This window comes from Rhinolophus sinicus, linkage group LG11 (genome assembly GCF_036562045.2).
Source record: "Rhinolophus sinicus isolate RSC01 linkage group LG11, ASM3656204v1, whole genome shotgun sequence".
In the NCBI taxonomy this organism is placed as follows: Eukaryota; Metazoa; Chordata; class Mammalia; order Chiroptera; family Rhinolophidae; genus Rhinolophus; species Rhinolophus sinicus.
In genome coordinates, this window is record NC_133760.1 from 75,098,377 (window position 1) to 75,342,169 (window position 243,793).

The window sequence follows — 243,793 nt, forward strand, 5'->3', positions numbered from 1 at the left end:
TAGACTATTTTGATTGCTTTGTGCTTCTTTTTTTGGTCCTTAGTTGGTGGCTTGTGTGTTTGGTAGATAAACAACCTCTAAATAAAATGAGGAACCATTATGGGTTCATATCAGCAGGGTGTTAGGAGAAGGGATTTTAATCTAAAGGAATTATTAATACTATCTCTACTTAATAAACATCTGTTATGTGCCAGAGTCTTTATCTTTATTATTTCTTTAATCCTCACAAAAGCCTTGCAATGTAGGTTAAATGACCCCCATTTTATAGAAAAAGAAACTGATACTAGAACTATACACCTACTGCCTTTGTGACATTAGACAGATTCCCTGATCTCCTGTCCCTCATGCGCTTCACCTGTAAAATGGGGACAGTCCTACCGTGTGCCTCTCAGAGCTCTTGTGAGAATTAAACAGATGAATAAATGTGAACTGCTTACAACAAAAGTGCCTGGGATGCAGTGAGATTGGGTGGGAGTTGCTGTTATTGTTACCAACAGCATGTGGGTACGAAGAAAATAACCAGAATCTAAGATCCATCCCTCAGTACGTGCTCTTACACCAGGAAGGAGAGTTTCTTAGTAGCAGTGACTTTTCTCAGCACAGCTCATGTGATGTGACACGTGGTGGCAATAACCTGTCCTGCCTCTGAGCACGATGATGACAGGGTTATACTTCCCCTGCTGTCCTTATCATCAAGTCCCCAAGGCTCCCGACAAGGCCACTGAATTGTGACATTTTAAGTGAAGGTTGTAAGCAATGGCTTCATGCTATTTTTGAAGTGTGTCTCAAGGTCAAGCTTTGTTTGGAAGAAGCACAAAGTCTATAACCTCCATAGACATAGCTTTTCCTCTCTTAGGGAGATACAGTCCAAGAGCCTTCGTACCCTACTTTGAAACTGGGTGATACATAATTCTAGGCAGTATGTTCTTCACGTTGGCCCATTTTATTAAAAAGTAACCCCTGCCATGATGTGCTAAATGTTCACAGTCGTGACTGAGACTGACAGATTAAGAACAAACTGAGCACATTTCCAACTGTTGCAAGTCTCTGTCTTTAGAGCCAACTGTTTACAGCACAGGTAGGACTTGGAATAATTATTTGCCTGGGTGTTACTTGGCCATTCCCTTTAATTTCTTGAAACTTTGCAAAGAAATGTTAGCAGGAAATGTGCCATTCCACAGGGAATGCTTTCTCCCATGATGTTTTTCCAAAAAGAAAAAAAGTTTACTTGAAACATGTCTGGAAGTTCTCTGAATTACAATAGTTTGAAATTTCAATAAAATCCTGATTTGTTATGGAAGAATAATGAGTACTTCTCTCTTTTCAAGAAAAATTCTGTAGCAAAAATTAATGTTCTCCTCAGCATATTCTCATTAAAAAGCACGTGCTGGCTATTCCTCTTGCATGATTCTATGCAAAGATGTTACCACACTTATAGCCCTTGACAAATATTTATTACATTCAATTAAATCTTGTTACCCTGCCCTATCCACCCATGCCTGCTAGAGACTTAACATAAAATAAGGAAATTCTGAATACAGATAACATGACATGAATGATATCAACAATTATGTTATGAATTTAACATAAGTGTGTTTCCACAGCCCTGAATTATAGAAATTCATGGAATTTGTCTTATTTAAGCATTCAGTAATATCACTTCCTTTTTCATAATCTGTGAGGGATTCTAAGATGAAAGGGGACTTGAAGCCATACTTTTATGAAGCAAGAAATACTCCTTGGCAAACAGGATGAAAGGGGAGTTGGGGGAGGTGGCGATGAAACGGAACGGAAGGATCAGACTGATGCGTTCTCAATTTCGTGATGTTTAGGCCATTTTCAACTTAAAGAAAGTTAAGCTGCCAATGCACATTTTAAAAAAAAAAAAGCTTTTTGTCTTTTTCATTCTTCTCACTACAAATAATGATTTTATCTGGAGGGAAAAAAATCAATATATTGTTTGGAAGCAAACACCCAGGGTGATTCTCACAAGAATTCAGCCACCAATAGAAAACAACTGAATGATCCTAAAGGTTCTGGGAAGTGCACTCTGGCCTTCTGGATGGCCAGTTTGATGTGTGGCCACACACTTTTCTCTGAGTTGTGGGGCTGCTTGATGTTGGATGCTGGTAGAGTTGGGAAGTAAGAGAATACAAGGCTGAGCAAGCAAAGAGGCATTTTGCATCTGAGAATGCCTTATGCAAATCTTTCAGCCAGCACGTCCCTGCAGCATCTGCCACAGAAAGAAGGATCCTCTCGGTGGAGATAGAATGCCGGCTGAGGGTCTCTCCAGGCTGAGCCACTGCCAGTCACCACTTCCCCAGCAGCTTGCTGCGGGCATGCTAGGAACTCAGCGGTGGGGGAGGGGGCGGGAGGACAGAAACAGAGCATGTGAAGGATCAAAGCCAGCCAAGAGGAAGCCAAGTCAGAGCAGGGTGTGTTTTCCTGTTTCCTTGTCATCACCTGCTTTGTTGAAGGCAAGCCAGGTGGGGACCCCATTCTGAGGATTTGTGATTTAGTTTGTAGGGAAGTATTATTTGCATACTGAGCAAACATGCCTCTTGCAACTACCTGAGACATTAGCCAGCAAATGCCAAGAGCTTGGGAACCGGGGGCTAAGGAACATGAGATGAAAGCAAGGCACCTTTCACCTTGAACAGTACCTGGGCTGAGTAGGCAGACATGTGGTGTATTTTTGGACCAAAGGGACTATTGCTGGAGACAGCAGAACTGACCAGGTAAAAAAGAGAAGAGCAGGTGACAGACCGCCAGGGTCCTGCGATCCAGGAGGCCCCCGTGTTGGTCACGGATCTTCTCACCTGACTAGCGGCGCAGGAACACAGCGCAGGCGCAGGAACGCAGCACTGCCCCAGTGGCGCCAGGGACCTTGTCTTTGTAATGAGCCCTCAGGCCCGGCGCACTCAGCCAAACTGTGTAGAGTGCAGGGATGGATCTACTTTTGTGCGGAGGACAAATCCCAAGGTATCGGAGCGCAAACAGGTCAGCACATCACAGGTTCATGCTTGGCACCGTTCCACCAAGTGGGGGCTGTTTTTACCCCGTTGTGCTTCTGTGCCCCGAGTAATCTTCCCAGCGCCGGCTAAAACTCTTTTCCAGGTCCTTCTCCAGTTCCCTAAGCTGGATGCTCACCTGGTCCTCATGCCTTCACCTGTAGATAGTTTCTTTTCTAGGAGCTAACCCTAGTTTAGCATTTTAATCTACTCACTTCCAGCTCCTGCTTTGATTAGCCCAGTCCCCTGCCTTCTGCGCTGGCCAGCCTCCTTTCATCATTCACTCTTTTTTCTGATCTGCTCCGTCTTTGGCCTCATAGTTTCAATTCTTTGTACCCGGTAGAAAAGAGGACACCCATAACACACGTGGTATTCAAGGGGTGGGGTGTTCATGCCAAAGGCGGCAGGGGGTAAGTGGAACAAACAAGTTCTCAGTACACAAGGGCAAGGTATGTGTGAAAGAGATATTGACTCAGAATCCAAGAACGGTTACTCTGAAAGGACTTACATTTCTTTCTGACCATGGCCTAATATTTGAATATTCATCATTGGACATCACCTCCCAAGTTACTTAGCCTATCATTAGACAACGTAAGTGACTGAGACCTCATTACCTTTAAGCTAATGTGATATTTAGGAGCTCTGGCAGAACAGTCTTTTATAGAGAGAGCTGAACTGTGTCTCCCTGCAGCTTCTGTTTGTTCGTCTTTGAGAGTTGAGCGTGGTATCCTAGAGAGGAGACAGGATCCCTTTATTTCCTAAATAGGCATAAGAATTAGAGCCTTTTTTTAAGGAAAAAAGTAAATAGGTAAGAGCTAAGTTGTGAGGAAAGGAACTAAGAGGTTCTTTGGTAATCTAGTCCACCTAACACTGGATGGGACAGGCTACTTGCTACATAGGTACATGTTATTAAAATGGCTGCTGCTATGGGTGTCTGTGTCCCCACAAGTTCATATGTTGAAACTTTACTCCCCAATGTGATGGCATTTGGAAATCAATATTGGAGATGGATTTCTGTCATGCACCAAGAAGTCTGGAGTTAATACAGGTGTTTATTGCTGGAGGTGGTGCTGAGGCTCATGGACGTCAGGGCAGGATTTCTGCCACTCTCTTGGCCCTTCCACCCTGGTCTAAGATGGAGGCTGAAGCTCCAGCTTCACCTTGTGTGTTTCAGGCGGAAAAGAAACAGAAGGGGACCGGTGCTCATATTGGGAGCAAAGCTTACTCAGATACCATTGGCTAACATCCTTTTGGCTAGAATTATGTCTACAGACATACTTAACTGCAGGAGAAGCTAGGAAATGTCGGGTTTTTTTGTTTGTTTGTTTGTTTTTTGTTGTTGTTTTTTGTTTTGTTTTTTTAACTTGGACATTGCTACCTCCTACAAAATAGGATTCTATTAATAAGAAAGAGGGGGAGAGGCTATTATTAGGTAACTGGCAGTGTTTGCTAAAGTGTGTCAATAGATCTATGTCCTCCTTGGTTAAAACCCATGTATGTTAATTATAAATGTCAGGACTCTTAGAGGCAACAGAACAGCTCTGGCTAGCTTGAACAGAGAAGAGATTATTAAAGGGTGTTAGATAGCTCACAAACTTCTCTGGGAGGGCCAGAAAACCCAATTTGCATTTAATCAGCCATAGATACAACAAGTATGAAAAATGACCAGTTGCCTCACAGGATTTTTATGGCTGAAAGGACACTGTTGCCCTCACCATCCACTACTTGCCACCAAACCAGCTAGGACCAGACAGCAGAAACTCTTCCAGGGCTGCCGCAGAAGGACCAGGTATCCTCATACCTGCCTGCTCAAAGAGCCACTCTCTCCTCGAGATGCTTACTTCCCCAGCCAAGTCTCTACCCCCTGGGACTGCATGGAGATCGGTGTGGTTACATGACTGCCGCCTAGCTGCTGAGCAGCTAGGAAATGCAGGCTGACCGTCCCAGCCTCACTGGCAGAGGAGGGCAAACTAGCAGGGGATGGGGAGGGTGTGAGGTGAGGCAACCTGTGGTTTGTGAAATAGGGGAGACAAGGAGGCCCTTGGTCACTGATTGACCAATAGTTTCCCTTGACTTTGGAGGGAGATTTGAGAGAGAGAGAGAGAGTTGTCTGGTTCTAGAAAAGAATGGTGCACTGTGAAATAAAGAGAATAACACACACTTTTCAATTCTATTTTTTCGTCTGTATTACATGGTGCATTTTTGTTAAGATAACAGATGGGAATCCTATATTCATTAAGGAGAAAAAAAAGAACCCTTCATCTGCTACTGTTTTAAATAAGGGAAATACGTAGTATTTACTGCTACCCTTTGAAGACCCTTTGAAGATTTTAATTAGCACTGAATGTGTTATTCCATCTGCTTAAAAGACTAGGCCACATGGTCACAAGTTTTCTCATTTCAGGCTTGCAAACCAATCCATTGGGTCTACTTGGTGGGAATTAATGGAAAAACCTCAACTAAAAAGACCCCATACTTACCCCCAAATTATCTCCATTTTTAAAAGACTTATAAGAAAAGAGCATATATATGTGTACATATATAGACTCAAAAATTCAAAAAAGCAATTCAAACATTTCTCTGTTTGACTTTAACCCAGTCTCTCACAGTGTGATGATTCCTGATATAGCTGTCTTTTTAAAAAACAATATTTTTATGGCACTTTATATTTCATAGAATACTTTCACATATTGTTATATGACCCAGCCTGTGAGGTAATACAAGGTAGATAGTATTTTTTCTATTAAAGATAAGAAAATGAAGGCTCAGAGATCTCCAACGGTTTTCCCCAGCTCCCAAAGTTCCAAAGAGCCTTGCCTGACCTTATACAAGGTATGATTAAAAAATATGATGAATGTTTGAATTAAAAAAAAAAATTATTATAGTAAAAGACACATTGTCATTAATCCCTCTCAAAATACTCCCCTTTACTTTGAACACACTTATCCCATCATTCTTGTCACTTTCTGAAGCAGTTCTGAAAGTCCTCTTTTGTGAGTGTCTTTAGTTGCACTGTCATGGCTGCCTCCATGTCCTGAATCGATTCAAAATGTTTACCTTTCATGGTCGTTTTGACTTTGGGGACAAGCTAGAAGTCACATGGTGTCAGATATGGTCAATAAGGTGGATTAGGACACACCATAATGTTTTTATTGGACAGAAATTGCCATACCAGAAGCGATGTGTGACCTGGAGTCTTTCCGTTATGATCACAAAATACAGTGAATGCTGCTCCTAAGTGCCATCCAACAGAAAGGCAGGGATCTTCAATACAGGAAGTGGCACGTCAAACCTTAGTAACAGTATGTGACAAGTTTCAACTTGTTTGGTTCAGTCATTTGGGTGCGAACTATGGTTGAGAGAAGTTATGTTTGAAAGTGTGCCATAAATCATCCTCCATCATGACAATGCTCTGTGTCACACATCGCACTGGTACAGCAATTTCTCTCAAATAAAAACATTATGGTGTGTCCTCATCCACCTTATTCGCTGGATCTGGCACCTGTGACTTCTGGCTCTTCCCCAAAGTCAAAATGATTCAGGACATCAAGGAAGCCATGACAGCACAACTAAAGATACTTATGAAAGAGGACTTCCAGAACTGCTTCAGAAAGTGGCCAACACAGTGGGATAAGTGTGTCCAAAATGAGGGGGACTATTTTGAGGGGGATTAATGGCAACTATCTTTTACTGTGATTTTTTTTTCCCTTTAAACATTCACCATATTGTTTGTAACCTAAATCTTTTTTGTAACCTAAATATTTTTTATTTCCATCCTGGTCTTCCAGCCAGAAACAAAAGCTTAGTCATTAAGGGAAGAATCTTTCTATTTTTAAGAAGATTATTTTACATCAACTGGGCTTTAATTAGTTTAGATCTGAAATGTAATGCACGTTAGAAAAGTGACTCAATAATATAGCAGCATGACATAATGCTTATCACCATTGGGAGGAGACAAATGTGGGGTTGAATCTCACACCAGTTGCCTTCTAGCTGAATGACTTTGAACAAGTACTTAATCTCTATGAGGCTCAATTTTCTCATCCATAAATAAAGGATATAAATAAAACTTACTCATGTAGAGATGCAGCACACATTCTATATTCCCTGGAAAATAAAATCATTGTATTGCTGGACTATTTTAATAAACTGAGGTCCATTCATTTATTTAAAAAAATATTGAACACCTACCATGTGTAACACTATGTCCAAAAAATGTACATGATTAAAAAATATTTTATTGCTATAAAAAATGCTAATATCCTCATCTGAGCCTTCAGCAAATTGTAATCTTTCTGCTGGTGGAGGGTCTTACCTCGAAGTTGATGGCTGTTGACTGATCAGTAAAATGGTTGCTGAAGGTTGGGGTGTCTGTGGCAATTTCTTAAAATAAGACAATGCAGTTCACTGCACCATTTGACTCTTCCTTTCATGGATGATTTCTCTGCAATTTCTTTCAAAATTAGAGTCAGTCTTCTCAAACCCTGCCACTGTTTTATCAACTAAGTTTATGTTATAGTTCAAATTCTATATTGTCATTTCAATGTTCTTCACAGCATCTTCACCAGGAATAGACTCCATCTCAAGAAACTATTTTCTTTGCTCATCCATAAGAAGCAGCTCCTCATCCGTTCAAATTTTGTCGTAAGATTCCAGCAATTCAGTCACGTCTCTAGGCTCCATTTCAAATTCTAGTTCTCCTGCTATTTCCACCGTCTTCAGTTACTTCTTCCGCTGAGTCTTGGACCCCTCCAAGCCATCCATGAACTTCTTTCAAATGCCTGTTAATGTTGATATTTTCACCTCTTTCCATGAATCACAAATGTTCATAATGACATGTAGAATGGTGACATGTAGAAGGTTTTCAAGAGACTCACCATCTATGACAGCTACATAGCCTGATGAAATATATTTCTTAAATAATAATACTTGGAAGTCTAAATTACTACTTGGTCCATGGGCTGCTGGCATGAAAACAACATTAAATCTCCATCAGAGCTCTTGGGTGACAAGGTGCATTGTCAATGAGCAGTAATATTTTGAAAGGAATTTTTTTTGTATTTTTTTTCTGAGCACCAGGTCTCAACAGTGGGCTTAAAATATCCAATAAACCATGTTGTAAACAGATGTATTCTCATCCAGGCTTTGTTATTCCATTTACAGAGCACAGGCAGAGTACATTTTTGCATAATTCTTCAGTTCCCTAGGATTTGGGGGATGGTAAATATGCATCAGCTTCAACTTAAAGTCACCAGATGCAATAGCCCCTAACAAGAGAGTCAGCCTGTCCTTTGAAGATTTGAAGCCAGGCACTGACTTCTCCTTTCCATCTATGCAATTCCTAGATGGCACCTTCTTCCAGTTTAAGGCTGTTTCATCTACAACAAAAATCTGTTGCTTAGTGCAGCCACCTTCATGAATTACCTTAACTAGACCTTCTCGATAACTTGCTGCAGTTTGTATTATACATCAGCACTTGCTTCACCTTGTACTTTTATGTTATGGAAATGACTTCTTTCCTTAAAATTCACAAACCAATTTCTGCCAACTGCAAACTTTTCTTCTGCAGCTTCCTCACCTCTCAGTCTTCACAGAATTGAAGAGAATTAGGGCCTTGGTCTGGATTAGGCTTTGGCTTAAGGGAACGTTATGGCTGGTTTGATCTATTCAGACCACTGAAACTTTCTCCACATCAGCAATAGGTTGTTTTGCTTTCTTATGATTTATGAGTTCACTGCAGTAACACTTTTAATTTCCTTTAAGAACTTTTTCTTTGCATTCAAACTTGGCTGCTGGTGCAAGAGGCCTAGATTTCGGCCTCTCTCGGCTTTTGAAACACCTTTCTCATTAAACTTAATCATTTCTAGCTTTTGATTTAAAGTGAGAGATGTGACTCCTCTTTTTCACTTGAACACTTGGAGACCATTGTGGGGTTACTAATTAGCCTAATTTCAATGTTGGTTCTCAGGGAATAGAGAGGCCCAAGGAGAAGGAGAGAGATGAGAGCAACAGGTCAGTGGTGCAGTCAGAACTTACACATTTATGAAGTTCACCGTCTTATATGGGTATGGGTCATGGTGCCCCGAAACCATTCCAATAGAAACATCAAAGATTACTGATCACAGATCACCACAACAAACATAATAATAGTGGAAACGTTTGAAATATTGTGAGAATTACCAACATGTGACCCAGAGATGCAAAGTTAGCAAATGCTGTTGGGAAAATGGTGCTGAAAGACTTCTTTGAGGCAGAGTCACCACAAACCTTCAATTTGTAAAAAACACAGTATCTGCAAAGCGGAAAAAAGCAAAGTGCAATAGAACAAGCTAGTCTGTAATTTAGGGGACAGTTTAATTCATATATGTCAGTTATGTTTTTTAATGGCTACTTTTATTACATTTTCCCCAATTTTAATGTCAAATACATTGGAAGAAACAAAGTACATTTTATTTCTGATACCTTTAAGGTGTTTTCTTGAGAATACAAATTATTGGTTTGCATTTTTCACCTTTTTCTTAATCGAGGTATAATTTACCTACATAACATGCACATACCTCAAGTGTTCATTCAACACATTTTGATAAACATATATATTTGGGTTGAAATCACCCAAATCAAGATATAGAACAATTTCTTCACCCCACAACGTTTCCTCATGATCTTTTCCAATCAGTCCCCCACCCATACCCTTGTCCAGAGACGATCTGATTTCTAGCTTAGCATCATAAATTACTTTTTAAACTTTACTTAACTGGAACCATAGTGTGTGAATTCTTTCACTCAATTAGTATCTGTGAAATTCAACCATGTTATTTCTCATACCAGTAATTCCTTTTTTTTAATGCTGAGTCATGTTCTATTATATGAATATGTTCTTTATATCCCCTCTCCTGTTGGTGGGTGCTAGAGTTTCCAGTTTGGGGCTATTATGAATAAGGCCAATATGAACATTCTCATACATGGCTTTGTGTAGAAATATGTATCCATTTCTTAAGCATATGTACCCTAGGAATAAAATTGCTGGATCTAATATGGTTTAAGTAAAAGAAGTATTGCTAATAATTTTGACATACACCTAACTCTCAATTAGCTGCTCTAAAATGCTTATAGATACCAAAGAGTGGTATAGATAGTCCAACGTAGCCAAAAGTAATTCTAGATTGGACTTGGAATTTTCTCATCGTGTTTGTGTCCTTTAACCACACCCAAGCCTGGAGAGAATCAGGTGGATACCATCTTTCATTTTATTTAATATGAACAAAAGTTGGTCCAAGGTCAACATTTGTTAAAAGTGATATGTATGGATGCATGAGAGCTGACCACCATTCTCCTTATCCCAATAACAAATAACTATCCACTTCTTCACCTAAATTTTATAATGTTTGTGCACTAGAAAAGAGAAATTTTCAGATTTGAATCTAACTAACATGGAAACTTTTCTCCTTGTCAGACTTTTAACAAGATAGTAACTGTCTCCCCCCGCACCACCACCCCAAGGAGAGAAATACAGTATTTTTAGCTTGAAATATTGATCTGCTTGTTTATATCCCTTCCTACATTTTGTCCGTAGACACCATATCAAAATGAGTTCTTTCACCCTTCATTCAACAAATAATTTTTGAGCATCTACTATGAGCAAGGCTCTATAGAACGTGTAAATAAAACACTGATGCAGGATCAAATCTCTTCCATCAAGGAGATTGCAATTTAATGGAAATAGACATGAAGCAACTAATTACACAAACACTTATCCAAATCAAGTTGTGATGGCCTCTATCAAGTATAGGGTGTTACAAGTGCCTGTAACCAGACTGTGCAATGTGGACAGGACTTAGTGTGAGTGTGCCTGTCTTCATCCTCGTGTAATGAGGAGCCGCTGAAGTAATCAGAGCAATGCATGATTGGAGTTGGGCCATTAAAAGTATACTCTGACTGCAGAGCAAAAAAATTGGAAGTAGATGGTGACTTTTCCTTCCCTTTGTGGACATCGCATTTTCACTGCCACATTCCATCACACCCAAAACCAGGTACCCTTTATCTTCATGCTGCCCAAGCCCACCTACCAGGCTTGTGCTTCCAGACATACCCTGATTCTTTTGTATCAGAGCCTGTCCAGGTGAAGTGACCTAAAGTAATAAACAGCTTTAAGCTAAGGCTCGAATGGCAGAGAGTAAATTAAAGTGTTACCACTACCCTCTCCCTCTTTTCTCTGCATCAAATATAATAGGAACTTTCTTGTCTCCATATGCAGGAATAAAGAAATGAGAATCTTTAGTTATATGCGTACAGGTCAACCCAAGAGGAGCGATATTTTGAATATGGTGGTCAGGATATTCATCGTGCCATATATTCTACCAAAATAAGCAGATAAGTTATGTAATCTGCATACGATGGTCCTGGAATGTACTCCTTTGTTTCACATTTCAGGAAGGTCTATGATTTTATCTGCAGTTTTCTTTTCTGAGTCTTTTTCTTTTCCTTTTTGAAGATTTTGCAATGATTTATCTATGTTCATCCAATCCTCAGTAACCTTGGAAAGATGAAAATTAAGGAAGCAGAAAAGGAAACGGTCAGGAAGAAATCTACCCAAACCGTACCATATCCTGCCTTTTAAGGAGTAAGAAAGACTGAGAATTTCAGCCACGGAGGACCCAGTGGGAGAAGGGAGGGCATCTTTGTTGAGCAAGTCCTTGCAGTGCCCTTCAAAGCTGCTGCAGCTGCCCCTACAGGAAATGTGCACCAATTCGATCCCTGAGATCTAGAAGGAAAGCTCTCCAGGGCCCCCCGCAGGGGAGGAGACTGCAGGCATAGCCCTTTCAGCCCACACAGAGCGGTATGTAGCATCATTTCTCTCTGGGGTCTGAGAGATGGATGCATTATAGAGAATAATACCAGAAACAAGCCTGAGCTGCAGAATTAGCATCCGCCTTTGGGTTTGTTAGAGACACTGTCCAAGGGGAGGCATAATTCAGTTCTGAGCAGCTTGAATTAATCTTACTGTTTCTCTCTAGCTTCTATATCAACTTCACACTATAATTAGAGTAGGTAATCGTTTCTTTTCTTCTCTAGCAAGCCAATCATGGCAGTCCTCCCAGTACCGGCACTTTCTCGGCGTGATGAAAGGTCTAAGAATGGAGAGGATGCACCTTGCATTCTGAGAGTGGTGAGGTTTTCAGACGGTGCCAGGGAGAAGGTACAGATAATAGCAACCCCCGGCCTCTGTCAGAAGACTGTTCTCATGCAGTACACGGACGCTCATCCAGGAAGAGGCAGACACTCCTAATTATGATTGGACAGGACATTAGTGACCCACTCACTGGGGAATTAAAGGAAAATAAGTGTGTGTACTAATCTATTACCAATGAGAGCTAATAAATAGCCTGTCCACTTTATCACCTTTGAATTAGAGGTGGCAGTCAGAGAAGTGAAAATAGCACACTTGTCAAACCCCCAGTGCTTAGTGTTTGGAGCAACAGAAATGAGGCTGAGAAAGGAAATTGCTGGGGTGGGGCAGCAGTTCAGAAAATCACACTGTTTGCTGCTCTTTTATCTGATATAACATATTTTCCTAGTAAGGGATAGTGGGATAAATTTAGCCTTAGGTCTTAGTAGAGAGAAATGTGGTATTTGATCACCTGTATTTAATTCTGCAGGAGGAAACCATTCATAGATTATATCATTTATTCTTTGATTTATTCATTTACTGATTGTGATTATCATTGATTATTTGTTTTTTGATTCAGGTATCTATTATGTCTACCAGGCCAAAGACACTACACAATATTTGGATATAAGGAATAACTGTATGGAATTTATTCTAGAATAGCAGTTCTTAAACTTGAGCATGTGTTAGAATCACCTGGAGAGAGTCTAGTTCAGTACGCCTGTGCCGGGCCCTGAGAATGTGTATTTCTAACCAGTTTGTAAATGCTGCTGATTGGAGACCATACTGGTCCAGAGCAGTGGTTCTCAAGCTTGGCTGCCATTAAAATTAGCCAGGGGCCTATGAAAAATCTTGATACCCAGTCTGTACCCCAGACTCGACAAATCAAAATATCTTAAGTGGGTCCTAAGCATCCAATTTTAAATGTTCTACAAACTGATTGTCTCATGGGAAAGACAAACACACTAGGAAACCAACTAGAAGTTACAGAGGAATCAAAGAGAAGGCGGTTGGCAGAGAACGAAAACAGGAGTCTAAGCTAACTAAGAAAAACCATTCTGATGACCTGAAGGAAAAGAAAGCAAAAACGCAGTGAACCATGGAATGAATATTGCAAACGGAAGAACCAGCGTGTGCGAAGGCCCTGAGACTGGAGAAAATTTGGGAGTATGTACTTTCAATCTTCTTTCCTACTTCTAAGCCCTGAAATCCCCCATGGAGTGCTTCTCCTACCTTCACCTTTAATGTCAGTCAGATTTCTGCCAAGTTCTGAAGGAAGCATTATTCCCCAACAAACTGCACTTTGTTTTGTGGGATTCTGAACCTCTCATGTTAGATTTATTGGGGAAGTCTCAGAGAACAGAAATGATAGTCATTAGGATGGGAGACTTACAATAAGAAAAACAAAGAAGTTCAGTGTCAACCCCCAAAGTCAAACACAAATCAATGGTGTAAAATGGGTCCAATCCATATTCCCTCTGGGACATCCATGCAAAACCAATGTATAAATATATTAAGTGAAACAGGCCAAATGAGTTATTCAATATCTGAGTACTTGCCTGTTCAGTTTCTCCATACAACAGATCATTTTATGGATGCAGAAAGTAGGGAAGGAAAAAGGGAAACTTTCAAGAATTGCTGGCCCTTTGCTGGCAACGCAATACCTAGAATTTTCTACTGTAGTAAAATCTTCAATTTTTTTTCCCCATCTGACTTTTGTGCTACTCTACTCTACTGTTATGATAAATATCCCTTTCAGATTTGGAGTCAAGACCTAAATTTGATTCCAGCTGTTAGTGGTATCAATTGCTTGCCCTCCGAGGAGTAAAGCTCCACAAATGACTCCAGTGCTCACGTAGCTTTGTCCACATTCTCGCATAAACCCCATGTTCCAGCCAAACTGAAACACTGGCTACTTCTTAAACATGAAAATGAGAGGGACATGCAAGGGATTCCTCCCCATCTCCCCATCCTGTCCCCACTACCACCCTCCTTGACATGGTTCATGGCTCAGATTCTCCTGGAAGCCTTCACTTGCCCTCTTATACCCCTTCCAATAAAGGGTTTACTTCTCAGATTCTCCCTTGTATTTCTATAATATCTTATATCCATGTCTATGATGGCATTTCTTTTTCTGTAATATAATTTTACTGCAATGATATTATTTTGCATATCTGCTACTAGACTATATACTGTTTGAAGGCAGGTACTATGGATTGTTCACTTTTATATACCTCCTCCCTATACTCTGTATGCAAATTATCACAATAAATAAAATGATTGATAGATAAATAAGGAGAAGCATAAAATAACTAATATAATGAATAATGAAAGTTAATTTGTATATTATTAGAATATCCCACATAAATTTTTACAGTAAGTTTATCATTGGTGGCAAACTTTTTCAATATATTCTTAGTACAGAATTAAATGCTCAGATACTAGTTATTGGTATGGTTCTCCCTGGAAAATTCAGGGTGCAGTTGCTTTCATAACCGATGCCTAGCGTGTAAAGGTTACAATGTCCTCTACAAACCCTCATTGTCTTCCAAGCAAAGATTATCCACACGGTAATAATGACACCTAAAATCTGTTTCTGACTTCTTTCTCTACTATTTTCTTATTCCTCTTTTGTTTCCTCTCCCTGGACAACTGTTCTTTTATTCTCCCACTAACTCCTACTTGCCTTCAAGACAGCTCAGGCATCACTGCTCCCAGGAAACCGTCCTGGTAGTCTGAGCTATGCGACCCTCCTCCGTGCTCTCTGTGCAGTGAGCACACCTCTCTACTACAGCACTTATCACTTGCTTAACAGTAATATTAAATCTACTGGTAATTGTCATAGCCAACTCTAGTAAATGTGCTGGAGGAAACATGGGAACTTGATTTTCTAAACAAAACAAAATATTAGCTATTTTTGTAAACCTTGTTACCATGGAAACAACTACCAACATGGTAGGATTTATTGTGACTGTATTTGATATAGTTCAATAAACTGGTATTTCTCTCTCATTTCTTTCTCTAAAAAGATGTAGGCTCGCTTAGAAATCTACTCCTTGCATAATAATTGATAGTATTTTTTTCCTTGAGCTTGATGGAACGAGAAATGATTGCTGCCCGTGAATACATCTGCTTCCATTTTCTGCCATTATTCCTTGACACAACTGCTATTTACTTTAGAATGTAATTTAAGAAAAAATTAATTCTAATGTTAGTATTGAGGGCACTAATTAGATAGATATTACTTCAATTTCCTCTGCTTACAACAGGAGAATATCGAGATCAGAAAAGGGATGTTTTAGTTTTTGTTCCTATTTTCTCATATGAATTGATCTGCTGCATGTCAATAAATCCTTTTGACATTTTACAGTCGTGGCACTAAATCACTAAAGCACCCCCATCAAATGAAAAAGCTGCTACAAATAATGGTATTAAATGATGATTTTTAGGTCCTGTCACCATCTTTAAAATGTATTCTTGATAAGACATCAGATTGATATGTTAATAGCTTTATTTCACCAATCCTGCTACAGTCTATAGCAAAAGTTATTAAATCTCCAAGGATGCTTTGACTGAGAGAAGTTTTGAAATAAATCAATGAAAATGAGCGCAGCCTATTTTCTGAGCATGGCACCTCATGGCTATTTGACAGAACAAGCACAGTGCTTGCTTGTTTTTAATCCAATAATATCCTTTAATTTTGGCAAGCTGTGGAATGCAGTTAGAGCGACCACAGGAAATATATTCAGTTATTTCATGCACAGAATGAGGCACAAAGTGCTGAAAGGGGATGACGAGGAGCATTTTCTAGAGTCAGTTGTCTTCCTTTTTCAAAAATGAGGCTTTCCTTTTTTCCTTTTATTTTAATATCAAATCTAGATCGCTTTAAAGATTTTTACGTAACACCACTGCCAATTAGTCTGATGTGACTATCCTTGTACATATTTGTTCTAGATGACTATTACTTAACTTATAAACCAAATCATTTCAAATCCAAGGATGTGAATGAATAGGCAGCTATATTTCATGGTGAAATGTACTTCTAAAGACTGTAAGTAATTCTCTTTTCCGTATTTTTAAAATTTTTTACTATGATTTATTATGTTTTTTCTTTTGTGAGAACATAAGTTATGCTTGACAAGGCTATTCAGTGCTGGCACCTAAGGTGGCGCGAGAGACTCACTTCCAGTTACTTCCGGCGCCTGTCCTTCCCCTGTGCCCAAGCCTGGCTTTGCTCTAATCACCGCTCTTCACATCTTGCTCCATCCCTCTGCTTCAGGAGAAGACAGCTTGACCCAGGCTATGACACAGGAGCCTCAGCCTCTTGACAACTGTTTTGATGTTGAAATGTTTTGTAAAGTCAAAACGGAAAGGTTTTGTGATCTTTTTCTGTGGCATTTTCACCATAAAGTGTAAAAAAGGATCACCATGGGACTCTCTGTGTGATTCTTTGCCTGAGGAAGGAAGGGTCTAAGCACACATGCAGGTTTCTTTCTTTCGTTTTTTCTTTTTCTTTCTCTCTCTCTCTCTCTCTCTCTCTCTCTCTCTCTCTCTCTCTCTCTCCTTCCTTCCTTCCTTCCTTCCTTCCTTCCTTCCTTCTTTCTTTCTTTCTTTCTTTCTTTCTTTCTTTCTTTCTTTCTTTTTTGCAATTTCCAACACCTCTAGTGGTATATTGGTTAAAACTTTGTAACATTTGCTTATTTATCCAAAGACATCCTGCTGGAAACACACTCTCATCATCATTTATAAATCATCTCAAACAGAATGAGCTCTTTCCCTGCTGAGGGGAGTATCTTCGATTCAAGGTCAGCATATTCTCATAAATAGGAAATCAATTCAACTGATTATTCTTATTCCTCATAACACGATAGAAAATATACTTAATTCTTGATTTAGAGTATACGTGTCCAAGTTCAAAGAATTTCAGTGCCCCATGTAGATTTTCAGTTCAAAAGTAGTTTATCCAAGGGTCAAGTTTCCTGAAGTTAAAACAGAGACACTATTTAAAAGCAGAGGAAACCAGTTTAGCAAAAATATTAGCATCATTTGTGGTTTAATTTATGAAAGTAGCTTTGATGGAGCGCTGTCTGCTGTGGGTAGAAGCTGGACCTATAAACATGTGTCTGGAAGTTTCTATGGATGATCCACATGAATCAGGCAGGGATCACAGTGGGGACAGCCAGTCTGGAAAAGGAGCTGAGCTCTGTGAGGGAACCCAAGTCAAGGTTGTGCTCATGACGCTGTGAGGAGGTGATTTTAGGAGCAAGCGTGACTTGGTTATTTGGACACGCAGCGCCTCCTCAAACTGAAAGGATCGGCTCTGAAGCATCCACTGCTGTTCCCAACAGCATAGCTGCAACCTCCACCTCAGACCCTCTGCCCTGCTGGTGGGGCTGGGGGCTTCCAGGAGCAATGGCAGTTAGCCCCCACCTGGAGTTCCATCATCCTCAAAGTCTCGGTGTAAGTTCCCGAACACTCGTTCAGGCAGAAAGCAGAGGGTGAGTAAAAACCTGGTGTAAGGGAATACCTGGGGTCCTGGAGATGGCTGGAAGGTTGGGCACGGGGGACATGGTGCAAGGAGAGCCTAGAGAGGAAGACGGGGTGTTGTCCCATATGGAGGGTTGACAGACACCCAGTTAAATTTGATTTTTAGAGAAACAGTGAATAATTTAACTATAATTATATCCTAAATGTTGGGCAGAAAGTATTTATATTTTTTAAAAGTCCATTGCTTAAAATTCAAATTTAACTGGGAGTCCTTTATTTTTATTTGCTAAATCTAGCAAACCTCTCCATATGCCATGCTAAGTGGAGAAGCATTGGTGGATTTTCAGCACGGGGATATCATAATCAAACCTGTGTCACAAAGGCAGTCTTCTGTCCCCAGAGTGGAAGTGGACTGAAGGAGTATGAAACCAGTGCTCATGTGTGGGGTCTTAGGCTATGGAGAATGGGAGGGAAGGACTTTGTCACAAAGACAGAAACCAAAATGTAGGCCATTTTGAACCAGACCAGTCATCTGTTCAGTCCAATACTCTCTCTGCCAGTAGCAAGCACCAAACATTGCTTTGTAAAAAAGAATAACACGGTAAAAAGACATCGGTCTCAAGTCTGGAAACCTAGCTTTCAGCCTCTGAGGAGGCTATTTGAACTTGTATGAATCACTTAACCTCCAAGCATCTGAGCAGCCTCAGTATACACAGACCTCTCTGCACAGGTTTCTACTCTACCCTCAAATGTTAAGGATGTTTCCACAAAGCCCCTGACACAGGAAGGTTTCCTGGGCTAGATGTACAAATGAGGTTAGGCTAGAATAAAGTTGTTTATCTTCATACTCAGAACCCTCTTTCCTTCCAAAGGAAACCTCTCCTTGCCTTTGTTCAGGACTTTGCACAGGTGTCTGTTTCTCCCCTTCTTCCCCTTCGGCTTCAGAACCGATTCTCTCCTCATTGCTTGTGCTTAGGAAGTCCATTTGTTCTTTCCTTTCTGGAACTTTAAGACTCTACATGTGCTTTTCCCTGCCTGGAAATGCCATTTCCCCTCCCTCTTCACTAAAGCTACTTGGTCCCTTTCTTATGTTTAAAGCTCACTTTTTGCATGAAATGTTTCCTAACTGTTTTCACCAAGTTGTAATACTAATGTATTCACATACTCATCTCTGAATGCAATGTCCCCACAGCATATAAGTGTACATCCCTCTATGTGACTGCATTTTCTTCTGTAGTTATTACATCTTTCAGAAGGTTTGTCCCTTGAGGACCAAATGGTCCTCCCACCCCAGCCACCAGGGAGGGGCTGTCTGTGCTCCTTCATGTTTATCTTCCCCTAACACATGTGGCAGAGCTGTAGTCTATAGGCACCAACTAGTGTTGAACCCCTAAGAGCAATGGCTCATTTACTGAATCAAAAGTATGTCCTGGCTTGAATGATGCAAACATGCGTGGCTGACTTAGGAAAAGAGGACAAATTGAAAAATGAGGAAGGAAAGCTCGGGCCAAACCTGAGATGGCCATGAGTGGAAGCATGACAATAAATTGAAACATCGGGAAAATGCAACTTCAACTTTTGTACCTCCTGAAGCATAATGAAAAGGCTGGTATAAAATTTCCATGTTGTGGACATAGCGTTGAGAGACGGCAGGATCAGAAACATTAAACTATAGATGGAAATACGGAAATGTTTTGAGGTGATTTTGATTTCAAATTCAACAGATAAAACAAACGAGTGAGGTTGACATTTTTTTTTTAGGGGGTATACTTAGATTTTTTTTTTCCTCGGTCCATGAAAAATGTATCTGTAAGAAACAGAAGGAGTCATTGCATGATTTGGGTTTTCTGAATATCCAGGATGTGTCTGTGGTGATCCAACCAGGAAGACAGAAACCTCTTCGAGTATTTAGAACAGATGAAATTTAATACAGGAACTCAGTTACACAGAGGATAACATTAAAGGGGATCAGGGGGGATTAACGACCTCTCTCACCTCTAGACTGAAGGGACACGGGAAGCCAGTGTTATCAGAGCCCAGGGCTAGGGCCATCCTGAGGACGCTGGGACCATGGCGTCCTGTCAGTGGGAAGCGGGTCCATGAAATTAAAGTGACATCTGTTCAACCTATACTCTGAGCAGAGTGGGTAGGGCAGGGAGGTACTCTGATTTCTTCCTACCTCATGCCCTCCACCCCCTGCCAGGGCCTCCCATTGCCAAAGCCATCCATAAGCCAGGCCCAGGAGCCCCATTAAGGGATCCATATCTGTGACATAGAGCTGGGTAGGAAACGGTGGGGCACTGATCTGAGCACAGACAGGCCTCGAATTAACATACAGGACTTCTCTAAATTCATAATGCTTATTTGATTATTTATTAATTTACTTGATTTCTTATTTCTCAGAGGATTAGAGGCAGAATCATCAACTAATATGCTTCACCTGTTTTCATAGGGTATCACAGAGACACACCTTAAAATTATAAGGGGAAAAAACAAACAGAAATGCAATCATTTGTAGGTAAAGCACAGAAAGTAATGCTTCTTTGCATAAAGGAAGCTTTTGCATGTGTTAGGTTTAGTATATGCAGTTACCGCCTTTTGAAAATATATCTTTTGATCTTTTATTTTCTGGTCATTTCTATATAGAATGTTTAGAATGCACGGAGTTTCTATAGAGAATGTTTCTCTGAGTTTGCGTGTGTCCATGTGTGTCAGGGGAGGGGTGTTGGGGATAGTGGTAATGCAACTGGCTTTCAAAAGCAAGGGGAATAGGAAATTCTAGGGAGAAATGAGCAATTTGATATAAGTATGCCTTTGTTGATGATAAGGTTATTTTTTGTTCTGTTTTCATTAAGCATCAATAATGCATGGAGTCCTGAAAAGAAAACCTTCTGGCTAAGTACGTTTTCATTCTACACTGGAGAGAAGTGAGCCTCATGTATGTGAGACTTGAGACTTCACCTAAGATGGGGGCTTCTCCAATGTGGACGTACACCAGTCTATTCACACCTTTAACTGCTCTGCACAGATTATTAGGAAAAGTCACATTTCCAAATGAGGATATGAGGTTGAGCAGGAGAGCCTCCCTAAATGCCACAGAAGTTGATTTCCAGTATGCAAAGTAAGTCGCATACAGCTGGGAGAAAAAAGAACAGAGCAGAGACTAAAGCCACATTTTAATGGCTTGTTGGACCCATTTCCATGAGGACTTCCACATTAATAATATTCATTTATCCCTAAGATAGTGAAAGTTGACACTATTGGGAAAAATATTCTGCAAATGTTCATTAAACTAGAACATTGTTTGGCTCTCAATAACAACTCAATAAATGGTGGCAATTAATATTGTAGAGAGATCCGGAATAATGAGAATTGATAATATACCACAAAATATATTGAGTAGGACACCAAACACTTCAGCAATGCGGGTAGGGAAGAAGAATAGGCCACAATCTAAGAATGAAATGAGGGAATCAATGGTAAGTGATGGGTAGCTACTGTAGGCCATTTGCTCTGAACGTGTATTAGGATAAAGAGGGAGAAAACACAATAATTGTCAAGTGCTAGCAGCAGAATCAAGAGACACTTTTATTTCCTCTGAAGCTGGGGAAAACAGTGCATATTTGAAAGCAGAGCAGAAAGACATCACAAAGTAAGAAAGGAGAATGAATAATTGAGAGATCAGAACCCTGAATCAGCTAAACAATGTAGGATCGAAGAAGATTAAAAGCACAGGTTTCAAGGATTCTAAGAGTTGGCCTTGGAAAGATGTGAAACCACGTTTTCATCTGATCCATGAAGAGAAGGAAAAAGAATGAGCTTGTAGCACATGATGCTTCAGAACAGAGCTCTGGTGAGCATTGGCCATAGCAAGAGATTGGGCCTGGACATCATGATCAAGGCATGGCAGGACTGTGGGTCAGAACCAGGCACAGGGAGCAAGAGACAGTCTCCACAGGACAGAGAGCACGGCCCCCAACTTACAGTGACAAGGAAAAGGCAGTGGTCCAGCACATGGCCACTAGCAGGGAGGTAGCATGGGAGAGAAGATGGAATTCAGACAGAAAGAGCACACTAGTGGAAAGTCTGGGGGCAGGTGCTAAGTGGAAACGCACTTGCCAGCATTGGGGCATCTGGAAGCAAATGACAAGGTTTCAACACTGGGATGGTGGTTTAGACAGAACCTCAGTAACTGATGTTAGTAGGGAGGAGAAGTGATCGCTGAGTAAGACAATGTCCACCGTCGAGCAAAAAAGCAAGCAGAAGTTCAGTTGGTAAAGCAGACGTAGAGTCCGAATGGGATCAGCAGCACATCTGCCTTCGGGCACTGTTGCTTGAGCGACAGCCTCTGACTTGATGCAGAATCTATTCCAAAGCCTCAGGTAAGGGTGAGCTGGGATCACGTGACCCTTCAGGAGCATAGAGGGGAAGACAGATGAAGTCAGAAGAAGCAGAAGTACAAAAGTTCAGAGCTGATGGCTTTCATCTGGTGGGAAAAGCAAAAGGAGATACCAGCCAAAATCTGGAGAAGTAGGTGGGATTCAGGTTTGAGACCAGAGAAGATCTGGGATAGCTCTTAAGCTGAGAAACAAGTGATCTCCAAGAGAGGCCTGGAAGGACTGACAAAGTGCAGAGACAGCCCATTTCACATAAGACGCATGAATCTGTAGTGGGTCAAACTCACCATCCTTTCACAGAACAAAAGAAATTATTTTATTTTATAAAGTCACCGCTTCTAATCTTTTTAAGGAATTTATCAGCTTCAGCTTAAATCCACCAGTTGCCTTTGTGTCTACTTGATTCACATTTTTAAAATATTTCAATCCTTAAATGGTTCTTCTAATATTCTCGGCGCAATGCTTCATATCACTGAAGTACAAAACCCAAAACGTTTAGATTTTCATTTTATAAACAAGTAGAAAACATCTTTATCTTATTCCCTATATACAGGTACTCAACCTAAATGATGTTTTCTTTTTCTTTCAAAAACTAAATTTTATTTCAATAGTGTGATGCCTGAAAACAAAGGGTGAAGAATAATGCATTAACATGGAAATTGAGGGGGAAAAATCAGTTAAAAAGAAATCAGATGTTAAATACTAGACGAATGCTGAGGGTCCACAGCTTCACAATTTGAGAAACACTTGACCAGATCATGTCTTCTAATTGATTGATTTGAATGTCACAGGAATGGAATTAAATGATTTGCAGACTCAATAGCTCATCACTCAGTTGTAGCAAGAAACAAATTGGTTGGGTATGAATTCTTCACAAAGTTGTGCCAATTATTATAGCAAATGATGGAATTGTGCCCAGCCAGCTTAGTCTTCATGGAAATAAAGCAATGTAATTTGATCTTATTATTTTAGCTAATTGATGACAAAGACTAGTGACTGCCATATCACTAATTGGCTAGTATTTATTAAAAACAAAACCAAAGGAGACAGGAAAATAGCTAACTCAGTCATGTCAAATGTTCTATACATCCAACCTACATCTTAATTTCCTTGTCATTAAAGAACTGAACTGACGCTTTGTCAAAACATCAGCAAAGTCCTTGAAAATCATTTTGTAGAAAGCCTATGTAAAAATAACAAAAATTGGTGTTACTGTGTTTCCCTGAAAATAAGACCTAGCCGGACAATCAGCTCTAATGTGTCTTTTGGAGCAAAAATTAATATAAGACCCAGTCTTATATTATATAAACCCACTTTTACATTATAGTAAAATAAGACTGGGTCTTATATTATAGTAAATAATACCGGGTCTTATATTAATTTTTTCTCCAAAAGATGCATTAGAGCTGATTGTCTGGCTAGATCTTATTTTCAGGAAAACACAATAAGAGAAACTCACAATTTTGACTCTTTTTCAAACTTTTCAATAACAGCACTTTGTACTTAGGTCAAAATTTTCTTCTAGGGAATTGAGGAGCTAATGAATAACAATTTGCCCATTTCATAGAAAAGATTGTGCATAAAAATTACTCCTAATTTTTTGTGTCAACCCAGTGAACTGAATCTATTGTTTAAGAAATGACCCAAGGGAATATTAAGAATAAAGATGAGATTAAATTGAATTTAAACTCTCATTTTGTGGTAAATGTCAGGTATTCCCTCTTAAGGGACGTCAACAGACAGATAATGAAAGCCAGGGTGTCACCACAGGACTTTATACCCCACTCACTAAATGCTTTAAAAAATATATAGTCCAGACTGAAAGTCTTAGTGATTAATATGTTTACATTAAAACAGGCCTATTTTGATGCAGAAATTATATATATATATATATATATATATATATATATATATATATATATATATATAATTAACATATAGAGACTGTGACTCTTTATATGCGAATATGAAACATTGACTTGAATATAATTCTAACAATTTCAAATAATTTTCTATATTGTTCCTATGTCTGGCTTCTTTGAAAAAGGTGGTTGTAGGTACTTAATTTTTTTCATATGAAATAAACATTCTGCTTTATTGCTTAAATATCTCCATCGCTTCCTTTTACCTATCAGACAAAGGGTAAAATATTTAACTTTAACTTCTTCGTAGTGTCCTCAACTTGCATATCTAGCATGACTTAGGCCATTACCCTCTATAGAAACTGTTAGTTGCTCTCATTATTCACTCTTCTTTTCCCATTAGTAAGAGAACCTTGAGTTCTAGCTGGCACATGGTTCTAGCTGGCACCTTCCAGCAACATTTCCAATCCTAACAACTAAACCTGTATTTTCACTAGCACAGATGTCACGTTTTTAAGACAGAGAAAGAAGATAAAGGAAAAAGCCCTGGGCTTTTAACCCAAAACTTACCTACAGCATCGTTACTGCGTTCCCATAGGATCAGATCATGGCCTAATTTCTTTCCCACCAAAAGGCAAGAAGCCATTAGAATTCTTTGGACTATACATGGAAACAATACATGGAAAGCATTTCAAATAAAGTGATACTAAAATGATTCATGAATGTGAGGAAGATGCATGTGAATACGTACACCTCAAGCCCATGCACAATATGGGAAGTAACAGAAACAGCAGAAGAGCTAGAGGTTTGGCCTGCAATCAGTGGAGATGAAAATCGGGTCCATTACAGACATAAAGACTCCAAGTCCTCAGCAACTGAAATACCCACTTGTGTGGACCAGCATGATCAACAAGGAAAAATCAATGGACACTACAGACTCGTCATGACAACTAGAGAATTTACCAGCCAGTCCCTGGTGAGGGTTCAACTATGCCATAGCACTGTGGGATTACTCTCCGCTTTGTCTGCATTTTTTAATTGTTGCAAATTTGTTTATATTTAAGGTAAACATTTAGAAAACTCTTATCGTTCTTAACCAATCTTTTATATTTATGAAGTCCTGAGTTGAAAAACAATCCCCCCCCCCCCATTTAGGTACCTTTAAGAAACAGTACCTGGGTGTCTATTTTCAATTTCAGGATAAACTAGAGATCTTGAAAACCTGCCAAGCACTGATATGCTGCCTAAGATGTTTTGTAAATATCCTTTAAAAGTCAGAGATGAATTTGCAAGCACGTAAGAAAAGTCTCCTGGGGCAGGGATGTGAAACAGGAGCTTAAGACAAAGGAGGTAAGACAGCCTTGAGGACAGGCACCCTGAGGAGAAGACGGGGTGGGGTGGGGGAGCTGGATCTCCAGGTTAATGGTCACACATGAGTCCCAGAGGCCAGGCCTTGAACGAACACATGCTGGAGGTGTGTTGTTGGAGGCCCGCGACATAGAGCAGACACTCAAGATAGATGATACTATCCACAAAAGAGTGAGGCAGAAATAAAAAAATACAAACAAAACTTCCCCGTGGGGACTTGTCAGTCTGGGCTTTGGAAAAAGGGAAAATAAATCTCCCTTGAGAATACATTCATTGCCAAGGACCAGCATTTATGGGGTTTGGGGCCTCATATTAGACGATTCATTTGTTTTCTGCATCCTGAATTCAATAATTATAAAAAAGTGTACCTAGTTTGTAGCTCTTCCATATGCCTGGTAGAAACAAAGGCAATCCTTTCTGGAAGAATGCCTCCTCGATCCAGACCTCCAAGTATTCCCATGTATAATATGCCAATCAATACAACTCCCTAGTAAAAAAAAACACTTCTAAAACATGACAGGTATAACACCATGACGAAGAAAGAGCAAAAAAAGAACATTAGAACTAGACTTTCTAGACTTCAAATATTGAAACTATTGGACAAAACACATAAAATAAGTATATTCAATATCCTCAAGATATCTAGTAGAGAATTGAAACCATGACTAAGAAGCAAAAGTTTATTAAAAAAAAAAAAAATCATATTTGGGGCCAGCTCAGTGGCTCAGGTGATTCGAGCACCGTGCTCCTAACGCTGAGGTCGCTGGTTCGATTCCCACATGGAACAGTGAGCTGCGCCCTCTACAGCTAAAATTGTGAACAATGGCTTTCCCTGGAGCTGGACTGCTGTGAGCAGCTGGAGGGCTGCGAGAGCTGCTGTGAGCTGCCGTGGACTGCCGTGGGCTACCATGTGCTGCCATGAGGAGTCGGTGGCCAGCACCAGTGACCCACTGCCTCAGCCGGGGGAGCTCAAGGCTCCTAATACCAGCATGGGCCAGGGAGCTGTGTCCTACACAACTAGACTGAGAAACAACAGCTTGAACCGGAGGGTGGGGGCAGAAAAAGGGGGAAAAAAGAAATATATACAAATATAATTTAAAGCAAAAAGCATTACTAGAGATAAAGAAGTTTGATCATTATGTATAATGATCAAAATTTTAACTGATCAAACTTTCAACTCATAAGAAAGATATAACAGTGCAAAGATTTTAGGCACTAATAATATAATTTGAATTATGCCACTAATAAAATAATTATATCACTAATAAAATAAAATTGTAAAACAATTTGTTACTCAAAAAAAATCAGTGAATCAATATTCATAAAACTGACACCTAAATGCCTTTTCGTACATTACCCTTATCTGCTTTGGTCATCAAAGTTATTTAGCCTCATAAAATGAATTATGGAATGTTCTCTCTTTTCTACACCAGGATTAGAATTATCTCCCTCAAATGTTTGCTAGAATTCATCTCTAAAACCATCTGTGTGTGGCATCTTTTTTTTTTCAGAAAAATTTAAAAAAATAACTTGTTTAATGACTTTGATAGTTACAGAGCTACTCACATTTTCTTTTTGTCTTAAGTCAATTTTGATGAATTGTATTATTCTATGAAATCCATTTTTTCGAAGTTTTGAAAATTTTTGGCATCAGAGCATGATTTTTTTCTTAATTGTTTCAGTATCTGTAATTTTTCATTCTTTATTTCTTTGAACCTTATTTCTTGTTTCCTTGATCAAACTTTCCAGAGTTGTCTTTTTTTTTTAGTCTCTTCAAAAACCAGTTTTCAGTTTTGATGATCTTCTCATGCCTTTGTTTTCTAGATTACTATTGTCTACCTTTATTCTTATTCTTTTCTTCTTCGACCTTTTTTGAGTTTATTCCATTGTTCTTTACCAGCTTTTTAAGATAGATGCCTAGTCCATTAAATTTCAGACTGTCTTCTTTTCTCATAAAGCATTTCAATCTAAAAATTTCTCACTATATACCACTTACTAACATTTCCATTTTTGAGTTACAGTATTTTATTTACTATGCAATTCTAAGTGCTTTTCAATTTCCAATTTATTTTTTCTTTAAACCATGAGTTATTAAAAATGTATTTTTAAGTTTCCAAAATCATTTTTGTTTTGCTCTGTATGTGTATGTAAAAGTGTGAAATTTAAGTTTAATTTTATATTTTTATTTCAGTTTAGTTTAATTGTGGTCAGAGATGGAATTCCACGTGAAATCAATTCTTTGGAACTTACTCTGCCTTGTTATATGACCAAAGCATTGTCAGGCTTAGTAAATGTTTCAAATTTTTGGTAAATATTCCTTGTAACTTGAACTGAGTCCAGGAGTTTCTGTGTATTCATTAGATCAGTGTTTACCAAACCTCCTGTGTGATCAGAACCATCTGAGTCAGTTTTTAAAAATTCAGCTTTCTGAATCTCTCTCCTGGAGATCCTCATTCAATAGGTCTGGTACTAAGGCATCAGGGAGGTTTGGGAAATGCTGCTGTAAACCAAGCAATTTCATTATTCCATTCAAATCTTCCTTGTTTGTACTAATTTGTGTCCATTTGATCTATCATTTATTGAGATAGTTGTGCTCAAATATTCCAGGATGATAGTGGGTTTTTCATTTTTTCTTTAATTTCGTCAATTTAAAATAAACATGAGGTGTGATAAAAAGAATACTGTGAATGTTTAAATTAAAAAAAATTATTACAGTAGGAGACACATTGCCATTAATCCCCCTCAAAATACTCCCCCTCATTTCGAACACACTTATCCCACCATTCTTGCCACTTTCTGAAGCAGTTCTGGAAGTCCTCTTTTGTGAGTGTCTTTAGTTGCACTGTCATGGCTGCCTCAATGTCCTGAATCATTTTGACTTTGGGGAAGACCCAGAAGTCACATGGTACCAGATGCAGTGAATCAGGTGGATGAGGACACACCATAATGTTTTCATTGGACAGAAATTGCCATACCAGAAGTAATGCGGGATGTGGAGTGATGTCATGATGAAGGATGATTTATGGCACACTTTAAAACACACCTTCTCTTAACCGTAGCTCACACCCGACTGACTGCACCAAACAAGTTGAAGCTTGTCACACACGGTTACTAAAGTTCCAAGCACTCCTTCCCATATTGAAGATCACTGCCTTTCTGTCAGATGGTACTTGGCAGCAGCATTCATGGAATTTTATGATCACACAGAAAGGCTCTCAACATCACTTCTGGTATGGCAATTTCTGTCAAATAAAAACATATGGTGTGTCTTCATTGACGTTATTCACTGCATGTGGCACCGTGCGACTTCTGGCTCTTGCCCAAAGTCCCTAAAATGACCATGAAAGTTAAATGTTTTGAATTAATTCAGGACATCGAGGCAGCCACGACAGTGCACTAAAGACACTCATGAAAGAGGACTTCCAGAACCATTTCAGAAAATGGCAAGAATAATAGGATAAATATTGGGATAAGTATTTTGAGGGGGATTAACGGCAATGTGTCATTTATTGTAATACATTTTTTTTATTTAAATATTGACCGTATTGTTTGATCACACCTCATAGATCATTATTTTGTCATTCTTAAAGCACAGAACTAAATTCATGGCTCAGCTTTAGCAACTAAATAGAAATGTGTAGCCTGTTCAGGCATAATATTCTCCCGAACAATTTCCCCTAGCCCATTTTCATTTCCTTTGCTAATTTAGATTTTCCCTGTCTTATTGTCTTTTAATTTTTTTCTTTGTAAATTTATTGCATGTATATACCATTAGCACCTAAGGCTTTCATGGAATCAGCAGGGATATAAGCACACACATAGATACATAAATGATAAAAATATATAATATGTAGAGAGATATGCTGTGTACATTTGTATGAATTTAACTTATAGACCAAATGGAGAAGATGGATAAACCTGAGGCCTCTATGCTAGTATCAAAGACCCTCTCTGCTGGAAAAGACAAGCCATTGAGATATTACATAAAATATTTATATTATTCAAAAGATAGAAAAGTGCCTCCCTTATTTAGTGATGTCCTAATACTAGAGTTTTTAGAGCAAGTTTAAAATTTTACAGGATTTATAGATTTTCTGCTTCTATGAGTATTACTTCTAGATTCATGAAAGGATTATGTCACCCTTTGTATTAAAGAATTACTTATAGCTCTTTGTTTAGTCAAAATGTCATTTTAAAAAGAAATGGTTTATTTTCAGGATGGTGTCTTGTTGGCATAAATTCATCTGCTGGGAAAAGGAGGAGAGTTCGTGTACTGTGTTAGAGTCGGCATTATTTGGGCAATTTCTCTAAGTTCATTCTGGGAGGACTATGCAGCCCGCTCCTCTTGTTCCAAGTGTAAGATGCTGTCCTCAGAAACATCCTGCTGGTGATTATGTAGGCCCAGCTGTTTAGAGGGACTTACTGGAAATGTTTGTAAAACTTTCTTCATGCCCTAATCCCCTGTCTTCCTAACATTAAAACCACCCATTGTAATTTCCTTGATTTCCTCACATTGACGGGTGTGAAGGGAACATTTATTTATGCCATAGCAAACATGGCTTCACTGATATTTTGGCTGACAGAATAGATTTCTTTCTGTGCTTGTCTAACCTCCTCTTCTGACAGCAGAGCTTGGGGACTTAGCCTTCTTAGCAAGTGCCTATCCAATGCCAGGGGGAGACAGCAGTCCCGTTATTCCTAGAACACAGAATTGGTTGTGGGCGGCTTCATTTTTCATTTATTGACTTAACAAAAAAAATAATAACTCAACGTTAAAACCTAAGTATGACTTCAGAAATCAATAGAGATTGCACAGTAGTCGGATTTCCAAATAGAGGAGAGTTCTTTCATCTGATAGTGGTAGCTTCAGGGCACTATACATTTTCTTTCAGAATCTTCATAGGGTCCACAGAGATTGAGAAGGGTAATGATGCACGTCAATCCTGAGAGAGGCTAGATAAACATGGTTTCTATTAAATCGTTTTCTAGCAAAAGAAGAATCATTAGATCACCACTTGTAGAATCAACCATTTTTATAAATACATGTATGGAACAAATAAAGCACTGGGTATTTCTCCCCAATGGAAAGTGTAATTTCCAATTTCTTTTGAAAAGGGTCTTGATTTTAAAACAACCAAAAACTGAAAAATCTAATAACCAAATGAAAACTGTGAGGGCTCTTCTCCAGTGACATATTGTTGTTTCAGATACTTCTGGAGTATTTATCGAAAACGATACTGTGTTTTGAAAGTCCATTATTTGACTATTATTCATCTTATTTATAACTCCATCATGACATTGTTCAGATTACTGCTCCAAGAAAAAAGGAGAAGATACAATACCACTTTGAAAAGGACAGTTATCTCCCTAAATTCCTGTTATTCCCTTGACAATATGTATTGTGCTCTCTTTTTATATTTTGAGCAGAAAACTATTAAAAAGGAGTCAATGGTCTTTGTAGCTCCCAATGAATGCAAGTCTTAAGTGGCACTTGAAGCCAGTTAGAACCCGTTTGGTAGCTTCCCTTTTGGAAGCTGTACTGTCCTGGCAAAATATAGGGGGAGGGGGATGAGAAATGGCCTCCGGGTCCTTTAGAACGATATGTAAGTCAACCTTACAACCAGAGAACAAAGCTATGGGTTCACTTAGTCCCTCTATTTTCCCATAACTACACTGAAAACTTATTATCACATTTGTCCTGTGGTTGATGAGTGTCTGTCTTCATACCAGAGGCACTAAATAGGTTTCTATAGGAAGACAAATGATCTGGCAGAGGAGTTATATTAATCTAGGAGTCTGCACGCTTGGCCCTGTCCTGACCACCCCTGTGCAAACTTGAGCCTCAAGTTCTCCAAAGATAGGGAGACTAATTCTTACCAGCTGCTTACAAGAAGGGGAAGATCAAATTTATAAAGTAATTGAACTTCTTATTAACAAAAATCATCTATCAATGTATATTACATCATGAAAAAGAATTAGCCTGTCCACAATTTGCTTTCATTTTGCTTTTGATTAATTGGATCGAGCATTGTCAACCAGGACTCCACAAGGAAATGCAATTAGCATTATCGATGTTAATGATGACTGAGGGTTGACAGGGAGCCAGATGTCTAGAGAGTTAAAAAACATTCAGTAACTATAATAGTCTTGTGATCTAATTTAGAGAAAGTAACAATTGCTCAATTTCACTGAAATCTTTAACTTCAAAGAGCTAAATTATGAAGCAATCAAAAATGAGAAGAAAGATAATAAAGGAGTAAAAAAAGTACACATGAGAAAAAGTGAAAAATATGTATCTGACAGAAAAAGTAGAGAATTGAGCCTGAACTAGCAATAATGGTTTGCAGGCTTGTAATGATTTCATGCTTTGGGGCAAAGTTAAGAACTTCTGGGTTAGTTTTCTCTTGGTTACTTTCATCCCATGCTCACTCTTTTGAATAGGCCCAAGGCACTGCTTTCCCTTATCCATTTACATACTCTTTTCATACATTTTTATCACCTACTGTATATAAAAAACTATACTAGGTGTGTGGGTGAGAGAAAAATATACATGATATAGTCATCTGTTCTCAAAGAATCCATGTCTCAGTAAGAAACATAAGACATAGACACAAATCATTCCTATTTAAGGAAGTATGATAAAGGCTAATACAAGACAGCAGGGAAAGGAAAAAGGTCTATTTCTAGCTAGTGTGATCAGAGAAGCCTTTTGAAAAGGGTTGTTTCCATCTGACTCATGCTATTTCCCATCACTACTGAAAAACTCATTACCTCTTATACAGATAAATTGAGTAATGGTAAAATTAAGATAAATTGGTATGACAACACCAACTCTCAGATAATCCCTACTTATTCCAAGCAGCAAAAACATTCTGTCCTCTTGGCTTTCGGTATTTTGTGAAGTCACTCTTCAGCCCGCTTAGACATGTCCTAGTAAACATGTGCCGCTTCTGGCACACTGGGTTGGGTTGCTACGCTTTTAGACCTGGATATTTTAATGACTTCTTGCTCCCCACTAGATCTTCTTTGGGAAATAACGTGAAAGGTTAATGTTACTTACCATCTGCATTTAACATTAGTCAGGGTTATGCTGGAAGCCTAAACGATCAAGTCAAATTTTGCCTGTAATTGTGTCAGGAACCAAGGAAATTATTTAGCCGATGAGCTTCTGGATAAGGGTAAGACTTGACAAAACAAAGACCCCCAAAGGGTGGTGACTCAGACTGCAAATCAAATGTCTAGTGATTACAAATTTTTTCCCTTTAACAAAAGGTCTTTCGTACTCCTTTATAACAGGAAAAAAACTGGCAAGAGAAATAATCCAGTACAATGATTTTTCCAGAAAACAATAAAATGGTTTCTTTGGACCTTGTTCTCAATGAGCGCTCATGTCAATAAACTGAGACAGTCTTCTCATAAAAAATATACAATGTGCCCCCAATTAAGCCACACATACACTGTCAACTAATCTTTGGCAAGGGTGCCTAGAGTATACAACAGGAAAAGGATAGTTTCTTCAATAACAATGTTGGGAAACCTGGATATCCACATACAAAAGAATGAAATTGGACCTTTACCTTACACAATACACAAAAATTAACTCAAAAAGGATGAAACTACAAGTGTAAGACCTGAAATGATAAAACTCCTAGAAGAGGGGCCGGCCGGGTGGCTCAGGCAGTTAGAGCTCCATGCTCCTAACGCCAAAGATTGCCGGTCCGATTCCCACATGGGCCAGTGTGCTCTCAACCACAAGGTTGTCAGTTCAATTCCTCAAGTCCCGCAAAGGATGGTGGGCAGCACCCCCTGCAACTAAAATTGAACACAGCACCTTGAGCTGAGATGCCGTTGAGCTCCCGGGTGGCTCAGTTGGTTGGAATGCGTCCTCTCAACCACAAGGTTGCCGGTTCAACTCCCGCAAGGGATGGTGGGCTCTGCCCCCTGCAACTAGAAAACGGCAACTGGACCTGAAGCTGAGCTGCGCCCTCCACAACTAAGACTGAAAGGACAACAACTTGACTTGGAAAAAAAAGGCCTGGAAGTACACAGTGTTCCCCAATAAAGTCCTGTTCCCCTTCCCCAACAAAATCTTAAAAAAAAAAAAAAAAACTTCTAGAAGAAAACGGGAAATTTTTTTGACATTGATCTTAGCAATGTTTTTCTGTTTTTGTTTTTTGATATGACACCAAAAGCACAGGCAACAAAAAAGTGAAAATAAACAAGTAGAACTATATCAAACTAAAAAGCTTCTGCACGGCAAAGGAAACCATCAACAAAATGAAAAGACAACCCATGTAATGGGAGAAGATATTTGCAAATCATATATCTGATACGGGGTTAATATCTAAAATACATAAGAAACTCACACAATTCAGTAGCAAAAATACCCCAAATCATCCAATTTAAAAATAGGCAAAGTATATGAATAGACATTTTTTCCAAAAAAGATAAACAAATAGCCAACAGATATATGAAAAGGTGCTCAATATCACTAATCATCAGGGAAATGCAAATCTAAACTACAATGTAATATTACCTAACACCTATTAAGATGGCTATTAAATAAAACACAAGAGGTAAGTTTGGCAAGTATATAGAGAAAAGATAATCTTTGTACACTGTTGGTGAGAATGTAAATTGGTGTAGTCATTATGGAAAACATTATGGAGATTCCTGAAAACATTAAAAAATAGGACAACCATATTCTCCAGCAGTTCCACTCTGGGTATATATCAGAAGGAAATGAAATCACTATCTTGAAGAGATATCTGCACTTTTCATTGCCGCATTGTTCACAGTAGCCAAGACATGAAAATAACCTAAATGTCCACTGACAGATGAATGCATAAAGAAAATTAAATATGTACATATGTAAATATAACATATATGTAAAATGGAATATAACTCAGCCATAAAAAGGAAGGAAACCCTGCCATTCATGACAACATGAATGAAGCTGCACAGCATCACGCTAAGTGTAATAAGCCAGACACAAAAAGATAAGAACTGTATGATCTCACTTACATGAGTATGTGGAATCTTAAAAGGTCAAACTCACAGAACCAGAGAGTGGAACAATGATTACCAATGGCTGGGGGTGGGGAAATAGGAAGACGTTAGTTAAAAGGTACAAACTTTCAGTTGTAAGATGAATAAGTTTTGAGGATCTAATGTACAGCATGGTGACTATAGTTAATAATACTGTATTGTATACTTGAAATTTTTTAAGAGACTGGAGTTTCAATGTTCTCATCACACACACACACACACAAAAGGTAACTATGTGAGGTGATGAATGTGTTAATTAACTTGATTGTGGTAATCATTTCACAATACATATGCATATTAAATCAATTTGTACATCTTTTAAAAAAACACGTTGTACAACCTAAATATATAACATTTTTATTTGTCAATCATACCTCAATAAAGCTGGAAAAGATATGTATTCAATGTGATCTGAAAGGTGCTGCAAAAATGCAGAAAGTCAGAGAAAATCATTAAACAAGGCCAATCACTATAAATATTCAAACAGGCATTTTTTTCCATGGAAGATTTATTTCTCTTCTTCTGAAGTTGGTATTCCTTCTCTTTGAGGAAAACGAAAAACATTTGATGTCTTGGGGATAAAGAGCTATTATGTATGGAACACATACTAAGCAGTTTATATATTTCATTTAGCCCTTCCCTCTACTGTGCAATATTACCCTCACTTACAGGGGTGGAAATAGAGGCTCAGACGACGAGTGTCTTTATTCAGGGTGTCAGACTAATAAGTGCTGGAGTCAGGATTCACATTCAAGACTGTCTCACTCGAAACTTGTACACATTCCTGCAGAACATAATGGCACAGGACAATGGCTAGACCTAAGTACTTAGGAGTAAGATGTGATCATAGAGGAACATAAATTAAAGACTCAAGGAAAATCATTCAGTTTACCAAAAGTGGAAATAAAACAAAGAGAATGACCTGCTAGAGTACAATTATAATTTGAGGCTCGTTTTTTCAATATATCATACAGCATCTTTCTAAATGCTGCAGAAAATGTTGCATGTAAAGTGCACATCTTCCTAGGTTTTCCTGTGGCCTTATGTATTTATTCTGGAGCCCTTCCAGGATCAGCCAAAACGCTCTGATGTTTCTGAGAAGTTGAGTGAGGCCAGAGGTCAGGAGCAAGCTGTGTTTCACTGCTCTGGCTGTGCTGACTTGATCTCACAGGCTTTCAGCTTTCCTGCCTGAAGTTCCGTTTTCTCCATGATGGATGCTTGATTTTACACAGATCGCTTAAACTTTTACAATTTTCTGTTTCTAAATTATAAAAGAGACAAGAAATCATCTTGAAAGTTTCTGCAGCTCTAACATTTGGTAAATTATAACTTAAAGTACTCTTTATATAACAGACATATTATTTTGGTTGAATAACCAGTTATTTTGAAAATTATTAGTGAAATTCCGGCAACCATGGAACAAAAATGAAGATTCTCAAATCCGTTATTCATCTCTTTTCAAGAAAAGTGATTACTATTCAATGGATTTAAACTCCATTTATTATTTAAAAACTAAGTGACAATAACTATTAAATACATAACATTGTGGTAAAATTAAGCTACTATTGGTAAGCCCATCGAGAGTCAACTGAACGCAAATCTACTTTGTAAGCATTAGGTTAGTGCAAAAGTAATTGCAGTTTAAAAGGTTAAAAATAATTGCAAAAACTGTAATTATTTTTGCACCAACCTAATATTAACGACAACACACTCTAAACTGTAATAATATTTCATCTAAATATAAAACTGGGGCAGTTAAGAAAAATAATATGAGAAAATCTTTACGTAAGATGTTTATTTTCCTTTTCTTTTTTTTTTCTTGTGTTTTGGTTGTCCTCAATGAAAACAAAAATATTAATAACATCTTACCCTGCATGGTCTTTATGATTTGCCAGATACTTCCATAGGCAGTGGAGTTACATCTTATGTGGGAATTATGTTTTGAAGTCATTTCATAAGGTGAAAATCACATATGGATAAAATTACCCACGAAAATCCCTTAGCCCATAAGGAATCGCGCGCCGTGGTTTTATACACATGTATGAAGGTAGTATTTACAGTGTAAAGTATACAAGAAAGAATAGTATACAAAATTCATTCCAGAAAGTATTAATTGCATAAAAGGGGGCACATAGCTAAATATTTTAATGATTGTGGGAGAACGCACATCATTTGTGTAAACATAAATGCAAAGGTCATGCTGTCCCACTGTATGAATTCCACAGCATCCCTTGTGACCTACAGGTTATTATGTCCCTGTGTGGAGGAAAATAAGGCTTGTAGTGTTTCCAAAGTTGTCAAAAGTCTCAGAGCTAATAAGTGGCAGAGCTACAATTCAAAGCTTTGACACCTCAGGTCCAGTTCTCTTTCTACTACCTCATAATGGACTCTCTTTATTTTACTTTCCTGCTGAAGTAAGTTTTCTTTTATAGCTTCACTGAATTTTGCAGTTTCTTTTACTGCAGTTAACTTTCCTGGACAAAATTATCTTCTGCAAATCATTAATTTATTAATTTCATTGACAATTCAGAATGAGAAAAGGCAAAAAAAAAAAAAAAGGTATGATTTTTGATATGAAAAGTCTGTTACTTAGATATAATCTGACTCACCACAAACTAGCACTCTAACTTTGCTATTAGGCTACTTTAGATGTGTGAGACTTTCCTGGGGAAAAAGTGTTATTTGTTACAGCTCCACTTCTGAAGAGAGAAGGGGTAAAGTAGACGCTGAACTGTGAATATGGAGGTCACTATTTCCCTACTTTGGCTCCAGCCCAAAAACAAATTTTAAAGTTTCCAGAGAATCTGGATCAGCTGATATGAGAAATGGTAATTAACATCCTGATTCTCATCTGTTGACACATAAAGCCTCATTTCAAGGGAAACAGTGTAAGCTCTTTAATGAATCCCATGTAATGCCATTTGCTTTCTTGGTCATTTGCTTTTTTCCGTTGTTATATCTCTTGGAAACAAGAGCAGTTGTATGCTTTTGGTGTGCGTACACATTGTACCTAAAGAGATGACCCACGAGGACCAGTTTGGGTCTGCTCAAAGGCCAACACACAGAGTTACAAACCTTGACTTCAATTCTTATCCAATTAATAGTCAGATGTGCAAGTAAATAATGTCACACCCTAACCTCCTTAGCCATGCCTCCCACATAGGAAATAGCACAGTGGCATATTTGGACATGTAGAATAAATAAATAATGCAGCTGAGAAAGTATTCATGTGGGAGTCATGAATACATATATTAATTAACTGTGTTGGAAACTGTGTTCATGGAATTTTTCCTGTTCCAGTTGTTTGCATGTTGCTTTTCCAAAGCAGAGAACACCTGCTGGAAGTAAGCCCTTACTATCATTTCAGCTGTTTCTCTTTTTAAATGTATCTTTCTAAACACTGAACCACACAGACATTTTTAGAGTTGATAATTATTATTTTTCAGAAGAGAAGCTGAGGCGTCTCAATGTTAAATGACTTCTCCAGGAACATTCAGAACTGGGGCTAGAATGAAATTTTTATTAATTCATTGTTTCTTGAAAAGGTGTTGAGAACCTACTGCCTGCAGGAATTTCTGCTCTTTCCACCACATTGCTCTTATAACAATTAGGTATGATTGTAGTTTTATTGGAAATGTGACATAATAGGCCAATGGTATAATTTGAGGCCAGTGTATGAAAGATTTCAGGTCTTGGTCGATGTGAGACTTGTTAATGGTGATAACTAGGACACGGATTTCCAGGAGCTGCCTTTCAAGCCACCTGGCTGAGATGAGGCAGGGGTAGATGAGGAGCCAGGAGACCCGGGGTGAGTAAACATTTCCTGTCTCACTGTATGTTTTCTTTGGGGAAAAGAAATATTTTTCTCAAAAAGTTGGCAATTAAAGGAAAAAAAAAATACATGCAGTGAGGCGCAGGAATTATAGAGTGTGTCCTCTTAGAGCTGGCTTCATGGATGTCTGCCCTGTGCAGTCACATAGGACCCAGCATTTAGAAGCACATGATTTAATGCTCTGCAGGGGCCATCTTGGAATTCTTAATAACCTTTCATCAGGAGGTCCCAGATTTCCATTTTTCACCGAGCCCAGCGTATTATATAGCTTCCCTGCTCCCACTTGTCTTTGAAGGGTTTGTTCTGCCTCACTCCTTCACAACTGTAACTCTCCTCACCTTCTCCTGCTCTTTCCACGTGAGCTCCACTGCCAGGGCCTGGTTTTTATGTCCAAACTAATCGTTAATGTAGATCAGGTTTGCATAATAAATTCTGCCTCTGATATTCAACTTCCAGTAGACTCATGTGGAAAACTGGAATACTGTTACACAGCTTGTTTTTTCTACTTAACAATATTTTGAAGATACGTTTTTATAGTAGTAAATACTGTCTGCCCTGTTCTTCTCTATCCCAGTAAAATTTACATGTAGTCCAGATGACATCCCCAGTGGGGACTCCCTAACCCCTAGAGGTCTAGTTAAACTCCGTCAAAACCCCAATTCCACAGTCCTGTGATAGAAACCTCATGGTTTCTGCTACTTCCTGTGTATACTTCTTTAGGAGCTTCACCTGCATATGATTCTTTGTTTGTGATGTCTGCATTCATTCAGGATGAGGGTCTGGCTTCCTCACCATTTTCACAAGATATCCAGTAATACTCATTTTGTAATTTGTGTGTGTGTTTTACTGAAGCTTTGAGGAAACTAGGAAGAAAAGTTCTTGACAGAGGATGGACAGTTGTCTGCAATCTAGTTGATCTCTGTTTTTTATCTCTCTCTTCCCTCTTCTTTCTCCAAAGTAATAAGGACATTTTTGCTCTTGTTTTACATAAAAAAATCTCATCAGTGTCAGTACCATGTTAAGGTCTTACTTTCTACCTTCCACTTTCCCAATCAAACATAGTTCCCATCATAAGGAAAATGTTGATTAAAAACATTTTATAACAACAGTTTAAATTGTTTAAATCATTAACAGTAGTTTTCCCAGAAAGGTGAAAATGCAGGGACTTTTTTCTTGTGATTTACATTTTATAATTTTTGGAATTTTTATACAAAAGATAAAGTGGTATCAAAATGACTTACATTTTTCAAACTGGACATGGATATGTATTCCAGATATTAGTACCTTATTCTAAAATCTTTCATTTTCTGTTTTTTTTCTCCTCTAAAAATATATGTTAGTTATGAAAGAAGCTTTTTTTTTCTGTGTCACAGAGAAACTCATTTTATTTTTTGCTTTACAAAACTGCCAATGAATTTGTGCATTTTTCAATACTAGAAGCTTGGTGGAAAAATATATTAAAGTTCAAAACAATATAGAAAACTTTCAGTCCATTACTTCCCAGCATACCATGTATATTTATTAAATATTTTTCATAAATATTATATTTTGAAGAGATGTTTTCATGAGCTGACCCTATATTTTCAATTTACTGATCACCTTTGCACTGATTTATTTAAAGCCCATTGATACACACATTTTACACACATCATTACAAACATGCATTGGGTAATGTATGGGTTTGATCTCATTATGCAAATAACATCCCCCTGCAGTAGTTTCCAAAAGTGTGGCAATCTAATGAGAGTCAGAAAGAATGATTTACATACTGTTCTTCATGCATGATCAGTCATTTCCTTCTTTTAACTGGAAACTAGCCAATTAGTCTATCTGTAATTGGTTTGCATATCAAGTAAATGAGCTACTGAATGAGAACACTACAATATCAACTAAGGGTCAATCTCCTCTGGTAAACAAGCTCATAACCAGCCCCGCTCAGCTCCAATATAAAGGAGAGATAAAATATTTTTAAAATATAGTTTAAAATACACAGTATCCTATACCACATCTAAAAATTAACTTAAAATGTATCATAGGCCTAAAATTACAAAACTTAAAAAAAAATAAGAGACAATCTTTGTGACTATGGGTTAGTGAAAGATTTCATAAAGAGAGACCCATTAAAACAAAGTTTAATGAGAAAAAAAAAAAAAAAAGATTTCATAGATATACCACCAAAAGCACAAGCCACAAAAGAAAAAAATTAAATATTTAACTTTGTCAAAATTTTAGAATTCTGTACTATGAAAGACATTATTAAGAGAATGAAAAGCAAGCCATGGGTTAGGAGAAACTATTTATAGATCATATTGTTGATACTGGACTAGCATCTAGAAGGTATATCAAACTCTACAGTCCCAATAATAACAAAACAAACAAACCAATTTTTAAATTATGGCAAAAAATCTGAGCACTTTACCAAAAAATAAAAAAGGAGTTGTCATGCAGGGTCTCTAGTCCCGCTCCCCACATAAGAATGCAGGATATGGTGAGGCCAAAAAGGAACACCCACGGAGCCATCGGTAGGGGAGTCATAACACTATAGTCTCCCTGGCGCTTGGGTTGGAGACACAGGAAGCAGGAGCCACACTATCCACAACCTGTCGTCCACTTCTCTCAGCCAACCAACCTCACTTGCTGGCTGCAATCCGTAGTGCTAACTATAATTTGCTCTTCCTAGCTCAGCCACCATATTCTTGCTAGCCCCCCATTTTTCTGCTAGCATAGCCACAGCAGTTATATTAGTGGCCAATGGCTCACTGGTTACAGCTGATGGCCAATTAGCCACAGCTGATGGCCATCCAATCACAGTTGATAGCCATTTACTACCTGAGCCAGCACCTTTCCACGTGAGGGTGAGAGCCTGGAAACTGCACTCCTGGCTCTGTCCCCACAGGAGTACAGAATGCAAATGAGCACATGAAAAGATGCTCAACATCATTAGTCATTAGTAAATGCAAATTAAAAACACAATGAGCTACTACTACACACCAATAAGGATTCAATTAAAATTAAAATGTGTCATGTACATGTGGCCCAAGCAAAACCTTTCAAGATAATTGTCACTGGGGCTGTACTGCAAGATGGCCAAACATCTAGGATATTTCTACCCACATGAGACAAAAACTCCAAACCTCTAACCCAGAGTTCTTAACCAGAGATCTAAATACCCCTACAGAATCAATGAGCGGGCTTTGAGGGGCCTATATACTTCTGGAAGTTATAAAGAAAATAATATGTGTATACCTGTTTACGTATTTCTTGGGAGAAGTAAACAGGAATATCGACAAGTTTTCAAAGAGGCCATTTAACAAAAACAGCAGCACAAACAAAAAAGGGTAAGAACCCACCCTAACTACTAACCTAATTGGGCCAAACAACACAGAGCTGAATGAGACAACCATGAAACCACTGGATCGGGAGATGTGTCAATAAAAATAAGGTCCCTCAGAAAATAAATTCACAGTTGAAAATTATAAAACACACAAAGAATTGCCTCTCCTTTGACACAATCAAAATAGTCATACATAGGACAAATTCACAAATGATAAAATATAAAGAAGGTAGCATTCTGCATTTAAAATATGTATGTTTAAATTTCTCAGAGATATAGAAGTGCATAACATTCTAGAAATGAAAACATAAAATTATCAAACAAGAGTACAAACATATATTTTAAAAGACCAGCTGTAAATGATAGAAAAAAAAGTCACTGAAAGTAAAATGGATGTTAGATGGCAAAAAAGAATAAACTAGACATAGAAAAATGAAAGTAGTAGAAAGTTAGAACAGAAGGAATCACTCAGAATACAACATAGTAAGAGAAGGAGATGAAAACTGTGAAAGAGACATTAAGGAAATAGATTGACAAGTTCCAAAATATAAGTAAGATAAGAATACAAGAGTAGAAATAATGGAGTGAGAAAATATTAGCAAAAATAGTATCTGAGGGGCCTGTACGGTGGCTCAGGCAGTTGGAGCTCTGGCTCCTAACTCCAAAGGCTGCTGGTTTGATTCCCACATGGGCCAGTGGGCTCTCAACCACAAGGTTGCCAGTTCAACTCCTTGAGTCTTGCGAGGGATGGTGGGCAGTGCCCCCTGCAACTAAGATTGAACTGGGCACCTTGAGCTGAGCTGCCGCTGAGCTCCCAGATGGCTCAGTTGGTTGGAGTGCGTCCTCTCAATCACAAGGTTTCCGGTTCGACTCCCGCAAGGGATGGTGGGCTGTGCTCCCTGCAATTAGCAACGGCAACTGGACCTGGAGCTGAGCTGCACCCTCCACAACTAAAACTGAAAGGACAACAACTTGAAGCTGAATGGCACCCTCCACAACTAAGATTGAAAGGACAACAACTTCACTTGGAAAAAAGTCCTGGAAGTACACACTGTTCCCCAATAAAGTCCCATTCCCCTTCCCCAATAAAAATCTTAAAAAAAAAATAGTATATAAAATTTTTCAAGAATTAAAGATAGGCGTGAATCTTCAAATTTAAAAAAAATCTTACCAAATATTTAACAGAGTAAATATTTTTTTTAAAAAAATGCACTGCTAGATATACTACAGTGAAATTTTAGGCAATCAAGGATAAAATATAAACTTGAAAAGCTGCTGCAGAGAAATTATCGATAACCTACAATGCAATGACACTAGACCGAGCACAAGCTTCTTTTTAGCAGAAATAGATAAACTCAGAAAGCTAATGAAATAATACATAAAAAATGCTCAGGGAGGTGAATTCTTATTCAGGACAGAGAGAAAAATAAATACAATCTCAGGCACAGAAAGACTAAGACCTCTCAAGAAAGAATTAGCAACAAAAGTAACAACAAAATGAATTCAAAAAGAAGATGCAAGAAGCAGCTGCGGACCAAGAAATTGTTTAAAGATGTAAATTCAAATAAGTATTGCCTGGAAAAAATGTACCACCAGTAATCATTCTGAAGAGTGGAAAGGGACCCGAACTAGAATTCTAGGTTACCCCTCACAGAAGTTGTCAGAAGGCGGTTCTGAAGGGTGCTGGACGTAAGTCCTTGACGAAGGCTAGAAGTTGTTACTAACTTTAGGCTATTTCATAAGACAAGGTGGTATCGCACATAGCTTGTAAATACTTGATTGAAAGAAGGAATTTTTTGTTCACTCCTTTCTAAAAGTGCCTTTATTTTTTCCTTTAGAAAATAGTAATCTTTTTCCAAGTGAAAGAAACAGTTAATCTACAGAAAATGGGGCATCTGTTGAGGTATACACAGATGTCATTGTTCAATTATCTTTTGAATTTTCCAGGTTCACAGGATGGTGTTATGTTTTAAATGTTTGTTAAATGAGCTGTCTCCTAACATTAAACAGAAATTATCCAATCCATATGGATTATCCAATCCATATGGATTAATCACCAAACTGCTATTGAAAAGTATTTCTAAATGCAAAAATGAGTTCTAATGATCTATTTGCATAAATTAGAAACAATAAATATTCTGTATGAAAGTTCTGCACTGTAAATTATTGTAATGTTCAACATTGTGAAGTATGTAAAGAACGCTGTGACAGCAGACTCTGGTGAAGCTTCCTGGAGTTGGTGACATTTGAACCTGGTGTTGAACCATATAGAAAAGCAGAAGCCAGAGTTGGGGAGAGAAAGTTGTTCTAGGAAAAATAAAAAGCCTACGTGGACTTATGTGGAAATTCCCAGGACATCACGGAGGAGGCCGAGCAATTGTCTTCCATCATGTTACTCTTAACAAAAGAGAACTGACCCTTTCTGAAACTTTTGTGCCTCCCAAGGAACTATTACTATCCTTTTCCTTTTCACCTTACTTTGTTCCAAATGGCTTCCTGCTCACCCACACTCACCCTCACCTGAAGCAACTTAACAAACTTGTGATATATAACTGACATGCAGAGCACTGGACTAAATAACTGAGTAGGAGGAAGAAAGGAAAAAACTGAAAAGAAATACAACTGCGATCCTCTGGAGTGTGACTTGAGTGCCACTAACATCTAGGAGGGAAAATCCATTCTCTGTCTTGGATTGGCTAACAAAGAGAGCTATCTGACCAGAGGTTGGATGCCGCTTGAAATACATTTTGGTCCCTGTGGGAAATAGAATGGCATCCAGGGAGAGATTGCTATCTATTTACAAGTTAGCACTCGATTACCTGAAGCCCTTGGAACCTGAGAGGTTTTGGAATTCAGAGTTTGTCAATATTAGACTGGCACAATGGGCAGAGAGCAGAAACCTTCTTTCAGATCTGGGGCATCACCCCCAAATTAAACACATTCCTACTTCTGCTAAAAAATGTATAAATAATTCACACTGAGTGGGATAAATAAAGCCTATAAACAGCTTTGGATCCTTTTGGATCTGGTTTTGCTGCTGAGTTCAGATCAAGTATTTCCATCAAAAAGTTATGGAAAACTTTCGGTTTTCGAAACTGTGAATAAGGAATTGTGAATCTGTATTATCTTCAGGGAAACAGGCAGCTGAATAGAGGTCACACGTTGTTCATTTTAAGCAAAATTAATCATTGAATTTCTGATCATAGAATATTAATATTCTTCTTTTCCTAATATAGGCTCTAAATGTATTCTGAGGAGTGGCTTTAGTAGAAGTCTAATAGTTAGTCAATAGTTTAATGATGCTATTTTTTGTCTACTTTATTATTGTTATTGTCTAGCCTTGAATCATGTTACTTCTACTTTTACTGATTTCTAATTAATAAATTACAACAACATTCAATTAAATATTGGAACCAGCCTGCGTCTTCCATGAGGCTACAGAGTCAGCTGTCCACGTGAGTTGATGTGTGCTCTTCTGGCCTGCCCCCTCCTCCACCGTGATGAGGGAAGAACACCAAGTAACCCGCCCCCCCCCCCCCATCCTAGCCAGATTCTACTGGATCCCCATCAGGTGTTTCCCGGGCACTACAGAGTGACAGACAAACATGGCTGCAGCACATACACGCTCAGGTCATTGCGCCTGGGTTATCAGGTAGCGCAGGTGCCCCAGCCAGCCCACCCTCAGTTCGGTCCCACCAGCTCTCCCATAGCCCAGTCTTCCCTCTGCAAGGACAGCATGAGGTCCAGTGGGTCCTCCTCACTGGGCACAAGTTATGAGTAATGTGTCTGTGGCAGTCCCTCAGGTCCTAGGTAAATGCAAACTACCTGGTACGGTGAGCATCCTTAAATTTCAGACTCTTATAGCAGGAAAGGGGCATCGTGCTAACAGAGGGAATGGCTCTTAGGCACATGGCACTTTGTGAAAAATCACATTGGGCTACACACAGCAGCATAAGTTTATTGTGCACTTTTTTCATTATATTACCTTTGTGTGTAATCTTGGCCTTGCTGGTTGAAGGTCTTAGCGGAAAAAGTAAGAGGATTATGAGCTCAGCTCAGGACAACTCTCCCCTAAAGAGAGATATTAAAATTCTAAATAGCAGATACATTTAATAGGGCTTTCCTCGCATTTGCGTGTTTCTTAGTAAAATATTTGTAAGTTAACTTAGTGTCTTTATTGTATTATTGTGATATCCCTCAGAGGAAGTTCAATACAGAGGGGACGAAGGATGCACAGGTAAGTCATGAAGAGGTTCCTACTTCAGGGCTAGAATAGGATGGTGGGGCTATGGGATGGAATGTGTCCCCGGGTAGAAAAGGGAAGGACCAGCATTAAGGGCAGCAGGAAGAGCACGGGCGGAGCCCTGAGGCAGGAAAGTGCAGCAGGATGTCGGGATGGCTGGAACGTGCAGTGTCATGTCGGAAGCTGCACCTCACCTTGAGGCTGGAGATGAAGAACAAATGAGTCGATAAAATAGGAAACAAGTGTAACCCCAAGCAGTGCCAAGTAAAGTAGTGCAGTCGGGAACTGGCAATTTCACTGCACTTCAAACTTGTAAATGAGCAAGGAGCTAATGAAGGGGATTTGGGTTCAGCCAAGAATTTTCAGTGATGTTTGCAAACAAATATGCCCATGGTTAACTGCAACCGGAAGTAGGAAGCAGGTAACATTTGTGACTTCAGCTGACACCTGAGTAGCACTAGTGTTCTGGGCCTGGGCTCCTGAGCCAGGCTACTGGGCATAAGCCCTAGCCCCAAATGTACTTCCTGTGTAACCAAAGATATTTATTTAACTTCTTGTGAATTTGTCTGTTTATAAAATGAGGATAGCAAATACACCTTTCTCAGGGTTGTTATGAGGACTGAACAAGTTAATATATGTAAAGTACTTAGAACTGTGCCTGGTACATAGTAAGCATGAGGAGGAGGGTGTGGGAAAGTGGGAGGGAAACGCCAATAACTTAGTTAAGAGAGAAATTAAATATTCCCTGTGAGTGATCAGAAAGGGCTCACGTCATTCTTTTGTCAAGTAATACCTGAGTTATGACGATGCTAGAACGAGAGTATCCAGGCTCCCCATGGACTAATCAATGAGCCAGCGTAAACGAGTTAATCCACAGCACCCCAGGCAGACGTCAGGATGCTCACGGAGACTGGCTCTGTCTCCTGAAGCAGCTACACTTCCTGTTTCTGCCCTGGGTCAGTTTTTCAGTGAGTCTGTCACCTCCCCATTGGTTTTCCTGTGCTTGGAATTTATAAAGATTTGCATTAAGACGAAACAAAAGAACTAAGCAGGCCTGTCGTAGTCGTGTTTTGTTTGTTGTAGAGCTAGAGAAGGCACCTGAAAGACCCAGGAGCAAAATGCCCTCCTTTTATACAAGTGGGAGGACTCTGGGTCTGCCTAAGATATTGCAGGCAGTGGTGAAGAGATTTGGAAATGTGTCTTTCCTGAATGTGTTTGCACATATTTATGCCAGTGTTTTATTGAATCAAACAAAGTTAAGCGTTTATTAACTTGGAGTAAGCCATTGTACTAAAGTCTTTGATGTCCTAACTCCAAATGAAGAGGAAGTAGAAAGCATATTAAAATGACAATATTGTATTATTGTTCTTGTCTTCAGTAATTTTTAACTACTTCACTTCTGAAGTCAGTGCGATGGTGTTTTGTGAACATACTTAGGGTCAAAAATCAGGGTTTGATTCCAGCAGCCATCAAAGTCAAATTTTAATCTAGCCTTCCATAGGCTACCAAATGTCTTAATTAATAGGTGTAATGATATCTACCTCCTAGGATTTTGTGGAGATTAATTAGTTAATTAGAGGAAGTTACAAAGGGGAAATCCATGGAAGATAATAGGGATTTAGGAAACGCAATCTCCGTCCATGCCTGCCCTTCCCTAAGAGACAGATTTTAATGAGGACACCATTTAATTTTAACATGAATACAATCACTTCTCTCCTAATCATTTCCTCCTGAGTCAAAAGCTGACACAGACTCATTTCCCCTCTCTAGATCTGCTTCCTTCTTTGCAAAGTGAGGTGGTTGGCTTATGTTTCACCTCCAATATCCTTCAATATCTGGGCTTCCAGGGCGTCTTCCCAGCCTTCCTTTGGCCTAGGGAAATCCAGTTTATCCCAGCCATCAAAGTCTCCCCTTTGCTGAAAAAGAAAGTAAGTTGAAATGCTTGTGGGTGACTAGAGAAAAATTGCCTCACAATTTCTCCTCTATGAAAGCATATTTTTCATTTTTTGTTAGCTATAAAGCACTACACCATCATGTAATGTATTATTAATATTACTATTATTTTTCCATTCTCACTATGCTGCTTCCTCCCTCTTCCACAATTGAATGAGAGAAGTAAATACTTCATAATAGGCTAAATCCATAGGTAGGTCCAGCAGGAAAGAAGACATGTGTGCGTATACGTCCCTACCCCCAGTGCTAATCAGAGTTCCTTCCATCACACCTCTGCTCAGTCTTTTCTGCTTAGCTACTCACTCTCCCTTCTGACTGGACTGGCATGACTAATGGCTCAGGCCAAGCCTGTGGTCAGAGATTCTGGTTGTTTTTACAACCACGACAGATTGGGAGCCTCTATCAACTCTTGACTGACAAGGAGAACCTAGGCACTATACGGATTGGACAAGAGAAGGATCTGGCTTCCCTAATGGTTACCTGGACTGGCTGAGTGACCCAACTTGGAAGTATGGAGGTGTTGTCAGCCGATGGGGCAGACTTTCACCAATGGGAGAGAGGAGGGAGCCAGCAGAGAAAGTGTGCTGCCTTCCTCGCCTCTCTTCCTACCCCATGGTCAGTTCTGAGATATACTCTCCTCCTACAAAATTGATCAATCAGACATGTTTGGTGACCAATATGGTCACCTTTGTAATGCACCCCTTGTGTTTGCTCTCTGACACAGGTTGGGTTCCCTGGGAAGCAGACTCTAAAACCAAGTTTGATGTGTTGTGTCAGGGACTTCTCTTGGGATCCATGCCCGTAGAAGGTAAGGAAGGAGCAGTCTGAGCAGAGAAAGAAGTTGGGTTCCAAGGTAGTCCTAGTGGAGACAGCAGCTATATTTATAGACAACTTTGACTGTCTGATGGCCCTCCAGATTTATCCCAAATTGGTGCGGGCAGATTGAGCACTTGACTCCTACGTCAGCCGGTCACTGATGTGGGCTGGGAAGGCAGCATGGCCTTTAGAGGGGCAAATGCCAAAAGGGGTTGACAGCAGAGGGCTCTCTTCCGATAGTACCCCAGCAACTAAAGGAATAAGTCCACCTTTCCTTAGAGGTGTCCTGGGTATGCCTGACAGCACTACTGCAGTGTACCTCTGCACTACTTAGATCCAGTTCTTTGTATAAGTACAGAGAGCAGCTCCTGGAGGACTCTGTGGGCCTGTTTTTCTGGGACAGACTTATAAGAAGAAGGTCGATGGATTAACTATAGCCACACTACTGCAGCTGGTCTCAGGACCTCAGCTGATATTAATCATCTCTCTCCTCTACTGTCCATTCCAGGCTCCCCTTGCCCTCAGCTAGCACCTCTGCTGGTCGCAATGGCTAACTCAGTGACATCACGCTCATCCCTGAGGAGTCTGAGCCCCTTGAGCTCTGGACCCTTTGCAGACTATGGTTACTGTCCACAGAGACAGGCAAGTGGATCCCACACATATTGCTTCCTGTCCTCAGGTGTCACATGAGCCCGGCCTCAGTTTCAGTTAATTCTGATGGGATAGCAACTCTGAAGTACGCCAGCAGCAGTCATAGCTTAGAGTTCAAGGTGACTGCGGTGTGTCTTTTGATGGAAGTTTTTCTTCTTGGGAACCCGAAACTCTAGAAACACAGAGTTCAGAGTTGTGAGGATGGGAAACAAAATTCCCCCAAGGGGTCCTTGGGAGTGATGGTACAGGCCACACCTGCTCCACTCTGTGGGTCCTTGACCCATGTATTTACCTACTAGGGACACAACATCATAAATAACTGTTGATTTAGAGTGCATACTGTATCCTGGAGGGAGGTTTTCCATCCTGGCCAGTATCACCTCTGAGCTGGTATTTCCACTGTGTCTTCATCAGGCCGAGCCATTGCTCTGTCAGGTCAGCACCTTCTGAGTGGTGAATTACATGACATGGTCATGTGCCCCTTTTTGTGCTCCTGTTGGTGTAAAGTAGGTCCCTTGGTCCGATGCAATATTTTGTGGGATCACATGCTAGTGGATCAAACAAACACTCTGTAGAGTGGGCAGGTCTTACGGGCGGAAAAGGGAAACCCATGCCAGGAATATGTGTCTATTCCTGTTGAATGAATTGCTGGGACATTCAGACTGAAGGAGACTAATGTAGTCGATTTGTCACCAAGTGGCTTGTTCAGCGATGATGCTGAATCAGGAACTCAGAGTTGGTCTCTGGTGAATGCTGATTGGACACTAGGCAATGGCAATCATCAGTCAGTCAAAGAAAGTGGAAGCAGATGATGTTGAGCTCTAATCATTGGGCCCTGGTGCTGTGGCTACTCTACTCCCATGCTCCTTATGTCAGCATTAAGTGTCCAGTGACAAAGGGTAGTTGATGGCAACTGTCTGAGTTGTTTCGTGTACATGGTTGTTTAGTTCCTCCTCTGTGACCAGTGCTCTCCAGTGGATACTGAATGTAGTACAGAAATATTCATACATTGCGCCCACTCCCTCATATTCATCCACATGCCTCCTGAAGGAGAAAGATTGTAAGAGGACAAGGGGTCTCAGACAGAGGGCAGGAGAGCTAACAGAGCCCTGGTGCAAAACATAAAGTGTCTTTTTGCAATGTGTGTTCACTGGAAAGCAGACCGAGACAGAGACTGACATGTAGGAAGTTTATTAGGAAGTGACCCTGGGAAAGGATGGGAACAGAGGTGGGCAAGGAAAAAGCTGGGCTATGATGAGGGAACTGGAACTGAGACGGCCCTTTGGAATTGTCTCAAGTTGAGGCATGAGGGCCGGGCCTTTATGCCACTGCATTGGCCAGTCGTTGGCTGTGGTCTTCTCCGGGAAGAGGATGTTGCTAGGATGAGTCACGCCTCGTGAGCCAAGGCAATGGCTGAAGAGGGCTGGCAGCTCAGGGCTGTCTCCCAGCAGCAGTTCCAGCAACTGGGGGAACAATCCCACTACTCCTGAAGTGACGTATGGGTGGTGTGTCACAGCTACCACCAAACTTTTCTTCCTCCCTTGCCTCATTTTCTTCTTTCTTTTACTCTTAATTTCCTGGGATGCACCCCTAATTAAATATTAGCATACAAGCTTTGCTTTGGGCTCTCTTTTCTAGAGAATCTGGGCTAAAAGACCAAAAAGCTGTCATGTTTGTTTTAACTTCTGTTTCATAATCCTATGTTGACCTGTTCCAAAGTGACATTCTCTACTATAAAAGGAATTATAGAATTAATACCACAAAAAAAAAAAGAAAGAAAGAAAGAAAGAAAGAAAGAAAGAAAGAAAGAAAGAAAGAAAGAAAGAAAGAAAGAAGAAGAAAGAAGGAAAGAAAGGGAAAGAAAAAGGACTAGAACAAGGTGGATTAAGGGCAGGGCACTTGACTTCTAGAGGAGCTCAACTATTCACTTGTGAATATAAGGAATGTAACTTAATTTCTCAGATTTAGTTTCCAGTTTGATATAGTGGACATAATAATGTCTGATTTTCCAGCCTCTGATGATGCCAAGCGTCTTAAAGTATATAACGTGTGTCAGAGACCTTTGCGGCTATCACAAAATCTCTAGTAACAAATTCTCACCCTCCACCGTCATATTCTCCAGAAAATGCACTGGACAATGAAGCAGTGATATCGCCCTTCTAGACTCAATGCCAGGGCTATATGGTGCACAGTCCCTTACAAATACGATGATGCTGTGACACTAGGAAGCTACCCGCTCAGGTGTCTCTCTTGTCCCCTACCCAGGTTCCTGATGCCCCACCACAGAAGAGTAAGGTTTTTCTGCCTTTAATCCTTTCTGAGCTTTCAGTGAAAGCAACAGGGCCAAGATATTGCCCAACTCCAGGCACCATTGCCAGTTGAATCTCTAAGTGGGGCCTCCTGGGGTTATGCTATGTCATGGCTCATTGACAGGTACCTGCAAGCAAAACAGGCACCTTCTCTGTGGGGGAACAGGAGCATGGAAGGGGAAATGTTGGGAATCAGAGCAATGAAAAGAGAAACTGAAACGTGAAAACGGGGGGACAGCCTTGTCCTACGTCTGGATTGCAGTAAGGCCGAGCCTTGGTTAGGTTCCACCAAGAGCCACAGGGGTACACTACCTGCCACAGGAGAGCCAGCACCAGAGCTCCTTGCTATTCTACTGAACCTTCCATCTCCTTCCCTCTGAAACCCTCAGTGGCTTCCCTTAGTGGGATTTGTATGCATTTCTCTTTTGACCTATGTATGAGAGGGTGATGTTCATAATTATTAGAATAAAATTTTTAGTTCTTAGCTTAAGCCTTATAATGAAAATGACTTTCATTCTGACTAACAATGGGAAATTAGAACATGACCCACTATTACTTAATTAGCCCCCTCTTTTTCTGCCGAGATTTAATTCTGAAAGTCTTTTGAAAGGTACCAAGTTAGAAGTGAAATAATAACACAGAATCCTCAAGCACTCTCAAGGGAGGGATGGCTAAAAGTCATTTTTAAAAAAGAAAAAAGTATTGGGAAAATAATGAAAGGAAACATCTCTGACATACTAAAACTAAAACAAACCATATGCTGTGGCAGAAAATTATTTCCTGTCACCCTGGATGAAGGTTACCTGGGAAGTTCCTCCTTCCCCTTGTGAAGACTGTGCATGGCTCCTCTTGGAATCACAGGACCTCGTTCCCTCTAACTGCAGGGCTCTGAGTGGCTGTCGTGCCCCATAGTATCTGCCACTGAGCCCACCGCAGAGCCAGCAGCAATTATTGGAATGTCAGGCCATGATCTACTTTCCAGTTTTGTGAACCAGTAAAAGCACAGACTTCATTGATTTTTTAGCAGATCAATGCCAGCCACCCTAGACCAAGGTGGCACTGAAAAATCTGTAAGCAGTTCTGCCTACGGTGAACTGAGCTGCACAGACGACCAAATAGGAGCATCTACAGTGTATCCTTTATCGGATCTCTGCAGTCACTCTGAAATAAAATATCTATAGGTAAATCAACACAGTTACAGAGGGATATTTCCAATCCATAGACTGAAAGGAAATGGCAGGATGCCACGGAGCCACGCTTGGGGCTTGTCAGTGCTGGCATAGCAGGTGGCTGCAAATCTGAAGGAATCTCAAGAGCAGCCAAATGTTACTTCTGGACCAAACACAGAGTTATAAAATGTTATAGATGGAAGGGGTCATAGAAATGATCTAACTCAGTGATCGTCAATTGGTGGGTAGGCTATGTGGGGGTGGGGGAAGCTGCTAATTAGAGTCACTGGGGAGCTTTTTCAAAATATAAATACAGGTTATGTAGAACCGCCTGACTCAGCGTGAGAGTATATTGGAGTTTGGGTGGGTTGTGAGGTGGTCTTACAAATATTTTAAAATTCTTATAATTGACTCCTCACCTCCCTAGAGAACACAGTGTTTTAAAGAAAAGAAAAGAAAAAATTCAGTCCCAGAGAGGTAGGCTTCAGCAAAAGCCACAGAGCTAATAAAATGTAGAACTGGGACTCCTATCCAGATGTTCCGATTCCAAACTCAGAACACTATAAATTTGCTTCATCCTTCATAGAATACGATCAGTCTGTTGTTAAATTTAGAGATCACATGCAAAAATCCTTTGCATCCCTTCACCTCAGGGCCTAGCTGAACTCCTTTCTGGTGACAATGAACTGACTAACTGTTAATTTGAAAACAGGATCATCAATGGCTTCACTCAATGGGATTTGTACAGGTATCGCTTTTGACCTATTATGAGAGGGTTACATATGTATGAGTGGGTTTCTTAAAAACAGCATATAGGTAGGTCTTCCTTTTAATGTAATCTGACTTTAAAATTGGAATGATTAGACTATTTAAAGTGCATGTGCTAATCAATCTGGTTGGGCTTAGATGTTTTATTTGCATGACTTATTAATTTTGTTCTTTTCTCTTCCTGCCTTTTGGGGGGACAAGGAGATTAATCAATTTATGTATAATTCTATTTTTTTCCATTATTATTTTATTACCTGTGTCTCTTTGATATTGTTGTCATTGCTTTCTAATAGTGACTCAAAGGTTCAATACACATTTTTATTATTTTTGCTTTAGACAGTCAATTATCTTTTAAAGAAAAACATTTGATTAGAAAAACAATATTTCATATTTACCCATATATATTTAATTTCTAGTGTTTTTCGTTTCTTTATACAGATCCAAATTTCCATCTGGTATAATTTTTCTTTTACCTGAACAACTTTCTTTAATAATATTTCTCACAGTGCAGGCAATGGTGTGCTAGAGCCTAATCACACAGGCTTTCAAGAGACAATCATGTGTATCTCTTCCCTACTCCTTTTCTCAGACGTGACTGGTTGAAACTTTGAAATTGGCCATAGTAGGATTACTTACACCATGAAAATCAGAAAATATAACAAATCTAGGCTGGTTTTCCAGGAATATTGTTCCACATTTGCCATCACACAACTTAGTGCAAGCCTAGTTTTATATGTCTGAAAAAGTCTTTATTTCATCTTAATTTTTGAAAGACACTTATGACCCCCAAAAGGATAAAAATAAATGAAAGAACATCACTGTACTTGTACATCATATTCAGGTTACTAATAACTAGGGACAAAAGAAAATCTTAAGCGATCTCAAAGAAAAACATGATACATTATGTACAGAGGACCAAATATGAGAATGAGAGCAGACTTCTCACAGGAAATGTTGCAAGCCAGGAGAAAATAGGGTAACACCTTTAAATTACTAAATGCAAACTATCAATCTAAAATTCTATACCCTGCCAAATTTTCCTTCAAAAGATGAAGTAAGACAAAGAAAAGACTGAGAAAGCAAGCTAGTGTCTAAGCAGGATTCATAAATGCTCTGGTGAGTTTGGCAAACTTAGGGACAAGTTATCCAGAAGTCTCCTTGCAGGAGGGATTGGGGGAACTTTTGCTTTAAAAAAGGCATCTTTTTTAAAAAAAAAAGGGAAGCAGACTGACCTAGCAGTAAAGTTCAGTGTTAATGGGTGCAGGACCGGTAATGCTGTAAGTGCAACGTGCAGTCACTTGGATTTTACACAGGGCCCAGTGTCTATGGGATTCGTATCTAAGGCCAGTGACAAAGACATAGACTTGGCTGTAGTTAAAAACTGAAAGCTATGTTTTCCTGCAAGTTTTATGAAACTTCGGGGAGTAATCAAGACCATGTTGACACTCTTTTAACAGAACATAGAACCAGAAATGTTGAGCAACATTATGTTCAAATTTGCCCCAAGCTGGTAATGCCCAGTTTCTCTGAAAATAAGACCTAGCCAGACAATCAGCTCTAATGTATCTTTTGGAGCAAAAGTTAATATAAGACCCGGTATTACATTATATTATATTATATTATATTATATTATATTATATTATATTATATTAATTATATTATATTATATTACATTATAAAGACCCGGTCTTATATTATAGTAAAATAATACTGGGTCTTATATTAATTTTTGCTCCAAAAGATGCATTAGAGCTGATTGTTCAGCTAGGTCTTATTTCCAGGGAAACACGGTGGTTTATGAGCATGGATGAGACTCATTTGGAAGTCCCAGATAATATTAAAGGTGTCTTTGCTGCAGGATGAAATCCTGCTTTAGCTGAGGGAAAAAGAGCAAGTAAAAACACTTTATTTGTTATGGACCTTTGTCGTGGATATTACCAGTGTCGTTTTAATTCTTTTTCTATTATTTGGAGTATTTTCCTTATTGTGTCCCATGTCCCTAGGGTAGAAGCAGAAGCTCTTTCCCAGCCTTTCTTAAAGCTAGTGTAAAAGCAGTCAGATATACTACATGAGATTATCATTTAGAAGTCAACATGCAGAAACAGGTACCAAAGGGAATCCATTGATTAGAAAGAATAACCACAGAGACATCTGACTTGCAAAGAAGCAGTGAGGGAAGTTCTAGAATGTGGAAAGTTGTGTATCTGAGCTGAGGGTCAGCAGCAGGGTCCATGCTAAATTGACCTTAGTGTAAGGTTTGGGCACTGTTCTCATTCCATAGCTTCTAAGAGCCATTCTCTGACCTCCAGGGAGGTTGTGACCTGCTTAATATCCTTTAATACTCTTTTACTGTGTACACTAGCATGATAGGGGTCTGTTGTTTTCACCTAACAACCCCAGCTGATACGCTCCCTACTGTATCCTGATTTCTGCAGTCATAATCCCAAGTGTACCTCCCCAAACATTCTAACACTCTCTCATTTTCCATAGTCCTAAATTTTCAGAATTCTAACTTTGCATTCTCACATGCAGTCAACCTATGGATAAAATGCTTTTCAAGTGTATTCCTTGAAATTTCAAACAACTTTGTGAATCCCACAAGACCTCAACTTGGCAAAGATTGAATATTTTTCAAGGGTCACCAGAGGAATATTGAGTAAAAAGCATACCCTAAAGAATAAGGTAATTCTGTTTCCTCCCCTTAATGGAAAGAGGAACTCTGGCGGGAATTATACCATTCTCTTGTACACTCAGGATGCCTGGTCAAAACACCCATGCTCCAACATGAAGACTCCACCATGTTGGAAGACAGCAGCCACTGTCATTTCTGTACACCTAAGGAAAAGAGGAGAATCATTTATAAAGAAATCAACCTGGAGTCCTCACTGCATGAACAGGAAGGAATTTTGAAATTAGCTATTCAAGTGTGTGATACCACTTAAATCTTTCCTCTATTTTTAGAAACAGAACAAGATGTCTTGAACATGCAGGTTTCCCTCAGAATGTTTAAACTAAATTTGTAATTGACCACGAACTAGTATGTGTATGTGTATGTGTATGTGTATGTGTGTATATATATATGTATATATATATATGTATATATATATGTATGTATATATATATATATATATATATATATATATATATATATATGGTTGGCACAATAATTGTAATTAACATAATTTCAGCTTTTCACAGACTTTATCTCCTATTTGCATCTGTGATTGTCTTCCTGTGCTCCTTCTCCCCTCCAGGGGCTCCCTTGCTCTACTCAACCTTCTTACTTTTCCAGCCCTCAATGCACCTTCTGTCCCCAGTACATTAGTCCTACATCAGGAGAGGAATAGATGTATTCATGCATAAATGTGTAATTGATAACATTTAACTACTAACTCTCTGATGGGTGTATTTGCATTTCAACTTTAAGCCTAAGGATGGATTGATATGAGAGTCTGCCTCTGTTTTTCTTGTCATGTCTAGATTTATGACCATGGTGAAGCTGCTGACATGACTCCCAGACAGTATGTCAGGCAGGGACATAGGCTGGCCCTGCCTGTATTTACCTCAGCGCTGGGTGTACATTTGCAGGTATTCCGCACCAGCAAAGAGCTGAAAGTCAGTCTCTGGGGCCTTCTTGCTAAGCAATATGTGCAAGAAGTACCAAAGACTTAAAAAATAAAAGTATAAAAGCAAGTCTGAGAAGTCATTATTACACCCATGTGCCATGCCATTCTTGTACGCTGCCACTGTTGTGGTATCTGCCTCCTGTAGGAATGGAACCTGCTGCCAGGAGCATTTGCTTTCACGAGTGGTATGGTGTCACTGGTGAGGTCAGTGGGACACTCGGTGACCAAGTAGGCTCATCAAACAGCTTCAGGAGCACCGCCCATCACCCATCCCCACCCTAGGCTGGGAATGACAGCTATGTGCCTTTGTTGTATTGCCTGATCATTTGCAAACACTTTCATGTACAGCAGCATTAGGAGGACAGCAGAAGAGGAGCTATTCTTATTTGATAGATGGATCTCCGAGTAAAGGGTGACACACCTAGGAATGCTCAAGAAGGGACTCAAACTGCTTATAAATCTAGCACTCTTTCTACCACATCCCACTCTTCATCATGCATCGCCCATGGAGGACACACATGCATAGACGTACACACACAGAGGTTGATGGATACTGAACTGGCCCTTGTACAAATACATTTATAAGGAGCTACAGAAGCATCTTAATGGGTTGGTAAGGCAACAAGATTCTCAGTAGATAGGCAAGGATTCCACTTTTTATCCCACAAATATGTATTGAGCACCTACTGTGTGCTAGTCACTGGACTAGGGACTGGGGTATAATAGTACACAGGGTCCTGGCCCTCCTGGAGCTAATCTAACCATTAAGAGAATAAGAATCGTTGATCATTTTAGCAGCTAAGGTTTAGGCTCATGGTTGCTATGATTGCCTGATGCTGTAATTTTCCTATTAAAATTCTCTTCCCTAGCTGGTTATAAACCTTAGAGGGCAAAGATCACATGTTTTTATAACCACCACATCACAATTCAAGGGAGGGGAAGGGAGGACAATGTGTGGAAAATTCCAGGGACAGCTCTCTATGAAGGGAGTTGACAGCCATTGGTTATACTGTTAGTTTTGACCTCCCTAAATCACTCCCCTAGGCTCCACTGGAATCGTATATTTTCTTTATGTAAAAAGGTCCATGCACAAAAATGTTGGGGAGTCCAGAATCCAAAATGTTTTCAGGTCCATCAAAATTGCTTGAACAAAACATTTGAGTTACTCATTCCATGTAGACAAAGACATAGATACCTGGCAACTATGACCTAAAGATCCCATGTGTTGCACTATGGCCACACATGCTATCAGTCACCTGTGTGGGCAGTGCAGCCTTCACTTCTCTGAAAGCAGAGACAGCAAACTCCCCAGAGGCACAGGCACAAGGGAGGGCTCACTTGCCTTCTGCATCTTTTTCTCTGACCTGTTTCCAGCATCTTCCATATTCATGTCCTATACTGAAATAGGAAATAATCTGACAGGAGTATCTTATACTTTAGTATTTAAATTCAGCTGGTTTATAACCAGCTAAGGAAGAGAATTTTAATAAGAAAATTACATTTATGCACACCTGCTATGTGCCAGCAGCCATAATACCGACCACATTTCATAAAGAGCTTCTAATCTGTAAGAGAGAAAGGAGACCTATACACAGAAGAGTAGAGCTTCTAAGTTACTAACAAAGTAGCACACAGGCACATAGGAAATGGATAAAAATGTTAGAGGCAAGTAAACTGTGTAAGTAACAGATAAATGATTAATTTCTGTGTTCAACTAATATGTATTTCTCCCATGTTTCTGAAACTTTGGTCGTTGCCAGAGATACAGAATAAAACAAGGTAAGTCCTTGCCCTGATGAAATTTAAATTCTAGTGGGAGAAATATATAAATCATAAATAAATAAGGAAGTGATCTACCTTGTTTCCTAACCACCCCTCACCCCTCAATGTCCGCCATGGCGCATTCCTCCTGAACTACCAGCTTTTCTACACATGAGTCATTTTCATTCATATCTCTCAGATGTTGTTTCCTTACTTACAGAAATTTCCTCCATTTTCTGGTCCCCTCCCATCCCTCAAGGCTCAGCTCCAAAGTCAGCTCTCCTTCCAAACCTTTCCTGCTAATCTCAGGTGTGGGGACAGAGCCAGGAGTGCAGTTTCCAGGCTCTCAGCCTCACGTGGAAAGGTGCTCACTCGGGTAGTAAATGGCCATCAACTGTGATTGAATGGCCATCAGCTGTGGCTAATTGGCTGTCAGCTGTAACCAGTGAGCCATTGGCCACTAATATAACTGCTGTGGCTACGCTAGCAGCAAATGGGGGCTAGCAAGAAGATGGTGGCTGAGCTAGCAAGAGCGGATTGCAGAGAGGCGGATGCCACCAGCAAGAGTGTAGTGGTATGACTCCCCTACCTATGGCTCCGTGGGTGTTCCTTTTTGGCCTCACCATATCCTGTGTTCTTATGCAGGGAGTGGGAGCTGAGACCCTGCATGCCACCCTGCATGACGTCAGGAAATGTTAACATTCTCTCCTCTGGATTGCCATATACTTGGCCTCAATTTCTGCAGGTGTAACACTGAAGTGCAATAAAATGTTTATATGCCTTTTCCCCCATTAGACAAGGAATTTCTCAAGAGAAGAGACCTTCCATGCCCTGTGCTAGGACATCAACCGTGCATGGAGCTGAAATATAATAACATCATCAGCCACGATGATAACAATGACACAAGCTAAAAGTGCCAACAGTGTGCCAGGTGAATGAATTCCAAACAAACCTTTGCAATATATGTTTAATTATGTCCATTTTATAAATGAGAAAACTGAGACCCATGATTTACCCAAAGTCAGAAAATTAGCAAGGGATAAATATCTGATGAATGATCCATAAATTGGTGTTTGTTTTGTTATAACAAAGAACTCTGTGCACATGCACTCATCCTTAAAAATTAGGTATTCAAAAGGTGTAAGTACCTGCTCAAAACTTTTTTAAAAACTTGAGGGATATTGAGCATCATCGTCACAGCAGCAAAATCCAGTCACACATCAAGTTTTGTGGACCTGAATGAGGTAAATTACGTTAAATTAAAGAATAAATGATCTACATGAAGAAACTCCAACGCATACAATTCCCAGAGGAACATTTGAAAGCCTTGGCCTTTATTTTCTCTTGGACACATATTTTCTCCAGTTTCAAAGGCAGCTGTAAAAGGAAATGAGGCCAGGAGTTTACGGGCAGTGGTGAGACTGAAAAAGGGAGAACTGTATTTTTTTCATCATGCAATGTCTCCCTTCCTTCCACCGTACAGAATACCACGTCTGTACCCACGTAGCCAACACTCATTGGAGCTCGGACAAACGGACACAGTGGCTCATTTTCCTAGTTAAGAGAAAAGTTGGATCAAAAATGTTGACATTTGGATGACTTATCCAACTTGTCTGTGTTATAAAATCTCAGGATTCACCAGTGTATTGGGCACTCTTTTGCTTGTGGAGCTTGAATGGGAAAGACAAAATCTGAACATGTTATTTCCTATTGGTCTGAAGTACTGTGATACTAAAATTGTCTGTAAAAGCTTGGAGTCTCATTAACAAAGATATCATGAAAAGGTAGAACAGTGGCACATTTCTGTTCAACAAAGTCTTCCTGGTCTCCATTTCTTTGCAATAAAGTTATCTTTCTGATATAGAGACAGGAAATAGAGCTGATTTTGACAATTCTCTCTAGGGTTGTTTTAATCAGCCTACTGCGTTAGCGTTCATGACACCAACAGCATTCATTCTGAAAGCTCCATTCAATCACCCTAAATAAATCAGTCATCAGAAATCCAATCAGGGATGAAGGGCTTGGGTATTATAGAATCATGCTTTGAATCCTGATAGTTTAAAAAAATATTCATATTATTGGACTAGAAAAATGTTGCTTATTAGCAGTATTAAACTGGTTATAATTTTAAACTTATATAATTTTGCCTGTCAGCTAAAGACACGAGAGAATTTATTTAATAGTCAGGAACTCTGCCATCTTTTTTTTTTCTTTTTTTCTGTATTTTCAATTCTTAGAACAGTATTTGGCTTTTAATAGAATATATATATATATATATAATTATTATTGAAAATAGAGAAAGGGTATAGTCAATCGTAAATCAGGGGAACCTAGGACATTCTACTGAGTGCTGCAATAGGGGAACTTAGAGTAGCCAGAGGTCATTAGGGGGCTGGCGAGATGAAGAAAGAGAAGTATTAGGGTATAGAAAGGGGTCTTGAGCATTGATTCCTTCTAGCACATTCTTCATTTCAGTTATTGTATTCTGCATTTCTGACTGGTTCTTTTTTATGGTTTCTGTGTCCTTTTTAAAAAAGATTTTATTGGGGACGGGGAACGGGACTTTATTGGGGAACAATGTGTACTTCCAGAACTTTTTTCCAAGTCAAGTTGTCCTTTCAATCTTAGTTGTGGAAGGTGCCATTCAGCTTCAAGTTGTTGCTGCAACCTGTGATTGAGAAGACGAGCTCCAACCAGCTGAGCCATCTGGGAGCTCAGCGGCAGCTCAGCTCAAGGTGCTGTGTTCAATCTTAGTTGCAGGGGGCAGAGCCCACCATCCCTTGCAGGACTCAAGGAGTTGAACTGTCAGCCTTGTGGTTGAGAGCCCACTGGCCCATGCGGGAATTGAACCGGCAGCCTTCGGAGTTAGGAGCATGGAGCTCCAACCGCCTGAGCCACCGGGCCATCCCCTCTATGTCCTTTTTTATGCTTGCTATCTCTTTGTTGAACTTCTAAGTTCCTTGAGCATCTTTATAACCAGTGTTTTGAACTCTCTGCTCTCCACCACGTGAGAAAACCATCATCTGCAAAGCAGGGAGAGTTATCTCACCAGATGCTGGATGCACCTGCACTTTGATCTTGGACTTCGCAGCCTCAAGAAGTGTGAGAAATAAGTGTTTGTATTTAAGCCGCCCAGGCTATGGTAATTTGCTATCACAGCCTGCACTAAGACAGTGCAGAAATAGGAACAAGCTCAGGGAACAGTCAGTAGACTGTGACTAGAACTGAAGTACACGCAGAGGAGTGAGAGAGCAAAACTAGAAAGGGAATTTTCTGTGTGTCTTAAATGCCAAGTTGGAAGATCTGTGCTTAATTCAGTGGGAAGCTATTAGTGCAGTGCTTGAGAATGTTGAGAATCTGGTAAGCACTATGCACTCATTTCTCCAGAAAAGTACACATATGTACAAAATGTTGCACACTATCTCAGAAGTTTCAGACACCTGGAGCTCCTTCTCACTTTCCTTCCCCAGGAACATCTGGAGTAAAGACATTTCAAGGAGCTTTACTAAAGGAAATTTTCATTTCATGTTATTTTAGTTCATTCTTCCATACATGATCTAAATCAGGGGTGTCCAAACTTTTTTCAACATTTTTCACCAAGGGCCATATGCAGTAAAATACACAAACAGCCGGGCCACTTACTCGAGGTGAAGTACGTATTGCCTCACCTGGTTTATTTAAGTAAGCTAAATATATTTTTGGAATTTGCTGTGGGCCAATTAAAAATGGATTGTGGGCCACAGTTGGCCTGCGGGCCACAGTTTGGACACCCCTGGTCTAAATGAAGAGTCCGACTGATACAACTTACGAACTAAAAAGGTTTTCTTAAGTGTGATCTATATTAGAATCACCTTCTGGGCTTATAACACATCCATATTCCTAAGTCCCACCTAGATACACTCTGGTCTCTAGTGGGGACCAGGTGAGATACATTTTTAACTGGCACTGACTGATTGTGATGCCCACTTCACCTGGAGAACAGCTGCTCTAGTGATGAAGCAGGTAATGTGGTGACAGTGTTTGCTTTCAAGTTTCCAGCAGAGAATGGAAGAGACAGAACTCAAGAAAAAAATATATGGTATTGTTTTCAACTCCACTAATTCTCAAGACATTTTCTGCACTCGGTACCAATTTAAGCTAAGCATGGGAACATCTTCAGCTGTAGAGTGTTAGACAGGACAGTGTTTACCCTGGATAAAGCTGGCTCCTTTACATTAGCCAGGACACTAGCATCTCAGGGCCATAGTGTTGGTAGCTACTGATGGATCCCAGGGGATTAAGATAAACAGTCATCATCCTTGACCTTAATGTGATCACCTGCCACAGCAACCAGAGCAGTTTTTGTCCTGTGTCTTTGATCTGAAAAGAGCCAAGGTTTCATTTATACATCAGTGTATCTTTTCAGGAAGGATTTTGCTAAATGACAGGAATTGACAGGGTTCTGGAATCAGTAGAGTCTGCTGCTTATCAGAGTTCTACGGGGTTCTGACGTCTTTTCCTTTTTGCAAACAATCACCATGACTGTATTCTACAAAATGCTATTGATTCCTGAAAATTTGGTTTTTGATTCAGGCATTCCACACATTCATTTCTAGTTAGGAACACAACATTTTATGATTTAATATTAAACTACCAAATCAATGTATTAAGCTTTCTGATTATGTTTAAACAAATGAACAAAAACAAGTGTGAATAATAGGTTGATTGAGGAGGTAGTTGTTAAATGAAGCTATCATTTTCATTTTCCTGATAATCCAAACCTGTTCTAGAATATTTCCCTAGCAAGCACATATACTACTATCTATACTCAAGTGTTCAGTTCATCCAAGAATAAAGACTCATGGTATTTGCATAAATAGCCATTTTTAGTCTTCCTTAGGCATGCTAGTATATATTTATTGTTTTTGGCTCCCCAGCACCTTTTTCTCTCTTCTTGTGGAGAGCTCTCCCTTCCCTACTCTAATCACAAGGTTTCATTGGGAGCTGTCAATCACAGAACTCCACCCCCATCCCAAGCTTGTCCAATCATTACCTCTCCTCAACAGGGGGTCACCTGATTGGCCTGGAAATGGGCACAGTCAGAGTTCTGCTCAAAGATTTTTTGAACTAGAGCTGGAGTAGTTAGGTGAACAGTGATAGGAAGATGAAGATAAATTTTCTGGTCTCTGATGGTGAAGCTGTGCGTGTCTGAGTCCAGAGAGTCTGGTCGCTCTGAAAGTTGATCAGAAGCGAACCAAAATGAAGCCATCGTACAAAAGGAGAGGTATTTTTAAGCAACTCCTTCGGTTCTAAGATCCACCCTACTGTGCTTCAATGCTACTACGCTGTCTAATGTGGAAGCTACTGGCCACATGTGGCTAGTGAGGAATTGAAACGTGGCTGGTTCAAACTGAATTGTTCCTATGTCTAACGTGACACTGGATTTCAAATATTTGGCATAAAAAAGGTAAAATACCTATTAATGATTTTTTATAATGAATAAATGTGAAATTATAAAGTGTTGCATATAAAAATGTTAAGTAAACCAGATTTTAAAATTAATTTCACCCAGTTTTTTATTTCATCTTTTTTATTTTTTAGTGTGGCTTTTAGAAATTTTTATGTTACAGATGACTCTCAAGTTATATTTTCATTGAAAGAGCATTGCTCTGTTGTGAATCTGCGTTTTTTCATTTCTCTGTTTGTTTAGCTACTTTTGGTAGGGTATGTGGGATTGGCAGCCTGTAGAGCCCTAATTGATGCTGAAACTGGTAGCTGGAAGAGAGGCATTTAGAGGGACTGATCCAAAATGTGGAAGTGGCTCTGCTCAGGTGCAGAGGGGGCAGGGAGGTTTTCTCCATCCTGAGTTAGGAAACAGTAGCAAAGCAGTTAGTTCATCTTTACAGGTTATTCATTGTTTTTCAGATTATGTACCTATCCTCACTGAGTTTAGGATTTTACAGGATTGAGTAGGAAAAAAAAATCAGGATTTTGGAGGTAATGGCTACTTCTTGCAACCTCCGATAAGGTTCTACAAGAGGGAAAACAAAATATGGTCCCAGCAGAGGCATCTGAAAGTGGAGCAGGATAGCAGCCCCACACAATTGTCTCAAGAGAGGCCATTCTGCCCCAGGCACGCTCTGGATTTCAAAAGGCACCGAAATTCAGCCAATGTGGAGCCAGAATGAAGAAGCCAGATCCCCTAAATGGCCACAAATCCTGCTACGTGACAAAGTCATTCTCTTCCCTAGGTTACAAAGCGTATTGGGAGGACCTGGAGACAGGGACATTGAGCTCTGCCTCATCACTGCAGCCCACCTTGCAGAGACACAGACCAAAGTGAGATGCACAAGATGAGGCCTAGGAGGTGGGTGGTGCCCCCTGAAGAGTCAGCAGGTCTCCATCCATGTTACGTGCCTAGTCAGTGCACAGACAGGCACGCACCTGTCTGTATCTGTATCTATGCCTACGTCTATGCATAGAAATAGAAATCGTCATAGATTGAAAATCTTACCACTATGGATTCTGGGATCCACATCTGAATGGGAATAATTGCATTGGAAAAAATAAAAACTGTGGTTTCTTTATGCACTGCAGCTTCTCGTTCTGATATTACTGTATGAGGAAGTTAATTCTTAGAGCATTATTCACATCAGAATTAGTTTATACACAGAACTGTTTCGATTGATGCTGTGGAAGTGTGACCTCATTATTCTCGGATGAAGGCGGATATGTGCAGACTGCAGCTTTTTAGAACATGGAATAAAAACGGCATTAGTAGAACTGGTGGGGAGATGGTGTGAAACAATGGAATATAGCTGAAGTAATCTAGACAGTTCGGGAATACAGAATATTATTCTGAACACTTTGCTCATACTAGGTCTCCTTCCAGTTACTCCTATCCGTCCAGGACAAAACAGAAAACAGAATTGACTTGCCAATAGTTCAAATGAGGAGACTTTAAGGAAGGGGCTCCTTACAGAGATGTGAGCAAGATTTTGGGAACAAATAGGACTAGTGAAGTACTCAAAGCCCCCTTCCCACCACTGGCTGAGGAGAATGGGGAGCTAAAAGTGTGGCCAGGAGCGGATAAACTGGGGTGGAGGACGGCTGCCTGCGGGGAGCTGCAGTCACAGAGGAACACAGCTCCCGCCACCGTTTCAGGGCCAAAACAGGACTGGGTCGTAAATCCGCCCGTCTCCCCCTCCCACCCCTCGGATCTTCTGCTAGTGCCTCGTGTAGGCTGAACCACACTGGAAACCAGACAGAAAGAGAAAGGCAGGGATTGGATCAGGGTGGGAGTGGCAAAGAGAATTACCAGCATACTTGCGATCACGTAACCCTATTTCCAGAACTGCCCTTCCACGACCTGTAATCGGCTTTTTAACTTAATCATCGATTTGTGTGTTATTCGTCTTTCCCCGGAACCTACGGAGTTTAGAGTTGGGATGTGAGAGTTTGGAACTTCCGCTGTCATTCCTAGGACAGACACAAAGTGAACGACATGGGCACAGGTTTCTGCTGTACGTGGATAATCCCCTCTCCTGAAATAGCAGTAAAGAGGGAAAATAAGAAGTTTCAGTGATTCTCCCCATCCCTGCACATTAGCCCCCCACCTCTGTCTCTTTTTCTCTTTCCCCCTCGGAACACACACATGCACACACACGCACGCACAAATATCCACACACATACACACACATACACGCATGCACACACACGTGCACACACATACATGCACACACACACACACTGAAGAGCAGCATCTTTCCTTTAAATGAAGCAGCAAATGCCTACAACTGGTGTACATACAAATTATTTTTTAATGATACCACAAGCCCTAAGAAGAGAATTTCATTTTCAATTCTATCATGGAAAGACTGAGGGAAAAGACTACCTGGTACCAAATAATTGTAAAGACAAGAAAGCTGTCTGTAGCCCGAGATCAATTATTGGAATAGCTACAAGCCTTTCACCTTAGTGCTCAAGCCAGTGTTAGAATTCAACATACCGATTCAGTTTTCCTTTTTATTTCTAGTAAAACAGAGATACACATCTTGAGGCAGAGGCAGTCAAGGAGAAGAGACACATCATCATTTGTGCCAGGCCTGTATTACGTACTTGATGTGCAAGCTTAGAGAGGACTGAGAACTTGTGCACACAGCTGGGAAGTGGCTGAGTGGAGCTCTCAACTCAAAACCTCCATTTCCATGGACTTCTCTACCAGTCTAATCCATTGGAAAATAACAATAACAATCATCCTAAAATAGGCTTGCCGTTTTAAAACAAAGCAGAACTTTGATAAAGAGCCATGAAATTGCAATTTGTGTGCAGGGCTCTCATTTTCCTTGTTTCTAATGTTTTAGAAGTCAATTGCAATTTCTTAGTTTGGACAAGGACACTTGAATCCCCAGCTACTCTTGTGGATCTCATTGCAAAGATTTATAGTACCTTTGTTTGCATTATCTGTATTTGAGCGTGAATCTAAATCCTCCCGGCTAAGATTGCAGTTCCAAATTGTCTAAACACAGTCCCACAGCCGTCAAAAGCTTTTTATAAGCCTTCACAGTTTGATGCCACAAATTGCGAGACAGACTGTTTCTAGAGTTTAAATGGATCACCTCCCTTTGAACTCTTATAATATCCAATAAAACAGTGGGGCTATAGCTATGTAGCACAAAAATATCTGGGTTGATAACACAATATAAGAAATATATCTGGACACTTTAAAGCTGAGGTCAACAAACTATGGCCCATGGGCCAAATCTGGCCCACCACCTGTTTCTATAAATAAAGTTGTATTGGGACACAGCCACACTCATTCATTTACATATTACTTATGGCTGCTTTGTTACAAAAGCAGAGTTGAATGGTTGTGACAGAGACACAAAGCCTCTGCAACATCCAAAATATTTATCATCTCATCCTTTAAGAAAAGTTTGCCGGGACTGTTCCTATGTTTAGTTTTAGGTTTTCTGATAGATATGTCATGATATTTCACTATAATTTTAATTTTTTTCATCTGCTTATTTGCCATCCGTATATCCTCTTCAATAAAATGCCTGTTGTGTCTTTAAAAGAGAAAAAAAAAAAAAAGTTTGCTAGTGCTGCTTTACCTGAAATGTCTCCATTTTTTGAGATTTTGTTTTGTTTTGTTATTTTTCAAGAATATGATCAGGAAGGAGAAAAGTTTTCTCCCACTCACTCTATTTTCTACGGTGCATTTAACCCCTTTGAACCAGTTACTACATGTCACAAACTAGAATCAGCACCACTAGTAGAGACTTACGTACTGCATGAAGTGCGCATGAAAGGTAATATAAAAATAATGTGATGTGTACAATGCTTGTTAAGCAGAGTGTGAGGTGGTTTAAAAAGAGCTGGAATAATTGTCCATCACAAAAATTTTAACAATGCTTTGGATGAGGTTGTGCCACAAAGGCTTACAGGCAAAGCTTTGGAATCAGACCTGCGTTCGAGCTCAGGCTTTACCAATTAGGGGTTCCTCCCTTGTCATACGGAGATGATAATAATAGTACCCATCTCATGGGGTTGTTAAGAAGATTAAATTAGGTTAATATGACTGTGCTTAGCCTAATGCTGGCACATAGTAAGTCATCACATCCTTCCATTGGCGACTTGAGAAGGGAATTAAGAGACTTAAGAAGGGAATGAATGAAGGGAAGAAACAGCATTAGAACCATCAAAAAATTGGGACATTTTCCTAGTTTATTGCCTTATATTTCAATTTCTAGAGTTAAGAAATAATTCAGCATTTAGAGACAAGAGAAAATGCTTCAAATATGAAGTGACTTCATGACTCAAATTATTTAAAAAACATAAGGGTTTCCTTCTTAATTTGAACAAATGGAACTTGTGGAACCTACAGCTGTCTTGCTCACAGTCAGGGCTCATTTCAAACCTCACGGATCCTGAATGGGATGTGAGCGCATCCTCAGTGCATGTGTACACATAAGTAATAGCTGATTTCATAAGCTTGGGGAGCATATTTACTTTCAACAAAAAATGAGCTCTTGCTTAGAAAATTGGTCTGAAAACCCATTACTGCAGTGGATTCATTTGCATTTATTTCCCAACAGGTAATGGAGTTTATTGGGAGTATTGAGAGATAGTGTTTCTCTGAAACTGACTATTGTGTCATTTACATGCAAATATTTCTATCATCATCTTAGATAGAAATATAATAATGCTCTATAAGGTTTGCCATGCACCCAGCATTTAATTAATGATGTGTCTGCACAGAAGCAAGATAAAAAGCTGAAATGGAAAAACACTGGTATCACATAGCTTTGAAGTTCATAGGTGTTGTAGCAATTTCACTCATTTAGTCATTCAGTTATTCATTGCTTTAGCAAATATTCATTGGGTTTCTACTACGTGTTAGACACTTGTATGTGACACGAATGCATAAATGGAAACACATTGCTTTGCCTTCAAGAAGGTTCCATTCTAGTGGAGAGATAGAGGCCAACAGAAACAATCCTTCAGCTTAATTGCACTGGAAGCATGTGTGTCCAGAAGAAAGATAATCTTTGCTAAAGGTGGGCCTAGCTGAGCCTTGGCAAATGAGCAGACACACGTGGAAAGTGTGCCAGGCAAGATACAGCATGCCCCCAGTCTACAGTGTGCAGACCAAGGAGTCTTTGGGGTCAATACTCCCAGAATGCAAAGTATTAAGTGCAGAGAGGGACCACAGGTACAATGCAGGTAGCTCAGGGTCCTGATCACAGAAGACTTTGTCACGCCAAACACTCCAGACTCTATCTGAAGGCAACCAGAAGGCACTGCAGAATTTTAGCGGTGGAGGGAGGGATCCAATTTTCACACTGGAAATGTCACTTCAGCAGCACTGTGGAGGATAGTGAGGCAATCAGAAAGTGGTCTATGATGACAAATGGGCAAGTATGCCCAGGGTAACCATAAGGGTGACCATGGCAATAGAGATGAAGGACCAAAATGAGAATTATTTGGGAAGTAGGATCAATGGAACACAGAGATGGACAAGATGTGAGCTTTAAAGGAGAAATAGTATGCTAGGATGATACCGGCATCCCTGGTTTTGGGCATCTGGGTTAAGAAAGTGTCGTTTACAGGAGAGGATTCATGGGGGCAAGGGGTAGGATTGTTGCAGAAGGTGATGACTCAGGCTGGATGCCACCACTGCCTCTCTTGGCACTACAGCTTGCATAGGGCAGATGGGGCTTCTCAGTCTGCATAACCATGCGAGCCAAGTCCTATAATAAATCTCCTCACACTATCCATGGATATTCTATTGGTTTTGGTTCTAAGGAGGACCCTGGCTAATATAGGTGTTGTGGGTATGAATGAAAACATGCAAGGAAAATGTAGCATAAGGAGAGAAAAGAAACCCTGAAATGCTTCAGGAAAAAAGATAAGAAGACGGAAAATGATCTGAAGGATGGCGTCTGGGAGACCATTGCTGGCTTTGGTTTTAATGGGAGGTAAGTCAGAGAGTGGGAGGTGGGAATGGTTGCAGCATGGAGTGGGGAGAGCAAGAAGCTTGATTCTGAAGAGAAGATCTAGGAGGACAAAGAACGAGGAGAGAGTTATTCTGGATGGGAGACAAAAGGCCAATGAAAAGAGAGAGGGCACACCAAGGATTAGAAAAAGGTAATAGCTATTTATTAGGTCAAGTCCCATGCAGTTTATTTAACTTTCTAAAACAGATTAATTCAATTTTAAAATAAACAATTCCATGGAAAAAAAGGATGGGTGATTCTATCTGATGTTAATCCTATTGAGTATATTCTCATTTTTACATGGAATTCTCACCTTATGTAAGTAGCATTTTAGTTCATTTTGATATGATGAGAATGAAAGAGTGGTTTTGCCAAGTATGAGGAGCATATGGATGGTAGAGTCTCCCTGAACTGAGAAGGAAGCAGATGTGTTCTTTCTGGAGCTCAAAAACACTTTTTATGTAACACAAGACCCATCATAACCTTGTCAGAAAGAGTGTGAAGAGTTTCCTCTTGAGTCAGGGCTGCCCTTTAATGAAGTGTCTTGCTCCGTGTGTGGGGGATGCTCAGCCAGCACTGGAAGCAAGGTCTTCAATGAGCAGCTTTACAAGCCACAGAACTTCTAAAAGACTCTGGGAACCTGGTTTCTCAGATATGGTGCTCCGTCCTGGAGCAGAGGTGCCAAAGATTCAGAGCCAGGACAGCCAGGGCCAGGGCCTCCCCAGCCAGGCCTGGGGACTGTCACAACCCTGAGGCAAGTCTGAGCAAGCACTGAATGGGCTGTGGTTGGTGCTAAAGGAAGACAAAGAGAACAATAAAGAGTAACAAACCTAGGCTTCCTAGGAAGTGGGAGGGCAGAAGCTGTAGCTGAAATCAGGGAAAGACCAGTGATCAAAGCCCATTTCACCATTCAGCAGTTACCAGAAACCTAAAGCCTAAGACAGTTCCTACCCTGGAGGATATAACCCATCTAGACCAAGAAAATATATCTAAAATTTTAAGTACCTTTTATTTGCTCAATATATGACAAAACCACAGATTTTCATATTACGTAAAGTACTGTATATATTTTATTTTTATTTTTTAATGATCGATCCTTTTCAAATAATTTTTTTCATTTTTCAATTACAGTTTACATACAATATTATATTAGTTTCAGTTTCATAACATAGTGATTAGACATTATGAGGTAATCACACCAATAAATCTGGTACCCATCTGACACCATACCTAGCTATTACAATATTACTGACTATATTCCCTATGCTATAATTTACAACCTATGACTATTTTGTACCTACCAATTTGTAATTCTTAGTCCCTTCACATTTTCACCCATCCACCCATCCCCTCTCCCATCTGGCAACCTTCAAAAATGTTCTTGTATCTTTGAGTTTGTTTCTGTCTTGTTTGTTTATCTTGTTCTTCAGATTCTTGCTCTTTAGATTCACACAAAAGTGAAATCATATGGTATTTCTCTTTCACTGTCTGACTTACTCCACTCAGCACAATACCTTCTTGGTCCATCCATGTTGCTGCAGATAGTGAGATTTCATTCTTTTTTATGGCCGAGCAATATTCCATTGTATATATAAACCATCTCCTCTGTATCCGTTCATCCATCAGTGGACACCCAGGCTGCCTGCACTTCTTGGCCATTGTAAATAATGCTGCAATGAACATATTGATACACACGTTTCTTTGAAGTAATGTTTTGGGATTCTTCAGATAAATACCCAGAAGTGGGATTACTAGGTACTTCTTTGTCTCTTGTTATAGCCTTTGTTTTAAAGTCTATTTTGTCTAGTATAAGTATTGCTATCCCAGTTTTTCTTTTCTTTCTTTTTTTTTAATATTTTCATGAAATATCTTTTTCCACCCTTTTACTTTCAATCTGTGTGAGTCTTTCAATCTGAAGTGAGTCTCTTGTAGGCAGCTTATGGAAGGATTTTGTTTTCGTCTCCATTCAGCCACTCTATGCCTTTTGATTGGAGCATTTAATCTATTTACATTGAAGTAATTATTGATAAATATGTAGTTATTGTCATTTTATTATTCATTTTTTATTTTTTTATTTTTTTCTTCTTTTTCTTAAAGAAGTCCCTATAACATTTCCTGTAATGCTGGTTTGGTGGTGATGAACTCCTTTAGCTTTTTCTTGCCTCTGAAGGTCTTTATCTGTCCTTCAATTCTAAATTATAGCTTTGCTGGGAACAGAAATCTTGGTTGTAGGTCCTTGCTTATCATCACTTTGAATATTTGCTGCAAAGTTTCTGTTGAGAAATCAGCTGACAGTCTTATGGGAGCTCCCTTTTAGGTAACTAACAGCTTTTCACTTGCTGTTTTTAAGATTCTCTTTTTGTCTTTAACCTCTGGCATTTTCATTATGATGTGTCTTGGTGTTGGCCTGTTTGGGTTTATCTTCTTTGGGATGCTCTGTACTTCCTGATCTTATATGTTTGTTTTGTTTACCAGGTTAGGGAAGTCTTCCATCATTATTTCTTCAAATGGGTTTTCAATTCCTTGCATTCTCTCTTCTCCTTCTGGTACCCCTATGTGATGTGAATATTGTTATGCTTGATGTTGTCCCATTAAACTGTCCTCATTTTCTTGGATTCTTGTTTCTTTTGGCTGTTCTTTTTGGGTGTTTTCTGTTACCTTACCTTCTAAATCACTGATTTGATTCTCTGCTTCATCTAATCTCCTGTTGGTTCCCTTTACTATTTCTTCACTTTCATGTTTTTTCCCTATTTTCTGTCTCTATTTTTATGTTTTCTGTATCTTGTTGAAATTCTGAGATCATTGAACATCCTTATAGCCAATGTTTTGAACTCTACATCTGGTAGATTGCTTATCTCCATTTTGTTTAGCTCTTTTACTGAGCATTGTTTTGTTTTTTCACTTGGGACATGTTTCTTTGTCTCCCCATTTTGGCTGCCTGCCTGTGTTTGTTTCTATATATGATGTAGAGCTGCTGTGTCTCCCAGTCTTGGTAAAATGGCCTTATATAGTAGGTGTCCTGTGAGGCCCAGTGGCACATTCTTCCTGGCCACCTGAGCCAGGTGCTCCAGCTGTGCCCCTTGCATGTGCCCTCCTGTTGTGGTTGAGCTTGGTTGCTGTTGACATGTCAATGGGAGGAATTGTCCCTTGGGCTGATTGGTAGTGAGGACTGGCCATGACTACAGTGGAGAAGCTGTTGTACAGGGGCTGACCCTATGGAGCAGGATTTGCTTCAGCAGGGCTCTGGTATCTACCCCATCTTCCTTTGGGTGTGTCATCTGCAGAGGTAGCCAAAAGGTGCTCCAGCTCAGTCTGAAGTTGGAGAGGCCCTGCAGCAGGCCAAGTTCAGCCACAGCCTGTGCGCTGCCCAGGGCCACCTGGAATAAGCCACAAACCAATCCAAAAATGGCCATCACTTGCACTGGGCACAGAGGTGCCTGGGAGAAGCTAAGCTCAAACTGAGGCCAGCTGTTGCTAGTGCCAGGCTTGGGGTTACATAGCATGAGGTATAGGACTTGCCAAAGCCAGATGCTTCTTGTCTGGGTTTTGTGAACCTTTGAGAGATTTTAGGAAAGTCCAAAGCATGAACCAAGATAGGCTATTTATATGGAAAAGCCACTGGAAGCAGTTTGGGTGGTCCTACAAGTGGGGAGGAGTGGGGTCTCAGGTAATCACTAGAGTGGGTTGATGTTAGCTAGATTGATGGAGACTTAGATATGGCACCCACCTGTGTCTGTATGCTGGGTTGAGTGCGGGCTCAACTAAAGAACAATGCCTTCTGTGAACACTTCTGTCTGGAAGAAATCTGCCCTTACATCACTCACCCTGAAGCCAGACAATTCACTTCTTCCCCATATGTTCCTGATGACTTTTGAGCTGCTGCCCCAGTGCTGGAGCTCAGAGCAACTGAGTCTGTCAGCAAGTAAGTCTGTGTGTGGTCCCTTTAAGAGGAGCACCTGGGATTCCAGCCACCCTCCGTCTCACTCAGCCACAATCTCTGCTGGTTTTCACAGCCAGAAGTTAGGGAGACTTCTCTTCCCAACACTGGAGCCTTGGGCTGGGGAGCCTGTTGTGGGGCTGGGACCCCTTGCTGCTCAGGGGGCACCTCCACAGCCAAGATATCCCTCCAGATTTTTAACTGCCACATGTGGATGTGGGACCAGCTCATTCTGTGTCTCTGTCCCTCTTACCAGTCTCGACATGGCTTCTTCTGTAGATTGTTAGTTGTAGGACTTTTGTTCAGCTAAACTTCAGGTGATTTTCAATGATGGTTGTTCTATAGTTTGGTTGTAATTCTGATGTGATTGTGAGAGAATGTAACCACATCAGATGTAACCATAGCATTTTCCTACTCCACCTACTTGACCAGCTAATGGTCAGACTGCATTTTAAAATATTCTTTCTGAGTTTAATATTTCTGTTAACACTTGTCTACATTAACTGATATATTCTATTAGTCATTTCAAAAACAATTCACTATAAATAATGGAATCTGCTTTTATTTTAAATCAAAGTGAATAAATATTTTCCATTAAAATCCTTTTATATGTATGTTATTTATGGGAAATTCAATAAAGATTAAGAAGGATTCCAAAATTGCAACCTACTTGGTATTATACTTCAAGGTAGGAGAAAAAGAGTAAAATATCAACCAAAGTGAAGATTCTACTATGGTTCTTTGTAAGGCTCATAGAATTCCATTTTTAAAAAAATTGAATTTAAGGATATGATGAGAATATGAAAAAACCCTTTGAAGTTAAAACTGGATCCCAAGCAATAAGAATCAAATTTATACACCAGTTCTGTATTTTGGAGTGCATATTTTGGAGGACATATGTTATTTTAGGAGCTAGAAATTGAGAAACAACTTAAATGGCAACTGAGGTTTCATAGTCCTAGGAAAAGTAATTTGAATTGTTCACATCTATTTTTCTGAAAGCATGGTCATGAAAACAGAAAAAAGTATAAAAGGTCTTTGCTATCTACTTCTGAACATTCTGTGCTGCTGCAATAAATCATATCATTAAGACATTTCTCTTATTCATACTCTGACAATTTGAGCATGTGGAGAAAATCACTCTAATTAATGGGAAAGCTCAAAAAGTCACAATAATATTAAGTGTAAAGATGTAGGTTACATACGCCTCTGTCTTCTCACAGATTTATCAGACTAAGAAGAATTAATCAGACAAAAATGAAAAGCATTGAATTAGAGCTATGTGTAGCATTTTAATTCTCATCAAAGGTCACTCGACAAATTTACAATAACAGTACATCTTGTTTGCTAGATCACCAGGGCACATTTCTCGTATGTCAAGTGGCCTTCCTGTCCTTTCTTGTTCAACTCAGAGTGTGTTGAATAGATAACTACACTTACCTCATTTTTTCTTATAACAGATGTTTGCTGTTTTCCTGAACATCCCTGCATACACCTCTCCCTCTACAGCTCATGGCCTAATAGTATATTCCAGGTCTATCATTAGAGAGTCTCCCTTATTGGACATCAGCATTTCAAGAGCAAGGGGTTCAACCAAAGTATATTGGTTTGATCTGATTTGCTGACTAAAGCCATCCATCTGACTAATTGTGACCAACTGTAAGCTTTTCTTGGCCTTAAAAAGACAAAAAAAAAGGAGAGGGCGGGGGAAGACTAGCAAGCAGACAAAAGGAGACAATGAGAATGAGAAAGAATGAAGAGGAAATCCATAGTCACAGAGCGGCAATGCCTAAAAATACTGAAATTGAATTTGTAGCCCACATACCTGAAGGTATCATCATTCACAGCAGGCATTTGGAGTTGACATACTCGTATCACTCATGTCATGTGCCATATTTTGTGCTGCATTTAAACCATGCCTAGTGGAAAACTATACCGTTGTCATAGTCTAAGAGAAATCGGCTTCCATGTGAACAAACCAGCCCTTTTATAGACAGAAATGTCTAACTCTGGTTGTGATAGGAAGACCCCAGCTCAACCTCAACCAAACTTCCTCCTTGGTCAGCTGTTCAAAATAGCCCCAATGCTTTGAAATCATAGTTTGCAACTACTTCAAGTAGGTTCATTTTTTCCCATGATACCTAATGCAATTCTGCATTATTACGTTAATACCAGTCTGCTGAAAATAATATTAACAATAATGAGTTGGTTTCTAATGATACTAATTCTTGATAAAATATCTAAACTTCTTTTGAAGAAAAAGGTTACCACACTTAAATAGAAGAAATTGGGTGAGTATATGGCCAATGCATTAATTTTGTTTTTTCCCATTAATGATATTGATAAATTACATTTTTGCAGCATTTCACAGCTTACAAAGTAACCTGCCATGCATGATCTCATTTGTGCCTCACAGCAACCCAGTGAGAGAAACATTATGCCCACTTTTCTTATGTGGACATTGAGGTTCCGAAGGGTGTGCAAGATGCCCAAGTCCATAGAATTAGTAAGTGGAAAATGCACTAACTCCAATCTGTGGCTTCCCAGCTCCATCCCCAGTCCTCCCTCCCTCCTAGCAGAGCGAGCGCCTAATAACGAGATGAAGCTGGGCATGGATCACATCAGTCCTTTGAGTCACAGGAGCATGTTCTGCTCACATCATGGACCCTTGTACTTACTGAGACATTGTCCTTGTAAGAACCTTGTCATGCTTAAAGCTCAGGGCTACAACGTAGGTCCCTCTAGGATCCCTGACTCCTGACATGATGACAAAAGCACAAACAGCCACGGGGGCCCGTTTTGTAACAGTGCGTATCATTTCACTTTTGTAATATGACTACCGTAAGGAGATGCCATAAAGGAATTTCAAAGCTGTGAGTGGGAGCTGTGAATACTGGAGACTGAAGAATCAAATGACATGCTTAACAATTCTATTCTAAACAATCAAGAAGGTGTTTGGAAAGGAACACATAGCTCTGCTTTTAAATTGTCCAATTTTCTACAAACATACAATTTTATTAATTATCCACATAGCTAGACTGTTCTAGCAATGCCAACCAACCACACTGGGCCTGACTTTCCCCCCTGAATGTACTGTACTCAGGGGGCATGGAACTCAAAAAAGAGGAGAAAGACTTCTCTGTGACTAAGAAACCTCCAGAAGCCTCTTATCCTTCGCAGGAGCCCCTCAGGGACACAGCCTGCACAATCACCCAAGACTCCTCATCGCTTACCAGGGAGGATGGCAAAACCTCTGAGCCAGAGGAAAAGAACTAACATGTGCGAAGAAGGCTCTGTTGGTAATCAGTGCTTTTCTAAAACAACATTGTTAAATATCAGAAAAAGTACGTGAGTGAGTGTGTGTGTGCACAGGAACTTAGAGAGAAAGCTTTGGACATCTTTTGTTAATACAGTGTCTTCTGATGGCACAGAGGGTCATTTTTCTGTTTTGAAAGTTCAGATTAGTCTGAATCTCTCTTTGATTTCCTAATAGCAAGGTACATTTGCAGCTCTGCATTGTCACTTTACAGATAGTAAATCTGAAGGACAAAAAGGTGACCTGGCTTAATTGTAGTTACATACTAGCAACCTCAGCCCTGAATTTTGTTGTCACAGAGGAACTGGTAGGCGGCAGCTGTCTGGGCCTTGCTCCTGTGCTTTCTGTCCCACTGATGCGGCTCCAGAGTCACAGATGAAGTCATGACTCAGAAGGGCTTGGATATTCTCTCCGCACTGGTCAGTCCTCTCATTCTTCTAAACCAGTTCAATGCTGGCTCTTCAGGTTTCAGAATGCATGAGGCAGGTGGTAGAGGGGTCATGGGTGGAAGCTCTGGAGTCGCATAGTCCAGGAAGAACTGCCCGGAAGCTGTGTAACCTTGACCGGTTGTACTTAACGTTTCCAAGTTTTGGCTTCTTAGCCCTAAAGCAAAGCAAACAGTAGCTGTGACTAGGCTGAATGACGTTATCCCTGTGGCCATGACACAGCCCACCAGGCCCTGCGCACCTGACTTGTCCCGCCGTACCCCTCTGATCTATTCCCCCTGGATAATTCCCCTCTCTCACTCTGCTCCAGGCACCCTCGGCTCCTCACCGGTCCTTATGCCAAGTTCCCTTGCCTTACGGGGCCTTAGCATTTGTTCCAGCGCCTGGAGCCCTCATCCCCTGATGTGTACACGGCTCTCCTGGACCTCTTTCGAGGGTCCTTGTTCAAATGCCATGTTATCAGAGAATCCAACTGGGGCTGGGAGGATAGTACCCGCCCCCCAAAGATGGTGGCATCCTATTCCTTGGAACCTGTGAATATGTTAACTTACATGGCAAAATGGACTCTGTAGCTGTGATTAAGTTACGGATGTCATGATGGGCAGCTGTGATTAAGTTACAGATATCATGATCCAGAGATTATCCTGGACTATCCAGGTGGGACCAATATAATCACAGGGTCCTTATAAGAGGGAACAGTGAGAGGGAGACGTTACACTGCTGGCTTTGAATATGGAGGATGGACCAGGGGTCAAGAATGCAGGCACCTCCAGAAACTGAAAACTGCAAGGAAAGGGATTCTCCCCTAAGCAGCTAGAAGGAATGCAGCTCTGCGGATCCATTTTACACTCTGACCTCCAGAACTAGAAGATAATAAATTTGTGTTATTGTACACCACTCAGTACTCGTTATCATTTGTGGTAACTTGTTCCAGCAGCAATAGGAAACACATAAACATTCTCTCACTCTCTGCATAAAACCACTCACATCTCTGTCCCCACTTCAATCACTTTCTTTTCTGCTTACCTTGCTGGGCTTACTGTCATAGCACTGGATCATCACCTGACCAGTTGACTTGTTTATTTTCTGTCTCACCTTACTAGAATGCAGCCTCCATCAGAGAGCAGTCTTTGTTTTATTATTGTTTTGTCTCTTATTCTGAAAAGTGCCTGGCACATAGTATGTGCTCAACAAATATCTTTTGGATGAATAAAGAACCCAGCATGAAGTAATCCCTCCACAAGTGTTTGAAATTGACAACACGTTGGCCAATGCACACTGCTAAGCAGTAAGCTGCAGGCTAATTCTACCTCCCCCAGGAGTTCAGGGTGTGCCCGGCATGCTGTTCTTCTGGGCCTCGAACTGGCAAACAGAGCCACCATGTGCATCTGTCCAAGTGTGCCATGCAAGTGATATCACGTCCTATATGTGGCAGAATGGGTAAAGACTATGGAAGGCATGTTGGAGGGCATCGACAATGACTACCCTGCAAAATCAGAGCTGCGTTTTAGAGAGCCAAGAATTCCAGAACATAGTCGTATACAGAATATGAAGTAGGCGTTAGTTGGAAGGTGATGCCCACTATCAACGTGGATCCATCTTTAGGTTGTGAGTGACTGTCATGCAGGGACTCAGCTCCCGCTCCCCACATAAGAACGCAGGACACGGTGAGGCCAAAAAGGAACACCCACGGAGCCATAGGTAGGGGAGTCATACCACTATATTCTCGCTGACAGCGGGGTTGGATGGAGACACAGGAAGCAGGAGCCACACGATCTGCAACCTGCCGTCCACTTCTCTCGGCCAACCAACCCACCCATTAGCGTAGCCACGGCAGATGGCCATCTGATTACAGCTGATGGCCATCTACTACCTGAGCCAGCACCTTTCCACGTGAGGCTGCGAGCCTGGAAACTGCACTCCTGGCTCTGTCCTCACAGTGAGTATGCTGTGGAGAAATGGAGCTCATGACATTAAAGCCATTTAATGCTGGCCTTCTCTTTTAATTCTCTTACTATCCATTGATCTTTTAATTCAATAAATCGTTATTGAGCAGCTACTACATGCTGGGTCCAAGGGATAAACAGAGAACAAAACAGACACTGTCCCTGCCATAATCAATGTCACGCAGGGTGGCCTGTGGGGTCTCAGCTTCTGCTCCCCACACAAGAACGCAGGACATGGTGAGGCCAAAATGGAACACCCACGGAGCCATAGGTAGGGGAGTCATATCACTATATAGTTGCTGGCGCCTGGGTTGGAGACACAGGAAGCAGGAGCCACACTATCCACAACCTGTCGTCCACTTCTCTCTGCCAACCAACCACACTTGCTAACTGCAATCCACTCTTGCTAGCTCAGCCATCTTCTTGCTAGCCCCCATTTTCTGCTAGCATAGCCATAGCAGTTATATTAGTGGCCAATGGCTCACTGGTTACAGCTGACGGCCAACTAGCCACAGCTGATGGCCATCCAATCACAGTTGATGGCCATTTACTACCTGAGCCAGCACCTTTCCACGTGAGGCCAAGAGCCTGGAAACTGCACTCCTGGCTCTGTCCCCACAATGAATTTTGACAGCCCACAGAATGAGTTAGACTGACAACAAATGACAAGCATGTTGAGTCTACAAAGGAGAAAGTGAGGATTCTGGATGAACATAAGCCAATTCAGTATTCAACAGTTGTTTAATGAATGGCTGCTATGCATGAAGGATATTGTTTAGGTGCTGGGGATTCTACAGTGAGTGAGACTAGCAAAGTTCCTGGCCTGGTGAGATTTGCAATCTAATACGGAAAAGAGAAACAATAAATAAACAGATGAATAATACAATGTCAGAGAATGATAAATGCTATGAAGTAAGAGAGAAGGATGAAACAGTGAGTTGGCAGTTGCCGAAAGCCATTCTGAGGCGATGACATCTGAGTTGGCCTCTTATCTTATGGAACCAGACTCTTCTTATCTATCAGTCTTCATGGAAAGCAGCCTTCAGAATAGGAGGAACATTCAGAGATGTCCCCAAAGGGTCAGGTTGCCTACAATGTAAGTGCCATCATCAGTTTAAGACAGGTCTTCTGCACAACCCGGAAATACTGTTCATGTTCCCATTAGTACTCTCTGGGAACTTGTTGAGTCCTTTTATGCTCAAAGAGTAATCACACAGTAATTTACTACAAAGAGCCATGGGATATGTTTTTTTAAAATCACAGCTGTCAGGAAGTTAATTCAGAGGGAAAAATAAGAACTAAATCTGGGTATGGGAGGGGCTTGAATGAGATACAAAATATTCATGTACTGGCCAGTTTCTAGCCAAGCAAATTTTTCTCATGCGTGTGGGGACAGAGCCAGGAGTGCAGTTTCCAGGCTCTCAGCCTCACGTGGAAAGGTGCAGGCTCAGGTAGTAAATGGCCATCAGCTGTGTCCAGTTGGCCGTCAGCTCTAACCAGTGAGCCATTGGCCACTAATATAACTGCCGTGGCTATGCTAGCAGAAAATGGGGGCTAGCAAGAAGATGGTGGCTGAGCCTGCAAGCGGTACAGTGAGGGCTGCGAATAGTGTGGCTCCTGTTTCCTGTGTCTCCAACCCAGCAGCCAGCGAGAGCATAGTGGTATGATTCCCCTATCCATGGCTCCGTGGGTGGTCCTTTTTGGCCTCACTATGTCCTGCGTTCTAATGTGGGGAGCGGGAGCTGAGACCCCACATGACACCCCGCATGACAAGGCCCATTTGAGAATAATACTGAGGGTGTGTAATCATCGGCGAGAGAGTGCTGTGGTGAACAAGCAGTGGGTTTAAGGTTGACCAGAGAATAGATATTTATTGAGCATATACTATGTGCATAGCTATAGGTTAGTGTGGGGCAGAGCCCCAGAAAGTAGTTTCCAGGCTCTCAGCCTCACATAGACAGGTGCCTGGCTCAGGTAGTAAATGGCCATCAACTGTGATTGCATGGCCATCAGCTGTGGCTAGTTGGCCGTCAGCTGTAACCAGTGAGCCATTGGCCACAATATAACTGCTGTGGCTACGCTAGGAGAGAGAGAGAAGAGAGAAAGAATGGGGGCTAGCAAGAAGATGGCGGCTGGGCTGGCAAGCGTGGATGGCGGTTTGCGGACAGTGTGGATCCAGCCTCCAGTGAGAGTATAGTGCCGCCAGAGAGAATATAGTGGTATGACTCCCCTACCTATGGCTCCGTGGGTGTTCCTTTTTGGCCTCACCATATCCTGCGTTCTTGTATGGGGAGCGGGAGCAGAGACCCCGCAGGCCTCCCTGCATGACGAATGGCACAGCGAGCAGGGTCTCCCGCACGACAAATGGCGCTGTGAGCAGGATCTCCTGCATGACACATGGCGCAGCGAGCAGGGTATGGTGCCGGCCAAAGCTCTCCAAAGGACGGTGGAGCAGTTTGTGTGTATGAACACTCAGTCTCGGGAAGACCAGGAGGAGCAGCTGCCGGAGAGCTGGACCCCCGTGGAGGGGTGGGAGGACGTGGACGGTTCTCCCACCAGCACAGGAAAAGCCATGCAGCTGCTGGAGAGATGGAGCCCCGTGGAGAGGTGGAAAGATGTGGACGGTTCCCCAACCAGCACAGGCCGGAGAAAGCGAAGGTTGTTGCAGCCCTGTGGGCCGGGAGGTTCCTGCTCGGGCAGCCCGGATGCAGGACTTGTAGTCCCAGGAGGTAACGCTTGCTGAGTCCTCCGTGGGAGATAAGGGTGAGGTCAAGGTCGTCCTTCACCCCAGGACAGCCCTGGTGAATGACTATGGACTATGGGGAATTGCCTTCCATCCCTAATTTAATGGACCGCTTGACTGTTTGTTTGGGAACTGTTGTTAGTGGAACTGGGGGATATTTGCTTTTGTCTCTTGACTGGCCGCCATTGAGAATATGTAAGCACCTTGATTGTGAGTCGCTGTTGTTCCAGCAGGGTACCCTGAGAGGCCCAGAGAGAGTGGCAGTGCCCTGAGAGCCCTGGCTGAGTCCAGGAAGTCTGGCTGTGCCCACAGAGAGTGGCAGTGCCCTGAGTGCCCTGGCTGAGTCCAGGAAGTGTGGCTGTGCCCACAGAGAGTGGCAGTGCCCTGAGAGCCCTGGCTGAGTCCAGGAAGTCTGGCTGTGCCCACAGAGAGTGGCAGTGCCCTGAGAGCCCTGGCTGAGTCCAGGAAGTCTGGCTGAGCCCTGAAGATACCCTGGCTGTTCCCAGGAAGTCGGGCTGTTCCCAGAGAGAGTGGCAGTGCCCTGAGAGCCCTGGCTGAGTCCAGGAAGTCTGGCTGAGCCCTGAAGCTACCCTGGCTGTGCCCAGGAAGTCGGGCTGTTCCCAGAGAGAGTGGCAGTGCCCTGAAAGCCCTGGCTGAGTCCAGGAAGTGTGGCTGTGCCCACAGAGAGTGGCAGTGCCCTGAGAAACCCTGGCTGTGTCCGGGAAGACAGGTGGTACCCTAAGAAGTCCAGGAAGTCTGGCTGTGCCTAGAAGTACTGGTGGTGCCCTGAGAAACCCTGGCTGTGTCTGGGAAGACAGGTGGTACCCTAAGAAGTCCAGGAAGTCTGGCTGTGCCTAGAAGTACTGGTGGTGCCCTGAGAAACCCTAGCTGTGCCCAGAGAGCCTGGCTGTGTCCAGGATGTTGCATTCACCCCCAGGCTCCTCGCACAGGGACCCTCACGGAAGACGCTTGTCGCGTAGATTGTGAGGCGAGAGCCTGTAGGGGTGGAGTGTGGGGCAGAGCCCCAGAAAGTAGTTTCCAGGCTCTCAGCCTCACATAGACAGGTGCTGGCTCAGGTAGTAAATGGCCATCAACTGTGATTGGATGGCCATCAGCTGTGGCTAGTTGGCCGTCAGCTGTAACCAGTGAGCCATTGGCCACAATATAACTGCTGTGGCTACGCTAGGAGAGAGAGAGAAGAGAGAAAGAATGGGGGCTAGTAAGAAGATGGCGGCTGGGCTGGCAAGCGTGGATGGCGGTTTGCGGACAGTGTGGATCCAGCCTCCAGTGAGAGTATAGTGCCGCCAGAGATAATATAGTGGTATGACTCCCCTACCTATGGCTCCGTGGGTGTTCCTTTTTGGCCTTACCATATCCTGCGTTCTTGTATGGGGAGCGGGAGCAGAGACCCCGCAGGCCTCCCTGCATGACGAATGGCGCAGCGAGCAGGGTCTCCCGCATGACAGTTAGTCAACTGGAACCTGGAACCTGGAGGCTTTTTCTCTGTTGTTTTTCTCCACTTGAAAGGTCCTTTTATACCTTGTACCCCTGGCTAGCTCTATTTATACTTCAAACTCTGAGACAGACATCACTTCTTATATATGCCCTTATCTGAGCAATGCCCCCCAACCCAAATCAGATTCATAACTCCCTCCTATGTAGCACATTCTGAGCTTCTACATACCTGCATTTTTGCTCTTACCAGCATGGATTGTAACTGTCTGATTTTAAGTCTTCTTCTGGGAGGGGCTGTGTCTTATTCATCTCTATAGCCCCTTGCCTTACCCAGGTTTTCCCAAAGTTCCCTGATGATAAGAATTACCTGGGGGGTACTTGTTAAATTATCTGGATTATGTGACCCCTCCCTGGAAATTCTGATTCAGGAGTTCTGGGTTAAGACCTACAAATCTATTGTCCCAGCAAGCATGCCAGGTGATTCTTATCATTAGGCAAGATTGGGAAATACTTAACCAGCACGTAGTAACACTAACAAAATGTAATTGAGTGAATTAAAAACTACAGATGAACAGAACTTTCTCTGCTTCTTTAGATCAGAGAGCTCTAAAGGATACTTAAATACAGTATTCCAAAAAATATTTGTTAGTGTTGGCTCCTAATTTTGATGTAATTGGGGAAAAACAAATCTGATGAATTGTTCCACCTCCACGGACATGAATAAATTAAGATTGAACAAATACACTGACAATTGCTACTGATAATGTGGCTATTTATCAGTCATTCATTCACACTTTGTGCATTAAACAGCGCTTCTTAACTATGTGATTTTTGCCCCCAGGGAATATTTGTCTGGAGATATTTTGTTCTCACAGCTAGAGAGGCGCTACCAACAACTGGAGAGTAGACTCCAGGGAGCTGCTAAACATCTTATAATGACAGGACTGCCCCTGTCAACACTGAATTGTCTGTCCCTAAATGTCAATAGTGTTGAGGTTGAGAGACTCTGCATTAGACTTACCTGGAAGTTTTAAAAAATCCAGATCCTCAGGCCCCGCCCCAGACCATTACCTCTGCAATTTCCGAAGGTGGTATCCAGGCATCAGCACTTTTTCCAGCTCTTCCAGGACACGCAATATGCAACCAAGGCTGAAAAACATTTCAGAATGTATTGTAGGATGAATAGAAAGAGAAGTAGACTTAGGAACCTGGTTTTAAGTCTGAGGTATGTCACCTATTATCTGGGAAATTAAGCACAGAGCCTCTCAGTTTCTGTTTCTTCACTTGTAAAATAATAATAACACCTACATCACAGGGTTATTATAGGGATTAAAGAGATAATGCAAAAGTCAGTGCCCTGTAACTAAATATACAAAAGGTATCATTACTGTTCTCTGTGAGGGCATCGGTCCAATGACAGAACTGGGTAAGTCACTTGCTTAAACCACAAATACATTCTTCAATCAAAATTCATTCTTGTAGTGTTGCCTAAAATATGTTCTACATATGCCAAAGAAGTCAGAAAACTCATGTACTTCGGTGAATTTTTTTTTTTTTTTGGTTTTTGTAATGACCAATCTTCTCCCACCTTCTGTGTTTGTTCTATTTCATGTATGCGTTTATATAAGTTTTTAATAAAGCTAGCCATCCCTATGATGTTTGAAAATAATGCAGTTGGACCTGCAGTCCATCAGCTACCTACCCACATCTAGTGACAGACCACAGCGTGGAGGTCTACCAGTAATCGTGGACAGCCAAGGTTGGGGCTCAGAGCAGGACAGGCTGTGGGAGTACAAAGACCTCATTTTGGGGGAGATTGAAGTTTCTATCGCTGCTTCGGAGCATAGGGTAAGATCGATGAGTTAAGTCTAAGAGTCCTCTAGTAACACATTACCTCCTCGGGGGGTCCATAGACCAATGGCAATGACAACTGGGAGGTTAGAAATGCAGAGTCTCAGGGCCCACCCAGACGTACCGAATCAATATCTTTATTTTCACAAGCTCCCCGGGTGATTTGGAGGTGCATCATGGTTATAGAAGCATTACTCTGGAAAATCCTACATGGGAAGTTAGACAGCTCAGTTCTCCCAAACCTCAAGCATGCAATCGTCCTTCTGTGAATCCGTATCTATTTCGGTCCCTTGCACTTCTCAGAAGGATTCGAAATGCTGCCAACTGCAGGCATAGGAACGCTCTCAGTTTGTTAGTTCTTATATCCTTGGACACGTCTGGTTTTTAGCCACTGCTCTAGGTTGTTAGGTAATGATCTTAGAGTTTCCAGCCTAAGTTAACCAGAAGATAGCCACTATTTATTTTTGCTATCCAATCATTTGAAACATTATTTCTTTGTTTTCATTATCTTGAAAAATTGTTTAACTGGCAAGAGAAGGGTTAACTCCTGAGCTGCAAAACTGGTTTCTTTTTTGCTGAGAAAGCTGGCTGGCTCATCCTTCTTGCTGAGAGAGGCAGTTAATCAGTGTATAAAGACCTGTGATTGATGTGGCATAACTTCAAAAGGCACATGGTTTATTTCTCAATGTATGAGCCTACTCCCTGAGAAGCAGGCCAAGAGTGGGGCTCAGTCAGGGCCACACTCTCTCATCTCTCCTATGGCCCACCTGCTTCTTTTAATGCCGAACCATCTGTAACTTAGAGTCCGACAGCTTCTCTCGCTTCAAATTCTCAGTGTCCTCCTTAGAGTATGCTTGTGTTGGTGGGCAGCTTGTTCTAAGACGAAGTTGGTACCCACCACACGCGTACCTCGGAGACTCAGAGACACTGTGGGTTCCGTTCCAGACTCCACAATAAAGCGAGAATTGCAATAAAGCGAGTCATCATCTTTTTGCTGGTGGAGGGTCTGGCCTCAATTTGTAAAAAACAAAACAAAACAAAACAAAACAAAAAAGCATCGCAACATCTGTGAAGTGCAATAAACTGGAGCACAAAAAAGCAAGGTATGCCTGTACTCAGACTCACTTTAATACAGCTAGGAATTCCTTCCTTTAATTCCTATTGTACCTTTTTTCAACGGTGTCCCTACATTTGCAATCATGTGAGTTATTATACATTATATGTACTCATTCAAACCTCTACCCAAGAAATTAAAACAATTTCTAGGTAATTTGATAGTTCATTTGGAGAACAAGTTATTTTAATGTGAGGGAAAGGCATGTATTTCACATGAAAAGCAAATCTGAAAATACTTAGGTCAGAAAGGAAAACACAAAGCCCTAAAAGAAGATTGTGGAGAAAAATGAGATTTACCTTGTGAGGAATTAGGTGCTAAAAAGCAGAGTAGAGCTTTTTAAAAGTTGGTTAGGGAACTAGAAAAGTTTTGGGGGTTACTTAAGAATCCAAACCCCTGCTTAAATTCCTGGCTAATCCACCGTTTTAGAAAATATCAGTAAGGTGACCTTCTATGTAATACATGTGAAGCAGAGTTCGTATTCACAGTCCAATAAACAAAGTAATCAGCCTCCAAATAGCCAAAAAATAATTTTTATGATGTAAAAATACACTGCATTTTCAAGTAGGTATCTTTATCTTATTAACAATGTTAAATTTATCAATATGTATAACATGTATCCTCAAAGTTACACTTATGTTTAAGGGCTCAGTCTTATTGTAAAGTCATAATTCATGTAATAGTTTCTAAAAAAACAACCATTAATAAACTCTATGAGGCCCTTTGAAACATAACTACTAAGTAGTTACACAGAAAGAGTGTATCTTTTGTAGGCTATCCACTTTTACCTAAAAGAGACTGTCTTTTGTAGAAGATACTGAGGACCACCTTGCCATCAAGAACTTAAGTATCCTATTGGGAGGACACAAGGAATGCATTTGACATAAATAGAGCATAATTTGCTTTGTTAAAAACAGATTTTTTATGTGTTTTTGTGTGTGAAAAACGTGTTCAGAGAAAGGAGACATCTTAGTGGTTGGAAGTCTCAGGGTATGCCTAATGATGGAGGTAGAATGTAAAGTTGGACACAGGGGGGGAAAAGGAGAGAGAGAGCTGGGTTTGGAATAAGCAGAGATGGAAGGAGCCTTCTTCACAGGGGAAGCACGTGTATAAGGTCATGGAAGCAGAAACAAGCTTAACGTGTATATGGCAGACCCCGCTGGGCTGCTTTCCAGACACACTTTCTAGCCCCCTTGACCTTGTCTGCCTCTATTTACAATCCAGAAAAGCTACATGCTCTCCCAGCCTTTGCAGTGAGGGGTGGTCATGAGACCATGAGACTTAATTCTGGATGATGTCACATGAATAAAATTCTGCTTGGGGTGTCTGGAAAAAGTGTTTGCTTCCTTGATAAAAGGGGCAGCTATGGTTTACGTTACCTCTCCCCCTTTCTCTTTTTTTCTGTCTTGAATATGAATGTGATGGCTGATGCTGCAGTCACCATCTTGAAGGCATAAGGGGAAAGCCTAAAGAATTCAAGAAAGGCAAGCCCCAAACTGTTGAATTGCTAAGTCAACATCAGTAGATGTTCGCTTTCTAATGTTTTATTGTAATGAAGGAAAATATTAACCCTTACTTGCTTAAGCCATTGTAGTCAAGTTTTCTGTCACTTATAGGCAAATGCAACTGTCCCTGATATAGTATATGAGGGAAGGAGTAAAAATTGTATCTGAATGACACAAAAAGAATGCTAAGAAGTGGTAGAAAATAACAGTCTTGAAGAGGCTGGTTAGGTTATGGAGAGCAGAAGAGTCTGTTTGATGCCATGGGCTTAGGAAGCCAGTGACTACTACAAAAGGGGAGAGAGAAAATAGAAGAGCTGCTTAGTAGAAATCTTACCAACAAATAGAAATATTATTCTGACAATGATATGTAAGGTGATTTAGAAGAGGAATGAAAAGTAACACAGCCATATATTGAATATGAACCATACATGTGGTAAAATTTAAACTACTTTTTACTCCTCTCCTTCAGAATTTGAGATAAGCAGACCAAGTATTGTGATTTCACATCCTATGTGTGTGTCTTAGTTTGGGCTGCTAGGACAAAGTACCAAAGATTGGGTGACTTATATACTATAGAAATTTATTTCTCACAGGTCTAGAGGCTGAAAGCCTGAGATCAGGGAGCCAGCATGGTCGGGTTCTTGGTGAGTAGCCTTCTTTCTAGTTTATAGATGGTTGTCTTCTCTCTGCATCCTTGTATGGCAGAAAGAGAGTCAGGTGTCTCCCTGGCCTCTTCTAATGAATGGTGTTAATACCATTCATGAGGGCTTCACCCTCATGACCTAATTCCCTCCCAAAGTCCCCACATCCTGAGACCAACACATTGGGATAAAGGTCTCAACATATGAATTTGAGCGTGGGGGACATAAACATTCAATCCATGGTATAAGTTCTAAAGTCAGTGTATTAAGATAAAAAATGCAAGTATTTGAAACCACCATGGACAAGCCCCTAAGATTCAATGGACAAATATTTTTGTGTTTGTTTTTATAATTTTGCTGTGGTCTTCCTTTCTCCAGTTTGCTCAGCAAATTTTTTCTATAAAGGGCTAGAAAGTAAAGATTTTAAGTTTTGCAGACTGTCCAGCCTCCATTGCAACTACTCGATTCAGTGATTGCAAAGCGAAAGCAGCCACAGACAATATATAAAGTAATGGTTGTGGCTGTGTTCCAGGAAAAGTTCATTTGCAAAAAGTGGCAGCAGGCTGGATGTAGGCTGCAAGTCATGGTTTGACAACACCTAACCTAGAGCATTGGGAACTAGCCCTTAAAGTGGAGAATGGCCATGAAGTAAATGAAGGGTGGAGGCTATGCAGTTTAATTTACATGGTACAAATGTACACAGAAATCAACTCCACTTTTTACAAGGTAGGAAATAATTCTATGTACTTTCTGTAATTTTTAGGCTCTTACTGACGAATAAAATAAATTCTACCTAGGGTCAATAACATTTAAACCCCAAACGCATTAAATCTTAAAGATTCACTAAATCTTCTTTCAACTTCTAAAAATGTATTGTTTGTATAATTTTTTATACAATATAAAGTTGTGATTTTTCGTTCACATAGTTCATTATCTCCAGGTAATGAATATCATAGAATGTCACAACATTGTATTGCTTTTAATTTATTTTCTAATTCAAACTTTTAATTGTATTTTATTTTTACAATTTTCCCCAGTAATTTAAAGATCAAATTAGTTATTTTCTTTACTTTTTTTTTTTTCAATTTCCTTATTTGTCAAGATAGGCTAAGTGATGCTGTGGTAATAGTTACTGTCCACATTTCAGTGGTGTAACACAGTGAGCATTGTTTCTCCCACCCAGCAGGTCTCTGAGGTGCCTCTCATCCAGGCAGTGACTCAGGATAGTACTACTGTACAGCTATGCCACGTGCAATTGTTGATTTCTCGATCCCTGAGCAAGGGAAAAGAGATCAGCTGTTGTCTATGCTTTGGCCTGGAAGTTATATATATGTCACTTTTGTTTACAGCCAAGTTTAACCGGAACTAAGTTACTGGACCCCAATCAAGCTACCTGTCAGGCTAAGAAATGCGATTATATCTTCCTCTGTGACTAATTGAGATGTAGCGAACACAGAGCATTTCCTCTGCCACACTTTCATTCTATTGTATAAAAGGCCATAAAAGAACCAATTTATTGTGATTTGGTTGAGGTTTAAAACTTAGGCTAAATATCCAGTGTACCATATAGCACGTGGAGACTTAATAGAAACCCTGTGAAAGGTTGAAGATGATTACCCAGCTTTGGTCTCCAGTTTAGATGTGTTATAATACCCTGATGAATCATCAAAAGAATCACTTGAGAATTAGGGAAACTGTACTGTAGAATGACAGTTCTATTCAGATGTCATGTTACTTGGCAACCACAAATGACATGTGGTGGGGTACCGATATTTATTCCAGTTCATTCCCTGTGCGGATTTAATGAGCATCCTTAGCCAGGCGTAGTTAAGAGAATGCCCTTTGTTTTGGACCATTTTTTGTTTTTGCTCTTCAATTCCGTTAATCCAGCGGGGCATCTCGCACCACTATTGTTGTCACTGATCTGCCCTGTGGGCCTGTTGCTTTCTGTGAGAGCCCATACCGCTGTTTGCTGGATGTCTTCGGTCTTTGATGATGCATATACTCTGAGGTCACTTTAAGCAGCAAATCTTTGTCAGTAGGGGAGCTAAGGATGCTTTACTTCTCACTAATGAACTATGTAAAATTGGCTGGCTGCTTTGTGTATGACTCCCGAAGTTGCAGAATGTTACCATAATCTGTTTGTTCTCTGATCTGAGCCTTGTTGCTCTGTAAATGTACCCTGGGTTTTCTGCCAGGGCTGGGGCTATATTCAGTTCCTTCAGGCACAGTGATTCTCACCAGGAAGGCGTGGATTTCTGGGTTTCGGGGTGGGAATTAGAATCTCTGGAGATATGGGAAGTGTGTATAGTAAGAAAAAGCCTATTTAGCATAACAATGCAATTTTGTATTGTGAAAAATAATTGTTTTATGATTCGAACTCCTGAAAGTAAAATTTAACCATCTTCTTGGATGCTGGAAATACTCAGAAGTTGGTGACTTTCAGCAAGTTTGGAAGGATGTATTACATTTCTGAATCAGTAGGGAATTGGAGTTTTACATTTATTTAAAGGTACACCGGGTTTAAAATGTGGAGAAATTGTGTGTGTGTGTGTGTGTGTGTGTGTGTGTGTGTGTGTGTTTAATTGTGGAGAAAAGCTAAGAATAGATCCTCTGCTGTGTAGAAAAATAACTACAGCATGATTGAGAGATCTGAGGGCAAGTGGATTAAAAGGTCAGCGTTCAGAGCAGCAGGGAAGGGACTAACATCAGGGGACTGAAAATACCTCTAAGGAATCCTTAGAAATAAAAAGGAGGGCACTGGACATACATGTGTGGGATGACGGCCCCATTATTTCATTTGGAGGTTACAAGCAGGCTGATAAAGTTGTGATCACTAGAATTGCATTTATGTTTGAAGGATGACATGTGACCTCCTGTATGGCCCAAATCACAAGCCCAGCTGGGCCTTGGTTTCATTTATAAAGTTAGAAGATGGATCACCGCATGTTCTCTTCCATTCAAAAATTCTGTCATTTTCTGAGATATCTCCCCGCAATCCAACACACAAAATCAATTAGCCAACAGTCAATAATAATGATCAAAACATTGTAGGCCTATAGGTGTTGCAAATAGAATATAGATTTTCCTGTCTGCAAGGAACTTACAATCTCTTTGGGAAGACAAGTTTTAATTGTGAATAATACAGAAAGTACATGATTTTCTATTGGAACAGGAGTAAGCAAACTATGGCTGTGGGGCAAATCCGACCCAATGCCTCTAGCTGCTCTCACATGGCATGCGGCCGAGCTGAGTCCCTGTCGAGATGGCCCACAAGCCTAAAATACTTACTACCTGTCACTTTATAGAAAAAAATGGGCAATACTTATAGTAGGTAATCGAGACAATGTCACAAGGCGAAATAGGATTAGTTCCAAGTGTCTAACAGAGGACAGAGTTATTGGAGCAGGGACAGGAGGCCCAGCCTATAAAAGCTTCAGGGAGTCCTGGCAGCAGGATCCTTGAGACAGAGAGGACGACAGCGCGGAGACTCCAGTTAGTTTCTACAGAAAAAAGAAGGTGGAGATGGGGGTTCCTTATAATTAGTAAGAAAATACTGATGTAACTGCATATCATTTTTATCATATCCTTTTCTTATCATTTTTTATTATGCTAGCCCCCAAATAATTAATTTGGAAAAATCTAATCCTTTCAAATATTTGTTTCAAAATCAACGTTGATTAAAAATTCACCACCCCTCTCCTGAGAAGCAGGAAATATTGCTGCCTAGGTACTTTTAATAATTGAAAATTTGTGATTCACTTTAAAGATAATTAGAGGAATATACAAATGAGTTTCAAGGGAAATTAAGATAGGAAAATCTGGAGTTTCAAATAAAATACCAATATTTATTGTATTTTGATTGAGAGACTTTTATTACTATGTGTCCCTAATTCATAGAGATCTATTTTATTAACTACCATAATTTTGACTAATAAAAATTCCTGAAGATAAATGGTAATTTCTGCAGATTTAGGGCCTAATTTTCTACTGTGTCAAACTTTGCTTTTATGGAAAAACAGTTAAGTTTATTTTGATGCCTTTAAACCCTTCTCAGAACCTCCAAGCCATTTAGTTGCTGTGGAGTAACACGCTGAAGGCTGCTCTCCCAGGCCTGTCCTCCCCAAACAAAGCCCCATTCCAGAATTTTCTTAGCTGTTCTTTTCTGCCTCAATCCAATTTTCCTGTATTTGCTGAGTACCTCATATCTCGGAGGCCTTGCTACCTACTTGAAGACAAGTAGATGAAAATGAGCTGATACAACCTTTAGTAAACATCTATCAGTTTGATACCCCACTAGGATATGGAAGAATTTATTCACCCCTCAGCTTCTTGCACTTGATCATGTGCTGGGTTTGGGGGACACAAAGATAGCTGTGACCTTGTGAGGAGTCTGTGTGTCCCAAAAGGTGGTTCTTTGGTGACCTCAAGACGCATCTCCTGGGCTGCTTATTAAAGTACGCCACTGTTTAGGCAAAGGGGGCTTACAGTAGGGACACTTGGGGAGGCCACTTGGAATTCACATTTTTAGCATGCTGCCATTTTGCTGTACTTTAGGACCAGGGGAAGATAATTCATGGATTAGGTCATCCATTGATCAGAACTCTGCCAGTCTTGACTTGCAGATAGGTTTTAAAAATAGGAAAATATCATATAAACATTTGATTTCTTCCTTTTCTTGAAAAATTAGAAGTTCTGACATCGCTCAATTTGTATCTCTTGACTCAATTCAAGGAATTCTTTCCCCTTTAGTTGGACAGAGCCTGTGCATTCCTGGAGGCTCAATCCCTGTCATGCTCTTTGTCTTACACACCTGGCCACCCTTATCCAGATAGCCTACATAGCTGGCCCTTGTAATCATTTGATTTGATTCAAATGGATAATTACAGTTTTAAAAAAAACACTCTGTTAATGTTATCCTAGTTTACCTGTGTCCCAGGTGACATTAAGCTGGGACTTAATTCTAGGCACAACCTCTGAAAGGCATTAGGAGGTGGGAGTTTTCAGTTCCAGAGCAGAGAGTGGTCAAGGTATTTTGGGCAGGTAGTCACTTTGGATTATCCGACTGACACAGGTTTGGTTTAGGCTGTTGAACATGGGTAACAGGAAACAACTGAAATCACCTCCTTTCTTTCTAAATCTAGCATTTCTATAGCAATTGTCACCATGGTATCTTGATGTGTTCTGACAGCGGAAACTTCACTTATAAAAAAATGTGGTAATGAGGGAAAGAGAAACTCCTTCCATGCTTTAGCCCCAAAGGCATTTCTTTAATGAAGAGCTCAGAATATGTGTATATTTAGGACAAAAGTTCCACCAGGGTCTGACCCAAACCAGGGCTGGCAGTGTTTCTTAATGATAAGGCTGCAGTTGTCCAGTTGAAAGAATCCTTGATCTGAGGGCTGGAAGGTCACTCAAGGTCATTAATACTCCTTGTGCAGCTGTTTTCAGCATTTGCGGCACTTGTGCATGTAAATCTTATTTAATCCCCACAACAACCTTGTGATTTAAGTATTGAAATGATCATTCCCATTTTATACCAATGAAAAGAGGTTCACTGAAGATCAGTCACTTGCTTCAGGTCAAACAGTTCTCATAGCGAATCCCCTGTACTATAAAGTACAACCAGTGTTTTTAAATCTTATTTGGCCTCCACAGGCTTCTGAGGAGCATGGGTCTGCCGTTTACATAGATCACCAGATGAGTGGTGCCCCTGGAGTTGTGCGGTGTGGGTGATTCTTATTCTTGACACACTGATGGGAAAGGTTTGCACGTACACCGCAGGCACATGCAAATAAGACACATGACAAGCTTTATGCAGTTCATAGTGGGCTGCCTCTAAGTCCTCTTTCTCAGGTTCATTAAAGCATATTCAAAATCAAATGAATGAGATGATATAGAAGTGACCTTGAATTTGATCTCATTTTCAGTAACACACACACACACACACACACACACACACACACACTCACAGAGCAAACTTCACTATGCCTATTACTAGGGCCAGATTGCTTGTGACAAACTGGACGGCACCTAATAAGCCCGTATGTAGGAACGCTTGCACCAAGAAGTGATCAGGCACTCCACACTGCCTCAAATCTGTCCGTAACTTCCTCTTACCTTAGAGATGAGCTGGTTGATGTAAAAGTCACTTGTGGGAGAGCAGAGGAAGAATGAGTTCATTCAGAACAGATGCTATATTAGTTTGCTAAGGTTGCCATAACAAAGTACCACAGACTGGGTAGTCAAACAACAGAAATTCATTTTTTCACAGTTTTGGAGGCTAGAAAGAAGTGCAAGATCAAGGTGTTGGCAGGTTGGTTTCTTTTGATGTGTCTCTGCTTTGTAATTGGCCACCTTCTCCTCTTGCAGATGGTCCTCACTCGGTGTGTCTGTGTCCTATTCTTTTTCTATAAGGACACCAGTCATATTAGAGTAGGGCCCACCCCGATGACCTCATTTCACCCCAATTGCCTCTGTGAAGACTCTGTCTCCTATTCCAGTCACATTCTGTGGCTCTGGAGGTTAGGACTTCAACATATGAATTTTGAGGGGGATGGACTTCAGTCCATAACACATGCACATGTCAACCTTTTACAGAGGACTTATGAGTTGTTAGCATGCATTTTAATGGTGAATGGCAAGATACTTGCATTACCAGGACTTAAACACACTTTTAAGTGTACGTTTCTTGTACCTTTTCTTATTGAAATGAAAAAGATACATTAAATCTTATTGGAATCACGTAAACTACCATGTTTATATTAGGGATTATGAATTAAAACCCTGTGGAAGACTAGCAAGCAATGTATTATGGAAAACATGGAAGTGAAGTAAAATAAAAAAGGGCAGACGGAAACTCCAGCCAGCTTGAGAGGATGCCTCAGTCTCCAAGGGATCCAGTGTGAGGTCAGCAGCGTATCATCCTCTGAGTTTTTCAGAGGTTGAAAAGCTGAATTTTTATATGAAATTCCTCAATTTTTAAAAGTTGGAAATAGTATTCCTTTAAAAGAAAAAGAGAAAGAAAAACATCGTGTGAGTCCCATCGTGTCTGCATACTGGACTTAGCCCATTGGCTTGAATTAGGCTAGACTCGTATCTAATGACATGGGCTAGGTGAGAGTTCATGACGCCCACTCCACATAACCCCTAGTGACATTTTTGAACCAATACTATGTACTATTTAATTAAAATTTCTGCATTTGATAAAAACAGGCATGCCCTAAACATAGCAACAATCATTTTGACTGGAATAACTTCTATGACCCATTCCACATTTCTCTATCATTTTTGCAGGCACCATGGAGAGTTTTTACTATACTCTCAAATCTTGGAATACTTGGTTGAAATTGAAAAATGTATACAACTAGTCTTGTTAAGACTGTTGTGTAATTGTAGAATCATTTTATTAAATTCAATAAATTATTTCTGAAATTCCATGTATACTAGGGTGACTATTCATTTTTTAATAGATGTGTGCAGAGCATGAAAATAGTAATGAGTCAAAACTTACGAGGCATTTACTGGGGGCCAGACACTGTTCTAAAAGCTTTACATGAAATAATCGATTTAATCCTCAACGACCCTATGGAGGCAATAGGTCTTCTGATGGCCATTTAACTGATGAGATAGCTGAGTGAAGCACCTGCCCAAGGTCACACAGCTAGAGGGAGGATCTTAACCCTGCCCTCTGCACTTGACTATTACTCTACATCGTGTGACCTGCATTGTTTTGTTTGGGGGTGCAGGGGAGGGTGGCATTTGAGAATCTTTAATCTCTCTTTTTCTTGTCATATCCTACTTGGCCTAACACATCTAAATTTCAATCCCCCACCTCCAAAAATAAAAATATATTTACACATACACACATTTTATATAAATATATAAATATATAACAAATATATATTGTATATTACGCTTAATGCTATATGTAATTATATATATATACATAACTAAATATTTAAAATTTTCATTTTAACAAGTATGAACTCTCCCTAACATCTATAGAATAAAGTTTTTAAACAATGGGGTTCATGGATAGAATTCCATAGGAAGCCCATGAAAATAAAAATAAGTAAATTATATTTTCACATTAACTAACCCCCGATACCGATAATTAGAATTTATTTCAAATATGAATTTAGGCAACAGAGCACAACAGATCTGTCACAATAGAAATCACAGATATTTTAAAATCTCAATACAATAGAAAATCTCAAACAAGTAGATATCTCAAAATATTTACACTCATGGAAACCTGAAAATTATGTTAATTATGGGGCCTGCCATTATATCATGTTACTTATTGTGCTAATAAAGAAGCACATCTAAAAAAAGAAAGAAAGAAAAGCACATCTATTGCTACATTACAAATTTGTTTTTTATATGCAGAATTTTGATCAATTGATTTGGATACAACTGTTTTGCTTTATGATCCTGTGTTTTAGGCACTTAAAAATTTTTTCTGAGAAGTTTCACTACGATGCTAAAGGGGCCAATGACACACAAAAAAGTAAGTAATAATGTTTACTTCATCTATTTGTTCATCTCTTTCCCTCTATCCACCCATCAGTTCCATTGAATTAATTTGATTAAACATTTATTGACTGCCATGTGCTGGGCTCAGTGTTAGGTACTACAGACTTGGTTGGAGTTAATGTTCTTAACAGACCCACCAACCTTCATTTGACCTTGAAGTCCAGAAAATCTGCCAAGGGTTCCCAGAATGTACTAGAATCTTCACATTTGAGTTGCCTTTGTTCTTTGAAAGACATCCATGTAACCATCAGTCTCTTAACTGAGGGCGACCCAAGGCCACCCTCTATTCTTCCTCCCCTGTTCTTTTCAATCTCTAACTTTTCTCACATTTTCTGAAACCTTTGCAGGCATGTCACTCCCTAGAAATAAGGGGAACCTGACTACATTTTTAATACTCCTAACAGGGCTTATATATCATGGTGTTATAGTCTATAGCTGAGTGTCATCCTTTATTGCCAACGTGGTTTTCCACATCTGACTATGGATGAGTTAGCAGATCAGTGCCTGGATTTTATCAATGACAACTGCAGAGTCTAAGCTGGGTTGGCCCCCACCCCCAGAATGAGAAAACAAATAATATGGTCCCGAACATAATCCAGTTCAGCAAGGGAACACTAGGAAACTTTGTCAGTTATAAACATTCTCTCTAAAAGTAAGCACATGTGGTTTTCAGTTCTAGTCATGACAGAGTAGCTAGTGTTGGGCCAATCCTCCTACTGAAAGGAACAAAATAAGTGAAACAACATATATGAAATGATGGTTAGGAATAAGCAAGCCGTGAGCGCAGGCAGGACTTGGAGAGTGATGATTCTGGCGAGAAGGGCGAGGATGGGGAGGGGAACAGTTGGGGAATAAAGATGAGTTTCCTGGGCTAAGGAGGTAGCAGTGAGGACCTGGGGGTTGCCGACGCATCTGGCATTGAAGGACCGAGTGCCACGGAGAAACAGAAGAGAAAGAGTCTGAAAATTCGGTACACAAATTTTAGGCTGAACTCTAGACACACACAGGATGAGACTTCAAGAAAGCCATGATAAAACAGCATCTAGGAGGGTTAAGAGCTGAGCAAAGATTTCATAAACAGGACACAAAACACTAACCATACAAGGAAAAGATTGGTAAAGGAGATTAGGTTATAAGTAAAAAGTGAGGCCCTAATTTACAAGTTCATGAAAATATTTTTCTTTTAGAAGTTTTATTGCTTTATCACCCATGTTTGAACTGTGATTCCCTTTCTGTTTCTATAGCTCCAAAAATGATTCCTTCCAGGAAACAGAACCACACAATGTGGTATTTGTAAATGAGGTGCCTTTCCCCACTGCTCAGCTCAGGAGGTCTTGAGCAGACTCAGTTCAACACCTCCCTGGCTGCCACCTCATATTTTAAATTCGGGGAACAGGATTCCCACCATCTTTCCAGTGGGTATCTATGGCCACACTGGGTGGGCCAAGCAGACAATGTCAGGGAAAGGTGCCCTACAATTCAGATGGCAGCATGCCCTTTACATGGCCAGCAGCCAGGAATGGAGGCGGAAAGCTGACAAAGTGACATCCTTTCACAGATATCGGAGGGAGGAAAGAGTGATGCTAAAATACACCCCAATTGAATTGATTCTTAACACAGAAGATGTTAATGTTGAAAGTGATAAATCATGAGCATTACATGATGATGGAATGATAAAGGGATGTTGACTCTGATAGTAACGGCCAGTGTGTGGCCATTTCTGTTTTTCTATAAGGACAAAATATTACATTGCTAGCATAAAACTACTTCAGTGGTTACATGTTTCTTTAATTGCCAGAATGAAACATTCCATTCCATTAAACCTTAATGTTGATTTGTCAGAATTGTTTTTTTTTATTATTCTACAAGTGACTTTGCCTTCCCTAGAATGAAAGTAACAACACCCAAGCTTCCTTTCCCCTTTCAGTTCTTGAATCAGAAATATAATTAAGCTTTCAAGTCTAGCCATGACATTGTTTTATAAATATGAATTAAATTTTATTTTTTATTTGTTGGTCAATTGAATAACTTCTGCTATATGTATATATTATATTATTTCTTTTCAAATAATAACATCACATTTCCAGGTGTTTTTAAATGAGCCCAACTGATTTGAACCCATCAAAAAATGTCATGATGGACAAAAAAACTATTATCATCAAGTGAGATTTGGGGTAGTGTAAGGCGGAATTTTTGTCTCAAAAATGCCAAAGATATTTGAAACTGCATGAACTGGGTGTGTGGCCATGATTATGATGGTCTGGAAAATGTTGATATACTGGTTTATTTCACAGTTTTACATGGAAAAGGTATACATTTATGGCTTTTCTCCTGCTTTTTGTATCATAAGTAAATCATCACTGAGACCATCATAAATGACATCCTCATATTTATTAAAATTGAAGGGCATCATCTTTAGTTTCCTTATTAATTCTTCAAACACTACGTTTCCTTTGGTACCAAACAGTACATACCCATAGATAAAAGAAAATCTCAGCTTTGGTTTTATAGCTACCTCTACACTCTTAACCAGAGGAGAAAAGGGTCTGATCTCACAACCTATTTCTATAGTTTTAAAACTTTCTAAGAAAAATAAAGCTTGCTATAATTAATGCCTAATGGTATAAACACCCCTACATTAGTGGTTGCCTAGTAACTACATACCCTAGGCTTGTGGGGTTGCTAAATATGTTGAATACACGAAAACATTCAGGTCTATTTCCAATTCAGGTGGATGAGAGGCAGCAGAGGGCCAGATTCCTTTGTTAAAATTGGTTTTCCATGAGTGTTTTACACTAAACCATCGTTCTGCACTAAAACCTCCTATTGTAAATGATTTCTGCAGATAAGAGTCCAAATCAACAAGCAGTGGTTTAGGATTTTCAAAACATTTAATAGAACAGAACCAACTCTGCTTTATTGTTCTGTATTAGCCCAGTTTCTGTTCTTAGAGGGACTGGTCAGGAGAATAATGTCCTTACTATACCTTTAACTTGTCAATAACTTCTTATATTTGGACATCACTTTAGCATTGAATGACCACATGCAGTTCCCAACTAGAGGTGGAGTCAAAAGGGCTGGGAGTGAGTATAATGACATATATAAGTTTAGCTTTGGCTTGCTTCCTACCTAGCAGACTTAATTTCCTAATTATATTTTGCTTTAGCTTAGGTAAAATTAGCTTGCATTCCCTTGGCACAAACCAACTGCAGTGGAGAAGGCCTTCCCAAACCATAGATTGTTGACAAGAGTGGCTAACTAAACTAGGATTCAGTTTCCTGAGTAAAATGTACAAAGAGCCTAAGTACACGTAGATAATGACAAGCTGACCACGAGGGAATGTAGTTAGGTCACACGAAGATTCATTTCTGGCAATGTCTTAGTTTCAAAAAAAATAGAAACAGGGCCCTGAAGCTCATCTGCGCTCTGTTAGAGTTCCTGACGTTGAGCTTTGGGGCTAGCTAAGTTGGCAGCTGCGGTGTAGACAGGGATAAGCGTGGTCTGCAATATTTATATTGTATAACTACAGCCTTGTGGATACAGTCTCGAAAGGATTTGCTACTCAGTAATTTTGTCATTTGGCAATACTAAGACATGATAAGGCATGGTTTGCTCTTTGGAGTTTACGTAATGTCATTTGACTGAAATAAAGAATTCTCTTCTAATCCGAGGGAAACTGTTCTAGGATATCCTTTGTCTTTTCACAAGGGAGGAAGCATCCCATTGCATCATTATGTGTAACTCTCTGGGTTTTTGGTTTAGTGGGTTGGAAGATGTGGCTGGTGTGGCCAAGGCCATGGTTTAATCAGAAAACCACTTGGCTCCTCCACCACAATCTGCATTTCTAGCTGCAGCAACCCATTTCATTGGTCTTCAAAGAGAATCTTGGACACTGCGCTGTAGCTGAGCACAAACACTTCCATTCCTCAGGTCAGGAAATAATTTGTCTCAATTCATTTGTCAGGTCATTCACTTCATTATGTTAAAGAGAAGACAATGTAACTAATAGTTTTCTCTGCTTGCAATGGATTCAGTATCTCTTCTTTCATTTTAATGCTGAAAGCAATTTACTGATTAAAAATCATTTTTCATTTTTGTTACAGGGATTTCTTTTCCTTCCTGCTTTTACTTTCAACTTTCTTCTTTTCCCCTGTCTTTCAGAAATTTTTACTCTAGCCCTGGGATGTGTTTTCTTCCTTCCTTCCTTCCTTTCTTCCTTCCTTTTCTTTCTTTTTCTATTTAATGAAGCTTCAAAAGATTTAATTTCTGGAGCCATCAAGTCACTACCCTTTCAGATCTATTTGTTTTGACTCTAATACCTTAGAGCCTGTCTTTGTACAAAGAAAGTCTTTCAGAAAGAGTTAATTTGCAGTCTCAATCTCAAGAGAGGCTAATTCTCAGGAGAGAATTTAAACCAGCGAGTATCTCCTGTTAGAGAAGCAGCCAGGTGGGGCCAGCCCAGTGGTGAGAGAGTGGACTCCTAGTATGCTACTTCTGTGCAGTAGGATGGGACTTTCCTTCAATCCTGGGCAGTGGTCAGTGGCAGCTTTAAGGTAGGGACAAAACACTGTTTATTTTCCTTCCCACATCCTGGATTTTAGCAGTTAAAAAAAAAATGTACTGTCCTGTGAGTTTTTTCACCTGTTTTTCATTTTGCCAAAAAAAAAAAAAAAAAAAAAAAAGGAGGTGAGAGGGAAGAAACTGCTCAGGGATTGATTAATTGATTCCTTTTCCTTTGTGACATGCTTCTGCTTTAATTGTATTTAGATTAATAGAAGCTATTTCTTCCCAATGATGTTTTTTTAATTGAGCAGCATGTACAAAGTAATTGGCATTTGCTTTCCAGAAATATTGTCATGTCATATTCTTAATTCTTATCCCCCAAGTGAAGTTTATTTATTCTTCCTGCCCCCCCAACCAGAAGTGAGTGAATTTCTTGGGTAGCAATTCAACCACAACATCAAGTATCAGTATCAAGAAAATTCATTGCCTTGTGATGTGTGAAAGTGCATTTTGAAAAGAACAAGGAATGCTTTTGGCTCCAACTTTAAATATTTTACTATCAGTCCAGCATCTAAGTTTTACTGTCAAATGCTTTTCTTTCATCTTATAAGGAATCTAGTTATTATCATATCGAGCAATTTCAGAAAGAATGTTAAAAGAAAGTGGTATAATGAACAGGGATGAAAAGCATAGGGCTCAGAGGAGGAGGGAGGAGCTATCACAGTAAGGTCAAAGAAAATAAATCAGTGAGCACCTTGCTTATAGAATACCCAGGAGGTACTTTCTAAACCTGCGACCCTTGACCCCTGGGGTTCCAGGTGAAAGTTCTTTCTTGATGTAGACCCATTGTGGAAGGGAACACTTGACAATTTATTGATCAGCCCTTTCAGAGCCTTTGCAGAAAATATTTTTTTCTGCGCTCGTTTGTGTCATATTTAGATCCAATTTGGAAAGTGAAGCAATTAAAGTGTCAAAACCTTTCATTAGGAGTCTGCAATTTAAAAAAACAAAAGAGCTTTTCATTTGTGACCCTTGGACTGAACATTCCAGTCATTCATCTTCCAGAATTTCGAGTCCAGGATTTAGTTGCTGTTTGATTTTATTTCTTTGAGACACAGTTTGAATGCTTCCATTTGATTTTGTGCTTTCAACACATTTTTGGGATCTGGTGATTTGGGAAGGCCTGTACCATATGGTCTTGATAAGGTGATAGATTTTCATATCCTGGAAATTGGCAGGAAAGGGTAAGATCTGAATCAGATGTGAGAAGGGAAAATTAAGAATTTGGGCCTAACTTACTCATCTCACGAAATATCTTCTAAGACCTGTACTTCCCATAAAATCAATTTTAAAGAAAATTTTTTTTTGAGGGCGGGAGGGGGCTGTGTGTGCATGTCCTCACCACATGGGGGTAATTCTTTCCATTTCTCTTAAAAGTAGAGAGCCTCTTTCTACAAGTAATGGCACTTAACATTTCTTGGTTAGCCCTTAAGAAAATATCTCAGACTCGAAGGGCTAAAGGGGGACCCTGCTTCACCTTTCTTGAAAAAGAGATTGTATAGAAAGGTATGGGCCGAGGCAGCAGATGCAACGTAAAAAGGGTAGCAGGACACATTTTCACTGGGGAGTTGATGGTTTTGGGAGAAACATGAGAGGCAACGACACAATAAAACAAAACAAAACACCAAGAGGTGAAAACGCCCTGGCTGCAGTCTTGCAACAAACAAACAAACTTAAGCAAAAAGAACAGGGTGCCTCCCGTGATTCCTAGCGGTGGGCTAGAGGGGGCCGAAGTGAAGGATGTTCTTTATCCTCCAGAGAGTTCTGATTCAGGAGGCCTGACGTTTCATCCGGTCGGCGTGTGCACCGCTGGCTTGCTGGGGAAGGTGCCGGGCGAATCACGTTTTGGGCTCTTTTTTCCCTTCACCGCAGCGGGGGGCTGTGATTCCCCATCTGCGCGCAGGGCCAGAACCGGGCCTGGCGTCTGCCCATTTCTCGTACCTGCAGGGGTCAGCCCGGGGACTGCGCGGCGCCAGGCGGGACCCTGCGGCGCCGGTGGCGCCCCAGCGCGCAGCGGGTTAAGGCGGCGGGAGCGGCGGCGAGGGGCGGAGGGAGCGCGTCCGCGTCTCTGGCCCGCAGCGGGTTAAGCGCCGCCCGCGCGGAGAGGGCTGAACCCGGAGCCGCCGCTCCGAGCTCGCATTCGGATCCGCTAGAGCAGGAAGATGGCGACGGACGGCGCGAGCTGCGAGCCCGACTTCTCCCGCGCCCCCGAAGACGCGGCGGGGGCCACGGCGGAGGCGGCGGTAACCGAGGTCCAGGGATGGGCGCGGGGCCAGAGTAGACGCGGGCCGGGATCACGTCTGGCGTCCCGGGCGCTCCACAGGCCCGGGATGCCCCCTCCCCGGGTGCCCCCTCCTCAGGGTGCCTTCCTAGCCAGAGGCCAGTCCCTGTGGGGTGGGGCGGCCCCCCGGGCTGGGGATCGCTCCTGTCCTTTCCGCGCCCCCAGGGCAGCGGCCCGGCGGGAAGCGGTCCGGTCTGCGGGGTTCTCAGGGCTCCCTGCGTGCGCCCGGTGCGACCCCCAGGCCCACTCCTCCCTCGCTGCAGTCGGCTTTGGCCAGGGGCGAAAGCTGGGGTGTGTTTCCTGGCGAACTTGAACCCCCATTGTTCGCCTCTCGCGCGCGTGGTTGTGGGCGCGTGTCTCGGGGGTGCCTGGTACCTCTCAGCGGACCCAGGAGAGCAGCGAGGGGAAGGCGGGTCATCGCCGAGCAGGTGTGGGGATGCCCATTGTGTGTGTGTCCCTGTGCCTGAGGCCCCCCGGGAGAGGCGCCGTGCCCAGCTGTGGGCAGTGCTGCCGCTGAGCGCCGGGTCTTTGGGTTCTAGCTGTCGGCGCTGCCCCATCACTTGGTGTGTGGGGAAAGAGGGGCGGGGGAAGGTGCCCTCGTTCTTCCTAAGTAGGTGCCCGGGCGAGGTGGAGGACCAGCACCTGGTGTCAGCACATTGTTCTCCTTCGCTGGGGTCTAGAAATCGTATGAGCTTCCACCATCGCTGGTCCCTACTTTCACCTCCAGAATATCCCCTTGCACAGTCTCAGTGGTGGTTTCGGGCTGGACCCACATTTCCTGGGTAAAAACGTTCTCCGGGTTTGGGAAGCGGCTTTGCAGGAGCTGCAAGGATCTGCAAAGAAAGGCAGCTCTGGGAGCGCCTCCCACCTATGGCGCGATCCCACCCGCCAGATTCCGGGTGGGATGGAGTGAGAGGAGTATGGACGCTGCTCAGTTCTTTCTGTGACCTGAGCAGAATTGGTGCTGGAGCAGCAGAGGGCAGGGCCAGGTGTAAACAGCCAGGGCTGCTTTAACTTCCTACCTCTCGGTTTGGAGGAAGGGCATACTGGAGCCTGAGAGGAGAGATGTGGACGAAGCTGCTTGGGCGGGAGAGCAGCCGAGCCTGAGAAGGCAAAGAGAAACAGGGAGAGGAGGAGCGGAGGAGGAGGAGGAGTGCGGCTGGTTTCCCGCTTGTGAAACTGGCAAGTTTTGATGTGAAACTGGCAAGTTTTGATGTGAAACTTTTAGTAAAATTGATTTTTCATTCTTTACTTGGAAAATGTGAACTTACCTTAAGATTTCCAATGAAACCTGCCTGCTTGTGATGCAGTGAGTCAGTTCCCCTCTGTGAAGCACTGGAAGGCAGGTTGCTATTAATACAGCCTCTCTGGGAAGTTGAAATGACTGGGTGCCTTCATCCCCAAGAGACAGTAACAGGAGGGGAAGAAGGGTGCGGGGGTGTATGTGTTGTTTCCCAGGAAGGTTGGATTCATTTAATCTGCTTAGAACTGGCTTCTTTCTATACCCGCAGTATTTTAATCACCTGACAATTAAACCAAACAAAAACATCTGATTTATGGTCTGTAGCTGATCTATAGTTTTATTTGGTTAGATCGTAAACAGAATCTTGGACGCCAGGCAGATTTGTGTGTTAACAAGCCCAGTGTTCCCTTTCGGCTGCTGAAAATTTCCAGGAGTCCAATTTTCAGACTGCATGGAGGTGGGGATTTGATCATTTCACCCTGGTTAGTGGGAATAGCCATGGGAAATCTGTGAAAGCGAACTCGTTTGTTATTTCCGTAGAATTCTTTAGGGTTCCGAGGAGATGCAATGAGGATTCTTAATCTAATAGTGTTTTTTTTTTTTTTAATTTTTAAATAACTTTTGACATTTTAGTAAAATTTTGATGATGGTCTCTATGCGGAGAACTCAACGTTTAATTTTCATTAAGGTATAGTCCTCCCATCTCAGCCACTTGTCCTATAGACTCATTTTTAAGTTGAAGAAAAGCTAGGTTGAGGACTGATATTTTTCATAACTGCTCCTTATCTAATGATTAAAATTCAAAGGCATTTTTACGCATTTTGGGTTAGTGGCAACTGAGGACTTAAATCCTTCTTTGTTTTTAGTGAATTTTTGTTTCCATTTTAGAGATTTATTTCACTTCAAATTGGTTTACATACTATGGATTTTTATGTGTACATTTGGCAATAATGAGCCAATGGAAATGCCAAAGCAGTAGGCTATTTTTGAAAGTGAGTGTTTTCACTAAGTTTTGACTATTTAGATTGTTGCTTAGAGACAAGTTTAATTTATAGTTATCAGCTTAATCTGATTTTCAGTGGAGGGTTTTAAATTTAGTTTGTGATTCTGTTCTTAGCTGTTTAAATTCTGAAAGCATCCCAAGTGTAAAGCTGGGTAACAGCTACGTTATTGGACAGCATCATATTAATAGTTTTTGCTGTGAACCATGCCGAGAGACCTGGGTTATTTTCAGCGCCTTGGCCAAATGTGATGACTTTTATAGGCTATGTTGCTATTTGTAGTGTGAAAATAGCTCCTAGTGGATAAGCAGTATGGAAAACAGAAATCTTTCTGTTTTTTATTTCACCAAGGAATTTAAGAGTGAAAGGAAAATGGAGCTCTTTTTAGAGCTTTGTTTCAGAAGCTGACCAACATTCCTGTCAGTCTGAGCTTTTACTGGAGCAGCTACTATGCAAAAAGGAGATAAAAATTTTGTCGTAGTGATAGTGATAAGGAAAAAACGTCAACAATTATTTTGTTAAGAATGTGCAACAGTAATGTCAAATTAACAGCTAGCACTTTGAAATTTTTGTTTCCAGTGACAGTATTGAATATAAATGCAATGAAAAGAACCTTCTTAGCCAATTTGCTAATCTTTCTTAAAAGCAAACAAACAAGAAAAAACAACTAAATTATAGTTATATGGCAGTTACAGAGTATTGGAAGTTTCATAGCATAATTCTGAAGTCAAAAATCTAGATTTAACACACATTACCGAACACTTATTGGGATGGAGTCATCATGTCACATTTTTGCTGTCCTCAATAACACATTTCAGTGTAGAAACTGACATATGAGGTCTGACAATTAAGTTCACAAACTCATTCTAGAAAAACTGCTATACACATCTGTTGAATATCACTATAGTCACCTTCAAAGTACCCCCCTTGGGAAGCTATGCACCAATGCCAGTCCCTAGTCCACCCTTCAAAGCAATTTGGAACTCTTTCTGAAATGGACATCAGAAGTGTTGTCATATTACCTTTTATGTCCTGAATGCCATCAAAATGTCTTCCTTTCAATATTTCCTTGATCTTCCGGTAAAGAAAGACGTCATTGGGGGCCAGATCAGGTGAGTAGGATAGGTATTCCAATACAGTTATTTGTTTACTGGCTAAAAACTCCCTCACAGACAATACTTTGTGAGCTGGTGCACTGTTGTGATGCAAGAGCCATGAATTGTTGGCGAAAAGTTCAGGTCGTCCGACTTCTTCACGCAGCCTTTTCAACACTTCCAAATAGTAAACTTGGTTAACTGTTTGTCCAGTTGGTACAAATTCCTAATGAATAATCCCTCTGATATCAAAACAGGTTAGCAACATTGTTGCAACAAGTTTGTGAATTTAATTGTCAGACCTCGTATACTGAGGAATTAAATCAGAGATGATGTTGTCATGAGAGGCACAAGTAATTTGCATTAGAAGTTTGGGGAGGAAGAGTCATGGAGAGGATGGCTAATGGAAGGCTCTGAAAACATTCCACAGAAGGATGGCATTTGAGCGGGGTCTTGATATATACGAAGGGCTTGGACAGAGAGACCAGACGCAGGAGGCTGGTTCCAAGTGTGGCTGGTTTCTAGGAAGCCTTGAGAGGTTACCTGGGGCATCTGTGAGGGGCTTTCAAAGTTGAGCCTTTTTATTTCAGTATCATTTCTGTGCTTTAGAAAAATTGCCTAGAAATTGAGGTAATAGACTAAAATATTTCCCCAAGATTAGAATATAACTGCTTTCAACATGATGCTTTTCATTCTGCTTTTTTTCCTTCTTAAATAATAGATTGTATGTTTCTGTTTGCGCCTTTCCTTTTTTGTTTTTTTTGGACTTTATTGTTATTGTTGGTATCATTATTAGTATATTTCTCAGAGGAGCAATTTTGATTAGAAAAAAGCATTTGTCCTCTCGGTGATTGAATCCATCCCTAGGCTAGATGCCAGCTGGTTCTATCCTGTTGCGTCTCAGGTAACTTTGTATGTGAGAGAATGTTTCACAGACTTAGTACTCAGTCAGCCATTTACAAATATCAGCTGTTTATCACGGGGACAGCAAGGCTGTGGGCCCGTAGGAAGCAGCCTCCATGGTCAAGAAGAGCTGTGTGGGTTTGTTTGTAAAGAAAGCAAAGGTAGCTGAGCCCCATGCCAGGCACATGGGAGGTGTTGTCAATATTTATTGAATGAAAGAAATGAACACCCACCAAGAAGCTGTGTCACAGTACTTAATCTTGATTGGCTGATTGACTGTGTGTGTTACCAGATTGTAATGAAACTACTGGCCTGTGCGTTGTAATAATTAACGTAGCTACTACAGGTCTTTTCTTCTTTCTGAAAGATGACCGTGGCGCTTTTTTGATTTTCATTTGTATATTGTCCCTGTCTTTCTGAATGACGTTTCAAATACTTTACAGATTTTAAACAATGAGTTTAATATCCAACATTATTAGTTTTCCCTTTAGATTGTTTTGCTCTTTAAAATGCTGATTGAGGCTGGGAATGGTGGTGGTGGGATAATAACTACACCGCTCCCATCTGGAATTCTTCCATTAATAGAGTCAAGGCCAAACCACCCACTGAGGTGTGGAGGTGCTGGTGATCCAGAAGGGGTCACAACAGAAATGCAGGGGCATTTGGAAACAGGAAAAGGGAATGACAGCAAAGATGAGGCAGGAAGACGGAGGTCAGGCAAGGCTTTGGAGTCGTCTGCAAACACCCAGAAGTGTGGGTATTGGATGTGCCTAGGAAGGATGGAACACTTTGTCTCCTCTCTGCCCCCACGTCCTTTGCCACTGAAGAACGTCTGAATGCTGCTTTAGAAGACGTGAGTTGAATGTACTTGATTGCGTTCTCTATTGGAGCTCCTTGGTAAGACAATATATATATATATATAATAGAAAAGGAAACTTTGACAGTTGGGTACAGAAATGGGACATGGTTATAAGAGAGATGACGATGATGATGGTGACATTGATAACAAAGGATTTTCTGAATTTTAGTTTAATCTGTTATAAATAACTTATACAGAAGTAATGAGGTCATCGTAGTAATGCTGTGCACAATATGATGTCATCCATGTAGAAATCCTGATTTTAGGGGGGAAATGCTGTTTTAGAATAAATTGTTTGCAAATAACCAAACAGGTTGAGGATGAATTTAAAAGGTTATTACAGTAAGTGCAGTATAGCCAAGGTGACATTGCTAGGTGGAATGGATACTTGTTTGCAAATGATTTGGCTTTGACCTTTTGATATTTCATTGAAAAGGCCTGAGCTCTCCCACAGAAGGGCTCTGTAATTGCAGGAACATCCCTTAGCTGTCCCCATTTCACAGCCAGCATGCTGTCATTGGCCACCTACAGATAGTGGAGGTGATACTCTCCAGGCCGTGAGAAGCTTCTGAGAGGACAGCTACAGGATCCGGATGCCAGCTTGCATGTGGAGGCAACCCATGTCCCACACAGGCCTGACGTAGAAAAGCTGAGATAGGATGGAAATGGATATTCGTTTCATCTGAGTTGCAGCCCTCTTTTTCCAAAGAGGAAATGGAGACTGAGAGGAGATCTGAAAGGAGGAAAAGAGGTTGCTGTACTTAATTACCAGAGGCTGCCATCCCGGCTGAGCCACTTTTCTGCTTTTTACACACACACACACACACACACACACGCACGCAGGCACGCACGCAGGCACGCACGCACACACATGCACACGCACACACACGTGTGTTTTCTCAACTTAAAATTAGTTCCATCCATTACCAGCTTCCTTCCTGACATTCTGTTCACTTGTCACCTTTACCTTCTCCCAGTCTGCTGAGTTGCTAGTCTTGCCTGAAAAACCCAGGCGGTGTATTTGATTTAAGGTGTGTGGCCGTGGGGAGCTGAGCCCATGTTTTCCATGCTGCTGTTAGAGACACACACCAAGTTGCCCTGTTAGAGTCCTCTACATGGTTTTTGAAACAATGTATGAAAATGTCAGATTGTCAGTTACTTAGTTGCCCTGAGAGTGAGCCATAGCATTGTATCTTAGTAACATTGATATGTCATTTACATGCTTTGTGCTTTTATCCTGAGTGAAATAGTAGGTATTTTATACCAAAAGATGGGGGCATACATGTTAGGTAAAATCATGTAAAGATGTACTACTCTTGCTGTCCTGACACACCTAGTAGAGGTGAGAAAATAGGAAATTAATACAGATAAGTAAGTTTAATGTAATGAGAAAATACACAAGGCCGGAAGGACATGATTAATTGACAAATGAAGGATTAGAACAGACTCTAGACTGAATTGAGAGAATGAGAGATTTCTGGGGTCTGGAAAGACATGAAAGTGGGGTTTGAGCTGTGTCCTAAAGATGACTTAGAGGAGAAAGAAGGATTGGGAAGAATGAAATCAGAGGCTTGCAAACCCAGTCAGGAACACGCTTTCCTCTGTGCAGAGAGAAATTGGGAGGAAGAGTCTCAAAGTTAAGACATAGCTGCAGAGGTTTGAAATAGTTTTCAAGCGTGAAAACGTGCTTTTCTTCATGAAAATCCTTATAATTGTCTAAATTCACATTTTCTTAATATTGTAAAGTGCAATATTGTAATTTTAATATTGTAAATCCTGACCAGTTGGATTTAATTTTTTCATGTTTATGATAGTCTTCAAATTTTGATTTTCGTCTTGAAATCTCGAGATGAGTTTCACTGCTTTGCCCTTCTTTACAGCCTTTCTTATTCATCCCCAGAGCATAAATCTTGTGTGCACAGAAAGTCCTAAAAGCATTATTATTTATTAGCATGTACTATTAAACTTGGAAGAAAATACATTTCTGTAACTTCTGAGCAAAGAAACAAAATTAGTTTTCCTCAAATATTTTTCAAAGATTTGAGGGAATGACTTAAATTTCCTCAGTCCAGTAAACCAGTTACCCTGATTGTATGTGAAATCAGGACATTTGGGGGTTGGACAAGATTTAGAAATCGCTTAGTACATTCTCCTTTTATCACTGACAGACCTGAGATCCAAAGAGATGACATCACGTCCCTCCAGTCCTTCTGCCTTCTCAGGGACACCCCTTCCCTCCCACTGGTACATTCATGGATAAAAAGTAGGTACAACACACTGGATTTGCAACTGGAGATGTTCTTGGTGTCTGTGGAAAGAGCCAGAGGCCATGTCTTGCTTTGCGTCTGGTCACTAGATTTTCACTTTAACTGATGTTTGGTCAAAGAGCTGAGGGACACTTCTGCCACCGTGGCTCATAGTATTTCCCAAAGGCTTTTCAGCAGCTATCAATGTGTTGACTCCATTAATTCTTAAAGATTTTGGGGAGGGTCTTCTAGCCCTGTTTGGCTCTGCCTGCTGAATTGCACACATAAACCTAATATTGTGTGTGGAGGGGGCGGGGAGAGTGGTTGTGGATCATACTTGGTATTAACCTATGTTCAATTCTGGCAATTTAAGGTGACAGTTCAGCCAGGTCCCTTTTCCCTCTTTTCTCTCTCAGCCTATTTGAAAAAATAGAGAAGCATGCCCTCCACATGCCCACCCCAAGTAATTCAGAGCTATTGAAAACTGCTGTTTGGGATCGTGTTTCCTCCTCAGTTTATATATATATATATATATATGTATGTATGTATATGTATATATATGTATGTATGTATATGTATATATATATTATATGTAATGTATGTTGTATATTTTTATATATATAATATATACATGTTATATACCAGGAGTGCCAAAAATGTATACACATGACTTCTAGTCATCTTTTGTTATTGGTATATGTTGAGTATTACAATTTTAATACAGTTTTTTCTTTCTTAAAATGTGTATACATTTTTTTGGATATATATATATGTTTCTGTTTCAGAGAAGGCTTTCTCTCTATTTGATGCCTAGACTGTGGATTAGTTTAAGCTGCCCGTGCCTGATTTTTTTTTTTTTTAATAAGTTGGTTTTCTGAAAAGTTTTATTGGGGAATATTGGGGAACAGTGTGTTTCTCCAGGGCCCATCAGCTCCAAGTCGTTGTCCTTCAATCCAGCTGTGGAGGGTACAGCTCACTGGCCCACGTGGGAATCGAACCGGCAACTCTGTTGTTCAGAGCTAGCTCTCTAACTATCTGAGCCATCTGGCCGCCCCCTGCCTATGCCTGATTTTTAAAATTTGGTATTGAGAAGCTCTTTACCTGGCAAAACATCAAATGTGACAGGCAGAAGTTGAAATCTAGCAGGGTTTTGTTTGTTTGTTTGTTTGCTGTTTATTTGTTTGTTTTTGAGTGCCTTGCCATTACTAATAGATGAAATCTGGATTATCTGTTGTTAATTAGGACAAGCAAGTGAAGTCTAATGATAAATCTTAGTCTGTGAACTTGTCTGCTATAATTTTTTTTTAGGGGAAGGGGGAGGTTGTGTCATGTTTTCACAGGTGCCCTGTGTAGACCCTACTTTTTATGTGAGCATGGCATTTAGATCTATCCTGATTGTATCTTTCTTTTGTAAATTAGGTTATCAAGTTAGTGTTTTTAAATATTAAATTTATTTAAAAAATACAAAGGATGCGAGAAAACTGTTGGAGGTTATGGATTTATTTATGGCATAGATTATGGTGATGGTTTCATGGATGTATGCTTATCTCCAAACTCATCAAGTTGTATACATTCAATATGACAACACTTCGTATGTCATTCATACTGTAATAAAGTGGTGTAAAATATTATAAGATTTAGAACAATTATTTTGCTCTTAAACCAAGAAACCTTAATATCTAAGTACTTTTGTACAAGATGTGCTGTCAGATCAGGTAAACGCCACTTCTTACAGTTTTACAATAATACAGTATTTAATTGGGATTTTTGCTCTTGGTCATCTTCATTTTTCTAAAAATTCCAAAATGCTTTGTATTTATTTGTAAAATACCTGGAGTCTTACGACTGATGACATGTTTTTGTATACTTTCTTCTATGCTGTTTTGACAGAATAGGGGATGGAAACATCAAGCATTGGAGAATGACAATTTGAAAATATCATTATAATATTTTTATTACTGAAGACCAGAAAGTGGTAATGGTATTGGTGAGGAAACAGGTGAGAGGCACAGGGGACAGAGCTGCAGGCAGGCAGACACACTATATACTGAAAGTTAACACATTTTTTAAGTAACACATCACTTAATGCATTGTGATGGGTGACAGACTTTTTTTTAAAAATATTTCTGTATAACATGATCTATGGTTTAGCAAGAGCCCTTGAGATGATATTTTTTATTTTAATGAATTTACCCTTTTTACTGAAGGTGGTATATTAAAAAACAGAAGTGTTGGTTGCAGGTCACATGCTGTGATGTTCATGATGGTAGAACCAGGGTAAGCTCTTCTGACTCTAATATGAATAAGAAGTTGGCAATGTGTTTCATAATTTAATAGTTTTTAAAATGGAGTACTTTGCTTATGAAGCTTCAGGGAAACAAGAACAATAAAATATACAATTAATTAAAATCTTTACCACCAGCAGCAGCATTAATAAAACATTACCCTCTAAAGCACTTAAGAATTGCAGCTTACTCTCCCATCTCAATGGGAAAAACCAGGATAAAAGAGTCTGTCTTTCATCATGGTTAATAAAGGGAGTTATTGGACTTGGGCTGGTAGGTTTTCAAAGAAATAGGCTTATAGCCAATATCCCACTCCTCCCTACATAAAACATCCAGATGCTCTTAGCTTTAATAACAATCACCCACCTTTATTTATCACTATTTCATTTATATGTTTTTGTTTAATCCTCACAAGAACTTTGCGGGGTAGATGTTAGGTTTTCTAATATGTAGATGCAAAAACAGACACTCTTAAGTTACAGAAATGCTTCTCCAGGTTTAGTCCAGTAGCAGGAGTAGGAACTTGTCAGAAGGGCAAATTCAAGGCCACACATCAGATACCTGAACTAGAAACTCCAGGGCTAGAGTTTAAGCAGTCTGTTAATGAGGCCTCCAGGGGATTCATACCTGTGTCTGAATTTGAGAACTGTGGGTTAGGAGACCCATGGGACACCACTATGAGTATGTCCTGGGAGCCGAATTTGAGTCCTGCTGTGGATTTTACTCTTCATAAAGCACATCTCCAAGTTAACCCTCTAAGCAAGGGCTTCCCAGAATACCCATACTTCAGGCTTGCTATAGCATTTTCTTTTCTCTTTCTTCATCCTTAGCTCTTGCCTTTCCAAATAACTGCTCTGTCTCATGTATGTGCAAAAAGAAACAAATTTAAGTTGAAGATCCTTTTAAAATCTTCGTTTGGAGAATGAGCTAGCTTTGGTCTCTTTCTCCCTGACACCATTACTATAATCTTCCAAAAGGATCCTTTGAAACTGAGAAGTTTCCGATCATGGCTGTCTGAAAGGCCCTGGAACCTTTTACAGGCTTGCCATGTCTACTTCCTGTCATCACAGGGCTAAGGTGGGGTCAGGTACATAGGTGCTATCCTGCTTCTTTGCAGCTGATTGATATAGGCTGACACTATTTTCCATCCCTAGGATGCTGGCACGGTGTTGGCAAAGTGTGTGGAGGGGTCAGGCGCTTCGTTGTGGTCCTGTCATTTCCTGGTTGCGTGATCTGGGCACATTATCCAACCTCTCTGAGTTTGGTTTTCTTACCTGAAACAGAGAGAGGATGGTACCTTACAGATTAGGTTTGGTTTTTTGAGAATACTTTAGAAACCACTGGGCGCTATGCAAGTGTGAACTGATGTTCTGGAATGTTCTGAAGAAAGGCTCCTGAGATTGGGTCCCCAGATATCTTTGGGGGTGAACGTGTGCTCCCCGCCCTTTGATAGTGACAGGGTTTATCAATCGAGTCTCTCCACAGAAGGTGCCGCAGAGCGAGTGCTAGGGAGGGAGCTTAGTCTGTGGAAGACTCAGCCAGGCCAAGCCTTGGACGTGCTACCTGATTGTGCTCAGCTTCATCTGGGACATGGCTGATGAAGACCTGCTTGTAAAATGTGCTGTGTGAATAGCAGGCATAGGAGACAGAAGACTTGGGAATAGGTAGATCAGTGAGATTTAACGTGGTGAGACTGGATGCAGTCACCAGGGGAGGAATGTAGAGAAGACAGCCGGGCTGGAAGGGTGATGGGTGAGGATTATGACCCCCAGCGCCCCGGTGCCCATGCCTCGTGGTGTAGCTGGGTCCCTGGAAGGCTCATTGACTGCAGCCCCAGCCTGCCTTTGCAATAGCAGGAAGCTGCAAGGAGAGGCATTGCATGCAGAAGCATTTGCTAGCCATATAAAGGGGTTCCAGACTCACTGGACAGTATGCCCAGATAACGAATGTAGGTGGTGGGCCAGGCCTCTTAAAAGTACATATGCCTGCCGTGTGTGTGTGTGTGTGTGTGTGTGTGTGTGTGTGTGTGTGTGTGAGAGAGAGAGAGAGAGAGAGAGAGCATTTTCCTTCTAAACGGGCTGCTGCTACTTGGCTCTGTGGATTATTACCTTGTGGAAGTCTCGGGTTACCCAGTCATCTGAATTTTAAAGAGAAGCCAGAAATCTGGATTTTTTTGGTGACATCTTTAGGTGTTTGTTGTTGTGGTTTTTTTTTCTAATGCTGGCTGACTAAAAGAACCAAAACACTTTGTGGCCCAAGTAACACACATCTGTGGGCCACATTGGCTGTAGGCTGCCAACTGGTGGGCTCTGCTGCAGTGTTCTGTAAACATGACCTGTGGTTATTGGGTGTCCTGGAATTTATAGTAACTTCCCAGGAGCCTTTACATTGGGGCCCTTCTAGGAATGCATTCTTGGACTTTCTTGGCTACCCTCGCAAATTCTCCCCAGCATTCACCAGGACCGTTTGATACCCACTCCTGGGACTTAAAATTTGTGTCGCAATTTGAGGAGACTGAATCTAGGTGTGCAGGCAGGCTGGGAAAATAGGTCTCCCTTAAGGAGAGATTTATGGTATTGGTGTTCAGGTTTTTACCCCTCCTCCCTGAAGGTCAGGGTGTAGATTATCTGCTGCTGAACAGGGAGGGCCCCAGGGCTTGTTGGATTCAGTGAGCCACTGGGATAAAAAGGATCCATTGCACACCTGCCCGTGTGTGTCTGTGTGTGGTGGTGGGGGGGAAGGAGTGGGGGTAGTGAAGTAAAGAGCATGTTGCTTCTAACGGGGTGGTGTTGTTCCTAGGCACAGTTTTTTCACTGCTTTTTAAAAATCTTTTTAAAAATCTTACAGAAACAAGACTTTGATGTGGACGCACTCAGTAAATCAGAACTTCGCATGCTCCTCAGTGTGATGGAAGGGGAGCTGGAGGCCAGAGACCTGGTCATCGAGGCCCTACGGGTAAGCAGGCACCTTCCAGCCCCACTCCTCTTGCTGTCATTGTCCCTTTTCACAGGGCCAGGGGTGAAGCTTTCTTAATTTTTGAATCACATAGATTTAAAATGTTACGTCAGGTTCAAACTTGCCCCTCCCCCCAAACATCAACTGATAATCTTTATGAACTCTAACACTGAAGTTATAGGAAACTTGAGGTTTAACTCTTTTGCTGCATTAATTGATGTCAAGGTTTGTTTTTCAAAATGTGCCAGAAATCCACAAAAAACAAAAAGTTGATAGTTTTACTATTTTATGCATTTAATAATAACAATTTGAGCTGCTTTGTATATAAATGACATTTTATGTATAAAAATTTCAGATATATTCATTCAGATATATCCGACTGTTGCTGAAAAGGGGTTTTAAGCTGCATTGGTTCCCAGATCCTTTTACGGTTCGCATTTATTTAAAGACATAAGTTTTCAGAAAATTGGTAATTTGGTGTCTTACATGTATGTGAGATTAGTGAGGAAAAACTAAGAGAATCATTTATAAAAGATGTTACTGATAATAGAGCTTTTTCCTTCCTATATAAATTATAAATGATTTCCTATTTTCAGAAACTCAGAAGAGTTAAAAGCTAAATGTGTATATATATATATGTATATATATATATATATATATATATATATATACACATATATATATACATATGTATCTTCAAATAGTTTTATTACTTTTCATCTGATCTCATAGTAATTTTGAAATTTTCATAATAACTTGTGGATAATTATCTTCGAATATATTACTTAAATACCTCAATAAAGTTTGTTGTTTTTTTTAAAATAAGGTTTTAAATTTTCTCAATGCAGAATTTTCTAATTGGTTATTCCAAACCTTGCACTTGTTTTAGTATGTGAGCCAAACTTAAGGTTTTGTTTTTTTTTCTCTTTTATACTTAATGCTTTGTTTGTAATCACGTATTGGTCATTTGACCAAGACAGATATATTCATTATAAATGAAATATGGATATCTTTTTTCACCGGGGAGAGTGAAAACACTTTGTGTTAGAGAGTTTATTTTAACATATAAAAGTCTGTGGAGTGAGCACCAGTATGGCGGGGGAAGGGGAAGTAATGGTGAGCAGTCAGAAGGGATGGGGGGGGAGTCCTGAGAACCCCGAGAACCCCGATGTGTGGGGAAGGGGCGATGCAGTTCCTGAAAGAAGGACTTCAGTACGTTTTCACAAACTGGAAATTAATGCAGTGAGGATTCTGATTATTCCTCAGTCTGATGACAGAGAGTGATTGCCTCAGAAAAATGGGAGTATTGTCATACCACCTGCAAGCCAACATTGAGTCAAAGGTGTTGCTTTTTGAATGACAAGCTTTGCTAAGTAGATATGTGCACAGTTTGATTGTGAGAGGTTTTCATCCTGTTTCACATTTGGAACATTTGCATTGCTTGCAAATGTGTGTTTCTTAAGCAAACTCTGTGAGAGAAATGCTAAGGCAGTTTGTCACTAAAATGTGTGACCCTCAGCCTGAAGAGAAACAAGGGCACAGTCACCTGAGAGGCCAACAGTGTCGCCTCTTGAAATCAAAGGGATGTGAAGGCTCCAATTCTGCCTGAGGTATTTTTCTGTCCTCTATTAACCTGTAAAAGGCATCAGCACCGGCATTTCCCACTGCTCACATGACCGTTTAAGAGTTCAGCAGAGTCAGTTTTTATGTTTCACCTCAGCAGCCACGTGTATTTCTCTTTTTAAATTAATCGCAGTACTTTCAAATGTAAGAGTACAGGTAAAGGCTTGCTAATGATCAGGGCTTGCCAAACAGTTTTTTCCAGAGTCAAGGATAGTTGGAGATGCAGGGAGCCAGCCGCCCATGATACTCTGGGTCTGTAGTTTGCATCCCATCAGATCTAGTGCTTGATTTCCATAAAATACTTTGTATCACTCCTTTGCTGCCCTGCAATGATATTTATGGGTAATTGCATGTGTAAGTAGGTTATGTTAAAAATAACCAATACCTTGCCCTAGTTGAGAGATAAAGTAACAGGAAGATAATTGTTAACAAAACATTGTGCATTTCAATACACAAACGCTCAGGCGTGACTCTACTGGAAGACATGGGAAAGTAGGTGGCTGTTTGCCCCTGTTCACAGCATGGCCAGGAGTGCAGCCTTTTCAAAAGAACCCCGACCCAGGTATGCTATATTGTTGACCAGGACACAGTCAGCGGGTTTGTTATGGGTGCGGTGCTTTCTCTGAGATGGTGATGCTCTTGGTCAAGTTCTAAACAAAAGTACACATTTACTTGAGAGTTGAATCCCTGGAAAATGCAGCGTTTGTTAAAACTGATATATGTGAAAAGGAGTTATCCTGCAGGTTCAGATAGCCATACTGAAGGTTCAAGTGAAAGGAATCAACAGAAAAACATTTAAAAGTTGTGGGGAACTTGGGACCTTTCCTGGATTTGTGTCAGGTCCTAGCCCTGTCCCCGAAGTGCCAATTACTGGGAACTGAAAATGCTCTCACTTTTTCCAAAGTGCCTCCTGGGGTACTGCCCCCTGGAGAGCCAGGGGCTGAAAACAACCTCCTTTGTTTATAGATTAGAATCAAAGAACAACAAAAAGAAGCCCCAAGAGATTACCTCAGGTCAGAAATGTGTCACAAACTGGGTGTGTTTGGAGAATGTTAAAGCTCACTGCCATTTTTTCAACTGAGAATTGTGATTGATTTATTTAGATGATTGTACTTTTAAGAGTAGAGAATAGTGTCATTTTCATAGACCTGTCCTTGCTGTCATAGTCTAACTGTCGTGATTCACTAATTGTTCCCTTGGGAGCATTCCCTGGAGCTAGTGTAACTAACGGGATATTTACTTGGGTCCTGATGTGTCATTTAGTTGTCTTTTCCCTTAGCTGTCTTTTCATACAACATTATTTAGTAACTGGCTAACGTCCTAGAAAGAAAGTGGCCAGGAGATAGAATGGGAAACTTATTTCATATTATGAGATAAACTTATTCCTTAATTAAAGGTCAGAATCTACTCAGTCAGGAATGAGTATGCTGCTATTCAGTTGGGAGAGAAGTGCATTTTGTTTTCTTAAAAGAAGCCCAAAGTAGTATTTTTCTGAATATAGTGAATATTTTTTAACTTAATATGTAAATTGTGATTTTTTTTAGATATAAAAATACCTGATTTATACCCTGAACTTTATTAGAATTTAGAAATGATTCTGTTCGAGGCATTCAAATCTTTAGAATTTTAGCAACTTTAAAAAGATATTTCATGCTGAGCTATTTTACTTTTTAAATCATGCTATCTTGATGCTTTTGATTTTCAAATTATCATTAAAAATTGCATAAATCATTGAATTAATGACAGCAAAATTTTCAGTATAATCCATAGATACAATTTTGGGAGGAGGGTGTTATGAAATTACAATATATATCTTGATACTTTTACTATTTTTATGTTTAAAGTAAAACTATATTTCAGTAAAAAAAAGTCCATGGCTTTATAACAGAGGTAATATTCAAGACATTAATTTTCATGGGGAAATTATATTTTAAAAGGAGCACTATTGATGGAAAATATGAATTGCATAAGGCTGCTTAACTGAAATATATTTTAATTTGATTACATAAGAAATATTTTGTTTCTTAATGATTCCCCTTTGTTGGCACAAAATAGGAGTAACTCTTTGAATAATACACAGGGTGCCAGAAAAATGTATACATGTTTTAAGAAAGGAAAACTGTATGAAAATTGTAATACTCAATATGTACCGATAACAAAAGAAGAATACAAGTCATGTTTGACTTCAGCAATGACAAGAGGTGCTCAAAGTCATTACCATCAGAGTCCAGACACTTCTGATTAAGGCGAACTACTGCTTGAGCAGCGTTGACCAAAGTGTCCGTTTATATACATTTTTTTGGCACCCTGGTATATGTTCAAATGAAGTCTAGAGGAAAGTACTTGGGAATTTAATAGAGAATATGCTCCTGGAGAAGCAGCTGCTTCTGAAATCCAAGATAGATTTAGAGCCTTCTGAATTAAATTTAATGAAATATTCAAAATTTAAATATACAACTTATCCAAAAACTCATTTATTCATTGCTAATTGTTTAGTCTGTGGATTCTTCTGACCTTCACTTCTTTTTTTCCTCTTGCTACTAGTATTATCTTCAGGGAGACAAGGGCAAGGAAATGGAAATCTATAATTACAAAATTTTCAGTCAAAATGGTGTTTTAGCCTACATTTTACAGGGTCCAGCCTGCTATTATTAGCATGAGTTTATGTAAATATTGTATCATTGAAACAGTGAATTCCTTGGGCAGTTAGCTCTGGATTTCTTATCCTTTTTCCTCTTAGATCGGATAACTGAGAATTAACAGTATCATAGACATGGCAGTCCTTCCTCCCGTATGGTCACTATACAGAGACTATATAATCCAGATTTTCAAGTACTGTTTGCATTGAAACTTTTAAAAATTAGTTTAACATTTCTTTGGACAGAAGGCACTTGTAGCACTTATATTATAGGGGATTTCAGATTACAGAATTGCCTTGTATAAGTGGCTGCAACAAAGAGACCCACAGTATGAAAGATTGAATAAGGAGTTGACGTCTCACAGACCTTTCTGGAGGTGAGTGATCTTTGCTGGAGAAGCAGCACCACTCCAAGGGGTCATTCAACAACCCAGGGTTTTCCTTTCTTACACTTCTTACAGAATTAGCCTCATCTTCATGGTGGAAGCTGGGTCAATGCCACCTCCACATCCCAACGTCTGCTAAACGGGGCAAGAGAGAAAATGAAGGACAAGCATCTTCTGAGCAGTGCGCACATGTGCCTTGGAGAAAACTTTTGTGGACACACTAGCTGCACAGGAGGCTGAGAAAGGGCTCTGGCTGGTGCTGTGGGGGAGGGGAAGACCCTGGAGGACATAACACCCTAGCGCAGGCCAGCGTCCTCATTCAAGTTCTCTCCTAAAATGTTCCGGAGTGTGGTTCAAGAGGATAGGTCCTTCCCTTCCTCCTTCCCTCAGATGTTTGTTGAGTACCTACTCTGTGCCCGGCACAAGAATAAAAATTTGAAGTGAATGTTAGTAGAGGTTTCTTATTATGCCAAAATTGTGTCCATTTAGAAAATTGTGTATTTTGACTTTATATTTACTTTTCTCAGGCTGTGACTCAGTAGGTTCAGATTTTGCCTAAAATGATTTTCCTTGTTGAAAACTTGACCTGCTCATTGGTTTCAAAAGTCAATTTTTTAGAAAGGTGTTCTTAACAGTTTTGTTTTAAAGCAGGTTTTCTCAGCCTCCTCACTGCTGGCATTTGGGATGGGTGTTTGATGCTGTGGGAGAGGCGCTACTCGCACATTGTGGGGTATCAGCAGGAGCCGTGGTCTCTGTACTCACTGGGTGCCACTAGCACCTCCCAGCTGTGACAGCCAGAAAGTTCTCCCCATGGGGTTCACAAGAGCACCCCCCTTGGGAAACACTGATGTAAAGTAATAATTGTCAAGGGAATACCACTTTTAAAACTATATTTGCTAAAATAAATGTAAGAACTCTAATGATTCAAATACGTTTCATTATAGTACTTTTTGTGAGCTATTTTTTCCTCAAAGTTACCTTACTCTGAAAATGCTCATTTTAACAAATTTCATGACTCTTTCAAAACACACCACATATTATTTAAAATTACATTACAGTTTTTTAATGCAGAGCTTCAATGCTTCATTTCTTAAATTAGAAAACCTTTATGGTTGTATGGCTCAGTGTTGGAATTATTACATAGAACAAAGGAAATCTCTTTCAATAAAATAAAACCACGAAATAGAATAGTGTTACCACTTTAGCTTTGAAAGCAGCTACTGGCATCCTACAGAGGATTGCCGGGGTATTCCTCAGACGACACGTCTGCTAAATGATGACAAAAGAAGAATATTCTGGCTTCAGCTAAGTAAAACGCAGAGCCTTTTGTATTGTAAAATTCTCCTGTGATTGCAGGCAATTGATTGATCCAAACATACCTGTTTTGTCTTCATTTTAACGAATGAATGAATGAATTGGCTGAGCAGAGCTGAATTCGTGAAACTGTATATTGTTTCTGTCCCTGTCTGTTAAGATGACGCCTTTGTTCCACATCTGGAGAAAGGGAGAGGAGAGTTGAGCAGACGTTGTGTTGTTTCTGCAAGCAAATTAGTTTTCATAAAATACAAATAGCTGATGATTTTTAAACAGCATTGTATCTTGTCATGTAGAACAAACTCAGGAAATACCAATTTTGACTCTTCTGAGAAATTTTCTTTTCCCTGATGAATACTTACTATTCGTGAAGGAAAAAAAAACCAGAAAATACCAGGCTAAATAACGCTTTTTCATATATTGAGAAGTGAAGATGATGCTATGAAAGTAAAATGTTTATCATTCACATTTAATAAGCAACTGAAGTCACTAGAGGAGCATTTTTTAATGTTTTTGTGCTAATTTTTATTAATAAATCATCAGGATATCTGTGAGAACAAACTAAAGATAAGGTTTTCCTAGCTCAATGATGTACCATTCAATCCACACTGGGTGCAGGATAGATTCAGGGTTACAAATGGGATGGAACCAGGAATATATTTTTGTCCACTTTGGAGATTATCATAATTTGGGGGACTGGCAGTTTAATTAGCAGTTCCTATTTAGAATTAGTTCCTTGTGATCTGAAAACTCAGGGTGTTCCTTTGAGGCATTCTGATAACATTTTAACCACCTCGTCTTAAGACTCCATGGCTAAGCTACAAGTCATGGGTTCCTGTAAGAATTACCTTTGCCATGTTGCTGACTAATTGTGTGTCTTGATTAAAAGAGGAAAGAAGGGTCTGAAGCAGCACTCTCAAATGTCTACCTTTCTTCTGTTTGGTTGTGATTATTTTGGAAAGAAAAATTGAGAACTTTCAGCTTCTGCCTTTTCAATTTTCTGAGTCAAAATGTAAATAATTGTTGAACAAATGGAATAAGAAAGAAAAGGCTATATCCCACATTTCAAATAGTATTTGAATAGGGTGGGGAAGAAGGTGAGGGATCCATGCATGCATTTATTTCGCTGATACTTACTATCTTTAGTTGTGCCCCAGACTTCAAGTATGGTGAATGAAGGACGTTTCTTTCTTACTGTGGATCTTAAAGTCTAGTGGGAGATTGACATTAAACCAATACACAAAACCTCTAAATACAAATTATAATTATGGAAGAAAAGGAAAAAAGATGCTATGAGAGAGATTGGGGGAGGGATGTTACTCTAGATTGGGTCAGGAAAGGCTTCTCTGAGGAACTGACACCCCCTGAGACTTGAAGGAGGGGTATTGTGAACCCAGCTGGAAAAAGAGTGTCAAGCAAAGGGAACAGCATATGCAGAGAGGAAGGAGTTGGCAATTTGTAGGAACTGGGAAAAGTCAGAGCAAGAGAGAATGGCATGAGATTAGGTGCAGAGCTCGGCTAAGGCCAGACTGTGCTGGAGGGTGAAGGCCAAGGTCAGGCTAGATTTCATCCTACAAGGGGTGGTGATGGTGGGGTAGCTTGAGAATACCAGCCATGGGGTATGCATTTTCTATGTTTGCATTAAAAGCTTTAATTTACCAAACGCAAATATTTAAAATTGATCACTGTTTTCAAGGGAAAAAGTTACCAAGATCACTGTAGCTGTTAGGCAGACAAAAGTTTGCAGGAGAGCCAGAGCGAAGGCAGAATGTCATAGTGGTTTTCTAAGAAATGTGACTATCTCAGATGCTTATAGTTATTGCCCTTTAAGAAGGCATGGAAAACTTGCTTCCTCTTCACGTTGTCACTTAGCTGTGAACCCTTTTTTTCTTAAAACTGTTAAGATGAGCTGATTATGCTCTAGTAGTTAAGGTCTTGTGCACCTAAAATAAGATTGACGAGGTAAGTTCTCCACATGAAATTTTTTAAAAGGCAGAATTCTATCTTCCGTTTTATTTTTTCAATCCACTTCACCTCAGTTCAGTTCAGCTTTGTAAGTTAAATGAATGTTGCCGTTAAATGCTCTTTTTCAGACCTTAAGATGACTATATATTTCCCAAGGCATATCTATTATAAAATCAATTTTTAAAAACCTTTTTCACATAGGGTTGGGTAAAGCAGTGGAACATTACTTCACCTAGTGCTAAAAGTGAGCTGGCAAGAAAGTGAAATATATTTCCACAGTGTCTGACTGTTCTGCTCTAACACAGCCTCGTTGGTCTATTTTAAGCAGACAATTGCAGGGCTTATGTTCACATAATTACCCCGTACAACAATAAAAATGCTAGAGCTGACAAGCTCCTCAACAGCCCTGAACCTTCTCATGAGATTCTCCTGTGGGAAACACCATGGACAGAGTCCTGTCTGCGAGTCAGGCACTAGCGATCCCAGGCGCCTTTCCTGTATCCAAGTGGAGTTGCAGCTCCGATGGGCACTGGGTTTCAATGTTTAAACTCCGCAGATGGTAAACCCTTGGGAAGCTCTGAACTTACCCAGACGTGCATTTGTGTGTTCAAACAGCGAGTTTTATGCCCAGTGGAGGTTGTGACTCACCAAGTTAGGGGGAAATGACCCATCCAGGTGCAGATGTTGGGGCATTCCAGGCATTCTGCATTTACTAGCCTTTAAATCCCAGGGTAAACAGGGTTCGGTGGATACTTTAGTGTCTCACCTCTCTAACCTTAATACACAGTCATCATTTTGTTTGAGTTATAAGAACTAAACAAGGTAACAGGCTGCAGCACCTCGCCCAGGGTCTGGTACATAGCAGATGCTTGAGAAGATATGTGCAGTTGGATCTCAGTGTCTTAGCGGAAGGATTTCCCCTTGATCTTTCTCCTTCTCCTCACATGTTGAAAATTATAGAACAGATCTTGGTCACTTGCTTCCTGTCTCATAGAGTGGGCGTTGCCTCTTATTCTCTAAGGAGGAACTCACACCCCAAGTCGGAGTGCCAGATGGAAGCTAAGTCTCATCCCTATTAATTATCCTCACAGCAAGCCTAAAGTGAGCAGGGAAATAAGCAGAAACATGAAATCAGGTTGATGTTTTGGAAGATCAGACTGTAGGGTGGAAAGAGCTGGGGTCAGCATTGTTTCCATGGGCTCACATGGCCACTTTGGGTCCTGAGTGGTTGGTTGTGAGAGCACCTTGAAGAGAGAAAAGTGACTTGTCAGGTGTCCTGACAACAACCTGTAAAGCAAAACTACCCTCCTCCACCAAGGAATTTTGGAAACTTCTAATGTGTATTGGGAATAGGATAATATGTATTAAGTATTTTTAAAAAGTGACTTTTTCAGTATGTAGAAATGGCATGATAAAAATTAGACCTATGAATTATTATAGACACCAGTTCTCAGCTTGCCTGCCTAGTCCCCCGTCTCCATATTTAGGCAGCATATTCTTTATTATTTTAAATAAATCTTTGGTTTTTGGTTGCGTTATTTTAAACTTTGCATGAATAATTCTGTTTACAACCACCTCTGGAGCCATCTGAAAGTGAAGAGGAGGGAGATGCTTCAGTGCTTTAAAACAATTTCTTTTCTACAACTCCCTCCTCCTCCCTGCGATTGAGGGTTCCGCAGCAGACAAACTGAAATCAAGAAAAGGGGCGATGCCACTTGGTTCATGCTGCTCAGGGCTCCTGAGGTTTGCTGCAGCTTCCGGGGGGCTGACATTGGAGCAGGACCTGAAGATGGGATGGGACTTAATGGTGGGTTTTTATTACATGCCAGGCTCTTCACATGCACCGTCTTCTGGCATCTCTATGAAACCCCTCAAGATCAATGATGGAGCCCCTAGTACCCCACTTAGGAATGGAGAAACAGACTCAGAGAATAAAGAAGCCATTTTCTGTCTGACTCCTAACCTTGGCTCTCACCAGGCCTCTGCTTCAAAGGCAATCTTAATGAATTGAAGCATTTTCCTAGAGCTGGAGCTTGTCATTCATAGATTTGTTTTATTTTCCTTTAAATGCTGTGAATTCCCAGAACGTTTCCCACACACCTGTGGTCAATTGTAAATATAAAAGCTGCACAGAAATTGAAGCTACGCAGAAAATGGTTAGGCAGTCTTCTCTGTCTAATCATTCACTTGCTGTTTCCTCTCATTGACTGCAGGTAATTATAAACAGAAGTAAATTCGGAAAGACGTCTAAGATCTTATTGAAAGGCAATTATGATAATGTAAAAGAGCTTCATTGATTTTCCAATGTTTTCTTCTCACTAATTAGCATACAAAGCACAGAAAAGTTTGTACTTCTGTGTAATTAGCATATTGTCCTCTGCTGGCTAAGAACATGTAGAGAGGCCTGTGTCAGTGCTGCACGCTTACTCCAAGAATGACCCAAGTTCACGCAAGGCAACGATGGAGACTTGAAACAGACACGATGCAGGGCTGAGGGACTGCTGTTTGCCCTGATCATCTCCCCACGTTTCAGTCGTTATTAAGTCTGTCTCCTATTTTGATTTTTCATATTTTTTCGTTTCATATTTTTATTTTTTGGCATTTGATCAACTTGTTTTTCTGTTTTTGCTTGCATCTGGAAAAATGGCAGGTGGTAAATTGAGTCATTAAATAGGAGTTTAATTTATTTTCTATGAAAGGCTATTGTACTGATTTCCTCGAGTTATATAATCCTTTGATCCCCCCCCCCCCCCAATCACTAGAAGTTGCACAAAATTTGTGAGAGCAGATTATGTAGCCAGGGAAATGATGGATTCACTGACAATGAAGAGTTTAATATTTCTAATAATTGATATAGTGAAATGCAGATATATCATTGGCTGTGTTAAAAGTTTAGGTTTCCTTCCACCAAGGCTAAATCAACAGAAGAGGCTTAAATTAGATTTTTTATATAAATCTGTAAATAATCTTTAAATCTTGACAGTGATTTTCTGTGGATGGTCTTCTTTCCATGAGTGACTGGGGATAAAGCTTTCAGATACTCTGGAAAGTGCAGTGGGCTTTTTTTCTGGAGTGTCTTGACAAAATAATGAGACCTCACTGGTGTAATTGAGGAGATTCCTTCCATCATTTCTGCTTGGCTATAATCAGAAGTTCTGTGCATTTTTGTGCCTATTTGTGGGATGGAAATAAGATGAATTTTGTTTGGAGGGGTGGTAGGTAGGACAATTAACGAAAGAACTTTAGAAACTCTTAATGGGAATTGTTAAAATGTCAAACTCTTAATGAATTTAAATTTCAAACAGTTGACAATTGAGATTCACTGTAGGCTCTGAGGTGGGAAAGCATATGATAAAAACAGTGTTTAAGGGAGATTATGCTAACCACTTTTGGAAGTAGATTGACAGAGAAAGGGAGAGAAGGGATCTGAGAAAGCTATTACAATTGACATTAAAGTATGGGTTCCATAGAATTCTGAATTCTGGGTGATCTAAATGTAGGTGATATGCTGTTGGGGAGTATTACAGGGATTGGAATAGATGGAGAGGAGATTGTTAATAAAAATACCTCCTCCAGCATCATTTTCTAACTTATGACAGCACCCAGTTATTTCTAAAGCAGTTTTAGTTGGAGTAGAAACCTTTTTTTTTTTTTTAAAGAGACTATTGTGTTTCTGCCCCAGGTGAATTCATACTTAAGTAATCCAGGAATCATCAACTCCTGTTCTTTCAGAGTCTTTTTAGTGTTAGACATACAACACTGACCGAACAAATGCTTACTGCGTGTACTCTGTGATGCCAGGCGCTGGGCCTGAGAAGAGCGTGTAAGCCAGTCAGTCCCTGTACTGGGGTCCCATTGTCTCAGGGAAGGACACTAACCAGGACTAACAAGTCCCTGCTGAGAAGTGCAGCAAAGGAGGCAGACTGGCCTTTACGATCATGCACCTTAACTGATATGTTTCTAAGACCCACTGTGGAGGGCTGTGTAAAAGTAGGTCAGTGACAATACTAGTAACTTACCAAAACCTTAACATTTTAAATATATTTAATAAAAGGAAAATACTCATGTTCCTCTGGTTTGGTCCCTACCTACCATATGTCTACAGATTTTGTGCAACTGCCCCAAAAGTTGCTTCTTTCTGTGTATCAGCTGCTGTGCTCTGTCTCCTGCTCTTTCTTTAGGTGCAGATAGTGGCGTCATGATTCTTTGCTTTTCTAAATGGGTGTTAGTCTCACCTATTTAGCATTCCTCAGGTTACTTGAGATTACAAAGCTCTACTGCTATTTTTACCACTGACTTTATGTTTAAACCTGCATTATTTTAGTGAAACCTCAATTTTTTGGGGTTCTGCCTCAACTCTGGTGGGGGTCAGGTGAGGTGAGGATTAAGGTCGTATTTGTCTGAGGAGGTTATAATAATTTTTTTCCAGGGAGTTCTGTGGTTACTCACAGAAAGAGATCCCCTGGGATAATTTTCCCTCTAGAAATGTCTGACTCTTACTGTGAACACCCTTTAAGATTGTAACCTGTGATCCCCTCTGGTAGAGAGAAGAAAGAATGCCAAGGTAATAATAACACGTGCCTGCTTTGTCATCTATTGCTGTGCTGCAAACCACCCCATGACTTAATGGTTTTAAACAACAACCATCACGTGTTTTGCTCTCCCATCTGCAGCTTAGGCTGGGCTTGGTGGGGACAGCTCATGACCTGCACGTTGTGTGTCGACGGCAGTAGTGAGGGTGTCGGAGGGTCTCCTTCCAAGATACTTCCGTCATTGCTGCCTGTTTGCTGGGAGGCCATCGCAGCCTGGGGGCTAGGCACTGCAGTGTCTGTCTGTGGACCCCTTGGGCTTCTCTGTCACAGAATGGCTGGGATCCATCAGAGACAGGAAACAGGATCTGTAGGTTCTTGAAAGTCTCAGTCACAAAGTCACTTTCCGTTATATTCTATCCATCAAGTAGTCTAGGGCTCAGCTTCAAGGAGAAGAGACACAGACCTGACCACATGGCAGGAGTGTCAAAGAATTGGGGGACAAAGTGTTTCAAAACTGGAGAGAACTGCTGCTGCTGTTTCCCGAGCGCCATCTGCCCGGAGTGCTGTTTAGCGCTTCACGTGACTCGCCTCATCTAACCCTCCCCAGTCTCCCTCCCTCCTTTAAGGAGATGCCGCTGCTGTCTCACTTTGTGGCTCATGGGTTAGTACTGGGTTCTGTGTCACACACCTCACAAGTGTGGAGCCCCAGCTTGGACCCAGGCCTTTCTGCCTCCAAGTGCCTCATCTCAACCACTTTCCTATATAATCTAGTGGAAGAAGCCCTGCCAGTCACTTCTTTGGGGGAGGTAAACTCCTCCTGGTCCTGAGCTCTAAAATTTCTTTCGTGCCTCTTCAAATCAGAGGCGCTTGGTAATGTGCAGTATCCTTATGAAGTGGGGCAGCTGGGGGTAAACAGATGCTTTTGCATACCACCTATGGACGTAAATGAAATGCAGATGCTTAGCTGAAGTAGCTGGGGTGTAAGCGGAGGGGGTGGGTGGGGTGTTGAGGGCCAGACAAGACAGTGGGGGCTTTAAATGCACAGTTTTCTGGTGTTCTGCTGTGAATGAGGTGTTTAGTAGGTCTTCTAAACAAACAGATGGGCCGCGTGGCCTTCAAACCATTTCCCAGTATAGTCTCATATCATTTGCTAATGTTCCTTGTTTAATCACTTTATGTACATGTTTTTCAGACTGAACAGTATATCATTTATATTCAAATATGGTTAGACAAAGAAGTAGCAATAACAATTTGAACATGGGACAAAAGCATGGAAACAGTCCTATCAGTGTCTCCAAAAGAAAATGAGAGTTGAGGTCAAATAATTTTGGCTTGTCACACTTTTTCTAACTGTATGATGACTCCCTGTAACATAAATACTTTTGTTACAAATTTACTAATATACTTCACAGTTTAAGTGCTGTTAGTTGACATTAAACAATATTTTTCTACAGCGCTGTTAACAATTTCCCTAAATATTTCCTCTCATGAATTCAGTTAAATTTAGAAGTTCATCAGTTTGAAAGCTTACCCGTTTTCCACATGCTTGGTTTTAGACTTTTCAACTCCTTTTATTATTCTACTTTCATGCTTTGAAAACCAGTTTGTGCCACATTTTTTTTCTGGCACACACCCCAAATGGTTTAAACTGTTACAAGCACCTTGGTAACCCTGTAACCTAAAATTTTGTTATTCAGTTGTTTCTTCCTGCCAGTGAATTAATTGTATGTTTATTTTTATAGGGCCTAGTTGCTACTTTCTGTGGTGTCTCTAAGTAGATAGGTTGTCTTGAAATTGTAACTAACCAAATATAACTTTTTGGTAAACATTCACTACCATTTTTTCTTTGAAGCAAGTTAGACTGCACTTTCCAATGGCAGTATTTGTAGTTAGGAGACAATATTTACATTTCATCAATACCTGTTTAAGAAAAAAAGTTACTGTGTTCAAGAAGCTAGCTTTTGAATCTTAATACATCTAAAAAGGAGTGACTATTACCAGATAGCAATAATTACAAAGCAGCTTTTTAACGTTTTTATTAGTAAGGATAATTATTTATGAGAATTGAAAGTTTATATCAGCTTGATAAAATGTAACAATTTGCTCTACAGGCTATTTAAATGTCTCTTCATTAATTTTTGGTCTTAACTATATAGACTACAGCATTGAGTGATATTTTAAAGTCATAGCTCACTTTTTAAAAATTTTGTACATTATCTACAGAACACATGTGGGATTAACCTTTTCCGTAGCTCTGTTTTCCTGACTAATAACTGAGTTTTAATCCTTCATGGACCAGAAAGTTATACTACTTTTTTGTAATGAAAACATGTATCATTTGATTTTTACAGTACCGACTTGAAAATTCCCCCACAAACTTACCATGGTATAACATTACTGTAACCAGGTTATTCAACACTGGTTTATATTCTCCAGTTTTTATCAAGCGTTGTTAGTATTTTCTGTGTTTCTCGTGCTCATAAAGTAAAGCCTCTTGACTCCCCTGTATGTCATATGGTTGAAGAACTGAAACCTAATTATTCCTCTGTCTTCTCTCAGCTGCTGTTTTTCTGTTAGCTATGGGCAGGGATGGTGTTCCAAATATTTAACAGCAGAAACCACACAGACACCAGTGAATCAAAAAGGATGCCTGACTCATCAGGACAGGTGACATCCATTACACTATCTTGATGCAAAAAAGAGCTGGCTGAAAAAGAGCCTTTGCATGGGTGTATTTTAGAAATGCTTTAGCTTGGAAAGCCTTCCAAAGAGATGCACAGTCCAGTCAGATGCATTTCCATGTAAACCTCTGTCATCTTAATACATCTGTTCCTGACTTGAGGCTGACCTACACATACAGATTACACCTGTCATTTAGGTGGGTAGTTTTAAGTGACATAGTTTACAAGGAATTTTAATAGCAATGCTGTTGAATTTTAACAGCATCGTTGTTAAAAATAACATATAATATTTTCCTAATTATTAAAATAATAAACGTTCTTTGCACATTATCTCAAAAAGGCACACAAAAAAATTTTCCCATCATTCAGAAGTAACCCTTTTTCTCTGCCTTAATGAATATACATAATACCGTGTATCTCTCTCGAAATGGGATCATGCTCTACATTGTCATTTGAGCAAACTTTTTGTTGTCTTACTATATTGTAAACATGTCACTAGATAGTCTTGCACATTGAATTATCCTCACTGCATATTTTTGTTTAATGAAACCTCAGTTGTCAGTAATCTCCTTACCCGTCTTAGATGCCGTGAGCCAGTTCTACACTTCCTCTTTCCAGGTGCTCCCAGTTTGTCCTGTTCACCTAGAAAAACCTCATTGCTTGTTAAATTCAACTGTCTGCCCACCTCGTGCCCACACCAGTAAGGTGGTACAGGCTGGAGAAAACCATCCACCCTTAAATTCATGACCATGGCCTCTTGTGGGTCCTTTGTGCTGGTTGGCAATTGTATCACATTTCTAATGCTTACCTCACCTGTTCCCCCTGGATTTTTGTACACTTTCTTCTCCTTTGGGACCTTCCTTCAGCACCCCCTTCACTTGTTTCCCTCATGGCTGTTCTCAGTTTCACTGAGAGCATGGACACAATCCAAGAGAATATCCATACTTTCTCACCATCACATTAGCCAACTCTGGCATCTGTACCCACATACTCACCTTTCCTTCTCTCACTGCGGGGAGACTGTCCACACTCCTTACTCAGGTACAGCTGGCCTTCTCATAAATTCAGGGGTATCTCTTCAGCAATTATTCCCACCTTCTTTGTCATGAATTTTTTTCTCAAATTGGCTCTGCCTACCTCTGTTACTGCATTTCCTTTTGCCCTGTTAGAGCAAAACTTCTTGAAATAGTTGTCTACTAGCTGATGCCATTCCTTTTCTTCCATTTTTCCCTTGGACTTACTCTAATCAGCCTTTTTCTAACACTATCCTAACCAAAAGTCAATCCATTTTTGGGGTTGCCAGGGGAAAGCAAAAAACAAAAAGCAAAAACTTTGGAGTAAGATTTGGTTCCTCTTTTCTGCCATATCCCACATCCAGTCTCTGTAAATCATGTTGGCTCAAACTGTAAGATAAACGCACAATCTGACGCCTCACCATGTCCTCTGGCACGTCTCTATAGTAGTTTTCTGTTGCTGTCTCAGCACATCTGGGATGCTATAACAAACATGCCATAGCCTGGGTGACTTTATTTCTCATAGTCCTATAGGCTGGGACGTCCAAGATCAAGAGCAACCTGTGTTTGGTGAGAGCCCACTTCCTGGTTCATATCATCCCATGGTGGGGGGGGGGGGCAAGGGAACCTCTGGGATCTCTTTCTAGGGGCACGAATCCCATTCATGAAGGTTCCACCCTCATGATCTAATCACCTCCCAAAGGCCCCACCTCCAAATGCTATCACATTAGGGATTAGGTTTCAACACACGAATTTTAGGAGAACAAAAGCATTCCATCTATAGCACTGCTATAACAAAGTAGCCCAAATTTAGTGGCTTAAAAACAATGCAGATTTATAACCATACAGTTCTGGAGCTCAGAAGTCTAGAATGGGAGGTCCTTCTGGGGAGTCTATCAGAGAATGTTTCCTTGTCTAACTTCTAGAGGTTACGTGCGCTCCTTAGCTTGTGGTTCCTTCCTTCACCTTCAAAGCCACATGTGTAGCAGGCACCCTTCCCCCCACACACACCTCTTCTCTCCTTCCCTTAGTCACATTCTTTCTCTGATGGTTCTGTGTCTCTCTCACAAGGACCGATGTGATTATATTCAGTCTGGGATCATCTTTCCATCTCAAGATCCTTGACTCACATCTGCAAAATCCCTTTTGCTCGGTAAGGTAATGCAGTCATAGGTTACCGAGATTAGGGCGTGGGCGTCTTTGGGGGAAATTATTCTGCCTATGGAAACTCTCTTGCCCAGACTGTTTTAATAGCCTCCTAACTGGTCCCCCCATCTCTGCAGTTACCCAACTATAGAGCAGACACAGTGCTCTTGTTGAAACAAGAGCCAGATCATGTCATCCTTAGTTCACAAACTCTCCGTAGCCATCTCTCTGAGTAAAACAGAGGCCTTTGGCCTCCAGGCTACATGATCTCCCCCTCCCACCTGCCCCCTTCTGGTGTCACCTCTTAGCCCCTTACCCAGCCTTGGGGCTTTTGCTTTTGTTTTCTCTGCCTGGAAAGCCCTTCTGAACGGGCCTGTGGCTCCTTCTCTCACACTTGTAGGTCTTTGCTAAAGTATCATCTGAGTGATGATTTCCCTGACTGTCCTATTTTAAACTGTCACCCCAACTACTGTCACCCCTACAGTCCCCTTCTTGTTGTATTTAGCTCCATTACACTTATTGGCTCTGCTATACATACCGTATTTCCCCCAAAATAAGACTGGGTCTTATATTAATTTTTGCTCCAAAAGACTCATTAGGGCATATTTTCAGGGGATGTCTTATTTTTTCATGTACAACAATCTACATTTATTCAAATACAGTCATGTCATCTTCTTCTGGAACATCGTCATGACATACTAAATGCGTCCGTCTGGGTGACAATCTTAACTAGGGCTTATTTTCGAGGTAGGTCGTATTTTCGAGCAAACACGGTATTTACATGTTTGTTTCCATTTTCCCACTAAGATGTAAGTTCCATGTTTTCACTGTCCTATTGCACCTGGCTCAATAAATATTTGCTGAGTGAGTGGATTTTGATTGACTCCAAATTTTTCCTGTTAAATACAGATGCATCTTTAGATCAAGGAGGTTAGATTAATGAATGTTGTATGGACATAGACATATTGTATCCTGTTTTTACCTTTTTCATGTTATACAGAAACACCCATTTTGTTTTTAGGTTATTGCATTTTTTTCTATATCTATTTACTTTGTCCATAGATAATAATAGAGCTATTGGGGGTGCGGGGGGGCAGGGGATGGTTTTTATGTACTGCTTTGTTCTGTTTTGTTACATTTCTGGGGAGCCTGGAGTCCTCTTCCATACCTTATTGTGACATTTTTGTTTCTTCACTCTGTGGTTTATGGCGATGAGTGGTCAGCTGCGCCATGAAGCCTGGAGAGCGCTTGAGAACTTGAGGTCCAGCAGGGTGTGCCTTCCCCCTCCGCTGTCCCCCGAGACAGGGCAACGATTGTTTATTTCATTTCTTCTCCACTGGTAGCATTCCTGCCATTCGCTGTCCTGGTTGTGGATTCTACTGGGTACTGCTTTCAGTTGTTACTGTTCTGTTTTTTATGCTTTGACTTTATGTTCTCTTTAGTACCCCATCATTTTTCAACCATCATGGGGAAAAAAAAAAAGTGACCTTTTATCTGACCACACCAGTGTGTGTTTCTAACTTTCTGCACGTGGTATGTGATCACATGTTCATCAAACCCGTCCCCTTTTGCATTCTTATGCTTGTGATTTCTGGTGGGAAGAAGGGGTTGCACCAAAAGGCCATAGCTTTGTATTGGAGGCTTTATCCTCAGAGAGTATGGAGCAGACTCTTCGATTGTCCTGAGGATACCACCACCTTGACATTCGATGTTTGGGGGTTGTTGTTCTCTCAGGAACTTCCTGGCATAGTGTGTACTGAGGGCTCCTTATTCTCTGTAGCAAAACCGACACATCTGAAATGTTCCAGAAGACTTACTGAAAGTGGGGGGAATGAAAGGAAAATAAAGACAGAGTAGTGGTAGGGACTAGACCAGCAGCTCTCAAGGGACCCAGCGTGCCCAGAATCCCAAAGACCCTTATGAGGAGTCTAGGAGATCAAAACGGTTTTCCTAATAGTAGACGTGATTTTCTTTTTTCAGTCTCTTTCTGTCATGAGTGTACATTGGAGTTTTCCAGAGGCTACACGATGCGTGATTTTGCAACAGATCAAATGAGGAAGCAGATATGAAAATCTGGCTGTTTTCTATGGAGCTAGACATAAAGAAATTTGCAGAAATAAAAAACAATGGCATTCTTTTCTCTTTGTTGGGTTTGGGAAACATAGTGATTAAAAAAACATGTTTATGTTAACGTGCAGTGGGTTTATTATCGTTTTAAAATGATGAGTCGATTTAATTTTTTTGTTTTAATTTCTAATAAGATAAATAGCAATAGCTATAACCCACATAAACAAAAGCTCGTTGGGTCTTTAATAATTTTTAAGAATGTAAAGGAGACCAAAAAGTTGGAGAACCACTGGTCAGAGACTTTGGCTTTGAGATACAGCTTCCTCACTTTCAGCCATGTCCTCTTCCTCCAGCGTCCTCGCTGAACAGTCTCAGTTGATGACTGGGGGTTTGCCCTCACAATTTAGGTTTCCAGCTGGAAAGCACAGCTTTTCCCAACACTATAGAAGCACTGGCCTGCAGGAGAAGCTTGGCTCTGTTCCCAAGAGATGGAGCCATCGGAAGCTAACAGTGTAGGTGAGGACACGGCGTCTGTGGCATGTGCTCATAAGTGATGCGCCTGGGTAATGCCAGTTGGACGTGTGGAGAGGGTGCTGGGGGGACAGAAAATGTACTTTTGATCTTGTTTTGTATCTGACCCTAATTTGATGCTGGGGATGCTGACAAGGATGAGAAATATCCTGTCCCCGCCTCTGACAGGGATTGTGTGAGGGTCCTGCTTTGTGCAAAAAGATGCTGTTCCCTCTTCCAGATTATTTCTGGAACTAGAAATGTTTCAATGGGGTCAATCAAACTATGATATTTAATTATGGTTTTATACTTTTCAGCCTTTGAAAACCTTTAAAATATGCTCTAACTATTTATGGAATGTATGAACAGGTGTTTGTGTATATATTTTGTGTGTGTACACACATATACACGTATAAACATGTATATGTGTTTATTCATTAATTTCTATACCCCACATAAATTAGTGAATCTTTCAGTCAGGAAAATAATTTAAGTCATAACCTTAGAACTTTAGGTTAATCACATTTGATTATTTAGTGATTTCTTTTATTATTTTTTATTGAGAGTAGTTAATGGTCATAAAAAACACTTACTGGATAAAGCCTATTTTGAAAACCATTTTAGGGAAATATTATAGAAGTGAAATATGTTACAGCACCGGACGCTGAGCCCGAGCCCCATAGCTGGTTGGGCTGGGGCAGCGCAGATTGCGACGTACCTCGAGGTTTCTGCCATTCTGCCAGGTGGCACCTAAAGTCACAGATTTGGCCTTGTTTCTTCTGTAGATAAAAGTAGCATTTTCATTCAGTTAACCAAAATGCTCATGAGAACACATGAACAAAGACAAGTGCTTGGAAACTACTATATTAAATATAGTGATTTGTCCCAAGATATGTGTGTTGAAGTTCTTCACTTATTGTGATCCCTTCAGGTATTGCTAGAGGATTTTACCAAAGTACTAGAAGAATTATCAAGGCAGGTCTTTGGGACTAAGTCCAGACTTGGCCTGCCTGAGCTGTGTGACTTCAGAAAATTTACCCCATACCTTAAATCTCAGTGTACTGCTTTGGCAAATGGGGTATAAATAGCTAAGTTAATGTGGCCATCAGGATTTCACGGGGCTGCATATGCAAACTCTAACAGTAATGGCTAACAGTTTCCTGGCCCCTGTGGAAACCAGGGCCAGGAAACTGTGTGCCGGCTGATGGGAACAAACGGGGAAAATAATTACTAATTGTGGCAAGAGTTTGTGCTAAGAGAATAATTGGTAGGTTCCTACTTTAGACAGGATGGGTAGGGAGGCCTTAAAGTGAAGTTAAGATGTTTCTCTGGGAAATGACCATGAACCTGTGGAAACTACATTTTGAAGTATGTTTTAAAAAGCTCTCACTTGGAACATTCTTATATATTATTAAACAAAAATGTGGAAAACACTTTAAAGAAATGAAGACATTCTAAATAATAAAATGGTACAGTGGTACCCAGATGCTGCATAAATGCTTATTATTAAACAGATTGACAGGAAGAGGCCTAGAGAAACTAAAGAAAGTCCTGAAATCTTTATTCTAGTGCAGGTTTCTTTCCGAGTTCTGTATGTAGTGTTTTCATTAACATTTTTGGAAAGACACAATCTATGGTGAGATGTAAGAGCTGAATCCCGTAAAGGAAATAGATTTGGACAACTTCTGCCCCAAGTCTCCCAAGTTGGATCACGTGTGAGACAGCTGGTCATTTGTAAAAAGGACTGAGTCTGGATCTATAAATCCTTTTAATAGGTAGGATAATTTTCAAAGACTGGGCCTGTAATTATTGCAGAATTAATACAAGTTAGTGATTTTAAAAATTCCTTTTGTTCTTTGCATAATGATTACATAGAATCTGAAGGGAGGAATTGCCTGTAGTTTTTCTAAGTTACGCCCCCAAACAAGGCATCAAATACCTTCTTAGGCTCTTCGATAACATTTGCACTAGAGACCAGGCCCATGTTTTGTGCCGCCCATCCTTCATGACGTGCTCCGTTCTTCCAGTGGAAAACTGCAGCTCAGCAGGTTAAGTCTCCACTGGCTCTGGGGCAGAACTCGGCCTGATCTTTGGCCTCAGAGCCTAGTTTCCCTTCATTTCTCCATGGTTGTTGCTAACACCAAGAGTGCGCTCTGACGCTTGGGAAGGTTTGTAGAAAGCATTAAACTGTTCAGTATCCTGAGCATCTTGTTCCACGGTACTTACCTCTAGGTGGAGTCTGTGTATCTCCCCTCAGGAGATCGTCTCCCTTAGGCCAACATTTCAGTTACCTATTGCCACATAAACTGTACCAGAAATGTTTGCTTCAAAGCAATGAATTGTTCCTGTCATGGTCTTTGTGAGTTGGCGGGACTCAAATGGGCTGGTGTGTAGGGTAGGGAAGACGGAGGTGAGGCTTTGAGGGCAGACGAAGGTCAGGTGATGAAGGACCTGTGGGCTCCAGGTAGATGCCACCTTTCTGGGGCCTCTAGGTCTTTGTTTATATGTAAGTAGTTGGTATTTACTTAACTGGGAGACATTGGTTAGGTCAAATGACAGCAAGAATATAAGAGCAAAGAAGAGAGCCAGGGTGTACTAAGAGAGGAGAATCTGGAAAGGATACTGTCAGTGAGCACGAGTGGTTAAAGTTTATTAGGCTGGTGGATGTTAACAAGTGAACATTTGTTATTATTGGTGGTGGTGTTGTTAGTGTGGAATTCAGTGTCATGTTATTGAGAAGGTTTTTGGTTGCTAGTGATAGAAACCAAATATCTCCCATGGAATATATTATTAGCTCATGTAACTGAAAAATTACAGAATTTTTAAGTGTGACGAGGCCCAAGGACTCAAAAGATGTCAGTCAGAACTCAGTGTCACTCACCAAGACTGGCCCTGGTTTCTCTGAAAAGAACGTTGATAGAACTGGAAGATTAGGGTATCTACAAGAGTCACAGTTATTAACCCCCTCAGTCAGTGTTCTTAAACACCACTTGCTTCAGTTTTATAAAGACAGACATGAGAGGACAAAAATATGAAATGAAAAAACATGAGCAGCAGTACACATAGAATGGCCAAAATCCAAAGACCGACAATACTGAATGTTGGTGAGGATGTGGAGCAACAGGAACTCTCATTCACTGCTGACAAGAATGCAACATGGTGCAGCCACTTTGGAAGACAGTTTGATAGTTCTTTACAAAATGAAACATTCTCACCATATAATCCAGCTGTCATGCTCCTTGGTATTTACCCAAAGGAGCTGAAAACTTATATCCACACAAAAACCCACACACAGATGTTTATAGCAGCTTTTTTCATAATTGCCCAAACTTGGATGAAACCAACATGTTCTTTATAGGTGAATGGATAAATATACTGTGGTCCATCCAGACAATGGGGTATTATTGAGTGCTAAAAAGAAATGAGCTGTCAAGCCATGAAAAGACATGGAGAAACCGTAAATGCATATTGCTAAGTGAAAGAAGCCAATCTGAAAAGGCTATATACTGTACGATATGCATATATGGCATTCTGGAAAAGGGAAAACAGAGACAGTCAAAGATCAGTGGTTGTGGCAGGAGTGAGGATGGGGAGAAGGATGAAGGGGTGGAGCACAAAGTATTTTTAGGACAGCAAATCTCCATATAATACTATCAAAATGGGTGTGCCATACATTTGTCCAAACCCATAGAATGTACAAGACTAAGAGTGACCCCTAAGATCAGCTATGGACTTCGGGTGATTGTGATGTGTCAATGTAGGTTCATCATTTGTAACAAACGTACCCTCTGGTGGGGAATGTGGATAATGGGGGAGGCTATGTACGTGTCAGGACAGGAGGTGTCTGGGAAATCTTTGTACCTGCCCCTCAATTTTAGTGTGAGTCTAAAAATTCTCTGAAAAATAGTCTTTAAAATATTTAGCAGCAGTTCTTAGCTTGCTAATCTAAGGACATGGTTTGTGTTTAAAACTTGAAGTAGGAGGAGGTAGGAACATCAATCATTCCTGGTAATGAAGCACCCTGTACCCTGCCCTGCTGCCCCGACTTAGCCTGGGTAGTTTATAAGTGGCGTGTAAATTATCTTATCCTCTCTTACTGAGAGCAACAAAACTACACACTTGTCATTGCGTCGGGCAACATGCTACGCACTGTACGTTAATTATCTCTTTAAGCCTTAAAATAGTCCCATGACCTAAGTTTTATTATCTCTTACGCATAAGAAACTGAGGCTTAGAGTTTAGCAACTTGGCAAAGGTCACAGAGCTGAGAAAATCTGAGCCAACATTCAAATCCAAGCAGTTGGAAACCAGAGCCTCATTCTGGACTGACTCATGTGGTTTTGCATCTCCAGAACCTCGAGTCTCTTTCCAAATGCTAAACCGGACGCTGTAGCTGTAAACAGGATGAACCATGTGAGTTAGTGTGACTATGTTTCATGTGCACAAGACACACGGATAACTTATCATGCTGTCAGGGGGGCTCAGCGAGGATCGCGCCTGCAGACACTTCACAAAGGCACCTTCAGCCGTACCCTGTGGGAAGCTTGGTTAGAGCATCCATCCACGCAGGGCTGCTTGCCTACTTGGGTTCAGAATTCCATCAAAGGATGTAAGCATGGTAAGCTGTTTTTCCTTTTATTTATACTTGCGGTTATCTGAAGAGAGTAGGAAAATTGGAACACTGTTGCATAACCGTGAGGCATTTCCAGGAGCCACCTTTAAAAGACAAGTAAAACCTGAACCTTTTGGCTTGTGTAGCTTTTGAAGGGTCAGAATTATTTTGTTTTGAGAACATGAGTAAACACAACCTAGCACCTTCCCTGTGGACCAAAGAATTAGTCTGTGTATTCCAGTGTTCAAAACAAAATGGAACAAACTATCAAAGCTCATCACTTCTCGAAAGCAGTAGACTGAATGCCCTAAATGAGATTTTCCAAATGTTAAGATGGAGAAATTTATGATCAACACTTTAAAAAGTAATGTTTGTTCATTTCTAAATGTTAATTTTATTACAGTTCTTTAATAAATTGATATAGGTAAATATTCTTTTTCTCAAGCTATGTACTTACTTTGAATTCTAACAACTTAACATTTATCTTTTAAATTGCCTTTCTTGAGGAAGAAAAGAGACCAGTTTGGTTAGATGTCTCTTTACATTATTCCCTAAATGGAGTGAATTGTAAAGAATCTTAAGTAGGGAGATAAAAAGGAAATTAGCATAAGTTCCCAGTTACTTCAGAATCTTCTCTGCTTTTTGAAGATACTCTATTGTGGATTCCAAGGTTGTATCATAGCCATGCATAGCCAAATACATGCATGAAAATACGTTCTGACTGGTTGGACCACCATGAAGAAGATATTATATCTATCTATTCAGCTTCTATCTGTGTATATTTTGGGTATTTTAATAACTGAAAGTAAGCTGTGTCTAAAGTTATTACTGATCAACGTTTCTCCCCACCCCCAGCTGGAAATTCTTAACTGGAAAACTCTATTTCAAAGCAGCAAAGCTGGTCATTAGCACTGTTCAATACTAACACTGTTGATGTACAGTTTATTTATAAAGAATTCATTGAGTTTTATTGTGTACTAGGCTTAGTGCTCGTGTTAAACACGAGTGTGGCCCAGTCTCTTTCTTGTTGTGTACAGCCTCGTTTTGGGGGAGAGTGGAGAGGTGGACTTTCAAGCAAATACATTTGTTTGTGGGGGAATAGCAAATATCCGGCCTGCTTTACGATGTAGCCAGGATTTGTTTTAATCAGATATGGTAAGACATGCAAACCCAGAAATGACTGTTATGAAGAAAGAGAGTTTTATCCTCAGATCCCTGGAAACACGAGGCACAGCTGCAGCGCCTCACGAGGAAGCAGCAAGGGGAAGGCGTGCATGGGCAAGGCCTTTCCTGTGGCTTCCCTGTGAAGGAATAGGTAAGGCAAGGAGGCAGGCTGAGGACTGGCGAGTTGGGATAATTTCAGAAGGCTCCAGGATATAGGGACCACCCCTCGTTGTCTGATACCCAGCACTGGGGTGATTGGAGCAGTGCATGGTGGCTTGATGTGTGAGAGTTTGATAAAGGGGCATGGGCTCTAGATTGGATGGTTTGCATATGAAAGTCACATTCCCTGTACAGTCATTTGCTATCGCTAATCATCAGCTAGCCCTGGGAGGGACTGGTTCTCCCTAGTCAGTGAGGCCTCGTATGCCATGACATCAAGAATACAGCAAATGAGAAAATAGAGTTATAAAGCTTGGGAGGTGAGGAGGAGGAGTGTGGGCCGCAGTAGGTGAAAATGAGAGTGGAGGGAGAATAAGGGGTCAGGTCATGGACGGCCTCGATGAGCGTTTGGGCTTTTTTGTTAAGGAATAAAGAGCTCTTGACAGACTTTGAGCAATGCAGTAATACGTTAGACCTGCATTTCAGGGTAACCCTTCTTATCAGTCAAGAGGAAGATTGATTAGACGGGCATCTGGTCTGGAGCTGTGAAGACCATGCAGGAGACTGTTGCGAGCCTTAGCGTGAAAGATGACCAGGGGCTAGAGTAAGATAGCGATGGCTGGAATAGAGAAAGGGGGTGCATATGAGCAACATTTAGGATGCAGCAGTGATAAGCCATGACTGATGAGCTATGGGTATAGAGAGGTGAAGGGTGTCTCTGCGGACACTCAAGTTTAAGGTGAGTTGTGGGGTGGTGGTGCCACAGCCAAAGGAGGAATATGTGAGGTGAAAGGTGTGTGGTGGAGAAGCTGAAGAGCTCAGTGTGGTACTTGCTGAGTTTTCTGGGCTTGTTGAAACACTCAGGGAAAGTTATTTAGCAGGCAGTTGTATTAAGGGGCTAGAAGAAGTCGTTTTGGTCACAGAGGACTGTTTCTGGCAGCGTAGAGAAGGAATACAAGGCATAGATAGAATTAATTAACCTTAGAGAGAGGCAAAGGAACAGTTTCCTTTGGAAAAGGTAACAAAGGAGGGAACAGAGTTTTGGGAGTTCTGGGGAAAAAATGATTACTAGCATGAGGAGGAAAGCAAGGTTAAATGTCACGGGGAGAATAAGGATGCATTAAGAGCAGAGAGAGGGTCTGTAACGTCCCCCATGGAACCGGGTCACGTGGGAGGGCAGGACGCCTTCCAGCCTGTGTGAGTCACGGGTCCTGTGGCCGTCTTGGCTCCTTGAGCTCAGGTGCGATCGGAGATGTTTAATGTGTGCGGGCTTTGAAGTACGCTCAGCCTCCTGAGAGCACAGACGGCACTTTCTGGGTGGACCCAAGCTTACAGTTTGGACAGGTAGTGGTTTGAAGAGATAGAAACATCTGTAGAAATGTGAGCTGTGCCCTGAATGGAGAGAAGTGGCTGGTGGGAGGTGTGCTGGGGAAAGGAAGGCACCGAGACTTTTGTGTGGTCCTGATGACGTCGAAACACGTGAGGATGTTGAAGGAGAGTTCTAGTGGAGGCCGCTGGAGCAGAGGATAGTCAGGACGTGTGAGCTCTGATCCTTTCACTTACTGACGTGGTCTAGGGCCTCCTGGATGGTTCTTGGGGAATGGGCGGGGGGACGGCTAAAATCTTAGATAGCCATTTTTATGTTTTATCTTTCTCCAAGTGTTTGAATGTAAAATGAAAGTCCAATAACCAGTAAATATATCATCCTCAGTTAGAATTTACCTTATCTTACCTTAAGGTTCATTACTTAAAAAAAAGCTTACATGTGGAAACATCATTAGCCTTTTTTCTAGCCAGTAGGATTCTTGGACCATTTGGTAATCTAGGCTATGCATCCCCAAAGGGTAGTTCAAATATAAACTCCAGTTATGACCTTGTGAAACACAAACAATAATTACTTTTTCAATTAATTCAGACCGAGAGGTGTTTATTTCCTGTGAGGAGCTGGTAGCCTCCAGGGCCGTATAGCTGGAAGAGTGGTGTTCATTCCACAGACGAAGTCTTTGTAATGAAGAACAGTTAGACGCTGCTGCAAAAACCATCAGCCGTTTAGTGGCGCTAATGCCTCCCGGGGTCTCTTCTGCCTCCAAACAATGTACCAGCTCTGAGGACAACATTCCTCCCAGTGCCTGTATGTTTGGATGTCTGATTCTTTCCTCTGATTTCCAAATCTTACTCCCAAGTTCTTCACACTGGAAGAGTGAGAGGAAAGAATAGGGATACCATGCCTTGTGTGTTCCGATGCGTCTCTGGTCCTTTCACTCAGACGTGGGCTCACGGGTTTATTATCTTAGTATAGAGTGGTGCTGGTGACCTCCTTGACCTTAGGAGGTCTCCGTGGGCCCTTTGGTGTTGGCCTCCAGTCTGACTTTGTGGCAGACACTGTAGCATAGATCACTTCTGCATGTGCATTTATTCCATTATTATCCTTTATGACAGAAAGAGAATGTGATGACTTCTTGTACACTTCATGTGTGTTGTGTGTGTGTTTAAAAAAAAATGTTGTTTGTTAGGGTCATGTTAACATTGGGAAATACTAATAGAATCCAGACTGTTACTAATACTACATCAGCTTCAAAAAGAATTATTTTGGGAATGGGCTAGTAAGATTTTTCTTTCCATAAACTGATTCTTTGCCATGTTGGTGGGTCTTCTGTTAATACTGTTATTTATATGTAATGGAGTAGGAAATGTTTCTGTGGATGTCAGGCTTAATCACAAGTACATGTTACCCTTTACTTCTCCAACACAGCTGCAAGTATCCATGTGCCTGGTACCAATATTTAAAAATAGACTATCCAGGCAAAACAGTGTGTGTTTACTGCCAAGCATATGATTTGAGAGGCATCTTCTAAATGCAATGGCTGTACCGACTCAGCTCAGACAACTCTCACGAGGCCTCATCGGTGCTCCAGAGAGCTCCTCTTTTATAAACTCTGATGTGCAGTTAGGTCAGTCAGTTTGAATGCGGGGCTCCTCTGACTAGGGCTGTGGATGTGATTCCCATTGGGGCATTTACTGTAATAGTGCAGAGGCAGCTAAGTGAGAGCCCTTTCCCACTGGCTAGCCCCATGGGGAGACAGTCGCTCTCAGGAATGGGTGAGCGAGCATGTGTGGATGCCCCGTTCCTAGTCCTAGCTCCTGGGGATGTATGTGCTCTGGGAAGTCGCATAGCATCATTGGATCTTGTGTACAAAGCAAAGGCATTCCGGTGAAGAGGAAATGATTACCTATAATATGAATGGTAGCATTATCTGCTCGGGCTGAAGGACTGTGACCACAGGCTTTAGTTATGTGACACTTCCAGGTAATGAAATAGAGCTTTAAGAGCTGTCATGGTTTTGGCAAAGGGTGACGGCTTCAGTCCATCCTAACTAACTCTACTTTCACTATCCTTGCGTTCTCCAGGAACATTAGCAAGACTAAGGATATTAAAGCACTGAAACAGATGCCTTCAGTAGCTGTTCCAAGACAGAGGGTGTGGGAATGGCAGGGGCCTGGTCTCCTTCCTGCAGCAAATTCCAGTGAGCAGTGTAATGTGCCACCTACACAGAAGACTGGTGTCATCTGGTGTGAGGCGACGGACGCTCTCAGTGAGAAAGTGGGTGGCGTATCTCGGAGAAGAGAAAACAGATTCTTACAAGAATAGACTTTAAAAATATAGTTCAGTGTTACTCTTCAGAAATTGATCACAGCCAGTCGTAAATCATGTTGGAGACTCAGGAAATGATTACCATTTGTCTTGGCCTGAACTCCCTTGGAGGAGACGCCACATTTCACTGTTTCATAATGTGCAGCACATGTTTACAGTATTCTATAATTTATTCTCTATTACAGACTCGTTAAGATACACTCCCCTTCCCATTTTGCCCGCAAATGCCCAGCCCAGTAAGAAGATAGGGACAGCCGGTTGCTGGAGATAAACGGCCCTTGTGTAGACCTTGCTGGATGAATTCTCATTGAACACATGATGTCATGTAAAAAGGAAAGTCTAGCAGAAGCACAGATAGTTGCGCGTTTTTACCAATGTGAACCAACACAAACCGGCCTGTGATGAATGATGGAGTTTGTATTATTAATAATACCCACCAACCTATGCATCACAGTTGATGGTTTATGAAGCATTTTTCACAGCTACTCGGCTGTTCTTGCATCACATACAATGAAGGAAGACAAAATGGCATGATCTGAAATGGATTCTTACCCTGTTCCGTCAAATGGCACTTGTCCTGCTGAGATCTGCCTGTCCCTTGGTCAAGGTCAGCTCTTCCCCTCACCTTTTGCCCAGTGGGTCCCTGTGCCTCTGACTTAAGAGGAGCGAGGAGTGTCCGACCCATGGTTTGCACACCTGCAGCATATCCAAGGGGCTCATGCCTTCTCTACTGCAGACATTTGGTGCAATTGCCCTCCATGGTCTCTGCTTCCTCCCAGAGCTGCCCTGTGCTCTGTGCAGCATCCTTTTCTGGCAGCTGCAGCAGTTTTCTGGTTTGCTGCAGGACCTATACATTCTTTCAAGGACTGGGGAACACTTAATGCTGGTAAAATTACTGGCAGGGTTTGAATAAAGACTGCTTTCAAACCGTTGACATTCCTTTTCCCTTGATTGTTGTTGATAGCTAGTGAGTCATTTCAGCTGGTAGGAGGTGAGAATGTTAAGATCTTTCTGTGTATGTTTGCCAGATGCCCGGCAGTTCTTTGGGTGGGTTAGTTACTCCTCAGTGACCAAGGTGGTGCCCTAGGGAGTTGGGAGGGTGCGGCACCAAGAACAGAATTCCATATCCATCAGTCTCTCTCCTGGTGTCCTGGGGACTTTTGTTTTTAACCAAGCCAACTTCCATTTCCTGCAGTTATAAAAGGGAGTGCATTTTAAGTTTTTAATCACCATCTCTGCCCAAAGAAATGATCTGTTGTATTATCCCCAGTAGACAAGACCCTGCCTTTATTTCTTTGTTTTTCACTTTTTAAACTTATGCGTGGGGATGCTTATGTTAACACTGTTCCCACACCCACTACTGTTTCCGTGTTTCTTTTCTTGAGTCATGAATAAGTAGGTATTTCTGGAATTATCACACTGGCAAACTATATTATTCCTGAAACATTGAAACATTGCAAGGACGTTACCTTGCATTCTGTTGAGGTTTGTTTGTTTGGATAACTGCTTATATGTTCATTTTAGGCAAGATGTTTAATGATTTTTTTGTTTTGTTTGTTTTTCTTGTTGTGAGTCAAAAGTCCTAGACGATTAAAGCCAAATGAGAAAATGCTTCTGTGCAGTCATAATGTTGTGACTAAAATGTAAGTGGGGGAAGAAACCTCTTTGGGGATTTTTGGAACAGGAATTTGGTCCAGCACACATGAAGGGGGGTGGGGGGTGCCTGCAGAATCCCTGCCAGCATGCTCGGTGCAGGAATGAATAGTCAGTCCCCACAAGTGTCACTGCTTCTCTGGACACTATCGGACCACTCAACAAAAGTCTTAGTTTTCAAGCTCTTATTTTAAAATTAATGGTCAAATAACTTTTTACTCTCTGTTTAATCTTTAGAAACCTATTTTCTGACAGATGTTCTACGTAGTCTCTTAACCAGGAGCTATTCATTTGCTGGTTCAATGTAATGTCACAAACTGATGATTTTTGACGGGGTTATTTAGTTTATTGGAAAATTCTATCAGTTTACTCAGTGTTTAGAAGCCTTATGAAACTTAACATAAAGAATCTGATTTTGAACTTCAGCAAATGAGTGACTTGTGTACATTTGTTATTTTAGGGCTATAAATGGAATATTGACATGTTTATATCTAAATTCACCCTGAAAACTGAAAATCACATCCATGAATAAGGGCAAAGCTTGTAAAGTTAATGGCATAACAGTGTCTCCTTTCTCTGAATGTGGTACTTCAGGACATGTCATTTGATTTACATTAGAACTGATTTCATGATTGGAGTGTAGTATTGAAATAGGATTCTGTTGTATTTTGGTCTAAGTCTTTGCTTTTTGCTCCGTAATCCTTTTTAGAAAACTCTCAAAAGAATTTATGATTTATATTTTCTCTGTCCATGGAGTTCATATTCAGGTGTGTTTCTGTAACTGTTGGAGGGTGATGTGTTGCTCTCCATCGTGGGCGTGTTGATTCTCTTTACTTCACGTGTAGCATGTCATGAGTGCCCCCTCAGTGTTTGGCCTTCCACATACACTGAGGGGGCTCTGGAATAACGGACCTGAGATGCACAGGGCTTTTACCTTACAGCACGTGATGCAACAGAGGAGACAGAATTGTTGTCAACGTGCGGACGCACACGTGAAACGTCACCCTGCACACTGTGCGCTTGATAAACTTCTCATCCTGGGAGCCCTGAGTAACATGGAGACGTGGACACTGGCATCTGACTCCCAGCTTCCCATTTCTCTAACGAGATAACATAAGGGATATAAAAATAGGCAAAAACGTACATGCTAGAAAGAGTCTCATCATTGTTAAAATGACAGCTGTCACTTCCTATATGTTCACAGCTGTGCAGGCACCCAGCTTAGTACTTTACATACACTATTTCATTAATCCTTCACAACAACAACAAAACACTGAGTTAGTTACTTTGTTATCCTCATGGAACTGGTGAATACCTAGGGAGTGAGGTAATCAGCCCAAGTTGGGTGGCAGAGTCTGTATTCAGATCCATTTTGTCTGATCGCAAAGCCCGCTCGCTCAGCTGTTTTACTACCTATGTCCTGAAAAACAAAGTGATATCTGCTAGATGTAATGTCCATATGAGTATGACCAGACTGAGAGAGAAATGAGAATTGAATCACTTCCTGGGACTCTGGGGCTCTCCAAGGACACAGAACTGTAACTTGAAAAGAGACAGCCAAGTCCTACCTTCTTGGATTTGGAGAGGTAAGAGCAGACTGTGGGAGAGATAGGGAATTGCAGCTTGAAATCCCTCTGAGGACTGCGAAGGAGAATCACCAGAAAGCTGTCTGGGCATCAGGGCCGCTCCCTGATATTCGCCAGGACAGGATGGCACACATATGTCCTCTTACCTCGTGGGCAGACACAGCCCAAAAGACTCCATGTCCTTTACACACAAGGTGGAAGAAGGGGCTTGGGGAGGGGCCGGGGGAGCCTAACAGAGGGGCCCACTTGCTTCAAAGGGGCTGTGGCTCTACTTCCTCTTCTACTTCCTCTTATTCCTCTCAGCTGAAAGCAGTACGTTTGCATCCATCTACCCACTGACTCCCCATATTAGAGAAGCGTTTTAATGGCAACCAGTTGGAGAGTAATGATATTCAGGGAGATTCTACCTGCTCTGCTTATGGATAAACACCAGCTATGGCTTGACTCCTACTGGTGCAAATATGGAATAAACAGGAAAAAAGAAGAAGAAAAGGCCTGTGAAAGATTTTACAGCATAGAACAAGGAAGGTAACATAACACTTAAAATGTAAAGGAACAACCTACATCTGACAAAATTACGAGAAACAAATTTTAGAAAGTAATTTTTAGATAGCATCTGCTTTGTGTCTTAAAATTCAAGGAAACAGGCTTTGAAGTCAGACAGTGGTGGGTAAGCCAGCTTGATGAGGAGAGAGCTGTCTGCAAAGCTGGGGCAAAAAAAGCAGAGAATGGAGTATAGCTCTTGGAGGCCGAGTGTGGAGTGTGGCCAAGTACACTTCTAGCCCTACAAACTTGGGGAAGCTCCTGGCCCTCCCAGTGCTCAGTTTGTTATCTATATTATGAGGCTAATGATACCTAATGTGGTTGTTATGAGAATTTAAAATACCATACGAGAATCGAAGCATATATTAGGTCCCTGTAATAGTGAAAAATCAACACTATAAAATATTGAATCCATGACAAATTCAAGATCTCCCAGGACCCAGAGGAAGAGATTAAAGTGATAAAGTAGAAAAGAAGGTACATGTATATGGATGATAGAGGATGGAGATCCGTGAGGAGAGCAATTGATGTGTTTGAAGAAGACCAGAACAAATGGAATGGATGCTGCAACCAAAATGTAGCAGAATCTTTAGATTAAAAAGGCTACATGCTAGGACAATACCCGTGAACACTAGGAATAATCTTAAATGGTATTTATTAATTTTAAGATTAGAATATGAATTGATTTAATCAGGCAGAAAAGCAGACAGCGTCCCTGAAAGGGAGAAAACTCAGCCTGGCCTCAGACTGACTTAGTCCTGTGTGCTATTGAATGTCAAAGGTGATCAAACAAGATTTAGTGTTGAAGGATGCCACCTAAAAATGTTTTCAGCCAGATGAGGTGGCGATCGTGTAGGAAGAAGGAAATAAAAATCATCCTCAGATTGGCAAAGATGTAAAATATTCCTAACCAAAAGTTGCTCAATGAAAATAAATGACCTAAAGATTTACTTACTAGTTAGAAATAAGCACAAAGATAAATAATGTTATAAAATTGCAAAGAGGAGCAAGAAATTGGTTATTTGTTCTTAACCTTGCTGGGGCATCTTAGGACTTGGGGGGATAGACTTACCAATGGAGTGTTGGGCCAAAGCTGGGTTTGCAGTTACACAGATGATTCTGATAAACAGCCAGGACTGAGAACTGCTTCAGCATTTTTAATCAAGATGAAATACGTACTATACACAGATAATTAGGAAAGTGGGGATATTGCCAAAGATCTATAAAAAGGATTCCTTTATTCTTACATTTATGCTAATTGATTTGAAACTGTAAACCTTTTATAAGACATAAAAGCAAATATTAATAAGTGAAAAGATCATTTTCCAAGGGTAATACTTAATTTTATGAAAATGTCTTCTTTCCTCAAATGTGTCGAATTTATACATAATTCCAATGAAACTTATAATTGCTTTTTTTAGAAGTTAATAAAATAAATTTAAATGTCATCAAGAACAATGAGCTCGTAGCAAAGAACTTTGTAGAAACTGATATTGTGAAGGAAGTTTGTCTTATTGGTTGGTAGCATGTAATAATACAAATTAAAACATTTGTCCTGGCGAATTATGAATAGAAAGATAAAAGGAAACAGAATAGAAGATTAAAAAAATACCCAGTATTATAGAGATAACACAATTAATAATGATAAACAGGACAATTTATCACAAAGACATAATTATAAATGTTATTTGACTAGTAACAGCCTCAAAATGTATGAAACAATAATTGACAGAATTGAAGGGAGAAATAGACAATTTCATAATCATAGTAGATTTTCATACCTCTCTCAGTAGTTGACAAACTAGTAGTTGATAGACATAAAACAGTAAAAACAGAAAATATGAGTAACACTATCAACCACCTTAATTAATTGACATTTGTAGAATGTATTCAGTGACCTCAAAAGAATTAAATGAGAAATCAATAACAATAAGCCATTTAGGAAATCTCCAAATAACTGGAAATTTTGGAAAAAAAGTTATAATTCATATGTCAGACAAAATCACAAGGAACTTAGAACTGAATCGCAGCAAATGAAGAGTCACTACTTCTACCCTTGAAAGAACCGAATGTATGTATCTTGTCCTTCATTATAAAGGTTAACTGGCAGTTCATATTTGTAAAGCAAATCAATTGGAAATTTTTTGTTTATGATCCTGTACACATATAATTATACATTTTCAGCAGAAAAAAATTCGCCCACATTCAATAATGTCACAGTGAGACTATCAAAGCTAGTAATTTTAAAATAAAACCAAACCAAACAACAAAAATACACACACACACACACACACAAACAACTGTTTCACCCTAGTAAAAAATAGTATTAAATATTTTCTGACCATCAAATCTACATGAAGTGAAAATGATATATGTATTTACCTCCTATATTAAAACGAACATTAACCCATTTATAAAAAAAATCACTCTGATTTAAGAATAACTTGTGTGGTTAAGAAATGGCTTGAGTGTGTTACAAGTATTGTATGTCATAAAGTACGCTGCATAAACATCAGGCAGTTATAATTGGTTTCTAAACTGTAAGTTGTACCAGGCGACCCATAATGATAAATATTGGATACTAAAGTTAGGACAAAGATACAAAATTTTCAGAAGAAATTTTGAAATCTAGTTTTGACTTTTAAACTCCTTCACCACATTGAGGGTATAAAAGAATTTAGCTGTTGGAGGTTAAACGAAAGGTTTGTATCAAAGAGCATTTCTCGGGAAAGAACTGTGCTGTGAGCCCTGTCCATCCAGTTGTTTCTCCCTTCATCCCAAGTCAAGAGAAAAGGGCTTGAAGGAGACAATTTCACACCTTTTAGGTTTCTCCTGAAGGTCTTGGTGGAGAGGCTCAGTGGAGGAAAAGCTGGCTGGCACCCTGTGGAAATGGCAGAATGGTGGTTGCAGCAGTCGTCTTGCACTCCAAGAGTTTGTGTAGATGAAGATGAGTGTTTCCTATAGATTGGGCCATGGGCATCGGAGAGTGGGAATAAGATTGATGCAGGTCCTGTTCAGTGGAGAAGTCTGGACAACATGGAACCTCAGCCCACAAAAACTGGATTCTAGATGATGTATAAGGAGTGTATGCAAGGCTAGCTTCATGGGCGTGCAATGTATGCGTTTGCGAAGTGCCATGCACTTAGAAGGGCTCTGTGCTTGGTTAAATGGTGTGCTGTCACTGGTTTGAAATTCTGAATACATTTTTTAACAAAGAGCCTTATGTTTTCATGTTTTACTGGACTCCACAGATTATGTAGTCTGTCCTAAATTTATGACCTACATTGAGCAAACTATAGATGAAGGGGCCTCAGCTCTGTAAAGTCACCAAGCACTTGATGGGAAAAGAGTAGGCTTCACATGTTGGCCACACTCGGTGAGGTGAGGTTAGTGTAGCCACTGACCCAGTCGGGTGGAATGTTCCTGCTCCCCTCGTCTTCATCCGTCTACTTCCAGTCCATTCCAACCCAGAGAGGACTGAAACAGCTTAGAAAGGGGGGAAATATTTAGATACAAAGAGAGAGGTTTTCACAAACACTTCATAAGCTGCAGCAGATCCCAGCTGGGGAAGGAACCTATCATACCACTGAAGGTGGGTGTTCTAATAACCAAAGGAGGGCTATTTTCCGTCTTACAGCCAAATAAATGGACTTGTATTAGATAAAAGTAATTAGAAAAACCATGGGGCTTTTCCAGGTTTGCATATGGGGTGGGTGATGAACTACTACACTGAATAAAAAGTAGTAGAAAGGTGAGGGACAAAATGAAATTGCTTTTGAAATTACATCCAAAGTGATACTTACTCAGTGTATTGATTACATAATTGAACTTGAAGACTCTAGAAATGTCGAAAGATTTTTGACTCAAACCATGCTGACTTTTAAGTTTCAAGTGATGGCCTGAAAGCTAGCTTAAATTTAATGGTGAAATTGGAGTTTTTGTAAATTGCATTTCTTAATTGAATTTGGTATTAGGAAAAGAAATGTTAGATTTTCCCATCTGTCATTTGCTCTTGTGTTTATCTAGTTGTTGGCTTGCTGACAGTGGTCTAAAAATGGAAAAGTTTAGTTGTTCGATGTAGTTACTTTTAAAGTGAGGAAATGTGTGTAATATATCTTTAGGAATCGCGCTTAACATTTAGGACAATTAAGCTTGATTTATTATGAAGCAATTTCGTTTTTCCACTGGCAGTGACATAGAATAATTTTTTTTCTAGTGGCTCTTCCAAATGACCTGAGTTAGGAAAATGTTGCTAATTTTCAATATATTTCTACTGCTGTTTTCCATTTTATGCAAAGACTGTTGCAGGCTAATTATAGAAAATCTCTTTTAGCGCCATGTTGGATGTGCAATTAACTTTGACGCTGATGGACTGACATTTAGAGTAAAATGAGGTTACGTTCTTCCCTGGGATTCTGTGAACTATATTTTAATGCCCTTTAATGATGAGATATTTTCTGGAGGTTTTTTTTTTTTTTTTTTTTTTTTTGGTAGTTGGTCAAACTTCACAAACTGTGAATGTTGTAAATTTTTGACTAAAAATTGTCATGAAGTATCTTCTTTATAAATTCTTTCTGGCTATACAAAACTTTTAGGAGATTTATATTTTGTGACTTACCTTGATAAGTATTATGTGAAATGTAAGTTCTATTAACAGATATAATTTTATTTTTGAACTTTTGCTAAAACTTAATTGCTAATCTGCCCTGTCTGATTTTACTTTAAATTAGAAAACACTGCACCTAAAATTCAGATCCTTGAAGGAGTGAGCATCATGGGAAAAAATATTTGTGTCATTTGTAATTTAAAAGACAATGTTTTTAAAAGAAGAAAATTTGAAAGTAGACCAAATGGCAAGCCAAGCTAGTCAGGGATGGGGGTCAAATTGCCCTGACCTCTGGCTCACCACCTGACATCATTTGTAAGCCATTACTCACAACAGTTGTGAATCCATTTGGAAAAGCAATCACAAAACCTTCTCATAAATTTCTTTCTATTTTCATTTCTTTTTTAAGTGCATTCCTCTGATTTTGTTCTAGGCTCGCAGAAAGGAGGTATTTATTCAGGAACGGTATGGAAGATTTAATTTAAATGACCCATTCTTGGCACTGCAGAGAGACTATGAAGCAGGTGCCGGCGATAAAGAGAAGAAGCCAGTTTGCACCAACCCCCTCTCCATCCTCGAAGCAGTCATGGCACACTGCAGAAAAATGCAAGAAAGGATGTCCACACAGCTGGCTGCTGCTGAGAGCAGACAAAAGAAGGTATTGAGACTTCCCAACAGTCATTTTCCCCATAACACAGGGTAGAATGCAGAGACCATCTCTGAGGTTATCCTTTGTTTTGTTTTGTTTTGTTTTAAAATTAACATTTATTGTGGGTGACAATGGTTAGTAAAGTTACACAGATTTCAGGTGTACAATTCTGTAATACATCATCTATATATCACATTGTGTGCTCACCACCCAGAGTCAGTTCTCTTTCCATTACTATATATTTGATCCTGTTTACCCTTTGTTTTTAAATACTGGATTTTCAAGAAGCATTGGGGTAAGTACTTAGAAATGCAAAATGCTGAGAGATTCCAGTGACCCTTTTCAAATGTAACTCAAAATTAAAAAAACTCTAAACCATAAAAGAAGTATGACAAAGAAATTGTTTCCCATAATGGTGACTTTGAGGCTTTCTTTAAAAATACAGATTTTTTTTTTCCTTTTGGACTTCTCTTTTCTAGTGCCATAAGGCTGCTACGTGGGTGATCCAGTAATGCAACCAGGCTCTGACGTATGGTGGCATCCCCAACTTACTTTATCCAGCTTCTGTCTCAAATAGTTCTTTGAAATGAAAAAATGTTTACATTATATCTTTGGAAAATGAAAATAGTGTAAGGAGAATAGAATGAAAGTTGGCCGGGTATATGCAATCTCACTACATGTCATTTCGAAGTCCTGGTTAGTCTCCAGCTTGCCTCTGTTTTCTGATAGCTGTGTCTGCAGCAGACCTCCAGGCTCCTGCTCACATGTGTTTCATTTAAACCAGCCTCCACCCCACTCCTTACCTCCCCACCCCCACACACGTATTTGTTGCATGTGAGTACATGCTTCAAAGAGTCCTGAGTGATAAAAGCTTACTAATATCAGCCACGTGGAAATAGAAGTTAAATTTAAATATTTTCCTTCCAAAAGTCTGCCAAGACTACTGATTCCCTTTATTAGAAAAGAGAGTGAGAAAATCAGAGAAGCAAATAATGTCTAGTGTAATTAGAATTAAAAACAATATGTTCTCCCGACCATTATCAAAGCATAAATTAAAATGTTTCTATTTGTCCTTTTCAGAGGATTCATTATAGCTTACATGTAACACCTGCTTGACAATTAACCTGAATGTACTGCACTGTAAATATTTGTGATACTGTCATTTAATGTGTGTCTTTTCCCTGTAATTATATCTTTGCATTAACATACGTATGTCAGCGTTCTGCTATGAATGGTGAATAAAAGCAGACTTTTTCATCAATATGACACATGATAGAAAACTAAGCACTGGGTAAACTAGTAAACAAGAAAGGTTAGCGGGCTTTCCATGGATGGGAGGCAGAATCAAACAGTTTTACTCTGGACAGTGTAAACCATCTACGAATCCCTGTAAATAACCACTGAGGTCTCCGGAGATTGTCAAAAGTCCCCATGAACCACTTAAGCAAGAGCCAGTGTATTTCAGCTGATGTCACTGAGATCATTTGTATTTCTTGGATGAGACACATTTCAATTATGTTTTTAACATGTCAAGTGAGCTATTTTATAATAAAGTATTCTGCTGGGTTTTGTGCTGCATTATCAAAAAAATTGAGAAAATATTTTGTTTTCATTGTCGTTTTCACTTAATATATAAAAATGCATGCGTTCCTAAATTTTACTTCAGTTTTGCCTTTCGTCTATCATTTGTCTTGTAGCAGAAAAGGAAGAAACTCATTTCGAGTGGAATCAAAGAGTTTATTATCTGGCTTATTTATTTATTTTTTTTTCTAATCAACTTACATCCTGTTTGTTCTAAATGACTGGGTCATTTCCAACCTGGCTGGGACTGAAAGGAAGTTGTTTCTGTCCTATGGGTCCTGAGAGGCTAATATGAAATGAGCCATTGATCTGTCTCTTATGCATAACGGGGATACAGGAGTCCTTTACGGCCAAATTCATCGGCTGTGTGGTCTCAGTGAAGGATGACTCTGATTGGCCCTGCTACCTTGTGTCCCTAAAGGATATTTTGTTCCTGTAGATTGTAGCAAGTGACAAGAGCCTCAGTTTGTACTCTTATCCTGAATCTTACAAGGAAAATGTCACATCAGCTGATAAGACCAGAAACACCAAAGTCATCTTTTTAGCAACAAAATTACCTGTCACCTTTAATCCGGAAAGTAAATATTTAAACCACACATCTTCAATTCCTTTATACATAGAATAACTTGCAGCTTTAGAAATCTAAAACCAGTAAGACAAAAACAAAAACCAAAAAAACGTTATTTACAATGAGTCCAGTTTTTTAAATCACTGCCAGAGCAGAAGTCGGGAAAAGCAAATGCCCCATTATCTACACAGTTCTTGGGTGATTCTAATGTCTTAACTTGAATGCTGCTTTGGTTGGCCTCTCTAGGTGGGAAAAGAAGCTCTGTGCTCATTCATTCATTGGTTCCTGCTGAGACTACTAATAGGAGGGTTAACTGTTTGGTAGTTTGTGTGCCAGGAAAATTTGGGCAAGAGTCAATTTGGCAAATGGACTGAGCCCTCAAAGCCACTTTGAATAAGCTAATGAGTAATCATCTTGGGCAACTTTGCCTCCAGTCAATGATTCCCAGTTTAGAGCCAGTAACCTAGGGTGGAGTACTATTTGGGTTTTTATTACTTATCTTGTATATCATCTGTTAATAGAGTTTCTAGCCTAATTTATTTTCAATCATTTTATTCATACTTTGAAAGTATAATCTCTAACTCTGAAATAGGAAACATCTTTTAATTTGAGCAGAGTCTTTAAAAGTAAGAAGCCAAGGTGAAAATTAGGAAATTCAGAAGGGAGCAGTTTTACGTTTTTTTATTTTTTCCACACATGAAAAAACCGAAAGCTCTGTGTCTTGGCTGTAGCTTCTTCTAGGGGGCAGCTTAGCATAATGATGTCAGTTGCATGGCAATAGATGCATCCGGCAGGATTGTTAGTTGTGAGCAAGTGAAGCCAGTATTCGTTGAGTTCAGCAGAAAAGGTTGACCTGCAGCATGGCAGAGCATGGCTGGGACAGCGAGGGGACCGGCCCTTAGCAGGCAGCATCACACAAATGCTCCCTGTAGATCTTGCTTGCAGCAAGTGCTGCTTCTGCTCATGTGAGCTGGGTCTGGGGCAGCCTGCTGACCCACACTGCACACTGGGTTGCCATCTCCGCTCTGGGTCTGGAGAGGTGCCTACCCGCCCCGCTTCTTTGCACCCCCCATTTTCCTGGTTGAGGCCTGAGAGCAGGTGCATGTGACTGACCTAGCTTCGCCCCCCCCCCCCCGACACAGCAAGACCTGGGGAGCCCCTGTCGGACATATTTCACTGTTATAGGGGAGACTCATAGAGTGGAGAATTCTCCTAACATACGAAGGAGTTTCAGGTGTTAGACAACCAAAGAAATGACAAATATGCCAGAAAAGAACAATCAAATTGCTTGTTTTGTTTATTTCATATGCCTTTTTGTTCCTATTACAGCAAATTGTACTGTTCTGCCATTTGAATTCAGTGTTCTCTACTTCATACTATAATGGTTACTTTATAACATGTAAGTATAACTTAATTTTAAGTTGCTTTCCAGACTTTCATTCCAGGATAACATGGTAGAAAACCATCTGAAAAAGCATTTTTAGGAGGAATATTTAGGATCTTTTGTACATGAGTGACTGTTTTCAGCTCATTCTTGCGTCTTTTTGTATAATTCATCATTACATTTCAGCGTGCATTCTGACTGCCCGGGAGGATGGCCAAGTGCGAAGGGAAAGCCGGAGAGTGAGGTCGGGGGGCACTGAACAGAGAGCGAGAGCAGAGCAGCCTGTGCCTCATCCACGCTCTTGCCTTCACTTTCTTAAAACTCTAGATCAAGAGGAAGGGACAGATGAGAACTGCAGAGCCCAAACTGCTGACTGGTAGTTCTAGCCCAATGAAGAAAAATAAAGATCTTTTAATATGTCTTATTGTTAGGTATTTGTTTACCAGGATTGAGCAGGTGGGTGGGGGGACCAGCTGGGAAAGAGGACATGAATTTGGTGAGTGTTAAAGGATATGGGGAAGCAATGATGAACATAGTTAAATGTCCAAAGAGTCTTCTGTGGTTGTGACAGTCGTGCACTCTGCTTTCCCATTTGACAAGTGACCATAATTGCTTCCCTCATTAAATTAGAACTAATTGCCTTTACATTGCTGCTCTGCTCCCACTTATCCAGTTTCCGGTTCATTCTGTTAAAACAGTTGTTTGGTGCCTCTTCGTTCATGGCTTCTAGTCTGGGTGCTATTCTTGGAGCAGCCACCCACTTTCCCCAGGGAAGCTGTTCTTCTAAGTTCTTCCACACAATCCACTGCTTGTTGCAAAATGGGTTGGTGATGCTGCTCCATGCAAAATTCCCCCTCAGCCACTACTTGAAAGTGGTTTTGAGTAGGTACAATTTGGATAACAATACAACAAAGTCAGCTGGAACTCAGTGGTCTGTGTACACAGCAGACTGTGATTCCTGTGTAATTGTAGGACTGTGTGGCTGAGCTGGGAGTCTCCAAACTTAACCCTACCCATTAGGTCCACAGATTTTGGTATGTTGTGTTTTTATCTTCATTTATCCCAAAATGTACTCTAATTTCCTTTGTGATTTCTTCTTAATCCTTTGTACTATTTAGAAGTATATTGTTTGAATTTGGGGGTGTTCTTAACATCTTACTGTGATTTATATATAATTTAATTCTGTGGTCAGAGGACAGATTCTGTAAGATTTTAGTCCTTTGTAATTTTCGGTGGTTTTTAATAGCTCAGGAAGTACATCTGAAGACTGAATCTTCTGTAGACTTAGAGTATCCTGTTCCATAATATCAGTCAGGCCATGGGGTTTGCATAATGTTATTAAGATCTACTATATTCATGCTGATTTTTTCAATCTAGATTTTTGCCTGAGAGAAGATTGTTATCATAGATTTGTCTATTTCTCCCTTTATTTCTGTCAGTTTTGCTTCACATATTTTAGAGATATTGTTTCAGCTATTATTTATATTACAGTTTCTCTGTATATTATGTATTTTTTCCCCATGTGGCTGTTTTCAAGATTTTTTTCTTATCTTTATTTTTAGCAGTTTTACTATGATGTGCCCAGGTATGGTTTTCTTTGTATTTATCCTGCTTTGGGATTGCTGAGCTTCCTGAATTTAAGTTTGTTTACCAAATTTGTAAATTTTTTGGCTATTTATTCTTTTAATATATTTTTCTTCCCCATTTTCTCTCTCTTCTCTTTTTGGCACTTCACTTACATGGAATTTAGACCACTTAATATTGTCCTACAGGTTGGGGTGCTGTTCACTTTTGTAAATCTTCTTTTTTTTTTTTCCTGTTTCTCAAATTGGATACTTCCTTTTGCTCTATTTTCAAATTCATTGTCCTTTTTATTCTCTCATCTGCTATGAAGCTCATTCAGAGAACTCGGTTTTCATTTTACATATTATGCTTTCTAGTTCTAAATTATCCATTTGATTCTTTTTTTCTAATTTCCATTTCTATGCCAAGATTTCTTTTTTGTTCAACCATTGTGACCATATCTCTTTTGAAAATGGCTGCTCTAAGGTCCTCGCCTGCTACTTCCAACATGGATCATCTTGGATCCAGTTTATATTTGGGCACATTTCTCTTGACAATGGGTCACTTTTCAAAATAAATTTATTTGCCTGTCTAGTAATTTTTTATTGTATACTAGACATGGATGTTATGGAGACTCTAGATTCTGTAGCTTCTGGAGATTGTATTTTGTTCTATTATAGTAAGCAGTTTACTTGTTAGATTCATACTCCACACTCTAGTATTCATACTCCATACTTTAGCTGGCAAAGTGTTCATACTCCATACTTCAGCTGGCAAAGTATTCATACTCCATACTTTAGCTGGCAAAGTGTTCATACTCCATACTTCAGCTGGCAAAGTATTCATACTCCATACTTTAGCTGGCAAAGCTAAAAGTATTTGATCAGTTCTTTCATCCACTGAGCTCTACCTCTGTCATTTGGTGTGGAGTCTCCCCATGAATGTGTAATTCAAAAGACAACCAAAGATCCTAGTGGGGTTGATCGAGCAGCCGCGGTTCCATCCTCTGACTCCTCAGGCCAGTATATGCTGTGCTTGAGCTCCTGCGGCTAGTGCTCTCAAGACAGAGAGTTGCCCTCAGCTGAAAAGCTATAGAAGGGCAAATCTCATCCAGTACTGTTGGCTCTCCTCTGATGGAAGGGGATACTTCTCATTTCTCCTACTTTTATTGCTCTCCAGAGCCTTCAAATTTTTTTTTTCTTTCAAGGGTTTATAATTATTATCTGCAGGAGAGGTAGTCTAATAAAAGTTATTTCACCATTACTGGTAGTGGAACTTCCTCTGATGTACTTTGTAATTTTTCAATTATAGCTGCTATCTAACTTATGAAAACATCTATCAATATGTTTAATATGGTCAATTCTCCAGATCCTAGTTTCCCTGTAAATATATGTCTTTAGAGGATAACCATTGTGCAAAAGTGACACATTTTTAAATAACACCAATAGTTACATTATAAATTGGAAACATGTTTTAGGGCCAGGCACGATGGTGCATGTTTACATGTGTTGCCTCATTTAATCCTATAGAGTAATCATTAGTATTGCTGTATTGTGTGGAAAAGGTAACCAAACAGAACTGATCTTTAGACAGATAACTTAGCAAAGTCACATGACTAAGAAGTTTGGGATCAGAACTTAGTACTACATCTGTTACTCTTTCCAGCACAAAAACTTTGTCTCTGGGCCAGAATGGTCACAGATTTTTTTGTTTTTAATATAAAAAATTATTTTGTAAGTATGGGAGTATGTTTCTATATGGATTGGATGGAGCTTGTAGAGAGGGGAATATTTAACATTTATAAAGAGCAATGTGATAAGTAATGAAGCAAGTAGCAGAGGCGATGGGAGAAAATAAAGTTAATTGCTAAAGAAAATCTGACCTTCAACAGATGGAAACCTTTCTTCCTTAGAGTGAAGGGAAGGACATATGGATTGGTGTGGCTATAAAAGAGTTTAATGCAGGAGACAGGATGTAGAAGGAGTGAGTTGGTCTGAATTTTCTTGTTAAAAGAGTCTGTCAGGGTAGACTGACAGTCAGTCAAGTGGCCATTGGATGAAGTTTTGGGGAGAGTGGCAGAGGTTTAAATATGCCCTGAAGTCAATTGTGGAAGAAGCTAAACAGAGTTGGGGAGAGTAATTGATGATTGGGGCTCAGAGTTCAATTGAATTTGAAGCCATGTTTTGTAGGTTGCATCAATTATGTGGTTTCCTCTGTGCTCTGCTATCTGTGGTGAGATTGAAAAAGACTCATGTTAGTCTGAAATAGGAGCCATAAGGCACGAGTGAAGGAAGGACAAAGATGCAAAAAATTATGGCTGCTTTTATAGTATTATGTTGGTGCAAAAGTAATTGCTGTTTTTGCAATTTTTTTAACCTTTTAAACCACAATTACTTTTGCACCAACCAAATAGTATAGTTTTCTATATCAATATCTGAGATTAGTTATTCTTGTGTTAGAAGTTATTCTCCTTCAACTTGATTCTGAAGTGTAAGGTGAAAGTTACCATTTAAAAAGTAAAGTGTTATGACTCATAGTGAAGAAATACTGTGGACAAAATGTGTAATGTGGTGAGAAAAGCTTGAGACAAGTAGAGCCCTGAATGATTGTCATGTTTCTGACACTGATTAAGTGATAACATCAGGAAAATCACTGGCTTGGCTTCTAGTTAGTTGTTTTGCAAAATGAAGGTAGCCCTTAAAGTTCCACAAGACATCTTTTTTCCACCTTCAGAGGTAAATTATGAAACTCATATTTTTTAAATAAGCTGAAAATTGACCCAGTTTCTGCTTTTTCCTACATTGCTATGAGAATTGGGGGCGCTAGTACAAAATACATTTAAAATTTTCTTACTCTTTGTGTAGGCCTTCCTTATCAATCTAGTGTTTGATGCATTTAGAAGAGTTAAATTGCTCTAACTGTTAATAAGTTAAATTTTCCATGAGTTACCAGATGAAATATATATATAGTAAATGACAGCACTATTGATCCTCAAATCTCACCTAATCTACTTATGAAGCCACTCCCCAAATTTTTATGTAGTAGCAGAGAGTGTTGATGTGTCGACAGTTGTTTTTAATGATTCTTGGAGAATTGTCTATACTCCTGATCACCTATTTATAGGACCTACTACAGTGCAATTCAACAACTTCTTCAAAGCCGGAAGCACCCACAGTAAATGAATATGTCTGACTCCTATCTGGGCAGTGAGCTACTACGCTCTCCTTTTGGTCACTGCTTAGCACAGGAGCCCTGAGCCCACACGTGAAAGTGTGGGGTGGAATTCTAGGCAGAGAGAACAGCAAGGTCAAGGACCCCAAGGCAGAACCATGTTCAAGAATGTTCAGGAAACTCCAGGGAAGCCAATGTTGTGGGAGCGAAGTGAGCAACTGAGACTGAAGGAGGACGTGAGGCCAGACTTTGGGTTCGCTGACATTGATTATAACATATTTCTTTAGCTCTTTATAGTTTTCAAAGGACTTTCATATATGATTTTATGTGATTTCTATAGCAACACATCATAAGCTTGAAGTTTAAAAATACTAAGTAATACAATTAGCGAATATAGGAGCTTAGAATTTGACTTAAGTCTGCTGTTCATTGGCACTTTTCATTGTACTGAACCTCAAAGATTAACTAGTAATTTTAGAGCATTAAACCTTAAAAAAATCAGTTCCCTGACAGAGCTCTACTTTTACAAAAATAGAACTTTCTGAACTCTGTGCTGTGATTTGAAGCATGAGCTTACTGTCCTCCTTTTCTGTAGTTAACTTTAATAGATTTTTAAAAATTCTCTGTTGATTTAACTTAGATACTTTTTGTAAGAAACCATTTGCATCTACGTTCTCATTTTAATGAGTCTAAAATGTCGTCTTTCCTATCACAACACATTTTGGAAATGTGTCATTTTCACTAACCCAAACCATGTAATTGTTAGAAGATTAATAAAAACCCCCCAAGAAGCACACACTCCTTTGGCTTTGAGATTCTCTGCATATTAACAGGGCTGTCCTGTGCATTTCTTTCAGCTGGAGATGGAAAAGCTGCAGCTGCAAGCCCTGGAGTTAGAGCACAAGAAGCTGGCCGCCCGCTTGGAGGAAGAGCGCGGCAAGAACAAGCACGTGGTCCTGATGCTCGTCAAGGAGTGCAAACAGCTCTCGGGCAGGGTCATCGAGGAGGCCCAGAAGCTGGAAGACGTCATGGCCAAACTGGATGAGGAGAAGAAGAAGACGAGTGCGTTAGAAGAGGAGCTCTCCACTGAGAAACGAAGAAGCATCGACATGGAAGCTCAGATGGAAAAACAGCTCTCTGAGTTTGACACCGAACGGGAGCAGCTTCGTGCTAAGCTGCACCGAGAAGAAGCACACACCACGGACCTCAAAGAGGAGATAGACAAGATGAAGAAGATGATTGAGCAGCTGAAAAGGGGAAGTGACAGTAAACCAAGCCTCTCTCTCCCCCGGAAGACAAAAGATAGGCGTTTGGTCTCCATATCTGTGGGAACAGAAGGACCTATGACGAGGTCTGTTGCTTGCCAGACAGACCCAGTGATCGAAAGCGCTGATCATGTGAAGAAGGTGCCTTTGACTGTGCCTGTGAAGTCTTCCACCGGGAGCCCCCTAGTTTCTGCAAATGCAAAAGGGAATGCATGCACCAATGCTGCCTTGGTCAGGCCAGGTATTGACAGGCAGGCTTCCCACGGTGACTTGATTGGCTCCTCTCTGCCCACTGTCCCATCTCCAAGTGCAACCAGAATTGAGGAAAATGGACCGAGCACTGGCTCAGCACCAGATTTAACCAATAGCACACCCCCGCTTCCCAATAACACTGCCCCTCCCGCCGTGCAAACGCCGGGCGCAGCTCCCCAGAGCCACTCACAAGCTCCACCTCTGCACAGTTTACATTCACCGAGTGCCAATGCGTCTCTGCATCCAGGTTTAAACCCGCGAATCCAAGCAGCTAGATTTAGATTCCAGGGCAATGCTAATGACCCAGATCAAAACGGAAATACTACCCAAAGCCCTCCATCCAGAGATGTCTCTCCTACAAGTCGTGACAACCTAGTGGCCAAACAGCTAGCTCGGAATACTGTGACCCAAGCACTGTCAAGATTTACAGGCCCTCCAGCAGGAGCGCCCCCAAGGCATGGAGTGCCCCCCTCGGGGGATGTTGGCACCTACCCTCCTGTTGGTCGGACCAGCGTCAAGACTCCCGGTGTGGCACGAGTTGACCGAGGAAACCCTCCTCCTATCCCACCAAAAAAGCCAGGGCTGTCCCAAGCTCCTTCTCCACCCCACCCCCAACTCAAGGTCGTTATGGATAGCAGCAGGGCCCCCAGTGCAGGGGCCAAAGTGGATAACAAAACTGTGGCTTCGCCTCCTTCCAGTTTGCCCCCAGGGAACAGGGTCATAAATGAGGAGAACCTCCCCAAACCAACCACCCCTCAGCTGCCACCAAAACCATCCATAGATTTAACTGTGGCACCGGCAGGCTGTGCTGTGTCAGCCCTGGCCACGTCTCAGGTGGGTGCCTGGCCTGCTGAAACCCCGGGACTGAACCAACCTGCATGTTCAGAACGTTCCCTTGTCATTCCCACCACCATTGCCTTTTGCTCTTCCATAAACCCTGTTAGTGCCTCATCCTGTAGAGCAGGTGCCTCAGACAGCCTCCTGGTAACAGCATCAGGTAAAGGGATCGTCATGTTATACCCTTTTGTTAAGAATGTGGCCTGTTCTCTCACTTGCCTTCATTTCCTTCACATTGCTTTGAAACCGTTTTTTTTTTTATTTGATAGTTTTTTTCCTACTTCTTTCCTCTCTTTTTTTTTTTTTTTTTTGTATTTTTCTTTAAAGTCTCCAGGGTATGGTGATTCATCTTGCGGTTTTGTTATGCTAAGTGCTTTCTTCTTTTAAAATAACCTGAAAGTAGGGGTTTGGAGCACATGGAGACCATTAATGTTGAGGGACGAAAGTGTTGCCCTGGGAGGAAAACTGCTTCTTATTAAATATTTACCTCCCGAGACTTCAGTGCCAGTGGATCATCACCCGGCAGTGTATGTCAGTTCTGTCCTTTCTGAGACGACATGAAAACAATCCCTTCAAGCCATTACTAATGCGGCAGTCTGCCTCGGATTATCAGATTGATTAGATTTGTTCTGTAGTTGGTATGTTCTAAGTTTTAGTATCCGTTTGGGATTAACTTGTTACCTCACAAATAGTGTGTATATTTGTAAACCTCTGGTTTAAGTGCGGTTTATTTCAAAAGCAGTTTCCTCAGAGTTGTCTGTCGGCTTCCAACACCTGAGCATGGATGGGTGGCGGGGAGCTGCGTTAGAGGTGCGTTGCAGAAGTGGTTGTGAAGCCCCCGGATCTGGGCCTCTGAACAAGGTCACTAAGACCTGCATTGTCCGCTTTGTTGCCCAGCCCTAGAGGAAGCAGTATTTTCCTATTGACCTGACTGGATTATTTCTTCACTGAGTATGTGAGGCTCCAAGATACTGTAATGTTGTAATAGTTCTGTTGGAACTTTGGATCTTAGTGGTTAGCAGAGACTCTGTTCTAATGAGAGGAAACTTTAAGAATTAAAGGAAAGTTTGAGTGATGTTTTATTGAAAATTTAGGGAGAAGAGTGAGAATAAGAAACACAGGTGGCACTGTACTTGATAATTATCAGGTGAAGAGAGCAGTACACCAGGACCTACTTATCCAGGAGTAAACTGTCTCTTTGGACGTGAGCTCCACGAGGGGCTAGCTTCATGTTTGGAGGGGCAGAATGGGGAAATGGAAACAGCCTGGCCACTGATGTCAGTCAGATCTGTGTTGGAATCTAGGCTCTGCCATTTACAGCTGTGTGTTTTGGATGAGTTTTCTTGAGCAAGTTTTTTCATCCTTAATATGGAATTTATGCTACTGATATGGGGGAGGGTGATTATTAGGAGGCTTTATTATCACACGTGCAAAGAGCAGAGTGCTGAGCTTAGAGCAGCATGAGTGATGAATAAAGACAGGTGACATTACTGCTTCCATTACATTGTTGCCTAAAACATTTTTGAAAATTTGCTTTATAATTGACTTCAATCTTACTGTGTGATGTCTTTACAGACATTCAGCATTCCGTATTTTTAATCCCAAATGGTATTCCTGAGCTGGACAGCTCTTCTCCTGGCCTAAAGTGTTGCGTGTTTCCCACAAGTTAAATCCACCTTCAAAGGGTGAAATTTTACAACCGTTCAGAATACGAGAACGTGCTGTACGGTCATGAGGTAGTTGCAGAGCAGAAGTTCCAGCAACGTGGAGTGGTGGGGTGTTGTTGACATAAATGCACGGCCCATGAGACAGAAAACGCTTCCCGGGTTATATAAATTTTGTCAGTGTTTTAAAAACACAGTCGTCTTTGCTTTGGACCTTGATGCTTTACCCGTGTGGCCTCACTCTTTGCCGTTCTGCAGGGTTCAGCTGCAAGTGGCCTTCAGAAAAGCTTTAAAACCAGGACCTATGACTGAGGAACGTGTTGTCAGTAGTGTTTTAAGTTAATGTTTAAAGACAGAGAATTCCTAGCCCATTGTACTGGGGGTGCCAAAAAAAAATGTGTATACATGACTTGTATTCATCTTTTGTTATCGGTGTATATTGAGTATTGCAATTTTAATAGCTTTTTCCTTTCTTAAAATATGTAGACATCTTTTTGGCACCTTCTATGTATTCACGAGAATGACTTGCTTAGGATGCGGTGAAATTGTGGATAGAGGAGCCATCTGAAAAATGCCCTTGACCTGTGTCTAGAGAGCAGAGAATAAATAGTGGCACCAAAGACGTACCGTGATTCCCCCAAAATAAGACCTAACTGGAAAATAAGCCCTAGCATGATTTTTCAGGATGACATCCCTGAACATAAGCCCTAATGCGTATTTTGGAGCAAAACTTAATGTGAAACCCAGTCTTATTTTCGGGGAAACACGGTAGCAGCCACAAAACATACCTGAAACTGTTTCCTCATTTCTGTTCTCTGATTTTGTCATTGGCCCAGAACATTCTCAGAACTGCAGGATTATCTTTGGTGGGATAACAGGTTTCTGTGTCATTTGATTAGAAGATGTGGCTTATTAGGAGGAAATGGAGGCTGTGGAGGTTGTCATTCAGCAAGCGTTTACCGAACATCTAGTTGAGTCAGGGAACGGAAACGTTACCACAGTTACATAACGGGGTGCATAACTCCACCAGGGCTGGAGGTCAACTTAAACTTCCAGAACAAGATACAGGATTTCAGCTGTTTTCCACTTAGATTGTCCCTGTTTCTGCCGCCACACGCATCACAACTAGGAAGCACCGGGTCTCCCTACATCCTGCCTCCTAACCTGTTCGTGTAGGTGAGCTCGTGCCTCTCCAGGTCGTAAGCTCATTGAAAGGTATTGATCTAAACAGCCACTAATGCACTGTGGTTGGTAGTTCAGGGCATGGGGGTAGAGCACGTCTGCCAAATACCTGGGGGGTATCTGTTCCAGTTTCAGTGATGAAAGGAGCAGGAGGCCAAGTGTGGGAAGATAGGGTTAGCCTGTTTCTGCCCCTTTCTAGGCATCACCCTAGAGAGCAAATTCTCTCTGAGCCATTAGCTTCTCCATCTGAAAATGAAAGCATTGAACCAAAAAACGTAATAATAGTTCCAAACCAAAAGGATTAATCTAGCTCATTGAAGTTTTCAAACAGTTCACTACCTCTCCTTCCTTGGAGAACCACTAGATCCCATGATCTTTCAAACTCTAAAATTCTGTTTCAATGTCAGCGTATCCCTGTGATAAACAGTTAGTACTAAAGCACTGACAAGGTCACAGTGACAAAAGATACTATTTAAATAAATTGTGTTGTAAATTAATCTGACTCTAACTCAATACCAATTTTTGGTAAATGGCCAAATGCTAAATTTTTAAATAACATTTTAAGTTCTAAATAAATTAGATTTTCTTGTTCCTCATGAACTTGTCAAATGAACACATTTAATCGTTAGATGAATAGAATCCTAAACCGGAAAACACCCCAGACAACCGAGTTTCCATACCCTTGGAATTTTTTTCTTTTTCTTTTTTTTTTTTTAATTTCATACATTTTACTTAATTTGGTTCAGGCTTTTTTCCTTATTTAAACAAACATTTAAAGAATTCCTCTCCATGTCTGATTGGCTTAAAGGCTAAATCAGAAAACCAGATTGATCTGAGCTATGACGCTAACCTTCTCCACACTCTGAAGCTGATTCCAGAAGCTGTTCTCATTTCTTCCTTCTGCCGCTGCATGTTCTGTCTGTTCCCTTCATCACTGCGTGTGCTGTGAGATGCTCACCTTTACTGATGTTTGCATGTGACACTGGAGAGCTGAGTGACCTTTTTCTAACATCATAATGTAGCTGTATGACTGCAGGTCTGTTCTATCATAACCAGTCAACTAAATATTGTCATTTTATCATTGTTGGCAATTTTAAATGAATAATAAATTCTCATGTAAAGTTTTCTTTTTCCTGTTCTTATAGGAGGATTTATTAAAATAACTTAAGCTTATCTGTCTGTGCTAGAAAAAATTGGAAATGATAGTGGAGACAAAAAATTTATTTAAATTTTAAGAATACTTGGCATTTGTAAAGCATTTGTCTTTGTGAAAGATTTTTTAAATATATTGCAAGCCTCTAAGAAAATAAGACAATTGATATATATTCCTCTAGTTTTGTGTAACAGAGAATTATAAGACTTTTGAGTGGTCTAAAGATTGAGAAAATTTTTGAATAAAATATTTTATCTTTCAGATAGCTTTGCATTAGAAATAAGGTTTCCTGGCAAATTATATCCGTAATTGAACAATTCCATATAAAGCAGTTAAAAATATATTTAAACTGTCCCCCAAGGCCCAGAATTGTATTGAAAAAAGAAAAATGAAAACAAACCCCAGAAGAATAGCAAGCCATTTAATATATACCTGTTGATGTTCTTGAAAGGATATTAAGAACCAAGAGCCCTTGGATGAAATAGAGGGAAAGAGAGAGAGATAGAGGGAGATGGGGTGGGAAGGGAGCGAGGGAGAGAGAAAGAAAGGGAATGGAAGAAGGAAGGAAGGAAAGAAAGAAAAAAAGAAAAAAGGAAGGGAAGGGGAAAGGGAAAAGGAGAGGAGAAGGAAGATAAGGAAGTTGACTGAGCATGAGCCACACTCCCTCCCACCCGAGACCACAGTGCGATGCCTTCATATAACACGTTTGTGTTTGCTCTGCAGTCAGGGTTCCATACCTTAATGTCTAGAATTTCTCTTTGTATCATCCAATTCTGATAAGTACTGATTTAATTGTTGTGGGCTTGTTTTTTGTTTGTTTTTAAGACAATACAAAAGGTAAAATGTACCAGAGAGGAGCCTTCTTGTAAGTATGAAGTAAAGATACTACTTTTGTAAGTAGTAAGAAGAGCTAACGAATATCAATGGGAAAAATATCATGAAGTTTACATAAATATTTAATTTTATGACCCTTTGAATTTTGTATGCCATTGCAGTCTACTAGAGTAAAAGCAATAAATTATTCCTAGACCCAAATACATAGGTTATTAAGATACAATACCCAGCTTTTAATAAGCAGTTGTCGTTTCATTTGTATGAACTGCTTTGTTCTCTCTTTTTACAAAGAATTTTAAAAATACTAAGAAATCCTTAGATATGTACCTTTTATTATTTATTAAAATAATTTAAGGCCAATCATTTAAGATTCACTTATAAGAATTGAATATTACATACATATTAATGTAATACCCATATACCTAGAATATTATCCTGGTGCCAATATTCAGAGAATATAAAAGGTCTGTCTATTATATGTTACTACAGGATGTTCCCAGATGTCTGTAGAAAGTGACCGTGAGGAGTGACACATATGTCCCCATATGTCCCAGTATGCATACCAGCATTGCTCAGAGGGATTTGGGGCTCCATGAGGAAGAAAATACAATGCAGTATTTTGAAAGTTAATTGTATTTAAGCTTAAAATACACAATACCTCTATGTCACATTAAATAAACATTTTTACTTTACTGTTTTTACAGCTTTTTGATCAAGGAAGAATTCAGAAAATTTCCCATGCTATATGCAGCCGACTTCACACACTTAATTCTCTTCTAAAGCTGCTAAATACTGATGAGAAATATCTAACTATGATAACTCTTATGATTTTTTTTAAAACTATATGTGGAGTATCTGTTTTGTTGTCTGATTAAAAGTTTTGGGAACACATGTTGTAAAGATGGCCAGATGATAGAAAATTGTGTATTGATTAATTTTGCTGGTGTATTTTAGATCCAATTTTATATGTTGTGCTTCTGTTAGCTCTTGACACTGAATAGTAGTTTGTCCCCCCATTATTTTTATTCCCAAAAAGGGAATTCAAGGAATATGAGCAGGTTCCTTGACAATATTTGGTCCATCTTAATGGTTTATGTAAATTTATAATTGAGTACCTTGGACACATTGTCAAAACAGGAAAATCTCTATTTCTTACAAATATTTCTATCTTATACCTCAAGATACCAGCTCACTTTTTCAGATTGATGTTGAAATTGAGGAAATCTGTGCATAATTTTAAAATTCAAATTGCTTTGAAATCCTGAAGAGGAATTTTAACTTTTAAAATGAGACAACTATCTTAATTTCAGAAAACCTTACCCGTGCAAGACTGATGATTAAAAATAATTTGTCACCATGTATGTTGATTAGCAGATATAAGATTGAAATAACAGTACAGATTTGTGCTAAGTAAATATTAACAGATTGATAATGTTAGAAACCACATGATCTTCTAGGAATACGTGTTCATGTGTCTGTGTGTAATTCAGAAAGGAGTGGGTAATATCTGTCACTTGTCTTTGCTTCTACTCTCTAACTAGGGTCACTTTAACCCACAGGCTGGTCACCCTCCCTAACCCTTTTGCTAATGAGTGGTGGTCCTGCCCCCCTGGCTGGCAGGCCAACCCTTCTTCAGCAAGCTGCTGCCCAGGGAAATGTCACTTTATTATCAATGCTGCTTAATGAAGAAGGACTGGACATTAATTACTCCTGTGAAGATGGCCATTCTGCCTTGTATTCTGCTGCTAAGAATGGACATACAGGTAAACGTGATAATCTTAGCTCATTCTACTACCCGCTTGCAAAAGGATAGAGTCAAAAGCACTTCTAACCATTGTCATGAGCAAAAGGCTCATTTTGCTTTCAATTTTCACTTACAGGTAGTATGAGATACTTTTTAAATATGATTTAAAGATTTTATGAACATTTTCAAAAGGCCAAATTGTATAGTTCTGTAATAATGTAAAAGTTTATGGCAGCTAGCAAAAAGTAATCTTTGTTTTCTGCACAATGAAATGTATTGTGTATGTAGAAAAGTAACTGTAAAGCACGTTTTAGAATAAAGCACTCCATCTGTGATCACTTTGGTCAGAACAAAATCGCCCTAATTTGTCTGTTAGAAATACCTGATGTGTGTGAAAGTCAAAGCATCTGGACTTGAGCACATGCTGCAAAGGGAAGGTTTTAGTACTTAGGAAAGGTCCTGGGTCTGAAATTGTTCTGCAGTTGGAACAATTTATAGTTATTCTGATTTTTTAAAAGAACTAAGAAGCTGTACAACTATAAATGACATATTGATGAAGTCTGGGAATTATTTTTGTTCCTTAAAATGCAAATCCTATAGTCAAATATACTAAAACATAAGGCAGTGAAGAAAAAGAGATGATTTGACTTAAAATGTAAAGTCAGATAGCATTGCATATGGAAGCCATATGACTGTCGATTAATTCAGATAATATGGCTTCCTTGAAAGTCTTCAGAGCTTTACTGTGTTCAGGTGGGCTAAATGGAAGATGCTCGTGTACTAAGATAGCTCATTATTTTAAAAGTACTTTGGAATTCTTTTTGTTTTTTAATCTCAAAAGCACTATGGAAATTTTCTTTAATATAGAAAAATTAAATAACATGAGTAACAAGTCTAGGTGATAAGTCTAGTTGCCTGAGTCAGGTGGCTTTTTTTTGTTTGTTTGTTTGTTTTTTTGTTTCAGGTGTACAAAACAATGTAATAGACATTTCACCCCTCACAAAGGAATAACCCCCCTCCCTCACTCTGTTGCCCCTCTGACATCGTATATAGCTGTTACAACTCCATTGACTCTGTTCTCTATGCTGTATTCCACATCCTGTGACTATATCGTGTTTTCCCAAAAATAAGACCGGGTCTTATATTGATTTTTGCTCCAAAAGACGCATTAGGGCTTATGTTCAGGGGATGTCATCCTGAAAAATCATGCTAGGGCTTATTTTCCAGGTAAGTCTTATTTTCGGGGAAACACAATATATATAGTATTAAACTATAGTCTGGTGACTTTTTGTGAGTTCTCCTTTACCCTCATTCATGGAGTTAAGTGTAGGGTGACCACTACATGAAAGCACTTTAAAGATTAAATAAAACAAAGTAAAATTTTAACTATTTAAATATAAAGAATGGTATTTCAGTTTGGTAAATGGATTTGGTTGTCCATCCCACAACATTATTTTCTGGGATTGTCTGGAAGAAAAATCTGGTAAAGCATTTTCTAACACCTGACGATTCTGTCATTCAGCAACTCTTCCCAAAACACCCAAAAACTCACGTCTTAATTGGTGAGTCTGGGGTATTGCAGTCTTCAGGAAAGGAGGCTGCTTTCCCCATAAAATAGTCTTGGAGTCTCACATTCACCATGATAAAATTGTCCAGTGAATTCCTTTCGGGAGAGGTCCTTTGGATTTAGGGTCTGTCCACAGCTTGCATAGCATTTGGCTCATCACAACTCTAAATGGAGACTTAAAATGACCTTCTTCTAAAATCCATAGACTGTGTGAGATTGCTGCTGAATGCAGACGCCCAAGTCGATGCTGCTGATAGAAATGGCTTCACACCCTTGTGTGCTGCAGCTGCTCAGGGACATTACAAGTAAGTGATGCTCTTAATTCGTTGTTTTTTGTTGTGTGTTTCTTTCTATATGAAAAGGGCCTCTTTGTATTTTGCACACATATTTCAGTTCTAGCTGAATGTATAAACTACTGCTTAAAATCCATTGGCAATAAATTCACTAAATATTTTTGACGGTTTAAACACAAAGTAGGATCTTAATTTTGCCCTTAATTGTTGGTAAAGAGTTGTATGTGATGGATGAGAAGAAGGGAAATATGACGTGTCCATACTTCACATGAATGAACTTGATTCTGAACTATAATCTATTAATAGTACATCAACATATATGTGGTGATATAATAGACTGTTATACTTTGATGTTCACTGTTTTCCACCCCCCCACACAAAGAAGCTTTGTTTTACTTAAGATGGCATTAAAAGTAAAGCATCAAATTATATTATTTGTACCAATCTTAACTTCCTGATGGCAATTTATTCAGTATTATATCCCAATTTACCTTGTTTTATCATTTAAAAAAATTAGAGCAGAAACTTTACATATTGAAATTAGAGCACAAAATCAAAAGAACCTATCAATTATAATAGATATAACTTTAGCAATGATTTCTTCAGTAGCTTACTAAAGCAATTGAACATGTGTTTCCCCCAAAATAAGACCTAGCCAGACCATCAGCTCTAATGTGACTTTTGGAGCAAAAATTAGTATAAGACCCGGTCTTATATTACATATAAAATTATTATAAGACCGGGTCTTATATATGATATAAGACCCGGTCTTATTTTACTATAAGACCGAGTCTTATATTAATTTTTGCTCCAAAAGACGCATTAGAGCTGATTGTCCGGCTAGGTCTTATTTTTGGGGAAACACTGTAGTAAATGACTTTGTAAAATTGAGTCACATTTTAGTAAGATAGAATGTAGCTAAGTCGCTTCTCTGCCTGTGCTGAAACTTCAGGTTGCAGGCGTTGAGAGCTGTTTTCAAGTGTTTATCTAAATATCCTAATAGAAATGTTCTTTAGCAAATTTCAGACTTCTTGAAATATGAGTTTTAAGGTTCATACTAATGCTATTAATTGTAAATGGAAGTTTTTAAAAATTCTAAGTGCATCCTTCCAATATAGCATTATTTATTGATTTCTCATGTCAACACCCTATTATTGAGGGCTGTAGATAACTGGTTTTGCTATTACATTTTGCATGTGTCCTGACTCCTCCAAGGGAGATCTTTTTCTTCTGGGCTATCACCTTTTACCTTACTGTCACCCGGCAATCTGTAGGGCCATTTGCTTGGATAGTATAACAGTCATGGGAATGGAGACATGAGTAGCTTTACAAAAAGGAAAAACACTGGGGGCTGATTAATTTAAATGTGTATGAGGTACACGCACATATCAATATGTAGTTTATTTTTAAGATACATATAAACAAACCAGATGTTGCCAAGGAAAGCCAAACGGAGACATACATCCCATGTAAAAAAAAAATGAAGATTATGTGAATTGCTTCTGAATTTTATTATAGTTTAATTCTCTGTTCTACGTTTATTCTCACCTAAGTTCACAAACTCAAGCTCCTGCTGTTCAGCTAGTTACTGAATGCCACTGCATCTTGAATTTACCTCATTTCTTTCCATCTTGATTCTCAGGGCTATGAGTTTCTGCTTAGCTGTGTCTTCTTCCTGGGAAACAAGCACCTGTCAGGACATAGGACAGTCTCTGCTGTCTCTTCTCCCCACGTGCTCCCCTGTTCTCTGTCTCCCACTGCCTTATAGCAGGGTCACATGGTGCCCTGCTGTCTGCACTATTTATAATTATTTTCCCAAGTGAAAAATCCCAGAATTACTCAGCAGCCTGATTTTTTTCAAGGTTCAAACTATTTGTACCACAAATAACATACGTCAAGCACCGTTAAATCAGTCATCCCAATAACCTAAACATGTTGCGAGATCTCTACTTTTACAACTTGGTTACAGAAAAGTGTCATAAACCAAATTTTAGCCCTTGGTCAAGGTTGCTGTTTTAAATTTTTCATGGGAATAATTAAATTTGTGATTAAAATATATCTTCTAGCTTTGTTAAAAAACAGTACCCACATAATACCCCCAGTGATTTTATATATATATTTGGCTCCAAAAAATGTATACAAGTGGACACTTTGGTCAACGTTGCTCAAGCAGTAGTTTGCTATAATCAGAAGTGTCTGGACGCTGACGGTAACCACTTTGAGCACCTCTTGTAATTGCAGAAGTCAAATGTGATTTGTATTCATCTTTTGTTATTGGTATATATTGAGTATTACAATTTTAACACAGTTTTCCTTTCTTAAAAAGTGTATACATTTTTTGGCACCGTGTGTGTGTGTGTGTGTGTGTGTGTGTGTGTGATGTATATAAAGATGCAGAATTGCTTTAGCATTGTTTTCTATATCTTGGTCAGGTGGCACTTCAGACATCAAACTCAGCTTTTGTATAATTAATCATAATCTTGTGTTCAGGTGTGTAGAATTATTAACTGCATACGATGCTGACATTAATCATACTGCTGATGGAGGACAGACACCTCTATACCTGGCCTGTAAAAATGGAAATAAAGAATGTATTAAACTCTTGTTGGAAGCTGGAAGTGACCGAAGCATAAAAACTAGTGTGAGTACCAGATTTGGGGGTTTTGTCCTATTACTTGCAATGTGTCTACAAACCCTACAGCTAGGAAAAAAGCAAAACAAAACTTTAAAAGTAGAGGTTGCTTTTTTCTTGTTTTGCTTCTTGAGCTATTGGTTACGGACAGTGTCTGTTGTCTGTTTGAGTCTCTGCTAACTAAAAGCGCTGTCTGTTAGCGTAACCAGTCCTTTATCCTTCTAACATCAGATTATTCATCTGTAAACCAGGAAAATGTTTTCAGAATTAGGGGAGATCATGGAGGTAAAAGTTTTTATTCATTCACCAAATATTTCCTGAGCACCAGCCGTCCCAGGGGCCAGAGAGATGGCAGCAAATGGAACGGTTCACACCCTCGTGGATCTTATGTCCCATTATTGGGGACGGAGGCCAATAAACAAGCAAGTGAAGAGATAAGAGCTGGATGTTTAGGAGATGGGAGTACCTGGGGCGGGGGTTACTTTATGAGAGTTGGTCAGAAAAGTCTTCAGTGCAATTGTGACAGTTGAGCCGACACCTGCAGGAAGCGAGGGCGCGGGCTCTGAAGAGGCGAGGAGAGCAGTGTGCAGGCTGCCGAGCCGAAGTGCAGAGGCCTCAGGGAGGACAGAGGTGGCACCCTCTGCCCCTCGAGGCCAGTGAAGCCAAGTATGAGGTCGTGGGGCCACGGTCAGGGCCACAGGGTGACACAGGATGCCTTTGGATGGTTTTGAACAGGACAGGAATATGAACTAACTCGTTTTTACAAGAATCACTCTGGCTGCAGGGTAAGAACAAACGTAGGTGGGGGCCAGACAGGTGCAAGGAAGCCTGTCAGGAATCATATTTTAATCCAGGGAAGAAGTCATAGTTCGGATCAAGGTTGAGAGGTGGAGTGAGGAATGGTCCAATTCTGGACGTATTTTCAAGGTGCATTACATAATTTGTAAAGTACTGTGGACTATAGAAGTATAAGCTGGCAGCAGTGGCAGTGATGTAGAAAGAAAAAAGTATTGCATAAAGGCTCAGAACTCAGGCTCTGAAATCAGACCTATGGTTTGAACCTTGCCTCCACAATGCTGTGTGACCTTGGGAAACTTTTCTTACTTCTCTGTGCCTTGGTTGACCCCTGTACAAAACGAGGCTAGTAATACTTGTAATAGCCATTATTCGGGGTATTGAGAAATGAGTCTGTCTATGAAAGGCAGTTGGTACCGTGCCTGGGATTTGTAGCAGCCCACAGATGTTAACTGTCATAGTCCTGAGCTGTAATGTGTGAACAAACAGGAATTTTGGGGTGCAGTGGTGCCCCTGGCTAGCACTCGGAGGGGAGTTATTTGTGTTCACTGTTCCACGTAGGACTAATGTTTGTTATTGATCAGATTGTGCAGCGCCTCCCAGAGTTCAGGGTCACTGTCTAATTTGCCTCAGAACTTGAAGCACTGTATGTGGAAATCCACGGTGGTGGAAGCTGACACACTGATGTGAGGGCTGACATCTCCCTCCCACCCCCCACCCCCCAGCCCTGCACAACTCTGATGTTTCCCATACGAGCTGCGCAGGTGAGGTCAGGGACTGAGAAACTGGCGAATCCCTGTGGAATGCATGTCCCTCAGCCACATGGAAATGCACTGGCCATAAAACTTCCCAAGGAACCTTCCCAAAGTTGTTTGTCTTCAATCTATTTTAATGCATTTGAAGACAAGAAATCACCCGTCTGTACACTGACTCAGGCCTATCTAAGGCTGGAGGAGTTCAGGAGCTTCTACCACGCACTGCTCCTCACTGGGCTCCCGTGTTGTTTCAGTTTTGTTGTAACGATCACCACCCTGCAGGAGACTCCTGATGAAAGACAAGTGAACGTTTTAATTTCTGAAGGTTATCTCTACCTTGGATCTCTTCTCTTAATTGAGAATTGACTAGACTGTGCATCCACTTCACAGGAAACACGCTTAAAATGTCCTTGGATATAAACGTGCATTATCTGTTTTACAGGTCACTCTTGGATCCTGGGTTTTCTTACGTAATTTCTCAAAGGAGAACTAATAATTAAGGGTATAACCGAGGGTATAATATAAACGAGGCATTTTCCATTGAGTCCTATTGCTAGAGCTTTAAAAAAAATCATCTTTTTATTTCTTGGAATATCTGTGAAAAATAATCCAGTGTTATATTATTCATGTTATTTCATATTTTGTATTCATGTTATATTTTATCTAAGAAATCTGTGGTTGTCACACAGATTTCATTATGAAGTTATGAAATTCGACCTTACATGTGAAAAATGAATTTTAATCACCAAGCTAAGTGACAAGTAGTGCAGCATAAAAATTTGCCACGTCCTGTAAATTGGAGAACAGAACGCTGTGATCTCCAGCTAGTTGTTGATAAGCCGAACCAAATAATTAGAAATACAGAGGTAAACAGTATAATTGACAGAAGATTTTAAGGGAATGTAATTTCTTGTGACTTTTAATAAGAAGTCAAAGGAGAATGGAAGATTGAACGTTTTTTTCAGGAAGGGCTGCTTGACATTTGTAATAGAAATTAGGGAAGGTTAAGAGGGCTTATACTCTGAGGCCAGGGAAGGCTAATACACAACGAACAAGCCATGAAAAGCTTTCCCTGGCTGGAGCCCACCCACACTACATGGCATTTCGGTTACTGCCCAGCCGTGGTCTTGCCTCAGTCTAGTTGCCTTCTTCAGTGAGAAGTCCAGAACCAGAGAGAAAGCCACATCATCAAGGGACAGGTTAAGCGAGTGATCAGACGACTCAGTGTAAATGTACGTTGTTACCATTTATTGTCTAGTTTTTGCCCAATGTTTTATCTCATTATTAAAAAAAAAAAAAAAAAGATGTGTTGAAGCTCACTGAAATGTATTTAGAATAGCAATATGAAATAACCACATGAAAAAAAAAATGCCAAAGGGAAAATAAAGCTAGGAAAGTAATATAAAGCCAAAACACAAATCATCAAAATAATGCTTAGTTCTTTTATGAAAGTCTTAAAAGTCTAATGAGGAAAAGTAGCTGCGTAGCAGGCAGACCCATCCTGTGTAACAAATGTGAGACTCTAGAAGGGACCAAGATTTTCCCTAGAATAGTGCGTGACAAACTTCAGTGCATCACTGTGACCTGGAGGGCTTGTGAGAATAGATCTCTGGCCACCACTGGGCAGTTTCCGGTTCTGCAGGTCTGGAGTGAGGCCCAAGATTTGCAAGTGTAACATGTTCCTGGTGAAGCTGCTGTTGCTGATCTGGTGACCACACCTGAGAACCACTGTTCTAGAAAAGAGTTGAGTCGGCTCTGGCAACTGGCTAAGTCTGAGTCGGCTAAGTGGATGACAGGCTTCAAAGTAGCGTATTCTAGAGAATGGTCCCAGGCGTTTTAGTTGGAGCATTTTCTAAGCCTGTGCGTACCAGTACCCCACTGCAATCACACAACAAGCACTTCATAGAGCCCCCATGGGCATGAAGTAATTTGGCTTTGTTTTTCTTGTATGTCTACCCTTTCCCTATAATCTAGAATCCTTCCTTCTGGAATCATTAGCATAAAATTTTAAGATCACTAGAAGTAAAACTCGCTTATAATGGAATTCATTTACTACATTCCTAATAACACATTTTTAAAAAAAAAAAAATCTCTTTATGCTGAAGTTCGTTCTCTTTTGTAGCATTAAATTGAGATTTTGGTTTTCCATATGTAATGCTTAGTTACTGACCTAGCCAGTCCCTGCTCACTCCAAATGGATAACTATTAGGTGGAAATTTTACAAACTAGCAAACATGAGTCATAGCAATGGGAAATCCAGCAATTGATGGAGGTCAGGGACTCAGCTCTTCAGTGATACTCAGGGGTGGCATGCCTGTTTTGCCCAGCTCAGTGGTCCATGCCCAAGCACGTGTAGGGGTGAACTTTTAGTAGTTCAATATTAATGTTGCCATCAACCATTCCCCCGGTTGTTTTATTTTCAGGATGGCTGGACACCAGTGCACGCAGCTGTGGACGCTGGTCATGCGGACAGCCTCAAGCTTCTCATGTACCATAGCGTACCAGTGCGTGGCCACTCTCTGCATGAAGAAGAGCCTGAGTCGGGCGTCTGTGGCTTGGATGGAGGAGAAGGGCGTCCTGAAGGCACAGCCAAGCCTGTGGTTCCTGCAGACCTCATTAACCAGGCCGACAGAGAAGGCTGGACCGCTGCCCATATTGCTGCTTCAAAGGGTTTTAAGGTGGGTCTGGGGGCATCCGACCTCATTAATCAGTTGTGATCTGATGAATGGCAAAGTTGTCTGCTGTCGAGTGAGTGTACTGCATTTAATAATAGGAGTGTGTTATACCCTCGTAGGAGATGATCGGCTACCAACATGCACTGCCTTTTTTCTGTCCACAAGATAGTTATGATCAAGAATATATGAGACTTACGTGGAATCTAAAGAACAAAATAAAAGAACAAACAAAACAGAAACAGACTCATAGATACAGGGAAAAACAACTGATGGTTGCCAGATAGGAGTGGGGCTTGGGAGCTGGGTGAAAAAGGTGAAGGGATAAAGTACAAATTAGTAGTTACAGTGGTCACAGGGATGTAAAGCACAGCATAGGGAATATAGTCTATAACATTGTAATGACTATGTAAAGTTATTCTACACTACCTGGGGATCACTTCGCAAATTATATAAACCACTGTGCAGTACACCTGAAACTAACAGAATATTATTGAACATTAGCTATAATTGGGTAAAAAAAAAAGTGAGACTTTTTATTTAAAAAAATTATATTTGGAGATTGTTAACAAGAAATGGGGGAGTAAATTCGGGCATTTTATCTCAAATTAGAAAACAAGTTTGTTATTGATTTATTCCCCTGGATTGTTAGTTCAGTACCAAGGCCGTGCTGCTAGGTGGAGGGGGACAGAGTTCAAGTGCATGCCCTCTGCAGTGGACTGCCTCCTTACGCCCTGCCTGTGCTGTCCTACTGGGAGGTGGAGAGCTGGATTTCACTCATCAGTTAAGAGTAGAAAAAGTTTCTGATTATTAAGGAAGTGACATAATATAGAAGCACATTCACTTGTGCTTCTTTTTCTATTTAGGTCACTTTGGAAACAATATACTTTAGCAATAATGAGCTTAGGAAGCTCCTGGGTGCAGGGCACTGTGTGCTAACATTTGCAGGGGTCATTTATGCCACTGGGTAACTCCTAGTCCAGTGGCAAGGGTGTGGGGTACAAGACAGCTGTAGGGCAAGAGAAGCACAAAACATTAAGACAAGGGGAGTAGAATAGCAACCATAGTTGGAAAATATGTTTTCTGAAAAAGCAAGGATAATTGACATGTGGTTAGAACAGTATACAATGCACTTTTTTATTTTTGTGGAAAAAACGAAGCCAGCACACATGTTTCAGAGAGCAGAGCTACGGGGACGTTGAGCTCAGGAATGACTCATTGTAGAGGAGATAGAAATAATTGGGAGCCTTGCAGAGGGGCTTCAATTAGCCATCATCACTGAGAGAGAGCAGATGAGATGGAACAAGAGGAACAGAATGGAAGGCGGTGAGGGCAACAGCTCCAATGGAGCTAACGAAAGTAGTGATAAGTGAGACTGGACGGGTGTCTCGCAGTGTGGCACGGGCCTTCAGTGAGTTACGGAGTTTGGGTGTTATGTACTAATCAGAGTAAAACCATTGAAAGGTTTTGCCCAAAGGAGCAAAATCATCAGCTCTCTAGTTTAAATAGATTAATTTAGCAAGCACATGTAGAAGACTTGGGATTATGAAAAAAATAGTGTCAGGGAGAGAGACTAGGTGAAAGATGATGGGAGTGGTAGAAATAAGAAGAGACATTACAGGTAGGAATGTCCAAGGGCTGAAGACAGATTAGATATGGGAAATGAGGGAGCTGAGCAGGGTAACAGTGGGTTCCCAGAAAGAGAAAAGAAGAGGTGTCATGAACAAGAAGACAGAACGTGGGTTTAGACATGCAGAATTTAAGCGCTGTGATATGTTCATCCAGATGGAGACGCCTGGGAATAGCTAAATGTGCATTTGGAAGTTCTGTTGGGTAACTCCCTCTTATTGTTATCCAGAGCAGGAGCTGTTCATTTTGGACTTTGGTTTAAAAAAAAAAACCAAATGATTCAGTTGAATGTAGAGGTTTTGTTTGTTAGCAGTCGTTCCCCCTGCCCTCCTTGCCATTTTATCCTTTAACCAAAAAAAAACAAAAATTATGTGAACTTGATTATATATATATATATATATATATATATATATATATATATATGCATTTAAATGGAATGTCATAGCATTTGACATAAAGGTTTTAGGAGACAAAGATGGGAAATGTGTAAAGTTTAAATTTGAAAATACAGTTAATCTAAGACAGTGAATCTCATTTGAAGGTTCAAAGGAGCATAGGAGGGGTAGTTTGCAACCAGCCTCCACCCCCTAAGGAACGTCTCAGAGTATAATGCAAGATGTTACTGGTAGGAGTGTGTGTACATGCGCTCAATCTGGATCCAAAATAAAATTAAAAAACCCGAGCCTGACTGATATAGAACATTCAGCTAACGAACCTCTCCACTCTCCGGGGTGAGTCACCTGTGGTGTAGGGCGCTTGTGCTGTAGCTCAGCTCCTTAGTTATGAGCTCCATACTATCCTGCTGCTTTGTATACTGGGTGGTATCTTCACGGATTCTCGGGCCCCTGGTCACTGTGGATGCTCAGTCATTGCGGCGTAAAGGGCACTGTGACCTCTGTCTCACACAGAATATGACTCTCCCTGTGTTCTCTTACTTTGAGAAGCCTAAGATGAATTGCGACAAGAGAGATTATAAAAAGTCAGCATGACTGGCGATATTTACACACTTCTAAGTAAAATAATAGATTAAAATAATGTGGGGTTTTCTGTAGCCCTGGAGTGGATACTTAATCTTCCAGTCTTACCTCTTCATTTTTTGATTATTATGATTATAAGGACATTTCAACCCTGGAGGGATTCATAGATAGAAGTTGGGAATGAAGCCCAGATGGCTTGATTTCATTACTTTTCACACTATACCATGCCACCTTCCTTCCTAGTCAAAGGCATTAGGAAACATTTTTGCATCATTTGCCTAATACACTGTTTATATTCTGGCTGAGATAGTTCTCCAGAGAGGGAATCAATTTACAACTAAATTGTGAGGACCAGTTTTCTGAAAAATTAAAAAACAATTCTTAGTTAATCATGTGAGTAAAAAGGTTCTACACTGACCACAAGTAGAGCGTTTTTTAAAAAAAAAAAAGTTTCTTCTCTCTATAGTTGTATATATCTGTCCAATCTACATAACGTAATAGTACTTTTACCCAAGAAGATGACCAGTTTTCACGTGTTTTTCAGCAAAAAATTGTGGGATATCAGAGCTGAAAGGGAAATAGCTCATCCAGTCCAACACCTTCGTTTAGCAGATAAAAAAATTAAGTGTTGGAAAAATAGCACAACCAATTCTGCAAGGTCAATTCATAGATCAGATTCCCAAGTCAGTGCTTTTTCCATTTTAGTTCTTGGTCTTTTTCCCAGTGGTTGAGCAATTTATGCAAATCACTATTTTGTGTTTGGTAATAGAAGTACCTCTCTCTAAACCTAGCCTGTAATGACTTGGAGCTGAGCTAATCGTTGAGGATAAACCTTTGTTTTCATCACTTAGTATAAATAGAAGAGTTTTTTAGTGAAACTCTCTGTTCTGTCATGAGACTTTTGACATGTCAAGTTCCTGCAGTAGAAACATATTAGGGAGATTGTGTGGATTTGAGCATCTCTGTTGCTGAAGCTCTCATACAAAGAGAGTCTTTATTTGGGTGACTGTGTGCTTCTGACTGCAGGAGTACATTAGAATTCTCGCTTATACTTTGCCAAAGCGGGTGGTTTCCTATCGCTCATGCTCGTATGTGGTCTCTCTGGGTTGACTGTTTAAGGCAAACACTGTTCCTTCCTTGCCTCCCCTCCAACTTTGATGATCAGGCTTTGACTTTGTTTCTCTGGATTTTCTCTTTTGTTTAACCCTAAGCAATTTTCAAGTGCCATTCATAGCTGGCTAGTCCTATTTTTAAAGAATTTATCCAGTCTTTCACCTTTCTGCAATAACTAGTCCCAAACCCAAATCTCCACTCCTGGCTTTTGAACCATCTTCCAGATTTCTATTTCAAGCATCCTAGAGGCCTTCTCTGAGCTGCCCACTGGCCTCTGCTGAGGTAGTGACCCTCTTGTTGCCACTTTTCAGCCATTTTTGCCTTGTGTTAGGATTGTGGTCTGCCTGATGCATTGTTGACTTCTAGGCAGGTGAGTGTTGGCATTTCCTCTCATACTGTAGAATCCACCCTGTTTGGATGGTCTAGATGAGGTGTGTCTCAAGTGCAGAGGCCCACATGGGGCCCGAGATTTAGATGCCCGCTCCCCAGGCCATGGCTGCAAAGAGAAAAAGACGATTAGGAATCACTTAATTTCTTCCTTGTCACACAGAGTTGGGTATCTGGCTAGGAGAGGAGAAATACAAGATACTTGTGAAGTTGGGCCAAGTCTTTGGGATTAGATGTCAATCATAATAAATGCAAACCTGTTCTTTGAAATCTGTTTTTGTGCTTTAGATTCTCTGTGTTTATTTCCTTTTCACCCTTAATTTTTATAGAATTATTTTTGAAAGGCCAGACTGACTTAGCTGTGTGTAAACAAAGGGAAAGCTATTTTTTAATAATCGTTCTGGAATGTTCAGTGCAGACTATTGCACCCTTGCTTACTCTAGGCAGCAGTGGTTAACTGACAGAATCCTAAAGGGTTCTAACATAAACTTAGCCCACCAGAGTCATGCTCCACCCCTCACGTGAGACGTGGACTTTCCAGTGTTTTCTATTAACACCTGTCACAGATATGAGTTTGACCCTCTTCCCCTCTCACTCACTCTGTCCTTTCTTCCTTGAATGAGCTTATTGATCCCCAGAATATAACCTGTAGAGATTCCAAATTCTTTCCTCTATCCCTACCTAAGAGTTTCCCGAATCCATCCAGGAAGGTTCCTACCCAGGAAGCCACCGTTTCCCGGACGTGTCCTTGGTAACTGGAGGAACCAACTTCCCAGTCTGTGTGATGCAGTCCTTCTTATGCCTCTCATTCAGTGTAACTACGAAGAATGCCCCCTTTTACTCTTAAAGGTGTCCCGGTTTTGACAATTGTGTGGTAGCCCTGTTGATGACCGAATTCAGTTTTGCTCCCACCAGACAGCTCCAGTGGGTGCGTCTCTGGGCTCCCATGTTTATGCCCCTCAGCTGCTCTGCTGCATCTCTTGTTCTCTCTTAATCCAAGAAATCACCTGGCGTTTGTGTACTTGTCCCATCTTCCTAACTTAATGAATTCAATTGATTGATGCAGCTCTCGGTTTTATTCTTTGATAAATGAATGTTGAGTGTGTTGCGTCTTGGATATCCCATGAGCACTGTCCTTGGAAAGCCCTTGTCCGCTGTCTGCACTCATGCGGGCCCTGCCACCATGTCCTCATCCAGCGTCTCCAACTCCTTCATGCTGCTGTGGGAGGGACCGCTCTAACAGGGGGACTTGGTCATGTCACCTACCTGCTCAGCATCTTTACAAGGCTCTGTCGCTTCCGTGATATGTGCCAGAGCCGATGTGGCCTCAGGCTAACCCCACAGACACTTCCTGTCTCCTTCCCTTGGAGTCCTGTACTCTGACCATGCACCGCTGGCTGCTGTGCACACATCCTGCACTCTGTCTCCTCTCCCTGCCTTTGCATCTCCTGTTCCCATTACCTCATGTGGCCTCTTCTGTCCTGACCCTTCCCTGCCTGGATACATCTCAGCGCAAGTCCTGGCTTCCAGGAGGTAGATATTCCCAGGGCATCTCTTCACACTTCACTTACAGAGCTTGTACTTTAACACTGTAATCATTTGCATGCCTCTCTCCCTTTCCGCCTGCCCCCAAAAATCTCTTTTCCATCTTTGTATGTGCCATGCCCAGCAGAGTCTCTAACCCAAAAGTACTAAATGTTGAATCAATAAGTAAACGGACTATTACTACAATTCTTTCTTAACTGGTCTCCTTCCTGTCCTCCTCTTCCTTCCAATATATCTCTCAGTTGCACCAATTGGTTTTCAGACCTGAGCCAATCATGGCACCTTCCCACCTGTACATGTTCTCGTGCCTATAGAAAAGCATCCAAAGTCCTCAGCACTCAGCCCTTCAGAGCTGACTCCAACTGTCTTCATTTTAGGCTACTCACCCCCAACTCTGCCTTTTGGCTTAGGTGACCATTTCCCATTTTGACTGCTTTCATCTCCACCATTCTGCAAAACAGTGGGTCCATCCACTGTTGCTCCAAGCACCTGCACAGGACCTTACCTCCTGGACTACAAACTGCTTTCGCTTTGCTCCCTCTGCCCAGTCTTGAACTCTCAGCTCTCTGCCTTGACTTTGGCGGTATCTCTAGCTCTTCAGACTTGGGGTTTCTCCTTAGACTCCTTGGCACTGAGACCTTGCCTCTCAACTCCTTATAAAGGACCATGGGAGAGATGGTTTACTGGCCCTCATCATCTCTCCTCCTGTTTCTCTAGACTAACGGATCACTCAGTTTTCAGTGGGGCCCATGACCACCCAAAATAAAGATGTAACCTTCTCCAGCTTCCTTTGCACCTAAGTCCTGGTGAGTGGGATGTGAGTGGAAGTGAAAGCTGAAGCCTAAGCCACTGCTTTTCTAAGTCTGTTATTGCAGACGTACCTGGATGGCAACGAATAAGACTTTGGCTTGACTAATTCATCTCGAGCTCTTGCTCTTCGTCACTTGGATAGGACAATGTGCCCCATTGAGGTCCCCTGGGAACCCATTTCCAGAAGCATGACTGGCATCACAGCATTTATTCTCTTCGCACAGCCCACCCACCAAGGGGCGAGCTTAGATTCTGTTCTCCACTCCCCCCACACATAGAGCTTTGCTCATCATTTCAATAGCCCCCTTCCTGTGCGCATTTCCCAAAGTCTGACTTCACAACGTTTTGTTCTCCCTGAGAATCAGAACTGTTGCCTTATTCATTGTCACAAGCCAGGGCTCCAACACAGCGCCTGGCACAGAGGTGCTTGTATCTTCTATAAATTGTGAGGATGAATGAGCACTACGTACTTGCAAAGTGTTGGAACTGTGCCTGGCACCTACTATGTGCTCAAATACTGTCGTTGTGCGTTTTCTTCTTTGCGTTTGCTGCTTGTGAGCCCAGCGTAGCACCCAGTGTGCACATGTGCAGCAGTGTTGGGAAGCGTCATCCTGCTTTGTTTCTATTTCGTGCTTCCTTAAAGACAAAGTCAGCTGCTTATATAATTGCCCACTGCCTACCTGAGCGTAATAACAATTAGGTACGATATCCTTTGAGGATCAGAAACAAAAGGATCTTGCAGATTTGGGTTGCATCTTTTATCATTTCTGTTTGTAATTTGGAATAACATCACCTAGAATTGAGATCAGTGACATTTATTGATGTGCTGTAATACCTTACCACTTAACTGAATAAGTAGGCTGTTTTCTAATTGGTGATGTTTTTGCTGATTATAATAATAACAGCAGCTAATAAATATTGAGAGTTTAGTAAGTCCTGAGAATATAAGAGCTCTTTATTCCTCTTTTCATAGAAGTCACATAACTACCCTGTAAAATACAGATTTTTGAAACACAGATAAGGAAACTGAAGCAGGAAAATGTTGAATGATTTGCCAAAAGAGGTAGATAGAAAACATTTGTATTGGCAGGGTTATAATCCAGATCTGTTTGTCTTACCTGCTTCTGCTGCAAGTACTAACTTGCATGATAAATGTGTTATTTTTATCTCTTATCATCGGGAAATCACAGAGTTTAGTGCTCAGACTACATTCTACTTAGTACTCACTCTTATTAGAGTTAATCTCTAAATAGACATTCCTGAAATGCTCATTAACTATCTTATGCATTTATTAGTTTTATACAAATTAATGAACAGTTTCCTAAGAATTGTTATTTATATATTTGGCTTTGTTTTCAGTTAAGTTCCTGGCTTAGTGATTTCTTATATCTGAACGCCAGGCCTACAAAAGCCAGAGCTTTACAGTTGTAGAGCAGACCCCTCCAGCCTGAGCAGGAGCAGTCAGAAGCAGAAGTCCTAGCTGACTCCCTTTGCAGTCAGGTGAACTTTCTTTACTCGGGGGTCCTCTGCTTCCTCTCCTCCGTTTTGTGGGTCCCAGGCCTAGCCCCCCCCCATCCCCACAGCATCCCCAAGAAATCTGTATTGGCTTTGCTCTCAGACCAGCACTGGCTTCCTGTTCAGATTTTACTTAATTGGTGGTTTCAGCTTATTCCTTGTTTTTCTTTGTGGCCCTTAGGGAATTCCTGTCCTTCCTTGTGGTTGTGTTTAAAGTGCTTTGGGGCAATAAGAAGCAATTGGAACTCACATGTTCGTTCTCCTGGTGGCAGTGGAAATTGGTATAGTTACTTCTGAAAGTGCTTCGCAGTGTATACTGACATAAAACAGATGCATACCGTGGGACCCAGCAGTCCCACTCCGGTACACACACTCAACAGAAATGTGTATATGTGGCCACCAAAGGGACCTGTACCAGAATGTTCGTAGGAGAACCCAGGTGTCCATCAATAAGACAACAGATAAGTAAATTGTGGTATATTCACATCATGGGAGACCACACAGTAAATTGAAAAAGTACAAAACAAACCAAAAAAGATTAACTGTGACTACTCCTAACACTGGATGAATCTCAAAGACGTTACGTTTCATGACAGAAGCCAAATGTAAAAGTGTGCCTGCAGCATGATTCCATTTATATAACATCCATAAGCAGGCTAACCAATCTCTGATAGTAGAACTCAGAGTACTGGACACCTGGTGGGGAGAAGGGAGGGCTCATGACCGAGATGGAAGCTTCCAGAATGCTCCTTCCACAAGTATGTGCACCTCGTGATCATTCTTCAAGCTGCACACTTGTCTGTGTACTTTTCTATTTAGATGTTATACTTCCAGAAAATATTTACATAAAAAGAAAAATATGTTTTGCCAAACAGAAAACAGGTGTTTTATAGCAACAGTGGAGAAGGCTTTCAGACTGTCTAGTTTACTGTGTTGTCAGAAGTGCAAATCAGCCTCAAGCATGGGCGTGTTCCCTTATGTGTGTGTGTGTGTGTGTGTGTGTGTGTTGTGTGCATACATGCATGTGTGTGTGTGTGTGTGTGTGTGTATGTGTGTGTTTGGGGAAGTGATGAGAAGGGCATTGCTTATTAGTTCCTTCTGGTCTGTGCAGTTTTGTGCTTATTCTTGTGGAAAATCAGTAAAAAATGTGAAGCAGGTCTGTGAAGAGGTAAAAGTTGATACAGCAGAGTTCCTTGGCAAATATCCTGATGTAATATCATGCCAGGCAATTGCGCATTAGAAAATGTTTGCAACTATACTGTTTTACTTCTTCTTGGGCTTGAAAATTTGGGGAAAATAATCAGTTCATAGGTTACTGATGTTTTTGAGTGAAGATTTCCTTAAGCAGCACAGAAGAAAAAGCCGAAGAAGAAAGGGAACATGACTTCAATATCTATTGGGAATGTTTTTCTAAAAATTCAACCAGCATGGTCTTTATAGATTTCATAAGGATAACGTAAGATGTCAAATATAAAAGTGCTTGCAAGGACTCTGGGACAGAATTGGTGAAGCCGGTGCCTATGCTGACGTGACCTGCAGAGCACCTCGTAGTCCAGCGGACATCAAGTAGCTTCCAGTTGTGGCGAAAGCCTCTGTGTTGCCATATTGCCAGAAAAGGACATGGTCCGCTGAACTCCGTTTCTTCCTAATGTCGCTCCGCAAGCTGAGTGATTAAGATGCTATTTTGTTCCTCTTGAAACCTAGGAGGCTGTTCTGTGGAGCAGTGTTTAGATCCTATGATTTGCATTTAAATGAAGCACTCTTCAAGTTTCATTTTGAAACATTGTTTAGAATAATCTGTATGTTTGGGTTGCTATAAGGGAAGTAAGATTTCTAGCTGAGAATTTCTGATTTGCTTGAGGCAGGCAACTGACTTTTCCCTTTGGGTGTTAGCTCAAGTGTATTCATTGGGCCGTGAGGTAATAGAGCTCTTGTCTTTACAGAACTGCCTAGAAATCTTGTGTAGGCATGCAGGGCTGGAGCCGGACAGGAGAGAGAAGTGCAATCGGACGGTGCACGACGTGGCCACTGACGACTGCAAACACCTGCTGGAGAATCTTCGTAAGTGCCCTTCACAGCTTCCCTGGCCCCCCACCCCGCCCCCCACAGTGCGGGCCTCTGGGATGCTGGGAAATTCTCACACAACTCCAGTTTTCTCATTCTCTGCTTAGCCGTCTGTGCGCCCTAGCTACTACAAAAATATTTTATTGATTATTAGTGTGGTAATTATTGTTTTCCATGTAGCATGCCATTTTTCCAGAATTAATTGCTATTCAACTAAGGTAAGCTCTTCCTTGCATTTTACTGACCTAGGAAAGCATGCTAAGTAATTATTGCTCTTTTCGTGTGACTTAGGTTGTCTTTGTAGACATGAGACTAGCAGTGTATGAGAAATCATGGGTGGGAACTTGGCCGTTAGCTGGCTGTATGAGCCTAGGCAAGTCGTCTGGTTGCCCACCTGTCTATGAAGGTCATTGACGGTGGTTTTGGTTTCTTCCAGCTCTAAGAATATATGCTCCACAGAGCAATTTACGAAAGGTTCACTTGTGGGTTTATAAATATGGAGTGCTGGATCATATAAAATAGCGTGACCTCTTACATTGAGATTATCACCCAATCCATTCAATCAGCCAGCTGTACCAGTAATTCACATTGAATTTATGTTCTAATGTTAAGAGTCGGAAAATGAACAATAAACATTAGAAATAATTCATCCTGTGGCATGTGGGGTGGTTATATGCGCTATGGAAAAGACTAAGGGGGATTGGGAGTGGGCGTTTTTAAAATAGATTTGGCGTAGATTCAGTTTTCCAAATGATGGGCAGGGTAGCCTCACTGGTAAGACACCTAAGCACACACTTGAAGGAGGTAAGGAGGGCAGCTACCTAGATATTCCAGGTTAGAACTTTCCAAGCAGAATATCAAGTGTGCAGAGGCCCTGAGGTAAGGGGCAGAGCTGGTGTGTCTGAGGAGCAAGGAGGGCAGGGTGACTGGGTTAGAATGAGCGAGGGCAGAGAAGTAGGAACACAGGTCAGAGACGTTCCAGGATAGAGTGGCATAGGGGCCTGGTCTTGTTGGAATTTGTAGCCGTTGTAGGGACTTAGGGGGAGCCATGCTCGTGTTTTAATAGTCTCACTGGCTGCTTTGTTGAGAATAGATTCTAGGAAGTCCCAGCTAGAATCAGGGACCTGTTAGGCCAATATGTGGTAATCCAGGTAAGAAAACAATAATGACTGCTCAGTCTAAGATTGTAGCCAATGAGGTGGTTCTGGATATAGCTGAAGGTACAGCCAACAGAACTGCCTGATGGATTGAAAGTGAAGTATGAGAGAAAGGAGACTCATTGGTGACTCCAGGTTTTCAGCCTAAGTAACTGGCAGGTTGGAAATGCTGTTACCTGTCTGTCTAGGGGAAGGTAGGGGGTGAAGCAGCCTGCTAATGAGGATCAGGAGTTCAGATTTGGATGTGTGAATTTGAGGTGTCTCTTAGGACTGTGGGAGACGTCAAGTCAGTGGGAATTCTGGAGGCGAGTATGAGCTGGGTATGTCAATCTGAGAGTCAGCGGTCTGTAGACGATATCTGAAGTCATGGGACTGGGTGAGGTTACTAAGGAAGTGAACACAGAAAAAAATAAGCGTAATGACATTGCAACACTCTGTCATTAAGAAATCTGGAAAAAGTGGAGGGACCAGCAAAGGAACAACATTAAAGAGTGACCAGTGAGGTCTGAGGAAATCCAGTAGGAGTGTACATCAGAGAGCAGAGAGACATCCGTTGGCCGGATGCTGGCGATAAGGACTGAGAATGGACAGTCAGGAAATAAAATCATCCACTAGTTGGTCAGTTAATGGAAAAAGCCAGTTTAAGAAGTAAATCATAAACATACACATTTTTAAAACATTTTATTTTACTTTAAAACATATAAAGTAGTTCTTTCATCCACTTTTAGGTGTAAGTCTTCATTTCAGTTTGGTTCTACTGATTGAAGTTCCACACACTCTGGTTTGAACAAACCACACAATGCTTCATCTATGATTTCTAGTGTTTGAGAACTTAAATATGTGAAGCAAACTAAAGCAGCATCTGTCTCGAGATAGTTAAATTTTTTTTCTAGTTTTCTGTAATTGTCTCATCTATATCTCATTAAATGACTTTTTTCTTAGCAATTCCTTTGTTCAGTGTAATTAAAGCGTTCAACTTAGTAAGTTCAGCTTACTATTTCGTAAGAATAGTAACCCATTTCATCAGTTTAGAGAATATTAATTTACTAATTAGAATTAGGGTAATGAGTTAACAGACAGGAAATTTGGGAATAATCACAAGTGACTCTTGGTAAGCATTTAATTCAGTTCATAAGAATGGAAGTGCGTGGGGGTGCTGCCCGCCTTGGTGGGGCTTCAGTCAGGTGGTATCACAGAGAGATTAGAAAGATCATTTTAGAAGCTTCTACTGTACTGTTTGACTTTTATCAAATTCTTACTAGTACTCACTATGCAACAGATAGTGGGTTAAATCTATTCCAAACATGAGTTCATTACTCTTCATAACAACTCAATTGTATATTCCTTCCATTTTATAGAAGAAATTGGGCTATAGAGAGCTCAGAGCGGTTTACCTAGTACACAGAGCTAGTAGAAAGCTGACTCTGAGGCTCAGACCAAGGTTGTATGACTCTGAAGCCACTCTCCTAACACTGACCTATACAACTATGTGTGTGTCATGTGCCACTGAGTGGCTCCAACGCTTGGCGACCCTATGAATAAGTGATGTCTACAGTGTCCCATCCTCAGCAGCCCTGCTCAGCCCCTGTAGACTCAGCCTATGGTTTCTTTTATATATATAAAGTGTCTGTACCCTGTCTTATCCATGATATTATCAATGAAGATGAGGAGAAAGGGCAATATAGAGAATTCAGGGTCCAGAGAGGGAGAGGGTTCTAGTTCTCTTGTTTTTTAAAGAACCTGAGAATCTTGCTGAAAGGAAAGAGTCAATGAAATAGAAAAGGCCAAAGATATAAGGAAAGGTGAACAATTCAAGCGAGCAACATGTTCCAAGGAAACCATGAAGAGATGGAAGATCAACGTTTACTCCGGTATAAGAACACTGAATTAATGTTATTTAAAGAAATAGGATAGCAGCCTTTTGATTTGTTTTTAAAATCTTCATATCTGCTTATTTTGTATAATAGCTTTGTTGTTTTTTCTATCAGGATTTTTTTTAAAACTTCTAATTCTTTTATTCTTCCAACAGATGCTCTTAAAATACCCTTAAGGATTTCACTGGGTGAAGTTCAACCAGACAACTATTGTTCTGATGACTTTGAATGTGAAAACACAATATGTATTTTAAATATCCGCAAACAGACATCATGGGATGATTTTTCAAAAGCAGTGAGTCAAGCTCTGACAAATCATTTCCAAGCCATCTCTTCTGATGGATGGTGGAGTCTGGAAGATGTGACGTGTAATAACACTGCTGACTCCAGCATTGGCCTCGGTGCGAGCAGCGTGCGATCTGTCACACTAGGTATTGGCTGCCCTGCGATGGAGAGAAAGTGAAATTTCTGGGCTTATTTACGTTCATGGGCTTCATCACCTGAGACTTAGCTCACTGATTAAACACATTCAGAGCTTCACGTGTAGCAGCTGCTGGTGCTGAAAAACTTGAGTATTCACAATGCAGCCGTTACATAACGTTGCCTGTTAGTGTAAAAATGCTCTTATGCCTCAGATAATGCTCAGAGAGTAAAGAGCATGAAAGCCCTTGATGAGGCTTTGTGATTGCTCTTGCTATGCTAGATAAATGCCAGAAACTAGCCCCCTGCAGCTGCTTGCTAATGCACACGGTCTGAATGCAGCTCCAAATTTGTGCTTGGGCTGTTCCAGGGACGCTGTAGGGCATTAACAACCGTACCGCCAAGGACAGAATCCTAATGAAGTCTCGAGTTGGAAGAAGCAGTTTAATGAAGATATATTCAAAGCTTCTATAGGATGAATCAGGGTGGTAACTGCTTATTTCTGTTTGATAGTTTCCATGAGACAGACTGTAGGTCTTATAGAGATAAGATGTACTTTCTGATGAGCATAGTAAGTACTCTGTAAATGGCAGTTGTGCCTGTTAGTTTCTTTCCTCTTAAACCAGGAAAACTAACACCTATGGGAACCTGCTGCTGCTGTGCCAGACTGCCGGGCGCATTATGTATGGCACTGCATCGAGTCCTACAACAGGCTCGCTTTACAGAAACTAAGCAAGTTACAAGATGAGCTGCCTGAAGCCACAGAGTGAATGAGCACAGCAGTTAGGACCCCAAACCATGTCTGTCTGGTAGGAAAGCCTGTACACTTTCAACCGCCTCCTGTTGCAAAAGCATGGTCCAGATTGCAGGAAGTGCAGGTTTTACCATGTTATTAATGTATCGGCTTATTATGGCAGATAGAGGTTAATTCTGTTCACTCATATATGCTAATTCACTTTCAAAATATCGGTCAGCAGTGGATTTCAAAACAGATTATTCACAACTTCACTTTATGGATCTTTGGAGTGATCATTGAAATTACCATACTTATTACAGAAGAATTGTTATGTGATTAAATACTTTCACTAAGAGAACAAGTCATAAACGATTCTCAGGATCCCATTTTGCCCATACTTTGGAGTGTTATTCAAGGTGTGGTTCAGCCCAGGGATGTGATAAATGAAGTCAGCACAGCCATGTTTTGAAGGAAACAGCCCTCGCCACTAGCCCTCATCCAGCTACTCTGGAAACACCGAAAGGCACATGGGTATTCACCACCGTCGGACAGATTTACCTCCATAAGCAACAGGTGCTAGGGCTCGATGGTCCCAGTGTTCATGCTTGTCACTGAGGGTGGGGCACCCTCCTGACATTTCAAATCTAAAATCATTGAGTTTTGTGGTTACAGGGCTTACTTTAGTGCCTGGATGTAGCTACTTGATCATTGATAACTGCATTGTTATTGTTTTTAATGTATGTATATAAATGATTTTACTGTGTTGATAACCTAAGTGAGATTAAAAGAACCCAGGCCAACAGATAACAGAGAGTTGCAAGTGGGGTGTGCATGTGTGTTGGGGGCATGCTGGAATAGGTATTTGGGAATTGATCTGTGGAAGGGAAGACATGAAAACAAGATCTTATTAGCATTCCCTCCCTAGAGAAGGCACCTATGAAGTAGAACCCTTTCTGAGCAAGAGTGAGCAGAGGGCCCGACCCTGAGAAGGCTCGCCTTATCCTCACCGCCTGAAGTTATCTGTGTGTGTTTTTTTCTGGAATCTAAGTCTTTACTAGGAAGGGAGGCAGGAACCAGGTCATAAAGAACCTGCTATCTCAGGTTCTTGGCCTTTGTGGAGCAGGCACTGGAAGAGCCACGGAATGTCATGATCAGCTGTACTCTTGAAACCTTAGAAATCTTTAGTTGTGTTTTCACTCTCCATACTTCTCTCAGTCCCTCCTCAGGATGGCTTTGCAGAAGCCCCTAGTTTGAAGGTCTTCCTCTTGACCTTCAACCAAAGTAGTGAGTTAATGGTATACGCCCCTTCAGAAATTCTGTACACGCGTTTGGACTCCTTAGGGTTTTCACAGAGGAGACAGTGCATTGATTCGTCTAAGAAAAATTACTTTTGTTCTTCTCTTGACATTTCTTGTTTCATTTTTGTGAACTAGGAAATGTGCCGTGGTCAGTGGGTCAGAGCTTCGCCCAGTCCCCGTGGGACTTTCTGAGGAAGAACAAAGCAGAGCAGGTCGCTGTGCTTTTGTCAGGTAAAGACACTTCCAGCTGAGGGCATGTGAGTGGAGTGCTTGCTTCATGACTGCTTTCCAGGACCAGCGCTTAAATGGGCATGTTTTATCCTGCGTCCTCCTGCCACGTGCATAGGACTCCCCCTGCTAAATAATTAGATGTTAGCTAAAACCTTTGGTTAAGGAGAGGAAAAACCAGAAGGCATGTTTCTAGTACCTGTGGCGATGCCTGGCTGAGTCCTACGATTTTGATTGCATCTCTCATGAGGAACAAACCAGAGCCCAAACTGACATGCTGATGGGGGAGTGACAGAAATGGTGTTAAAAGAAGTGTCTTTGTCACTATCAAGTATAGTATGTGATTAGCATTGTTATAATGGTACAAGCTGATGCTCAGTGAGTGCCTACTGTGTGCTAGTCCCTGTTGTTTACAGTGTGTTACAAGTATAAGTTCATGCATTTCCCATACTTAGGAATGGAGCCTTAAAAAGAAAAAGTGTGAGACCATCCTAGAAAATTCCTGTAGGCTCAGTGTATTGAGAGAACAGGAGAATTTGGAAGGAGGGTCAGTGGACAGAGCTGAGGAATGAATGTTCCTAAAGGGAGAACCCAGAGCTGTGCATTAATACTGGCTAAGGTGGGAACTTTCTGAGGATTGGCACCATCTCTGATAATGTTTTCTTATAAACAGTGTAATACTGAATCCAGTGATCAGAGCAGATACCAACTACAGTGTCAGAGCCAGGATCTGGCGGCCTGGCTATGATTGACAGGAAGTGGGTGGGCTTCCAGGGGAGGACGGAGCCCCTGGGCAGCTCTTAGGCGGCCAGGAACTGTGTCTGTTTACCAGCCAGTACAAAGAATCACAATATTTTCACAATGATAAAGGCACACTGGTGCTTCTTGACCAAATGTCAGCTCTGCCTAGTAGTAAGTCAGCAAACACGTTGTATCTTCAATGATAGATACTGTTGCTTTTTTGATTCTTTCTGTTTAACAAGAAAAAGCCCATTTTCCTTCTGTGTTTTTCTTTCTTATAGGTCCTCAAGAAGGCTGCCTCAGCAGTGTGACCTACGCATCTCTGATCCCTCTGCAGCTGCTGCAGAACTACCTCCGGCTGGTAGGTGGACACTGCCCGGTGGAGTCGTACACCCCGCCCCTGACACTGGAATGTTGGGTGGGCCGTTGCTATGTTTAGAAGACTGTGAGCCCCTGCCAACCCTGTGCCCCGACCGTTACTTCCCCAACAGCCCCCTCTGTAGAAGGCTGCTGGGTACTTCATTCTGGATTTCTGTCACTTGTCCAGGGGTCCATTGCCTGGAGCTGGAGCCCATATGGGATTTAAAAGTGTTAGTTTGGGCAGGAGGGGATTGTCTTCCCCCAATAAGGACTTGACCTCAAATAACTGATCAATATAGGGGAAAATAGCAATAACTAACAAGATGCCTTGCTGTAAATTCTCATAACTTAAAAATTAGTAAATATGTGAGCATTGGTTAGCATTAGTATTAATTTGACCACTTTAACAGAAACCAAAAAATTATAGCTTAAACAGTATAGAAGTTATTTTTCTCAAAGAGAGAAGCCCCGGCAGGGGAGAATCCAGGGGGGGCGAGGGGGTCGGGTGACCCCCGCACCTTCTCTCAGTGCTCACTGTCCCTGGGGTGCTGCTTGTGTGGTTCTGGGCCATCCCAGCTTCTGGCCTGCGGGAAGAGAACCTGGAGAGCAGGCCTCTTCCTTTCTGGGGCGTGGCACACGTCCGTCATTCCTGCCCACATCCCGTTGTCCACGTAAGAAATGTCCAGACCTGTAGAGAATTGTAATGAGTTTATTTGAGCCAAACTGACAATTGCCAGAAAGCAAAATCTCAAGGGATTAAGAAAGGCTCCTGAGAATGGCAGTTTTGCAGCTTCTTTTATAATTAGAACCAAAGGAGGAGTTGTAAGGTGGGTTACAGGAAGTCCATTGATGGTAGATTAAGGGGGTGGGAGAAAGCAAAGTGGGGATATGTCTGGAATTGGGTAAAAAGTAAATCGAAGAGACATACACTTCTTTTCCATTGGTGGGTAGAGGCTAGTGAGCAATTAACATCTACAGCACGTAGAGGTGGTATTTGGGGAACAAGACAACATTGAGGGAGGGGCTGTGTCTCCTGCTCTGGTGCGGTGGATTGTGCCCAGGGGAGCCCGAGGGATTCCTCTGACATTCCAAGGGTATGTTATCTTAGATGCAAAAAGACAGTAGATAGGTTTACCTAAGATAAAGATGGACCTTTGTCAAGAAAACTACAGGCTCAAGATATGACTACCTGCTACGACCTGCGTTTAGTTAGAAATATTTATGTTCAGACCATCCTATGTGGTTACTTTCAGTCTGAGTTTGCAGGGCTCACCATGCAGGCCTCCCCTGAGCTCATCAGGTGTAGCGTGTGGCCCCCTTTTTTGTCCACTCCATTGACTGGAATTTAGACACATGTCCATGCATGGCTGGCAAGTGTGGTCTTTTGCCAGGCAAGCCTGCTAATACTAGGCAGTTCTGTTACTAAATGGAAGAAGTAGGGTATGTGCTTATCAAGAGAAAGTGGCAGATTCTCGATATGAAATGGGTGAATTCAATGCTTTGTGTTTTTCCGGTAGTTATTACATGGCAGGCAACAAGCATAGTGTTTATGCGTATCTCATTTATTTATTCCTCAGAACATCCCTACGAGGTAGCTAATACCACCCACTTTATAGACAAGAAAACTGAAACAGAGAGAGTACAAATAGCCACAAGTCCACATATGAGTGAGTGATGAAGCCAGACTTGTGTTTCCCTGATTCGTACTGTGTCTGTGTGAGATTGACCTAACACTAATATTGATGGTGTAAACATTAAAGAAACAATCATTTTGCTTCCTGCCTTAAGTTGGAAAACAGTTTTTTAAAAAATAAATAGGTTTAGCTATGACCCTTTAAAAAGTTGTTTTGATTAACTATGAATTGATGTCTTTGTTCCAGATGAAAGGAAGCATTGAAAACCGTTCCACTGATCTTCCAGCCAGGCTCAAAGTTAGCTGCCCTGTGTCAGCTCCAGACTCAGCTACAGTAGCACAGAAACATTCAGAGGCTTTACATTGAGGAGAGATGGTGTTTTCTAAATTTGATACTTTCACTTTTTTCCTTGCTATTTGCTCTTCTTTCTCGAATGCACCAAAGTCAGCCTACGGGTTTTATACAGATAGGAAGGAGATCTGTCTCATTCCTTTGCTTAAGTGAAGGTTGAAGTTGTGTGACCAGCTGGTTTTCAGGAAAGTGAGCCTCAGGCTGTCAGTAGAGTCACTTCCTAAAACCATTTCCTCCCTCCTGCACCCCCATCCCCCCAGTCCCTGCCCTTCGCAGCTTCTCCATAGTGATCAAGGTTCTGGCTCAGAGCTTTCTTTCCATTAACCTGTTTAGATGACAAAGTGAATAAAGGCAGTGCAGCTGCGTCAGCCTTGACAGAGTCTATCTGTCAAGTGAAATGTCTACTAGTCACATTAGAGAGAGGATATTCCAAGTGCCTCCTAATGCATAAGACATACTTTCACTATCAGTGACCAACAAACCAGAAACTAAGTGAACACTGTTGTTAGCTTTCATCTCAATTTAATGAGTGTACGTAAAGGGCTTTTTACATCCAACAGTTAACTCTTGGATGAAGATAAAATATCATTCATTTCAACAATCACTTCAAAATGTAAAGTGACTGAGGCAACAGTATATTTAATGGCTGTCAGTGTTTTTTCTTCCATACAAGACTCTGGACCCCTTAAGGAGATACACCCGGTAGGAGGCATTTTTGTATCTTGTTTAGTTATTCAATTCAGTTGTTTGACAACTAGTTATTGAGAGCCTCCTCTATGCAGGCAGTTTTAGGAATGTAGGCGTTAGCTCTGTATAAATAAGATATATTCCCTAAATGCATGGAGTTTACATTCTAGTGGGGAAGACAGACAAAAACCAAATGAATAAATACATATAATGTGAGACCAGCACTAATTGCAAGTATAAAGAAAACTAGAGCCGGTAAGGAGATAAAGAGCCAGTGGAGGAGATGGCAGGAAGCGCTTTTGGATGGAGTTGGTAGGAAAGGCTTTTCTGTGGTGATGCATAAACAGGAGATGAGATGAAGCGAAGCCAGTAGCCCTAAGGATGGTGGTTAACATGTGGGACAAAATATCGAGACTGGCAGTGAGGTCAGAGCGAGGACCTGCTCATGCAGGATCACGACAAAGACTTGGAAGTTGATTCCAGGTGTGGTAGGAAGCCACTGGTGGGGTTTGAGCCAGCGTGGCACATCCACGTAGGGCCACAGTGATTATAGGCATGCCAGTGTGTCTGAGTTGTTGAAAATCTATACAACAGATATGCCAACCTGGTAATATCGGACTTCTAGTGAGTATTTATTACATTCCAAGCTCTGCTCTGATTGTCTCATTTAATCATCCTGTGCATTAGGTATGCCCTGTTTACAGGTGAATAAACCAAGACTCAAAGTCATTTGTCCAGGGTCCTCAGCAAGTAAGCTGTGGAAGCTAAGGAATGGAACCGAGATGGCCTCCCATTCTCCTGCATGTAACCGTAGTTCATACAAGTTACTAACCTAGGTTAAGAAAGAATTACAGTAACCAGTTTTTACTGTGTATATAAATGTGTTATATAAAAATGCACGTATGAAAGCCTTATGCAGAAAACCACATGGAGTGAAGACTTTAAATCAGGCTTTTAAAAAAATGATGTTATTTTTAAATGCTTTCATTGAAGAGTTAGAATCATACAAGTAAATTTCAAATCTCCATCCTTGAGTTAATAAGGAAATGTTTAACTTATTTGAGTTTTCAATCACTAATAACTTATTGTAATAGTTGAACTTAAATTCAAACTTTTCTCTTAGCTAATTGTCAAATTTTTGTTAGCTTATTCATAACTTTTTATTTTACTACTTCAGTGACTATGAGTGACTATTATACAAGAAAAATACATGAATAGATTGCCCTAATCTGAGCCCTATTTTAAAATGTGAGACTCCGAATCTCCCAGGACATGATTTCTGAGATTCTTTCACCTGTGGTCTGTCCACTCCAATACACACCACGCCAATCAGGAATCCCACTAGGATAGGCTACTTATTCTTCATACATTCCCCAAATAAATCTGCTGTGTTCCCATAAAAATGTCATAAATGATGATTATGTACCTAAGTCGGCCCAACAAAACTCCATCAACTCCTTGAGCAGACGAGCGAGTCCAGCCTGGTCTTTTCTGGGCGTGGAAGAGCTAGGATGGGTGAGGTCCCAGTGGAAGGAGGAGGCCAGTTCCCTGGTATGAGGAGGAAGTGGCTCCAACAGCAGTGACCCTGTGGCTCCCGTGGCTGTAGTGGAAGAAGATTCAGGCCCGTAGGGCACGTGTTCGCCCAGAGGAGGTCTGGGGCAGGAAGAGGCTGGGGGTCTGGGGCAGGAAGAGGCTGGGTGGTGAGAGAGGGTTACGTCCAGGAGTTATATAGAGTTTCATTTTTTTTAATAGCTATAATACCCAAATATTATAAATGTGGGCCTATCTTTATTTGAAGTTAATATCCAAGTCTGATCATGGCTTTTGCAGTTTCAGTAAGATGGTTTTTAAAAACAGAATATGTGTGAGTCTCTCTCTGTGAACTGTAATTTCTTTTGAATTTTATTATTCTCTTACACCTATTCACAGAGACTTCAGCAAATAGCTAACACCCTTTCTAACATGGAGGACTCCGGTTTTGAATCTCTGGATGCTGGATGTGCCAATATTGTTTGGGGGATTTTTGTGTGAATAAATTGACAGTAACTGTTATCTGTGGCTCTAAAGTCATGCAGGAAGTAGTTATTTAAAACTGAGTGTCAGAAGAGGACAGAATGAAAGTCCTAGCTACAAAGCCTGACACCTTAAGCTATAGCCATCTCGATTTTATTGGCTTGGTAAAGACCTTTTGTTTTTCATTCTTTTTTTGAGTTCAGCATCTCAGCACAACCTGACCTAAAACTACCTCAGGAAAGTGGAAGGTTTCCTCAGAGTGAAACTCCAAAGAAAAGGCCGAGTTTATTGCTTTAAAATAATGCCACAAGTCTGAAAGCTTCCTGCAGATGCCACAATAGCACAGTGGAGACAAGGCTTTATCCGGAGTTCCATTCTGCACAAAAACATCATGAAGGGGGAAAAAAAAGGGATAGATAGGCCTTTGTTGAGGTCATTGTTCCCATTTAGTCCTGAAGTCATTTGCCTCACAAAGCACTGATTGACATGTGATAAGAGCTTCCTGAATAGCTCTGAAGACACAAGAACGGAAGGGATTGGTACCAATTGTGATAATAAGGCCAGTGTCTCTTTACTAATAAGCAAAAATGTCACACTGGAAGTATAAACTAGGGTATACTTTGGACATCTACAATTCACCTTTTGGAAGTTAAGTTTGATTTTCTTTTTCAAAGAATAGATATCCTTCCAACACAAAATATTTACCTCCGGCCCCCAAGATCTGCCCGACTGGGTCTGCCTGCCCATTATCTACCTACCTATCTGTCTATCTTTAGAGCCCTCTGCTGGACACATGGAACATGATATTTATTATACCTCAGCTCTTGCTATTTGCAGAAATGTAAGGTGGTAATGCTAGAATAAATGCCCATGTTTTCTTGGTATAGCTTTGCATGTTTGCACCAGTCTCAGAGCAACAGGCTCCCAGAAATCATTTTTTTTGTGTGTGTTACTTTGTTTTTTTGGTTCAGAACATAAATGGTAACCAACACAACTACATCATTTGACGAGATAGAACAAAACACCGTTAACAAAATATTGGTAATAGCTGAAATGAGGAGAAACCTCCCAATGGAATGTGTGCATTGGAATGTATGAATAATCTGTACATTTGTTTTTCTCTTTATTTACTTATTTAGTTCACTTACTTATATTTTACCTTATTCCAGAAGGGATATTAGCCTATGTGAACACAAAATGCTTACTGCTAGTGAATGGCCTTTTCAATGAAATTTTAAATTGAATGTTTCCTGCCTGTATTTTGTAAGAACCTACAGTCTGAGAACAAATGAGGTGTTGAAATTGAAGGCAGCTTATCTATGAAGCTGGGTTTCTTGCTGTAATATGATTTCAAAATCAGTCTTAACAAAGCATAGGTAGTTTGGCAGGGTATCTGCAATGAATCGAGCACTCTTATTTGCAGAAGCGAGACAAGATTAAATAGCAATGCTATTTGAAAACCTCAGGGGTAGAATATTCAGTAAGTCTTGAAAATCTGTATTCTGTTTCACTGGTGTGAAACAATCCATTCCTTGTAAGGGAATTTCTACCCCGTAAGTCATGGCAGTTTGGGATTAATTCAGAGAGCTCATGACTCCTGGTGTAAAATTGCACCTGACTAGCAGTACCTAACACACAATTTCCCACTGATGTACTTTTGAAAAGTGACAAAACTTCACAATGACAGAGAAAAATAGAACTGAGGTCTCCCTTTGGCAAGAATCTAGAAAATGTTGCCACTGCCTTTAGGGGCAAAAGGGCGTTTGGCCCACTTATTTGAGGCCTGTCAGAAATTAGGCAGGAAAATACTTTTATTACCCTTCTATTATCATCTTACTAATATTTTTAAAAAGCAAGATTTACAGCAGTTAGACAATTGGGCCTCTGTCCTTTACTGCGCAGTCTCTGCTTCTCACCGCCCTGTGATACTCTTCTCCACCCCCTGTCAACACAGGTCCTGCCACACCCTTTCAGAGATGAAAGCCCCTGGGGATGCCTGGGCAGGAAGTTGGTGGCTTCGGTGGGACTGCCACATCTGGGCAGTGTGTTATATGTGAGCGCTGGTACAGGAGGGTGGGAGAGCGTCTGTCCCTGGGCTCGGCCATCTTGTGGCTCCACAGCCTCACTGCCTGGAAGCAGAACCTCAGCTGAACTTTCTAGGATATTCTCTCTCGTGCCTGTGGGGACGTCCCAGTCCGAGTGTTGGTCCTTCCTGGCTCCCCTGTCATCGCTTGGCTCACAGACCCCCAACACCACCGAAACAACCCGGACCAGCCGTTGCTGGTTTCATCCTGTGGCTTTAGGGTGCTGACGCTGCTGGGCAGCTATAGCCACTGTCGTGTTTCCTCCAGCACGCTGGGGTCTCTGTTGCTGCCCTGGCCACAGTATGAGTCCTACGACTTCCTTTTTTGGAAACCTTAGCAATAGTGGAGTAGTATTTGAAATCAGAGAAAATCACTGCGGCTACCAGATATGTTGTCTTCCAGAGCCTGAAACCCAGTCCCAAGTTCACCATCAAGGGGCCGCTCTTTAGCTCATGGTCTGACACCTGGTGGTTAAGCCTGGTTTTCTTCCACCCCCAGGAGTTCCTCTAAGTATGTCTTGGTCTCTGTGGAGGCCAAAGCTCAAGTCTTAAAGGCCCCAGGTAAGGAAAGAGTTAACTCTCTATGCCAAGGGTTTGCCCTCAAACCTTCCTTTCATCTCCCCAAATCTGTGTCTCCCTGGTGAATCAGGGGCGCATTTACTGTCTTCACTGAAGTCCTCACCCTCAGAGATGTGGACTTCTGTGATCTCAAAGGGACAACCTCGTCAGAGCACAATAGGCAACCACAGCACAAAGATTCACATGCACGTGTATCCTCACACTGTCCCTTCCACAGCATAAAGGGAGAGCAAACCCTTTCGTGTTTACCAGTTCTGTAACTCTGGGTGGCTCAGTCTTCATACATGAGCTATATCCACTGTACCGGTTAGGCTGGCACTTCACCTGCCAGGGCCTTTTCTGCAAGATCTTCCCAAGAAGAAAGTTTCTGCCCGGCATGTGGACTGGGAGTGGGAGCTCAGCTCGGGGATGATGGAGCTGGGAGAATGACTTCACCTCCACCTCTTGTTCCAAACACCACTGTCTTTGCCCTTGTCAAAGGTCATGGGCTTTCTATCCCAGTGCATCTCTACATGTTCTCAGAAGAAATGTCATTATACATGAGGATTAAGATTTTTTTTTTAATGCTATAGATATCCAGGCAGGAGATTTTCTTTTATACAAAATAAAAGTGATGAGTCTCTACCTAGACTTCTTTGAAACACTGAATTCCAGAATGGAATAATATAGACAGTTGATCAAAGAATTTTATCCTCATCAAGATATCTTTTATGGAAAAAGTCAACAGAAAGATATTATCTGATATACAACAGTTATAAAAAGATTGCACTTGTATGTCCTTAAAAAGCACACATACACATACACACACACAACTTTGCAAAGAAAAAAGCTAGAAGGAAACATTTACAGTGGCTGCTTTAATGACTTCTATTCTGCTTCTTCATGTTTCTTTGTATTCTCCAAAACTCTCTTAATGAAATTCATTGCTGTTTTAATCACTGAAAAGTAAAATAAGTATTGGGAAATCTCAAACTGAAGAGCGTCTACAAGGGATAATAAAAAAGTTATAGAACATCTATAAGGGACTAAATATGCTAGGAATTATGCTCCCAGCTAACCTACTGAACCTCAACTGTAGAAAATAGGGAGAAGAAGGAGTGTGCTTTTTTATAAAATGCCATCGCTTGCTGGAAATATATAAATACTATGTAAAATACTTTATAAATGTATAAATACAACATTTGCCAGTCTTTCAAATTAAAATGAAAGACTTGACATGCACAATGAAAAAAGCTAATCCCTAAAGTGTTTTTAATCTTTTGAAAGGCCAAGGACAATCAGAAAGGGAATTTTACACTTGTGCACCACTGTGTTTTTCTCTTCTGTACTTAGCATTTTCACCTAAGATCTCTTGGTTTGTTACTAGGTTGAGCAATATCATAACGTCATCTTCCATGGCCCAGAAGGAAGCTTGCAAAACTACATAGCACATCAGCTTGCACTCTGTATGAAGGTATTGATTACTTGCATACGCTCTCTGTCTTTGGTAACTCGAATGTGTGTGGAACTAACGAGTCTGTTTCCTTATCACAGCACAGACAGACTGCTGCAGGATTCTCCTGTGAAATAGTGAGAGCCCAAGTGGATGCGAGTTTCTCCAAGGAACAGCTCGCGGACCTGTTCATCAGTAGTGGTAAGACCATTTCAGCAAACTGAATCGTGATAACCAGAACACGTGCTCATCAATGGTGCCATTAAAAGGAAATAAACTTTGTGGCTTGGGAATAAATTCAAGTCAACTTTTCGATTATTTAACAGCTATGGTATGAAAATTTCGGGCACTCAGGTGAACACTTGCAAAAAATTATTTTCATTTATATATCATTGCACCTGTTGTACATCCTGCATTTTCTTTTTTTTCATCTTTAGTTTATAACTCATTATCGGTTGTGAGCATGCTGTATAATTGGCACCAAAGGTATACCAAAGGGAGAGGTGGTGGGAGCCAGTCACCTCGATGGGACTGAGTATTGCATCACTGGTGCTGTTAGGTTGGTGCAAAAGTAATTGCAATTTTTGCAGTTATTTTCAACCTTTTAAATTGCAATTACTTTGGCACCAACCAAATATTTAGAACTGCACAGTGGCAATGGAAAGCATGTGGGTTATGGTAAATTTTATGATTATTCATAAATTCTCTACAACCAAGCAACCCTCACTACTGCACCTGGAGTGAACTGCTTTCTCCACCTCACCTTCAGTGTTCCATTGACTGGCACTTTGCAAATAGGTGTCATTATCTCCATTTCAAAGGCACAGAGGAGCTCAACTTGTCACAACTACATAGTGGCAGAACCAGGATTAAATGGTTTAATGTAACATTTTCATGAATTTTCTATCTTAAGCTTTATAGCTTAAGATCCCAAGCTTTATGGAGTTAGCAAAACTCTGCCTAGCAACTGTGACACAAACTGAAATGGACCAGACTTTAGTCTCCAAAGGCCTGGAGACAGAGAGCCCTGGGGAGGAGGTGACGGAGGGAGGCAGTTGCAAGATCCAGGAAGGACGATTTGAAAAGCAAATTCACATCTCCCTTTTAGGGGGTACTTCTCGTCTAGAGCCATGGTTTAGCGTGACATCTTGTAGCTGGGCCAACTGTTGACCAGACTTAGGAAGAAGGAAATGACCAGTAGTTCCTAAATCAAGAAATACAATTGAGAAGCAGGTTTGGGGAGGGGCTGAGGATTCCCAAACCTAGAAGCACGTTTTGGGGACAGAAAAATCCCACTAGAATCTGAGTGTTGCTGTTGTCCCCAGGCCAGCCATTGGCCAGATAACAGTGAAAGTTCCAGAAAGCTGTTTTCCCGGAAGATGTCACTAATAATAGCTCACATTTATTAAGCTCTTACTCTGGTAGGTGCTGCTCTACACACCCTGATTTATAAACATGAAACACCCGAGACAAGAGGTAAATCCCCTGCCCCAAGAGTCCACCGCTGGGACACAGGGTAGGAGCAGGATTCAGTCCTAGCATCTAGCTCCTGAACCTGACCCTCACCACCGCCAGCCAGCCACGCTTACACATTCATCTGTGTCAAAAGGTCTGTTTCCACCTTAGTTATATAACAAAAGCCCCCTGTAGTTTTTCACCTTTGCTTGTTTCATCTCAAAGTGAGAAGCTAAAATATTTCATTCTCTCCCTATCTGGTAGATTGCACCCACGGACTGAATTTTGCTTAAGCTTAGAGAGCTAAGAAAATGGGAGAGCAGTGAATTAGGTCATGAAGGATGGAAGGCGGATGACGCAGCTTTTCTAAATCTATGGGGAGCATCTTCGTAAAAAGAGCTCCTCCTGCTGATTTCTAAATTTGGCGAGTAGGCACAAGTCTTTTGATCCCTCACGCTTGAAACTCGGGTCTCATTGGCAGGCTTGAAAACCTAAATGTCCACCAGTGCCAACAAGCCCCATTATGGGGTGAACCAGGCTGGATGGGGCTGGGGGGAAGAGGAAGCATATCTCCACCCACCTGAGGGCAGCTCTCAGTTCCAGCAGCTTGTTGCTGGCAAAAGTGAAGTTCTGTGTTGTGAGGTCTCGTGACTTTAGGAAGAAGCCAGAAATCCAGGTTTTTCTGTGAAAATTTAGGTTTTGGTTCTTTCTGTGTTAACTATTTCAGTTTTGAAAGCGCCATGAGGACCACATAGAACCCCAAGGGCCTGTCATTCCTGGGCCCCGCACCCCTGCCCCACAGTCAGTCCATGTCCTGCCAAGTTGGTCTCAGTGTGCTTTGTCCATCTACCCCACTGGCACCATCTTCCTTTATGCCCCCTTGTCCGGTGTCTCGTCTACACGCCTGTGAATAGCTGTTCCGCCTCCTGCCTCTCCCTTAACATCCATCACAGGCCCCAAGACCCTGATTAAAAGTTCTCTGTGATTCTTGCCTCGACGTCCCTCCATTGCCATTCAAGGTCTTCCGTTCTGGGACGTCGATCCACCTGCTTTGCTTATCTGACCCCTTTTAATTTATTTTTGTATCGAGATATAACATTGTGTATGGTTATGGTGAGAACATTTAAATTCTACTCTCATAGCAACTTTCAAGTATATAATAGTGTATTGTTAACTTTGTCGCCATGCTATTAGATCCCCAAAACTCATTCATTTTATAATTGGAAGTTTGGCCAACATCTCTTCATTTCTCCCACCACCACCCCTCCACCCAGCCCCTGCCAAGCACTGTTCCACTCTCTGTTTCTATGAGTTCAGCTTTTTTAGAATTCACAAGTGAAATCACACCCCGTATTTGCCTTTCTCTACCTGACTTACTTCACTTAGCATAATGCCCTCAAGGTCCATCCATGTTGTCGCAAATGGCAGGATTTCCTTATTTCTTATTGCTGAATAATATTTCATTGTGCTTGTGTGTGTGTGTGTGTGTGTGTGTGTGTGTGTGTGTGTGTGTGACGTTTTCTTTATTCATTTATCTGTTTCTAGACAACTAGGTTGTTTCCCTGTCTTGGCTATTGTAAAAAATGTTGCCGTGATCATGGATGTGCAAATAGCTTTTCGAGATGTTGATTTCCTTTCCTTTAGATATATACCCAGAAGTGGAATTTCTAGTAGTTCTATTTTAAATTTTTTGAGGACCCTCCATACTGTTTTCCATGGTAGCTGCATCAATTCCCACCAACAGTGCTCAAGGATTCCCTTTTATCCACCTCCTTGCCAACACTTATCTCGTGTTTTTCTTTTTTTAGTTAAAGTTTATTGGGGTGACAATGGTTAGTAAAGTTACATAGGTTTCAAGTGTACATTCTGTAGTACATTAGCTATATATCACATTGTGTGCTTACCATCCAGAGTTAGTTCTCCTTCCATCACCATATATTTGACCCTCTTTATCCTCATCTACTACCTCTCTCCCCCTTACCCTCTGGTACCACTAAACTATTGTCTGTGTATCAATCTTTATTTCTTTTTTTGTCTTGTTCCTTTTTTGCTTTCAGTTTTACATCCCACATATCAGTGAAATCATATGGTTCTTGACTTTTTCTGTCTGACTTTTTTCACTTAGCATAATAATCTCAAGATCCATCCATGTTGGCACTATTTCATCTTTTCTTATGGCAGAATAGTATTTCCTTGGGTATTACCTCTTGTGTTTTTGATGATAGCCATTCTAACAGGTGGTAGGTGATAGCTCATTGTGATTTTGATGTGGATTTCGCTGAAGATTAGTGATTTCAAGTATCTTTTCATGTATTTGTGTCACCACTTCTAAGTCTTCTTTGCATTATGTGACTCTTTTTAAAGATGTCTGAGCTCCAGCAGTATATGGTGTTTCTTCCTTACGTGTCCTTTGCGTTTCCACTCTCCAGGTCTTTGTTCATGCTGTAGCTTTCATCTATAATTATAGAGTAAATACCCAAACTCCCACACACACACACTACAATGACCACATGGCAGGTACTATGCAAAGTACTACAGTACTGATTAAAATAGATGTGGTCTCTGCCCTTCTGGAAATGATGGGGAAAGTCCCTGTTAAAATGCTCTAAGCACACCTCAAATGAAGGCTTCTCTGATCTCTCCGGTGGTGACAGCTCCCTTCAGTGAACAGCAGTGGACTCTGTTTATACCTCCGTGCCCACCTAACTATAGGTCAACGCAGTGAGGGCATTATTTGGGCTTTTGCCTCAGCCCACACACATGTTGTATTGCGACTTCCTTGAAGGCTAGTAATGTAGCTTATTTTTGTACTTCACCTTGCACACTGATTGCCAATGATGATTTGCTGCATAAATGAGCGAATCGCCTGATACCAGAAATTGCATGGGCAAAGGAAAAGAGGGTGCTTGTCATATTCAGGTGTCAGGAAGTAGAAGACCTTGCTTGGAGTGGAGATAGGACGAAGTATGATTAGAGCGTGTAGGAGTTGGTATTGGAGTAGTTGGTGATAGGGCATAAAGATAGAGTTAATTGGATTTGGAAAATGAAGTATTTTTTTACTTTATTTTTAATTGAGATATAATTGATAATAGCATATTAATTTCAGGTATACACAATAGTGATTCAATATTTGTGTGTACTGCAAAATGATAGCCACAATAAGTCTAGTTTACATCCATCACCATACATAGTTTAACATTTTTTTTGTGGTGAGGAGCTTTACGGTCTACGTTCTTAGCAACTTTCAAATATACAATACCGCATTATTACCTATAGTCAGTATGTTGTACATTACATGAAAAATGAAGCTTTTGAACAGTAGACTGAGGCCAAAAAATCTCCTCTAACTACTTTCTTATGTAGGAAATGGTGTGTCATCTCCAACTATAAAATAATTTTTGTTCTGCATTTGGCTCAGTAATTTATGAGCATCAAGTATCTTCTTTCTCTGTGTAATAACAAGACGAAGACACAAACACGAGGCTCATCAGCTGAGACCTTGAATGCAGGTACCCAGCTGGCAACCTGAACATGCCTTCATTCCTTGGTCTTCCTTCTTCCCCACACTGATCAGTCCTGAGTTCTGTTCAACCTGCTTCCTGTATCTCATCTCCACCTCCTGCTTTCCATTCCCCCTACCAACTCATTTCTGTCTCAAGAAACTGCGAAGGCCTCATCACTAACCCTTCTTATTTGCTCTGGACTCATGCACCCCCTTCTGGGACTTCCAAAGGGCTCAGTCTGTAATACAAGACTGCTCACGATGGATCCCTGTTCTTAGACTCCAGTGGTTCCAGAGTAAAACTTAAGTTCTCCGATTGTTATGTTAAGAACATCACGGTCTGGACTCCAACTGACCTTGCCCTTGCTGTTGTCCACTGTCATCTCCTAAAACTCAAGTGAGCCAAAGGGAGAGCTCCATCAGTGGGTTGGTGTCACTTCCTTGGTAGTGCAAAGCAGGGGGTGTTCTTTTGGTCAAGAGGTGGAGAAGTGTCGAGAGTGGAGAGGCAGAGATCTGGGGGAGGGAAAGCGGACTCCTAGGTGGTTCGACCCAAGCTTTCAGAATACCGAGAGGACAGGAATTATCCGTCAGTTACTCTCTTGCTTCTTGAAACAAGAAATTAAATTGATCAATTTATATTTCTGCAAGTGAGGAACACATTGAGTCATAAGGTATTCTACATTTATTCCTGGTTTTGAACCATGTTTTCTCTAAAAAAGATTTAAACTACTTGGATTGGGCTTGGGTTCGAATGTTGAGTTTTATCATCCATTGTGTACAGCACGTATACTGGGGGTGCCAAAAAAATGTATACACACAACTTGTGTTCATCTTTTGTTATCAGTATATGTTGAGTACTGCAATTTTAATACAGTTTTTTTCCTTTCTTAAAATTTGTATACATTTTTTGGTACCCTCTGTATTTATTTGTTCCTCTGCATCTCTGTAGAAGAAAGCCATTGAAAAGAATTACAGTTAGTAAATAAAAGAAATGTAGGAGCAAAAAAATACAAGAAGGAAGAATAGCAGATGTATTATAAATAAGTAGCTTGAAGAATTTAGAATGTACGTGGACGTTAAAAATGGTGCCAATGAAGAAAAGAACATAGCAGAAAAGAAGACTTCAAAAAGAATGACAGCACTTACACTGGCAAAGGTTACTGTGTGCGTACTTTAAAATACCATCTTCCTTCTCATATTGCCTTTCATGAGACAGTCATGCCACGTACCTCTGCTGTTTGGTTAGGAGGGTATGACCGTGTATACAGTTGGGTCCAACTTTGCCTCAGTGTAAGGTATGCTGTTAAGTTAGCATGAGAGATACTTTTTAAAATTACATGTGACAATAAGTGGTTTAAAAAAAAACACAGAAACATAGATTGGTATTCTAAGGTAATATTTTGAATTCCTGAGAGAACTTTCCTTTTTTGAAGTAACGAAGGTGGAATTACTGTAATAATAGGAGGAGAATGTGTTCACTGGAGTCTACGTAATGGAGTTGACCTTGTTGGACCCTGCATTACCTACAGGAGGCTCATTCAAGGTTTGCTCCTTCTCCTCTGAACTCTCAGAGCCGTGGCCCTGCAGAGCCTTGTTTTAAGTGGACAGTGGAAAGGGTGAGAGCTCTCTGTCCCCAAGGGGAAGATTTTGGACTTGGGGTCACTTTAGACTCAGGAGTTCGGATTTAACTATAAATGTGATATGTTGAATACTTTCAAACAGTGAGTGTTGCTCTCGGACTCACTGTCTAGAACGTTTAATGCAAGGGTGTACCACCCTGAAGTATAGCCCTGAGCTCAGACAAGGGGGTGTCAGACTGCCAGCCTGCAGGAGAGGAGCAGGGCTGACATAGCCTATAAAGTTGGAAGGAAAAAAGACAGAAGTAGATACGTTTCAGAAATCAGGCTTTGAAGTAGCACAAGGTGAAGGGAATCCGAATGGCTGGCTTTCTGGCATCAAGCCTGGAGTCTCCAGCTGTAACCTGTGGTGGGAAGACTCTGCTCATCTCCATAAACCCCGATCAGAGGCTGCTTTATCCTCCAAACGGGAACCTGTACTGACTTCCTGCTTCTGTGGTTGGTTAATATAGACCTGAAGCTATGCTGAATGACCTGAATGAGACACATGCTATTTCTCAACTAAAATGAAACTTGCCTTTGGACCAACTTTTTAAGGATGAACTTAAGTGGTCAGATGCACAAGTAGGTATTACTGAGAAACTGAGGACATGAGGCTGGCAGTGTTGAAGGCAAAGCTTTTCACTAGGTAAACCCAGCCTATTTGACCCTTGATTGGTACCCCATGGGAGACCAAGATAAACAAAGGCGGTACCCATGAGAGACCAATCCACCTGCTATGAACAGCCCTACCTAGGGCACAGACTGTCCATTAAATGTGGGATTAATTAAGTCATCAGCAAAACAGTCCTTGCTTGTAGACCCAAGAGAAGGAGTTTGCTGTGTTTCTCCTAGAGACCTGCACTCCTATAAACTCATCTATTTTATCTGCAACCTGAGTCCTCCCTGGCTGCTCTCATCCCTGTGCCCCATCACTGCTGGGCGTCTCTGAGGGGTACCTGACTCATCAGGCACATCAGGCCTGAGACATAAACTAGCACCCACCCTGCCCTCTGCTCCATTCACTGCACTGCCTCTTCTGGTGGCAACTCCAGCTGTCGCTGGTGCTTCCTCTCCTTCCTTCACTTCAGCGGTAAAAGCCTATACGTGTATTCTCCTGTTTCTTTCCTCTCCAGACAGTTCTTCATATCCAAGCGAAATCTCAAAGCAGGAGGCAAACCCTTACAGATTTCCCCCAATTCCCACAGCTGGTCATTTGTCCCTCCCGACATGCCATTCTGGGTCTCTCACTTTTCATTTGTGGTTTCAGATCAGCAAGTGTCCTGCCAGGCTGCACACAAGATGCCCAGGCCCAGCAGACCCTGGGGATGGGTCCCAGGTGCTCGTACTGTGCCGCCTGGGGCAGGACGCAGCCTGCAGTGCAGCCACCCGCAGCTCTGGCTGCCTGAACCCATTCCACTGTGTGGTGCCAGCCCAGGCTCCTAAGCAGCCCTGAGTGGAGCAAGGTCTCAGCTTGGAGATCACCATCGGGCCACTCTCAGCTCTTCTGGCACTCTGCACTGAGCCCTGCCCAGCCTCCATTCTCTGCCTATGCCATTGCTTAGACCTGGAAAGCCTTCCCCTCACCTGTCCATCTATTCCAATGCCATTCCTCCTAATAGGTCCAGTTTCAAATGCCACCCACCCCCATTAGAGTCAGTCACCTCCAGTATGCTACAGCCTTAGCACAGGACATGCAACGAGGAGCACTGGGTACAGTTCCTGCAGAGACATGCTACTGGACGCAGCCGCTTTAGAGCCGCTGCAACTAGCCAGACACTGAACACAAATCAGGGGAAACCTGGAAACCTTCAGTCCTTAGGTAGAGGAAAGCAAATGCATAAACCATTCGTCCTGGTCTGTGTTTAATTTCTGGTCTATTACTTTATCGTCGTTGTTTTAACAAACTATACATTTATTATACTTCCATAATAAATGTATTTCTGGAAGAACATTTGAACCCTGAGAAACATAGTATTTTAATACTTTTACTGAATAACTGTGTTGAAGGGGATCCAGAATACAGAATAAACTAGTGTAACGGCCCCCACAAATACAACTAAATTGAGAGGTGGCTGTTACTATTTCTAGTCTTCTAATTTTTAAAGCTTCGCAGCATCCAGAAAAGCTATTTCAGTCTCAAGAAATTCATTTCCAATGTTCAAGGAGTTCTTTTGAAAGTGGAAGTACATTATAGCTATAGGGACAGGAAGGAATGGAGTATAACATACTAGCATGAATATTTGTGAAAGGTAGAATACAGTACTTGGCAGAATTACTCAAGTATTTCAAATTGATCTTCTCAAGGATAAATGGGCTAACACTGCGGCTCTTGGAATCTTCTAAACAATTAAAAAGTGATTTTTTAATTAATTCACTGGTATAGTGGAAGTAAAATACTATATACATTTTAACTAAAATATTAACATTTGAGTGCTTCACAGATGTGAGGCACTGTTTCAAGTACAGTAATCTTCCATTTACTTCTCATCTTTCATTTGGGATTGATACACAATTCTGTTTCCCTCCCTTTAGTGGGAGAAGCACTGAAATAAGACTCAGGGGTCCTAGATTTTAGTCCCTTGTTACCACTGTTCTGAAACCTTAGTCATGTCATTGAAACCTTGCTGAGATCTGTAAAATAAAAGGAGGGGTCAGCTTATCTCACTGAGGTTCTGTCTCTGTCATTTCAGGAATATCTTATACATGTGTAATTTAAAGGTTATTTAAGGCACTTGGACCTTTGTATCATGAAATGTACATCTATAAAATGCATACTGCCTATATTTATAGATCAATGACTAATTTAAAATAAAATCACCATTTGACCACTGACCGGGCCAAGAAATAGAATATTCGCAGCTTCCAGAATGCCCACGTGCCCTTCTCCTTGTTCAGTAACCCTTCCTTCTGTAGGTAATGATTCATCTGTCCTCCGTGACAATCATCTCTTTGCTTTCTTTATAGTTTTACTACTTATATATGAATCCCTGAATTATATGTATAGTGTTGCCTGTGTTTGAGCTTTACATGATAAAATCACATTGTACATAAGCTTTTGAGGTTTGCTATTTGTTGTTGTGACAGTCCTCCGTGTTGTTGCTTGTGGTTGTCGCTCACTTTCACACTCACGGAATGCATATGCTTCTATTGATTTATCATTCTGTTGGTGGTGGATGTGGGGTCGATTCTGTCAGGATCTGTTATGGAGCTGGTGTTGGATCGTTTTGTGTGTGTCTTCACTGGAATACACAGAGACACACTGTTTGCCAGCGTCCTTACACTTACTCACCAGCAATCTGAGAGCACTCCCATTGTCACACATTTGCCAGTACTTTGTATCTTCAGACTTTGTAATATTTGCCAATTCAAACAGGTTTTTGGAAAAGCGTGAATCACTGAATTTTGTTTCTAACCACAGCATGTCTGATCCCAGTGAAGCAATCTCCTGTGAACAAGAAAATCATCATCATTTTAGAGAATTTGGAAAAATCTTCCTTGTCTGAGTTATTGGGGGACTTTTTGGCACCTCTGGAGAATCGCAGCCCTGAAAGCCCCTGTACTTTTCAAAAAGGTAAAGAATGGCCAGACAAGACCATGCTAAGCAGCAAGCCCCCGGGACCCTTCTGTCCTTCCTGTTCCCCCAAGTCCACGTGACACTTGACACTCATCTCTCTCTGACTTATTTTCACTTGGATTTGTCCTGTGTTATGGCTTGCTGAGCTTGGACTGTTGCTTCTTGTCTGTTTTAGGAAACGGAATGTCGGGATGTTACTACTTTCACGAGCACTGCTTCCTGATGGGCACCGTGGCCAAGGCGTGCCTGCAGGGCTCTGACCTGCTAGTGCAGCAGCATTTCCGCTGGGTGCAGCTGCGGTGGGACGGTGAGCCCATGCAGAGCCTGCTGCCCAGGTTCCTAAGAAGGAGAGCTGTGAATAAGGTAACCACCCGCAGCTGCGGCCTGGTGCTGGGAGCGGGGCTGTGGTGTCCGGAGACCTGGGCCCAGCTCTGCCATTTATTTACTAACTGTGAGGCCTTGGGCAGGGGCAATTTTTGGATATTCAAAGGTTAAATAAGATAACACATGTAAAACCTATAACAGTGTCTCAACAGACTGTCAGTAATGTAAAACCCATAACAGTTTCTGGACTATAGTAAGTTTTTTAAAAAAAGCAAATATGTTTTACTGTGATGAACTGTTCTTAAAGAGTTTCACCAAGTTCTAAATGCTGTAGGAAGCTAGACAGAAAATTAATCACCCTTCTTAAGGAAGATCCATTGCTTTCCTGGGGACTTCAGGACATAAGCCATCCGCTTAAGCTCCTTTTAACATACGGCTGTCACACTGGCTGTAGTAAATATCGAAAAGTCACATGAAAAATTAGAATTCTGTATCTTTTGACGCATTTTTAAGAGTAGCACTAACTTTCATTGATTCTTAAGAATAATAAAATAGATATTCTATATCCTCCCAAATAAAAAGTTAACTTAAGGCTGACCGAATCAAGTACATTACTATTTAATGTAATATTCTTAATTTGAACCAGTAGCTGAGTGTGATGGTGGACTTGAAGTAGAGTTTGATTTCGCATGATTTTTACATTTAATCCTGCACAATGGGTCCACCATCAGCCCAGTACAGTAGTACCTCAGTTTTCGAAAGCCTCCGTTGACGAACATTTCAGTTACGAATGCCATGAATTTTATGGATCTATGGTATCATTAGATAGTAAATTCATGCTAAATTTGCAGTTTTGGGGGTTGATTTCTAAAGTCTGGAACGGATTCTTCCATTTTGCATTACTTTCTACGGGGACACTGTGCCTCGGTTTTCGAACGTTTCAGAACTCGAACCGTCTTCCAGAATGGATTACATTTGAAAACCGAGGTATTGCTGTATTTTAAGCTGTAAATAACATGATACTCCACTGTTCACTGCTTTACTCAAATGGGCTTTTCCCCTTCACGAAACCAAAAGGCGTTTGCTCAGCCCCTCCGCCATGTCAGGTCCAGGTCTGGGGGAGTCTCTCCACCTTCCCTCAAGACTGCGGGATGTCAGGCACCACACATTCACACAAACATGTTCGAAAGCAGGAAGCAGGTGCTGCGGGGGATACAGCTTTGGCAGTCTCCTGCTCAGGGAGGAAAGCATCTTTTTCTGAGGCTCCCAGAGCAGAAGCCGTCCTCTTCGTGTTTTATGAACCGGAACTGGTTTCATGCCCATCCCTCCACCCCAGACTGTGGCCAGCCCAGCTGTCCAAGGTCAAAGGTCTCCAATTGTAGAGTATGTGAGTGCACATGCGCTTGTGGTGGGGGGCAGGGGAGGCAGTTGGAGGGTGGAGTGTGGCTCAGACTGAGTTTGGTTCTCACTGAACAGTGCTGGCTCTCCTGTTGAATTAGTATCCAAAAGTTGTAATTTAATCAGAGAAATCTTCTGCCCCAAGCTATGTTAAAGTCAGTGGGGCGTCATAAATTTATGCTTTTGACCAAAGCATGGCCCTTGTGTGACCTCAGCCAGTAGAAAAAAAGGTGAGGTAAAGACAATCATAGGTCTGTAGCTTTTCAAATTACTAATACTTCCATTAACTTCGTTATTAATATTTAAATTACTTTGCCAAAAACAAAATATCACATAAATAATGGCCAGATACCATTTTCTTTTCTTAAAGACTATTTTTCAGAGTAGCTTTAGGTTTACAACGAGATTGAAAGGAAGATAGAGATTTCCCGTATGCCCCTCCCCCACACAGGCTTAGCCTCCCCCATTACCATTGTCACTCATCAGAGTGGGACATATGTTACAAGGATGAACTGACGTTTACACATTAATCACCCAAAGTCCGTAGTTCACCTAAGAAAGAATAGGGAATGCAGCATAGATTTGTGTCATCCTTGCAGAGGAGCCATGCTGGTCTTTGGAAGGTACCAGGCTTGTTCTATAGATGGGGCACGATTTCAGGTGAAGTGGACCTCCCCTCTCCCACTCTCTCTGGTAAACAAAGTTTGAAAAAGATTGGTTTTACTTATTTGCAAAGGAGAGTTCCAAGCTTGAAGTTCTCCTCTCCATTGTGTTTGGGAATGAGGATGTGGGGTGTGCTGTGAAGAACAGAAAGGGCAGTAAAGGATAATGCATTTCATTCACCGAGAACCACTTCAAGTGGGTTAACAGAAGGGACTTCTGGGGTACGTGTATGACGGGAATTAATGACCTCTGCAGATGGCAGGAATCTTGGAACTGCAGAACAGAACCAAGTCTTTGGGGCACTGAGCAGAGCACTGGCCCTTGATCTTAATTTCTTCTTCCAATCCTTAAAGGGACGTAAGTAAACAGAACTTTAAGGGCAATACCAGGCTTCCTACTAGTATTTTTTAAATATAATTTTATTGGTAGAAAATAAATATTCAACCACCATTGTAATACATGATCTCATTCTTGCTGGAAAAATATCAGAGAAAGTAAAAGAAATATGATTGTTCTTTTTAAGAGAAGGGAAATATGATAACAGATCCCAAAGCCATGTATAATACTCATATTTTAACAGAGCTGCTGGTAACACTGAGACATTCTTTCATTTTTACTTCACCAAATAATATCCCTTCTTGTAGGACATACCGACATTTGCAGCTTGTCCCCACTTTAATATCATAATTACTTGGTAAAGCAAAGATTGATGTGAATCTTGTTTCTTATAAATGCAGAGTTAATTGGAATATTTGACTTCTAAATGGTTGAGGGCTATTTCTTCTCATGGTAAATAAATCTTTGTCTTTTCTGAACCCTCTGTACTCCAAAAAGGGACTTCATTTTATAAAATACAATTCTAAAATGAATTGCTGTCATCAAACCATGTGTGTTATACAGTATTTAACATTTGCACATTTTAAAATTTGAAAACAAATTTCTTCATGCCGGTGGAGCTCTGTACATTTTGATGAAATTGGCATTTTATCTGAGACCTTCCTTGTAGAAAAATTAAAATTAATATAAGGTGAACATGACACATGGTGCCATGTACCATCTTATCACCCCAAATATTCAAATATTTAATGTCATTTTTTTATTTCATTCAAAATCAGTTTATGAACAAGGCCCTGTGAGGACCATTGTATGCATGTGAACAATGATTTCTTCCAGAACTGATGTTTCAGAATTCATCTAAGGTTTCTATTTAGTCTCCTTAGCACTCTGTTGTGTCTGAACCCTTTCTTTTCATGTAACAAGCTGCAGACGTGTGCTAACACTCATGAGAGTGTGTGTTATTACAGCTATCCCTCCTTCACCCCAAGGGATGATAAAATCAAATGCCACCCTATTTTATTTTATAGTTTTAAATGTTTATATGTGTAATTTTGGACTGTTAAAAACAAAAGGGGAAGAAAGCACTGTTCTAAATCAAGCCCCCTTGTTCCGCCTCCCTGTCTCTCTAGTTCAGAGGTCAGGTGCCCTCTCCCTGTGATCCCGTGTGCAAAGCAGTCGACTGGGCTGCAGCCGTCTGGCGCCAGCTCAACTCCTGCCTCACCCGCCTTGGCACACCTGAAGCACTTCTGGGGCCAAAGTACTTCCTGTCGTGTCCTGTCGTCCCAGGGCATGCCCAAGTGACGGTGAAGTAAGTGTCGCTTCTTATTTAAAATAGAGCCATGGCCAGTTTGGGGCATGTGGCAGTGAGAATGCTGAAGGGGCTACCTCATGCCCCCTCCTGTCGTCAATGTGGAATATTAGACCTCTGTGTTCTGTCAGAGGGCAATGTGCCCCGCCTGTTGGGTAGCTCCTAAGGGAACTGTTTTTACTAAGAACTAGATAGCAGTTTCCTCTGCTATAAAAGCCTCATCAAAGTCTAGTGCGACATGCTGTGCAGTGTCTCCTGGCGAAGGCCCACGTGAGAAATTCAGTCAAGTGACCTGTCACCAAACAAAACCAAAATCTTACGTTCCGCCAATGAATTAAAAATATTTCTCCATTATTAACGAGACTTATGTACTTGCTATGTTTTCCTTTGTAGCAGTTTATGAGAACAGACATGTAAACAGTAAGGTTAATGAAATAGAAAATCAGGAGGAAATTGAAAGGAGGAAAACAATCTGTCACAATCCAGCTTAGTAAGGGTTTTGTGATTAACTGTTAGCTTCGATTCTGCAGTTTGTGGCATCTTGGGCAGAAATCCATTTTGGTAAGCAGGGGATGCAAATAATATATCTTCTCTATTGTAAGACAAACTGTTAATTTAATAACAGCTGATTGAGGGGAAGGAAGAATTACTATGTTAAAATATGCACAGCATTTTCTTGCTATAGAGCAGAAACACATTTATTCATGTAATTAGCCCTTCTTTATCATCATTGTTATCATTAAATTTAAGCCTTTTCACACCCAGAGTCTCAGGCATCTTAGGAGCCAATTTTGGCCTTTCCTATCCGGAGCACAGTCATTGTCAAGAACTCTAAGATTTTTACCCTCTTTGCAAGCTGACAAGTGAGCCTGCCACAGGTCCAGGTGCTGGGTCAGCAGCCAAGGACCGAGTATGCCCCGCACAGCCGCAGCCCAAGCTTCAAATTCGCATTGGTTCCCTTAGCTCCTCGGGTCGCTGGGGAAATGCCCAGCGACCCAGGTGGATCAGGCTTTGATCACAGCTGTGTAACTCTGAGCTTGGGTATCCCCAGGCTTCTAAAGAGGGTGCTGTCGGGTCTGCTCCCCCTTTGCTGTGGAAGAGACATTACTTTCACTCTCCTGGTCAGGAAACACATCTGCACTCTGCTCCAGGAGACACTGTCTCTATCTACCTAGGCTGCTTGCTCTCTCCTAACAGCCTTGCAAAGTTAGTTCAGAACAAAAGCTGACTTAAGATGTACAGAATGTCATGGAGAATTGTCTCCCACCAGCCATATTAAGGAACTGTTTTTTAAAAAACAAACAAACAAAAAAACAATGCTCACCATCTTGACCCCTTTGGCACTTTTAGAAGTAACTGTGCAAGTGGCTCCTGTTGTAGAATAGTGGATTTTTTTTCTATATTCTCTGTTGTAGTTTTGTGTGTTTTTTTGTTGTTGTTGTTTTTTTTTTTTTCTTGAATTACGTATCACTAGACAGAAACAGAGAAGCTTACAACAGATAGATGCTTGACACCTGGGTAAAAGTTTTAACAGTCTTGAAAGGTTTATGCCACTGATAGCTTTGAAACTTTCCCATTCTGGGAGATGTGGTCTTGTCTCTGTAGCCTTTAATCTCATTAACTGTTTTTTAATGCTACAACAAAATGTAATCTTTTTTAAAGGAATTTTGATTGGTACAGTATACTCCAAACTTGAGTAGAAGTCCTGCTGCTACAGCTGTGAATGCAGAGGTCCGGCTGAGGCAACAGCTGGTTTACCTGTCCATTTCTGCATGGCTGAGCCCTCCCCTGTGGACACTGAGCCTTGGGGCAGGCATATTTAATTTGCCAGTGATTGTTAGAGGTATCCCAGTTCCAGAAATGTTAAAATATATGTGTGTGTTATTAAGGAAATGTGGTAAATAAGTTCAGGCTATTTAGACACAGACTTTCAGGAAATCTATTTTCCAGACTCCTGTCTGTAAATTTACCTCCTTTCCATGTATTTTATTCATGTGCTCATCCAACACACACTCAAACATTGATTCCTGCTCTCAAGGATCTTATAAAGTAAAAGAAGAGGGACATGCAAGCAGTCAGTTTCATTTGAAATACGTTGTATTTTTGAGGAAAAGTCAAACGACTTTGGGGTTCGATAATGTCACTTGTTCCAAAACTCCCCAAGAAAGGTAGCATATCTATAGAAACACGTTTTTCCCACGGTCTTCAGACTGTCCTTTGTAGAATGGTACATAATTTGTGAGAGGCCTGGTCCTAACCATGTGCTCACCCCTCTCTTGCAAGGTGGATGTGTAAGCTGTGGAACGCTGTCATTGCACCCAGAGTTCAAGAAGCAATTTTGTCAAGAGCCTCTGTGAAAAGACACGCTGGCCTTGCACAAACAACTGCGAAGAAAACCCCTAGCCAAGGACAGCAGGCTGTGGTTAAGGCAGCTCTCAGCATATTGCTCAATAAAGCTGTCCTGCATGGCTGTCCCCTCCCGAGAGCAGGTATGTGGGTTCCCTCTGGGTGGAGAGAAAAGCCAAGTGTGCACACAACACCTGTGTGGATTTGTTATTAGGGAACTCTTTCTTCTCTCTTTATAACTACAGAAATTATGTCCACGTCAGTGGACATTGCACACCATTGCTCTAGAATTGTCTCTGTTTTTTCATTTTGGGCTCAGTTTAAATTTTAGACCTCCAAGGAAAGTTTTCTTGTTCACAAAGCTCTTGCTTGGGTATGAAGCACGCCTGTGATTTTGAAGAGTATTTCTTTGAGAATTGGAAGTATATTTTGCTTTATTCTATGAAACTGCATTATCACTGCCTATTTTCTGGCAACGTGTGGTGTGTGTTGTTTCAGAGCTAGACCAGCATACAGCTGATTTCAAAGGAGGAAGTTTCCCTTTATCCATAGTTTCAAGTTACAACTGTTGTAGCAAGAAGAAAGGAGAGAATGGTGCCTGGCGAAAGGTGAGCACGAGTCCTCGCAAAAAGTCTGGCCATTTCTCTTCACCCACCTGGAGTAAGCCGGACCTGAGTGAGGAAGGTAAGAGGGGCGGGCACTCAGGATCTGGTTTCTGAACTCAGATGTGCTTTTATTTTTATTACTATGTGTTCAACAGAATTATTAGTATTTCAAAGAACATTTTCATGGAATAAAATATATGTAGTAGGTACATTTACAAAAATATTTGGGAGTACCCACCTGAAAAATAATCTTTCATACTAGAATTCTAAACTATATCTTTACCATGTCAAATCATTTTTATTAAATTTTTGGGGTGTCCACAATTAAATTTACATAACATAATAATTGCACTTTGGCATATCTTAGTGCAATTTATGTGTCCCCCCTAAGCCAACCTTGAATTTTTAAAAGTATGTGTACAGACAGATTTGATACCAGTTAAAGCCTTTAAAAGTAAGTCAGTTTTACATATTTCTTTTTCATGTGCGGTGTATACCGTGTGCCAGGTTCTATTCTAGGCAATGGGAATAGAGCAGGGGAAACAGCAACAATCCCTGCCCTCAGAGAGTCCCCATTCTAATAGAGCATTAAACAGATTCTGTATAACGAGACATCATTTGTAAAAAAAGAAATGTGTAAGTTTTCATTCTAACGAAGAAGACAACACACCTGTCTCTGGTGTTAGACCTATTTCTTTTGATTTTGATAACAGGACAATCAATTATACAAATTATAAATGTCCTCCTTAACGGAAATCCATTTTTGAGTAAGAATGAACATATTCCAACCTCACATGCATTTGGAATTTCTGATCTGATGCATGTAATTAATTTTATGTCTTAAGGAGCCACCTCCAGCGCTTTCTGTGTTGTGTAATTTTATGCCAACTTCACAGCAGTGGGGTTGCTACATAAGAGAATATAATGCCTAAAATTTTAAAACATAAGAAAATGCTATTGTTCATAAATATGTTTTCATACTTTAGCTTGTATTTTGTCGACTAATAAAAATGTAATGTGGTTTATAACCATATTAATTCATTTATAACCATATTAATTCATGCTAGAGTTTTGTAACAACCCCAAGTGTGTGTTAGTAAATTGTGACCACTTTTTTAAATGACTGAATGGAGAGTCAGTGAATGAAATGAGAGTTTTACTTATACTTTTTAAAGATAAGTGTTATGTATTTGCAGTAGGACGTATTCTGATCCCACTATCTTGTTATTACTTCCCAAAGTTAGAGTGTTTGATTCAAAGAATAAAGTCATTAGCTCCCCAGTTTAGCATAGAGACTCCCCAGATAACTGTCTGTAGCAAGAATTACATCCCCCACTTGTTTGTCCCTTTATAGTACGCAAAGGTAGTCTCAGATGAGAACTGTTATCTTCATTGACAGATAACAAAATGAATTTCAGAAACCCCTGGCTACCTGCTCCAAATCCCCACTCCTGGAAACATGCGATTCTGCCATCCATGTTTTTGTTTCTTGCAATTCCAATGGTGTCTTCTTCAGTCCATGTCACTCTAATCCTGTGACACATGTAATAATCCATGAGAACTCAGATGAGTGGACACCCATCCAGGCTGTTCGCTATCATTTCCAAGTTCACCTAAACAATAATCATTGTCAATGTATATATTTCAGAGTTGACAAACAAAATTAATAAAATGAATATAAATTTCAAGCAATATTATGAAAATAAATCTATATGTAAATAACTCAGAAAACTGAATTTTATAAATGATTTTAAATTTATATTTTAAATTTCATAGTTTTGAGCTATTTGATATAATATCAATATTATGACATTCCTTGAAACATGAAACCTTATTTGAAAAATTAATAAAATTGTGTGCATCCATAGTTTACACAGACTTCAACGTAAAGATTTATAAAATCTAAAAACGAATGTTACAAAGTAAAATTCATGAATCTTGAATTTTAACCACACTTCATGGTTAGGTGAATGAACCACTGATTAAGAACCAAAGATTGACATACCGCTCTAGTTATGTTTTTTTATAACAGTAAATTATTTTCCCAATAATTGTGTTTGAGGTAGGATTATAAAAATGTTTGGGTTGATTTGCGGTTTTTTTTGACAGCATTGTTAAAAAAATGTATCAGAATAGGAACCTCTATGCAGATCACTGTGGAAGGTCATAAACTCTGGTAGGGACATAGCCTCTTTCCTCCCTGACCTCATACAGAAACGCATGATGTCAGGCCATCGGTTCCTGGGTCACTGGACCCAAGCCCAGGAACTTTCAGAAATAGGAGAAGCCACTGGTCAGTGCTTTCTGACAATGACAAAGGATGGGTAGATAAAATAGTACAGAGATTGTCTCTGTGATCAGTCTTCAATAAGGGTATACTAAATTCAGTTTATTTTTCAAAATCATTCTTTAGGGAGAATTTGTGCTAGCAATATTCATACAATTTTAGAATTCACTCAGAGGCAACTAAATGTTTTAATGAGCTTATAAAACTTAGTGTGTATTATAAAAACAGACATTATTTTTTTGAGTCTGAAATGCTTATAATTGTTTTCTCAAATGTTTTTTACTATAACCCAGAGTGAGAAATATATTTTATTTCATGACCAGTACATACAAACCTATGCATTTGTGTGTATATATAACCGATACAAATCAATATATTTACTGTAAGCAAGCAATCCAGTATTTTATATTCTGTATCTTTTTTGTATACTGTTCATATTTTCCACTCTTTAGTATGCAAAGCAACTAAAAGATAAATCTCTGTAAGTGCACTACGGATGCTACCCACACAGTCTGGGGGCCACACACACTGTGATACGAGGTCTGACAATTGAGTTTGTGAACTTGCCACCGTGCGCTCACATGGGCAGCACTGTACAAATGGCTCGGTAAGGTCTCATAACCTCCGTTCATCACTGTCTCACCGCTGTGTTCGTGCCGACATATGTCAGTGTGTTGCTGAGAGGTGTTCGTTATTGTTGTTGCGTGTTTTTGTGTGCCATCACGAGAATGTCTGAGCTTGAATTAGACGAATGAACAAATATTAAATTTCTTGTTAAAGTCGGCAAGAATGGGAGTCAAATCAGGAACATGTTAGTCCAAGTTTATGGGGAGAATGCCATAAAGAAAATGGCAGTGTACAAATGCATCACTGATGAAGAGAGGTCAGGGTGGTCAGTAATGAGCAGAACTGATGAAAGGATTGCAAAAATTGGTCGAATTGTGCATCAAAATCATCGGCTGGCTGTGAGAAGCATAGCAGACCAAGTAAGCATTGATAGAGAAACAGTTAGGAAAATCTTAACTGAAAATCTTGGCATGAGAAAGGTGTGTGCACAAATGGTCCTGAAGGAGCTCACCAATGAACAAAAGCAAAGGAGTCGAGAAAGTTTGCCAAGACCTTATGGAGAGGCAAGATGATGTTTGGGGCTATGTTATCACTGGTGATGAAACACGGGTGTACCAATACAACCCTGAAACAAAGCAGCGAAGAGCACAATGGAAGTCAGCCAATTCTCCACAACCAAAAAATTCCGTCAGTCCAAATCAAGAATCAAAACGATGTTGCTAACCTTTTTTGATATCAGAGGGATATTCTTTTTAAATTTGTACCAACTGGACAAACAGTTAACCAAGTTTACTCTCTGGAAGTGCTGAAAAGGCTGCGTGAGAAAGTTAGACGACCTGAACTGTTTGCCAACAATTCACGGCTCTTGCATCACGACAATGAACCAGCTCACACGGCACTGTCTGTGAGGGAGTTTTTAGCCAGTAAACAAATGACTATATTGGAACACCCTCCCTACTCACCTGATCTGGCCCCCAATGACTTCTTTTTTTACCTGAAGATAAAGGAAATACTGAAAGGAAGACATTTTGATGGCATTCAGGACATCAAGGGTAATACAATGACAGCTCTGATGGCTATTCCAGAAAAAGAGTTCCAGAACTGCTTTGAAGGGTGGACAAAGCGCTGGTGTCGGTGCATAGCTTCCCAAGGGGAGTACTTCAAAGGTGACCATAGTGATACTCAGCAATGAGGTATGTAGCACTTTTTCTAGGATGAGTTCGCAAACTTCATTGTCTGACCTCGTACAGTATGGGGGCCACACACACTGATACAGTATGGGGGCCACACTTCAAACACACATGGTCAGTGCTAGAAGGCAACGATAGAGGAAGGCAGATGGTAAACTCCTCTAAGATTATTTGAGAACAAAAGCTTAGGATATGGGGGCTTGAGAAGAGGGGCCATTGATAGAAGAAAAATTCAGGATCCTGAAGTGAGCCTCAGGTGGTGTTAGTTATACTGACTTCTGTTAACTAACAGAAGGGACCCCTGCACACACACAATGGCCATGTAGGAAGCTACGGCCAGAGCCACTGCCCCAAGGAAAAACCCCTCAAGAGATGGATTCAGTCCAAAAACTATATGAAAGGGCAACAGAGCCCATAGTCTGTTTCTTTTAAATACAGAGTTCAAGGTGCACAGGACGATGATTTATTCTATTGAAATGGTTATATTTTTACTTAAACAGGTATCAGAAATACGACTACATCACAGCTGAACTGTAACAGGAATGCTTCTCTGTCAAAACAAAAGTAAGTTTCCCGTTCAGATTAACTGGGAGCAAAGAATACATGTTCTCATTATTATTTATGTAACTATTATACTGTTGATATAATTTTTTAAAAAGCCATAGAGGTCACGCCAATGCTAGTGTTAAACTGAAATCAAATAAATGAATGAAACTAAAAAAAAGTTCCTTAAGCTTAACATAAAGCCCATTTTTCTTTTAGTTTGTTGAAAAGGTTTTTAGTTTGTTGAAAAAGTTAGAAATATTGGCTTCATTTTTTTTATCAAACTTTATTATTATTACTACATTTGACCCAAAGATATTATAAAACCCTGCATTTGTGCATTTTAAAGAAGATTTAGATGACTGATTTTTTTAATGCTAGATTTCAGAAACACACCATGACATTTGTTTTTAGATGCTAAATGTTTAAAGTGATAATTTTATTTATTTTCTTATGTTGCTCTTAGGGAATTGTTGATTATTTCAGCTTATAAATTTTGAGGTATAAAGAATGATTTGGTTAATCATTGACTAGAAATGTTCGAGCAGTTTGCAAATAGCTCCCCACTGTAGCCTAGTAAATTGTGTGCCCTGTCACTTGGCAGGTAACATTTAGGCCCCTCTCCCCTGGTTCACAGAATTACAGGAGCAGAGAAGGTGGAGAGAGAAGGGAGATAAAGCAAAGTGCGTCATGTGCCTCTTTCTGACAGCGCCACCACTACATCCATTATGCACAACAGCCTATGTAATTTTCCCAGTGACTGTAATGCAGGTATAAGGAATACAGCCCAGAGACTGAGGTGTTAAGGAGGCAAAAAACAAACAAACAAACAAACAAACAAACCGGACCCATGTCCGTATTGCTAGTAAGTGTTAGAGCCCAGTCTGAAATTCATATTTGTTCCATAGTATCACACTGCCCCCTACATACAGTGTTTAGTGTCTTAGTTTTAGCTAGCCTTGGAGACAGAGAAGAAAAGGGAAGAAAGAGTAAGGAGCCTGAAATGTTATAAGTCAAAGCGGATTTATTTGTGAATAAAATTGTATTCTATTGAGAATTTTGAGTGGGAGTTATCAAAATCCTATGAGAGTGGGTTGTTGTGTTAAATGACATTTTGAACTTCTTTAAAGGGTTTTAAAAACAATTTCTGTACCCCACACCAAATCCCAAAACAAGGTACAGTATCTAGATTTCCATATTGGGAATTGGACTGTGGCTTTCACTTTGAAAAACTCTGTTCTGAACGTTGTGTTAGGTCTTTAGAGAATGATCTATCATCGACATTGACCTTGGATCAAAGACTCTATCTGGGTTCGGACGATGAAGCTGACCTTATCAAGGAACTTCAGAGTATGTGCTCCAGCAAATCCGAATCTGATATAAGCAAGGTAAGCAGTGCAAATGGGGAGGATGTGAAATGGCTCCACCCAGCAGTGGAGAGACTTCTTGGAGACCTACTGTCTCACTTGTTCCCTGAAAGAAGTCCCTATGGAATAGTATGGTTAATATTCCAGCTCAGAATAACCCTTACCTTACTTAGAAAAGCTGTTTCTTCCAAAATATCATTTATATAATAAGGGAGCTCTATTTAAGCACAGCTTGTTTTTCCAGACTCCTTTGGAAAAGCTGAAGTTAAAATTGCATATGTTAATCGTATTAGCACAAATCACACCAACACATTCAGGCAGCATTTGTATAAGCCTCAATTTAAGTTTCCTTTTTTACTTTTCATATTCCTAACTTGGGCACGTGAGTCTTCAGTCAGTGAGAGCATCGCAGCAGACTCATGATACATAGAAAGCAACAGCAACCACTTTCCTTACAGGTTAGAAAAGTAACTGGCCTGTATAATGCAGATATGGTCATAGTCTGCATGCTGTGAAAATCGAGATCCAAATACGGAAATCAGGGACCCCAAATCTCAAAGACAGCATTAACAGAATCAAGTTCAACCTCTTCGGCACTCTGATACCTGCAGCAAATTGGACCAGACGTCCTTGATAAATAGATGCCTTTTACTTGAAAGGGAGTGTAAGAAGGTAGTTATAAGTTGTGTAAACTCCACTGACAGACTCAACGTTTGATGGTTCATAATCTCTAGGACAAAGCAGAATTGATTGTCTTATTTAACCTTGCTGGAAATGAACTGATACTTATTATCCACTGGAAAAATAAGGTAATGATTAAAATTTTGCAATTTTTATTTTTATTTCCTTTTCTTGCCAAGTGATTTTTTTTTTTCCTATAGGGCTCATCTTCTTTTGACCTTTTTATTTTGTTGTTGTTGTTTTTAATTTTATTTTATTTTATTGGGGAACAGTGCGTTTTTCCAGGGCCCATCAGCTCCAAGTTGTTGTCTTTCAATCTAGTTATGGAGCTCAGCTCCAAGTCCAATTGCCATTTTCAATCTTTAGTTGCAGGGGGTGTAGCTCACCATCCCATGCGGGAATTGAACTGACAACCTTGTGTTGAGAGCTTGCACTCTAACCAGTTGAGCCAACCAATTGCCCCTCCAGAAGCTCAGTGGCAGCTCGTTGTCTTCAATCTAGTTGTGGAGGGCACAGCTCACTGGCCCATGTGGGAATCGAACCAGCAGCCCTGTTGTTCAGAGCTCTCGCTGAACTGAGCCATCTAGCCACCCCCTTTTGACCTATTTTAAATAGACTCCCTTAGAGACTTTCTCAAGCATTTGCTGTTAGTTCACCTGAAGGCCTCAAGTCTGACAGGTGAACATGACAGGATGAACGATACATTCGATATTCTGTGGAGCTCCTGCAGGCCAGGGAAGAAGAGAAAAGAGAACGCTTCTGCTGAGGGTTTTCCCGTGCCCTGAAGTTCTGCCTTCTGTGAGTCACTGCATAACTGTGAAAACATGACTTGATGGATTGTATATTTTCCAGATTGCTGATTCCAGGGATGATTTAAGGAGGTTTGATAGTTCAAGAAACAACCCTACATTTTCAGCAACTGTTAATAATCTAAGAATGCCAGTGTCAGAGAAGGTAAGTGCCCATTTCCCCCCTGAAATGGGACAAAGACGGTTTGCTTTGGAATTGACTTCCCAAGTCTTCTTTCAGTGTGAATCACAAAGTTATTTTTAAACCACAGCTGTGAAGTGAGAAATAGGACAAAATTTGTAAATGTGTTCATTAGTTAATCAAGGTTAGAGAGATTACTGTTTGGATTATAGCTTGAAAGAATGACACAGAAAAGCATTACTTGTTTTCCTTCTATTTGATACCGAAAATTTTATTCCAAAATTTGGGTTTCTTTTGAAAAGGTCTTCATTTATTTTCATTTATGTATGCCAAGACTGGAAATAATGTAACGTCTGTCTTCTTGGTTATTCCACTTTAAAATGTATTGTTTTTCATTTGAGATTTCCTGCATCTGGGAATCAATTACAGCAAAGGGCTGAGTGAAGTGATAACATAAAGATCTTTTATATGTTAAAAAAAATCTCATTTTTAGGTTAGTTTCTTAACTTGCCTAAGCATGCATTACGTTTCAGTGACAGATTTTCCTTTAAAATCAAGTCAGAATGTCAAATAAAAGAGCCAAGGTTCTAAAAGACTTCGTCATTAACCTCTTGAAATAACCTCTAGGACTGGTTAATAAGTGCCAAGAGATGGCCCAGCCTGGTACTCCTCGGTGAGCAGAAACAATAAAACTACTTCTTACCCAGTAGTTATTCTGTGAGGATGCAGATTTCATACAGGCATTTAGTAATGTATGGTTTGTTCACTAAGCCATGTCAGCTGTTGGTCACACATTGTTCTCATCCACCCCTGTGGGGCTTACAAAGCCAGGTCACCAGGTGACCTGGGGGAGCACAGAGAGAAAAATTCCAAAGTGAGTGTGGTGAAGTATTAAATTATTAATCCTATCTGATCACCTGACAGCCCCTGCTCTCTCACTGCTTCCTTATGTGTCAGACCTCTTTATAGTTATGTGTGAGCTGTGTGTGTTGCGGGAAGAAGGTGGGGCCCAGGAGGTATTGACAAGGCTGGGTCCCACATAAAAATATATAACCTGAGGATCTGTGAACACGAGCATGACCTTTCTTGCTCATTCCGTCAGATGTCTGCTTTTTGTCTTCAATTGGGAACAGTTTAGAAGCAGACAGTAAAGGCACAATTTGGAGAGCACGTAAGGGAAGGTGACCTGGGGTAACTGCTGAGACTTCCGGCTGGAAAACACTGTTCAGGAGCTGTGCCTGAGCTTTGTCAGAGCACAGTTCTTAGGCCTCCAGGACCACTCTTAGGATTCCCCGTGGGACCGTCAGTAGAAGGGGCCGGGAAGGTCTACCGTGCTTCCCTGAAAATGAGACCTAGCCAGTCAGCTCTAATGTGTCTTTTGGAGCAAAAATTAATATAAGACCCAGTATTATATTATATTATATTATATTATATTTTATTATATTATATTAAGACCCGTTTCTTATTAATTTTGGCCTCAAAAGACATATTAGAACTGATTGTCCGGCTAGGTCTTATTTTGGGGGAAACATGGTAGAAAGAGAGCAGTGGGCCACGCTTTCTCCATAGGGCCAGGTCTCTTTCCTGTATAAAAACGTTGGCTGGTAGTGACTAGCGACCTTTGTTTAAATGTTTAATGGAGACTGTTTTGCACCCCTACTTCTCAGTCATGTGACCATATTGGGTTGTTATAATTAAGTTACTGTCCATAAAATAGTACTGAAAGTGGGTAAGTTCTGGGCAGCGCAGGCCAGCTTTATTTTAAAGGAACCTTTTAAAACATGGGTCCTTTTACACTCTCTGGGCTCCTACAGAAGAACTATGCAGTTGTTTCAATGTGTGATTTGATGTGGGTGTTAGGACAACTGCCTCCTGCTCTGATCTTTCTTCGTCCACTGACCACTTTTACAGGGATTTCCTGCGGCTAGGAGGTGTTTTTCTCAGGAACTGCCAGCAGAGGGCAAAGTAACACTCACTTGACAACCTTCTCAAAGCTTGGCAGGCTCATTCCTTTTCTAGCCTTCTGATAAACTCAGCTAGCATTTCTTGGTGAGATGCCAAGTTTCTTCTGTTATCAGGAAGTAATTCCCTTTAGAAGTAAGAGCTCTCTGGCCTAGTTGAAAGCACTTTCTCCTGTGTGGCCAGAGAGAGGCTTGGCAGCCACCATTATCCATTGTAAGGAGCAGAATGTGTAAATTATCCTTCTCCTCATCAGCCACACTATAACTCCTTAATGCTCCAACAGTAAGGGAATGTAGTGGGGTTTATTAATTGGATGGCATGTTCACCAGCCTTCTAAAATAAAAAATCAGCAAGAATACACACACATATTTAACACAGCAATAGAAAGAGCAGATACTAATATATATGTATGAGGTCTGACAATTAAGTTCACAAACTCATCCTAGAAGAAGTGCTACATACCTCATTGCTGAATATCACTATGGTCACCTTCAAAGTACTCCCCTTGGGAAGCTATGCACTGATGCCAGCGCCTAGTCCACCCTTCGTACCAATTTTGGAACTCTTTTACTGGAATGGCCATCAGAGCTGTCATTGTATTACCCTTGATGTCCTGAATGTCATCAAAATGTCTTCCTTTCAATATTTCCTTTATCTTCGGGTAAAGAAAGAAGTCATTGGGGGCCAGATCAGGTGAGTAGGGAGGGTGTTCCAATACAGTCATTTGTTTACTGGCTAAAAACTGCCTCACAGACAGGCTAAAACTCCCTCACAGACAGTGCCGTGTGAGCTGGTGCATTGTCATGATGCAAGATCCATGAATTGTTGGCAAAAAGTTCAGGTCGTCTAACTTCTTCATACAGCCTTTCCAGCACTTCCAAGTAGTAAATTTGGTTCACTGTTTGTCCAGTTGGTATAAATTCCTAATGAATAATCCCTCTGACATCAAAAAAGGTTAGCAACTTCGTTGCAACAAGTTTGCGAACTTAATTGTCAGACCTTCATATATACAGATGGTGCCAAAAAAATGTATACACATTTTAAGAAAGGAAAAAACTGTATTAATATTGTAATACTCAATATATACTGATAACAAAAGATGAATACAAGTCACATTTGACTCCTCCAAGAGGTGCTCAAAGTGGTTACCATCCACATCCAGACACTTCTGATTACGGCGAACTACTGCTTGAGCAACGCTGACCAAAGTGTCCACTTGTCATTTTTCTGGCACCCCTGGTATGTATGTATATATGTGTGTGTGTATATATATATGTAGTATATATATATGTGTGTGTATGTATGTATATTATACTATATATAAAATTAGTATCTGTTCTTTTTATTATGTTTTAAATATTCTCATGAAAATGTATATTATTCCCCTAAAGCAAATGTTCTCATCTTTGGTTGCATAATTAAATCCACTTGAAGATTTAAAAAAATTTTTTTTTAACCCCGATGCCTCAACCATATCCTTACAGGTTCTGATGTAACTAGTCTGAGGTGCCACCTAGACATGGGGTTTTTAAAGCTCCCGGGCAGCTGGAGCTTAGACCCATGGCTCTAAAACAGCTCTGACCTGTCACCCTCATTCTTTTCCACCCCATTCCCTTCTTTCCAAATGTATCTTTACAGGGGTGATACACCTTCGTGTAACCTTTTGTTATGTGTCATTTATTATTCTCACACCGCACCCCACCCTTGCCCGTGTCTGTCTTTACACTTTCTCCTTTCCATGGAGCCTTCTCCCCTCTTTGGCTGGCAGTCCTATGTGTCCTTAAAGAGCCATCTCCAGTGGCATCTTCCCTACAGTGTTTGCCTTTACTTTCTGCCCCCTGCTTTCCCCTCTGGAGAGCAGAGATTGTAGCATCCTACTAGCTTCCAGCAGATGCTCAGTGTTGAATGAATGAATGAATGAATGAATGAATCAATGAATCAATGAATCAATGAATCAATGAATGAATGAATTGCTCTGATTTAACTGTTTCTTCAAGGCTGTTTATATTGGCAGTGACTTTCTGTACCAACTGGAGGCTGTCTCTGAGCTTCATATGCACAACTACATTGATAATAACCTTACATGTTTCATAGAGAGAACTCTTGGGTTTCAGCTCAGGAAGCCTTAAACACTTTTAACTCTGCTAGTCCCAGGCTCTGGAACTTCTCGGCTTCGGGGAAACATTTTAGAACTTGTGCTTGGCTGCCACCCCGTCAGGAATGTCACCCTTAGCGTCCGTCCCCTGCCTGATTCTCACACTCACGGCCTTGAACTGAATTGCCTGCACTAAGCCAGTGACTTTACAGCTCTCACCAACCTCCCCCGTGTACCCTCACGCCTTCAGGGGCTGACTCAGCACCCCATCTCCACACCCAGCCTCAACACCCCTGCCGCATTTTAGCTGTTGGGGGTGCTTCTTGTTACTTCACTTCCTGTGAGCATCCTGCCCCGGAACACAAAGATGCACAGCCACGGCCCCTGGGATGCAGATGAAGGGGTGGGTTAGCAAACAACACACTTTGTGTCGCCTTCCTGTGGGGGCCTTGGCATTGCCCCTGTAGATTTCCAAAGGGATGTCAACAAGCATGGCAACATTATTTGTAGTTACATCCACCTCCACGGCTGACGGATCCCGTATACCTGCTAACTGTCGTCGCTGTGATAATGTGCCACGTCTTCTGAATGCATGTGTGTGTGAATGCTCTGGTGTCTTAGATCAAATAACAAGGTGAGATTGGCCCTACTTGGCCCATGACTAAGTCACATTTTACAGATTGAAGAAGACACCCAGGAGAATCCAAGTGCCAGCTGAGGCCAAACAGTTACTTTCCATTACAAACCATATTAAGCATTTTGCCTGTTAAATTCTAATTTTACATTTTAAATATTTTAAAGGTAAAACTGCTGTTTGGTTGCGTTGTTCTTAAATTTAAAAAGAGGGAAAATAATCAATGTCCACTGCTTCAAAGGCATTGGGAGCAGCTCACTTACTGTGTTTCCCTGAAAGTAAGACCTAGCTGGACAATCAGCTGTAATGCGCCTTTTGGAGCAAAAATTAATATAAGACCTGGCATATATATGATATGATATGGTGTGATATGATATGATATAATACCCGGTATTATATTTATTATATTATATTATATTATATTATATTATATTATATTATATTATATTATATTATATTATATTATATTATTCTATACCATACCCGGTCACTCTGGGACTGTGGGCAGATCACCCTGCCTGTCCAGCTCTCAATTTCCTCGAGCAAAATGAGAAACACGGACCAAGTGCTCATAAGAGTTCGGAGACACACACTACAAAAGTGAGGTTTCCAGTGAGTGTGTGGTTTCCAGTGAGGAAGCTCGTGAGCCACCTCCTCACAGAACTGCTGGAGCCTTAAGTCACTGGTGAGCCCATTAGAGCGAGGACCTTCGCTCTCACGCTGTCTGCGAAATGCCAGGCACCCAGTCCAGCACCACGCTGCCCGGTCAATGCTCCAAAGCATTTGTTGATTATTGAGTAATAGTCCAATTTTTAGTTTACGGATCTGCAAGCAGAAGTTAGGTGACTTCCCCAACGTGATACAGCTGATTTGTGCAGCTGCCTACAAGTCGTTGGTCCAATTTGATGATTTCCGTGAAGCTCCTCCCCTGGGTGAGAGATCCCAGACTTTCGGCACTTGAGTCTCTGACTCCTGTGTCTCGCACTTTTGTGACCCCACAAAAGGCCTAATGAAAATCAGGCAGTGAGTCCATAGGAAGTTAATTGTTAGTTTTCCCTCTCCATTGTCTTTTGTGTCTTTTCATGAGAACTTCATTTAGGGAGAAACCTACATGGGTGCTCGGAGGTAGAGAGAGAGAAGAGGAGGAGGAAGAGTTAGGACTGATAACAGAAGTTGGTAACAGTGTCAGATGTGAAAACATTCTTTTCTTTACTCTTGCAGGAGGTCAGTCCTCTCAGCAGCCATCAAACTACCAAATGCAGCGACAGTAAATCCAAGACTGAGTCGGGTGTTTCAAGAGTTAAATCTTTCCTTCCTGTTCCTCAAAGTAGAGCCACCCAGTGTTCCCAGAACACCAAAAGAAGCAGCAGCAGCAGTAATACAAGGCAAATAGAAATAAACAACAACTCAAAAGAAGAGATTTGGAACTTACACAAAAATGAACAAGTAGAAAAACCTAACAAATAGGCCTGCCTACAATATTCTCACTCTTCTGTATATTGCACACAGAAACCAAGGACAACAAGATGTACATACCTTTAAATGAATAAAATGTTTCACTGTAATATAAAGTATGAGTGCGGGACCACTATTCAATTTTTTGTAAAGAATGTATTTATAACCAACATTTTGTTTTTTTGTGTTTTTTTTCAATTCTGTAGGATTGAACTTCAATACCAAGAAATGATGCCAACTTTTCAAGTAGTTTTATAATAGAAATACTGTAATAGTTTTAATCAACATGTTCAGGGGTGTTAAAACAGAACTGCCTGTGTACTGTATATCTATACATATGTACATATGTATATATTTAGGAAAGCCCATGAATCATACTGCATACTACATGTCACAAAATGTGTACAATGTTGGTTTAGATAAAATGCACCATTTTAAATGGGGATCATAATTTTCTGTTCACTCGATGAGGAATGACTACAATGAGGCAATAATTAATCATTTCTAAACAGTTACTTTCCATTAAAAGCCATATTAAGTATTTTGCCTGTTAAATTCTAGTTTTACATTTTAAATATTTTAATGGTTACATTGCTGATTGGTTGCATCACGTATATTTATGCTTATGAGTTTGCATTGTGACTAATATATAAAAGTATATAATGCAATAAAATGTTATCTTTTTTACAAAAGTTTTGTACCTAAGTGGATATAAGAAAGAACTGTGCAAATGCTTCAATAAATTCAGAGTTAACTCCCTCTTCAATTTAATTCTAGTAGCACAACTGATAATAATAAATTGATATTTTCTAGAACTGTTTCTTCTAAAATTACTAATGAGATTACTCTTATACAACTCAAAGTTAAGATGCCTTGACATCAAATAAAATATTGAATTAGTGAAATAATTTTGCTGTAGTTTCTATCTATAGCTGTTAGTACTTTATCCCTGCAACAGAGATTTGTATTCAATTTAGGGACATTCATAAAATGTTTCCTACATGTTGGTATTTCACTAGCTGTTCACAGAAAGACCCGCCCTTGTTAGATGGTTTAAATAAAAATAAAACAAACATCTAAGTGGAGTAGATATCCCCAAAAAGGTTTGATCTACGACCAAGAATCATTTACTTGTCTAAGAGTATTGAAAGCCCTTTCGTGGTCAGGGTTTACACTGAAGTACATACAGGTGCGTTGATACTGTATGAAACTTTACAAGAATGTCTGCAAGTATTTTTTAAAAACAAACTAGTCAAGATTATGCCACAAAGGGTGAAGGAGAGGACGATCTATCCTGGAAGAACTCGGTTCTAACACGTGTCAGCATCCTGCCTGGGCTTTCCCTGTGCAGGGTGAGTCCTCACCTCACATATGGGGAAGTGCAGTGAGATGGGGGGTGGGGCGGTGATCAGAGCAAGGGACAGCATGGGTGAGTGGAAGAGGCGGGAGGAAATAGTCTTAGGCTTGAACACACTGACTCCTTTGAGCAGGAATCAAATTCATGGTGCCCTGGTGATATTTGATACTCTCAAGTGTTTTTAGAGAAAGACACTAATCTTGGGAACAAAACTGTTCTCAGAACCATAGACCAAGATGCCTAGATTCAGGTGGCTCTGCTGCATATTTCCTCCTGCTTCCATACACCGGCTTAGGTTGCATCAATTGCTGATAGTGAGCAAACACTGTACTTTATATCAGCAGCTTTTCTGAAGATAAAGATCCCATTAGTGTACGAAGGACCAGAGAAAACAAAACCAAATTGGAATACATTATTCAGAGGACCACGCAGCTTTGACTCATCAGTAAAATTCAGCAGGTGGCACTTTTTATAATTGGATGGCAAACTGCAAAATGTCTATAAAGAGGGCATTTAGATCTGGGGCTTTGAACATACAGGTAGAGACTTACTCATGGGTCATTCTATGTGAGCAATGACATAGGAACTAGAGTAATATGTAACACCTGTGCGTGACATTTGAGAGGCGAGATGAGACGCTCCTGCCCCTCTCTTCCTTTCTGAACTGTTAATAAACTGATACATTGGGGCAAATAGAGCACAGGAACTGAAGAAATAAACCTTCTTGTTCTACCCTTGAGTGTTCTGCAACACTGACCTTGTGACACCACTTCCGTGACCCTAGGGTTTTGACTTGGAACAAAAGTAACTTCTAACTCCAGAAATCTTCCTTTCTATAATTTATTGAGTATCTCACTCTCAGATTAGTTTCCCCCCGCCCCTCAGCTGGATACTCAGAGATGGAATCAGAATCTCTACATTTAGTTAGAAAGAAGTCCGTCAGCTACAACAAAGGAAACGAGGTCCTTCACATTAAGATGCCCCGGGTGCATGGTGTTGGAATGGAGCCGTGAAAGACAACTTACTGAAAGAGAAAGTGAGTGAGGAGAAACAAAGCCAAGGAAAAATGGACCAAAAGCTAGAAAAGTGGAGAAGACAGAGAAGAAACACAGGCTGAAGGCTGCAGTTTTGGCAAGACATCTCATCCGGCTCATCCTGGCTGAGTCCAGTAACTGAGGGGGAAAAAATGTGCCAAATATGTAATACTAACCAAACAGAAGGTACTCTGTTAGCTACTTGAGGGCAAAGGCCATTCGTGCCTTACTCATTTCTTTTCACCTCCAGTTATTAGTGCTGATAAATAGTTGTACTATAATATATATATAAATGTTTGACAAGAACAGATAAATATACGATGATATGATGGTGGTCTCCTAGTCTAATCAGGAACCCCAGTTCAGTCCAGATTCCTCTCAAGAAAAGCTATAAGATTTTACCACCACTGCCACCAAAATAGCTATCTACATGCCTTTCTTGTAAAAATGTAGAACTCCTGGAGTCATTATATGGAGTAGACTGATCATAGAAGAACAAAAACAAAACAAACAAAATAACTGACTGTGGGGTGACCACAACTCCATCATCATCTTTGAGGTGCTAAATACTAATTTATACTTCATCCTGTAAATGCTCATACATTAAGTACCTTTCCTGTTAAACTTGATGTTTATCTGATGAACTTGAAGAGCATTACTGTACCAACTAATCCTTTATATAGTGTTCACAACTCAGCAGTCATGTCAGTCATGAAAGTCTTGTGGTGTTTGTGTGTTTATTTTAGTGAAGCCTACACCCTGTTAAGTTCCATCTCCCCCACTCACTGGAGCATTTGTATTGCCAAGGCATCATTATTTTGTTCTTTCTCACGCCTTCCTTGACTAATGTACTTAAAAACCACTTTCGACTTTTCAAAACTAAGGCCCAGGTTCATGGCAGCATCCAGTACTTTGTGGTAGAACTGAAATGAAATGCCTGCTTTTTAATTTCAAATCAAGCCCCATTTCTTCTTGGGAATAGCCAACCTGTATATTGTAGAGTCTAGCCGTTTAAGGGCCTTTAAAAGAGACACCAACAGACGTATGAGGTCTGACAATTAAGTTCATGAACTTGTTGCAACGATGTAGCTAACCTTTTTTTGATATCAGAGGGATTATTCATTAGGAATTTGTACCAACTTGACAAACAGTTATGTAAGTTTGCTATTTGGAAGTACTGAAAAGACTGCATGAAAAAGTTAGATGAAAACAACCTGAACTCTTCACCAACAATTCATGGCTCCTGCATCACGACAATGCACCAGCTCACACAGCACTGTCTGTGAGGGAGTTTTTAGCCAGTAAACAAATAACTGGATTGGAACACCCTCCCTACTCACCTGATCTGGCCCCCAGTGACTTCTTTCTTTGCCCAAAGATAAAAGAAATATTGAAAGGAAGATATCTTGGTGACATTCAGAACATCAAGGGTAATACAACGACAGCTCCGATGGCCATTCCAGAAAGAGTTGCAAAATTGCTTTGAAGGATGGACTAGGCGCTGCCATCAGTGCATAGCTTCTGAAGGGGAGTACTTTGAAGGTGACTGTAGTGATATTCAGCAATGAGGTATGTAGTACTTTTTCTAGAATGAGTTTGCAAATTTAATTGTCTGACCTCGTATGCTTCAGGGGACACCATTTATTTCGAAGTCCATGTAAATGGTGCCTCCTTTGCATTGTAAAAAAATGTCCACCTGCCCAGAGTACTTGCAGTTCAAATCCAAGCTGAGAAAGAGCCTGCCCTAAATTGAAGAGATGTTGTTTTGAACCCACAGAGGAGGGACGCATCTCTACCAAAGTCAAAAGCCAAGGTATACATGGCAATGACAGCAAATACATACACGTTTTGATCTAAAAATAGTCATAATTACTGATTTTTAGTTGATATGTAAGTCTCAGTAATCTAGGGGGCACTCAGGTATTTCATTTTGATTGAAAACTTGTAAAAATAAAAGGCTTTTATCACCCAAAGTAAGAATCTCTAGTTGAGAAAATGCATGTGCCATACCCAAACATGAAGCATTTTTCCCCTCCCACCCCAAGGTCTTTCCCAGGTCTTCTCAATCACGCCTCGAGCTAGCCCCGCTGCCTAGCTGACTACTAGTCCTGGCACTCATCAAATATCTTAAGACCTTTCTTTTGGGCTCACTCTTTTCTCCAGCTCAATTGTGTACTTCCTAACTTGTCATGATAATTCCTTTTTTTTTTTTTCAGCAGCATATCAGAAGGATCATTTATGCTAGCAACCTGATTCTGTCTCATTTTTCCTAATTGATCTCTGCTATTTACAAGAATTCATTGTTTCTCTAAGTAATACCAGAAGGGTAGATACAAACATAGGGTACTAGAAGCATCCTATATCCAGTATGGCTTCTTCTAAAAATAGATAAGGATTTGAACTTCTGTGAATAGAACGGAGAGTCCAAAAATGAGTTAGAAACCTTTCACTCTTCTAGACAGTGCTCAGAATCAAAGATAGTACGCAACCTCATGACTCCAGACAGAACTCCATCCGCTGTAGGATGTATCACTATTCAGTGAGTTATTGTATTGATTCTATCAAAGAAAATCAGATGGAACCAGGCCTTTTTTATACCAAAATATCTAGCTGAATTAGAATTTTAGACTAAGAGAAACCTCTGAGGACTTTTAATACAAGTCTGAAATTTTACAGAACGGAGAACCTAGGCCCAGAGAAATTAAGTGATTTGCTTCAGGTAATAAAACAACTTAGTGCAAATTAGACTAAAGCCCAGATTGTATGACTCATGCTGCCACCCTGTTTAATCATGATCTTTCGTTTTTACCTGGCCCGAATCCATCCCCTAAACTACACTGGATTTTCCAGGGGAAACAATTCCTTCCTTTCTCTGTCAAGAGAAGCAGGCAGAGCTGACTCCCTCCCCAGCTGCAAGAGTTGGCATGTGACCCAGGCCGGACCAATCAGAGCCAAAGACACTCAATTCTAGGGCCGTGCTTCAGGTGCCAAGTAGAGGCACTCTTCCCACCACCAAGGAAAGATCGTTCATCTGGAGCTGCTGGCAGCCACCTTGTCACCTCAAGGAGCAAGCCTCCTTTCAAATAGAATCAACACAAAAGCAGTTAGAAAGAAGAAGGCTGAGCCTTTATAATAGGGTTTGAACACCTAGATTTGTCAATACCCAAGGAACCCCGGGTTCCCATGAGCCAACAAACTCCCCCTTTCTCTTAAGTCGCTGTGATCAGACTTCTGTCTCCTTGTGACGGGAAGTCCTGAGTAATACAACTTCCTACCACAGCATGCCGTGTATGACAAAGTTTTGTAAGAAGGAAAG

At 40.6% G+C, this 243,793-nt stretch overlaps 1 protein-coding gene across 3 annotated transcripts; it reads left to right on the forward strand.

Moving 5' to 3' along the window:
• The first annotated feature begins 104,190 nt into the window (after positions 1 to 104,190).
• Positions 104,191 to 238,857, forward strand: CTTNBP2 (cortactin binding protein 2). Of its 3 annotated transcripts, none has more exons than XM_074315676.1 (23): positions 104,191 to 104,585; positions 117,093 to 117,200; positions 155,484 to 155,708; positions 164,824 to 166,480; positions 172,713 to 172,916; positions 174,670 to 174,769; positions 177,248 to 177,398; positions 181,363 to 181,617; positions 191,531 to 191,648; positions 194,838 to 195,113; positions 197,272 to 197,367; positions 198,387 to 198,466; positions 207,179 to 207,265; positions 207,346 to 207,445; positions 217,239 to 217,391; positions 217,570 to 217,757; positions 221,246 to 221,424; positions 223,708 to 223,913; positions 224,269 to 224,454; positions 228,920 to 228,983; positions 230,218 to 230,350; positions 231,863 to 231,964; positions 237,853 to 238,857. In XM_074315676.1, exons 1-23 carry the CDS (start codon positions 104,496 to 104,498, stop codon positions 238,096 to 238,098), a joined length of 5,004 nt encoding a protein of 1,667 aa, XP_074171777.1. In that variant the 5' UTR covers positions 104,191 to 104,495; the 3' UTR covers positions 238,099 to 238,857. The 3 variants fall into 3 exon arrangements, with proteins under 3 accessions (XP_074171777.1, XP_019598768.2, XP_074171778.1); XM_019743209.2 differs by having other exon boundaries at positions 104,192 to 104,576; XM_074315677.1 differs by lacking the exons at positions 104,191 to 104,585; positions 117,093 to 117,200; positions 155,484 to 155,708 and having other exon boundaries at positions 166,179 to 166,317.
• The last annotated feature ends 4,936 nt before the right edge of the window (positions 238,858 to 243,793 follow it).

Coding starts and splice junctions, on each gene's coding strand:
- CTTNBP2 (XM_074315676.1), top strand. CDS start 104,496: ATGGCGACGGACGGCGCGAGCTGCGAGCCCGACTTCTCCCGCGCCCCC. Junction 155,709..164,823: donor CTGAGAGCAGACAAAAGAAG/GTATTGAGACTT, acceptor CATTTCTTTCAG/CTGGAGATGGAAAAGCTGCA. Junction 224,455..228,919: donor GCCGGACCTGAGTGAGGAAG/GTAAGAGGGGCG, acceptor TTACTTAAACAG/GTATCAGAAATACGACTACA.